A 235,587-nucleotide genomic window follows, 5' to 3' on the forward strand; every position below is an offset into this window, starting at 1 on the left:
GTAAATCCATTAAACTAGTTTATGTCGAGACCTTCAGTTTTGGTGGTAGAACTAGTTTTTCATGTATATGCGTGTAACGAGGATATATCGATTATTAAGCTCCTTCTTTGTATCTCATTATACAGTACTTTGTTTGGACGCGTTTAGCTTAGCTTGAAATGCATTTTATTCTTTCTTTCTCATCCGTATTGCATTCTTTCTCTGTCATTCCCTAACTCGACAAATACGATCCATTATCGGTTCTAGGACACCTACCCTTATGGCAATAACCCCCTAGGACAACTACCACCCGATTGATTATTACCCTAAGTGGTGATTATCCCGGGGGTGTCATTTTTTTTCTGCGGCACAGATTGGGGCTTTTTTTTTTAAAAGAGGTCTTGATTTAACCCTAAACCTAACCCTAACCCTAAATTTTCCCGTAGGCTCAACACGCATCTAACCCCAATCTGTGCCGCCGAAAAAATAACGCATCCCTGGGTAGTCGGGTGGTAGTTACCATAGGTGGCAGATGTTGAAGAGGTTTATGTCCTAGAGGGCGGTTGCCCTAGGGGGTACTTGTCTGGGGTACTTAGAATGGTTATCCTAGGGGTAGTTGTGTAGGGGGTAGTAGTATGGAGGATAGTTTTCCGTGGGTAGTTGTCCTAGAGGGTGGTTGTCTTAGGGTTAGTTGTCTGGGGTAGTTGTCCGGGGGTAGTTGTCCGGGGGTAGATGTCCTAAGGGTAGTCGTCCTAGATGGTGGTTGCCCTAGGGGGAATCGTCCTAGAGGGTGGTTGCCCCAGGGAGGGTTTTCCGGATACGACTCTTATTTCATTTTGAATAGTGCTAAACCCATTTGCGTCGTGAGTTGCAGAAAATTAAAAAATTGTCTTTTTAATTGTTACCAAATGATACACCTAGCACAAGTTGATTTGTATACATTTTTAAAATAAATATCTTTGTACCGTATTTCTTGTATAGTGCAACATCTAGTCTTTGGATGGCTTTGCTCTCCGTGGTTATTATTTCCCCTTATTTCTTGTTTTGGCATGTTGGCCACTAGACCAACAACCCAGTACACCAAATGCCCACTAGACCAAAAATCCACTAGACCGACAGGCCACTAGACCAAAAGGTCACAAGACCGACAACCCTCTAGACCGACAGGCCACTAGACCGACAACCCACTAGACCAACAATGTCGGTCTTGCTAACGTTGTGAAAGTTGTTTAAAGGCCCATGTGACCAATGGCTCAGTAGAAATCTTTCTTAAAGGTTCACCTACCTAACCAAAATAATTGTCGGTCTCTTGGACTTTGGTCTACTTGCATGCTCTAATATTAATCATCTTTATCTTCCATCATTTCCCCCCTCTCTCTCATTTCTTTGTAATCAATCAATGTGCATATCGTCGTTTTTACCTTCACGAAAGGAATACGTACACGGTATCTATACATATCTAATATGTTTTAAGAACGAAGAAATCTCAAAGCTTTATTGATACACTCGTTAGACTAATTTGATCTGAAGGTCAAAGGTCAAACCTTCAAACCAATAGATTTACAACAAATGTGTAATTTTCTTGTTTTAATGTATCTTGCATTCGAAAGGCAACATTGAATCAGAGTTATCATTACATTCGTAGCAGATCAGATTGGTATACAATAAGATTACATGATAAAGATGTTATTAACTATCCAACCAAGCGTTGAAACCAGCAATCAATGTTAGATTTTTGGCAGTTATTTCTGTTACTTTCCAAATATTCAGTCCTCAAGAAAATGCAGTTTACTTCCGTTAAATATCATTATACTATTGGTTTATTAATCCTTTCGATTAAGAATTAACGCCATTATGTTGGTTATTGGTTTATCGATATTGAATTTCAATTTTAATACTTATTTTTCCGTAGTTTATAGTGCACTTTTTTTGGTATTATCTATCATATTAATAAATTGTTTGTGGTAAAGACAAACATTAATCGCGTACACTAAATAAGATATTTGAGGAGAAAAGGATATCACTTTAAATTGTTTCTTGATAATTTTGTTAAATAAATATTTGCCTTGTTTTGTGTAAACATAACAATTATTGAATGCAATTCACCATACACACTATAGATAGACAAATACATTTGAAGGGATATGAAAATAATTCGATTTGTTTCCGTTATAAATCTTTCTTTCGGTCCCTATCTTTTCAGGCTCTACCTTACAGACATAGGCCCGTATTCTGAAGTCAGGTTTAACTTTAAACCTAGGTTTAAGTCTAGTCTAAGCCTCGCTTAACTCTCAGATTTAAACCTAGGTTTAATTTTGCGTTTCTGAAGTCAGGTTTAACTTAAACCTAGGTTTAAGCCTGGTCTAACTCTGTGGAAATTGTACACATTTAAACCTGGGGTACACCTAGTTTAAGTCTGGCTTAAGTCAGGTCTAACTATTTGTTGGAAATTCAGAGGAGAAGAAGACACCATTAAAAGGCATTACGACGAATTATTGCAAATAATGAGACCGGAGAGACCTCTTGTGGAAAGAAAAGAACCTTTCATAATCATTGCGACGATGATTTTTTTGCATCGCTGTTGTTTTTTAAATACCAAACAAACAGCGATTTGCACTGACTCCAACAGTACAAGGTGACACACACATCGCTTGCGGATGAAAGTGGGCCTTGCGATTTTATGCCTTCGGCAAGTTTGAACATTAATTTGGATACTTCATTTGCTTATTGAATCTTTATGCCTAATATTTTCTAAGTCTTAAGATTTTATATTTTATATAAGATTGTGTGATTTGTATAGTACGACAATACTTGAAACTAAAAAGTTGCCAAAGTAAATCGACAACACGTATCACTTTGTTGCAGAGGAAAACAAATATAGTAGGCCTAGCCCCATACCTTTTGTTTGACGTTATGCTCACGTAGTTTTGAAACTGTGAGTGCAATGCACATTTTTGAATTGCGTCCCAACGATGTAAACAAGCGCGAGTTAAAATAAAACTGTAGGCCTAAGGTTGAATTAGAATTAAGAGTAAATTAATGAAGAGCTAAATCTATATTTATAAGACAATCATGGATTAGCATAATTAAGAGCCAACGAGTGTGTTAAGCCGGAACTCTAGACCTAGTAGAGTTTTGGGTAGAATCTAATCCTACAATTTCTGCCCTAGATCTAGTCTAGACTCTAGACCGATTAGGCGCGCCTAGTCTATTAATATTATGATGTCAAAACATCCATAACATCCTAAAGATGCCCCGAAAGATGCACTAGAGGTCTAGATCTAGACTCTAGATCTAGATATCTAGATCTAGACCTAAATAAGATTAAAATGACTAAAAGAGAAATGATCACAAATACCTTCTTGATGCAGAATAACTAGTCCAAAGTCAACATTGAAGCTCATATAATATGGTCGAATTTCAAGCGTTTTTTTTTTAGGACAATGCAATATTTCTAAACTGTGTGTACTTGAACGAATGAATGCGCGCACGATCGATGATGCGCGCACGGTTACCAAGAAGGAGATCGTGATACCCGAGGTATCCGATACCCGACACGTCGGTTCGAAAAAGGATTCCAATGTCCTAAAAAAAACTAAAAATCAAACAAATGAGCTTCTGCAATGTTGACTTTGGACTAGTTATTTTGCATCAAGAAGGTATTTTTGATCGTTTTTAGTTTCTCTTTTAGTCATTTAAATCTTATTTAGAGCATTTGTATGATGTTCTGGAAGTTTTGACCAATCTGGGCATACAGAAATTGTAGAATCCTGATTTTTGTATTATTTATTTTTCGTAAAGAACAATTCCACCTCGATTCAGACTTTTTCAGCAGTTTAACAATAAATCAAAGGGTAAAACAAAACAAAAAATCAGGTCATAACGTTCAATGGTTGCTTCGAAAGAGATTTGTTTGTGTCGAATATTTTAAATTGAAGTTATTAAATTTGCAGCACGAAATCCAGCTATAAAAAAGCCTATATCAGCTACCCTTGAAGATGGATGAGCTGTACTGAGCATGTGCAGTAGAAGCAGACTACATCTCCATGGTAGTTAAACCTTGGCTTAACTTTAAACCTGGGTTTTAGACTTAAACCTGGGTTTAACTAAACCTGGCTTTCAGAAACTGAAATGATACTTAGACCTGAAGTCTGGCTTAGTTAAACCCGGGTTTAAAGTTAAACCTAGGTTTAACTAAACCTGACTTCAGAATACGGGCCATACAGACTTGTATGATACGCATTTAAACACGGAATATATTCACAATTTCACAATAGACCAGTTCACGTTTAGCACATGTCCCAAACGACCCCGAATATCCACAGATCTTCAAATGAAGAGGTCCCACTTTGTACATTTTTTGAATAATCACTCCTACAGCGATGGAGGTGTTACATAAATAGCCTTTGTTTCTCCTTTTCAAAGAATACTTCCACTTGTGTACATGGGTGTCGATCCCGGGGGGGATGGGGGGGGGGGGATATATCCCCCCAATATTTCAGGTGGGGGGGGGGTGGCCTGTACAATCATCCCCCCCAATAATTCACCATCAAAAAAAAAAAGATAAAGAGAAAAATTAAGGATGAGAGCCCGATGGGAGTAGTTAATGGTTATTACTCGCAAGATGACCATCAATATACACATTTTGCTATCTCATTTTCATAATACATACATATATACGAAGTAAATAAGACAACCGTATATGAGACAAGAATAAATTGAATTCTCGCTCATACGGCTTCATCAGGAATTGATGAATTTATTCAATTTGTTCAATCAACAGCATCATAGAAATGCAGTGCGCCAAATGCAAAGACGCTGCGTCAAAAAGCAACGAGCTAAATGTTAAGCGCGAAGCGCAAAAATAGCAATCTGCAATGCACATCAGACAATCCTGGACAGTGTACACATAGATGAACTCTGTGACGATTTCGTGATGAGATCGGAGACAAGGAGAAAGATTTTCGGACATTAGTATGACTTATAAAATACATGTTATGTACTTATGCGCTCTACATGTACTTGTTATGTTGTTTCCGTTCACCCTTTTTAAAATTCACGTCATTGTATCTTTATTTTTGTTTTTTTCACTCATTTTATTTCCTGATATTTCCTAAAAGATTTTTCATTTTTGGAGAAAGATTATTATGTCACAACTTATTTGTAACACAAATTATTTTCAGTGGGGAAACTGAATTCAGACAAGGATTAATATAGAGAACAGTACAACGAATCGTCTTCTTTCTCTAATAATTCAGTGAAAGGGGCAAAGCTGTTAGGGGGCAACTGAATTCAGCGTAATAATCAAATGAAACGTCAAAGTACACGATACAACGAAGCGTCTTCTTTTACAAATAATTTAATGAAACGTGAAAGCTTCCGCGCTAAGCGCGGAATGGGCGAAAATGAATACAGACAAGGATTAAGAGTAATAATTTATTGAAACGTTAAAGCTTCTGCGCTTCGCGTGGTAGGGGGGAAACTGAGTTCATGAAGGACACGATACAACAAATCGTCTTCTTTCACTAATGTGAAAGCTTCCGCGCTTCGCGTAGGAATGGGCAAAAATGAATTCAGACAAGGATTAAGAGTCGAGAATGGTACATAGGATCGTCTGCTTTCTTTAATCATCTAATGAAACATCAGAGCTTCCGCGCTACGCGCGGGGAAGGGGGAATTTGATTCAAACATGAAGGATTAAGAGTCGAGAATGGTACATCGAATCGTCTTCTTTCTTTAATAATCTGATGAAACGTCAGAGCTTCCGCGCTATGCCCGGAGAAAGGGGAACTTGATTCAAGCAAGGATTAAGAGTTGAGAATGGAACATCGAATCGTCTTCTGTCTTTAATAATCTGATGAAACGTCAGAGCTTCCGCGCTATGCCCGGAGAAAGGGGAACTTGATTCAAACAAGGATTAAGAGTCGAGAACGACCCGACGAATCGTCTTCTTTCTCTAATTAGTGAAACGTCAAAGCTTCAGCGCTTTGCGGGGGGAACTCCCCCTCCCTGCACGCAACCCCCGAGGGACCGCGCTTCGCGCGCTCACTACCGCCCCCTAAAGTGATATCCTGGTTACGCGCTTGGGAGGGGTGCAACTTGCCACACGCTTCTACCTCTTGATTGCTTTGATCCATTGCCGAAAATATTTGGGCACCTATCATCCCCCCAACCACGGATACACATCGACACCCTTGCTTGTGTATCATAATAGTACACTGCTTGTGCATTATTGAATAATGACTACATAACTTTCATAAGCACGTATCCAGTATTTTGTCTCCGTGTATTTTACAATGTGGTCTGAAATTACCTTTATCTGCTCATGCTCAGACTGCAACCGTGAACTGGCTTATTGTGACATAGGCAATGGTAACCCTAAAACGGTAAATACTATATATACAAGAATATTTAAAGTGAACATCGGATAAAAGATGCGCCTCCAATCACACCTATGATAATCTATACCTAGGATTAAACATTTCAGAAATCACTTCAGCATTATCACCTCAGAGCAACATAATAAGATGGTGTCTTTTTACAGAACCACATTCAATCATTTTCCATTTAGTGGTAACTGTCAATAAATATCATTATACTATTGGTTGATTAATCCTTTCGATTAAGAATTAACGCCATTATGTTGGTTATTGGTTTATCGATATTGAATTTCAATTTTAATACTTATTTTTCCGTAGTTTATAGTACACTTTTTTTGGTATTATCTATTATATTAATAAATTGTTTGTGGTAAAGACAAACATTAATCGCGTACACTAAATAAGATATTTGAGGAGAAAAGGATATCACTTTAAATTGTTTCTTGATAATTTTGTTAAATAAATATTTGCCTTGTTTTGTGTAAACATAACAATTATTGAATGCAATTCACCATACACACTATAGATAGACAAATAAATTTGAAGTTGCATGAAAATAATTCGATTCGTTTCCGTTATAAATCTTTCTTTCGGTCCCTATCTTTTCAGGCTCTACCTTACAAACACATCCCCTCTATCCCCACTCCTTTATCCCTTCTCTCTGACTCTTCCCCCCTCTCTCTCTCTCTCTCTATAATCTCGACATCTTGTAAGTGTTGATGTTACTGCCTGGGGTGGTGGTGGTGGTGGTGGTGGTGGGTGGTGGTGGTGGTGGTGGTGGTGGTGGTGGTGGTGGTGATGGTGGTGATGGTGGTGATGGTGGTGCTATAGTGGTGGTGTTGGTGGTAATAGTATTTTGTTTTGTACGTACCTGACCAGGCCTGGAAGAGCTGTGCTCCCATCTTACATTTTGCTATCGAACTACAATGTATCATTATAGGCGTACAAGCTGCACCCATCTCCCCACCTCCTCCCTCCTGAGAATGTATCATCAACACATTAAGAGCAACTACCAACTCGCATCGAGTAGCGTGGTGGTTTATTTATACAATTTATATCAATATCTTCTAGATATATATTTAGATGGAAACAAAATATTGGCACTTTACCAAGTCAGCCATTCATGCAACGGGGCCCTTACGCCTATGTCGACTGCGATGGGATTTTTTTTGCTAAACGTTGCATTTGGAGTAGTATGTAAGTTCAAATGTTCAAGTCGTATTATCAAAGAATTAGTAAAAACACATTACATATCCTTGTATGATACGCATTTAAACACGGAATATATTCACAATTTCACAATAGACCAGTTTACGGTTAGCACATGTCCCAAATGACCCCGAATATCCAAAGATCTTCAAAACATGAAGAGGTCCCACTTTATACATTTTTTAATAAGCACTCCTACGGCGATGGAGGTGTTACATAAATAGCCTTTGTTTTTCCTTTTCAAAGAATACTTCCACCTGTGTATCATTAAAGTGCACTGATTGTGCATTAATGAATAATGACTTCATAACTGTTATAAGCACGTATCCAGTATTTTGTCTCCGTGTATTTCACAATGTTGTCTGAAATGACCTTTATCTGCTCATGCTCAGACTGCAACCGTGAACTGGCGTATTATGGCACAGGCAATGATAACCCTAAAACGATAAATACTATAGTTATATACAAGAATATTAATGTGAACATCGGATAAAAAGATGCGCCTCCAATCACACCTATGATAAGCTATACCTAGGATTAAACATTTCAGAAATCACTTCAGCATTATCAACTCAGAGCGACATAATAAGATGGTGTCTTTTTACAGAACCACATTCAATCATTTACCATTTAGTGGTAACTGTCAAAATAAAATCAATCATCTGATAACCCTTTCGATCAATTTAATATTTCATTTTCGTTTCTAAAGCTAAACTTTTAAGCGTTCTATCAATGATATATACGTGAATGTACGAAAGAAATCTATGACCGTATATGAATACTGATCTAAGTATAGTATACCAGTGGCTAATGGCCGCCATGGATTATCATGTAATTGTTTCGAATAACTTTAGATAACAATTCATTTTAATGTCTAGTAATTGCCCTCAATGTCTCTAATAAGAACCCAATCATTTACTTCACCGTGCTTTCAACATTGCTATGTATTATATATACAAGCTATATATGTACATACTTAATACATAAATGCAATGATAAGCATTGTATGAGAACATAGAATACATGAATATACAGTAGCAATTCAACCAGAAATAATTACATAATTAAGTCAATAAATACCTACTTGTGAAATTAGCCCATATTGTGTGAGATAACTAAAGCCTTTGTCTATGATTGTTTACACTCGAACAAAAGCTTTAGTGTTCTTTACTACATATAAATCTCCTTTCTGCAATTAACTGTTATTACGTTTCAAAACCGGACGCAATGGTTCACAGATTTACCTTAATACAAAATGAAAGCAAGTCTACTATATGTCTTGTAATGAAGATTATACCAGTTCACACGAAACAAGTTTAAAATGACCCATGAATATGATTATTCATTGTAACATAAAAATGTCAAATTCTGCGCATTTAAAAGACCAATGAAGTGCATAAGGTACTCTGTAACCGTCGCTTCGTACATTAAAAACAATATATATATATATATATATATATATTTCCATAAACTAGGCACAAGATGATTACCATGTTTATACAATTTTCAACAATAATCTTTACTATTCTAACATAAACAAATTATAAGTCTTTGCAGCTTTTAAGAAAAGAAAATGTTGCAGCATTATTACAGCGACACATTATAGCTTATATTGTAGGTTATAGTGGACAGCAGTACTGCCTCTAGTTGATCTACCAGTTAAAGTTGCTCAAGCGTGGGTATAACGTCGTTCGTGAAGTAGGCAACTTGGCGATCACTCCCGATCACTACATAACACTGAGCCAATGGGTATTACGCTCACGTGCGTGCGTACGTGTGCTGCCCTCTATATACCCACGCTTGAGCAACTTTAAACCCTCTAGTCTTCTTGAGCCTCACTTTTCCTCAGGGTTGTAACACTGGTTTCAGCGTCTCCATGGCTGAAGAGCGAATGTGGCTTGATCGTTCCGGAGAAGAACAGTGCCTTGATAGCCTTTCTGAATTCTGGATGGCGAGCCGTATAAATGATGGGATTGGCACAGGAGTTGAAGAAGCCGAGGAGAGTGAAGATACTGTTGAGACTGCTGTACCGGTATGACGTCGGGACCAAACCAAGGTTGTAACCGAGGAAAGCGATCTGGTTAGGGCTCCAGCAGAGAACATAGATGAGGATGACGATCAGCATCAACTTGAGGATGCGGTTCTTAGCAGTCACGTGGAACGTGGCTTGGTTGTTGTTGTCGTTGGAGCCGTTAAGGAACCTGGTTGATTGGCGATGAAGGGTGACAGCGATGATGGTCTGGGTGATCAACATGGTCAGAGTGGGTATGACAATGCGGATAGCGAAAACAAAGCATCCATAGGCGATCTTTTCCGTGTCGTTCCGGTAGGTGATGATGCATCTGTTGGTTTGTTTGTTGACCCGGAAGAGGATGATCCCTCGAAGGCCGGACAAGAACGAAGCAATCCAGATGATGATGACCCAGATAGACACGGTTCGTCTTGTTAAGGTACGACTGAAGTAGAGAGGAAAGACCACGGCGACGAATCGTTCTATGGCGATGGCCATCAAGGTATAGATAGAACTAGTTATACACACCCACATCGGAAAATTGGGGTAGATTATTTTGCAGTAGGCATATCCGGCCCAGGTATCAGGGATCCTTTCATGCCTTGGGACCGGGATCAGGAACACAGAAGTGAGGAAGTCCGCAGTGGCCAGAGCTGCGATCAAAGTGTCGGTCGTTCTACAATACTTTCGCCTCTTGAACAGGACCATTAAGACTAGAAAGTTACCGATTATACCGATGATGGCGAACAGCAGCTGCAGGATCAAGACCCAGGTCCATTGGATCGGATTCCAAACCCAAGAGGCCAGAGTGTCCCGATCCTGACCTATCCCATCCTCACTGACGGTAGAGATAGCTGTGGTATTACTGGATGTCGACGTCCGTGACACTTCGGTGATGTCTTCTGGTTCTGTCGTCCAATCTTCCAGAGTCCATAGCTGTGATGGGGTGGTAGCAGTATCGGTCGTAGCGCTAACCCTGATTACAAATATGAGTAACGCAATCCGTATGAGCTCTGTAGAAGACATCTTCATCTCGCTTCTGAGGATTGAAAGTAAAATCGAAATGCTCATTGTCAATATACAAGGAGGGTGCACGATATGGAACGTGGTAACTTTCAGTGGCTATTAGGTGCTTAAAAGTGTGAGATTAAATCAAACACATTCAGGAATCATAGAAAGTATACTGTTGCAACAGAAATGAAGAGCATTGCTGTGTCGATGACTTTGCATGATTAATCTTAATATCTACATAGTTTAGGCATTCGCACCTATCTATCTTACTTTAACAAGGTCAGGTAATAAACAAATAAATTGAAGACAAAAGTTCTTGCATGTTGAAGTTTTCACGAGAGCATCGGTAAATGGAATTGCATCAGACACGATATCGAGAGACTTTCTCATTCATTTTTTCTTTAATCCATCTTAAGAAGGTAATCCTCAGGTATTAGTTTAAACAATAAACTCTGTTCTCTACTCAGGTCTCAAAACACATTTATATCCTATTTGTATCACATAGTTATAAATCTCGGTGTCACCCTTTAATACACACAATGAAGGAAGGAGACGAGAATAATGAATAATGAAACATGACAAACAGGTCAAATAAACTTGAGCAAAAATCATGAGAATGGTCTGGTGATTTTCCCCAAATAGAACTTCCCCGAAAGGAATGAACATCAAACCTCTGGGTTCTCTCTCTCTCTCTCTCTCTCTTTCTCTCTGGCGCTCTGCTGTACAGCATGTTTTAAGCATGAAAAGCACTTTATTTGTTCTGTCTTGACCACTTCTTTCATCTTGTAGTATGTATCCTTTCCTTTGATACCATTTGACATCATTACTCTTTTCCTGCCCCTCTGTCCTTTTCCACCGGATTATGAGTTCGGCTACTGTTTGATGCAAACTTGAAGTAACCACACGAATTACAATTTCGTCACGGCTTAATTTTATAACGACGTTAAGAAACTTAAAATAAAAAGGGCGAGGGACTAACGTATACCAGTCATTTTATATTTGCTTTATGAAACAAAGAGACGAGATGAGATTCAAATAACAATAATGGATTCAGATTCAATTAGGTGAAGTGTACGTGTACCCCAATAATAATACTATTTATATGTGTGTGTGTCCTTGGGAGTCCATTAAATTTAGCGTAGGCCTATTGTTGATTTTCTAACATTAAAAAAATACGTGATTCTCCTCGTATGCACAACTTGATAGGGATTTTTCTCTCTCTGCTCCTGGATTGTCATATTTCTCCTTGTTTTCGAAATTACTTTTTTTAAGAGAAAAAATAAACTTGAACACATTTTTGCAAAAAATTGTGTCAAAGCCGTAATTGTTCACATCATGCTTCGTTCGCTTGTGTCATTTGTTTGCGCTATCATGATCCATTATATTTGAAATCCATTATGGCTCGGAAAAATAAAATTCACCCTCCGACAACATATCCGATGGCCTTATAAGTTTTATTCTTATGGCCTTAAAAATTGTTCTTCTTTCTCAAAGTATATTCGCATCGTTATTAGCCTACAAACACAATAGGCACGCGTTTGCTTGACGCAAGTGGTACTAACTTTGGAATTACTCAGTTGGTGGTGATATGACAGAATTGCTCGATTTCCATTTTCTTGATTGAATATTAGAAGATGTAATGGTGTCGGTAGAGGTAAAAAGCGGTGTGACATTTTGGATGCACAAGGTGAGCAGAAGAAAATATACTTCGAACGTGAATTAGTTGATATTTTTTTAAAGAAACGGAAGGAAATGAAAGTATATAATGCAGGCCATTTGAATGACGTTGGAAGATAATGAAAGTACTATTAGAATAGAAAACGGGGAAAGGAATTAGTGAAAGTTTAGATGGTACATGTAGTATGATAGAGATCCTAGAAAGGTGATAGTTTTGTGGAGGTGAAGAGCTGGAGAGAGAAAGAGGGAAAGGAGAGAAAAAGGAAGAAAGATTTAATATATATATATATATATATATATATATATATATGGATAAAGATAGAGGTATACAAGAGGGGAGAGAGAGTGGGAGGACGAAGACAGGGGAAAGCAGATAAATATAAATAAAGATAAATATTTAGAGTATGCCATCAGTATTATAGACCTATGATAGAGCTAGAGACCAAGCGATATGATTAATTTTGAAGAATCTTTGCTCTGATTATAAAGGTTATCATAATTATGTAGCACACGTGCATTTTAAACATTCATCTGCTGATAGCCAGAAGGACATTATTGTCATGATACTCTTACTCTCAAAGGGCGTATAATTAACGTCCTTCTGGCTCTCAACAAGAATAGAGCACGTGTGAACAAGTGGGTCTGTTCAGGTACCACGTAGCACAATCAAATAAGGGCGTGTTCCTATAAGTTACAAAGATTTACTCGTAATGTATAATGTTCACGGTATTGATTTATTGAAAATTTCTGGAAATAAATGGAACCTATAACATGAGAGTCGGCCTTTCATATCATGTGAAGTTGAAATTTGAAGTTGAATAGAAAAAATTAGTTCGCATGAATATTTCAGAAAGATCTGGAAGAAAGTGTGATATCAAAATGAAAACATAAGAGGATATAGCTTTTTAGGCAAGGAACATGCAGAGACTTTGGGTTACATGTTGAGTTTACGATACATGCTCACCATAATAATCCGTCTTATTTCTCCAAATGTGTCTGATAGTATGGGATCCCAAAAGCGTTCGGGTTACTTGATAGCATCAACATTTTAACTCCTCTCAATAAGATGACAAAAAACTTTGCATCTTCAATTCATAAATGAAACCTTTCAGAATTGATAAATAGCATCGACCGCTTGTCGGTCTGTTTTGACAGAGATTTGATAGAGGAAGTGGAGTCTTTTAACCCTCTTAGCTAGCATGGATGGAAGAAACGCTTTCTTTACAAAAAATTAAGCATCAAAACGAGTGAAATGCTTTCTCCTGCTTCTAAAACTAGATCTGATTTTATATTGACGGAATAAAACGATCAAATTTTCTGTTTAAAAACCCTCGCATCTTGGTTTTTCAATCTTTCTTCTCTCTCGCTCTCTCTCTCTCTCTCTCTCTCTCTCTCAAACACACATTCGATGTTTACAACTGAATATGCTACCTTCGTAATTCAAACAAGAATGAAGTTGTCATATAAGTGCTTTAAATTTCTGTTTATTGATCCGGCCTACTTCTTTCCAATTTGCAATCTTCAATTCAAACTTTCACTGTGATTTTGTTTAAATTCCTTAGACCTTACAAAAAGTTTAAAAAACGACTTTTAAAGGTATTGTGAAAATATAGGTTAAATAGCAAGCACTTCTGTGTAACGCGTATATAGTTTTGCACGCATACATGCTGTCTTCAAAAACTTATAGATTTCTTTCTATAAAATACTTTTAAAGCATATCGTACATCTTTAAAAGCTAATTCATTGGCAGTTTTTTTGTTGTTGTGATATTCACTCTATTTTGTCTTCAACTGACATAGTTTGTGTATTCATATCTGTATTCGCAATTAACTTATTACTAATTAAGTTTATGCCAACTGTAAGTTTCAATTTACCCAACAATAAAATTCAACACTAAATAACATCCATGTACTAGAATTCAAATGAAAATATAAGCAAATGAAATGGCACTTTTATATTTTACCTTTTTTCATTGTAGCAGATCACTCTTCTTCCTCTCTCTCTCTCCTCTCTCTGTCGTCTTCCCCAGCTTGTCTTTTCTCATTTCTCATTTTCTATTGTTAATTTGTAATTAGAAATTTGCCTATGTTTATTATCAATTTAAGGTGCAATATTTTGAACAGTTCTCCTCAATCTCTAAACTCAATTTTTAGTTCTTGTCTTCCTCTTCTCCTTCTTCGTTGATTCGTCTACCTTCATTCCAATTGTATGTGTTTTGATAGAAGATTTTCATGTGCAAGAATTATCACAGTACATCTGGATTCTTTGTGATACAAAAAAACACTGTATCAATGCATATTATTCAGAAGGAAATCTTTCAAAATGCAATTCCATTACCAGAATTGGAGATTTCGAAAGATCTCAAAATCCACGCTTACATAATTTATTCGATTGCAAATGGAAATTTGAACACGATAAAAATATAAAAATCGATTTCTATACTTAAATTATGACTAAGATTACACAAATTTGCAACAGACACATATTAATCTCTCCTGATTATTTTGTTGTTTGTCAGTTTTAATTAATTTATCTATTCATTTAATTTGTAGTTCGAGCACGAACATTTTATGCTAAGAATTGATCATTATGATCTCCAGACATATAACAGACACCTGAATTGTATAATAACTGGGGGAATGTCGTGTAGCGTGGGTCAGCTAGGCTATTATAAAGAGGCAATAGCATCATCGATGGAGAAGGCGAACTGCTCCGATTTGGTGTAAGAAATGTGAATCAACATTGCTACCAAATCGGGAGATTGTAAGACGGTCCCTATCATCTTCTTTTCATGTTCCCTTTCCCCTCTCCCCTTTCTTTTTCTCTTTTTTCCTTTTTTTAAAGTAATTTTTCGCATTTGGATGAGGGGCACGTGCGCCCATGCCCCCATATACGCTACTGGCTGGGAGACTGCTAGTAGGAGAACAACACTAACTAAGGCAGCTTCAAATGACGCTAGAGAGGAACAAGATAGTTCGCTTTTTAAATGTAAAAAGCGAGAGGGAAATGTTTCTTATATTATGTTAGAATCTAACATGTAATTCTAAAATGTATTTTAGAATCACCGCGTAATAAAGCGACAGGTCTGGACATAATTCCATCAAGTATTCTGAAAGACACGACTCTGCTTGTGTTCATAGGTTCATAGAAGTGGGGGGGGGGCAGGGGGGGCAGTTGCCCCCCACCAGTCAAAAAAAAAACAGTAAAGGAGTTAAGATGGTTTGTATTTTTAACCCAAATAAACATAACAATAATAAAAACCTGACTTAAATGACGTATAAAATTCCATTCAAAGAAAAGGAAAGTTGACAGGAATTAAATTTCCTAAATATTGCGCATGCTACCTATATTTATCAACAGAGGTTTTTATAATAGCGATACATGCGCGCATATCGTGGACATATTGTGAGAGAATGGGAAAGCGTGTCTGTTTTTTGTTATAGGGGTGAGAAGATCATGAGCCCCTGAACGCTGGCGTACTGATGCGGGGGGGGGGGGAGGGTTAATTTTTATTCAATACCAGTGATTTACAAATGTTGATTGAAATGACATGATTTTCCGGTATTTTTTCTCAATTTTGTTTGTAAGTCATACCTTTTTATGCGTTTGTTGGAAAATTTGAAATTCCCAAATTTACAGTCGGGCGAAAAATATGCATATTTAGAAGCCTTTATGTCAGGATCTGCAGAACGGCCGGGCTCGGGGGCTCGAGCCCCCCTCACTTTTTGAAAAAGTTTGTTACAGAGAAAAAGAAAGAAAGAGAGAGAGAAAAAATAGGTGACCTGCCAATGTCACAAATGAGGTATCAAAATATGCTCATCTGACCGTAATTAAATGCCGAAAACCCCAGAGCTTACGGGGGCTCCCCCCCCCCCCTCGACCCCATCAAGTGCCCTACGGCTCTGTATGCTCATCTGACCGTTATTAAATACCTAAAAAAAACGAGCTTCCGGGGGCTCTGCTCCCTGGCCTCTCCGCCAATTAGTGTCCTGCCAGTGTCACAAATAAGGTATCTAAATATGCTTATCTGACCATAATTGTAATGCCTAAAACCTCTGAGCTTCTGGGGGCTCAGGCCCTGGACCCTACGCCAATTTACGCTCTACCTGATCGTTAATAATCCACTTTGAAAAACGTTCCGAGGGGCCTGCATGTAAAGTGTAAGAGTGGTGGTGATGCAGAGTTTTCTTCTGCCCCCCCCCCCCAAACGTTTTTGCTCGTTACGTCACTGCCCCTGGAAGGTGAGCCCCCTGGAATGTTTGCCCCCCCCCCCCCCCCCATCCCAAACTGCTTCCGGCGCGCCTGCTTGTGTTCATAGAGCACTGGCGCATGAAGGGCATCTTCCATGCACTTGAGTAGAAAATGGCAAGAATCACTACAGACCAATGAATGTACTCCCTGTTCTCTCTAAGGTTATTGAAAAGTTGTATGTATATTGTATATTAAATACCTTAAAGAAAATGACATATTGATATCAAATCAAATTGGTTTCCGTCAAAACTCTTCACCGAGCCTCGCTCTTTTAAATCTAACTGAATATATAAGCATGAAGCTGTAATGAATGGAGACTCCGTCTTGAAAGAATTTCCCGAGGAAAAGATATTCAAGATTAACTTGGCTTAACAAGAAGAAATGTAACCCTCTCCAGCCATCAAATCCATCTACAGCTGTCCTTATCAATGCACAGTTCCCCTCTAGTATTCCAAATATTACGAAATGTTACGCGACGCCCTCTGCTTCCCGAAGTTCTCTATTCACTCGGTCGTAAAAATATGCAGGCATCGAGATTTGAAGACATGCATGGCACCGAAAAATTAGGTCATGTTCAGTGAAAATGTATTTAGCTAAAAACATATAAAATACAGAATTCCCGACATATGACTAATGAAACTTTAATTTGGTTAACAAATCCTTTTTTGTGCTCGGATAGCTCTACTGAAGACGAAACCATTTCAACCAGCAAAATCGACCAAGGAAATCTTGAGTTGGAGCGAATGTAAGGTTTTCATCATCATGATTTTCTCATCTAATTGTTGACATTTTCCGAAAATTTCCGAAATTTTTATATAGCTAGGAAGGTAGTCCAAAGGTTTATCTCCCTAAAGAAATAAATGAAATTGTGTTTTATGTTTGTGCATTTGTTGGACGATGGTTAGAAGTTGTCAATTTATCACCACTTTTCACCCCCAAGTACGGGCCGGCAACGCATAAGCCGCCGTGCTCGCTGGCCTGGGCTATGGGTGGAACGGGAGGACTTAGAACCACTAGGGAAAACAAAAGACGCGCGGTGCCACGGATGGCTTCAAATGAACCTCTTGGACGGCATCTCCATTCATTACAGCTTCCTGATATAAGTAAATCAATTGATCGAGGTGGTTCGGTATTGGTCGTTGCATTAGACTTGAAAAAGGCGTTTGATATGGTTAGTCATTACAAAATCGCTTTCAAAACTGAAATGTTACCTTTTTGATAATGAATGCATACCCTAGGTTAAATATCATTTTCAATTTAGAACTCAGACAGCAGTTATATATGGTAATGAATCATTGTGGACTTACACAGGGGAGTCTTCTAGTCTTACAAATATTTCTTTATGCTTAGGACAATAAGACCATGTACATAGACGTAACCATGCACCGCTACTCTTTTAAACACAATGCTTCACCCTCACTTCGATTATTGTCACACTGTGTGGATGAAACTGGATTCCGTGCCTCTTAAAATCCTCCAAATACTTCAAAACAGAGCACTAAGAATTATTTTACAAGTGGCTTCTCGGTCCAGTAGGAGTTTTTGTTTGTATATGAAACCCTGTCTATAGGTTGTTTTAATGTAAAACTAAATGAAGACCTTGCTATTTCGATGTCTATATTGTTAAATGATTTGTTCCCTTATGTTAAAAAAAAAACGCAACACTTTTTACTAGGCAGATAAGATAAGATAGGATAACATTTTCTTAGATAGAAATGATTTACATTGTGTTTCGACTAAATGATATCTATACATGGCTGCAAGTATAGAATTCTGCTAAGGTATGCCACAAAATGTTCATGGACACTGCTTTATGTTTGTCAACCAAAAATAATAATCATGCACATGAACAAACAAAACATCTGTATCTCGGGTTCTATTCGACATTTTTAAATTTGAAGAAAAAAAGACTTTTGTTTTCTTTAAATAAAATATTATATATCGCCATTGCAAGTCTTTTCCAGATAGCCCAAAAGAGCAATCAAAATATAGTATAAACCTATAGTTATTATACAAGTACTTAAGAATACTATATTGTTTTCCAGTCACAAATTTATTCTGAGAAATTAATAAATGTATTGATTATTAATCGGAAAGCAAACAAATAGCAATGTAATTACACAATACAGTATCGATAAGTATTTTTATTTTAAATCTTTCATTTATAATATCAATTCCTATCTCGAGTGAAATGGTATTATAGAAGAACAAAATCGGAAGTTTGGAAAACTTCACTTGAGATAAAAAAAAAAAAGGGACATTTTTACACAATTTTTGATGAGCAGAGAGGCTTTGAAGGATGATGTACAAGAAGATCTTGAGATTCATTTTAAATAACAATGACAGTTTTGTCTCGACTCTGTGTCTTACTTTAACCAATATCATGACTAAGTGCCACACCCAAGTATATAATGTGACATTCTTCGGCTGAAAAGCAGAAAGGTTTGAACTCATATTCATTTAAACACAATTAATAACTTTCAGGCTCTAAACAGACAGAGAATTTTCGTAAAGATGTTAAACTCACCTGTTAACTGGAGATTCAAGATTCAAGTTTCGACAATAAGCTATGGTTGAGGAATGAAGATGCCTGTTCTCATGCACCTGCTAAGTTGCCTACACCTGCTGTCATAAAATAGATGTAATTCTGAAAACGGCCTATGTCTGGGATTATGGGATAGAACATAATCTTACCAACCAATCGGAACGAAGGAATAACTACAGTTTCTTGTAACAAAAGAGAGCGCATGCTCAGATGAAGATGAGATGTGGGTTGGATGAAGAGGGGGAAGGGAGATGATGGAGATGAGAGAAGGCCACTGCTATAGCTTCGAATAGTAGAGGAAAGGTGATGAGGATATGAGACAGAGAATGAGATAAAGGTAAATGTAAAGGAGAGAGAGGGAGTGAATGAGAGAGAGAGAGAATGAGAGAGAATGGGAGAGAGAGAGAGAGAGAGAGGGGAGAGAAATGAGCATGTGTTTGAGAGAGAGAGAGAGAGAGAGAGACGAAGACAGAGACAGACAGAGAGAGGATGTGATAGAGAGAGAGAGAAAGAAAGAGAGAGAGAGAGAGAGATATTCCTCCCCCACCCCCACACCCCACCCACCCCCTCTCTCTCTCTCTCCTTAATGTTTCTCTCATCTGCTCACTCGTAGTCACTTTTTGAGGTCAATGTCATATTGGTCAACCGAAATGTATTATTGCCTCACAGGAAATCGAATCATTCACTCCAAAATTGCATAATAATTCACCTGGTTCAAATTATGTTTGCACTTGCTTGGTCAATTTTTTTTTCGTTGAGCAAATAAGTTAAATAGCATTGATTTTAAGTTAACCTCGAGTTTGCATAGCCAAGGAGCGAAGGACTTTTGTATAAGATGTGCGATGATTATTAACCCTTCGAATTTTCTCGACAAATTTACACCCCATCGTCGCCCATTTACGCTTGATGAACTCATTTCCAACTGAATTGATAGTACAAGGAAATAAATAACACGCCCTCAACGTTAGATGCTCCATGCCTTTCATTCGTATATAGCCTCGCAAGCGGCGGGTACAATTTTGGGGCGATCGCGCCATCTTAGTGGGATGCGAGTTGAAGGAAGGACATATAATTATGATCGAATCTGGACTACGGTTGTAATTCGAATTTTATGGACCCTTCCCTCCAATGAAAAAGACAACAAAAAAAAAGGAATTAATAAAAGATGGTAATTATAATAATGAAAAGGAAGGCGCAGAACATAATTTTTAAAACCACGTAGGCCTACATTTACTTTCTTTTATAAAAAGGAGACGTCATAATTTGTTATTTATGTCATCGTATTGTATCTTCATAAAAGTTGCTCTCCCCTTCCTTCTGTTTACAATCGCTCGCATCACGAACCGTCCTCTCCACGCATTTCCAAGCGAAAGTCAGTTTGTAGAAAACACGTTTAAAAAGTAACTGTTTTCTGTCACACTCACTTTGAATAACAATTGATCACATAATTATGAACTGTATCCTCAAAAGCTTTAAGGAGATTTAAAACTCGTATTATATTCTTCCTATATAACCTTAATCTTTTAGCTCACCTTTTTATTATTTCGCTCATCTTGTTTTTATACTTCATGTCATTATCATTATATATTTGCACCAATTCTGTGAATCATTATCATTGTCATCATCATCATACGTTTGCAAATATATTTTTGCTCAAGTAGGCATGGACGCTCAGGACCAATCCTCATGTTTTTAAAGATAGGACCATGATCAATGAAGTCTACTTCAACTCAACATAAGACATCTCCTTCAAATTCAAAGTTCAAAATTACTGTTGGTACATTTTTATATTTCAGGACTTAACAAAAACAAAAACACAAACAAACAAAAATGTTGAACCCTCTTCCAGTTTTTTCTTGACATTTGTGTTCGATGTTTCCCTCATCCACCCCATGTTCTATCGCTGCATTAGTCCCCTTTAGAATTGTTTTGATAAATTTGTTTATAGTATGTATGTATAGTATGTATTAAAAACATGTCCCTAATAGTCCAGAATCTGCACGGTCCTTTATAATTTCCCTACACTTGATTCAAGCCGTCGAAGATGGCGTTATCAACAAACTCATAATTATGCTCACCAGCCCAGCCCCTTAATGATCACGCCATCATCGGCTGGTAGCAAGTAAGTAGGGAGAGGTTAGCGTTGGGGTGGTGGAGATCAAGATTAAATAGGCCAGATTCTGGACTTGTCCCTAATGAGTGTTATCAAAGATGAATGGATGCCACATTTACAGTTGTAAATACAATTTTGTCAATCAATTAATGAATATAATTTAACATCTTGTTTTCAATTGGGTCTTTTGAAGATTTCTGAAACGTTAATTTACAATTCAAAGCAATATAAAGCATACACTGTAGCATCCCCTCGCGGGGCACAAATGGCCTATATAAGTCAGAACAAGTTACCTCCATTAGACTTTACAATATCCTGCATAAAAACTTATTGGTTTTTATTGGTACACCAGTCAATTAGTAATAGCATAAGTATAACATTATGGCCGATCCCAAAGTAACTACTATAACTACTGTCCATCCTGGCATTAAGTAGGTCTTAATAGAAGCAGAAAAAGGAGAGAAACAATTCAGTGAAAGTTTGAGCAAAAACCGATTAAAAATTAGAAAGTTTGAAGGTGCGATCAATAAAACATAAATTGGCAACTCTTTGATGTACCTTGCAAGCTCCCCTCCCATTTGCCCTGTACTAAAAAACTTTATTTTCCTTTAACAAAATTAACTATATTAAATTTCACCTATTTAAAATGCAATTATTACAATTTTTTTTTAATACAACCCCTCTAAAAAAAAAAATCTATTTCGTCGTTCGATAACTAAGAAACTTAAAGTTTATGAATTAGTTTTGTACAGAGCAAATTGGAGAGGAGCTCGCAAAGTACATCACAGTGTTGCATATTTTAGTTTCACTGAAGGCAACTTAACAAATTCATACTTTCCAATTTTCATCTGACATTGCTCAAACTTTCACTTATTGGTTTCTCTCATTTTTCTGTTTTCATCAAAACCAACTTAATATGAGGGTGGACTTCCCCTTTAATAACTTGTACGTTTATTATAAAATCAGTGTATGTAGAAAAGGTAGTGAATATCGGTGTTGCTTTCAGCGATCATATTCTCTATCCGATAAACCAGAGACTTTTACATGCATGAAACTTTCTTATCAGAGGTCAGAATTTGCATACCATGATATAATTTTTGTCATACATAAATGGCTGGCAGTAACTAGCCATAAAATTGTCATGTCTTATTTTATTACAGTCGTAGTTATCGTTTTAGTGATATGTGAGTGGTCGAGGTAATACAAAGTTTTGGTATAGGGTCATGAATTTGGTTCACATGAACATATTGGAAGCATATGCAATCTTACAATATTCAATGATCGTTGTCGCGGTTGAAATCGAGTCTAAAGTGATGCAATTGTAAATAATAAACTCTTTATGTTGTATAGCTCCTTCTCAAGGTTGATATTACTTTAGATTTAAAACAATGTTTCTTGACTAAAATCGATCGATTTGCTACTCCCGTTTGGAAATTATATATCAGAACTTGCTTTTTCTGAGATTTTCATGGTCACAGCTACCATGGAATGACCTCAGGCGCTATTTGAAATATTTGAACACCGGGTTATTTTGATAATTCAATTTTTTCGAAAGCAGAAGTGTTTTAGGGGCTAAATTTTCTAGTGCTTTTAATACATCTACAGGGCATCCAAATATATCAAAATTTTAAAGAATTACTATCCATCCAAATTTCAAAATTTCCCAAAGCTTTGCGTACCTTTAAGCTAAGTCTCTTGTTCAGAATAAAGCACAAAAACATATACGTGTACTATTTTTACACTGAACTTTATTTCGAAACATCAAGTTTTAAATATAGAACAAAGAACTTTTTATAAAACTAATAATTTCAATGTTCTTGCCACATTCATCAAAAAGCTAATTACCAACTTAACTTGAAATAATGACAAGTGTGTATAATTATAAGCCTTGAATGATCCAGTCAAAATGGGAATTCTGAATTTACTAAGTCATGATGACAACTCTGCTATTATATAATGGTACAGTAATGATAAATTACATAATTTTAAAATTAAGCAATATTTTTCTATGATGTCATTCAGCTTCAAACCAAATAACTACTCGAACATGTCCAGCATATTTTTCTCCTTTTAGTTTGTATGAATGAAAGACCTTTAATGGTTAAATATTTAAATATGGAATCTGCATTTTTTTATATAATTGCATTAGATTTAAATTCATAACCTCGTAATACGGAATTAGACTAGTAAGAGTTGAAGCCGAACTCGACCAAGCAGCTTGGTCGTGAAGGGTGGGTGATAAGACCGTTTATTTGTTGATCATCTATACATGCATCTTCAGCAGTAATTTAAAACCCTGCAAATCAATCAAGAAATGACAAACATAAATGCAAGTATAGATTCTCATCAAAATGTATAAACAGTAGGTTTTGCAGAAACATCATACATAATAACTAGCAATTAACAATGTAGGCGAGGTAACCAGACAGTAACTCTATAGGCTACTTGTTGATATAATAAAAATGTTCTAATCCCAACCTCCAAATACCGAGTTGCAGTCTCTTCTTCTCTCTGTTACAATAAACAAACCTAATTATTTAACTGTATTTAGTCTACATAAACTGAAATAAAAGATACTATGTCCCTTTTGCAGCCAACATCAAATTATGTAGAACTTACAGGAATTATGAATATGTTATGTATGTCCTATCTGTAAAATTTAAACGTTAGCAGTGTCCTAATATTCAAATTATGCAAGGAAACTTGTTTACTTGCTAGACTTCACTGTCAGACGCTATTGAGTCTTTGGTAATAACATACATAAAATGAGCTCTAAAGGGTACATGAGCATTTGTTTACATCAATAACCCACTTCCTGTAATGGCCAAAATTAAACTGATTGAATCTTTGCGCAGCACAAAACGTACGACCATTCGGTACAATGGTCTGAAAATCAGACTATTACTTACTGTTTTGGTATCACTTAAGTCGATTCGACAACTTATTGTCGTTATTTTCCCACTTAAAGACATTTTCAAGCCCCCTTTTTTGAGGAAAGTTCTAAATTAGTATTATCTTTCAAATGCCGTTGGAATTTAGCCTTTTCTTTTGTTTGGCCTGCAAATGAGACACAGTACCTTAAATGTACATCACTGCCAATGTAATACTAAAAGATCATCTCAAAGTCTTTATATAGCACATCATATTATATAAAAGCATCTTCAAAATACATCAATAAACAACACTACCAATTAAACCAATTAAACAATTTATCATTAACATACTATAATTCCTACCCAAGGTCTCTGAAGCTACAGGAACAGCTCCAGGTTCCCAAAACAGCTCAGTCCCAGACAGGCGCGGATCCACGATTTCTTAGGGGAGGGGGCCCACTTTTTTTTTTTTTGCTCCCCAAAATTTCAAAATCGCGCCGGTCGAAAATTCGCTCTGTGGGGGGGGGGGGGGGGGGGGGGGGGGGTAGTGAGCACATTTTTTTTTTTTTTTTTTGGTCCTCGAAAATTTAAAAATTTGCACCCCTCCCCCCTTGAGCGCAAGGAGGGGGACCCAACCCCCGAAAAAGGTAAAAATCACGTGCTTTTACAAGATTTTTTTTTGTCAAGCGGGGGGGGGGGGCAGGGCCCCCGGCCGCCCCCCCCCCCCCCCCCCCCCCCCCCCCCCCCCCCCCCCCCCCCCCCCCCCCCCCCTCCCTCCGCCACTGGTCCCAGACCACAATATTATTTGACACAGTGACAACTAATGCGCCTCACTTGCAATTCCTATAATAAATCATTAAAACATTATCACAGCATACTAATAACATAAAGTAACTCACCAAATCCTACCAACATAGAGAGATTCCTTGGGCGACGCCATCTTTATCCCAATGTTTACATCGTGCGCACTCAACGGCGAAATCATTATGATCAATAATTCACACACTAAATACAGGTAGGCTATATTAAATGACAATTTCTCTAATTACGATGTAAACGACCAATAAAATTTAACTGATTGGATACCATCACAATGAAGAAACACTACTCTATCAGAAGTTGTCAAATACAAAATAAAATACATTTTTCTTCCAAAATCATCCTTATTTTCCTCTCCTCAAGGACATACAAACATATCAAATCATCCAATCTGTACTATCAAACTCTGACATTAAGGAAAAAAACTTACTTCTACTAAAGGTAAACTCAAGTGTAAACTGACACAGGGGCGTTCCAAGCTAAACACACGCAGAACATCAGCAAACCATGAAAAGATGCAATGTGTGTCCTACATACACTGCTGTGTCAGGCAGATTTCTGCGCCCATACACAAGGACCCAAGCGCGTACGCAGAGGGGGGGGGGGGGGGAGGCGAACCCCCCTCAAATTGTGTGTGTGTGTGTGTGTGTGTGTGTGTTTGTGTTTTGGAGGACCCCCTATTTTTCTTTTTTTTTGGGGGGGGAGGCGAACCCCCCTCAAATTGTGTGTGTGTGTGTGTGTGTGTGTGTGTTTGTGTTTTGGAGGACCCCCCTATTTTTCTTTTTTTAATTAAAAAAAAATTGTGCCAAAGGGTGACCCAAAAAAGGTGACCTTACCCCCACCCTACGGAACGAAATATCGATCGACCTAATTTTCAAATTTTCAAATGGATCTACTTATGTCACATTATATGCAATCTTGTTCCTTTTTTCACATAGACTCAAAATATAACAATTCTTCCTCAAAATCACAAAACAAACTTTTAAATCGAGGAACTACTTTTCTTTCACCGCCAATTTAGTGGAAGTTTTACTACTACATTTGCCCCACTTGGGGTAAAAACTGTTTTAATGTGTTGGAAACAAATTTTCTGCTAAATTCCTAATTTAATATAATTTACCATTCTTTGAACAATAATTTAAATCACTTAACTACGTTTGTTAAATTGCACAATCAACAATTAAAGATTGACATATAAGTATTATACCATAATACTGTATGTATTCTACTGTACATGTGAATTTCTTAGATATTGTTCCTCCACAATATTGTTCAAATATTACAGGCATAGCCCTGTTTATATACATACATACATACCCCACCGCCCCTCCCCCACTCCTTGCCTACATGCTGTGTGACTATAGTATGTAAGCTTTTGGGGGGCCAGGGGACCTTTTTCAGTGAGGGTGGGGGTGTAGACAGGGGCGGATCCAGCCGACGCCAAGGAGGGGGGGAGCCCAATTTGTGAGATTTTTTTAGCGGCGACTCATCCAGCCGGCGAATAAGCTAAAAAAAAAAATTTGCCCGATTCGTTAGAAAATATTTAGCGCCGAAACAGCAAGATGGTGAATAAGGGGGGAGGGGGGGGGGGGGTGAGAGGGAAAGTAGTACGCAGTATTTTTAAATTGTTTAAACAACTTTTTTAAAGGTAAAATTAATGTGTTTTTACCTTCTTCTTTTTTGTCAGGGTGTAGAAGCCACCGATTACCAACAAAACTAGCCACCAATTACCGACAAATCATTTTATCATTTTCCCGGCGGCAATATCCTGTTAGGTGGGGGGGGGGGGGGTGTCGCAAAAAATCGTAAGCCCGTAGACATGTCGTAGGTGGCATTGCGCTAATCGTGCAGCAAACGCACGATTTTTTGGTGAACATGGGGGCAAAATAAAAATCGTACAGAGATGGTAGACTCGTTGGACATTCGCACGGCCACCGCACATCTATCGCAAGGTCACTGCTTGCTACCCCTGCAGTATCCGTGACATTGAGCAGTCATCCCGCGGTAACCCCACAGCTGACACACCATGATCTTACAGCCGCCTTGAGAAGGGCCAAACATTTTTCCAAACGGGCTCCATACGATTTCTGTTCGGAGGCTGCGGAGACTGCACGGCTACAGCACAGCTACAGCACAGCTACTGCACTGAAATTGCACGATTTTCGTACAATTTCTGAGCAGCCTCTGTACGGATTTACCTCGGCCTGCCCCCGAGGGCCAATACAAGAAATGGCATGATGCTTGTAGATAATGTGAACTCAAACATCGTAGCCCGTAGCTTCCTATACGATGCCCCCAAAATCGCACGAAAAATTGTAGACCAATATTTATCGTATGGCGCCCGGGGCAAATGTAAAACATATAGCTAGACAATAATGCTTTCTCATTGTTATCCAAGATGATAAGACTACCCTCTCACTTAAATGATCACAACACAGAAGATAACACCTATTGCTAAACCCGTACTTAGTTCAGGACGTCTTTTACAGATCGACTAGATGGTGGGCGGGCCCCACACCGACTTCAAAGACGTAAAAATGTTTAAAGTTTGATCGTCTATTACGGTGAACAGCCTTCCATATCCTTATAATCACATTATACCCCGATGTGTTTGATGGCAGCCACCAAAAGTGGCATCAAATGCTTTGACTTATCTTGAATGTAATATGGTCGTGAGATATGTTTTGAACATGCGTTGTCCGAGATGTGTATAGTCCTTTCTCTGACCACTCGTTCACAAACATTTTCGTTTCAAGAACTGGGCGTGTCCAAAAAGTTTTAATCATGCCAAAAAAAAAAAAAAAAAAACATGGCCAGCCGTCGACAAGCAGGATCAATAATTAAGAAAGGTTGTTTATTTGTATTAATAATCATAGCACAGAAGCTGCGTTTGAGGCCATAACATTGGTAGAGTAGCTTTACATCTTTAAAAGAGTCATAACATTTTATTTGCAGTATCTATTTTTTAACCATGGTATTGCCGGTATTGGTGCTCTTTGTATCAGCAGTGCTGGAGGTGACATCATCAGGCCTGACTCCCAGTTTCTCCTTCCACATGGCGATAATACGCTTGTTGAAGCCAAAAGCAAGAAGAATAAAGACTCCTTGCAAGGAATTGATGGCAGTGAAGATATACCAAAGCTCTGGGATGTTGGCATATTCACAGACGAAAGCCAAAATCCATGTAAAACCCATGACACCAGACAACTATAAGGAAAAGATCATTCAAAAATATGTTATAATAATAATAATAATAATAATAATAATAATAGCTAGTTCATATATAGCGCTTTTCAGGACCGAAGGCCCTCTCAAAGCGCTTTACAGATATATATATATTACCCCGGTCATTGGATTCAGGCTTACCCGCACACAATGTATGCACTTTCTCCACTCCCTGGGAAGCATTTCAGCCAGGCGTCAGTTTTACAAGCGCACACTTGCTAATCTATGCACATCAGCTTTCACATCCTATCGGGTACCCATTTAACACCTGGGTGGAGAGTGGCAAATGTAGATCAATGTCTTGCCAAAGGAATTAGTGCCGCGGTGGGACTTGAACCGCGGACCTTGTGATCCACAGTCCGGTGACATATCCACTCGTCCACGACACCTCTACGTTATCGTCCACTGCAGCCTTAAAAGAATGATAAGTAATTGAATCAAAGCCTTCATTAAGTTAATGTTCTGCATGCCCTGCCCCCCCCCCCAACTCCGGGAACGGAGGGACCGCATGCGTGTTTCCAAAATCTAGAGACCTGTCTTAAACTTGCGGTAAAATACGAAAGCCTCAACGGAATACCAAAGTTAATTGGCCAAGTATTTTTTTCTAAGCCAAGAACTTAGTAAAATACTCACATTTATTACATAAGTATCAAATTGAATCCTGGCCCAGTTACCTTTAAGAGTCTTATTTAGTATTTATATATTTATATTAAGTATCTGCCGCCCCCCCCCCCCGTCCATCTTAAGATACCTAGCGCATTCTCGTGGAACAGAGCTCCATACTGACCTTGATATAAAGGGACAACTCTTCTTTAGCTTTGGCCAGGGCTGGTCGCTCCTTTAATGCTTTCTTTGCGGCCTTTTTGGTAAGTCTAATCCCGACCACTGTGTCTGTGAACAGGATCGCGTTCAGGAACAGAAGTGCTGCAAGAGGTACACCAAAGGCAAACAGATTCGCATTCCCGCTAGACAACCAGCATAGCCCACGATTGCCGTAGATGAAGTGCAGATTGGTGCATTCACAAAGGTCAATAACCAGACAAGCACCTACGATCAATGCTGGTATGCCCCAAGCATACAAGGAGTACCAGATGTAGAAAATTTGAGATTTGTTGCCGACACGAAATTTAGCATGGGAGCCAAAGGTCCGATTCAGATCTATGGCAAGGGCATTCATCCAGAAGAAAATGGAGAGCCAGAAGAAATGAGTTATAGCTCCTACTGCTTTACATAGGCCATCATGTTGGGTACTCACTCCACTCACGAACATCAATAGAAATGTTAATAGGAGAGTAACAGATAGAGTTAGAACTGATTTCCCAGCCACATTACGAAGCTTAGGAAAAATTAAGTATGTGGTTATGATGAATAATAATGACATAATTGACAGGACAGTTCCTATTATGGTCATGATGTCTAGACCAGCAGGTAAGTTACGGCCTTTAGATACAGCTTCTTTTAGGCAATACACAGCAGAGCCATCTGGATTTATCTGAAACTGATCATGTAAAAGGACAGTGTCCATGCCAGTGATATGAAGCGATGCTTTTGAGTGGTTTGTCACAATCTCAAACTTGCTAGCCTCTAAACTGACATATTTGTCACATACAAGTCTGGTACTGTTTGCACAAATGTCATCTATGCTGAAAACACTCAGAATGTATTCCTCCCTTTCTCTAGTAAAGTTGACTCTGAACGGTTTCAGGGAGGTTTTGTTGTAATCTGAAAATGTCCAGGAATCATGGGACTCACAGCTCCATCCTGCAGGAACATCAATCAACAGTTCTACCATTGAAAGGTTTCCGAATGAAGGCATGTATAGACAGGACGTTATATTGGTTAATGTATCCAAGGTACCCCGGTCTAATTCCATAGAAGATAGAGGCAGGGCAGTAAAGTTCATCTCGGTATCGAAGCACACTTGACAAAATGAATTATAAGGAGTTTCATGACAACCATCTATCTGAGCCTTGGCAGGGATACAGGACAATTCAGGCAGTGATACAACAGCAGAGAATGTCAGTTCATCCAACGATAATTCAATGATAAGATTGTTCACCGCTGCTGATAGATATTCAGTGTCCGATGACGTCATATACATCTCTGTGTGACTAGAATAGAACGACAAGTAGAGTCTTCCCTTTTCATCTACCGGTACACGTTTGCATTCTTCTGTTGTGATGTTATATTCAAATCCAGAGAAGCAATAGAGCAGTTGACATGTGCTAGTGAGTGGGTCAAAGGCTTCATTTGTAGCGCATGACAAAGCAACCACCTCTTGGTCGTTTTCAATGAAGTTAAAGTATTCTGCAAATGGAGGAATACCAGTCTGTATCGCGAATTTATAATCAACTGATTTGCACAAATCAAGATAGTTTCCACACACGTCGATTCCGTTACAATACGCACAGTTTATATTCTGGTAAATGGTCCCATTATGTTCTACAGGTGCAAGATAAGATGGACATTTCATATGTTCTATGGAACATGAGGTCACATCGACGAGAAAACAAGGCCGAGGTAAGATGTCATTGGGTATATCAGATGGGGGTTCAAGTACACGAGAACAGAAGAAGGCAACTAATTCTTGAACTGTTGGTTGGGATCGTGGTTCTAGTGTTGCAATAAGTGAACTACTTACACTACCTTTGTCTAGAGTGACATCACATTGCCAATTCCACTGCCATGGCTGAATGCTAATGATTGAAATTCCATGACAAAATGCGCAGTATATGTTCTTGAAATGGCCAATGCTTTCAACAGCAACAGGAGTTTGGAATATTTGCTGGGATGTTGGCGGGTTCTCACACAAGTGACGAACTAAACTATCATCTAGGACATAGGCAGGGCACTTAGAAATAAGATGGTATGACTTGTAGATCGTTATATTTTCCTGTATTGCATAATTGGTACCTGCAGATATGGTAACACATGACATATATGGGAGATAATGATCTTCCCAAGCCATCTTCTCAGGTAGAACATCAGGATTAGGGTATATATATGTTGCGTCCAATGTTCCTGCGGCAGACATCTCTTCAGCATTCGGGCAACACTCATCGTATAGAGCGCACTGTGGGTCACATCTACATGGTCGTGCATTCCACGAAATTTCGCAAGAGAAAGGATAATTGCGAAGCGGCTCTGGACAGGTTGGGTCAAGAACATTGGATTGATGTCCGTCATTACACGTCACTGATTCTGTTTGATAGAATTGATTAATCCAAATTAATTATCTGTTTTTAAATATGTGTGTATCAAGAACACAGATTATATACATGTACATTAAAAAATTGAACAAGATTGTGTTCATTCCGATTAAAAGTTTAATTACCGTTCTTGAGAGGAGGAAAAATCGAACGAAATCGAGCTTTTTACTTCATGCGTTTTTTTTTTTTTGTATTAATGGCCGGGGCAGTGGGCAGGATGAACATGTGAAATAGGTCTATAGGGGGTCGATCTTGCTCAATCGTTAAAGATCCAGTAACACAATATCGTTGAGTTATCAGCGCTAACTCCTTGGAACACTGAGTCAGCTGTGGGCAAGGGGAGGTGCAGTATTTTGTATTTTCCCCGACAAACTACTGTTATTTATCTTTCTTTTTTTAAAAGAATTTTATTTTATAGTACGCATGTAAATTTTACCCTTATCCCGGCTCATGGGTGTCGATCCCGGAGGGGGGAAGGGGGGGGGATATATCCTCCAATATTTCAGGTGGGGGATGGCCTATATAATCATCCCCCCCCCAATAATTCACCATCAAAAAAACAAAAAAAATGAAGAGAAAAATTAAGGACATTCTTTGCTATCAAAATTTCCCTGAAAAATCATTCAAGTATGTTTCATTAAATTTAGACAAATTCTATGGTTGGGCCGTTGCCGCTAAATATTCAAGTGCCAGCCGGGGCAAGTACTCCCTCTTCCCCACGTCAGATACGCCACTGTATTTAGATCTTACCTGTGAAATTAGTCACACTTGCTTTGACCATTCTTCTATCAATCGTCAATGGTACGCTGAGAAGCAGCAAGAACACTAAGTGATGCATCGTATGAAATCTATAGTAAGAACAAACTACAACAAGTAATCACATTTATCATACTACTAATAATAATAATACAAATTAATGATAATGATATAAATCGCAGAACCTATACAAATAATATTCTACTGCGATGTAAGAGCTCTTAATGTACTACAGGCCCATGATAAATAATATGGCATAGGCCTAATTATTATTATGCCCAAGCCATTTTAAAGAATATCATTACGAATGTTTTGGCTATCAAGGAGTAATAACTTGTAGATTGTTCGTGTTTTTTTTCTCTCTGTATTGTTGTATTTTGTCATGTCCTTGTAATCTGGAACTTATTTTTATCTCGTAAGTATATATCTTTAGGTCAGCTACTTTAATATAAGAGTCACTTCCTTTCATGTAACTACCTACCAAGCAACTTGTATATTGTTGTACCAATGTGTAGATACATGATATTCTATTCAATGTACAGTTCTATGAATGTATGTTATATTCTTTTTTAATTGCTTTGGTGAAATAAAATTGAATAAAATGAATTGAATTAAATTGAATTGAGTAATTGACATTGCAAAGTGTGTATTTTGAGGGTGGAGATAATGGACCTGTGTAGCTTTTAGGACATTTGACCATACATTACAAAACCGTTGACCTCTTACATGTTGATAGTGACATTAAATGGTCATATTAAGAAGGATTTTTTTTTAAAAATAGGGGCGAAAGACATGTGTTGTATATGCGCCCAATTGCACAGAATTGCCAATCATTTGCAATTTGGTCAATTAACTTTGACATATTTGTAGACACCATAGACAACTCTCCATTTTTTTATACACAATTATAGTGTTAAAAATACTTACATAATAATAATGATGACTATTTTGTTAACTGCCATATCCATTCCGCAGAAATGCTCAAGGTGCTGACAGTACACATGAACAAAGTGAAATATAATAAGATGTAAATTGCAAAACAGAGCATATGAAAAATAAAATTAAGGAATAACAATCAAAGAAGTGACCTAACACAAATATACACTAAGGAAATTTACAGGAATGACAAAGATAAAATATGGAAATATTGATCATTTTGAGCTGGTGAGTTTTAAGAGAAGATTTGAATGAGTTTACAGTTGATATTTCCTTAAGAGGCAGTGGTGATTCCATAGGACTGATCAGAAGAAGGGTCATCAAATCAATCTAGCAGCAAAGACACTATTCTTCAAGACTGCATAATGTAAGAAAGTAATTTTTGTTAAGTCATATGTATTCTATTGCTGTAATCTTTTTGTATACACCTCTCATAACTGAAATCTCTTTTGTAACTTTGTTATTATCAATTTAATTGCTATCATTGACAACCCCTCTCCTTGTCAGTTTCAAAGGTGTACAATTGGTCATGACATACATTTTGGTGTTGTAGTAAAAGTATGTCTGTGTATCAGGAAAAGGCAAAAGTGAAATGTTGTAAAATGCACAACTTTTGTCAAAGGTGGTATGAAGCTGATAGATTCTGGACTTTTCTCTCAAAGTACTTAATTTGACCCAAACTGATCATTTTCAGATTTGACCAAAGTAAACAGATGGCATTGAATAATGTTAGCGTATTTTGTTGATTTTCTAACATTTAAAAATACAGAATCTTCCCGTACAACTTGATAGGGTTTTTTTCTCTCTGCTCCTGAATAGTTATATTCTCCTTGTTTCTTCTTACTTGTTTTAATTAAAAATATGCACTGGAACACATTTCGTTCGCTTGTAACATTTGTTTGCGCTATCACGATCCATTATATTTGAAATCCATTATGTCTCGGAAAAATAAAAAATTCATCTTCCGACAACATATCCGATGGCCTTCCCAGTTTTATTCTTATGGCCTTAAAATGTTTTTTCTTTCTCATAGTAAATTCACATCGATATGAGGCACGTGTCTGCATGACGCAAATGGTACTAACTTTGAAATTACTTGGTGCTGATATCACCGAAATGCTCTATTTCCATTTTCTTGATTGAATTTTAGGAAACGTGTGACATTTTGGGTGCATACTAGAAATGGATGAAATTGTGGAATAAAAGGTGAGCAGAAAAAATTATACAATATACGTACATTAGTCGACATTATGTGAAGGAAACGGAAGAAAAAAGTATACAATGCAGGCCATTTTGATTGGCGTTGGAAGTAAATGAAAGTATGAGACATGTAAAAGAGAAGGGGAAGAGAGAGGAGCAAAAAGAGGGGGAGAGTGAGAGGAGGGAGAGAGGGGGAAAACAGATATAGAACACTTGAAAAGGTGAAGGTTTAGTGGAAGTGAAGAGCTGAAGAGAGAAAGGAAGAAAGAGAAAAATATGTTAATAAAGAAAGAGGTATATATAGAGAGAGAAAGAGGGGAAGAGAGAGAGAAAAAGAGGAGGGATGGGAAAACAGATAAAGATACATAATTATAGAGTACAACAACAGTAATAGGCCTACGATAGCGCTAGAGACCGTGCGATATTATTAATTTTGAAGAATCTTTGCTCTGATTAATATGAAGGTTATCATAATGTAGCTCACCTGCATCTTACGCGTCATCATGTTTCATAATAACTACACTCATCTGCTGAGGGCCGGAAGGGCATTCAGTCATGATACTCTTATACTCTTTTCACACTGGTTTTGCTTAACTCCGTACTTTGCTTAGCCCCGTACTATCCTTAACCCCGTACTATTTTTTTGGCTTTTCACACTCGCTGTTTTTAGTCCCGTACTAGCGCCTATTCCGGAATAAGAAAATTCCCGCTGTTCTCACTGCATTTCGTTAACCCCGGATATCGTGTATGTTATGATTGGACATACTTCGCATCTGGCCAGCTGCGATACGCTCCATTGCGTAGTACCGGACTATTTTTCGTTTCTGTTCTCATTCATTTGCTTAGCACCGCAATTGCGGGGTTAGCAGGAGTTAGCACCACAATTGCGGAGTTAGCCCTGCTATTTTGCAGGGTTAGTTAACCCCGTACTATAGGTGGGGTTAGCCAACTTTAGCCCACTTTGGTAAAAACCAGTCTGAACAGAAAGTGGAATAGGCTTAACCCCGTACTATAGGTGGGGTTACCCCTTAACCCCACCTATAGTACGGGGTTAAGGCAAATATTGCCAGTGTGAAAAGCATATTACTCTCAAAGGGCGTATCCTTATGGGCTCTCAACAAGAATAGAGCACATGTGAACAAGGGTGTCTGTTCAGATACCACATTAATGCAAAATCACAGGGCGTGTTCCTTTAAGTTACAAAAAATACCTTCTTAAACTTGAAGTTGTAATGTATAATGTTCACGGTATTGATTTGTTGAAAATTTCTGGAAATAAATGGAAACTATAGAATGAGAGACTTCGCATCTTCTATTCATAATTGAAACCTTTTAGAATCGTTTGATAGCATCTACCGTCTGTCGGTCTGCTTTTATTGATCAGAGATTTTATAGAGAGAATAGAATATTTTAACCCTTTTAGCTAGAACGGATGGAAGAAACGCTTTCTTTACAAAATTTAAGCATCAAAACGAGTGAAATGCTTTCTTCTGTTTTTAAAACTAGATCTGACTTTACGTTGATGGAATAAAACGATCCAATTATCTTTTAAAAAAACCCTCGCATCTTATCTTCTTTTAATATCAGACTTGGTTTTTTTGTTATCTTCTCTCTCTCTCTCTCTCTCTCTTACACTTTCGATGTTTGCCATACCTTCGTAATTCAAACTCAACAAATTTACACTCAAGATGGACACAATTTAAGGGTTTAAAGAGAAATCTGTACTTTGAGATTTAATTGGGTTCTTTCTTAATCAACTGGTAACATATAGGCTAAGAGAAGTAAGTTGTCATATAAGTGCTTTGAATTTCAGCCTATCTTGATCCGGTCTAGTTTCTTTTCAATTTGAAATCTCCAATGTAAACTTTTAATGTGGACTTTTTTGAATTCCTTGATCTTAAAAACGTTTAAAATGACTTTTGAAGATAATGTGAAAATACAAGCTAGATAGCACTTCTCCGTAACGCATATGTGTGCATGCATGCATGTTCTCTTTATAAACAACTTTGCATTTTCGAGCACTGGATAGATTGTACCTCGTTAAAGTGCAGAAATTATTACGCGCAATATTTTGTTGTTGTTGTCTTGCAGTTCGATTTAGCCCCGTCTTTTATCAATGAAACAATTTCTATTACCTGCCGTCTCCCCCCCCCCCCCCCCCCCCCCCCTCTCTCTCTCTCTCTCTCTCTCTCTCTAGTCTGGAGTCTCGAGAATGTTATCCATGGAGCACAGACGGAGGGTACACTTGTATTTTGTACTCACTATAACCCCTGGTATGAACTCATATTCATTTACACAGTATTAAATCACCTCTAAACAGATTGAGAATTTTCGTAAAGTTGTTAAACTCACCTGTCAACTGGAGATTTAAGATTCGAGTTTCGACAATAAGCTATGGTTGTGGAATGATCGAGGATGATGATGATGATGACTGTTCTCATGCACCTGTTAAGTTGCATACACCTGCTGTCATAAGATAGATGTCATTCTGAAAACGGCTTATATCTCAGCGATAGAACATAATCTTACCAACCAATCGGAACGAAGGAATTCCAAAAGAGAGCGCATGCTCAGATGAAGATGAGGAGTGAGTTGGATGAAGAGGGGAAGGGATAATGGATATGAGAGTAAGAGACTGCTATAGCTTTGAATAGGAAAAGTAGAGGATATGTGATGAGGATATGAGACAGAGAATGAGATAAAGTTAAAGGAAGAGGAGAGAGGGAGAGAGAAAGAGAGAGAGAGAGAGAGAGAGAGAGAGAGAGAGAAGGAGAGGGAGAGGGACATAGACAGAGACACTCACAGACATAGACAGACAGATGGAGAGAGAGAGAGAGAGAGAGAGAGAGAGAGAGAGAATGAGAGAGTGAGAGAGAGGAAGAGAGAGAGAGAGAGACAGAGACAGAGACAGATGGAGAGAGAGAGAGAGAGGGAGAGAGTGATATAGAGGGGGAGAGAGAGAGAGAGAGAGAGAGAGGGGCAGAGACAGAGACAGATGGAGAGAGGGAGAGAGAGAAAGTGAGTGATAGAGAGGGAGAGAGACAGACAGAGACAGACATACATAGACAGGCAGATGGAGAGAGGGAGAGAGACAGGCAGATGGAGAGAGTGAGAGAAAGGGAGAGAGGGGAAATTCATGTCTTGCAGCAAGATTTTATACAGTAAAATCGGAGACAAGAACATCCTTTTTGGGATTAATATAAACTTGTTATGCATCATTTCGAGCTGGAGATGGCTTATTTTTGTATTCATTGAATTTATTTCTCAGAGCTCCAATTCTTTTTTTACATAACATAAGATTTTGAATCGCTATCATGAATCGTCATGTTTGCATTATATTCCTTGATTCCTGTTATACGTGGAATTATCAGAGTATGCTCAATAAATTGGACTGTCCTCCATTATTGCATAATGATGGTTTACGTGTTAACTTTTTCTACTGTTATGGAAATCTATGAAAAACAAACATGTTCGAACTTATACTTACATGTATAATAAAGAAATGAATATTTATGTACATGTATGTGGGTGGATGTGCGTACGTGTGAGTATGTGTGTGCATAAATACACATAACCTTTTGCTGTATCTATAAAGTCTCAGCTTTCAAAAAGCCCTTTATTATCGACTCCTTCTTCCAATGAGCCACCCCATCCCCGTCTTGTCTTCTCTCTCTCTCTCTCTCTCTCTCTCTCTCTCTCTCTCTCTCTCTCTCTCTCCCTCCCTCCCTTCCTACCCTCAGCCCCCTCTCTTCCTCGGTATCCATCTCCAGTTTCCTCTCTTGCCCCCTCTCCCTCTCTCTCTCTTCAAATTTCAAAAGACCATTGTTAGGGTGGTCAACCGTCTTAAATTTTTAAGGTGAAGAGCAAGACCACACTAAAAATTGAATTATAGAGCTCAATACATTTCAACATTTCCCAACTCTTTTCTCTCTCTCTCTCTTTCATTGATTCTGTTGTTTTTGCTTGATCGCTTGATTGTTGATGGATAAAAGCACTGCTGTTTTAATACTGTTCACACGTTGAGTTCTGTATTGATCACATGAACTGTATAATACTGTATCCTCAAAAGAATCAACGTTCTTTCATCAGTATTTCTTTCCTAACCTGTTCATCCTTTCTCTCATTTTGTTCTTATACTTAATGTATCGTTTTTATTCTGCTCATCTTCCATTCAGCCTACTTTCTGAAAGTCATACAGAAAACAGAATCAAGAGACATCATACAATGTTATCTACCACATCATAAAACCAGTTGAAAGGAAACTCCTATCACAAAATAAATTTAAAAACTTAACTTGATTTTATTTGTTCACAAAACATGAAAGCCCTGATTCATTATGCATACTGTACTGCATCTTAATCTTGGTAAATGAATAAAGATTTGTTTTCATTTTAATTTTTAATCAATTCATTTTTTTATTGGAAATATGGCACCATGGCACCAATTCTGTAAACCATTATCATTGTCATCATCATCATCATCATCATCATCATCATCATCATCATCATACATGGGCAAATATACAATGGTCAAGTAGGCATGGACGCTCAGGACCAATCCTCATGTTTTTAAAGATAGGACCATGATCAATGAAGTCTACTTCAACTCAACATAAGACATCTCCTTCAAATTCAAAATTCACAATTACTGTTGGTACATTTTTGTATTTCAGGACTAACAAAAACAAAAACACAAACAAACAAAAATGTTGAACCCTCTTCCATTTTTTTCTTGAGATTTGCGTTCGATGATGCCCTGATTCACCCCATGTTCTATCACTGTATTAGTCCTCTTTAGAATTGTTTTGATGCTTCTTTTTTTTAATAGTATGTATTAAAAACATTTCCATAATGAGTGTTATCAAAGATCATTAATGGATGCCACATTTACAGGTACAAATACAATTTTGACAATCAATTAATGAATATAATTAACATCTTGTTTTTAATCGGGTCTTTTGAAAATTTCCGAGACATTAATTAACTCATAGCCTGCCATGAGGCTGCTTGCACGCTATTGTTACGCTGCTTCTTGCATGCTAGCAAACATTCGTAATAGCAGTTATTGTTCATGCCTATTGGACTGTGCCTAGTGCTTTGCACGCTCTATTGTGAGTACCATCGCGTTAATCCGATTATCTCGTTATAAATCTGGCACTGGGGGGATTAGCCCTGTGGCAGGATAAGAGTTAACAAGTCAAAGCAAAGCATACACTGTAGCATCCCCTCGCCGAGTACAAATGCCCTATATATACATGTACATGTACATGTACGTCAGAACAAGTTACCTCCATTATACTTTATTATATCATTACTAGGCAAGGAAGCTACTAATACCTGGGGATTGGATGTACAGAAAGTTTTCTACTTTATGGAATGACCCATGAGAAGATCTGAAAATAACCTTTATTGTAATTGGTTTAAGAAAAACCACATTTTTGCGTGTACAGTGTACATAATTACTGTAGCTATTTCTCATGTACATAATTAGCAATTTGTGCATATTTAATGAGCTGTGACCTTTGACGTACACACTCAACATTACTTACATTATTGAATGAAAACCACTTTTTCACATACGGTATATGTATAATTAGATATTTGCACATATTTAATGAGCTATGACCTTTGACCTACTTACTTCGAAATTGAACTTAGGGTGTATTTTCATACCATGTACCTTCATATCAAATTTCATTAAAATCAGCAAACATCACTAAAGTTATCGCACAGAAACCAGATTTGTTAAGGACTGAAGGACAAATGGGAGGGGATAGTTATCACACACCATTCTGCACTGGTTGATCTATATATTTTATCATGTTCTCTGAATTTCCAAATAAAGAGCCAAATATTTGGTCTTGGCATCAAAAACTACCAAAAATTAAAGTAACAGTGAATTTGTTTGTCTCTCTCCATTTGGCTCCATACATTGTATCTGACAGAGTTTTTAGCTATAGAGTAGTGGGTTGTGAAAAGTTTCTTGTATCCACACGTAGAGTATTCCACGCGGTAGTTATGAAACTGTCTATGAGCGGATGGATACACCCCCAGTTGGAATAAACACAGTCCCATGTATACGTCTTCTAGATAAAGGAACGGCGTGTGCAGAGATATTGTGTACATGTTCCTCGCAACATCGCCAGACATAACGTAACCTGCCCCCGAACAAAATGGCGGATACCACTCTCCTGGATAAATACTTTTGGGAACATGCCACCTGTGTCCCACAATTCGGTTAGGTTTGGCCCGTATCACAATACAGCTTACAAAGTTGTTGCGTGGGATAGAAGTGGATGACAGATATCTGAAGAGATTTTCATAAATGACGATCATATCATCATCTGTTTTCATTACATAATTTGCGTGTGGGCAGAATTGACTGACCCACTTCATACCCATAATGGTCTTCAAAGTAAGATTCTTGTAGGAGTCTTGAAAGCCACTCATGATGATGTCATGGTATGAAGCACTTTCCTCTTCCACGATGCGCTGGTATTCTGTATTGCCTTTGGAAGGTTTGGCAAGAAGGAACAGCGTGATGATGTTGTTCCCGTTAATCTCCCCCGGACTCCCCCATGTCTCACGAATTGTTTTCCGGTGCCCGACGTTTTTGTGAATAGTCGCGACGAGCACGAGCAAGAACACCAACTTACTACTTCCGTCTTCATTCTGACACTTGTTAGGTTCGTTGATTAAGAACTTGTATGGATGAGGATTGATGGCTGGCGATGACTGGCTGATCTGAATAGAGAAAGAAAAACATGAAAACACAAATGTTGAAACTGGAAAGGAAACAAAACTGAAACATGGGTTTAGTAGCTATAGAAATGCAAGCTACAATTATTTATTAAACGTCACCTGCTACTCTGCTAGGTTGCATTATTTCCTGCTTTTATAACCATTACCATTATCATTCATAATGGAAATTCCCGCAAATGAGGTGCCCTTTTTATCCATGTGCAAAAGGCTTACATGAGATTTATGTGGGGGGATGTTAAAAGCTTGCTATAAATAATGGTTTTGTGTTTGTGAATTGCAAGTTTCACCGGATGATTTCACTATTCGAGTTGAACTCCGGACAGTTGGTTAAGATGAGAGACTCATGTATTGCTACAAAGACACCACCCCACAGTCATTTCCACCTTTGCGGAATACTGTGTAATTACTGTGTAGTTTCGTCAAGTTCTGATTCGCAACCAAGGATCATGTCTGGCTTGTGGTGACTAATCTTTGCTCAGAATTGGGAGTACTTTGCAGAACTTTTAGGACAATTGCAAATGATAATGAATGATGCCCTTCAGAATGTTCCTGCAGTTTTTAGATGGTGAGAAGTGAGGGCATGGTCATGATGGCGGTAGCCTCGATGCATGACCAGAGGTAGCTGAAGTTGGTGTTGACGTCTAGCAATGATATTGAACATCATTGGTAGTGTCACTGATGCTTTAATGACTCAAACTGATTGCTTGTGGAGAGGCTGGTATTGCTGAAGGAAGCTGCTGGTTCTGCATCAATGCATTACCGGTGATATTAAACAATAATAATAATTTTTTTAAAGGAGAGCAGGAGGTAAAGAGATAAAATTACACTGCATTTATATTGTAGCATAACTAGCCCAGTAATTTAGTAAGACTTAGAGGGCGTTATAGTTAATTGTGAAATATATACATGTACATCGTGAGATGTCAGTCAGTCAGCGTTGACCTGTCGTTGCGACAGGTCCGTTACCAGGAAAGAGTAAAGTTACTTGAACTGCAGATACTGTGCAAGTGTTGTTTCTTTAGTCCTGTCAGACATTCAGTGATTGCGGGAGTAAGTGAATGAGAGCTAGTCCACGTTATTCTTACACGATATACTTTTGTGAGAGCCCACTGAGAGATATAGTTGATGAATGATTGTCGAGATTGTGGACCGGGTTTTGAGAGACTGCAAGGCAGAACGCTACCCCGGCAGAGCCACAATATTATATATTAAAGTTTAAACCCTGCATCTGCAAGTATATATATTATTTTATATACCTCATTTTAAGATTCTTTACTAATCCTGTCTTCTGATTGGTTGAAAATGCAGTCATGTTCTTAACCATGCCCGCTAATTGAAATTCATAGTCATTTTTCCCGGCTCTACCGGTTTATATCCATTTTTCATAGCACTTTTTCCATGGCTGTGAAACGTGACGTCATTTTGCTGCGATCCCCATTTTGGTTTACGTGTTACCGTATAAATTTCTTTTGTGCGATGACCGATGCGCAATACCGTTAACGGTGTTTGAGTGCAATTCGATTTTGGTCGCTGCATTCAGGCGACGAATCTACCAATCCACGCAGCGCAGACGACCGATCGCCATTTTGTGTACTAGTCTCGATCGCAAAATACTGGGGTTTTTTGTTTCCAATTTTTTGTCAATAAAGAGGCAAAATGGAGGACACAGCTATGCCAAGATTTCAACTTATGGATGAAATTCAGCTGCAAGACTTAATCGATTCTGCTGATAGCAAAAATACGAAGTATGCAGTAAAATACGGCATTAAAATATTTGAAGAGTTCTTGCGAAATGTCAACACGGACCTCGGAGATGTAAACAGACTTCCGAATGCAGACCTGGACAAGATCCTTCAAAAATGTAAATATGTTGCGAATTTGTGAATTTATAAAGTTACTGTTCATGTTCTACTGTTCTACTGGAGCACAGCTTGTTGGTGATATCATCCTGTACAAAAGTTACTGTTCGTGTAAACGTGTTTGGTATTCCCTGTTCTACTGGAGCACAGCTTGTTGGATTTCATACTGTACACAAGTTATTGTTGGTGTTAATATTCATGACTTCAAAGAGATGGAAACCTAAATGGGTGAGTCAACATTTTCCTTTTTTTCGGTATATAAAATATATATTGACTGCTTTTAATATTCGAGGCATAGTTGTTTCTATAGGGTCTCATGAAACTCACAACCTGCTATGACCCCGCGGCGCAAGCGCCTTGGGGTCATAGCAGTCAATATATCCTTAAAGGGAAAGTCCACCCTGAAATTAAGTTAGTTTTAATAGGAGTAGAAAAATGAGAGAAACAAGTCAGTGAAAGTTTGAGCAAATTCCGATTAAAAATAAGGAAGTTAGGATTTTTGAAGTTGTGATCAATCAAACACAAATTGGCAACTCTATGACGTATCATGCGAGCTCAACTTCCATTTGCTCAGTACTAAAAAAATCTAAAATTTTCATTTTCCCTCAAGAAAAATTTCAACCATACATGCACCCTAAATATAATAATGGCAAATATGTTTCTATACTCCCCCTGCAAGGAACAAATATATATTCCGTCATATCAGGGAAAAAATTAATATTTATTTTTCGGGGGCTACTTTTCAACCTTGCCTGCATGAAAATAACATTCTAAAATTTGTTTTGCATTGAACTCTATGCAAATTTACTGGGGCTCTTTTCTGATTTTCGGGGGCTAATTCGCCCCGAGCCCCCGTGTATTTTTTTCACTGATAACGAAGAAAACATGATTTTATGGAATATTATGCACAAAGCAAATGAAGGAGAGCTCGTATAATAAGTCACAGAGTTGCCAATTTGTATTTGATTGATCACAACTTCAATAATTCATAACTTTCTTATTTTCATTCAGAATTTGCTCAAACTTTCACTCACCTGATTTTCTTATTATTCTGCCTCTATCGAAACAAAATTATTTTTGGGGTGGACTTTCCCTTTAATATTGGTAGGCCTATTAGATCTAGAGGTCTAGTGCTATTTGATACATACATGCAGAGTCTACTTTCCATTAAATTAATAAATTAAATACAGAGCTTCCAAGTGTCAAACATTATGGGTGAGCTCACGCTTTCGAGGGTCTGAAAACGCTCTCGCGCATGATGCGCGCGCACGATTTTGAAACGTATGCTACTATGCTATACGCTATTACGCTATATCTACGCTATTTACCCTTGAACGCGCACGCCAAGTCATCTTTGAAATTGAACTTGGCGTTTCTGTAAATACCAAGGCAAAAGCGATGTCTTTATTTTTTTACATCCCCCCCCCCCCTTCATGAACTAAAAGTAGTAGGTTACCGTCATGATCACATATTCATCAATTTCATGTTTTTTTCTTCTCTTTCAAGTAGATAAATCCCTTAACCTTAGCCTTAATATGCCCCTAGCCCTGGCCCTTACTAATACTAACGTTAGGCTTAAAGTTAAACATTCTCGTAAGCGGTCACTCCTGCAAAGCATAGAGAGTCAATGATAATGCGTACATTGACCTTTAGCACCGCACTACGTGTTAATAGGCAGCATTTAAATACATGAATAGTCAATACACTCACAACACATAAATGCACCAAATTATGCCGATGCGGCTGATCGGCAAGTTTGACAGTAGACTCACGATTCGAATTTTTAAATTATTCTTTCTAACATCGGAAAGTTGAAATGATTGTATTTTACTGCTATTTAGGTGTCATCAATTGTCACAAAAGTACCGATTTTTAGTGAAATTAGTTGAGTCTTGCACAGTGGTGTTTGAAATGTTGAGAATTAATAGCACAGCTTTTAATACACAGCCAGGATAGTAATGCACCTATGTGTGTAAGCGATGTGTATCTAGTATACTTACATCTGCTTGGTTGCCGAGTAAGATCTGTCTGTCCTTAGACGAGTTAGGGTCCTGCGAGAAAATCACAATTTGTGAAAGGAAATCACTGCCATAACGTCCCCAAATTAAGTATGATGCGATTATTCTGCAGATTAGGTATGCAGTGCAAAGATAGAATAAGGTTCTGTAGACAACCTTCTTCCTCACGTTCATTGTTGTAGCCTGTAACTTTTTACCTGTATTGACGTACGGTACGTAGACTTCAAATACAAGTTTGTATATGGAAGGCCATCCCCGCCATATATCGCACGCGACTTGCAGTACTGAGTAGTAGTATAGTATTAATGACTGCTTTGAGAGAAATAGTTGTTTTTATACGCTCAAGGGAAGGTTACAATTGTGCTATTGCCCGAGGCGTGCCGAGGGCAATAGCCCAATTGTAACCTTCCCGAGAGCGTATAAAAACAACTTTTTCTCGAATATTAAAGCAGTCATTAATACTTTTATATGCCAAAAAAAAAGAGTCAACTTATAACACCACCTTAGCCTTTATCTTGTTTATCTGCACGGTTGTTTTTTATGAGTGTATCTTTGAGAGCAGACTAAAAAATAAAAAATAAAAAAAGTTTTGTCGAAGATGGGAGTCGATCTCTTGCGCACCAACGATGATGTGACTAAAATCACCGCCTTAGACCGCTCGGCCATGATACCATACCTAGTAGTTTTCTTTGATGTATACATTAAAATGGATTGAAAATGGCTTCGCGTGCTGGATGCTTTGCGGCAGCTCCATTAAACGGGCCCTTCTTTTACTTTTGCAATGCATTGGCACGAACTTAGATCAAGATCTATCGGCAGATGTTGTTTTTGGAAGTTTATTTTCGTCTTCATGTCAACAATGCAAGATAAAATTGTCGGTAAGATCGATCGAGATTCAATAGGCCAGTTTCGGCGGTTACGTAATGCGCGGTTACTGTAACCAAGCCCGGCAAGCTTTGTCAAACCGCCATTTTGAATATGTGCGTTGTGTATTAGAATGTCGGTTCTTGCCGTTAAATTGGATTCATATCTTTCTATCAAAACTGCGTTTATATATGTGAATTTCTGTTTTGGCTGGAAATGTCTTCCAACTTGCCATTCATCAAGTTGAGTTTCAGGCAGCTGCAATAATTTCCTAGAAAAAGAGGAGTTTCGACCACGGTATACACCCGAGAAAAGACTCGTTAAATTAGCGTCCGCAGTAGCGGACTAGCCTGCCCGTAGCCCGTGACCTACGGGGTCCGTGTCACTCGGTAGACGTGACTGCGTGTGGGGAAATTACAACAGGCAGCATTTTCGTTAAGTGAACTAGTTACATACCTCCCTTAAGTTTGACGATATTCCTGATTTGGGACCTATTCAATTATCTAGTAGAAAATGTCATATGGCAGACCATGCATTTATGATCGTCAAAAACTGAAGGCTTTTAAGAGTTTTGAAGACTCTGATTAATATTTTCCGATGGCCATATCATGCATGTGGAGAAGCTCGAGTACAACATTTCCTCTAGCTAGCTCTCAGCAGCTCATGATAGCGATTGACTCGTGTTTTTTTAGACTTCAGGTCAAACCAACGCAAAAAGACAGAACATACCAACTTGAACAAAAAGAAAAAATATATAAATATTAAACAAACAAAAAGTAGAAGTCTAATCGAAAATGTAATAACAAATTTATTTTTAAATGTTTTTTTTAATAATAATAATTGCTTCTTGAATAACGAAGGTCCGGCATAATTATAATACTATTAACTCTTATTTTATGATAATCAAACTTTCCTAATCATATGTTAAACAATCAAATTCTTTTTCATCCCGATTCTTCCTCCTTGCCATCATAAGTGTGTTCTTATTATTACTTTTTTTTTCCATTGCTCTATTATTATTTATCAATCTTTGCTTCACAAAGTTCACACATTCTTTTTCCTTGTTCAGTGTTTTTCTTCAGTTTTTCCGTTCAACATTATCTGTTTATCATTATTCAACATTTTTATTCTAGCTCTCTGCCATCGGACGACATAATTTTATAAATATTATTTTATTAATACAAAGACCTTATAGTGTAATCATTATTACCTTTATTATCATTTTCTTATTATTTCTCGTTACTTTTGTTAATAATATTGATTCTGCGGTCATTGTGCTTGCCTCTGGTTAGCCGTTTCTCGTCCGCCTTGAAATAGTTCGTATCGATCGAGGCGTTCACAAACATTTTTTAATCTGTAAATTTGTTTTCATTATGAAAATGTGAATCGCGCCTACACGAACACGAACACGTGGTACGCGCGCACGCATGTTCTTATGCAAGTATAAGTGACTGTGTGTGCGAACGAGTGGAAAATAGTTCACCACTTCTTTTACTTCTACGTCCAAATTTGTACTCAGTTTCAAGCTAAGGTAAATGCAAAATTGAATGGAAATTACCGATATCGGCTAGCTAACTGATATTTTGGTGCTTCGCTTTCTGTTTCATCACTGGCTTTCAAGCCAATGTCGCATGTATCATAGACCTCGTTTTTTCTTCTTTTTGAGGGAGTATCGTGCGCTGCCTGTACCGGGGACTTGGCCGAACAGGTTTGGCTGCAAGATGTGAATCGCTAGTTCTGTAACAGCAATTAATGCTTTCCTATTATTCCTGCCTAAGACTCAGCGATTTTAAAGATCAAATGTATGAAGAACAAAATCACATCTCAAATATATGAATTATTCAAGTTTGAAACTGCCTCCTTTTTCTTCTCTCTCTCTCAAAATAGCGAAAACAAACGATACAATCGCACCAAGCGAACACATGCGGTCATGTATTGTATGCACGCAAAGTGTAGGCTGCTACGCATCGCGAGTAATTGTTTGTCCGACCCTTCGATTACGTCATGCGATTTAAAGGTCTCTGAATACATTACGAAACTGGCCTATTGTATTGAAATTACCGACCAATTCATCGCACACGTACGGTATCCTCGATCGCTCAGACCATTTTTTAACATGTCATCCTATGGGTATTTCACCAAGACTGAACTATTTTCCCGGTAACCATGGTTACTGGGATTTTAGAACTATTTTTTAGAACTATTACATGGGTTTGGAATTTTACCGGGAATTTTACAGGAATAGTTAAAGTTTATGAATGCAATTTCGACCAATCAGATGGCTGGATTTCTTAAGTGAGGTATATAATATACAGTTATTGACTGGCAGGGGGTGTAATATAACATTATTTGGACCGCTGAAGGGAGTTATATTTCCCAAGTGGTTATATTTTCCCGAAGCGCGCAGCGCTGAGGGAAAATATGGTCACGAGGGAAAATATAACTCCCTTCAGGTCCAAAGAATGTTATAAACCCCCTGCCAGTCAATAACTGTTATATTAGATAGCCTTGGTTTTTTTTTGTGTGGGGGGGGGGGGGGGGGGTCCATATTTTTTTTAGCCCGAAATTTTTTTTTTTTTTTTTCGGGGACAATCAAAATTACGGAAAAATAATTTGTCGAGATTACCTTAAAAAAAAAAAAAAAAAATTTAAAAAAATTTTGGGGTAAAAAAAAAAAAAAAAAATTCTTACCCAAAAAAGCATTTTTCGGGAAACAAAAAAAATTATTAAAAAACAAATTTACCCAAAAAAGCATTTTTTGGGGAAAAAAAAAATGTGGAAAAAAAAATTTCTAGGGAAAAAAAAATTCATGAAAAAAAAATATTAAAAAATAAAATGGCCCTCGATAATGGTGTAATGCAGGCCTTCTCAACTAGTTTATTAGAAGCGCCAAAATAAAAATTTATTGAGGTTGAAGTGCCAACCTGTATGTTTGGTGACTGTGTTGCGAGGGAGCGTAGCGACCGAGCCGATACCGGGTGGGGTCCAGGGGGCGAAGCCCCCGGAAGCTAGTGGATTTTAGGGCTTTTTTAAGGCCCAGATGTGGCATTTTAACACCTTTTTGTTCCATAAAACATCAATCATAATTTCATATTGATGTGAAATAATTAGTACAATTCCTGGCTAAAATTTACACTGGAAGTTAATTTACATGTAGTTATTTTGGTTCAATAAACACGGAAAATGTCAAAATGAAGTGAAAATCAAACAAACAAAATGGCTTGCTTACATTTTGGGCTCAACTTCGACTGCGACTTTTTGATTTTGCTGAGTTTTTTTATTTTAAAATATAATTTTTTGATTTTTTTTTTCTTTCTTAAATTTTGTTTTTAAATTTTTATTTATTTTTTTATTATTTTTTTGGAACAGCCGCGCGCCACTCTGACTGACCGCAAGCGCCACGAGTGGCGCGCGCGCCGCCAGTTGAGAAGGCCTGGTGTAATGTATGTAGTTGGTGACATACAGTCCTCAAGAGGGCGACATGCATGGATTAAAAATATATTCCTTTTACCAGCCGGTATAATATAACACTGAAAAGTGACCGGCCAGGAAAATATAACAATTTGGATCCTCGCAATTGATATCACGTGACGAGCTCTGGACCAATCACATCTCGGTATCTGTCTAAGCTATCTACTATTTGTATTTATACTGTAAGCATGCATGACCATGAAAGCGTATTATATATTTTTTTTTAATGTATAGATTGGGCGCGGTCTGCACGGTGCCGCGTTAAGGGCTTAAAAAACGTCAATTTTCAAGAAAAAAGGGTACCTTATTAAAAATCCTACTGTACGCGTTTAGGGGTATTTTTTTGAAATCCCGACTCCAAATTGAAAGCTGGTCGGGAAGCCGGCTGTCTAAAGTTTTTGGTTAAGTCAGCTTTTCATTGTACATTGTGTACTTTTTGAAAACACTACATGTACTATATATAAAACAGATCAAATTTGAAATGTAATTCTCTTTTTTTCTTTAAAGAAAGAACTTTAAAGAACGCAGGGGGGGGGGGGGGTTGGGGGTTAAACCCCCTTCTTTTTTATGTGTGTATTTTGGAGCAACCCCCCCCCCCCTTGTATGTTTGTTTTTAATGTTTTTTGTGTGTTTTTTAATTATAAAACAAAAATGTCCTCTTTCTGCCGGACGCCAAGAAGGGCGCTCTCTGGGACTGCCATATTGGGCAAATCCAAAATGGCCGCCATCAAGCATAGTTCCAAAAGGAAAAGCGCTTGTATGATAATAGTTATATATTTATAGGGTTTTGGGGGTCACAGAATCTGATTATGATGTTCTTTCATAGATTTTAGGTCTCTTTGGGGCTGCCTTACTGGTCATATTGGTCAAATCCAAAATGGCCGCCATCTGAGTTACAGGTCAAGCGTAGTTCCAAAAGGAAAAGCGCTTGTATGATAATAGTTTATATATTTATAGGGTTTTGGGGGTCACAGAATCTGATTATGATGTTCTTTCATTAATTTAAGGTCTCTTTGGGGCTGCCTTACTGGTCATATTGGTCAAATCCAAAATGGCCGCCATCTAAGTTACAGGTCAAGCGTAGTTCCAAAAGGAAAAGCGCTTGTATGATAATAGTTTATATATTTATAGGGTTTTGGGGGTCACAGAATCTGATTATGATGTTCTTTCATTAATTTAAGGTCTCTTTGGGGCTGCCTTACTGGTCATATTGGTCAAATCCAAAATGGCCGCCATCTGAGTTACAGGTCAAGTGTAGTTATGACAAGAAATGGGCTAGTATGATAAAAGTTTATATATTTCTGGGTTTTCTGGGTCAGAGAATCTGATTATGATGTTCTTTCATTGATTTGAGGTCTCCTTGGGGCTGCCATACTGGTCATATTGGTCAAATCCAAAATAGCCGCCATCTGATAGTTACAGGTCATGTGTAGTTTCGAAAGGAAATGGGCTAGTATGATTATCATACAGTTTATATATTAAGGGGGTTTTCGGGGTCAGAGAATCTGATTATGATGTGCTTGTATCGATTTGAGGTCTCCTTGGGGCTGTCATGCTGGTCATATTGGCCAAATAAAAAATGGCCGCCATCCGAGTTAAAGGTCAAGCGAAGTTTCAAAAGGAAAAGGACCAGTATGATAAAAGTTGATGAATTCATGGGGTTTCCGGGGTCGGATAATCTGATTATGATGTTCTTTTATCAATAAGCGAGTTCGTAATTGCACACTCCGCATGCGCCAAAATCGGGAACGAACTTTTACAAAGGTCACATGAACATAAAGAGCTGAGAGAGGAAATGTAATTTGTTGTGTGCTGGCCTTTCCTTTGTGAATGATCACATCTGACACATCAGTCACCGAAAATCATTTCTGAATGTCGGAATTGGTTCTTTATAGTAAACTTTACTTGGAATCTGGTCATAAAGTATTATCGGCATTATCGTGATCCAAGTCCCCATGGACTCGACCTTTATGTCTAGTATGCTTAAATGGGGGTATTGATGTATGTAGAAAAAACAAGATTAAGATCCCATGCAACGCTTCGAAATTAAAAAGAAGATTAAGAAAAATAAAGTTGAGATTCGACCTTTATGTCTAGACGTTGCATAATGCAATTCGTATTGATATTTTATTCCATCTCAGAGTGATTATAGACGTTATTTTTTTAAGGATAATAAAGATAAAGCTGTCCGGGTTTTTAAAGATAATGCTTCAAAAAAAATCGAACAAGCTGTTTATTTCTTTATTCATGGTCTGTTTCTACTGTTTATCTATTTTCTTTGCAAACCCTCGAAAACGAATTTATTATGCATTTCACAGAGGAAGTCTGCATAGGAGAACTATATATATATATATATATATATATATATATATATATGTATATATACATAATATGTATATACAAATTATTTATTGGGCTTATTTTGCTTTCGAATGGATCCGTACAATATGGCACAGCTTTAGGGGCATGTAGGAGCCCCTACCGGGGGTTCCGGGGCAGAGCCCCAGGATGCTCTCGAGTTTATTTGACTTTAAAGAGAAAGTGTCTCTATAAGATATAAAGAGAGGTTATTTCTTAAATAAAGTGAAAGGACTCTTGAAAATAAAATAGCCCTTTCATTTCATTTTAGAAATAAACTCTAATCCATCCCTTGATATTTAAATTGCACTGCTCCTTCTGTGTGCTTTTTTCATACTCTCCTTAATCTATAAAGGGTGCTTTCTTTATTTGATCATCAACAGAAGCAAAATGCTAGGCCACGAACTTTTCGAAGCGTGACCAGATTCAAAGTATGCTTAAATGGGGGCATTGATGTATGTAGAAAAAACAGGATTAAGATCCCATGAAACGCTTCGAAATGTAATGAAGAATGAGAAAAATAAAGTTGAGATTCGACCTTTACGTCTAGACGTTGTTTAATGCATTGGTATTATCTCGCATCTGAGAGTTATTTATATGGATAATAAAGATAAAACTGTCCGGGTCTTTGAATATAATGCTTCAAAACAAATCGATCAAGCTGTTTATTTCTTTATCCATTGTCTGTTTCTACTGTTTATCTATTATCCTTGCCAACCCTCGAAAACGAATTTATTATGCATTTCACAGAGGAAAGTTTGCATATTAATGAAACATATGGACGCAGGCCAATATTTTATACCCACTCAAGTGTGAATTTGGCGCATCTTCCCTCATCTTCTTCAACCAGGAAATGGACTTCATTGTAGCCTTAGGACAGGATGGTGACATAAAATTGATAAAAGAACATCATAATCAGATTATCCGACCCCGGAAACCCCATGAATTTATCAACATTTATCATACTGGTCTTTTTCCTTTTGGAACTACGCTTGACCTTTAACTCGGATGGCGGCCATTTTTTATTTGGCCAATATGGCCAGCATGACAGCCCCAAAGAGACCTGAAATTGATACAAGCAACATCATAATCAGATTCTCTGACCCCGAAAACTCCATAAATACATAAACTGTTATCATTTTAGCTCTTTTCCTTTTGAAACTATACTATTGACCTATAACATTAAGTATATCAGATGGCGGCCATTTTGGATTTGACCAATATGACCAGTATGGCAGCCCCAAGGAGACGTCAAATCGATGAAAGAACATCATGATCAGTTTCTCTGACCCCGAAAACCCCATTAATATATAAACTTTTATCATACTAGCCCATTTCCTTTCGTAACTACACTTGACCTGTAACTCAGATGGCGGCTATTTTGGATATGACCAGTATGGCAGCCCCTAGGAGACCTCAAATTGATGAAAGAACATCATAATCAGATTCTCTGACCCCGAAAACCCTATAATTATATAAACGTTTATCATACTAGCCCATTTCCTTTCGTAACTACTATTGACCCGTAACTATCAGATGGCGGCCATTTTGGATTTGACCAATATGACCAGTATGGCAGCCCCAAGGAGACCTCAAATCGATGAAAGAACATCATAATCAGATTCTCTGACCCCCAAAACCCCATAAATATATAAACTATTATCATACAAGCGCTTTTTCTTTTGGAACTACGCTTGACCTTTAACTCAGATGGCGGCCATTTTGGATTTGCCCAATATGGCATACCCAGAAGGTGCCCTTGTTGGCGTCCGGCAGAAATGGTAAAGGTATGGTATAATCTACCTCTGGGCCAAATTTGGTGCTTTTAGAAGAATCTGCACCAAAAACCCCACTAAAAGAAGAAAAGTCAAATTTTCTAATGCTTTTTCCGGTGGTGAACTAGGCCGATCGGATCAAAAGATAATAGTTGAAAAGGGGCGATTTTGGCTCATTTTTAAAGCTTTTCACGTCGGTGCTTTTACGATGTTTTACGACTCCTCTGGGCCGTCCAACTAGGATTCTACGTCCAAATTATAATTTGAAGAAGTCTTTGATGGGGAAAAGGGTGATTCTTTGTCCAGGCGCGGATCCAGGATTTCTTAGGGGAGGGGGCCCAACTTTCTTCATTTTTGTTTGCTCCCGAAAATTTGAAAATCGCGCCGGCCGAAAAGTCGCTCAGTGGAGGGGGGGGGGGGGGGGGGGGGGGGGGGGGGGGGGGGGGGGAGGGGGTAGTGAGCACATTTTTTTTTTTTTTTTTTGGTCCTCGAAATTTTTTCAATTTGCACCCCCCCCCCCTTGAGCGCCAGGGGGGGCCCAACCCCCCCCCCCCCCCCCACAAAGGTAAAAATCACGTGATTTTACATGATTTTTTTCCCTGGATCCGCCACTGTCTTTGTCCTAACCCGACGATTCATCCGTGTATCTTTGATTCAACATGGCGAAGAGAAAGTACGAATGCGCGGTAGCGGGCGGGCGGGCGGGCGGGCGCAGCAAATATGAATATTCATGAATAGAGCGTCGTTCGCTCGAAATTGCTGAATATGCACAAGGTTGAGAAGGGCTCTTTTTCTTTGATCATGCATATTCAACAATTTCGAGTGAATGGTGATCTACTGCATGAATATTCATACTTGATGTGCCGCTACCGCACAGAATTTCAACACAAAGTTCAATTTCGACCAACATAATGCTATTTTGGGATGTTCATTGGTTCATCGAACACACCAGTCCTGACAAAATCATGCATATTCAAACAATGGTCCATAAAAATACATTGGCTCATTGAAGGATCATTCATGAAACTCTTGACAATTCAACAAAATGTTTGTAAAATGTACCAATGCATAATTCTTCAAAATGTTGACGAACACAGTCTAACAAAACGAAAGACAATGACAGTGTAATTATTGCCTCAAGAAAGAAGGTCAACTAGCCAAGTAATGTGACCAAAGAAGGTCAACTGGCCAAGTAATGTGACGAAAGACAATGACAGTCTTTCTTTAGCAGGTATGTTTCAATGCAATGTGTGTAAAAACAAAATGCTGCATGTTTAGAAATTGCTTCAGTGGATGTACTAAAGCAAACTATTAATCGGAAGTGTAAACATAATGGAAAAATCCATAGTTCCATAAGAAGTATCTGCCCATTGAATAGATCTAGGAGTGCAGTGTACATGTGTTCTTAATGTAATTTTGTTTTTGTTTTATACAGGCTAATCAACTCACTGAAAAGCAAATTGCAGGTAAGAATCATTCAAGTGTTAACCTACCTAGAGATGAGTTCTGATCCAGTCATTCCAATGATCAGATATGAAAGAAGTTGTCTGGAAACAGGCAGATTTTTTATGAAAGAAACTGCATGAAAGTAATTGAGAATTTTGATAATGATTAGAGTTTTAGACTCTTCAAAATGTGCATTGCTCTAAAAATGTGTATGTGGGACTACACACATGACATTGAAAGTTTGGTCTAAACTTTTCAGTAGGCTGAGCTTTTCATATCGCAACAATGAGGGCGTACAACGAGCAATCATTTTCAGGCTCTATTTCTTTTATGGTGTTCTCTCAATTTAATGTAACTTTGAATGATACTTGTTCAACCTGTATACAAGATAATTGATGATCAACAGCATTTCAAATGTTGATGTTTACTCACATGTTTCTTGTCTTCTTTTTCTTTGAATAGATTTCAAGCAGACTTTCTTCCTTTTTGACAAGGATGGTGATGGCAAAATCACAACCAAGGAATTGGGTACTATGATGAAATCACTTGGTGAGAACACTACTGAGGCTGGGCTTAAAGACATGCTCAAAGAAGTGGATGCTGATGGTAAGTTAAAAATAGAGAAATATTTGGCATTATTATAAAAGATGTTTACCCATTCATGATCATGTGAAGCATACTAGCTGTACAACTGCAAGATCTTTATTATGTTAAGTATAGTATGGACAATAACGGGAGAAAAATGAACGGCAATTAATCTCCCAAAGTGTCATAAACGTGTGGAATGTTACAAATAAAAAAGAAAGGAATGTTGTCTTTGCACTCAATCATGCCATGTGAAATGTCCTTAAAGTGTTTTTTTCTGTAGAATATTTCAAAAAGAGCTGTAAGGAAAGTGACATTCATGTAGTTTTGAGTATGAAACACCCAATTCATAATGATGATCCACTGAAGAAAAAAAAAGAATCTTACCAGAAATTCCTCCTACAAAATATTTACTGAATGAATGAAACATTATATTTTTCAAACTTTCACCTGTCGTCCTTGATTGCCTTCATAAATGGACATGGCAAGAGCTCGACCATTGAATGTATTCCCAATGGAAGTAGGTCTGGAAAAATGTATCCTTAGATGGTTGATAATCAGATTGCAATGACATCTGTTGTTTGGCATGAATCCACCATAATAGCATAATTGTGTTCATATTATAGAGCCTTGATAGTCGTTATTGTATCCAGATGATGCTAATTTGAATAATAGACGATTATACATTACTGCATATACATAGACAATTGTAAAGCATGTCCCATAAAGTGTGCTGTTTAGTGTGTACTCTGCAATAAATCAATACCTCGTACCCGCCCCTCCCCCCAATCAGTGATATTTAGGGTACGCATATGCTTGTTCCCTCTTTTTGAAAGCACCCCCTATCTGAGGACTGCCAACATTTCCGAACCCCCCTTTCGCGGGCTTTTCGCGGGCTTTTCGCGGGCTTTTCCTGCCTTGGAGACTCCTTTAAATCATGAAAAATGCTCAATGTACCCCCCTAAATTCGGAATAATTTCTCAGGAGTCCAAAGAGATGAGAGAAAAAAGAAAAAACACCCCCTTTTTAAAGAAATCTCCGGGTGAAAAATTAATACACTCCTTTTTTTTACAATTCTCGGGCCGGACTTTGTCGCACGAAAAGTACCCCTTTACCGGACATTTTGGTAACACGCATGGGGTCCGTCCGTTCTCGGAGTGGGGGGGGGGGGGCGGGACCTCGTATTATTCAGTAAACTGCCAACTGGCAGATCTTGAGTTCTGAATGGGTACTGCACTGCAGGACAAACTGTATCGTTAGTTATACTGTAGGAGGATAAGTTGCAAGTTCTATTCTGATTTTGTTTCCCTTCTCTAATCAATGTGGTTTTGTTCTCTTGTGTTTCATCATCCTCAATGCCCCAACCCTTCCAAACAATTAGTATTGGTTTTGAAATGTGTTTTCTACCATATTAGCCACTCATGTGGCTGCGATATTTTCTTGTTATTTTTAAAAGGCTGGGTTATTTTCATGCTCTTAGCTGGAGCTAAAGAAGCTCTTTTATTATCTATTGATGAATTGCCTTGTAAATGAAACACACAAGTTCTTAGTTCATATCTTTATCTTACCGTAGTAGTCTATATTAGTAATATTTGTCTGTTTTAGTTCATATTTCAACTGGTTCATGCATGAGTAAATTATTTGATTTATTTGCTACTTTCATTATTTCCTTTATGCGTCTGTAGAAAATGGAACGATGGAATGCCAAGAATTCCTCACAATGATGGCAATGAAATTGAAGGAAAATGAGGAAATCACGAATGAATTCCGGAAATTTGACAAGGACGGCAATGGCTTCATCGGGTAATATTTTTGAGGTTGATAGTGAACCTGTCCTTTATTTCCGAGGGCACCAGTTGGCATGATTAAACCCCGGCCCCCCCCCCCCCCCCCCACTCAGAGGTCGGAATGACCGCATGCGTGTTGCCAAAATGTCCGGTAAAGGGGTACTTTTCGTGCGACAAAGTCCGGCCCGAGATATTATTGTAAAAAAAGGGGTGTATTTGACTTTTTACCCGGAGATTTCTTTAAAAAGGGGGTATTTTTCTTTTTTTCTCTCATCTCTTTGGACTCCTGAGAAATTATTCCGAATTTAGGGGGGTACATTGAGTATTTTTCCTGATTAAGGGGGGTCTCCAAGGCAGGAAAAGCCCGCGAAAAGCCCGCGAAAGGGGGGTTCGGAAATGATGGCAGTCCTTTTCTTTTTTTCTCTCATCTCTTTGGACTCCTGAGAAATTATTCCGAATTTAGGGGGGTACATTGAGTATTTTTCCTGATTTAGGGGGGTCTCCAAGGCAGGAAAAGCCCGCGAAAAGCCCGCGAAAGGGGGGTTCGGAAATGATGGCAGTCCTCAGATAGGGGGTGCTTTCAAAAAGAGGGTACGAGCATATGCGTACTCTAAATAACACTGAGTGGGGGGGGGGGGCGGGGATTAAACACTGAAGGAGGGCTATTAACATAAATTATTGAGGTGGGACCAACAGCGACAAATTTGTATGCACATTAACAACAGGGGGGTGATTTTTTTTTTTTTGGGGGGGGGTTGGGTTCTCTTAATACCAAATATTTTACTAAAGAATCATTATAGATGTGAAAGTGAAAGGAGAGAAACCAGAACAAATATGATAAGACAGTGAAATATATGGACTACCCATATACTTCTAAGCTGAATTGTTAATGTGTCAAAATATTGTACAGCAAAGTGAACTAAATACCCTTGTTATGCTAAAATGTTGATAATAAAATATGTCACTTAACTTAACAGTGTAATAGTTTACAGTAATGTTCCTACTAACTTAATCTTCACAAGACTGCAAATTTGAGCTCATATTACCTTCCATTGCTAAGATCTTGACATCCTGCCCTCAATCATAACGTAGTTTTACAAGAGCCTATTATATAACAGACCAAAGTTGTTCACAAGGAGTTCAAAAATCGATTTTAAAGCTATTTTTCACGAAGTCTAGATTTGTATTGAATCGTTGTATGGTGCCTTTATAGAATAGAATTTCAACTAAATGATGAATTGTAGTCGTTTGTTTATAGTGTAGCTATGATAGATAGTAGGTTTTTGTTTATAGTGCAGTTATTCACGTGTATAAAGTTGCACCAATCTATTCACACTGCTGTGAAGGGTGTGTTCATTTGTGTGAATCTTTGTAATGTTGCAGTTAGAGAGAAGCATTATTTTGATCTTCCATAAAGAGACGAACATTGATTTACATGACTAATGTTCTTCCCTCCACATATAGGCTCCTTAATCCCCAAATGTATCACCACATAAAGGCCCTTTATTATTTAGCTGAAATCATTTTCATCTTCCATTTTAAATTATACTTATTCATTTTTCTTTCATTTTACAGTGCTGCAGAACTGAAAACCGTGATGAAGAGTTTTGGAGTGCCGCTGACAGACAAAGAGGTCGCTAAAATATTCAAGGAAGCAGATAAAAATGGCGATGGGAAAGTCAATTATGAAGGTAAGCTTTTATATAGAAATATACTTATTAGGGAATGAAAAGTGTTTGTGAAAGGTGAATGTAGATTTTTTTTTTTAATATGAGAAAAGAGTTTTTGAGAAAGATAGAACTATCTGACCAAATGTTTTCTTCCTGTAGTCAACTGGTTGATATATGCAATTATGTATTAAAGCCCAAGTCCACTCCAAAAATAACTTACTTTCAATAGAAGCAGAAAAATCAGACTAACCAATCAAAAAAAGTCTGAGCAAAATCGGATAACTAATAAGAATGTTATGAATTTTTAATGACATTAAAAACTTTGAAAATCACTAGACAAATTGGCGACTCACTCATGAGTCTGTGACGTCATGTCCTCACTATCCACTAATTATTTTCTTTATATTGATGATATAAATTTCCTATTTTCTCCTGAAGATTCTTATTTCTTCACACCAGCATCCAAGTTAGATTAATAGTAATATGTTTTTGTGTGGATGCACTAATATAGAGTAATTTTTTCCAGTTAAATCATGAAAAATGTGAATTTTGATAAACTATTTAAAATAAAAATCAATACCTATGAATATACAATATTCAGAAAATAGTATAAATTCTTCAAAGTTCATAAAGGATTTTGTGAAATGTCATGTACGCAATATGATACAAATCATATAACCTGGGCAGAGGCATGGGGAAATCAAGTTTTGGGGAATAAAAAGGGAAATTAATGGGATTAAACCATAGAGAGCAATTGATAAATAGTGAGGACATGACGTCACAAACTGATAACCATCTTGGCAATTTGTGTTGTGATTCTCATTGTTCCATAGCTTTACATACTTTTTCAAAACACTGTTGCCATTTGGTCTAGTTCTGAAGTAAGTTAGATTATTATTCAGTCAAGTGATTTTGCAATTAAACAATTGCCGTACAAGGGCAGAGGTGTTAAGTTATATTGCATTTGTATTTATTCATCCACAATACCTTATAGGTTTAGAGCCCTTCAAATAACCTTTCAGCTGTAAGCAATCTATCTGATCTCTTATTTTATTTCTTTGCAGAATACAAAAAATGGATGGCGACCTCATAAAAAGAATTGGCGACATAACTCTCTTCGGAAAACTGAGTGATCAAGAGGGTGCGGTGCAAGTGCAGGTGCAGTGAGCAGTTGCATGATAAAGACTAAAATAAGTCACGGTTTTGTTATACTAATTTAAAGAGAGGGGAGCATATGATTGTATTATTTGTCGTTTAAGTGTAGCTTTTAAGGAGTAGATAGTTGAACAAGACTTTATGTTGTCGGGAAAATTATTCCAAATGTTCGGGCCAGAATGTCTAACAGATTTGTGTGTTATTGATAATTTGGGGTTTGTAAGATGGAAGTTTCCAGATATACGAGTAGAGTATGAATGAACGGAACTATAAAAATTAAACCTAAACATGTTATCAAAGGATTGTGGAAGCAGATTATTAATGTATTTAAACATAATAAATGCTACTTGAGTAATGTTCAGATCGATTTTTTTTAGTGTTTTAAGTTTATAGAATAAAGGATCAGTGTGAGCTAAGAAATGCGAACCTGTACAAATACGTATGGCTTTCTTTTGCAGTTTAAAAATAGTATTAATTTTTGTCGAACCACAATTTGCCCATACACTATTACAATATGTTATATACAGGAGAGCTAGCGAATTATATAGTAGGAATAAGGTTGCATGGGGTAGAATAAACTTTAGCTTGGAGATTATTCCAATACTTTTGGAAATGCACATTGTAACTTGGTGTAAATGATCATTCCAAGTTAAGGTTTCATCTATAAGAACTCCCCAAAACTTTTCTTCTCTAGTAGCATACCATCGATTTTAGATGTTTCTGTATTATGAGAATGATGTTTAAAATACATGAAATGAGTCTTTTTTGTATTAAGTGAAAGTTTATTGGATTTAAATCCAATAGTTCTGCAGTTTTGTTACCAATTTTCAAATATATAATTAGAGGCAGCTCAACAACGCTAATCATATACTATTGACATGTTAAATCTTGTGTTTTTGTTGTCATTTATGATTTGATTGTATTTGTGTTCTCACTGTATGAATGCAGTTCTTTAATTACAGCCAGGCAATTCACCAAACCCCCTTTTTTTTGGGGGGGGCAAATTTTACTGGCAATTATAGCCGCCCTCCTGTCCCTGTGTGCTTATTCTGTATGGGAATGTATCAATAATGGATTTGATTCTCCCTCTCTTGACTTATGCCAGTTCCCTCTCTTTCTTCTTTGGGGGATGTAGGAGGGTGTTCCCACCCCTTCTCTCAACTGATGTTACAGTGAATTCATGTCGTACTATGAACTGCATTTTACAATGTGAACATGTGTGCGTGCGTGTGTTTTTGAGAGTAAGTTGTGAGAAGCAGAATTGGTGAGAACGCGAATGATAGGGAGACGGAGAGAAAGAGAAAGAATTTTGTTCACGAAATTCATGTACAGTTGTACATGTACCGATGTACGTAAATGTGTGTAAATGTTGAATTATTTCTTAGGGGTGGAGGCCAAAATTTGAAATCAATTTGAAATTTAGTGTGCTGAAATTTGAAAATCGTGCCGGTCAATATTTCGCTCAGTGGGGGGGGGGGGGGGTGTTACACCCACAAATGTAATAACGCCCACAAATGTAATAACACTTTACCCACAAATGTAATAACACCCACAAATGTAATAACACTTTACCCACAAATGTAATAATTTCACCCACAAATGTAATAATTTTGAATCAACCACAAATGGGGGTGTTACACCCATAAATGTAATAACGCCCACAAATGTAATAACACTTTACCCACAAATGTAATAACACCTACAAATGTAATAACACTTTACCCACAAATGTAATAATTTCGAATCACCCACAAATGTAATAATGACTTTACCCACAAATGTAATAAATTTGAAGTGATATTTTGTCGAATTTGTTCAAAACTAAAACCCTGTAATAAAGCATGGGTATAGCGCAGTCTTTACTCCAGACCCGGTTATTTCAAAAAATTAAAAAATCTTCAAATCTAAGACCCCATAATCCTTTTTTCTGTGGAATAACATGAGAATCGAGCGTAGTCTTTCCTCCAGACACGGTTTATTCAAAAGTTAAAAAAAACAAACAAAACAAAACAAAACAAAACAAAACAAAGAAAAAATCTTTTAAACTAAGACCCCACCATCTTCCAAACTAAGACCCGGTAATAAAGCATGGGGTTAGAGCGTAGTTTTTCTTCCAGACCCGGTTATTCAAAAGTTTAAAAAAAACAAAAAAACAAAACAAAACAAAACAAAGAAAAAAATCTTTTAAACTAAGACCCCTCCATCTTCCAAATGAAGACCCGGTAATCATTTCAGACTTGTTCTTGTTTATATAGCTGCTTGAGTGTTTCAGAAGTAGGGAAAACTGTAATATAAATGTGTTTTGCTTGTATTTGCCTTTGAATTTGGGGTCCAGGGGGCGGAGCCCCAGGAAGCTCAGGGGTTTTGGGCAACAAATAACGGTCAGATGAGCATATTTTGATACCTTATTTGTGACACTGGCAGGACACAAATTGGTGTTGGGTCCATAGGGCGGAGCCCCCAGAAGCTCAGGGGTTTTATACATTAATTAATCGTCAGATGAGCATATTTTATACCTTATTTTGTGACACTGGCAGGTCTCGAATTGGCGTGGGTCCAGGGGGCGGAGCCCCCGGAAGCTCAGGGGTTTTGGGCAATAAAATACTGGCAGATGAGCATATTTTGATACCTTATTTGCGACACTGGCAGGACACAATTTGGTGTTGGGTCCAAGGGGCGAAGCCCTCAGAAGCTCAAAGGTTCATACATCAATTTATCGTCAGATGAGCATAATTTTTGTGACCCTGACAGATCACTAATTGGCGTGGGGTCCAGGGGGCAGAGGCCCCGGAAGCTAAGGGGTTTTGGGCAATAGATTACGGTCAGATGAGCATCCAGGGGCCCGCCTTAGGGCCATTGGTTGGGTTCGGGGGGGGGGGGGCAGAACCCCGGAAGCTCAGGGCTTTAGGCATTTAATTACGTCAGATGAGCATAATTATATACCTTATTTGTGACACTGGCAGGTAACTAATTCGCGTGGGTCCAGGGGGCAAAGCCCCCAGAAGCTCAGGGTTTTAGGAATTTTATAACGGTCAGACAAGCATGCAGGGGCCCGCCTTAGGGCCCCTGGTGGGGTCGAGGCGTGGAGCCCCGGAAACTTATGGGTTTTAGGCATTAAATTACGGTCAGATGAACATATTTTGATACCTTATTTGTGACACTGGCAGGACACAAATTGGTGTTGGGTCCATAAGGCGGAGCCCCCAGAAGCTCAGGGTATTAAGCATTAAATTATCGTCAGATTAGCATCCAGCCGTCTGCCTTAGGGCCCTAGGTGGGGCCCAGGGGGCAGAGCCACCGGAAGTCAAGGGTTTTAAGCATTTAATTACGGTCAGATGAGCATATTTTGATACCTGTGAAGGGAGGAAAACTGAATTCAGATAAGGATTAAGAGTCCACAACGGTACATCGAATCGTATTCTTTCTATAATAATTATTCAATTAAACGTCAAAGCTTCCGCGCTTCGCGCGGGAGGGGGGGGGGGGGGGGAACTGAATTCAGTCAAGAATAAGGGGGGGGGGGTAAGCGGACACTTTTTTGGGGGGGGTCTCGAAATTTGAAAAATTGACATTTTGTTCCGTTGGGGTGGGGGTAAGGTCACCTTTTTTAGGTCAGCCATCGGCATAATTTTTTTTTATTATTAAAAAAGAAAAAAGAAAAAAGAAAAAAACTCAAAGGGGGGGGGGAGGGTTCACAAGAAACATACACAAAACATACACATAAAAAAACCTCAAGGGGGGATTTAACCCCCCCCCCCCCCCCTGCGTACGCGCCTGGCTATGATGCTGACTATGTTGACGAAATAATTCGTATATTTTAAGTCGTCGAGGAAAATGACCATTTGCGCATACGCAAGTACTATAGATAGTTTATAGGAAAAACAATTTAGCCTTCGGCCCCGGGTTAAATTTGTAGATATTGGGACATTTAATTTTGTCGGTAATTGGTGGCTACTTTTGTCGGTAATCGTTGGCCTCTACACCCCCCCCCCCCCTCCTTCACTGAAAAAGGTCTAGCGACGCCTCTAGTCTTTGGACATAGTTCTAGAACTCGTACGTCATCTTTTATTTTTAGGGGCTCCACTGGTTACCACAGTCTATACACCGTAACGTGTTCTGTTTTAAAAAGTCTGTTTGTATGCTTTCAAAATACTCCATCACTTTGGCACCTGAATATCTTAATGACGCCCTCCAAATATATACACCTTCTCATAATCTCCGCTCAACAACAAAAACTTGGAACCATAGGCCCCAGTCAAAAAAGTAGGGGGGGGCAAAACGCATTTTTGCCGCCCCAAAACGCCCCCCCTCCAAAAAAAAAAAAAAAAAACAGTAAAGGAGTAAACATGGTTTGTATTTTTAATCCAAAAGAACGTAACAATAATAAAAACCTGAATTAAATCACATATACAATTCCATTCAAAGAAAAAGGAAAGTTCACAGGAATTAAATTTCATAAACATTGCGCATGTCACCTATACGGTATTTATCAATGGAGGTCTCTATAATAGCGATATGCACATATCGTGGACATAGTGTGCGAGAATGGGAAAGCGTGTCCGTTTTTTTTGTTATAGGGGTGAGAAGACATGAGCCCCTGAACGCTGGCGTACTGATGGGAGGGATGATGTATTTCTTATTCGAAACAAGAGATTTACAAATGTTGATGTTGTGACATGATTTTCCGGGATTTTTTCTCCATTTTTTTGTAAGTCATACCTTTTTATGCGTTTGTTGGAAAATAAGAAATTCCCAAATTACAGTCAGGCGAAATACGCTTATTTAGAAGCCTTTATATCATGGTCTGCAAAGTGTGTTGGACATGAGCCCCTGAACGCTGGCGTACTGATGGGGGGGGGGGTGATGTATTTCTTATTCGAAACAAGAGATTTACAAATGTTGATGTTGCGACATGATTTTCCGGGATTTTTTCTCCATTTTCTTGTAAGTCATTCCTTCGTACGCGTTTGTTGGAAAATAAGAAATTCCCAAATTACAGTCAGGCGAAATACGCTTATTTAGAAGCCTTTATATCATGGTCTGCAATGTGGCTGGGCTCGAGCCCCCCCCCCCCCCCTATTTTTTGAAAAAGTATGTTAAAGAGAAAAAGAAAGAAAGACGGAGAAAAAAATAACTGACCTGCCAATGTCACAAATAAGGTATAAAAAATGCTCATCTGACCGTAATTAAATGCTTAAAACCCCAGAGCTTACGGGGGCTCCACCCCCAGGCCCCACCAAGGGACCTAAGGTGGGCCCCTGAATGCTCATCTAACCGTAAATTAAATACCTAAAACCCCTGAGCTTCCAGGGGCTCTGCCCCCTGGACCCCAACAAGGGCTCTAAGGCGGGCCCATGGATGCTCATCTGACCGTAATTAATACCTAAAACCCCTGAGCTTCCGGGGCTCTGCCCCCTGGACCCCACCAAGGACCTTAAGGCGGGCCCCTGGATGCTCATCTGACCGTAATACCTAAAACCCCTGAGCTTCCGGGGCTTTGCCCCCTGGACCCCACCAAGGGCCCTAACGCGGCCCCCTGGATGCCCATCTGACCTTAATTAAATACCTAAAACCCCTGAGCTTCCGGGGCTCTGCCCCCTGGACCCCACCAAGGGCCCTAAGGCGGGCCCCTGGATGCTCATCTGACCATAATTAAATACCTAAAACCCCTGAGCTTTCGGGGCTCTGCCCCCTGGACCACACCAAGGGCCCTAAGACGACCCCTGGATGCTCATCTAACCGTAATTAAATACCTAAAACCCCTGAGCTTCAAGGGGCTCTACCCCCTGGACCCCAACAAGGGCTCTAAGGCGGGCCCCTGGATGCTCATCTGACCGTAATTAATACCTAAAACCCCTGAGCTTCCGGGGCTCTGCCCCCTGGACCCCACCAAGGGCCCTAAGGCGGGCCCCTGGATGCTCATCTGACCATAATTAAATACCGAAAACCCCTGAGCTTTCGGGGCTCTGCCCCCTGGACCACACCAAGGGCCCTAAGACGACCCCTGGATGCTCATCTAACCGTAATTAAATACCTAAAACCCCTGAGCTTCCAGGGGCTCTACCCCCTGGACCCCAACAAGGGCTCTAAGGCGGGCCCCTGGATGCTCATCTGACCGTAATTAATACCTAAAACCCCTGAGCTTTCGGGGCTCTGCCCCTGGACCCCACCAAGGGCCTTAAGGCGGGCCCTTGGATGCTCATCTTACCGTAATTAAATACCTAAAACCCCTGAGCTTCCAGGGGCTCTGCCCCCTGGACCCCACCAAGGGCCCTAAGGCGGGCCCTTGGATGCTCATCTGACCGTCATTAAATACCGAAAACCCCTGAGCCTCCGGGGGCTCTGCCCCCTGGACCCCACCAAGGGCCCTAAGGCGGGCCCCTGGATGCTCATCTGACCGTAATTAAATACCTAAAACCCCTGAGCTTCCGGGGGCTCTGCCCCCTGGACCACACCAAGGGCCCTTAGACGACCCCTGGATGCTCATCTAACCGTAGTTAAATAACTAAAACCCCTGAGCTTCTGGGGGCTCAGCCCCTTGACCCCCTGCCGAGGCTCATGCCCTGGACCCCACCCCAATTTACGCTTTACCTGATCGATAATACTCCACTTTGAAAAACGTTCCGCAGGACCTGAATGTAACGTGTAAGACTGGTGGTGATGCAGATTTTTCGTCTGCCCCCCCCCCCCCTTCCGAACTTTTTTCTTCTCATTACGTCACTGCCCCTGGAATGCTTGCCCCCCCCCCCCCCCCATCCCAAACTGCTTCCGGCGCGCCTGCTTGGAACAACATCCCCTCCATTTTAAGGAAAATTACCTGTCTTGCCCCGGGTCTTGCCACCTTCAAAAGATCCCTTAAAATTTACCCTTTTCCTCAGTATGTGAATTACTTCCTGTAAGACATTACATTTTTGTCCTCTTTTCATATATTTGTATTAATTTTGTAAGCGCTATGGTACCTATTGTTTTTAGTGCTCCAAAATATTTTATAAGTTATTATTAATATCAATCTCATTGTTGCCACTAAAATACCAGATTGATTCCAAGGTCGGATTGGAGAGGCTATAGCTCATACCGAGCCGAGAGAACCGCTTTGATGAACTTTCGTGGAAACTTACATAGTGACTGTGACCTGATTTATTTTTATTTTACATGAAATAAGCGTAAGCCTATTTAAGTGAGACTTGACGGTTTTAAAAAAAATCATGATCTGCTTATTTGTTGAGACCCCTTTCTTCTTCAAAATCGTGAATTGAGTTTCGGCCATCATGTTATTTTGCAACAATTTGCTAAAATACAATGAATAGAAATTAAAAGTGTTGAAAAGATTCTAAAAATTCATTTGTAATTGCATCTTTATGCATACCATACACAACGCGCGCGCCCCCATTGTTACTTGTTGGTTAACTTGTCGAAATTGAGTCGACGTGCTTGGAAATTATCCTTCTGGAATTTTGTACGTTTATCCTGTATGATTTACCAAAATGCCTCCTAAAAAAGCAGCAGCAGGACCTAGTAAGAAAAATGTAGAGAAGAAGAAGGACAAAGTAATAGAGGCAAGTTCAGTTTTAGAATGGGGATTTTTATTCTTTCTTTTTTTTGGTAACGTGCGTGGTTATCGCGCACTTCATTCATTTTCGTCCATCAATGTTCATTCATTCATTTCACCGGCAACGTCAGAATTATGTGAAGGCGAGTAGGCCTATTGGTTATTGCGCCATACTTTGTCAGAATTTATATTGACGATGCACTACAGGGAAGGAATTAATTTTAATAGCTCTCGTACATTCGATTAATTTGTAGGTTCTAGATTCTAGATCTAGATCTACTTGTAGATCTAAAGTTGTAGATGGAGAATATTTTCATCCAAATTTTCACTTTCACAGTTTCAGAAGAATGTCTCGACATCTGGGCAGCGTCTCACGAAACCGTCATAAACCTTAAGTCAAAGACATATGGTTGGGTGACCAAAGTTCGACCAAAGCACATTGGCAATGCAAAAAACAGATTCTGTGATGATTTTCTTGATGCATTTTACATCGACTTTGTACAGAGACCTTCACATTATGAGCAATAAATCCTTGGGAAGACGGACAACCTAAAAAGTAGACAGTGAACTTGGGTTATTTTCCCCTGGGGAACCCATTTTTTGCATCGCCAGCGGGCCGTTTGGTAACCTGAAACCTGCAGAGTGCCGATGAAAAAAAACGTCCGCGAAAATGCAGACGATCCTCATTTTTTAGGACGCATTTTGTCTGCATTATGAGGACGATCCTCATTTTCGGACCAGCGCTCCTACTGGTGATGTGGGAACGAGACAACAAAATCTTTGAGCACCGTCGACAACAGGTCAAAATGCGACCTAAAAATGCGACAACAAATTGTGTTTTTTTTTATGTGAAAATCAGTTTATTAGACGGATTGAAATTGAAATAAATTTCCAATTTCTTACGCAAAAAAAAACGTAAACCTGCGCGCCTGCTTCCACTGCACCGTAGGTCTATCTGTGTTTGTGAATTTCAATGAATCTAGATCTATGGGTTTCGTAAGAATACAAAATAATTTAAAAGGGGAAAGTGGAGAGACAAAGACAGAAAAGAGCGAGAGCTCGTGTATGGCCGTCATGTCATATAAAAAGGAGACACATGATAAACTTTTTAAACAAACAAATGGCATGCAGATAGGGAATTCTTCTTGGCTTGGCTTCCTCCAGTTTGGAGAACTGCAGTTAGTGCAGGTGTTGGTAGTACACATATAAAAAGGATAGGCAGGTTTACAGTGGCATCACATACATCATGTAGTGGAACGTTTAACGTAGAGGTCAAGTATGACAGTCTACAGAGAGAGATTGTGAATGAGTGAGGAGTTGATCCAGTCGGAAAGGGAGGTGTGAGAGCAGGAGCCAAGTAGCGATTGCTTTGTAAAGCATTCACCCTTCGTTTTCTTTTCGAGTTGGAATAATGGCTCTCCCATCGTCTTGGCCAGTGAGCTATGAAGTTGTCTCTGAGAGTAGTGTAGAGAGGGCACTCACCCACCGTGTGGATGATTGTCTCAGTAGTTTCTCCACAGGCGCAGCAGAAGGATTTTTCCTAAACAATGAAAAATATTGTCTTATATTTGCAAAATTTAACAAGGGTATTTTTTGGGGGAAAATTTCAATGAAAAAGAGAAATTATTATCTTTTTCAAAGTTTCAATATAAAAATCGGCTTCTTATTGAAACTATGTCCCTTTTTGGAATGTTTACATATATAAAGCCCATCACAAGAGGGCAGTAAATATCATGCGCGAACTTAGGTCACACTTTTTGACAGACGTCGATAGTGGTAAGCCTTCCGATATTCTCGTCTTATCATTGGTTTGAAGTAAATACAGCCTTGGAATGTTATATAATCTGATTATATGATAAATTACGATTCTTATGACGTATGGAACACGATGTTGATCTGGATGTTTTGTAATGTGCAAGAAAAGAAAAATATCCGCGAACTTTGGTCACCCCTTCATACATGTACTACATTAAAAGTACAAGTTCACCGACATCCCATAGACAAGCCTTTCAACGGGATGTCGGTGAACTTGTAGTAGTACTGAGTAAAGATCTATGACTGTTACCTGAAACACTGCCCTGGCCTAGCCTTATGGTAATGTTTTTATGTCTGATATTGATACCACCAAGCCTTAAACAGCTCCCATACAAGCGTGCAGAGAGCCATGTAAACAAACCCTAAAATGTGTCCAAAATCACACCTTCCCGCACCCGACGAATATTGGACAGTGGCCTCGATGAATTTTATGCCACTTCTACTCCTAATTATTCAAAATCAGAGGTAAAACTAACGAAATAATAGCAAATATCTTTCCAGAGCGATACAGCTTAGTTCCCTTTTCACGTGTACATGTAGCGTGTGACTTTACGATCTCTACACAATGGTGTTGACCTCTGACTGGCACTTCCGTATAATGCGCTGTATGAGTGTTATTCAGCGCATTATACGTTAGTGGTGTCAATGCTCGGATGGAAAACGTCATTGCTTACATTCAGTTTGAACATGTAAAAATATGAACAAAGGATTTGATTGTTAAAATTTTGTTTTGTTTCTTTTTTCTCGTAGGATAAGACTTTTGGTTTAAAGAATAAAAAAGGAAATAAACAGCAGAGGTTCATCAATACTGTCACTGCTCAAGTCAAGTTTGGAAACCAGAAAGATCAGAAAAAGGTATGAGAATTATTTGTTAGCATTAATATTATGATAAATGTATCAGTAAATGATGGCTTAATATTTGACATATAAGAAAACATGAGGGGAAATTAGTCCTTAGAGTAGGTACAGGGGCCAATGAAGATATATGTACAGTTCAGAAAGCAGCATTGATTGATGATTATATTCTTATCTCGCTTTTATATTCTCTCACTTTGACTCTACATACTATTTCTCTTCTATTTTCCCCTTTAGATATCATTTTAGCTTACCATTTTGAATTTCATGTTTATGTATTATAACTATTATTGCTTTAAACAATTATTCTGTTATATATGCAGGCCTTCTGTTTTATTATAAAAATTAGTAATAGTAATTTGTTTAGCGATAACATTTTAGATCCTGAGAGATTTGTTTATGTGGATCTGATGTTGCCAAATAAGAAATTCCGCATTTATTTTCATATGTTCTTATTCAAGGCTGCTGAACTAGGGCAGAAAATTGCCAAGAAAGATGCAAAGAAAAAGGAAGCAGAGGAGCTCAACATGCTCTTCAGACCAGTCATGGAAGCTCAGAAGCTAGCAAAAGGTAGTATAGACAAATTCGGTTTCCATGATATCCAGGAGCACCATAGTGCTTCGTCCACCATAGCCTGGGGCCATCCAAGAACATAACAAAAGATGATTCAATATCTTTTGTAATCAGACAGGTCCCTGAACCAAAGTGGGAATGTTTAAACTATTATTTAGCATAGTCTTTAGCATAGTCTTTAGCATGGTCTTTGTGGCCCCCAGTTAAGGTGGCTGACGTTTCCATGTTCAGCGGGTACGAATCGGTGCATAGAGATCAGGGTATGGGACCAGGCTAACTTGATACAAGGGCTTACTCAGCACTAATTTGACCACAAAATGTCCATAAATTTAATCTTTTATTGAATGTCACTGCATAAATTGTCCAAGTTACTCCATATAGTTACTGTTTTACATATCCTCATCAAACAATCGTGAATTTGTGTCTTGAAAACAACATGCATAATGCAAACATTAATGCAAGTATTTGTGATCAACTCAGCTCTCTTAGACAACTCAGCCATGGTTTCTGCCAAGTCCGGGTTGGCCTTGTGCCGACCTAGCACAGATCCCCTGCCCCTCCCCTCATCACATAGTCCTAGATCCACCCCTGTTAAAAGGATAAAGCTGTGGAAATGATCATAGTGTCTAGTTTATTTTTAAACTATACTTTAAATTCAGGTATAAACTAGTGACCAACTATGAACACACAGGCTTTGATATGACGTGATGCGAGCGGTAAACTCTAGTTTGCTGCATGTACTAACATGGTCATATGTTACAAATAATATGTAATTTGAAGGTACATTAGATGGATGTATTTTATTGTCGATTGTAACCCCATTGGTGTAAAGATGGTGGAAGTGGATGTCTAGGAGGTAATCATCAAGATCAAAAGTTAATAGTTAGCTGGTTGAATTGGTTATTGAACAGTTAAATGTGGAGAGCTTTCATACAGCTTACAAATTTTCCCTGCTCAAATGCTGATGAGATTTATGAGCATGTATGGATAGACTACAAATTCAACATCAGATTATACATGCCCAGAAAGAAATGGATTGCATATGTTGGATCATGCTATTGATATATGATATTATATTATTATCCTGAGCAAAGAAATGAACTTAGACAGTCAAGACACTCCTGTATGTAATCAGTTATCAGTTTGGATTAGATTCTTTGTAATAATAAGTCCCTACATGTACATGTAGGTGTATAGATTTTTTTATATAAGGAAGCATACATGTGATTTAATCCACTTTGTTTATCAATGGATGTTTTGCATTTCCAGGAGTTGACCCCAAGTCTGTATTGTGCGCCTTCTTCAAGCAAGGGTCGTGTTCCAAAGGAGACCGGTGTAAATTCTCTCATGATCTCAACATAGAGCGTAAGGCAGAGAAACGTAGCGTGTATGGTGATGGAAAAGAGGAGGAACTAGCCAATGGTAAGTTTACCTCTTCTCACTTGTGGAAATTAGTATAGGTAAATGTTTATAGAACTACACAGAATAATAATGATGATGATTAATGATTGTTTTACCTGACTGCTAAGAAAGCATGTTCATGCTTGTTAGTAAGCAACCAGAGGACCAACGGCTTTAAATCTTCTATGATGGACTTGGGAATGAGGATTAATGCCTTACTAAAGGGCATGAGCGCATTGACTTTGTTTTGAATCCGGGGTCTCCCGGTTACAAGACCACTGTTGTACCACCGAGCCATTGCGCCTCCTCTAATAATGATATAGCAAAAGGGATGTACAGATGATAAAAGAATCTTGTGTAAAGGAACGCTGTTCATAGAATCTTGTTCTGGGGAGTTGTTTAAAGCTAAAAACCAGCTATGGTCACGCGATTGCATTGTGAAAGAAACGTTGTGGAATGGATCAGAAAAGGTTGATCATCTGCAAGGTTCTGGAATCATCAAAATGATAAGAAATTTGACCCAGTCTTCGTAAAGTTACAAGCACTGTACACAGAAAGATGTATATGGGACTATACGCACATGTGCGCGACACGTGCGTTTATCTCTCACAGACCATGTAGATAAACTAATTTACCAAATATATCAATGGGTAGGCGGTTTCCCGGCAAAAAATTTTTATCATGTATTAGTCAAAACATATTCTTTCACATAAATGGTAATAAGAGCTTCCATTTCATTTCTTGAAATTGGGGCATTTGCAATACTGGTCTTTACCTTTAAAAGACATTGTGTTTTGATCAGCTCCCACTGTATGTATCGTCAAGTGTACAAAATTCCAGCTGACTAGTCTTTGTTCAACTTTAATAATATATATCTGTAAAGCGCGTTGAGAGGGCCTGCGGTCCTGAAAAGCGCTATATAAGAATGAGCTATTATTATTATTAACTTTAATGTGTCCTCTACTCAAAGTGCCTCTCTCAGTTTTAATACTGTTATCGTGTGATGTGATGATCACACTGTATAGGGACACTGATTTTCCGTTTAAAAAAAAGGCCTTTTCCGTTTCAGAAAATCTGGAATTCCGTTTCAGATGGGCTGAAAAATGGAAATTCCGTTTTGCCATAGACTTTGTACACATGAAAAAACTAAAATTCTGTTTACATAAGATTTTCATTAAAACATGAACTTGTAGGGTACAAAGTTTCTATTAAAGCCGCCATCTTTGACAAGCCACTGATAACCACTCAAAAACATACGGACGGGACTGGATAAACTTGATGCAAAATACTAGTGAAAATATAGACCCCTAGGGTCTAGGCTAGACCTACGAAAAATTATCAAATGTTTATGATTTACCAACTTCAAATTCGAATATAGACAAGCAGACTAAAGTTAGCGGAATGTGTCAGAACACGACATATTCCTGACGGAATGATACAGTAGTACCGACATCGACGAAAACATTTCAGTCTGGGCTGTCATGTCAGCGATCCGCGATCGATCGATTTTAGGCGCACATGCCAGCCCCTTTTTCGAACTGTACAATAGCGTGTGTACAATATCGCTGCACTAAGCGCCCGCTGCTGGCGTGTGTGTGCCTAGTATTACATCTACGTAATAGCGCCCCTAACGATCTTTATTGGTCCAGTGAAACAAAATGGCAGCGCCCTGTCTCCTAAGAATCTGACGAATATCGCTAAATATTCGTAATTATTAACCATGATTTTAGGCCCGATATTTTTTCACTGTATAACGAGTCACAAAAATGGTGTAAGTGTTACGATTTTCTTCTTGAAAAATGAAAAATTTTGAGGTAAAAGGGGTTTTCCACGATTTTAAGTTCGAAATTGCATTTTCCGTTTCCGTCATTTCTGTGAATTCCATCCGTTTTCCGTGATCTCGGAAAATCAGTGTCCCTACACACAGGCAATGTACCCCTGATAGTCGAGGTATCATGTGTTCTAGTTGTGTGTCCATCGCGTTGACACAGTTTGTCAACCATGATTAGAGTGTTATAATTCAAAGGTGGTGTCGGTAGGTTCGCCCATCTTTATAATCAGAAGAGATATTCACTGGCAGTCATCAGTTCCAATGTAGTTCGCCAAGGTCATATTAATGTCTGACGAAAAGCTTCAGAATGTCTGTTTTCATTGCTATTCTCCAATTGTCTTTACCTCTATATTTTGTTGCCCTATTCTCAACAACAGCAATGTTTTTCTTTGCTCCTTCACAGACACCATGGATAACTGGGATGACGAGAAATTAATGGAAGTAGTCAGCAAGAAACATGGAGATGCTAATGAGAGCAAAACCAAAACAGAGATTGTAAGTTACAGAATCCTTCAAGTTTTTATACCAGTTCAAGGCACGATCCTAACTAAATGAAGGCAGAGGCATATTGGAGACGCGGTTGCATTTATTCTTTTGTTTGGGAGGGGAGCTATATTACTGGCAATCTCCTGACTTTCTTTTCACATTAATTATATTGAATTACTTTACTTTTTAGATTGATATTGAAAATTACATGAATTGCGATTATTATTTGAAGTGTACATGTACTTTCTTACCATCTGCTTACTTAGCACCTGCTTGTGCCCTTTGATTCATTGTGTAAAGCTTTTGAATAATTAATTTAAGCAATCGGCGATCATGGTCTAGATGTATACATGTAGCCCTTTATATTTCTTATAGTGCCACAGATAGTTAACATATATTGGATTGAAAAGGACCGTTTGCTATTATCCTGTGTCAGACAGGGACCAGTTCTGAAATATGGGGAAGGGGTGAAAGGTCAAATAAAGATTAGGAAAACATTTAAAAAGTGGTACCAACTGTATTTCAAATAATTCACTTATCTTTCATGAAATAGTTTCCAGTTTTGACAAGAACTATTGATATATTTTAATGAAAGAGAGCTTAAAACTTGTAAAAGTCATGGGATTCCTGACTGACCTAAAGGTTTATAATTCTGATTGCAGCATGAGCTAAATCCAGGATTTTGTTTCAGAATCTGAGGAGTGTGTGTGTGTGTGTAATTGGGTTTATGCAGACGTGTATCAATCAGATATGATTATTTGCGTCTGGGGACCGACCTTTAACGTCACCATCCGAAAGACGATATGTTACCGAGTCACTTTAAGGAGAGTTTCAGGTATACAGTAGGCTTGCGGGTGCACCATGTGAAAGAGGGTTGAGGAGTCCTGGAAAGGACTCTGACTCTGTAATCTTTCTTGGGGGTGTGTAGTCCTGAAAAGGACTGTTTGTTATCTTTCTTAGCTTATAGTTCTAAGGAGAACTATAGTGCTTGGAGAGGATGAGTGGCTCGACGTTTCGAACAAGTTGACTATCCGTCGTCAGGAGTGGAGAATGGCTGGCATGCGTGACCTTAAGTCACCGGGGTGCGGACATCGGGTAGTATACTATTTTCACGAGTCGGATCCGTGTTTATATTTTTGTGTAACTTCCTTTTTCCTGTTACAGGTTTGCCGATTCTTCATTCAAGCATTGGAGAATATGAAGTATGGATGGTTCTGGTCTTGCCCAAACGGTGAGAAATGTAAATACAAGCATGCCCTTCCTCCTGGCTTTGTACTCAAGAAAGATAAGAAGAAGATGGAGGAACAGGAGGAGGATTCAAAGATATCATTAGAAGAGCTTATAGAGGATGAGGTAAGAAATAAATAGAGCAATTGAAAGAATAAACTATTTTCACATTGTTAAGAAAATGAAGCTGCCCATGTTATTTCCAAAGATAAGACCTTACTTTTTTTAACAATATCTTGATGTGCATCTCTCTTTTTATGCCTCCGTTACGAAGTAGCCGAAGGCATTATGTTTTCGGGTTATCCGTCCGTCCGTACGTACATACGTCCCGTTTTCGTGATCGCGTTATCTGAAGAAACTTTGGTCATGTATGTATCTTGCAGAGCCGATGAACTGATTAGATTTTGGGGACACGAGGTCACAAGGCTCATTATGTATGCAAAAACAGCTCGTGATCATGTTATCTCAAGAACCGATTGATGGATTCCTGCCAAACTTAGGTCATGTATGTTACTTGCAGAGCTGATGAACTGATTAGATTTTGGGGTCATGAGGTCAAGGTCAGAGGTCATGCGGCTCATTATGTATGCAAAAGTAGCTTGTGATTGCATTATCAATAGAACAGGTTGATGGATTCCTGCCAAACTTTGGTCATGTATGTATCTTGCTGAGCCGATGAACTGATTAGATTTTGATGTCACGAGGGCAAAGGTCAAAGGTCACAGTGTTCATTATGTATGCAAAAGCAGCTCGTGATCGCGTTATCTCAAGAACCGATTGATGGATTCCTGCCAAACTTTGGTCATGTATGTATCTTGCTGAGCCGATGAACTGATTAGATTTTGGGGTCATGAGGTCAAGGTCAAAGGTCATGCGGCTCATTATGTATGCAAAAGTAGCTTGTGATCGCATTATCAATAGAACAGGTTGATGGATTCCTGCCAAACTTAGGTCATGTATGTTACTTGCAGAGCTAATGAACTGATTAGATTTTGGGGTCATGAGGTCAAGGTCAAAGTTCATGCGGCTCATGTGTGCAAAAATAGCTTGTGATCGCATTATCAATAGAACAGGTTGATGGATTCCTGCCAAATTTAGATCATTTATGTATCTTGCAGAGCCAATGAACTGAGTAGATTCTTGGTTCATAAGGTCAAAGGTCATGGGCTCATTATGTATGCAAAAATAGCTTGTGAACGCATTCTCATTAGAACTGACAGATGGATTACTATTTAACTCAGGACATCTTGCAGAGCCAATGAACTGAGTAGATTTTAGGGTCATGAGGTCAAAAATTTGGGATCCTGTATGTCAGTGAGTCAAAGAGGAAGAAGAAAAAATGCAGACTTCACAGAAATGATTATTTGGGTGTTTCCAATTGGATTTGTTAGTAAAATTCTCTCTTCAAATTTTTGCAGAAAGAAGAAGTTTACCCTGCTCTACCACATGGTATCAGGTGTATCGTCTTTTGGATCTAAAAGGTCATGAACTCTCTGCAAAAGTATAGATATTAACACCCTTGAGGGCTGTCAGCCATCAATATTATCTCCTTGGGAAATACTTAAGCATCATTTCCTTTGTAACTTTCAGACTAACAACAAGCAAATCAAGATACCAACCAGTACGATTAAATCGTATTTAGTACGATAATAAGAGTGAAATACGATAATACGATATATCACCTCTTAAAATACGATTTTTCATCATTCAACAACAACAACAAATTAAAAGCCCGTAAAACACGCGGAATCGCATAGAAACATGTACAAGTAAACCCCAACCAAAACTTTGCTTAACTATTTTTTCATTAAATTTTAATGAAAGAGCAAACATTTTACTTGACCACTCTTACCGGTATAACATTTTTCTAACATTTTACTGGCCCAGGGCCAACGCGCTAGTGGTAGTGTCGAGTTTTCATGAAAATCTGATTTTTCTCTCCAAATTATGATGATTTTTTTTAAGGATACTCAGTCTGTTTCTTTGTGTCAAGAGGTTGGCATCTCTGAATATTATGTTACCTCTTGATATTATGTATGTCATTTTTCAGAGGAATAAATTAACTGGTAACCTGACTAAGATCAACCTACAAACCTTCATGCAATGGAAGAAAAGGAAGATAGCTGAGAAGGTGGAAAAGCTGGAGGCAGATCAAAATAAGAAACGAAATGAACTCAAACAAGGCAAATCACTTGGGGTAAGTAAAGCGTAATCATTTCGGTTTTTAAGAAATAGGTCAGCGTATACGTATGGTTTTGCTTCAACTTTCAGCTATTTACGATTTTAGTTTTGATATTGGTCCTAAATAAGGTGGGTTTATGCATATAATAATCGGGCACTGCCAGAAGTACGCCAACATCCCAGTGAAACAGATGTATTAAACTACCACATGTTACAATGGGATGACAATGAACTTGTTCTTATAACTGTTTCATGAAAAGATGACTAGTTTGATACAACATTTTGCAGGAGTTTCAGTGATATGGGGAAAACAAGAGTCAATTTATACCTTGGCCAGGTGTTACTAGTAACTTTCTCTTATGAATTTAGATCATTTCACTCCAACAGAACTAATTTTGCAGCTGTTAATAATGGATTTGAATGGATTTAAGTGATGAAGGCCATAGTCATAGTCAAATGGTTGACATACTTGACTGGAGATGCGAAGATCATGGGTTTGATCCCTGGCATAGCAGTCATGTCCTTAAGCAGGGCCTTTTATCTACATTGCTCCTTTCCACCCCGGTGTTAAATGTGTACCAGATGGATGCAAACAGTATTGTGGTTGGAAGAGCCATGTGCACACATGTGAAAAGAAAGTGCAGGCAAGCCTGAATGAATCAGATGAGGAGGATACTATATCTGTAAAACACTTTGAAACATATAAATCCAAACTGTTATTGACTTCGTCTTAAAGCCCATCTGCACTAGTTTGGCCAGGGGGGATTGAACCTCCCTTTAAGGTCACTGACAGGTAGTTATCTCATCAAATCAGCTCTCAATTAACATGAGAAAAAGAGGATCATGGGGGACTAACAGGCACCGATTAAGCATTGTTTGCTGTATAGAGGGCGCAAGTAGCTATTAGTAGTGCAGTGGGGCTTTAACATACCTTCTGATTGGAACCCTTAGGTTACAGGACGTGAGCTCTTCTCATTTAAACCTGAGATGGTCGGTGAAGATGACGATGAAGGAGACGTCTTTACTTACAAACGAGAAGAGGAGGATGATGAAGAGGTAAGCATTCCGTCTTCCTTGAAACATTGATTACAAACAAAATGCTGCATTTAATCATAGATACCTTCATAACTTATGACAAATCACATCGAACGACAAGCACAAGTACCCATACTGGATCAGATTCCAGATGAAGTTGGGTTACGTCATGCCATTACATTGTAAAAGCAACTGTCTAGAAGCATTTTATAAAGGTTGATTTTGTAGTAAAAAATAATTTGTGTTATTTTCTGGGGTTTGAACTCAACAAGATAAAAAGAATTGAGTCAATTTTGCTGAAAGTCATATGCACTGTGCACAGAAATGACTATATGGGACTACACGTACATGCACCATGAAAGTGTGGTCCAAACTTTTCAGCCATTCTCATTTTTTGTCAATATGAGGCCACTCGTAGCACAATCCTTTTCAGGATACATTTATTTTATTTTCTTCTACCACACTGACATATATAAGGAATGGGAAATCTTACAAATCATTTTCAATCATAACTCGACCTTCTCGATTTTGCTGTACTCATAGATGATATTTAAGATAGTATTTTGAAAGAAAGATTTCTAGTTGACTCTTCCTCTCATTGTTATCTGTACACCCAACAGGATCCAGTGAATGTACAAGAAGTGAGTATAGAAGCATTTGCGGCCTTAGCGATGGAGGTTGATACGTCTTCTTCACACATCACCAGTAGACTTGATGCTCCTCAGCCCGCTGTTAATGGCCATGAAGATGGTGAGTGTGTCATCTTCCCTTTCAAGCTTTGCCATTATTCAAATATTTAAAGCTAAGTATGCTATTAATTGTATAAAGTATTCATATCTCCCCGTTCCTGAAATCGCTTGTCTTCTTTGCCCTGTAAGAGGATCATAATGAACATGATTTACCATAAATGCATTATTTAGCACTAAGTTTAAGTCATACTTTTTAAAATAGGAATGTTTCTGCTAGATCTCATATGCCATGAATCATTATCAAATTCTTGTGATACTTGCCTAGTTTAGGCAGATGTTAGCTACCCCTTTATATTCCAACTCAGTGTGAATAATTGACAGGGCTCTTTATAGGTATGTAATATTCATGAACTCTCTTTCTGTCTGTCCATAGATGAATCGGGTAAACTGGATCAAGCTGCTGCCATACTCCCTGACGAAGAACCAACGTTAGGTGCCATCGCAGCAGCAGAGGGCGCTCTAGCAAATGGAGGTGATATCGACATCGATGAAGACCTGTTTGGTGCGGAATGCGACATTGAATTAGATGAAATTGACCTCGACGATTAAACTTCATGAAATTGACCTCGACGATTAAACTTCATGAATTTGACCTCGACGATTAAACTTCATGAATTTGACATCGTGTAACAATGCCTTTTGAATATCATGAAACCAGCTATAAGGAAGATTCCAGCATCATCGGTGATAGCCATTATGAAAGAAAGGACATGGACGACTCCTACCTTACTGTATCTTGTCGAGTCATCAATGACCCTTGACCTATACTGTATGGTTACAGGCACAAGATCTCAAGAGACATCACTACCTTAAACAGTGAGCCTTAGTCCCAGGGTGACTAGGATAACTCTATTTGTAGTTTGAGCCACATCTCTGCGCATTAATGGGAAATGGGGTCCCGTGATGGGACCAACCCCTGGACCCTTCAAAATTGATTATGAAGACTTCTGTGTGTAATCTGAACTGCTTATCAACTAACAAGACCCCCTCCCATCAATCCAGAATGTTGAGATAGACTGCTCTTGGAAAACAAGGAAAATCAGTCTGACAGATGTGTGGTCTTTGTTTTTTCATGTGGGTTTTTCTCCCCACTGAGAAAGATCGTGATCGTGACTGGCTCATCCGCAGTCATATTGACTGTTATGCATGATAATGAGTTCAAGCTACAGTCACTGATCGGTTGCTACCCTAGTTAATTAGAAGTTAGGCACATAACAAGGTATTATCGCACTTCAAATGATAACTTTCTTTAATCCAATTTTTAATTTCAAATTTGTTGCTGAAAGTGCTCATTTGTCACTATGGAAGGATTTGATTTATTTGCAATGATAATCACATGGAATAGGGAGGGGTTGATATTTCATTAGAAAGAATAAGTGTTGCCAATTTCAACACCTACAGGTAACTCAAAGGTTTCCTCACGGTGCAAATTCTCTGAATAAGCATATAAGCAGACATCTTATCTTTGTTCAGGAAAAATTTATTTGAACTCTGAAGAGCATTGGAATGTTTTAAATATTATTCAATCTGGTTTGGTATCTTTTATCAAATTTAATATCTTTTATCTTGTATTGAAAATCAAATGAACTGTGAAAAGTTTTACTCATACGTTTATGTATACAAATCAAGAACTTACTAAATGAGCAGAGAAAATATCTATCGAGGTAAAGCTGTAAAGTAAATCCTATTCGCCCATGCATAATGATTCTTCTTTGTAAATTAATTATTAAATGTAAAACACATGGTATTGTAATACATGTAGGTTTTAGTTGTTTGCTGCAAGACTGGTTACCATACACTTCACCTGACCTAGCACCATGAATATACTCAACTAGAATATTAGATCATGTCCAAGAATATGATACACTGTACATGTAGGTAAGGTTTTGAGAAGAAAATGTTTGTGCATTATATGTACATGTAGATGGCTTTGCACTCTTATGCAGGGTAGTCACATTCTCTTTTCTCAAATAATTACCAAACATTTAGAATTGAATTTGTTAAGCTCCATTTTCCTCATTGAAGTAATTCAGAGCATGGAAAGAATGTAACCTTTTTAGGCCAAAACTTGTTTGTCATAAAACAATTGAGCTGCTTGTGAAATTATACTGAGAAATGATAATCACCAGTCTTCCAATGTGCATTGTTCAAGTACTGGTAAATGTATCTGATTTCTCTGTCCCTTGATAGAAAATTCTTGATAAGTTGGCAATTTCTACACAGGAAGCATGACATAAGAAAAGAGCTAATAATGTGGTCTTAAAAAATAAGATATGTGTACCTGTAATCTTAAAGAGAAGGTTCAGTTCTGGGGAGAGGTGAAAAACAATTTGTGAGCTTTTTCATTGTTATTATGCAAGTGTGGAAGAACAGCAGAGAAAAAGTGATCCCTAAAAAGCATGGACTCTTCAAATGCCTTCATATTCTGAATATGGCATGTACACTGTAACAGCTTAAAAATGAGGACCACATTTTTATGCCACATGAAAGTGTAATCCCATATACACCTTTCTGTGAACAGTGCTTGTTACTTTTACCATAACTTGGCCAAATTTCTGATAATTTTGATGATTCCAGAACCTTGCAGAACCTTGCAGTACACGCCAATACATGCTACATGATCAACTTTTTCTGATCGATTCCACACCGTTTCTTTCACAATGCAATCGCATGACCAGAACTCAACTTTAACTTTAAACAAGTGAAGCCACATAATATATGTGCAGAACTTGTATAATTATACCATAAGAGTAATGTCATCTATTGAAAAATTAACTGTTGTATTTGCATGTTATTCTTTGATGCTTCTTTAAGATTCATTAATTATTCAACTTTTCTTCATTTTCTTGTTCTAGATCAGGGCTGTGTCTTATAAGCAGTTTTAATTAATCGCAACTATGTACATAAGAGTAGGAGACTGTAAACTTGCGAATGATTGGAGGACTTGGGATTGATTCAGATCAGTTGCAAGTCTTAATGAGTGAGACAGGGCCCTTTTGTCCAATGAATGAGGCAGATATTTGTCTTTTGGTAAGCCAAAATGTTAATGAAATCCTGGAAAGATAGCATTGTTATACAATGCCATCAATGATTATTATTATTTAACTCTTTTTATATATTTGTTTTCTCTTTGGCTATAAAGCAGAGTTTGCAAATGTGTTTACCTTAAAGTAATATTTCCCTGTATGATATATCGTGCCCTTGGATGATGTATGCACCGACGCTGCAAATTTTTAATTTCATGTGTATTTTACAATCATAATGATAATATGCAGTGCATGCATCACACAGATTACTCCACCACACATACAGGTTGACCAGTCATGAAAGTCAATGCTTGATTAAATTTAATGTATTGATAATATCTGGCTTCAAGTTGAGTTGACGACGTGTGGAATTTAAATAAATACAGATATATATGTACATGTAGAACAGTTTGTTTTGTGCTTTATTAGTATTAGGAGAGATGAAAGTAAATACATGTGCTTAAAATGAAACATGTAGAAAGAAATTAATTTTTAATGCAATCTCCCATGTCTCTACCCCCCTCTCTGTCTGTCTGTCTGTGTGTGTGCGTGTGTGTGTGTGTGTGTGTGTGTCTCTCTCTCTCTCTCCCCCTCTGCCTATATGTCTGTCTACCTCTCTCTATCCATCCCTATACCTGTCCCTCTCTGTCTCCCTTTCTCACAAACACACTCACCCACTCACACACTCTGACATTAGTTACTCTTTTTAGTCTGGTCTGTAGGATTGTCTTGTTTGGTTTGTTTTAAATTCTCTTCCACTTATTGGGGACTAATTAGTATTCAGGGTATGCACTTAGTTTGACCATGGACCATGTTTTGACTTGAGCTATAATATGGATTTCCATGTTTTTTATTTCATGTATACAATATTCAATCTATTTTGAATTAATCAATGAATATGCAGAAAGAACAGACGAAAATAAATTAATATCTGATTACAATAATGTGGGCGTTTATCATCGAGGCCGAAGTGATTCCCCTCAGAATTTAGTCTGCATTGTCATCTTTTATTCTCTTACAAAATTGTATTTCTCTTTGCTGAATAAACAAAGAGATATAATCTGTGTCTTTATTCGTACTTCCTCCTTATCTAATGTAAAATATGGAAAGAACGTAGAACATTCTGGGGGCTACGTACGAGTTTTAATCCTCAAGGGGGAAGGAAGATTGTACCGGGACAAACATTTAGATTGCAGTTGACTGTGGGAAATATAGGATAAGTGGGGGAAATGTGATTTATAAGCAAGAGAAAGAGTTGATGCTCCAGGTCCTGGGAGGTACAGAGAATGTGGGAAATAAAGGGGAAAAGGTTAGGTGGTGAAGAATCGGGGGAGATAAGCGTGATAGAGGGATAAAGAGTGGAGAAAGGGAAGGGGAGAGATAAAGAAAGAGGAGTGAGTGATAGAGAAAGAGCGAACAAAAAAAGAGGTAGGGAAGGAGAGAGATAGAGAGAGAGAGACATACAGGCAGAGAGAGAGGGTTGATTTATGACATTTTACCAAAAGTTGCTCTTGGAGAGCCGAGACCGAGCTCTCAAATCTTACCCGACATTGCAACAGCTCCTGTATATATAGCTATTATTACACATAAGAAATCAATTCAATAATCCTTCACCTAGGGATCTGGGGAGAAACATCCCTAAATCTGAAGATTTCTATTATGAGACATTGACGGATCTGAAAGTACACCGGCTCACTGTTGGTCGTCAAAACTTGGATGACGGCAACGTGATTCTAACATTTCCTGTTCTTGCTCTCTCTGATAAAAATGTTCACAATTATCTTTCTGCACTGTATCAACTGTATTGTGAAACCTGTCAAGATTCAAGGTGTGATGCGGACAACAAAAAAATACAGCTGAACATCAAATAGTAAGTACATTTTAATCCATAATGATGTCACTGACAAATTTTCCTAGACCTATATAAATCAATGTTTCATACTACACTGGCATGTGCATATGCTTTTATTAATAGCATGAACTGATTAGAGACAACGCTTGTATATAACGACAGATCAATAATATAGCACGTCTATTGAGCATTAAGTATACAGTAAATGCGTGAGACCGTATATAATATCCCAGATAATAGCAACTAAACTGCGATGCAACATATACATACATGTATGTATGTGTTCAGGTAGTTTATATCATTTGTATGGATCAATCAATTTAATTTGTCTTACCAATGTAATGCGATATATTCAGGGTAACCTAATAACTATATTTTATAAGATTTGAATGTTTTTACGACCATCTTGTTCATAATTTTGTAACTGATATTTTCTGCCACATTATATTCTCTCTGTTCTTCCTCCTTTTCCGTCTTTCCATAAATAGTTTTTACTTCTTCCACTTTTGTCTCATCATCAGACCGAGGTCATTATACTTTTCCTCTTGATCCTCATTCGTAATCATACTTATAACGGTCTTCCTCAGCATGTGAATTTGTTCTGTAATTAGTAACTGTTATATGTATCATGCCTTTAATTAGTAAATGTATGGAGATACGGATAATTGTCATCTCTCATGGATATTGAGATTAAAATTGAACTCTAACTCGATCTTGTATTATATTGACCTTTGACCTGGTTGAGTGATATATCAATCTAATCGTATAGCTTAGGACTATGGTATCTTTAATACAAAAAATCGGTATCTACGAGAAACCTAGACCACCATGTAACAAATGGCAAAGATTCAATGTACAATGTTTTAAAGTAGTTTTCTAGATCACATGTGACGACTTTGATACCCTAAATCACGAATGCACCCTGAACGAATTAGTATTCCATTTATTTATATAATACTGTCAACAACATTTTCAAAATTAAGTAGGCCTATGTATTGAAATATTGCAGAGGGTTACAGAAAATATATTCTTGTAGCCTCTCCTTTTAGATTTACAAACGTGTAGAATTACCTTTTGAACATTAATACCATAGGCGATAATCAACTCTTAAATGTGTTTCCATTTCTTTTTCTATCGGGAGGGGGTTCTGTTTCTTACATACCCCTCGGCCTACAGAGGTCAAATCACTTTTAATAAAGGAAAATGCCCTTGGATGTTTTTATTCATCACCAATCACGGCTAGTTTATTCATTCATCAGCCATATCATCTTAACAGACGTCTAAAGTTAACTCTAATCCTTCTTTCGTGTTCCTCAATTCCCGAAGGGGGACATTTCCTAACTGATTCCGATCGCGAGGAAAGGGTTACACGCGATCGTTCAACTTGAAAGAACCTTTTTTTAATGTTTTTGTTATATTTTATTTTCTGTTCTTCGTGAGAAAGAAAGGAGAACGAACGGGGAAACGATGTGTCTTGATTAAAGAAGGCAGAAAGTAAGAGCTGTCGTCAATACACATGTCAGACATTTCAATCCCGTTGATATCTCATGTTCGAAAACTGAGCAATGTGGGTCCCACACTATGTGATAGATCTCGTCTGAAACACACCGTATTTTTTCTGTATACATGTACTTTCAAATAAATACCTAAATATGCCAAAGATTTTGTATCTTTGTTTGACAAAGCTGTGACATTGCTGCCTCTTAAAATGATTACAGTGGAAGAATATTTTGTCATCTTTGATAACTGACACTCGGAGTACAAAATTAATGTAAAATCCCTTTGAGTAAGGTTAGCTGTTGATGTTAAATCATGATCTGTTTTGGCAACAAGTCAACAGAATACAGAACAAATTATTTTGATTTATTTTGTATGATAATACAAAGATGTGTCGATTTGTCAAAACATAAGAGCTATTACCCTAATAGGGAGATGTGAAATTTAACATGTTGAACATCCTTGACTGATAAGCTTATACAACGCACTACCAATAGCAATGTGCCTGTGCCGTTCCCTCCCCTCGACACCCCCCCCCCCCCCCCCCCCAATCTCTTTCTCTCTCTCTCTCTCTCTCTCTCTCTCTCTCTCTCTCTCTCTCTCTCTCTCTCCCTCCCTCCCTCTCCTCTCTCTCTCTCTCTCTCTCTCTCTCTCTCTCTCTCTTGGGTGATGTCGGACAACTTTAATACCCATCTATTACAAATCAACATCAAATTCTAATGTTCCATGATCAGGTGGGAAAAATGTATAGGCATTTGGCACTCTGCGAATAACATGACATGGATTATTCCACACATTGATGCTTAGTCATCAAGGTATCATTGGAGAGCAGGTAATTTCGACATATCCATCTGCGTTCTACACAATCATGTCTTATTCATTATTTCCAAGAATGTTATATCGGAAGATTTTCGATGACTGTTCAGATATTATATTCTATAGCTGATTTTTGTTTAATGGATTTAAAGAACAAACGAACAAATACTACTAATAATGATAATAATTAATGATAATGATGATGCAGATATTTATAATGAGCAAGATAGCCACCAGGGCCCCATTTCACAAAACTTGTCATCAGCGACTTTTTGTCATAAGCTAAAGTGAAATCCTTGCTTCTGAATAGTTATCAGAAGATTTCTCAATGATTTTTGTCATTTATCATTGAAAAAAGGCTTTGTGAAACGGGTCCCAGATGGTTCTCAATGTGCGTATTAATAAATACATTAAAATGTAATAACAAAAGTACTTATAATGAAACATGATAACAGTTACAGTGGAATAGAATGAACATTTTAACCTGTGTAAATTTCCACTTTTCTGTATATACACACATATATTTATGAGAAAATATCATCATCATCATCATCAAGGTAGCTTTAATTACTTGGCAACTATCAAATTTCTTAAAACCGCACATCAAAACAATTACTCATACTTTGGAATTTGAATGTCACTCTAGGGACTTTTTCTTTTGTGGTTAATGCAATAAACGAAAGTAAACATCATTGCATACTTTATGACGCAATTAAATTTAATAAATGAACTAATAAATAAATACTTTTTATGGATATAGTATTTCCCTACGTCTTCTTACCCTTGGAATTCAGAATTCGAGGGTAATTAAAATTAAAATGGATTAATTGTTTAATTGTTTTTTTTACGAATTCCAACGTTGCTGTCAGTGTTTATGCTTGAAGCATGTGAAGGTTATACGATCACGATTAAACCGCATGAAATCTATGAAATTCCATTTCTAATCAAACTATTAAATTCTTTCAAAACAAGGTCTATATCATTTCATGGATGTATTAGATTTCGCGCTCATTTATTCATACGTGTTGTGGTTTCTGCTTTCTATAACAGGAGGTCGTTGTGGTATTTTCACGCATAACCCTTAATTCCGATTAAAAACACTGAATCGAAAAAAGGGGAATATAGGAAGCTATTGCTTATTTCACACGCCAGCAGTTGAAGCTTGAATTAATTTGTTTTATCTCATCTATATTCGTCATTGGCTAAAAGATCGATCGTGACTCAACGACTCAATAGGTTGGATTTGGTTTTCTTTAGAAACAACTTCGGAATTTGATTCAACTTATAAAGCGAGATAGCGTTTTAGTTTTAGGCGTATTTTACAGGTGAGCAACTAAATTTGATCCATTTTATTCTATATTTTATATTTTATATATCAATATGTTTTAATTTGATTGCATGTGCATAATCTCTATGCGTAGACAATGTTGAGTTTTCTTTTCGAAATATCAGACTTGCAAGTGGAAACTGGAAAGGTGTATATTGAATTCACACTTCCCGTTCATTGCGTATTTTTATTCAAAATATGACTCGGTACGTGTTGATGTATCCCCGACTAATATGTTAACATCAACACCAAAGACAAAAACAAAACACTCGTATATTTTTGTACCTTTATTTTATCTTTTTAAAGCAGCACAATGAAACATGGCGTGTCTTACGAGTTTTCTCACAACGAAATTTAAATATCTCTGACCGTTGTTAATTTGCTGTCTCTAGCAATCTAGCGACAGTTTGTTAAAATGTTGAAGAGATATAGTGTGTTTACTGTCCAAATACAAGATATACCTTTTTCACCCGCATTGCTGTAAATTTTGTTTACATCAATTTGAGGAAGTGTTTTGGCGTGTATAATAAAGACTGCCAAGGTCTTAAAGACACTGGTTTTTAGATTAAGTATTCTAGTGAGAAGAAACCACCCGATGGACCAGTTGACCTGCTTGTGAGTACGTGACATAGGTCAAGGGTCAGGACCTTGAGTTTGGGTCTTGTCTATGAAGTGCTTCATTAAGTCGTCAAACCTGTCGTCGTTTGTTTTTATTGTGGTTCATAGTACTTTATCAGATATACTCGCTACAGCTGCCTCGTCTCGTTTTCTCTCGCAACGAATCGAACCTAAAACAATTTAGATTTAATGACGAATACTTTTTTGCCATTTTCATATTGGTTTGGTTATGTTGTTTTTTTTTTTTGTTGTTTTTTTCGTTTTGTCTTGTCATGTCTCTATTTGTTCATTTCTTCCCGTTTCGTTTCGTTTCGTTTTTGTTTGTTTTTATATTGGGTTTTTTTCGTATTGTCTTTTTAGAACCTACCCCGCCTTGATAATTATACGCTAAAACATTCTTATCACATTGTCAACAAGATATGTTTGAAAGATGACTTTTTACACGAAATCGACCTTTAGGAAAGACCTAAAATTACAACAAACTTAACCACAGCATTTAGCAAAATAGATCAAGAGTTAGTTGGGAAAGACACCACTGACTATATACGGTAAATTTGATTCTAGGTTAAGTGTTTCAGGAAAGACTGAGGAGTCATGCACTTTGTACATCTGATACATATTGAGAGGGTGCTATATAAAACACAGACCCGTTCATTCACACTCGATTTGACAGTGGTAACCTGTGAACTCTTTGAACTTTGTAAGTGTTTCTATTTATTTTTATGTTAGTAGATACGTTATGATTTACATCGTTCTATATTTCTTTTTCCTTTTTTTTTTTTGGTATTGCCTGACATCATTTACGAAACTGTTAAGTTAGGGGATACTAATTGTTTGCAAGAAATCAATTTTTTTTTAAATAAACATTATTGAGTAAGACCATTCGGGAGACCATTAAAAGAAAGAAACGTGTTAAAACAAAATCAAACAAAAACATTAAAAGACTAAGTAAATAACTCCTCTCTCTCTCTCTCTCTCTCTCTCTCTCTCTCTCTCTCTCTCTCTCTCTCTCTCTCCTCTCTCTCTCTCTCTCTCTCTCTCTCCTCTCCCTCTCTCTCTCTCTTTCTCTCTCTCTCTCTCCTTCTCTCTCTCTCTCTCTCTCTCTCTCTCTCTCTCAGCAGTAGAATTGACCATGAAAGGTATTTATCTTATATTTACAGAAAAAAGACACCCGTCAGGATTGACACCATGTCGTTACTAATATTTATATAGCAATTACCCTTACTATGCTAGGAAAAGTCGGCCAATGCATGAATGGTATATCCAGAGGACTGTATGACCAAACGACCAAACGATGAACTTTTAGGACAAAGTACTTCGTGGCCTTTACAAATTCATTTGCTTTATGAATTCATTTGTGTGTCACATTTTAAATTGTATGAGATTTAGAAAGAATTAATTTCACTCTAAAATGATATTAATGTAACTGGTTTTGATATCGGTCGTGGTGCTTGTGATAGGATTCCCCATTTGAACGATTCAAGGCTTTGACTGTGGATGGAAGGAAACGGAAGAGGAAAGAAGGTAAGTGAAACTCAGTTCACCTGGATAGAAAGTATATTTACTCAAAGAAAAACAGAAGAAGACATTTAAAAGTGAAGAGCTGAATGACCTTGTGAACTTCGAATCTATAAAGTATATTAAATCGTGAATTTGACCGTTTGACCATTTGGTATCTCTGACAGTTAGAATCCCGCTAAAATTAGTCCTCGTGTCAACTATTTTTGTAAATTACCGGATAATACATTACTCTACTAGTATCCTAATGCATGGAGCACCTGTCCCATGTTTAAGTTTCCCAAAGTCGAACAGAAAAAAGAATGTGCAGGAACGGCAGATTATAATATCACGTTAAACTAATGAATTTACGTTATAGGGGAAGCCCACCCTGATATAAATTTGGAGAAGCAGAAAATAAGAGAGACACAAATTAGTGAATGTTTCAGCAAAATCCGATTAAAGGTAGAAAAGTTATAAATTTTTCAAATTGTCATCAGTGAAACACAAATTGGCAACACTTTGACGTATCATGCGAGCTCATAGAGATATATATATATATATATACTGTCTTATTAAGTATAATATGTGCGAGCTCCTCTCCAATTTGCTCTGTACAGACATTACTTTCATGTTGTTAATTATCGATGACGGAATAGATTTGTTTCATACGAGGGTTGTATAACAAAAAAAAACATATTTGCATTCATTTTATTTAGGGTGAATGTATGATTGAATATTTTGTTAAAGGGAATATATAGATATTTGAAGGTTTTTAGTGTAGGCAAAGGGGAGGTGAGCTCACAAGATACGTCACATAGTTGCCAATTTGTGTTTGATTGATCGCACCTTCAACAATTCACAACTTTATTATTTGTATTCAGTTTTTACTCAAACTTCCACTGGCCTATTTCTCTCATGTTCTGCTTCTACTAAAACCAGCTTAATGTTAGGGTTGACTCCTCCTTTAAATATCAACTTGAATATTGGGACGTTTGAACATAAACCTTGTATGCAAGTGACATCTTTATACATACTATCGTCATGATGGTGCACGTCTAGGTTGTACCTTATGTTGTTTTAATTATTCTCTTCTCAATTTAAAATTGCAGAGTAAATCATGCACTTATATTGACAAGGTTTGCCTCGCTGATATAGTGAGTTTTTGCAAAAACAGTTTTGGAATATTATCCTAAAACAGGTATCCCTACCAAGGAAAAGACTAGTTTTAGGGAGTTAACGGGGGTTTTCCACGATGCTTTTGGCACAAGGGTCGGTTAATTTGTGGTCTGGTCATCCATGTTCTAACCGTCTTATTAAGTGTTGTCTGAATGACAACACATACCTTACAACCAAGAACAATTTTGTGGATCGGCTATATGTTATACCTGAGATTTATATTTTTCTCGTCTGTCTACCATTATGTTCCACCTAATATTGCACTTTTTTCTTCTTTTTTTGCTTTTCTAAGCAAAACTCATAAACGGTTATAGGATTTCCGGCAAGGGAAAGTGAGATTAAAGAGACCAACCATGATGTTGAATCATTAGTTTGTTTTACTCTGTTTTTCTTGTGATCACATTTCCTCTTTCAGAGTCTCTTCATGCCTCATTGATATCGATCGATCGATTTGATCCTATAACAAATTCATGAATCATACTTAGGTGTTCGCTATATCAATCCGGAACAACACGTATCGATCACTCGACCACCACTTTGTATATACCTATCATCAACCCTACCTCGTTCTCCTACCTTCACCCCGCCACCACCACCACCACCTCCTACTCCTACTCCTCCTCCTCCCCCTCCCCTCACCCCGCCACCACCACCACCACCACCTCCTACTCCTCCTCCTCCCCCTCCCCTCCCCTCACCCCGCCACCACCACCACCACCTCCTACTCCTCCTCCTCCCCCTCCCCTCACCCCGCCACCACCACCACCACCTCCTACTCCTCCTCCTCCCCCTCCCCCTCCCCTCACCCCGCCACCACCACCACCACCTCCTACTCCTCCTCCTCCCCCTCCCCCTCTCATTGTCATAACAATTTCCGTTTATATAGCCTACATGATATTTGCGAGCATAATTATATCACTAGCCCCCTCCCCTCCCCCTCATCTTGCCTTCCCTAATGTATGCCCTCAATCATGTAAATTACAATTAAAAGAAATAATCCCCCAAAATTGATAAAATGCATGGAACAAAATCGTGTACTTAGTTTTCGGATTTAGCATATCAATGGTGCATTTCTCAAATCATAAATCCCATGATAATTTCGGGAAACATGTAGTATGGATAGAATAAATACATACTACATTAGTTATTCCCATACTTACCATTATTCGACCTTAGAAACTTTTCCAACTTAGAATTAGAGAAGGTTGTTACTCGGCCTTCCATACTTGATTCATACACAGTTTTACCTGAAACAAGGAGTTATGTCGCCTCCCTGCCTAAAATGAACGCATTCAAATAAACTAAACATGCTAAACAAGCATTTAAGTCTATTTTCTATCTCAATTTAGCTTGGAAATATCACCGAACGACATAAAGATTTTGAATATGGTAGGAGTTATTTGTTGTAATAAAAATTAAAAAACAAAAACAAAGACATACTGCTGGTGATCGAAATGTCATCATCAATCATAAGATTACCTAGATTTGGTTGAGCCATTACTTTGTTTGCCTACTAAAGTAAGTTCAATCGGAAGGAAATGATGTTTGTGGCAAGGATTTAAGTTTTGAGAAGAAAACACACGTGTGCATAGGAATGTGAATGAACAATTTTTGACATGAGCATGAGAATGAAACACAGTGACCTCGTGCAAACGTGTGTCACAATGATGTTAAGGAGACCATAACATGGAAAACAATGTACCTAATCGAGAGAGAATACTTATTGTACAAACAACGACGGAGTCAAATCAATTATACAGCCCTAGACAGAATTCTTGATCAGATATTAAGGACAAAAGAATATAGAAGATTGAAACTCGAGTTTTACTTTGTTGTACTCGAAAGAGCGCCAAACATTTTCGTGCGGGTGGCATAAGACGTCTAAAATTCGGTAATTATACCCTATTCAATCTTTTTTTTCCTTCTGAAATAGCGTATGTACGTTTTTCTTTCCTTTAATCCTTTTAAAGGGATAGTTGAGTTCTGTTGCAGAGGGCGCTACACACATTTTTTTTGTGTGTGAGATAATGAAATACTGAGTGTCAGATTTGAAAGAACATAACATTTTAATGACAAAATCATCTTTGTTTGATCAAAATCGGTTCAGAGACGGCTGAAATATAACGATTTCTAAAACTTGTGTACCACCACAAATATTAGATATTTAGAAATATTTGAAAAAACCGTTGGAAAAACGAAATAACGCCTTTTACGTCGTATTTCGGCCAATGCCGATGTTGGCTTTTTTGTTGGCATTTCCGTGTTGGTTATATTACGCACAACCAGCCGGCCCATGTATTGTTATTTTTAATCAAATAATTAATTAATGGTCACCGGATTTGTTTAAAGTGGAGCTGAATTGGTATGATCGTACTGGCTAAATTTCACACATTTTGGAGTCTAAAATTACCTTAATAGCAATTTTAGGTTCTAAAAGGGCACTATAAATGTCATAGATAAGAATAAAAGCAATAACCATGCACTTTGAAGGCATTTGCGGTCTGAAAACAGAACTCAACTATCCCTTTAAAGGTAGGTCTCTTGAATAGAAGAGGTAATGATGTAGAACGAAAGAACATGTGAAAAGCACCACACCGATGAGGAAAGTTTTGTCTTTTGATCTGTTTAGAGACGGAACAGAACATCTATTGATTAAGTCTTGGTTTATTTAGAGAGAAAGGAAAGTGGCTTTTTGCTAATGCATTAAGCTACTTAAAAAGAAAGGAGATGGTCATTTCATGTCGATATACGCTTGTATGGACAGATGGATTTATCTCTTTCAACATTTCTAACAAGGGACTGTTTTCCTTATTTTGTCTATACATGTTTTTGCAAGAATTAGAATGTGCAACTGAGGTTTAAAAGGAAAGGGAAAAAAAGAATATCCGCAGTTTTGACAATGATTTGCAATTCGTCAATAGAAAGCGTGCAAACATATTGTCAAGATATATAGTTAACGGTGACAAATAGAATGAATATGATTATGGCTTCCTCGGAATGAAGTTAGTGTCAAAAGGGCGAAGAGTACATTCTATAGAGTATCAACAAATATTTAAAGTTTTTGCTATACGTTCTTCTAATAAGATTAGAACTATAGAATGCTACACGAGCATTTGATGAAAAGTTATATTTTTCTGTTCCAGCTTGTTAAGAATTCATTTCACCTTTCACATAAAATATATTGTTTTCTCCTTCAAAACTGAACTTTGAACCGAGACAAACTTTAGAACAAACTTAATTGCCTATATATTGCAAGTTGCAGAAAATTAATACCTATCAGTACTACTCGGTGCAAAAAATAGAATTTAAAGAACCAGTGATGTATCGAAATGAACATGTATGTCTTACATTTTGGAGTACAGAAGTGCAAACAAAAGAAAGAAGTGAACGAAGAGAATGTTTGTCCAATCCAGAATTCAAATTTGAGATTTTGTCAAAAGTTGAACTCAAATGTTTGTTCTTCATACAAAGTAAAGAATGCCAAACTGAAATTCTATTATTTCAGTGAACGTGCGCGTCGTCTGGCGTGCTGCGATGTGCGTGCGTCGCGTTAAAGCCGACGAGACGAAGATCTCGTTTGGTGTACTCAGGAGCAGGGTGTATTATATCTCACAGTCATTAGACTGAATTAATGATACGGGATGTAATTCTTCTTCACTGGCTTGGGAGCATCTGGGATTTACATATTATAATTGGATTCATATTTCTGATGCGTATTGTTGCTGTATACTTCTTTTGCGTGTGAGTATATAGTAGATTTATATTGCAACCTGCTACAAAGATGAGTCGGTGATGATCTTATGAGGCATGTAGTCATGATTAAGCAGAGAAGATGATAGTGAGCACTGAGAATGATAGGGATCGATAGAAATTATAGTAATTTGATACTTTTGTTGATCTTGGAGTGAAGTGCAATAGCAAGAGAGGTTTTTTAATTCCACATCAAATCCATGTTAGAGATATTAATTGCTGTATCTTGGTAAATTGAGTAGAATGCAGATGTGATACAAAAACAAATATTAAAGAAAATTCAAGGGACATTAGGAATAAGACAATTATGAACATTTTTCGCTCCTGTCTAAAACTTTGACTTAATATATATATATATATTTTTACTGTCATTGTCTCGATCACTAATATTTATTTGAGGTGAGAATTGGGAAAGTCTTTTTTTATAAGAAATAAGTCAGAAGCTGAAAGAGAGGAAAGTGAGAATAAGAACGCACGAGAAAGAAAGAGGAAAGGAAAGGAAAGAAAATTGTTAGAAAGGGGAGCGGATAAGTGACTTTAAAAATGATCTGCTATACCATGTCTCATACCTCCATTTGATGTCATTGTATTCATTATACTGCACTTTATACGCCTATCTTTGTACTAATTTCTTTTAGTCTACAATGCTAAAATCGTGTCAACATGCACTGATGAGAACATTACATAGAGTTTGTATTTGCATTTTTATTTGCATCGGGTGTGACAAATGTATATTAAACTTTGTTTCAATAGTTCTGTTTATTTTGAATCGATGTCAATAATCATTTATCAGAGGCAGGTCAATAAGTTTCTAACCGTGAAGGATTAGAATGTAATTAATTACTCCCATCGCCCTTTGATCCGATATCACCCACTGCAAACATGATTTTTGTTTTAATAGATGAAAAACAATTTGAGACGGTAACACGCGCTTTCTTCAATCATTATTTGATATGGGCCTTGCACTTTTCAGACTTTACAGGTGTTTCCTTTAATGTGTTTGGTGATTCAGTTTATTTCCTACATCGTTCATGCAAGCCGGGTCATTCTCTACTACTGAAAACTTGCACCTTCTAATCTATTTCCTCGGTAGTAGTGGGATATTCAAATTCAATTACTTAATCCGCCCACCTTCAGACTAATGACTATCAATAAGACAGTTAGTGCAAAACGTTTCAACCACCATGCAATGATATACATTTACACTTACACTATAACAGGTTTACTGTAACATATATAAATTCTATTCGTGTGTATATGACAAAATTTACTTTTACTTCACACGTTGAATTGATATGGACTCGTATAAAGACACAACTGCATTTATAGCTAACTTATCGCAGTATAGAACACGGTACTTTTGTTGTTGTTGTCGTTTTCGAATGGGGAAAACACAAGTTCAATTCATGATCTCATTGCCAAGTATCAGAATGTATTTCCTAATTCTATACCCGTATTACCCGAGAAATCTAATCCTTTCAAAACATTGCCATATAGTACAAAACATTCACAAACTAAATTTGTCAAACAAATGAAACTTGTGGTAGATCATATTGGTTGGTTGATGTTTTGCACCGAGAAAGTTTCTCTTGCAACGCTTAATTTTCCCGAGCACTTCAGAAGAAGCAGTTCGTCTAAAATTATTTTCGCCGATTCCAAATATACTGTATCGTGTATATTAATGTCAATGATTTCATAGCTTTCTTGTCACAATGCAGCAAACATAATTTATACACAATGTATAGATTGATTTTATTATAACTACCAATGATAATGTTAACATGAAGTAATAGCTTGGTAGATTTTTCATGATGTGGGGCTTATAAGAATCAACGGCATAAAAACAGATACACATTTTTTTTTCTTCAATGTTATATTGCTTATTTTGTAAGTCTTTATCGTATATAAAATATATATCTCTCAATCATAATATGTTGCCATGTCGGCCCATATAGACCTCATTACCGACAGTCTTGTATAGTGGGATATATTCATCATTTATCAAATACAAACGGGAGAAACAGGAAAAGAGGGCAGTAAAATCGACTATGATTTCCTAATGTGTACTGAATTTCTTGGTAATACACAGGATGTGGACTAAGCTATAGTCATGCTAGCCCAGACGACTGTGTTCTCAAAATATAACAAAAGTCATTATTGAAAAGACATTAATAAAGACATGTGACAGTCATTATGGAACCGCCTTCCCAGGCGACAATGTACTGCCTCATGAATTCATTCATGTATTAGTGTACAACGTGATATGGAGTTTATTTCCATCTTTCTATAATGCAGATATTTTGAGAACTATATTGCTGCAGGGAGATGAGATTTTAAATTCTCATCTCCCTGATTGCTTTTTCTTTTTTAGGTTAATTGTAATTCCTCTCCCATCATAATTACGAAATAAGTCATCCCAAAAGTCAGTACTTTTTTATACAGTAACCATGGTTACCCGTTTACTCGTTGTGTAAGATATTGCATTGTACTACGACTAGACATTTATGATAATAAACTGATACCAATTGTATGTGCATATTCTGTCTATCTATACATTACATGTTCTTTTCTGTTTATTTTGTTTCAATCTCTTTCTTTTGTCATTTCTTCTTTTATTTAACGTGCTTGTCCTTTATCCGTGTGCTTACAATATGAGCCCATGCTATATCAAACATGTATAGGCCTATTATTCCAGTTTGTAAACTTTAGTTGTAGACAACTTTGAGAGACGAGGGGTTTATTCAATTCCATAATACCACCGCCCCCTCCCAAAATAAACGTTATGGTCACAGACCTTATCTTATCTTCTTTCAAAGTGTTTACAGAACTCACACAACAAGTTGTAAAACGTCCAAGTTAATTTTCAAGTTATCTGGATTTCATTCCAAAGTCTAATTTCAAGATTTTGTTAACGCCTAACTAATCTAACGGCTGATTTAACTTTATCTTAGTTTACAATTTCATTGACACACAAGCCCTTGTAAACTTACAACACAGGAAAAACAAATCGATTCCTTTTCCACCACATCTCCAACCAATACTCTCATCAAAGAAAAACTAGTTTTCGGATCACGAGGTTTAGCTTTATTTTCATTTTTGCGAGTATCAATATTTGTTAAAACTATTACTTTCTCCCTTTTTATTAATAAATCCGTAAGTTGTGCTTTACTGTTTGTACACAGCCGTTGAATATCCAACACTTATTAATGAAAATAGCTTGAGTTTATCTGGACTGCTGCTTGCATGATGTCGTTATTAAACCAAACTATTCTGTTGTACCTCTTGACATGAACTCGAGAAGGTCTATACGTGAATAACTGGTATAAGTTGTGGTGAGTTCGAATTACTGTATATTATAGGCTTATGTCACGGATAGTAATGATTATTTTATCAAATGATTAAATGGTGCTTTAAAACTTCTCAAATGTTATCTGTTACTGATATCCCTGATGAGATAAGATCAAGTATCAATTAGGGTGAGATTTGAGTAACAATCGGAGGACTAGAATACCAGCACCAAACATTGACACAATTTGACTTCCAACGTGTAATGATAATGTTATCAGACAAGTCTCCCCCCCCCCCTTTCGGCCATCTATTGAGGAGAGGGGAGGAAGACAGAAAATTGGAAGATGAGTTATATCCCTCTTCTATCCTCCCCCGCTAAGTCGCTTTGTTCTCTTGCATTTCGTCCACTTAGTATGCCTAGTGCCCCTCCCAATAACAAAGACGCATCTGTTCCACCCCTAACTTCTACCTCTTTCTATATATTCGCTGATATTTTAGGAGGGAGGGGGGATTCCGTAGGGACACCTGTACCCGTAATTTACCAAAGTGGATGAATATTATTCAGTATTGGTGCAGTCTTTGATGATTTTAATGATAGTGATACTTATACATGAATCTCTAGTAATTTTCTCACCTGTTTCCGGCATCTCGTATCTGTATTTGGGAAGCATCTCTATTTGAGCATGACGCAGAGTTTTGTTTAAGTTCTTTGTGACATGAGTGATGTCATAGTTATTGGATATAGACGTACAAGGATAAAACAAATTACTGATTCACAACAAATGTGAACGGTAAACGATTTTCCACCCGACCTCAAAACGACTTTCATCTGTATACCTCGTTATAAGTGGATTGAATGGGCGAGTAGAGTGGTCTTAATCGCAAACTTTGAATTTGAAGTTCAATGTGAGATTTTAAGGGGAAGCAGCTACGGAGAAGACAACAGCTTGGTGAAAACACCCCAAAATTAGGATCATTGTGTAAGATGCAAGTATTATTTTCATCAACAGTCAATTTTTGTTCCTCTTCTTCACTCATTCTTCTTCTTCTTTTTCTTTTACTTCATCAGCCTCAATATCATCCTCACAATCAGGATCATCTTTTGTATACTTACTTTATTGTTCTTGCTTATCTTATCATTCTTTGAGTAACCATTTCATTGAAACCCTTCAATATGTTGTAAGTTGTACTCTTTTATTGCAAAGATAGAGATGCATTTCGTTAGAATCATTGTATAATATTTATGTGGGATGTACTGAATATTCGCAAGGTTGACAGAAAGTATAGGATTGATGCAGGCGTAATGATTACTTCGATGACATTTGATCGTTTGTGCAGATGAATTCAAAAGAGCAATTACCAACAATCGCTTTGCGGTCAAGCCCATTGCTGTGGTCAGCATATTCTAGTTCTAATTCAATTACAATTATCAATGTTATATATCATGTCCATGAAGCACGTGGGAACTAACCGAATCAATTGTAATCACTTAATCGATTTAAGTGCACTTAGCTATGAACAGCGGCAAACATAATACGAGTAAATAGTGAAGACTGTATAGATGATTGTGGTAGTAGATGTATGATTGATATATCTCTCTTCACAGTAAGAACAGTAAGAAGGTCATGTGGGAAGGGATCACACCTCGATAATGTGACATTACGGTGCAGTGTGGGAAGGCAGTACGCTAGTTGGTGGGTGTGATATACAGTTTACCATTTACTCATTAAACTTTTGCTGCCACATCTTAAATGTGCCATGCACGCCATACTGGTGCCATATTTTAATGCTAAAACGCTATTGAATAATGAGCTTGAAATTGATAACAAATTTATGTCAAAATCTAATAATGAGGGTTTTGATGATTCGTGAAATGTATATAGATCTGTCAAAGAAATTGATGACGTCGTCTTCCTGTTATTTATCTCATTCCTTTTCCTCATCAAACAAGTTAAATACCGTCAGATCTTGATTTCATTCATCGCACAACCCTCTCTTTATTTCGTTTGTTCTCTATAAACCTTTCACTCCTCTCTTTCATATTAACACTCCCTCCCACCACTCGTTCCCCATCTCTGCCCCCTGCCCCTTTCCCCTTCCTTACTCCCCATCTCGTCTCTCCTTCCTCCTCTGTTTCCACTTCTCCATTTCTTACCATTCTCAGTCTTCTAACTATACGTTTTCTCCCTCTATTCTACTCTCATTGTTCTGATTAATTTCATATTATTCTTTTTCATCTCTCGGGTATAACTCGAGGTGTTTTTCCAACACACAAAAACAACATCACCAACAAAAGACAAGAATGCGGAAAATAATTCGACAAATCTTTCCGATTCATTTCTGCGATTGTTCCACCGAAGAGAGAAAGTCTCCAAGATTTGACTGACGCCGGTCCAATAATCCTTCAAACAAAATCTGTTTTCAGATTTTTAAAATGAACCCGACCACCAGGAGCGTTTATCCAGCCCGTTTTTTGTACAATGATAAAAAGAGATCAAGTATTTAGGGGGTCGACTCCGAACTTCTTCTATTAACGTCACTTGTCGTATGGTTATAATATATTGAAGCACAGTTCTTTTCCTATCCCTATATTCGCGAGGAGCGAGTCTTTTTTTAATAAAATAATGGTATTTTCATTGGTTTTGATTGTTACAGCTTGTAGCAATGGTCTAGATTATTGTGGAATTTGTTCGTAGACTCACAACACATTTTTTCTTTTTTCATGTATCATGACAGTGGACACCATTTAAACAATATTTTAAAATTGGAACATTTTGGCACGTTGACCATGGTTACTCCTAAGGCATGTGGGAGAGATCATGTGATCGTCTTTAGATAACATTCTTTCCCTTCATCCCATAACGTGGAAGTTCGTTAAAATATCTGATTTTTTTTTATTTTTTTTAATTTGTTGATTTTTTTAAATGATTTTTTTAATTTTTTTTAAAAATAATTTTGTTAATGGATGGGGAGGGTGGGGCAATCAGCCACATTAGTGCTTGTAATGGCATACACAGGGTAACATTTCTTTCGTTAGTTTCATCAATGATTTAGTAAACCCATCGTGACCATGAGCGCCAATTATTTGACATACCTCGTTAATCATCTCTCATGGTGTACATGATTAGAGTCTGTGTCAAAGTAGATGGGGTACCAAGATATAAAAATACTTTATCATTTTGTAATCTTCTTCTTAAAGGGATAGTTGAGTTCTGTTTTCAGACCGCAAATGCCTTCAAAGTGCATGGTTATTGCTCTTATTCTTATTTTAAGACATTTATAGTGCCGTTTTAGAACCTAAAATTGCTATGAAGGTAATTTTAGACCCCAAAATGTGTGAAATTAGCCAATACGATCATACCAATCCAGCTCCACTTTCCCAAAACATGGTGACCGTTAATTAATTATTTAATTAGAAATAACAATACATGAGCCAGCTAATTGTGGGTAATATAAGCAACACGAAAATGCCAACAAAAACGCCAACATCGACATTGGCTGAAATACGACGTAAAAAGGCGTTATTTCGTGTTTTTCAACGGTTTTTTCAAATTTTTCAAAATATCTAAAATTTGTAGTGGTACACAAATAATAAAAATCATTATGTTTCAGCCGTCTCTAAACCGATTTTGATCAAACAAAGATGATTTTGTCATTTGAATATTATGTTCTTTCAAATTTGACACTCAGTTTTTCAGTATCTCACAAAAAAAAATTGTGTAGCGCCCTCTGCAACAGAACTCAACTATCCCTTTAAATGATGTGAACATAATTTCTTGAAATTCAGACAATTTCGTTTCTATCATTTCTTTCTTCTTCATTATTTTCTTCATAATCTTTCTTTCATAATCGTGCTTGTACTCGAATGACCGGGGTGAACTCTGTTAACATGGACATAAGTTTTGTGAAACGAATAAAAACAACTTGTGGGAAGCACGAAAGATTACTCCTGGCGTCCCGGAGTCAAAAGACCCTCCCTAATAACCCTCCAAATCAAGAAATTGAAAAGTGATTATTTCGATGAAAGACTGGACCAATATTTTTGTAAGAAAAGAAAACGGACCGAGGGCTCTTATTCTCTATTCTCATTCAGACTCTTGACAATAGAATAGTAATAATTCAGAACACATGAAATCACTTAAACAAGTCCGTTTGGACAGTCTCCCTTGGTGTCGCGACACACTTATCTCGTAGTCTATGCCACTAGTCTGTTTTGTAATTGCCAAGAGGGGCTAGTTTGACTTTATAAAATATACACTACATACCGTATATTACGTTTTATTGTTTATATATCACTGCTCCATTTTGCATGCAACCATTTAAATTCCTTAAGTACTTTTCTTCCAAAAGTCGTTATATATAATACATAAACCTTTCGATGTTACAATGCTGGCATTTGATATCAATCAGAAAGATTATCAGTCCGATGTGTTACAAGGAAGTAAATGATTTATGGTATTCCTCTATTGAAAATCTACACAAAGTTTCATTCAATCTGTCAAATAATATACAATATTTGTGTAAGATTGTGTAAAGATAAATGCTTGTTGAGAAAGAACATGCTTTTAAAGAAGAAGGAAAAAATGTCTGAATGTTAAGTGAATAGACTAAAGTGACGTATGATTTAATGTGTTAGCATGTGTATACTTGGCATTAACCGAGATTTTGGCGGGCTGACCGGAGGTTATTTTAGTTGAGTATCAGACGACATTCAAAAAGATGTTGCCTTTAGGTTTCTTACTTAAATCGCGTGTGACCAGGAGCCCTACTAACTTCTTAAAGCTACAGTCTCTCTTTGAGTAGATCAGTTTTACTCAGCCATTATCACTTTAAATATAAATAGTTCATAGTATAGCGACATTATCTAGCGAATTTTACAATATCTTTGATTATTCAATTTCTTAATTCGTCGTTTTATCCATTGATCATTATTTTGATGTGTTCATTGATTCATTAATACGTAATTCGTTGCGTCGTACATTTTCAGTAATTATTCATTGAATTATATTTTTTATTTTTTATTTACCCGGTTAGTCATCCTCTTTGCCGACTCATTTGCTTCTAAATCTCTTAATCTGTCCATCAAATCATATAAACTTTCATTGCACATCTTACAACAGCGAAAAGTTTAGGATATCTCGAAAATGGAAGCTTACGTTTTAAGAAAATAATATTTCTAGGGGGTACAGTATATACGTGCCTTATACTTTCATAATATGGGTATCTATAGTATAGAAGTGGGTGACCTCTGTGAACTTTACCAATACTTTGCAATTCATATGAGGTTGCAATTAAAGACATGTTTTTTCAGAAGATTGTAAACCTCTATCGTTTGTAAAGGTTCGTATCACACCTTTACCTGTTCTGGTATTGCATAACCCGATCTATACCATTGTATGGAGAAGAAATCAATTGGTGTTTGTTTAAGAAAAACTGTTTCGCCTCAAACTCACGCATTCTTTTATTCCTGTCTTTTTTGCTAAAATACCCTGTGGATTTCATTGAGATTACCGTGTGTGTAATCCTTGTTTAATTGCGTTTCTTTGATGCCATGTAGTCAACGAATAATAATTGTCACGAGCCATGTATTAGTTTTTTGTGAACAAACATTTTCCACTTGGTTTATCTCATTTCTTTTACACTGTCTTATTGATCGGGCTTATTCTGATGTCTTGAATAGATGTTTTTCTTAGTACGTACACAAAAGAAGCATTGGGAAATTGTTTTGAAAATTCACTGGGATGGGAGGAGTTATTTAAATGCTTAACAAGGTTGTGTCTAATTATGAAGGTGTTAACATGAATAGACTGGCTTTAAAGTAGATCCGCAGGGATAGGTTCCCATGTATATCTATAGAGCTTAGTTAGCAGAGGACTTACCGTGTGGCATATTATAAGGCGATCAGGATATTTTGGTTTATTTAAGAATTCTAGTAAGTTGGATGCTTAGAAAGCGTGTTCTGGGTTGACTGAATAGATGAATCAAAGAGAGAACGAAGAGAGAGAGAGAGAGAGAGAGAGAGAGAGATAGAGTTTGAAAGGCAAGTATACAAACCATAGTGGTAATCAATAGGGGGGACATTGAAAGGGGGGTGTTTTTACGTGCCCTATCGAAGGGCCCTATCGAATACTCGCATACCGACTTGGATTCGAATCCGGGATCTGCTTCGTTTTAAAACCAAAGGGCCAGCTGACTACCACTCAGGGTACTTAGTAAGGGGTATGTATTAGGGGATAATTATCCTAGATGTGTTGTTGTCCGGTATATGGTGTCCAAGGAGGATTGCAAAGACTTTCGAAAAATCAACTTTCAACAGCCTTATCCATCGCCATTTGATACAATGACATATTACAATAACTATTCAGCCTATGTAAACCGAACAAGATTTTATATGAAGTACAATAATTAGGGTTTTAAAATTACCCCTAAGTTCATTTAGGGTAGTGTTGAGGTTTTTGCCCTCAATAAAGATGTCTAGGAGTATTTGCCCTGGATGTGTTCAATGTTAGGAGTGGCTGTCCGGAAATAGATATCCGGGGTAGTTGTCCTGGAGCGGTTGCTTCAGAATCATCTAAAGCAATCCATACATTTGCATTCTCTTAAGACCCGTTTCACTCTTACGTGGTTTGCCCAAAATGTCAGAATTTATTTATCAACCATCAAATGTGACTTTCCGTCCCGTAACCAATATCTCAACTCCACCATACTCCCTAATGTACCTGTTCGTGAGAATGCGTCATTTTAGCCGTATATTGAACTGTCTATTTCAGCCTCACCTGCCAGCGACCGAGCTCCCTTGCACAAAGGTCAATGACAACACCAACACGTGGAAACTAATTTCCTCTAGGGTGAGGTAAGGTGGTACTTTCATTCACGACTATTTTATTGGAGATCCCTGGAGAAAAGTACACATTTAGACGACATTTGTTGTTTTATGAAAGGAAAAGACTCAGGAAGAGAATGTCTGAATTTTTGTTATTTGGAGCAAGGTCTCAGGAAATTGAGGGGGTTTCTCTGGAGCGATGATTTTTTTTTTTTTTTTTTTTTTTTTTTTTTAGGGGGGGGGGGAGGGGTCGTCAGCATTCTCTAGATTCAAATTTACGGGAAAATAATATTCAGAACTACTTTAACCAAGTTGGCCAATTCAGAAAGATCTGACAACCTAATACTAATTTTTGTTTTTATTTTGTTTTGAGTTCCTTATTCATGTTGGCTTTTCTCTTGGTGAACTTGACTATAAAACTTGTATAATAACCCCCCACTTAAATGTGTTTGCCCTCGACGCCCTTGAGTAACTAGACATGTAGTTATTCCTCCTAACCCATCAGCCATTGAACCTTCAAAATGGTCTACCATAACGGATCAATGCCATAAGTATTATGTTACTTGATTCAGTGATACATACTGATTGAACCAAGGAGATACTAGGCGAGCCCTTTGAAACACTTCTTGATTGAACATAATTCAAGAATCAGATGTATTACAGAATGTAATCATTTACCTGAACAAACAATTAACGAAACATGAGGATAGGGTATCGTGGTTTTGATTCATAATTCCCGCATGTTGATCTGTTGATCAAAATGACGTCTTGTAAGAACCTCTTAAAAGAAGAATTAGGAAGGATACGACAATCGATGAAGGTTTGATAAATATTGATTGCTGAATCGGCTATAGTGGATATGCTATCGGAGCATTAGGATAGAACCATCATGACGACAGATCAACAGTACCTATCTTGGTTCGAATCCCCGGTGAGGCACTGTACTCTACGATAAGCAAGACATGTCACTGTACCTCTTCTCTCCCAGTGTAGTAGATGCAGAAGCAGACACATGATTGCCAGAAAGGATGGGGGATGAGGAAACCGCATAGACAATCCCTGGGATGCGTAGTGAACATGCAAAGACAATTTCTTTTTCTACACAAGTCATGCCTATCAAGGGGGAAAAGGAAATGCTAAAACTTGGCGTCCTGTGATAAATCATGGTAATTAGACCTGAGCACTGCATCTTCAGGAAAACCATGGACATGTCTTAGAACCTAATCATCAACCATTATAGTTTCTGTTGGCTCAATTGCATTACAAAACGTGGTTCCTAATTCCTAATTGCTTTATTGATTTTAAGAGCTTACAAAGTAACTGTTTTGTTTGCATTATTTTCTTGTATTTCCGCTCTTTACACTTTACACAAGTATACCACCCACTGTGTGAGACAAGTAGTATTGATTAACCTAGTACAATCCTTTCTGACCCATCGGTTTAAAGGAGAAATGTGGTTCGAAATGAAGCTCTAATAGTTAATCTAGTATGTCTACAATGTAAAACACGACATAGTTAGCCCTGAAAAAAAAATCATAGATAGCATGAAGAAACCAATGATGATTAAAGAACATAAAAACACTTCATTAAAACATGTATCTCTGATATTCTGACATGCATTTCGTAATAAAATAATACAGCAAATTAAAATGATAAAACTTACTTGTATGTATTTTTAAAAAAATCAATATTTTATAAAAAAATATACATGACTGTATAGGCAAACAGAGAATAATATAGTTCAAGTTTTCTTTATTTTTGAAGGAGATATGAAGCACGTCACTTTCCGAGGTAGGAATTATTTTATGAACCTCAAATCGACTCCTTGAGAGTCGTTTGTCTCTTGTGTGCTCCGCTTGAAATGGGGCCGTTAACTTCATGAAAAGGGATTTCTCCACAACAATAGGTAGGTTATTGGATTTCTGAACAGGGTAATGCTGTTTGCTATATCAATATTGAGAGTCACTCCAGGGATGAATGAAAAGGGGGGGGGGGGTGGCAGATCCAGTCACTTTTCCCTTCTCAGTTGTAAAAGATGTGCAGATTCGCAAAGGGACGGATGCCCCGGACAGGAGAAGATAGTCAATTACTGATGCACTTGATCTACATTTAAGTGCGCCCTTTGGATTTTGTAATTATTTTCTCGTTCATTATTAAACGGTACGGTTGACTGCGGAATAAAGTCCAAGTTACAACGTTACATTCTTTGTTTTGCTGGTACCAAACTGATCTTTGAAACATTGCTTGTACCAAACATCCGTTTGGTACATTGCTTGATCCTGTCTACCATACAAGCCTCTTCACGGTAGAAATTAATCGGAATTGCGGCAACAAGCTGGCCGAAGTGATGAACATCGTTTTAAACGCCCTGAATCGTTGCTGTTATTGTAAGTTCTTACATTTTCTGGTAAACATTCTTTGCACATCGTGCGTGGGATTTTCTTGATTCGCGGAGACGTTACTATGGTCGTTGCTATATTGTTTTGAAGTGTCCATCGCTTGATTCATGATACATTCACCCTACTGTCATAAGGACCTCCGATGTGATTTATTCAGTACGAGTGGGTTGGATATCATTCTTTGAATTGACGTACATCAAGGCAGGATTGAAAAGTGGAGACTCTATAGTAATCAGAAAGAAAGAACAACTGTATGAAGAAATAATTTCTGTAGTTTTCATGATCATTCTCTTGCCAGGAATATTTTATCAATTGTTGAGGCTAGAGTTTTGCAGCGTACTCGTAAGTGTTTAATCTGAAAAATATCATCATTGAGATATTATCTTCATAACAGTAGCCGGTAAATATGGCCTAGCTTGTTCTCTAACCTTTTATTTAGCTAAAGTAAGACGGGTGCCCCCCCCCCCCCCAATGATATTGGCTTAACCCATGCTACACCATCGACTTAAATACACTATCAACGGCATTGAGTTTTGATATAAAAAATCTTCACGTAATTTTGTATTAAATGCTTTGTTTGATATACATGAGACAGAGAGGGTAAGCGTGTGGGGTGGGAATGGGACAGAGAGCTTCATGAAATATATTATTGATGTTTGTAAAGCGTGCAATTGAATAATTGCTAGCACGTACTACTTTTTCTTATTTATATTGCACACAAAAAGCTGCTACAAACTATTTGTGCATACATTGGCTGGAAGTAGATCAGAAATAAAGGAATGGAGATAGCGGGATAAGATATTCGCCTTCATAATATTTTGATTCATGCATACTGATGAAACCTAGCAAGAGGGAACAAATATCCAAAAATAAAATTTCAAATACTTTTTTTGGAGGTTTTCCCCTCAGTTGCACCATTTATTGTTCGATCTGATCAAATTAGCTGATTCCTTCTCTAAATTTACACAGTCATTGTTTACATGTAATGGCCTGTAGAGTTTTGACAATGTATAGGGGGCGTTTCCCTCAGACTTAGAACATGTCCAAAGTACACATGTAACTGGTGAATAGATCGTCCATTCGGAGCCATGTTTAATATAGTACTAAACATTGTTTACTTAACACAAGTTTTGAATTACAAATCGAGTAGTTTCAGTTGTAGGACAACAACCTAAACCGAGGCTAAGTACATGTTAACATGTCTCATCATACTGGCTTCTGTAATAAACTTTCAAAGGGGGGGGGGGGTAGCTATAATATTTAAATGTAACTTATAATATTTTGCTCTGTATTTTCTATGAAGTGCTATATGCGATTTGATAAAGATTTGGGAATGATTCGAAGAGATTATTGAAACGAAAGCAACAATTACATGTACTTTTAACTGTTCCAGATAAAAAAATATAAATAAGTTTATTTGTATCCATGAAAGTTCCACTGGTTTCGTGATAACAACAAATAAAGGTAGATTTTTATTCCGAAGATAAATCCAATCTGCGTGGTAACCTAGGAAACTAATCATGTCATTAAAAATGGAAATCTCGAATATTGCTTATAGCTGTATATCTGTAGTAATGTTTGCTGGATTGATATAGGTAAAACAAGACAGATATAAGCAACACTTGCATGCATGTGAAGGGGTAACTTTTGTTGAAAGACATGCAAGGGGAGTGGTGTAGTTTAACATGTGGAAGATTTAACATGTGGAAGCTTTATCATAAACAAAAATGTAATCGCGGTGTTAAAATATCATAGAAGAGTTTGAAATAGTATACTAGTAGTAGTAGTAGTAGTAGTAGTAGTAGTAGTAGTAGTAGTAGTAGTAGTAGTAGTAATAGTAGTATTAGCAGTAGTAGTAGCAGTAGCAGTAGTAATACTACTACTACTACTACTACTACTACTACTAGTATAGTGTACCATTTATCATAGAAGAGTTTGAAATAGTATACTACTACCAGTAGTAGTAGTAGTAGTAGTAGTAGTAGTAGTAGTAGCCGAGTATAGTAGTAGTAGTAATAGTAGTAGCAGTATTAGTAGTAGTAGAAGCCGATTAGTAGTAGCAGTAGTAGTAGTAGTGGTAGTAGTAGTAGTATTAGTAGTAGTAGTAGTAGCAGCAGCAGTAGTAGTAGCCGAGTAGTAGTAGTATAACATATACCAACAATATTAAAAAGAACACATTTTCACCTTGAGTACGATCATACTTCCCTATTCAGAATCGAAAACTCTAGCTAAATAACTATAAATATCAGTTTGGCAGTTGACTATAGTTTTAGTTATAAAGCTCAGGCACCTGTCCAAGCCAGCTCTGGTTTTGTACTGAAAGTTTCCCCTTCAAAGAGTAAATGGCAGACGCGACAACCCATCTTTTTCCAGAAATTGATTTGGCCCGAAGTAAAAGAGATGATCAATAATTAGCAGCTGCGACGTAAGGGATGAATATTGTCTGAAAGTGATTTATCTGTGCCGTCAAAATACAGATCAATGACAGCTTAGAAGAAATAGAGGTTATGAGACTAGTCGTGTGTATAATTACGACTCTATTGAATATGTTATTTTGTGCATTATCAAAAACACCGCAATGAAAAGGCCAGCCATAAGTTCGACTGTCATCAACATTTAGGAAGTTAAAATGAGTTCATGAATCAATGCTTTCGCGTGTGTTTCCTCCTAAAAGGCAGGGGTGGGTCTGTGTAAAAGATTATCAATCGCATTTAAACTATACAGAATAATAGTAATCAAATCAAGCAAGGAATCTGTAAGAAAATGCATCTGTCGGGGGAAAAAAAACCTACCTTAAATAAAAAAAAAGGTTATGTTTAGGAGTTCAGGAGTAATTGTGTCCTTATTTTTCAATTACTCTTTAACTAAATGTGTTGGTGATAGCTGCTGATGTCTGTTTTATCTGCATGATATTCATATCAATACCTGTATAGCCATCAATTATTGTGTATTACGTATTACCTTTTTATTTATTTATTTTATATTATTCATTTTATGGAAGGCCCGATCACCTTTATATGTATTATTTAATTCTTTAGGCTTAATTTGTTCTCCTCCACTCATACAGGTTCGAGCTGGCCTAGATATCCACTCGAGACATCCTAAATAATGATGAAGCATTCACTCTCCTGCTGGCTTGCTCTCCTGTCATTGTTGAGCTCACTGAGATCATCGACGGCCGTCATCGGAGGCCTGATCGACTTCGAGTACCATGACTATACAAGCCTAACCTTAGCGATAAGATCATTGACGGTGGCATACCCTGATCTCACACATCTATATACCATAGGGCAATCAGTCAAGGGTAAGTCATAGATGATGCAATCTTAATTGTTATAAATTTTCACCAAATTCTAGGACCAATATACTCATAACACTCCGAACAACTTCATCTGAAGAAAAAAAAACCAGCCCTAGAACAATAGCATCCCCAAGAAAAAAAAACCGCCCCTGACATCTACCCCTGATACAGTTATCTTAGAAGAAGTTGACTGAGGGTAACTTGGGCATTGTACACTGTCGCTCATTATAGTTAGGGTAGGGGGTAGCCCCTGCCGCGTACAGTCATGGTTCAGTGGCCAAGCAATGGCCTCGTAACTGTGAGGCCCCAGGACCAAAACCGTGTCGATGTGCTATATTATAAGTGCCCTTTTGTGGGGCATTAATCGTCATTACTGTCATTTATTACTTAAGGGCGTAGGTCCCCTAGTTGATAAGCATAGTAGCATACACATGCTTTAGCAGTCACGCAAAACAAACACTGGCAAATTGTTATTCAATAAAATCTGAGAATGTAACCTATTTTCTAGATCTATTAGGAATAAATAATTGTCAAAATAATTCCATAAATTGGGGTAAAAAAAAAGATATTCCAACTATATGAGCGATAGTGTAGTATACTGTTTGTCCGGGGAATGGGGTATTGTCATTAGGGGCACTGTCCTATGAGTAGGTGCTCTGGGTAGTCATCCGGGGGTAATTGTCCTACAATTAATTGTCCTAGTGGTAAATGTAATTTATTAGGATAGTAGTCCTGATCACGAGTTCACAAACGCATGCTCCTACCGTATAGACTATAGAGTTAGACCTTCTCAGTCTGCATCTATACCCAGGTCGAGAACAGATCTACTGAAAACGTTTCTATCACCTATAATCTGCACTATTATTGATTGATTTTCAGGTCGAGAATTATGGGTACTCGCCATTGCTGGCATGGACGCTACCAAACACGTAGTAGGGAGACCAGAAGCTAAGTATGTGGGCAACATGCATGGAGATGAGGTGAGAAAACAATGAGACGATAAATTTATTAAATGTTTATCAATTTGTTTAGATTTATGCAAATAATTTATATTTCACTTGTCATAGGTTAGTGATGTTTCTGTAAGATAATTTTTAAACACAAAAATGTTGTTCATTGATGTTATCATTTTGTGAAATCTGAAAAGGATATCATTCATGTAATTATAGGCCTATGTCATGAATATCTAAAGTAATTCTGAATTATATTTTACACTTCTTATGTCTCTTCACAGCTTTATGACTTCGAGTTATTATCGTTAAACTTAAAATACCAAAGACTAATAATATGGCCATATTTACAGGTAATTGGGCGAGAAATGTTGATACACTACGCTGACTGGATGCTACTGAACTATGGCCAGGACATAGAAGTAACACAGTTCCTAGACTCAACCAGACTTCATATTCTAGTCTCTATGAATCCTGATGGCTTTGAAGAAGCCAGAGTCAATGAAAACTGCAGGAGTTTTACTGGAAGGTGAGAGACTTATCTACTTATTCCTGCTCACTCTCATTCAATCACCAGAATGTTATGTGTTGTTCCGCTTTACGATCTCATCTTAGTCTTCTTACTTCTTTGTAACACATTATACGGACTGTCTTCTCGATTATTTTTGTCTATACGCTTACATGTAAATGAATCTCACTTTTATTCAATACCTCTTTTTGTGAAATGCAAGGACGTGTATCTCAACTCTCATGTCTTCTGAAAAGATCACAACTCACTTTCTTCCTCTCTTCTCTCTTCTTTCACAAGTTGTTCACTAATACCTTTGAGAAGATGATTTACATTTTCATTTATATAATGGTATTATAATGCCAATAGGCGTAGCGTGGGACAAGTGATTGAGGGGGCACTTGCGGGGGTATTTGTTGGGGGCGCCGAACGCACAGGGCAATATCAATATCAGGGCCACTGAATAGAGGGAGGGAGGGTGTGGAGGGGTTCCTAGCAGCTTCGTTTCATATCCCCCCTCCCCTCTTTTCCCCACATTTTCTTTTTTTTTTGGGGGGGGGGGGCACGTGTACATGTTGTCCCTTGTAGAAACGCCTCTTGTTACGACCGTCAACGTTTTCGCTATAATTATTTATGTTATTATTACTGTTGTTAAACCTATCCGCTTTCCGATGTAATACCCTTCTGTTCTCATCAGAATAAATCCTAGCTTTGTTGCCATAGCAACCATCTATAAAATGAATTCCCCTTCTCTCTGCGTAGGACGAACGATCTCGGCTTCGATCTGAATCGGAACTTTCCGGATTACTTCGAGAAGAACATATACGTGACACAAGTGGAAACCCAGGCTATCGTGGACTGGGTGGCAGATATTCAGTTTGTATTGTCAGCTAACCTCCATGGTGGTGCACTGGTTGCTAACTACCCCTTCGATAACATTGACCCAGGTAAGTCATCAAACTATTGGGAAGGGATTATGAAGGTACACAACGTGACACACAATCCTATTACTGGTCTTCAAAGGAGGGATAACTCCACAGGTTTTACGAAATAACATGTCTTTTAAAAAAAGCGTTGATAGAAATGTTGCCATTTTTTGTGAAAAGGAAAAACTGATACATTTTTCACAAGCACAAAAATAGATAGCTTGGGTATCTAAAACAAAACGTTTTTAGAGAATATGTTACAATGTAGAAGTTATCATCTAAAACTCTGAATCATTTCGTATACATTAACTGAAGAAGAGAAAGAAACAGAAGGAATCCAATTCTGCTTGCCTTAATCTGTAATCTGAATTTGATGAATATTGAAACAGACAGATCAACAGCGTCTTAAATTTCATGGTTCTGCGTCAAATAATTTTTCTTCCTTTTTCACAGAAATCAAGAAAGACAACACATCGATATACAGCCCCAGTCCTGATGATGATATTTACCGTTACCTAGCAACCGTATATTCGTATAACCATCGGAAGATGCACATACTCAATGAAACTAAATGTGAAGGGAAATTTACAGGATTCGAGGATGGTATAACCAATGGCGCCGAATGGTATATTGCAGTTGGTAAGTAGAATATTAGAGTAAGCATTAATAAACATGCAAGAAAGAATGATGGAAAATAAAGCTCAACTTGGCACATCGACTATAAGAACGTGTAATTTGAGAGACATGAAGAGCAAGCACCTTAAAGGTTATACAAAGTTTTGGTATGGGGTCATGAAATTGGTTCAAATGAACATATTGGAAGCATATGCGATACTACAATATTCAGTGATCGTTGTCGCGGTTGAAATCGAGTCTAAAGTTATGTATAGCTTCCTCTCAAGGTCAAGATATTAATTCAGCTATAAAACAATGTGTCTTGACTAGAATCGACCGATTGGCTAAATTATATATCACAACTGCATATTCTGAGATTTTCATGGTCGCAGCTACCATAGGTTGGCCGTAGGTGCTATTTTAAATTTATCAAAATTTACCGGGAGCACCGGTAAATGTTTATACTCAATTTTTCTCGAAAGCAGAAGTGTTTTAGGGGCTTATATTTGTTAGTGCTTATAATACATTCACAGGGGCATCCAAATATATATATATATAAATTGTAAAGAATCACTATCCACCATAGTTTCAAAATTTCCCAAAACGTTGTATTACCTTTACGCGCCCTACATAGGCGCATACAGGCGCCCATCATCATCATCATCATCATCCTTATCATCATCATCCTCATCTTCATTCTCATCAACATCATCCGCACTAACAATAACACCAGCATCATCATTATTATCCTCATTAACAACATTATTATTATCATCATCGTGTTCGGTATCACTATGACTCCCAGTCATCCTTATCATTTTATCATCACACCCAATACATCATCATCTTACCATCCCCATCTCAATCATAATAAACATCATTATCATCATCATCATCATCCTCATCATCATCATCATCATCATCATCCTCATCATCATCATCATCATCATCATCATCACTACCACCATCTTTATCATAATTATCATCATTATCACTCCCAGTGACATCATCGTTATCATCACCATCATCGCCATCATTATCATCATCCCCACAAACCATTGCAGCAACCATGACCATTCAATATACCCTGGCACAGTATAAAGAAATGCATTATTGTTTTAGAGATAATTTACCACCATTTTGTTGAAATCACCAGGTGGGATGCAGGACTATAACTACTTGTTTGCTGGATGTATGGAGATCACCTTGGAGATCAGTTGTTGCAAGTATCCTCCTCCTGAGGAGCTACCAGAGTACTGGGAAGATAACCGAGATGCTCTCATGGAATACATCAAACAGGTTCATAGAGGTAATAACAACAACCCATTCATTTTCCTTTTTTCTTTTTGACTCTCTCAGTCTGTCTGTTTTAATCTCTTTCTTTATCTCTACGGTTATCCTCTTCGCCTCTTCTCACATTCTCTCTGTTATCTTTCTACATTCCTTCTACTTTCTGTCCACTTCCAGAACTCAGCTTAAATGACATATCTATTAATATCTGCACCACCTTGCCATTCCTCTAGTCTTTCATAGTTCAATAATGGACTGCATGCAGTATTTTGATGTACTATTTTATGCAGATTCTGGGACTGCACTTTATTTTTTCCTGTGTTTATGTTTCCTCTCTCTCCCTATTTCCCATTTCCTCTCTCCTCTTTTTTCTGTTTATCTCTTTCGCTGTCTGTATTTATCTTTTAATCTTTCATTTATCTGATTATCATATGCTCTCCCTTCTTCTCTGTCTCTGTTGTAGTCCTACTCTTAAATTTTACAGTCATCTTAAGATTTAGATATTCTAATTTCTGAGTGTACTTTTGACGATGCTTTGTAATGTCTCCCATCTTTTCGATAGGTGTAAAAGGTATCGTTCGTAATGAGCAAGGTACGGCCCTAGAGGGCGCTGAAGTGAAGATAGTTGGTCGTGATATAACCTTCCGCACCACAAAGGAGGGAGAGTATTGGAAACTACTACTGCCTGGCTCCTACGAATTACAGGTAAATACTATACATACACGTACTTGAACTTGAATGAAGTGCATACTCATTGTGCATACTCATCGTTTCTTCAGACTCTTAGAGAACAAACAAACACGGCAATCTAAATTTCTCCTCTAACATTTTATGATAATCAGTTTGATTGTTTGTATACACAATTTTAAAAAAATGCATGTGTGTCAAAGTGTGAATAACAAATTAATATCATCAACTGAGAACACTTTTGTGAACTCGTAGCATCCGCGTAGGTGAAGTCATCATTCTTTTCTCAAGTATTTTCCTTCTGCCGTCGTACTCTTGTTTTGTATTCAATGATTTTCTTTGTTTTTGCCGAATAAATAATAATAATAAAAATAATATTTTTGTTCCCCTCCCCAGGTAAGCATGGAGGGTTATATCACCTGGACGAGTACAGTTCAAATCACCAACTACGTCTACAACGTGGAACAGGTAGATGTCTACATGGCAACAGTAGATGACGGATCAGGAACAGCCCCTCCCAAGACTCAGGTATCCCTGGTTGTCATAGTGATGGCTTCGCTTCTTGGGTCGTTATGGCATCTCTGACGTCATTAAGGAATAATCATTGAGGTGATAATATACGTCCTCGAGTGTTAACACGAAACAGTTATACCAGCCGGACGCTGCAACTATCACCTTAACAATAAAATATGCATGATTATAGATCTTCATGATATACACTGACGTTATACCTCCACAAAGTGATTAACATTTGCAGTGATTGAGTCGATAGACAGGCCTTCATGAAATTCTGCCTTTCCGATTTGACAAAATTACCTCCGTATATCGCCTACCGTGAGAAACATTTTGATGCTGTGAATTATCGAAGATTACTACCACGTAATAATGAGCTTTTATTATTCGTGAAGAATGGGATCTGAACGTTAAAAATGGTTTGGGGCTATTGATGCATTGGTATGAACATGTATGATCTTCACCATTTTGAACGGTCATGATCGAGGCACCTGACATACTATTTTTGTTCAGAAGGAAAGTCCGAGCGGCAACCGAAAGGATGGCGTCTAACAATAGTATTAGTGTACCCGATTGCTTTATGATTCGTAGCCAGCAGAGTGTGCGATCTTTCCAGTCGGGAGCACCGCACAAAGTCATGATTTCGTAATTTCTAGGAACATTCTAAATCTTTGATTAATATTTTGATACCTATATGGTGATGTACCATAAAATCTGTCGTACAGCGAATATTCAATGACGTCCTGATTTTCGTGGGTTGTTAAGTTGAAGCCTAATACTTAAACAAGACCGAATAAACGATGAACTTGCGACACGAACCTATTTTCTCATCAAAATAATGATTTTATACCTCAGAATTGCTAATGAATCATGAGATGCACAACATCATTGTGTCAATTCTAAAGTTGATTGTATTGATGCACCGTGGTAGTATGTTTGATTGATGTCACTCCTTGCCAATGATTCGAATCATGAAACAAAATTATCATCACATTCTTGTTTATCTAATATCATTTCACACTCTCTTTCTCTTGTTATTTCTTCCCCCTTTCTTCCCCTTTCTCTCTCTCTCTCTCTCTCTCTCTCTCTCTCTCTCTCTTCTTTCACTCTCTCTTTCTTCCTCTTTTTTTTTTCCTTTTCTCTTACTCTTTCTCACAGTCTCACTTATTTCTTGCTTATAATCTCCCTCTATCCCTCTGTCAACCTATCCATTCATCCACCCATCTATCTGTCTACATTTCTGTCTGTTTATCATTCAATCTTTCTGATCACAGTATATATATGGTGATTGGAAAGTCAAGAGCCAGAGCTCGTATTCCTTTGGAAAAGTTTAGATTTGTAAATGATATATTTTTCTTTGCACTGAATCAATGTTTATACAAAAAATTATCTACATATCTACGTGTCTATCTAAACGATTTTCTTTATATATATCGAACTATATATCTGTTTCTATTTTCTATAATCTATCTCATTGTAGCTACTGAGTGAATATGACATGTCCCACCAATTATCTAAGTAAATCGTGTTTGTATAACAAAAAATATTTTGTATGGTTATTATGACGCCTAATGACATTGCTATTATTGTTTATTTTGAGCGTGTTTTTTCTTTTCTTTTTAAGTATGCCGTTTGTTAGATAAAGTTATTCTGTTTACAAAAAGGATTTGAAGTATCATTTATAACCAAACATGTTGCCATGTTGAGCCAGAGCTCATTGAACGCAACTTACTTCTATTGATGTTGCTCGAAGGGTAAAGCTTGTGCAACGGTAATACACAAAATTATTCAGATGGTGAATAATGGAAGAAAAAAAGTAAAGTCAGCACTCTCAATTACCTTATTCTAGCTAATTGTGTTTCCATTCGGTTCCAGCCCTTTAACCAGTATACTGAAACATTCCTCATCGTTATGTGTATAATGATCTGACTTGTATGAACTATTGAATAATTATATGAAATAGTACTCGATATGTACTGCCTTCTTGTGAGAATTAATGTACATGTTTATTGTTTCTTTGAATTATTTAAGATCAATGTTTTCGTACATATTATCTATAAATTATGGTATTCTCAAAGTGCGATGTGTAATTTTTTTGGAGATCCGAAATACATTTTGTTGAATTAGCTGTGTAATCAAATGAAATGATTCATATGAAACAGCGATCGAAACATTTAATAAATTATATTTTTGAATCTCAATATCAAATTTGTTCGTTTTGTGTTTATATTTAGTAGGCCAATTAAGTTTTAAAGTTTTAGGGAGGAGTGGGGGTAATAAGTACCACCACCATTCTCACTTTACTCTAAAACTAAAACATATAAAGTCCATTTTTTTGTTTAATATGAAATGGATTGAGAAACGAATCATCACCATTTGCATATTGCGAAGGAAACCCCCATCAATAATAAATAAATATGCGCACAAAACTGATGTCATTTTGCTTAGATTGACATAAAAGATAAAATTAATAATTATCAACTTGGCCAGCTATTAAACTCATTTTCTGTTTCGTTTTTGTGTACTATGTGTACTTCTGAACTTGTCAGTTTCGGCGGCCATCTTGAACTTACGTGTATATTAATTTCTTTGTGATAATGTCCGTATCAGGACATTTACACCCTAGACAATTACCTCTCTAAAAATCCCCCAGGACAATTACCCCCAAGGTCATTTGCCAAAAGACAAGATATCACGTTTCAATCCCCCTAACCCCAAACACACACGCACACAGGGGATGATCATCCTAGAGCTTAATTTTCGGAGGGTAATTTTCCGGGGGCGATAGTCCTTCTGGGGTGATTGTCCTTGGGGGTGATTGTCCGTTTGGGGTGGTTGTCCTTGTGGGTAATTGTCCTGCTGGTAAATAGCCGGGGTGATTGTCCAGGGGGTAATTGTCCTCGAACCGATGATCTCATTTTTGTTTGATAAGTTCATTGCTATAATGATTGATTTTATGATCATAATCATTATCCTTGACCTCGACAAACGCCACAACATAGCAAGTGCAGCGTTAATCATCATCACTATCATCATCATCAGCAGCAGCAGCATCAGCTTCATCAACACCACCATCGTTAACATCGGTGTCTTCGTCATCATAAAATCAAATCTGAGAGTTGTCAAAATCATCTTCACAACCATTATTCTCATCACACTCACCGACGCCCAACCCCCTCCGAGAATTGTAACCCGACAGAATTTATTTAACAACACAATAAGTAAAGGTTGACACCGGAAGATACCGAGTCGAGAAATAATGTTCCAAGTTCTGTGCTTTAACATGTTAAGTTTAATACATGTACTCGTAAAAGCAGTTCTAGCTTCAGTACTCAACTTTGGTAATAAATGCATAGTAAATGAAGTATCACGAATCGTTATAGATGAAGTTTAAAAAAAAAATCTATTGACAAAAATATAATATACAGGGTTATTCGGGTTTAAAATATCTATTGGCAAAAATATAATATACAAGGTTATTCGTTACACCTGCTATACTTCCATGAAGCGATTTACAATGCATGGTTATAAGGAAAGATTAAGTACGAGAAAATAAATGACAATAAAGCTATTAGCCTATGTCCTAATGGCCCATTTAAATCTAAGATATATATATATATCATGCACCCATTTTTACTTGGTAGAATAAAGGCTTTATGTTTAGGTACAAACAACAAAATGCTGTATATGCGTTTTAATAGAGAGAACATTATTTTGGTTGAAACTGGAGTGTCATTTACGTTCATAGAAACGTTATCGATGACTTATGGAAAATACGAGTTTAATACATACAGATTTTGAATGAAATATCTTCCATGCTGGACACATGGGACGTGATTTAATGGAAAGAAATCAGACAGTATAAATAGAGAAGAATATACCCCAGATGTTATATCGCGAAAAATGTAGAAACACGAATAAAAAGGCGTAGAATCTGAATCACTTACTTGTTTCATTTCATTCATGAAATCTCATCAGAATATAACATTTCAACGTTAATGGTTCATTGTCTGATTGTGATACAGATTGTTTGTTAAATTACTTCATTTTGAATGCTCAATGTGACTAGGTTAATTGCGTTATTCCTGTTACTGTTTCAACATTTACTGTTTTGATATTTGAAGAACATATTTATCAGAAAGAAATGTTTCAATGAACGTCAGTTTATGTAGTTCTTTGTATATTGAATGTTTTGCAAATAGGTGCTTTACGTAGCGGTGAAAATCAAGATTTGAAGTATAACAAATTGTACAAACAGTTCCTAAACAAACATAGAAATTCACCCGTACTTTCGTTGATAAATATAATATTAATTTTCTCTAGCTTCAGCCCTTTCTTCCTTTCATTATTTGAGCTAAGCTTGGGTTATGAAAAGTGCATAATAATATTTGCATAGTTATTATATTTTGTAAAGGCACATATTATATTGAACATAAGAAAAAGAATACGAGTTGCATAGAAAATTACGATGTACACATTTAGAATCAGTTATAAACAGTGACCGGGTTCACATCCAACATCACTCTCTTTGTCTTCTCCAAACCATGAGCAAGGTATAAGTCGGAAAAAAAAATTCATTTTGGTTTAAATACCTGTAGATTCATTAAAATTACAAAACCACTATGTGTAATTCATGTATCATCGAAATCGTTCGTTTTATATCTCATCGGCCATTACTGTAAATATTCCTTACCTTACACTATTTATAATACACGTACAGTATGTGAATGAAGGTGACATTACTGAAAATAATATAATTCTTACAGAAATAAGAGTTGTACCAAAGTTATGTGATTAATCAAATTATACAAGAGATGAAGAATACTCCGAACCAAGGCAAGATTACTAGAAGAATACAAGAAGTTAGTTACCCGAATCTATTACAAAAATGTTCCTCATTAAAAAGTTAATGCATTCCAACTTCCACCTGTTATCACAAACAGCGGTCTCATTACAAGGATGATATTATTAATATGTTCTATTCGTTCTGTATTACATTTCGTCATTATTTTGCGAGACACGGCCAGAATAAACGACTTCAAACTTCATTAACTTGAAACTCTAGGGGGCGGGCGGAGAATGCAGGAAGATAACCGAATCGATCAGTGCGTGGAACGTAGACCCACATCCAGTCGTTTTCTCGCTGCATGGCTGAGTTTACAACGACAATCTCTCCACGCTGTGCTTCAACCTCGTCCACTTCGCCTGGGGTATAAGCATGTGTGGTGACGTATACTTCTGTCACACCCGGTGACGTCTGTTTGAAATGTAACGGAGTAACAAATATGAACATCAATCTTCTTTCTGCATCCTATCTGGTACCTAGTTCGTTTACCGTCTTAAAATGAGATTTTCACAATAACAATAATAAAGTGTTTTAACTGGATCCGGGCCTATACAACTTTTTGCTCCCATGACATTGTATGCCTCAGTCTTGATAGTTAATTGTCTTTAAGGAAACCTCACCCCAAAACATCAGTGCAGTTATTCTGAAAAATTAGATTTATTCCTGCCCTTTGATGTACAATATTCCCTACGAAAATATACATCTTGCCACATATAAATGACTTCCCTCATGCATGCAATTACCATATCAATTATGTCGATCTGTATTATAATTGTGTTTTAGGTTGTAATGTCCTGTGTACGTCTTGCATTTTGTTATATTGTGACTTTTAATGTTTTGTATCTTCCACATTTGTCAATTATTTTATGGGTTCACCCACTTCCCTCAAGCCATCGGCTTTATTGGGTGCTAATGATCCAGTACACTTCTCAATGTATATATATTGTATGTGATTTTTTTTTAAGAAATAATAACTTGAATTGAAATTGAACTGAGATATAAAAATGGAGATATTCTTGGCATGGGGGCGTGACATGGGCGCAGCCATTTTCTTGAAAATGTAACGTACCAGGTGAAGTTGTACAGTCATGTATCATGCACCAAACTTTAGTTGGAAAGACTTTTTAAATCAATAACAAAACTTTTACTTTTCAACGAGGAAAAACGGAGGCAGGTAAACATGTCAGAGGTAAAAATGTCAGAGGTAAAAATGTCAGGGGTAAAAATGTCAGAGGCTTCCAACTGCTTACCAATACCAGTCTGGGGTCCTGTGTCCTGGGAAGTGACGAATACGTGGTAGGGATTCGACGAACAGAACTTTGATTGACTTCAGTACGCAATGTTCTTGGGTCACTCCGGGGATTTCCTGTCCCTTTACTATCTGCAGAACAGAGTGAAAAAATATGTATCATATGTAAAAACCAGAGTAAAATGTTGTATTAGTATTCATGATATGCTTCTGATAGACAAGAGAGAAAATGCATATATCATATTATGAAGAGGACCTTTTTCAAGTATCATATCTACAGTTAAAGAGGCAAAAATATCAAACTAACCAAAACCTTTTACTGTCTTTGTTTTAATTGACCATTCTCTTTCAAGTAATATCTCTAAACGTCTGTAAATGCGAAAATATCCCAGTTTCTGACTTGAAGAATGCACTTACTTTTCCTAGCTCCTTTGATCCAGTTCACTCTGGCGGTGCCAACTTGACCTCTATCACTGGATACCGGCCGAGGTGGCTTCTGATCAGGTAGCTGGTTCGTAGAAGTTGTGTGAATGTGACCACCTACATAGTGAGTTGATGCGTGTCTTTGAGCAATTCTCTTCGAGCTTTGGTTCCAATCCTCAATGATCCTCTGTACACGTGATATCTCATTCCTGCCCTGCGGTTCACCAGGCAAGGTTTCTCCAGACTCGGAACATCTTTCCTTGGTCTTCGTCCCTTCATGTAGCTGTGGAGGTGCCTCAGATTGTTCTTGGACTAACAGTGCCTCAAGGACTTCGTCTCCTTCAATGGTTCGTCGGATTTTACGATTCTGCTTCTGAGAAAGCTTCTCCTCCACTGCGCGTACATTCGTAGTGGACCGACGCTGAGGAGTCGTCTGAGGACGTAGGGTGTTCAGTGTTGATGGGGCTGGCAAGGAACGTCTGTATTCTATATGGGATGACTTCTTAGGCTTGAATTCAGCGTGTCTAGTTGGAGGCTTCGGCTTTGCTGAAATATCCTGCACTTCTCTTGAACTTTCCTCGATGCTGTTCGTCCTTACGATTCGTGCTTTTCTGATCGCATTGTTGACAAAAGATGGAGTTTCTACAAGTCTCTTTGTATCCAAATCTTTAGGAATGTAATACATTCCCTCGTCTAGAATTTGGCGATTGAGAGTAGGGACATTCCCGTTCCTGCCGAGCGAATCATCAGAATTTCTGACATTCCTTTCACTTCGTTTCTTCTGTTGAATCGTCCTTGATGGCCGTTGCTGATGTGACGGCTTGGTTTGAGCACCTTTAGACAAGATTGCGGCACACTCTTCACCCTCGGTCGAGTGGCTGTTGGTGGCGCTCTCCCAAGAGGATGTGCTTGACCGGCTTTCTTTCTTGTGTGCAACATCTTTTTCAACGGTTTCTTTTATTCCCATCATATAGCTTTTCAGAGCACCTTGCATATTTTGTCTGTCGAGAGTTGAGTTAGGTGTCATCCGAGGAGATGGGCTCGCTTTAGGCAAATCAGCGAAGAGGTCAGGTTTTGAAGACAGCTTGGAAGATGTTCTTTGTCCTTCCGACCTTCTTCTGTTTTGTGAAAATCTACCATTTTGCTTAGCCGCAATGCTAACGGCTGGAGACATTCCTAACTGACCACTCCTCTCCAATGAATGTCTCATCCTTCTTTGTACAGCCGCGGATTTGGCGGGCGAACTCGACCAAATACTCTCGTAATCGTGAATACTTGCATTCATCTTCTTTGAGCCCTCTTTTGGCGGACTGTTCGTCATTATACCAGCGATGTATTCTAGATTCACATACGTATGTTCGTTTGGTTTATCCAAAGCATTCACCAGACTTTCCCGTGAAGAGGAAGGTTTGATTTTACGGTTATTCGATGTTCGTCCGTTTCGTCTCGAGCGTCTCTCTCGTGCTGATGCGCGTTTGGGAATCTTGTAGAACGCGCTCTGATTGGTCGGCTTAGCTGTCGATTTTGGTCCAGGAGAGTTATCCATATTCGTGAGGTCACCAAGCACTGATCTCTGGTTTTTCGACACATGGTCATCTTTAAGCTTATGTTGAATGCGAGATCGAGGTTGAGACACTTCCTCCTTAGATTTGGAATTCATCCAGTTGTTATTCACATTGTTATTAACTGTGAACTTCTGTTCATTTCCCTCGTCGACTGTTTGAAGACGCACACCATTGGTTCGATCAGGGGAGAATAGTTGCTGTTGACTTTCGTTGGTCGGGAGGCTGTGTAGGCTGATGAGATCAATTTGATCAAAGTCTACTTCATCCAGAGTTGGAAGACAGCGCCTCTGTCTCACCCAAGATGGGATAGTACTTTCTTTATTTCTCTTATCATGTAACCCTGACCAGTTATGTAACGATGCGGTCGTGGTGTCCAGTGTTCTGGACCTGTTCGCAGCGCCACCCGGAGAGCTGGTGGTGAGATGAGAGAACTTGGCACTCATGAAGGTCTCCTCGAAGAAGACAATGGAACCAAGTGTTCCATCAGGGTTCAGGGTGTCGTTGTGATGACTCTGCTCTGCTCTCATTGGATGCAGTAGGTCCACACGCTCCGATGAGAGTTTGGTATCCAACTCGACGACTTTTGTAACATCTATCAAATGACAGAGAAAATATTTATGATTTACCATGGCACTTTCAATTAATTACAATGAGCAGATAGTGATGAATTTGATGTCTTCATTGAATCTAATCTTGACTACGAAGTATTTACAGAAGTTATTTGTTGAATATTATATGTTTGACGAAGTATATGTACATAATGAAGATAGCCTTGCCAATTTATAACCGCCGTCAGACAAGAGACATGTAAGAGAGGCGCCTTCAAAGCCTTATCGTCGATAATATCTAGATCTTCGACATGCTATGCTTTTAATGTATTTGATATCATATAATAAATATTTTTCACCCACCACCGACCACTGGACGATCTGACAGTAATGTAATACCCATTTTAGACTAAGAATGAAATTTATAAAACCTTTCCAGAGACACCCAGTACATGATAAGAATTAAAGAATATCGTAAACAGCGCCGTCGTTAAATGGTGGAGTTCTTAAGTCAAGGACTGTGGGATCATAAGAGATAGATCTACCTTGTCCAATGAAGACATTTCCATCCGTATAGTAATCCGTCGGAGACCGAATCTCAGCGAGTTTCTTATCCTGGGCAGAAGGAGTAGCGGTGGTGGTAGAAGTGGTAGACGAAACCTTTTCTTTCTTCTCTGATGGCCCAAGATACACACCTCCTGAACTGCCGGGGGACATCGGGGGAACAACGTCTAGCTCTTTCTGAGTGAAGGGGTGCGCCAGCGTACCCCTCGCTTTGACAGGTCGGGAGCCTGATGAAGAATGTCGCGAGTTTGATCGTTGCCCTCCTGTGTTTCAAGAAGAACAGTAATTCATTTTTTTTTAGATGTTTAGATGTATTCATTCGCTTCGAATTATGTACATGTAGTAAGCAATGTAAATGATTAAGATAATTATATCCGATATAAAATGTATTTAATGACCAACATTTCAAGGCAATTATCAATTTTTTAAAAACCATACCCCCCCCCCCCCCCCCCCTTGAAAATCTTCTTGTTATTCATTAGGGAAAATATAAATATCTACATTGTTTGGATTGCCTGGAGTGTGCATTCAGACAAACTGCTTTCACATCGAATTCCTTTAAAAGATTTCCCCCATACCCTTAATGAGGAACCGGTCTTCTCTCATTAAATTAGACTTAAGCGGGGATTAAGCAATGACTCCATCAGTAGACCATGTCACAAAAGAGCTTAATGATGAAACCTTAGTAACATTATGCGCTTGGTTGACTCCCTTTCAAATTTCACAATGTGGCATTAAAGCGTGTTTTAATCCTTAAAACAGTTTTCTAAAGAACACTAGTGGCTTTCACTTAGAGCGAGGATGTTCGGGAGATTTGTATCTCATTGAGAAAAAGACGTCACATTTACATTCACCGATGTCTGTTGATCATACAGTTTTATAATGACCATCAGGGCCATTGAGCTATTTACTTCAACGAGATGTGCATATTTTGAAAGATGAAACGGGAAGGACCCAAACAGGAGAGGTATCTTCATCCAAATTCTAATCGACCCATACACGATTTAGCAGGAAGAACGGGCAACTTTACAACATCCATTTTATTATATAAATCACTAAAATGATATCATAATTAAGTGAATAAATCTGAGGAACACCATGCTTAAAGCAAACAATTTATTAAAGAAATAGATGCAAACGTTTTCGAGAGATACAACTCTCTTTATCAAGGAATACATCTACTGACTAGAAGAAATGTTGGTCTACAAGACTGATCGACGCATTACTACGGAAGCGTGGATGCAGCCTGGCCTAATTTTCACCCTTTCGTTCACATTGGATCCTTCTTTTTCATCACGATTATCGGTAATCCAAATTAAAATATTTTTAGTTACCTCATTCATTTTAAATGTTACCATCTAATTTCATTGGTCATCGATTAAAGAGGTAAAACTAAAAGCACAATCATTATGTGTGGATTGGTAATTCAATCCGAGACCAGGATAATAATAAGCCCCCCCCCCCCCCCCCGGAAATCTTCTTTCTTTCTTTTTTTACTTTAAAAAAAAAAAATACTTTAATACATTTTTTCTTCTAAAAAACGGTGTAAAAAACAAAACTTTAATGTGACTATTATGATTAAGATTATGATCGTCAAATTAATTCATTTTTCTGAACTCTGAAATACAACTCACGTATTCATCTTTCATAGAAAAAAGAAAGAGCTGTACAGATGAGGTACATGTATTTACCATGTCTAGAATGTTTTCCTAGTTTCCAAAGAGAACCAGCACCCGGACATAAAATAGGCATCTTGCTTCGAAAGACCCTTCTCCAGGCACCAGTAAAGGTTTATACGGAAACCATGAAGAGGCGAAGTCGCTCCGAAGGAGGTGTCATCTGGTTGCTGCTTTCATGCAAGCCTGTGATGAGAATGAAATCAGTGGTAGGAGAAACAAAACAAAACAAACAAAATCAGAAAATCATGATGACAATGATTATAGGCCCTTGTAAAGAGGATTGTTTAGTGATGAATTCCACATGAAAACGGATGTATGTATACGATACAATCGTGTCGTAATTATGCTTGAAGGGTTACACGACTATGTAATTATTTTGTTCTTATATGCATGCATGTATATTTAGAAATAAATAAATAGAGAGGCCCCTCCCAGGGGCGAATCCAGGAATTTCTTCCCGGGAGGGGGGGGGGGGGGGCACACGGGAGGGGGGTAAGAGGACATATATATATTAAATATATTTTTTGATCCCCCCAAAAATCGCAATGAATCAGCCAGCCGCTGAATAAGCGGGGGGGGGGGGGTGGTTAAGAGGCACATTTTTTTTTTTTGGTCCCGAATATTTGAAAATCGCGCCGGCTGCAAATTCGCTCGGTGGGGGGCGGTGCACACTATTTTTTTTTTGGCCGGGGGGGGGGGGGGGACGTCCCTGTTTGTCAGTACATTTTTGGCGAATTTGGGGCTGATTATAACACTTTTAGGCCGGGGGGCACGTGCCCCCTTTTGCCCCCCCCCCCTCCTGGATCCGTTCCTGCCTCCAGATCCAGCCGGCGGCGAGGGAGCGGGCCCCATTCGTGAGAAAATATTTAGCGGCGACTCAGTCGACCGGTCGAATAAGCGGGGGAGGGGGGGGGGGGGGTGGAGCTCTATTTTTTGTTAATCAACACCCCCGCCCCATTTTGGGGGCCAGTGGAGGGGGTGACCCCTGGTCTCTCCTCCCTGGCTTCGCTACACATACTATAATAGTCACAGTAATATTTTCAACAAACGTTATTTCAAATATTATCAGAAATGATTGATGATTAGTAATGTAGTCATCATCTTCTTCTTCCATTGAGTACAGTCCTCTTTGTATAGTCGTATTTGGCTGATTGCAATCATAGCATTGTCCACAACATTGTATGATATCGGTGTTAGATAACGGTAACTACACATAATTATCATCGGTGTAATCCTTGCACTACGTCAGAAAATAGATGAAGAATCAAGAAAAAACCCTGAAGTGATCTGACATTTAATTAAGCTCAGACTGCAATTTTGTGTATTGTTAGTGTAGGTATTTTGTTAACTATAGGGCCCCGCTCACAAGCTTGGCTTCTAAAGGGGTCCTAAAACCATTCAGTTTATGATGTAATCAAGTTAGAATATGTTGATCGATGTACTTCTATACCAGTCTCTTTTTTATGTTACAGATTATATAATGTTTTGAATAAAATGAACTGAACTGAAGATTAGCCCGGTCTTATTTCGTTGATTGTACCTTCAATGCTAAGATTTTGCGCTAACGTCATGTGTGGTAGTCCAGTTACAATTGTTGAAGATTCAAAGTGGACAATTTGGTTGGACATTAGACTGACCAGTATCTTGATTAAACTAACGCATATTATTGGTCAGTTTGACCAATAATCCTGTTCATATTTTTACTCAATGAATTGGATGACACAAGGTAACACACAAACTAGAATAAAGAATATCGGACAGGCCAATGATGGTCTGGATGGAGTGATGCACAAGTGACAAGATGAGGTCACTAGTATAATAGAGCATGGAGAGCAGAACAAAGATAAATCAATATCAAGACAAGATGGAGTTGAATAAAAAGAATACAATTCTAAAGATACAAAGGTAGAAGGGATATTTCTAAAGAAATCCCCGTTTTTTACAACGCACGTACTATTGAAAACATGTCATCTCTGACCAGTGGAGGCCGACGGATGTAAAAATGCATATTTCAAACTGTAAGGTGAACGCTACATAGTACACACAAATACACACAAGTACATTATGACACGAAGCATCTTAATGGATATAGGCCTACCCAGAGTAAATGAAATAAGGACTGCAATTCTCAAAAATGGATCATCCATCAAAATAAGATCAACCATACACAACAGCTTTGAAACGCGAATACGAGAACAATTACACATAATAAGTATATTATAATTTATCAAATTTATATTTAAAAGAACATGGGTTATAGCAACTATATGGATGGGTATACCCTCATTCTTCGTATGAATTTTCGATTAGCATTAATGTAAAACCAGGGAGGTGAGATCTCCCTGGTAAAATTCAGTTGTATTGAACATTTTAGTAGCGAGGAAACATATTAAAAAGATATCATTAATTCTACATGAGCATTAAAAAAAAAAACTCGCAGATCATTCTGGTATATTTTATATTGAGGATATATAACATAAATCTTGTTCGCAGGACATGTCTGAATATAATAGCTATAAATCATCTTACCTGCTGTAACTGATTCGCCGCTAGGTGTCAAGTCCTCATTATAACCTCATCTCAAACCGCAGAGCACACGACTCGACCACCAGTATATTACACTTGTAAATTTGAAGATGTGAGCCCGCGACCAATTCAATTCAATTTCTAAACGTCAAGTTTAAACAGTTAAGCTCCTCTCCAGACTCCTCATTGAATATCAACGGTTCTCAAACACGGTGGGAATTCAAATAAAGCACGCATGTGGTAGGCGGTTTTGATGTACATGTAGAAAGGTTGACCCTGAAAACTACTGCAAGAAGGCTAAGTCAATTTGTCATTTGTCAACGGCAGTGATATACACTGAAACCCATCAAGCATTGCATTCCGATGCATAAAATGCCTTACCAATAACATGTATGCAGCTTTGAAAAAGGTTAGCGGGGTCGAGCGAATCTGAGTGAGGCTAGGATTTAAAACATGTAGTGTTGAATCACGAACCATATTCCATCTTCTAAAGCTTGATACATTATTAATTCGACATTTATGTCATTCTAACATTTTTCTTAATAACTTGCATTTCTGAAGAGTAAAAATTTATAGCAATTTGGATTCGATTTTTTACTGATCAATTTTACAATACGAGACAACTTCCTTGTTGAGAGTCTGGATTGTAGACCAAATGACGCCGTTTCTGCACTGTTTTGTGTAGACTTTGCTCTTTTGCTTCATGTTTTGCCTACAAAGGTTGATTCCTAAATCAAATAGACCAGACAATAAGCGGTCGATTTGAAAAGAAGTGTAGTCGATCGTGCGAAGAATGGTGAAAAGTTTGATAATACAAAAGGTTTCCTTCTTTTTGTCGAAGTCTCTTGTCGACTCGACAGAGTGCTTTAGAAAAGAACAACTAATTCGCCACCTCCTTATTCCCTTGCATGACAAGCGCTTTCTTTCTCTCTCTCTCTCTCTCTCTCTCTCTCTCTCTCTCTCCCTCCCTCATTCCCTGTAACGTCACAATCAAAATTGAGTAAAAATTATTTGAATCTTTCAAATGGCCCAATAAAATCGTTCAGGTATATGTCCTTCGGATTGCGACCACAATTGTTGTGAGATACTATTAAAATAATTCCCATGGCCTCCAACGTACAGCTGTGACCGTCGCAGGTGTATAACGGCCGGGTCTGGTAAATATAGGCAGATGTATGCTATATGGTTCTTGAATAACTACAGCTGAATAAAAAGTTTTATTTACGTTGTCGGATACGTAGATAATCGGAGTAGAGGGAGGGGGGGGGGGGGGGGGGGGTGGGGCTTTGTTGACGGGAATATATATCAACATTATTCCACTAGATAGTTACTCAGAAAAACTAGTCCAAGCTATTGCCAACACTATTGCAAAGACTAAGATACATATAGGAGAGTTGGTAAACCATGTTTGAGGTGGCGTATACGGCCAAACAAAATACTAATATACATGTACGTCATGTTGTGACCAACTGAACATGCCGTGATGGAAAGCCTGCTGAAACCAAAGAGATATTACATTTGCTGAAACCGAAGTTGGCCGAACTCCGTGTCTAGTTGGCTCTGTAACCCTTTATATCACCACCCCCTCTACTGCTAATAATTATGTCAAGCTGCCGTGATATCGCACTCAATTTTAGCAATAGTTACTCAATACAGAGAGCGATATCACAGTATGTTAATTGAATAATTAATATTATTATCAACTTTACGAATCTCTTTCAGACGGACGAACTCTCGATCTCGGCCAAGTACACGTTTGCTTTTCCTATCTTTCTTTCACCCAACCCCAAATCATCAGTTTCATGATCAAAACAATGAAAATTCTCACGATAAAAGAGGTAATGAGGTATATGAAATACAAGGCCAAATCTTTTACAGCGACAGCCTTGTACAGACCTGTTTCTGAAGATCCTATTTTGAACCGTCCCATGAATTACTGAGATAGCCCATATGCTAGATCGACCTATAGCAGACCTGTTAAATTTGCTTCTCCCGCTAAAATAAAATAAGTACAAATCTGTTTAAATTCCATTTATAGTGTAGTATGTTAAAGATTAAACAGACAGTAAAATGTTCTATGATCTGCCGATCGTGTGTCACTCTTAAATTTTTCTTCACATAATTATACGTACATATGAGTGCATATAACTTATCACAAAATAATACACAAAGCTGCGAATAGAGATGGCATCCCCTTCTCTCTCTCTCTCTCTCTCTCTCTCTCTCTCTCTCTCTCTCTCTCTCCTGATTATATTTTCTCCATTCGATATCTCCTAGTTGTGGCTACCACACTCATGGCAGAGGGGGCACAGCTGTCCCCCATTTTTACTTCAAGTAACTCCAAAGTGCCCCTGTTTACATAGGAAAAGTGCCCCTTCCCCTTTTGATCTGTGATAAGTGCTCTTTTCATTTAGACACGTTTCCCTTTTCCTTTGACAAGTTCCCATTTTTCTTTGCAATAAGTGTCCATTTTCCATTCTTATAAGTGTCTTTTTTAATCTCTATTAAGTGCCCCTTTTCAGGTACGAGAAGTGCCCCTTTTTCACTTTTGATAAGTGCCCCCTTCACCTTTGATAATTGTCCTATTAATATCTGAGAGGTGCCCGTTTTACTTTGACAAGTGCCCCTTTTCCTTTGCAAAAAGTTCCTTTTCCCCTATTAATAACTACTAATAATAACTACCCCATTTTAACTCAGATAAGCGCATCTTTTATTTTCACATGTGTCCCTTTTCTTTTCTAATAAGTGCCCCTTTTCCTTATAAGTTCCCCCATTACAAAAAAGAGAATGAAAATTTCCCCTTTTCATTCTCATAAGAACCCTTTACATCTCTGATAAATTACCTTTTTCAGGTACGAGAAGTTACTCATTTTCACTTCAGATAAGTGTCCCATTCACCACCGATAATTGCCCCTACTCAAACCTGAGAGATGCTTGTTTTAATTTGACAAGTGGTCCTTTCCCTCTTGATAAGTGCTCTTTTCATCTCTGATAACTGCCCCTTTTATTTTCACACGGTCTCTTTTCCTTCTAATAAATGCTCTTTTCCCTTCTATTAGCGCCCTTCCCCTTCTCTTAATTATCCCTTTTCATGTCTGATAAGTGCCCCGATTATTCTAACATGTGTCTCGTTTCTTTTGAGCCACTTCCTCTTTTCATATAAACCCCCTCTCACCTCTGATAAATGCCCCTATTAAAATCTGATCGGTCTTCCTTTTATTTCAACAAATGCACATTTAACTTTATTATAAGTGCCCCTTTTCATGTCTGGTCAGTAGCCATTTTCAGGTGCGATAAGTGCCCCTTTTCACCTCTGATAATTTCCTTTTTAACAAGGATACATGCCCCTATTCCTTTCTAATAAAGGACCTATCCCCTTTACATAAATACCAATTTCATCTCTTATAAATGCCTCTACCAAAATCAAATGGATGCCCCTTTTCCGTCGACAATTGCCCATTTCCCATTCTCATAAGAGCCATTTTCCACTCTGATAATTACCCTTTGTACTTTGACACATGCTCCTTTTATTTTCTAATAATTTTCTTATCTCTTTCGATAAGGTCCCCTTTCCTCTCATTGTAATTACATCAGGATTGGGGTTTTTTCCTTATAAGATGTCATTTTTCGCAGTGAGACCTCACAAAAAATGACCTCTTAAAGTTTCCCTCGCTCCCTTCGCTTACTCGCAAATGAATATTTAGATTATCACACCGAACTGCAAAGTATGATGCTTAAGCATCTCTCTCTCTCTCTCTCTCTCTCTCTCTCTCTCTCTCTCTCTCATTCTCTCTCTCTTCTCCCTTTCTTTCTTTCCATGCCTATTCTACATTCTTTGGGCTCTGTAGTTCTAAAATACTTTCCTTAGATAAAGAACACAAAAATATTGACAGTGATTTAGAGGGATTGGGTGTTGTAGGATGTTGCATCGGATTCCTGCACTGAAAACGCACTGTTTCTCTTATTTTTCTGCTTTCTTACTAATGAACTTATTACAAAGGTTGGGTAACTTGGGTTACAAGGGTAATTCAACCCTTGTAATTAGTTTATTAATAATAATAATAATAATAATATGGATATTTATATAGCGCCGGTATCCGCCAGGCTCTGACGCTCATGGCGCTGTACATACATGTATTACTATCACAAAAATATAACTTCTTAACTAAAATAAAGTAAACTAAAACACAAATTATAACGCTACATTGACATGATTAGATAGCACTGTTTAGAAAGAGATGGGTTTTTAGAGCAACTTTGAAGGCATGAAGGGTAGTTAAATTACGAATACTAACTGGCAGCTTATTCCAAAGGGACGGACCAGAATGAGAAAATGCTCTATCCCCCCAGGAACTGCGCGTCTTAGGGACAACTAATAAGGAGGATTGAGATGAACGAAGATGTCTTGTAGGCTTATACTTAACAATCAACTTGATATTGTAGGAAGGAGCAGAGTCATACAAGGAATGGAAAACTAGCAACAACAACTTAAAAATAATTCGGTCACATACCGGGAGCCAGTGAAGAGTTTTGAGAATGGGGGTGATGTGGGTTCTACGAGAAGAAAGTGTGACAATACGTGCAGCAGTATTTTGCAGTTTCTGGAGTCGAGAAAGTTGTGTGTTAGGGAGCAGATAGAGAATAGAATTACAGAAATCTAAGCGTGATGAAATAAGAGCATGTACAAGTTTCTCTGTGGTTGAACGACTTAAGTATTTCCTAATAAAACCTAGATTTCTCAGTTGATATCTGACTGACTTACAAATACTAGAAACATGAGTTTCTAGTGTGATTATTATAATAGCAGCTGCAATTAAGAGAATCGTGATGGGGGAAAGTTTGATATAAATCAGACCAATAATAAGAGAACTATCAATGTTTGAAATATGAGATCCATATACAGTCATGTATAGCTACGTGAATCTCAGATGGACGATTTTGCCAGGAGATTGTGATTTAGTCACGGAAACTCTCCCGTTTGTAGTGTATAACAATTTCATTAATTCTCATTTTCTTGGGGCACTACTCAGAATTTATGATGAATAAGATATTATCATAGGTCCTTAAAAAAGAATAGACCCGCCCGAGTTATACACTTTGGGGTACTAAATAAAATTAAAGTCACTTTGTGTGTTGAAAGAAATGAGAAAGTTGTCCGGCACTAAACCACAGTTACATTACCGATTCACCCAATTTGAAATTCACACAAGTATAGTGATTCATTTTATTTTTTAAAAATCCATAACACTCTTGAGTGGTATTCCGGTAGCGCGTACTAAGTTAGCGCGTACTTAGTTAGTTCACACTTTTAAGGAGTGCCTGTTGCAAACTAATTTACCCTGTACAGATTATTTTAATCCTTCAATGAAAAGTGTCCAAAAAATTAATTTTGCAATGAAATGGGAAGAAAAAGATAATATGAGTACGAACTGAATTTCAACAAAGTCTTTGGTAGATTACCTTTGTCATGAATATTGAAGGAGGAAGATGAAACCTAGTATTCCATAGAAGTGTGAACTAAAATTCTTGTTTAGTCTGGACTTAGTCCCGGCTTAACTTATAAGAATACCACCCCTTATGTTTTGTCCCATTTCGTTATAATTTGCAGTAGTCTGCTTCTAGCTGACAGTTCTGATTTCTTTTAGATTTGCTTGGATTTCAAGGCCTCAGCTCTCTAGTTGGCGGATGGCGTTGGACACTACCAGCATCCCCCAAACAAAAATGTGGATACATGTGTAAATCTCATACATTTCAGTTGGTAAACTTGTTTTGGTCGCACACCCCCCCCCCCCCTTTTTTTTTTTAATATCAAGCTTGCTATAGTGGATTTCATTACCAGTCGTCTTGGAACTCGGAGGATTTTTCAAAATTTTTCTTTACCTCTAGGACACCATAACTGTTGGAATTACGTACACGTTTACATTGGCGATTCCCTCTCGGTCGTTGGTTTCCCGGTAAGAAAATGCAAATTTTGTCAACTTCATGTTTTCATAATACGTTTAATGTCATTCATTTCAACAAAATAAATATTCAGAATTGTATTTGTGAACTTATAAAGATATTGGTAAACGTTAAGAAGTGCATCGGCCGACCGGCGTCAACGGAGCCTTCCGAGGCCGAGTAAGGCTGAGCCGCAGTACAACTGTCAACTGCTTCGCCGGTACGACGGATGGCTGCCGACTGGGTGGCTGGCCTGCGTCACTGGGGCCGACATAAAAGCCACACACACAATAGCTGCATTACTATCCTGGCTAGCTGGCTGTGTATTAAAACCTGTTCTATTGATTCTCAACATTTGAAACACCACTGTACAACACTCAACTGATTTCAACTCAAAATCGGTTATTTAGTGACAATTGATCACACATAAATGGCAGTAAAATACAATTTTTTAAACTCACCGATGTTGTTAGAAAGAGTAATTTCAAAATTAAAATAGTGAGTCATCAACTGTAAAACTTGCTTACACTGCAGCCACATCAGCATAATTGTGTGCATTTGTGTGTTATTTGTGTGTTGACTATTCATGTGTGCAATTGCTGCCTATTAGAACGTAGTGGAGTGCAGCGCTAGAGGTCAATACACATTAGCATTGACTTGCTGGAGTGCATAAAAGCCAAGGTGGACGCGGGCGGCTACAATTTCATATAGTCTGCACATTTTGGCTATTAGTATTTGTAGTCTGGGAGGCTCTATATAAGAAAGCATAAGGTAACAGTTAGCAAACTTGAAGTTGTACTAGACGTACTTGTGATGGTTTGGGAAGTGCTGCCCAGGAAAGAAAGGTAGCTATTAGGCCTAGAAGAATCCCAATCAAGACAATATTCATGTGGATATGTTGATATGTCTCATTTTGTCTGTTTGTTTTCTTAGAGTTTCATCATTAGAGAGGGGTAAGTTATACCACCACCACCAGCAACCATGGGGGATCCATCAAGCTCACCATGGATGTCCAGAAAGTCTACCTTCTTGATTGCTCTCACTCTGGTAGCACTGATTGGGATTGTACAGTCGGAGGATTTCTATGAGTTACTTGGTATAGAGAGGGATGCAGATGCCAAGGATATCAGACGAGCCTTCAAACGTCTTGCTTTAACCATGCATCCGGATAAGAATCAGGTAAATTATCTCAAAGATGTCTACATCAAATCTTTTGTACCAAATAAGATATCTTTGCTGATTTACCTTGAATACCAAAGCGTCTGGAAGAAAGCCGTCTCCAGCTGCCAAGCTTCCACGTCTAACTTCAAGGGGGTGTGGGGGAGGTATGTCCCAGCTTCCGGGTCTTGCACCATAGGTTCCTCTTTGATCTGGTATAAGGGATGGAATGTTAGAACAGGTATTATTTTTTTTGGTCAAAAAGGACCCAATTCTGTACTTGGGTAGTGTACATTTTGATTTAGATTGTATAACTGCAAATCAAATTAAATGTTTTAGTGCAAGAGTAGAAAGAGCTAATATCACTTTTAGAGTCCATTTTCTTTCTGATGTTGTATTTGATTTTAATGCAATGTAACTCTTTATGTTTGGAAGTGTCAACACTTTTCAATGAAAGATGACTATCAATATTTACAAATTGTTGATTCCCCCAAACTATGTTGTGAAGATGAGTTCATTTTATTTCTTGTAAACCTGACAAAAGAACATCAATTTGTGTTCTTATAAATAGGATGATCCCAAGGCCCATGACAAATTTGTGCGCATCAATCGAGCGTATGAAGTGCTAAAGGACGACGATCTTAGAAAGAAGTATGATCGATTTGGTGAGGAAGGTTTGAAAGAACAGAATCAGCGATATAATAAATATGAAAGCTGGCAGTTCTACAAGACAGAATTTGGTAAGTGACTGATCAACCAATTTGATGTCTGTGTCTCAAATATGTACTTTTATGTGCCTGTAGTCATAGTGATTATGGAAAAAGTTCATCTCTTTACTCATAACAAAATATATCAAAACAGTGAATTCATTTTTTGGCAGCAGAGACAACGTTATTCATTATTCAGCAAATGCTTAGTTATTATTAAACTTATTAGAACAGGTCATATAAGGATCCCAAGATTTCTTTAAAAGTTTGTAAATCTGTATTATTGATTATGTTTTGATATAAATATTTTCTTTCTTTCTACAGGTTTATATGATGAGGACCCTGAGATTGTTACACTCAGCAAATCAGATTTTGGTGAGTTACATCAGATGTTTATCCATCAGAAGTTTTCTAGCAAGAGAGTGCTATAAGTGTGTTTGGAATTCACCCACGTACGCCCTTTTGCTGGGTCGATGACAATTATCTCTTCATCTTTGTTAGTGAGATTAATCTAATGCATGGAGGGAAACCACACCATTTAATTTTTTACCAAAGAAACACACCCCTCCCCTGCTTGAGCCTAAATGTATTATGGATAACGCATCATTTCTTGTCCTTCTACAAAGCTTTTACAAAGAATGTCTTGAAAGCCTTAGAATAATTAGGAAGTTGAATAGAGTATTTGTGAACTTAAGGAAAACAAAGAGAGTAATCAATATTTTTGTTTACATTAATTCAGAACAATCTGTGTTTGGAGAGGATATCTGGATTGTGAATTTCTACTCCCCAAGATGTCATCATTGCCATGATCTAGCTCCAGCTGTAAGTTCAAAACTCTTCAAGTTGGCAATTTTATATAACATCCTTAACCTCCTGTTACCTAATACAGACCCTTAAAACTAATTATATTTCTATTGACCTTTATTCTGTAGCTCCTCTGTCATCTCCAGACTACAATATGCCCCTCGATTTTGTCCTAGATCACAGTACAGTTTCGAGATCACCTTGGTCAAAAGTTTTAACTCTGCCCCTCAAGGCAGACAATACTTGTAGACCATTTCAAGAATAATAAGTTGATTTTGTAGGAATCAAAGTGAAAAAATGAATTCATTGTCAACTTAAAATTTATGTACTATATACATATAGATTTTGGCTATTAATACAAATTTTAGTAAATTCTTAAACCATCTTTCTTTTATTAATAGCTTTGAATTCTGATTTAGAACTGTTTTGTTTTATCATAGTCACTTTCATTTATTTTGTATAGACTTTGCAATGCTTTCACATTATGTCTACAATCAATGTACAGACCATCCCTCATTTTAGCATTCTCTCAAAACAAGTCATGTTTACATTTTTCATTTGGACATTCTCTCAAAACAAATCATGTTTATGTTTTAGTGCGTGATAACACTAAGAGATCAAATCACTTGTGCAGGATCGGAGTCTATCTGTATGCTGAATATACATGTCAAAGGAGAGCAAATACAAATTGAATGAGTGTGTGCATTAAAGCACCAAGTCAAGTTGATGCATGAATGATTTTACAAAAAGACTCTATGATAGAGTATTAACTGTCTCTTGACCGAGGAATGATATAATTTCAAAACGTTTTGGTATTATATATATATTTTTTTTAAAGAACAAAGCAGAAGGCAGTGGTACTTCAAGATGCCTTATTAACTTTCCCCATCTCTCTTTCTTTCTCATATTCTTCAAATGCTTTTATATGTAGCCTGTGTTATAATGTTCATTATTTGATAACTCTATTTATGTTATAGTTAAAGATTTTCATGCGTGGGTATATAGTCGTTCATAAAGTAGGCAACTTGGCGATCACTACATAACACTGAGCCAGCGGATATTACTCTCCTGTGTGTACGTACGTGTGCTGCCCTCTATATACCCATGCATGAGCAACTTTAACATACAATATGTAGGTTGACTGTGTTACTATCCCATCGCTTTCTCCCTCTCTTTTGTTTCTATATCTGTTGTAGTGGAGAGAGTTTGCGAAGGAGGTAGAGGGAGTGATCCGCGTAGGAGCAGTGAACTGTTGGGATGATCGCCCTCTATGTACAGCTCAGAATGTGAAGAGATTCCCTACGCTGTTTGTCTACCCAAAGGTAAGGATTACAGTTGTCAAGTAATGTCCTGCGCTTATTTTTATGTGACTAACAGTACTCAATAGATAATTAAAATAAATTCTGAAATGCCACCAATGACTATTCTTTGATGCTCTCAAGAGTGAATATATTATAGGCCGAAATACTGTCAAGAATATAGGCCTAGATGCTACAGATAGTATAATAAATGTATGTACTGGCTCAAAGTGTAATAACACATTTGATGACTTGCTAATGAACCTGATATTAGCATATTGGATTCTATTTTCAGACAATATCATGAACTAGGTAAATAATCTTACAATGGGTCATTAAATGCTATTTTTCAATGTGTATAAAGGCCTGTAATATCACAGAAATTTTAAAGAAGAGTGCAGTGTTTGTGAAATTCACTAAGTGAGATGATATAATTGCATGTAGACCATTGATATTATGTTTGGCTGTGGAGTAGGAAAGAAGCTCTTACCTTTTTGTGGCATATAGAAAAGAAAAAAGGACCTGTTCACAAGGATTGTGGGCCAAGTTTGGTGAAGTTTTCTCTTTACCTGTTTTAAAATATTATCACGAACACCAAATATCCAATTGGTTAATGTGGTCGAACTGGCCATCGTAATAGAAACCTCATTGAATTATATGCCGTTGTTGCTTTTACTTAATACAAGATCATTCTCAGCTCACTGACCCAAGATGTAATTTGATATATTATATTGTTCCTTCTCATGATTATTTCCTTTCTAACGCGCATTTCTCTTTCCTTATCTTCTTCTCAACCCCACATGCAGCTCATCTTTTAGTATTATTTTCTGTACCCTTGATCTCTCACTTCTTTTTGTCATTGTCTACTCTTTGTATTATGACCGTGTTCTTCTATCTTTGTCGTGTATAGTATTGTCTTGTGCCTTTCTCGTCTCTGTTGGCATTCCCCCCTTTTTCCCCCCTATTTTGTAGTTTTTTTTGTAGTTATAGATTAGTTAATTTAATTACTCATTATTCCTAAGCTTCATTTGAGGTGTTCACACTTGTACAAGCATTGCTTTTTAGTGGACCCCTCTGTTTCCAACATGTATTTCTTAAATTTGTTTTAAATGCTTATAATTGATTTGTAATGTTTTGTTGGAAACATGAATAAATTTGAAATCTTGAAAATCTTGACCATTGCTTCATGTTTTCTCTATGTTTAGCATGAGGAGTACACCGGGACGAGGTCACTAGAACCATTAGTCAAGTTTGCTCTTAATCTTGTTGATGTGACCATCCATCCACTGTGGATAGGTGAGTGACCAGTCCAATCAATCTAGTTTATGTTAAAATACTTTTCAGTCTCAGAATTTATCACATATCCAATCCAAAAGAGGAACATATTTGGAAGATATTTCCATGCTATTGTGACTGTTGTCATAGATACGGTACCCCCTTTCCTTTTGAGTTATCAAAACTGTTTGCTCTCTTCGACATATAACCATAAATATTTTAAATTCAAATCTGGCTTCTCCCATGCAGTTGATTAGTTTATGGTATGCTAGTTGACTGGTGTAGTAATATGTACCTCATAATGCTAGGATGTGAGAATTCAAACATCTGTCAAAAGAAATTTGAGAAAAGAAGTATTTACATAGACTGTTTGACAATGGTCAATAATTTACACCCATGCACTTGCTTTGACATAAGTATATGATGACCAAAGTTATTATGTACAATCATTATTGTACAGTCAGATTTTTAGGAAAGATATCAGCAAACATAACATCTTCCTGAATATTTCAGAACATAAGAGGATATTAAAAAATTAAAAAATATTGTACAAAGCAATACATTGCAGATAAAAGTGTGGTGTTACTATATGAATATTGATTTTGCAACAGGGCAGAATGCATATGATATGGAAAATATATTTTTTTGTTTCATGTAATTTTGAGAAGACAATTGTTGCAGATTTATGATATTGTTTATTGATGTATTACTTTGTTGATACAGGTAACTTTAAGAAGGTTCTGTTAGCTGATGAAGCTAAAAATCATCCCTGGTTGATCTCATACTGTGGCTCTCCTGTAGGTAAGCTCTCTTCATACATGTATGGTAAGCCTTGTTCATACATGTGTGGTTTTCAAATCAATATTCTTACAGCTTCATCGTTGCTTGGATGCCTTAATCTGTTCTCAGAGACATAACATGTACAGTGTGAGCTTTAGTTGCATTAGAACCTTTCTCTTGAAGCTTTTGAGCAAGAGAATGCTCTTTAAATTATCATATGTGTATTCAATCAATTTTGTGAATCATTTAAATTAATAAATTGAGCTGTCATTGATTTTCATTAATTTTACAGCATGCGCATTTCTGCTATCAAAGTATAATTTTGATAGGATTTCTCTGAAAGGCACACTTCAACTATTTTACTTTGGAATGGAATATAAATGTACTACAGCAGAAAATGCCAACCTAATGGGGTTATAATTTGTCTAAATATTTGTAGGAATATAACATCATACATTTCTTTAATGTTTGTTTTACTCCTCAGGAACTGAAGATGAAGATACGCATGATATGGCCAGTGTGGGTTGTTTAGATAGAGATGATCAACTCAAATTAGCAGCCATCTTGGTAAGTGTTGAATTATGAATATTGTAACTCTTTTGAATAAAAAGATTAGTTTGAAACAAAAATCGTTTCATAGTGTAGTAGACAAGTGAAATGGAATTTCATTACTGCTTACATTTTTCTGATCCATACATGTGGTCTCCAATTGATAAATGATTATTATATGGACGCTCTCTTGTTCATGTACAAACAACATTAAAATTATGCTCCTTTTTGGTTCAATTTGTATTGCTGCATTGTTTCGATGTCCATGTGTTTTCAGCCTCTCCTTTGTGTTTTGTGTTTTATGCACAGAATAAGGTAGTGAGTGTTGGGTCAGTAGACTGCTCAGCATCATCCCAGCTCTGTACCAAGCTCAAGATTGAAGAGTCTACAATACGCTTCTATAACAAGGCTAAAGAAGTCACCAAGGGAGGAAAGGTAGGATCAAGAATCTCTTTCTCTGGGATGTGTATCATCATCATTGGTTGTTTTGTGTGTATTCTAGTCCAATAAGATTTTGGTGAGAAATTGAATAATTATGTTACCTCTTTTGTGCTTAATTCTTTTAAATGTATCATTATTTTTTTTCTATTTCATATCCTTAGGCATTGAGATGAAGTTGTTGTTAAATATTATTAAGTAAATCTTGTCTTGAAAAACTAGTAGGTTAAAGGTAATACAAAGTTTTGGGAAATCTTGAAAATTGGCTGGATAGTGATTATTTTCAATTTTGATATATTTGGATGCCCCTGTGGATGTATTATAAGCTCTAGAAAATTTAGCCCCTAAAACACTTCTGATTTTGAGATAAATTGAATATAGAAATTTACTGGTGCTCCCGGTATATTTTGATGAATTTCAAATAGCGCCTACGGCCATACAATGGTAGCTGCGACCATGAAAATCTCAGAATATGTAGTTGTGATATATAATTTCCAAACGGTAATAGCCAATCGGTCGATTTGGGTCAAGAAACATTGTTTTATAGCTAAATTAATATATTGACCTTGAGAGGGAGCTATACAACATAAACAGTTTATTATTACTATTTCATCACTTTACACTCGATTTCAATCACGCCAATGATCACTGAATATTGTACGATCGCATATGCTTTCAATATGTTCATTAAAACCAAATTCATGATCCCATACCAAAACTTTGTATTACCTTTAAGATCCTGTAATACATATTCCAAAGATACATCTTGGGTTGACATTTAGATCCATTTAAGTGAGTTTTTTCTGTATATACTACTGTACATTCTAGAAATGTTCCCTTCTTTTGCCTTTTTTTCTCCATCCTATCGTTTTGTTTGATTCTGATAGGAACTGGAGCTTGAGCAACCTAAGCAGATGGCAGATGAGATTCTCAAACAACTACCAGATCTCTCTTCATTCACAAGTGCTGAATTACAGGTTTGTATTTGGCTCTTTTTAATTAAAATATGTAACATTAAAATAAGGTTTTAACTAACTGTGGGCTCTTACTTGAGCATGTACTGTATGACAGTTGAATGAGACAAATTAAGAGTTGAATGAGACAAATTAAGAGTAGAAGGATTATGTTTTTGTGACCTTTCATTGGAAAGGAAGCCAATCATTTCATATGCATGATAATGTTTTTTTTTTTAAAGAACACACATCATTTGGGTACAAAGTGTCTGCAGATCGTTGGATACATGTACATGTACATTCTTTGCTATCTTACCCATATATTTATTTATTCACATTTTTTATCAAATCTTAAATTTAATTGTTGATGATTATTCCATTGAGATACTACTCTTTGTCAGCTTGTAGCAAGTATATCATTCAGCAGCTAAAACAGTTATACTTTAAAATATACACTCTCTCACAGGAAGCAAGGCAAGCCCTTGAGGTCGGTGGTGAAGCCCCTCCAGTGGTGACCTACTTCATGAAGAAGGCTGGAGATGATGACCTTGAACTCAAGAAACTCCCTCATCTCCTAACAGATATGAAGGTAAGATCTTCTTATAGTGATGACATTACTTTCTAAGTTATCAGGGGGGGGGGGGGGGGCTAGCTCATGGTAAAGAAAACGTATACACTTTATGCTTTCATGTCTAACTATTGCGTGCCGATCTTTTCGAAGAGTCTTTTTTTACTTTTCTTCACTAATACTTTCATGTAGAAGAAGTATACCAGTTTCAGGTTTAGTAACAATATTTGTTAAATTGATATCTTTACTCTTGAAGTGATAAATCGAAATCGCTATTAATTTTTTTATTCCTAGACCCATGTATGCATACTTTTGTTTGTATTTCTTCATTATATTTATTCAGCAATTTGTTGTTCTAATAATAGTAATGCTGAGCTGGAGTACATGAGTGCTTCTGTTACCTACTATCAACAACTTGAAATAACTGCTATCTGACAATTTTCACAAAATACTTTATCAATGAAAGAGCATTACATCTTGTTATCTTTGCCCAACTCTGAACACATTTAAAAAGAGATACAAACAATTACGTTTTTTGTGAATTGCATGTTATTAGATGTGTATCAGGTTTTAAGCGTTAGGTGTAAGGTGTAAGGTGTTAAGTGTTATAGGTTAAAATTCTTTATTATGTCGCAAGGGACCAGCACCACATCATTGTTCTTTCTTGCCGGTTTCTCATTCGTATATATATTTGTATTTTATGGTAATCTTTCGTAAATGTTATTTGTATGTTCTTTACTTATCTGTAAATATCAATGTAATAATTATGTATGTTTTTATATGACGAATGGAATAAAAATGGATTGAATTGTATATTTTCATATTTGTAAACATGTAGGGTAATTTCCCCAATATTAGAGGAATAGGCAAACGATCTCTTCTCGTCCCTTCCAACTTTTTTAAGCCTTTTTAAGCCTTTTTATGCCTTCCTTCTCTCTCTGATCTTGCCAGGTGAGGAAGTTCAATTGCAGTACAGACCAAGCTCTCTGTGACGATCTCTACCTTGGCACACATCTGCCAAAGGTGGCGCTTTTCAGGAAAGGAGGAGGCCATGAGTTTCACCATGGTAAGCTAGCCACCCTCACATGATACTGATATTAATCATTTATTGTGTTGAATGACTGCTAATAGCACTACTATGACTTCTTCATAACATTTCTATTAGGTATTGACTTGGTTATAAAATTGAAAAAATGATTTTAAAAATAGATTTTGTTAAGCATGTTTTCTGGACAGTATTGTGCACCTGATGTCATTACCCTAGCTTCAGCTTTAGTGGAGATTCCATGAGGAGATGCTCACAGCATTAAGAATTTGTTCCTACAAGGCTATCATTAACTAGACCTGGGTAAATTATGGTGGCACATGTTAACTATTTCCTTGCCTAAGGACATCGGTGCTGTTTTCAGGAAGAAACTTGGATTTTGTTCAATTTCCACTTCTCCACTAGACCTATGTACTTGCATACCACTTAGGAATGAGCTTTTATCTCATTCTAAAGACGTTCAACTTGATGTATTTTCTTGCAGGACGTTTGTTTGCGCAGGATATAGCAGCCTTTGCCAGACATGGTCTAACTTCTCGTCTACGAGTTCTTGGTCCTAAGGACTTCCCTGACCCAGTCATTAACAGTGGAGAGCTTTGGTTTGTGGACTTCTTCTCACCGGTAAGTCCAGAGGGGGTGTTTCACAAAGATTCTAAGTTGAACTTATCTCTAAGTTGGACTTAACAATAGTGGAAAGCTGTTAGCATCTTTGAAAATATTTTGTAAAAGCTGTTTTAAAAGGCATAAAATGTTGATTCAAATCATCCATATTTTCTATTATTAAGGAAATTTCATGTTCTTGATGTGGAATTTAAAAAAATAAGTCTAAAATACTTGATTTTTCGCTTTTGAATACATTTTATTTTAAGGCTACAAATGGCCCTCCATAATTTTTAAGTTCAACTTAGAGTTAAGTTCGACTTAGGATCTTTGTGAAACACACCCCTGGTCTCTTGGTTTCAAGGCAAAATATGCCTTTCACTGTTATCATTCTGGGACATGCTTCCTGCACTGAAGATATCTCCTAGGCAGGATGGAAAGACATGCAAAATACCTTCATAATTTGTATATTCCTATCCATAAACAGTTCTTTGTGAGTTTGTACTTTGGAAGAAATTTGTACAGCTTTAAATCTTTCACCTACTAATCATAATTCATATTCAGTTAATGTACACACCAGTTTTTCTTTTTTTATTTTGTTGTAGCATTGCCCTCCATGTAAACAGTTACTCCCTGAGGTTCGTAAAGCAGCGTCTCGTGTGCCTTACGTCAACTTTGGAACGGTAGACTGCACCACTCATCAGGCTTTATGCAGTCAGCAGAACATCAGGTCTTATCCTACGACAGTCTTCTTCAATGATTCTAAACCTCATGTTAGCGTGGGATTCTCAAATTCACATGCTATTCAAGAATTTATTGAGGTACATTGTATATCGCATTTTAATGCTTAAGATCTACATTTAACAACTACATTATTCATACCCTTATATTACCAAGTTTTGTCATTTTTTAAAGTATGTGAAAAATTGATTTGTCTCGAGAATGTGACATATTAAAGCTTACTTTTAAAAGTGTTCAGCAAAGTTCCTGATTCAATCAGTCCACCTTTTACCCATGAGTTACAAAAAACACAAAAATATCATATTTACAAGTGATGTGAATAATTCAGTTGTTAACTATATTTAATATGATATCCAAGGGAACACTTGTATTAGAAACTTGTACTTGTACAAATAGTATTTGCCATATTCAGACTTACTTCCCAACACTTTTGTTCAAAATGTCAACTGTGAGTACAGATTGCCAATAATAAACACTTTTGATTGTTGTCTTTACTTTTAGAATTTTATGTCATGGTAGAGAACATGATATCATGGGATGGGATAACATGTCCTTCCATAGCAGAACATTTAGGTGTGATGAGATGAAGCGGACTCATTTTATCCCGTCTTCCTGGGCATTCTTTCACAAATCCGTCCAAGTACAAGTCCACCAAAATCCCATTGAATCATGTGTTAAATGTAATACACGCACTTCAATGCAATATCAGTGAACTTGTACTTACGATGGTTTTGTGAAAAGCTGCTCAGGTTGCCTTCTCAAACTGATTGCATGCAACTCTTCTTCATGTATCTCATTTGAACCTTCCCTCTTATTCATCTCAGGACACACTCAACCCCAAAGTGATAACCCTCTCTCAAGACCTGTTTGATAGCTTGGTTAAGAACCGAGCCAAGGGTGATCTCTGGTTGGTTGACTTCTATGCACCTTGGTGTGGACCGTGTCAAGCTCTTATGCCAGAATGGAGAAAGTTTGCCAAAGTGAGTTCTGTTACAGCTTCTAATTTCATCTTTGACATCGCCTTATCCAAAATAATATTTGCAAGGACTCAAATGGTATTAAATTTTGCCTTATCAGGGAACTCTAGTTCTGATATCTGATTTCTGTTTGATTTTTATTACTATGAAATATGCATTTGCAAGTTGTTTTATGCAATCCAATAAAAAATGAAGATATTATCATTTACTTCATTGTTTATTTGTTCACAGTATAGATTACTTTTTTGGTTATTGTATGATTTGCATTGAGAAATTTTTATGACAATATTAATTTGAAGTTCTAAACTATTCTCATGATAAACAAACAGTCTATATACACGTATGGGTGATATATGTGCATCCTTTCATAAAATGGAAGGACGTTGTGATGTACATGTATTGTGATTATCTCATGTCAGTATAACAAAGGTTATCTGGATTGCTATTTGTGTGAATGCAATATTCAAATAATTTGAGCTTTGTTTATATCCCCATCTCAGAAACTGAATGGTACAGCTCATGTAGGTTCAGTAGACTGTGTAGAGCACTCGTCACTGTGTGTGCAGCTTGGTGTTAATAGCTACCCTACGATCAGAGCTTATCCTATGGGGCGTACAGGCGCAGGTGGATTCAGGTATTAATCACAGACCATGTCAAAGATCAGAATGATCAATAAATGTTGTGTATGGAAGCATTCTTCTTCTTTGAGTTAGAAAATGTTGAACTAAGCTGTTGAAATACAGAAACAAATGTACAATCTGTAATATTTTGGATTTTACATATATGAATACTCCCAAATTAAATTTCTTGAATTGCCAAATAACTCAAGAAAGTCTTTCTCGTAAAATTTATTTGATTTTCATAAATAAGTTTAAGCAATAATCAATTAATATTTTTTTCACTCATTAATTTGTGAAGCTTGATTGTTAAGATTGATGGTAGAATTATTGTGATAATGGTACCATTTAGACCAGTTTGGCTTTCAGGGTGGGTGTTCATAGACATAGTCATTATGTATGCTTCATCTAGTCAAACTTTGTGACCAGAGAATGGCAGGTTTAAAGGTATAGACGAGTTTTGAAAATGCCCTTCTCTCAAAAAATGAAATGGAAGCTCTTATTACCAATCATGTGAAAGAATAAGTTTTGCCTAATACGTGATGATATAAATTTTGCCGGGAAACCACCTACTAATTGATATATTCGGTAAATTATAATATCTATCCGGACTGGCTAGATATCGCGTGGTTCCATATACATCTTTCTGTGTACAGTGCTTGTAACTTTACCAAGACTGGGCCAAATTTCTTATCATTTTGATGATTCCAGAACCTTGCAGTACACCAATACTTATATGCTAGATGATCAACCTTTTCTGATCGATTCCACAATGTTTCTTTCACAATGCAATCGCATGACCAGAACTGGTTTTTACTTAAAATTTCATGACAAAATAATCTAAAAATAACTTCCCCTGTTCTCCCCAGTGCATACCAAGGCTGGAACCGTGATGTGATGGCTCTGATGGGATGGGTACAGAACTTTCTCCCTACCTCCGTTGAGATCATCACCCAGGGTAACTTCCGAGACCTAGTACTCCGGAGCACTGATCCATGGGTGGTAGACTTCTATGCTCCTTGGTGTGGGCCCTGTATGGCATACATGCCTTCACTTGAAGAAGTGGCAAAGGTAGGAACAATGCTTCTTGTACAGGTATACTCACATTTAAATTTTAATGGACTGCAATCCTTCATGACTTTCTAGGTGTGAATGTACTCTGTAACACTAGAGCTTTCGCATTTATGAACCGGTGGCATGTTTTTGCAAGTGGTTTAGATTTTTGGAAGTTCATGCAGAAAAATACTTGATCAAAACTGACATTAAACAAATTTGTGTGATTTGCAATAGTTTCTATGTGTGAAAAGGGCTGTTATGTACAATTCATGAAATATAGATCTGTTGCAAAAGTCTTTGGTTTTATAGTACAGATAGTGATTTTTTGTTGTTTTTGGTACCAATATCTGCATACTGTAATTGAAGAATATGACTCTCTAAATGGCATGCATGTTGTACAAACCTTCATGTGAAATCAAATGTGATGTTAATTCCCTCTCTATGATACATGTAGTATTGCAGAAACATGTTTCTCATTTCTTTTATTGTTGATGTGAATATTAAGAGTTATTTTTTTCCTGATATCCATCAAACAATAAAAAGGAAATTTTCATTCTCCCCCACAAACTCAATCAGAAGATAAAGAAGAAATGATGGTTGATGATAAAGCAAAAGTAAGCAGGGTTTCTTCGTAATGTCATTATGTTCAATCCTGATCTTGACCGTCAGTGTTGGTCAAACAGTTGTTGAGTAATGCCTGGCTGGAATGCTCCCCAGGGAGTGGAGATTGTGCACACAGTGTGTGCGGGCAAGCAGTGAATCCATTGACCGGGGTAATAGTATATTTGTAAAGCGCTTAGAGACATTGTATTAAGCGCTATATAAAAGCTAAATATTATTATTATTATTACAGGCTTTGAAAGGTTACGTGCGGGTTGGTAAGATTAACTGTCAGTCCTACCAATCTACCTGTGGGCAAGCATCTATACAAAGCTATCCCTCACTCAGAATATACAAAGGAACAGAAACTAAAGGATATTCACAAGTAAGTATCAAGACTTTGATAGCATTCTTTTAGTTTTAATAATAGATCATATGCAAGACTTTGGTGTGATGTTGATTATTTTTCTTTTCATATTTGGAGTGGAAATATTTCAAAATAAGAATAAGAACAGCTCAGACCATCATTCTTGTGATAGGTAAAGTTATAAATGAAAGAAATCATCACTTGAGATTTATCTAGTAGCATATACTTGCATGTGGAAGAATATTGTTGCAATGAAATGGTTAAGGTTTGCTTCAAAAACTCTAAAATGCTCAATTTCATATTTCATGATATCATTTTGGTTTTGTTTTCTAATGTCTACTCTTTGGTTTTATTTTCCATCCACAGAATTGGTTCGGTGAACAAGTTTATCAGAAGGAACCACAGTATCTTATTCCATACCTCAAGCAGAAATTTACTAAAAATTTAGAAGTAAGTACAATAATAATATTTCTTGTTTAACCAGCGTAGTCTCATCAGTATTAATACTGTTTTTCCTGAGGGTATTACCCCAGCATTATGAAGTTATGAAATAAGTAATCTAGGTTATCATATAGACTCACTAGTTTGCTAAGTGTATAGGTTACTCACTTCTACTGACCATTCTTGTTTTATGATGTTATAACAGAACCAAGTTGAAATAGTGTGTGGAAAGTAACCTGACATGCTATCGTGCTCTAGAGATAATAATGATTTGGTTAATAGTTTGAATGCATACTCATTGTGATGAAAAACGGATCATGGATATTTTTAATGGAATTGATGACATGTTAGACATTATACACGCCATTCTTTTGAATATCAAATTATGAAATTTGATAAAAATCTTTCTATATGTAAGAGCTGAAATCACTTTTAATTTCCCTTTCGATTTCTCATTAAACACTAATATTTTCTTTTTTCATTTTCTTTTCATTTTTTAGAGTACTGGTCAGATAAAGGATGAGCTTTAATGTCACATCTTCTCAAGATAAAGCCTTTCCACAACTATGATGCTTTCACCAATGGCTGAGAGAGATAGAATATATTTCTTTTTATACATCTATTAGAAACCCAGGAACTGTTATTTATTATCATCCATTGGTATACCGGTACTGTATCTACTTAAAACTGATGTATTTGGAATGTTTGCGATTGTATTCTAGATGATATTTACATAATGTATTTATAAATACATAATAAGCTGTGCCTGCAAGTGAGCAAGATGTTCAATATATTTTTTGTAGTATACCGTTTGTGAAGAGAGAAAATATATATATTATTTGCAAGCATCAAGTATCTCCTTGTCTGACTGACTGGCAGATATTGTGATGTATACATTAGTGATAAGACCTACATGATTCACACTGTAAAGTGCACAAAACGTAGTAATGGTATTGATATAGCTGAAAGTAATAATTACATGCAAGGAAGTCTTTCATTCTGTTTCAGAATCTTTAAGGTTGATAATCCAGCGAGGTGCTTTATAGCTCATGTGGTAAGTGAAGTATATGCAATGGGCTTGCATTGATTGATATTTATTGAATTAAAAACGATGTGCACATATATCTTGTACTTGAAAGAGAGGAGAAATGTTCTTGATTGTTGAAATGATATCACATTAAGACCACTATGGGCATGGAAGTGATAGAAAGAAAGAATTTCTTTCACTATGTTCTATATTTTAGAGAGCGATTGTTCTTGGTAATCATTCACAATGTTCTGGATTCTGTCAAAATGGTTTTACTCTACTGGATTTTAATTTAGGGTATTAATTTGTTTTTATTGTTGTTTTACTATAGATTTTAAAATGTTGTGGTATCATTTATTTCCTAGTACCTTGATCACAGTTGTACTTAATTTGGACTTGATGACAAACCCTGCCAAGTCTTTCCTAAACACATCGTTACTAGAGATTCTTAGAAGGACTTTGCACGGTTGACAAACTACTGATGATTATAATTAGAGTTCTTCCACTCTAGAAAATATTAGATATATTATGTTTATAACTTTATATGGACGAAACTGATTTGTCAGCATGTGTGTTTATTGGTTTTATGTAGGGACTCAAAATGTTTTAAAGTGAATGACTGTAATATTGCTCGGTATGCCAGCTGTATATACCATAAATAGAGTTTATAGATAAACTTGAGTTCTAGTAAATATAGAAAATAATTTTTCACAGATTCCAACAAAACTTACTCTGAATGTGGGAAGATTATAAACAAATGACTTGTGCAACAAATTTAGGTAGAAAATCTAAAGTGGCTGAGTAATGAGCATAGAAAGATAAGGAAATCCGGGCGAGTAGACCCGACACCATTAAACACAGGTCACTATGTGCAAATGGGAGTTGTGGTTTTTATCGAAGATGATGCTCATTAAGTTTTAGTGTATTTGTTTTTATTTTACTGGTTTAAACAACCAATCTACTGCAGGATAAACAATTCAGAATAAATTGTAGCAATTTTCAATCAAAATACGATTCCCATACCAGAGCTCAAGATTAGCTTTAATGAACCTTGTAGATAACATTGTTTGATTTAATACAATTCAAGCGATTGTCATATAACTTTAGAACTTCAAAAGTTTGTTGCATGGTGATTTGGGACAAGGGCAAAATGATGAACTAATTCCTTAGCAAAGTACCTGTTAGAAATTCTCTGATCAAATTTCCTCATCAACATTTGATGCAGTTCATCTTGTAATTTTTTGTTCTTTTCATACAAATGGAAATTCGAATTACATATTTTGAAAGTGCCTTTGTCAAAATGTTTATGTTTGTTGCAAATTCATATTTTTAATTAAATGTCAACAGTAATTCCTATTTCTCTACAACTCAAATGCTGAACATAATATGATATTTGACACATGCTTCAGGTGTGCACATGTTATATTTATTTATATTTAGCCTTGTTGTCCTGTATATATGTTATTCATTTATGCATTACATCAATCAATGTATCTTATAAAACAATGAATTCAGTATGTGATTTTTTTTAATAGTGCAGGATCAATGTTCATTGGAATGTTTGGAAGGGCTTTGTAATGATTCTGGTCTAGATTTGTATAGATAATTTAAGTGTAGACCATTCGGACATAAAGACTGTGGTCACCACTGTTCTAACACCTACGATGATTCTTGAGATGAAAAGAATTATAATCAATATAACCCTTAAATGAAAACATAACAACAAAACGACCCCCCTCACAAAAAAAAAAAAAAATTAATTGATACTTAGAATTATCATTTTCAAAGTCGTTCAGCATGAGTAAATATGATTGAATAAGCGCCTTGAGCATTTAATTAAAATGGATAATGGCGCTATATGAATCTCATGTATTATTATTATTATTATGAATAATGCAGTATTCGTTCGACTGTGTGGTTGCTAAAGTCTGGGTGTATAAATTATATTTTAGTGCTTTTGTATATCAGAAAGTTTGAAATATTAATTGACTGTTGGCAATAACAAGGTTTTATGTGAATATTTTCCTTATAATTAATTCCATTGTTCCCAATATGTAATTTTAATGTGACTTTCTGTAAGGCTATTAGAGGCTGATATTTTGTACCTCGGTTCTCTGTCAATCGTTGTTGCATGTTTATTCATAATAAAACAATCTTCTTTATGGCATTTTCTTGCTTCTTTATCATTTTGTTCAGAGCACAGAGCAAAGAGAAAAGAGAAAAGGAGTATAAGAGAACAAATATTTTCATTTGGAAAAACACAAACAAATCAGTCTTAAAAACTTGATTGTATTCCCATTCTGACACCATTTATTTCAAAGTGTTTTTGTTTCTTTATATATTACATTATCATCTACTAACCATTATATATACACAAATGCATGATATATCTCTTGATTCTTCTTTGATAATACAAAAGGCATTATTGTTAATAACACCAACATTCCATATCTACAATTTAACAAATAAAAACAAGATTACATCAAATTAGAAGAACATATATATTTTTTTTGTTTTGCACTATGCAGCAGATTACACACACACAGACTAATACAATGTGAGAAAAACAAACTAAAGAAAACAGCAATAGCATAAGAAAAGTGCGGTAAACATTTAACAGTCACCAATACAGATAAAAACGGACAGGGCTACAAGCTATAAAGGGTATCCTCGTACTTTTTTATCTCTGGGAACTAAAAAAAACCCCAAAGCAATGGTTATCTGTTGTGTTCATGATTCAGAGTGTCACTGCTAGAAGCAAAGACTACGCATACAAATGAATGTATGTAACTTTGTGCTGTTCTGAACTGTGTAAGGAGTAGGCTATGCCTGTCAGCCTTTACTACACATAAAGCTCTAGGTTTGATTCTCATCGCCCATTCAAGTTGTAATGATGCAGGCAACTTAAGTAGGTCATGTGCGTAACTAACACTTAGCAAATGTTTGTGACATTGACACTGATTTTGATCAGAAATGCCCCAATGAGTATAAAATTAATCACGAAGCAATAAGCAGTGGATTCAAATTTAATTTGATTAATTCTTACTAGAAAACATTCGCATGCGCAAGTAAAAGCCTTATAAATGTGTGTAAAAAACCAAGGCCTCTTTTGTTGATTGTTACCATTTCATACAAATGTACAATTATCTAGACTAAACCCACAGTTTTATATATCAATAGATGAACATTGAGTTAAGGTCAGACTAAGTGTGACATTGACATGACAATCTTCCCCATAACATCAAGAGTGTATCAAGGATTGAATTTAATGTGAAATAGTGAATTAAAAATATCTATCTCTTTCACACTCTCTCTCTATCTCTCACTTGCCCACTTACGTTTATTACTGTCTTTTGTATCACATTGAATATTTGGCAAATTGTATGAAAGTAGACAGAAACATAACTAGGAATGCCTGACAAGCAAATAACACATTTAAAAAAAATGCATCAACAATTCCGCTATCAAGTTTATAAAAAACATTGATTGTCATATGTTTACCAGTTTCAAACTGATTAATGTTTGGGTTGTATGCATAGACTGTTCTTGATATTAGTCTCCTAAATGACACTTGGTAAATTATATGATTGGTCGAAAAGAGTGGGAAAGGAAGATGAAGGTTTCAAAGAATGAAAGATGAAAGAAAAAGTAGAAGATGGAGAATAACAATTCTTAATAAATTTTCATCTACTCATGATGATATAAAATTAGTCCTATGAATTATACATAATAGAAAAAAGATGAATTGTATTTAGACATGAAACCATTATTGTGATGACATAATGTGATATAACAAGGTTGCATAAGCTTCTAGAAGTATTCTCTTCAAAATGCAAGATCTCTATCCGAACATGTGAAAGACATGAATAGATGACATAAGTATAAACACAGACACATTTAATTCCATTGGCATCTCATGCCCCTAACATTCAATGCTACATTTAATTGATAAAGAAAATCACTTACTTACAAGTATTCTTGGAATTACTTGAATGATGGTTTCATCTGCATACATAATACTAGGAATATGAATTTATTATGGGAATGTCAATAATATCTGATTCCAAATTTTAAATACATTTGTTTCCCATCTGTTATTCTTGTTTAATATTTGATCAACAGAAATATACATACATTGAATCTCATAACAATTAAAAGTAAATAAAATTAATAACACATTCAAGTAAAATGAGCAAAATGAAAATACAAAGATAAAATTCATACAGCCATATTCATAAACATTAAGTTATATTCTTTCTCACATAAGCAGTCAGATAATGGATAAAAAGTTACAAACTCATCTTACAAAGCATATGGTTTTTGTTACATTTCTTGAGAATTAAAAAAATTACAAAATGATTTTGAGTAAATGCATGATTATTTATTACCTGTAAATAAAGTTTTTAAGTACTGAAATAATCTTTCCCATCATTGGCACTAGGTCTAAATAGGCTACAGGAAATAGAACATATCCCTTCAGGTTAGGAGGGAAATGGAGGAAAAACAGATGCAGAATAGCTCTAAAAGTACACCACTATTATACCCATTTAAGATGATTGCTTGATAAAGGTGCATTATTTGAATTACGTTTACAGCTTGATAATAAAGTCTATGAAAGTCAAGTCTACAGAGTAATATTGTATCATTGTGACTTTTAATATCATTAATATCACATTTGCTGGTGACAGCATAGACAATGGTTGCTTTATACAAAATATAGTTTTCATCTATTTTTTCTCATGAGCAATACAATGACCAATTTAATTTACAAGATTATTCGAGGTATATTTTCCTTTATGATTTTTTTTTCTTCTTCTAAATACATTTCGGCATATAAAAACATGGGCCAGAGTACCAATCTGCTTAAATACACATTTATAAATTCTCTTTTTAAATGCTATACAAAATCTGGAAGAAAAGTGACATTTTATTTTCGTAGGAGACCCCTCATTCCATCACCATAGAAACAGGTTGGCAGACATCACACAAAGATAAGAAGCATAAGGATATATTAATTTCTTCATTACAAAAACATTCTGATTTTGGAAATTAAGGGGACTATTTTTATAAGAGCATCATTTCAAACTCCTATAAATATCAATATTTCAGCTCATTTATTTGTTTTTGTCATAAAATATTTCCAAATGGAAATTCATGATACTTTGACAGGTGACATACACCCTTATGCTACTTACCTTTTTGTTCTAGAAGATGGAGATCATTAGATCACATTCTACTTCAGAGCAAAACAGTCTCTTGAACCGATAAAGATTTATGAGAATTCTAAAGCATGGAGTACTATGTGAAGAAATAATCATAGCAAAGACTTTGGGTGCCTGCTGCATGCATGTATTGCTAAAACTCAAATTGTTTGGCACCTGTGGAATAACATTCTATCTAAGGAACTGTTCAGGAACATAGTTTCTGAACAGATTTATGACAAAAAATGAGTTCTTGGCGGCATGTTTGTGGTTCCCATCCAACCTCTTCATCCTCCCTGCAAAGCTATCATATAAGATCCCATGATCTACATGAGGCCTAACATGAGACATAACATTTAAAGTTACCAAAAGATATGTTGGGTGGACACACACTCGTACATATATAAATCTGAATACAATGTCTAAGAAGCAATGTTCAGGAGTAATTACTACAGGTAGGTGATTTTTTGTAAACCTTAAAGTCCTATAACATTAAGTTCATGATGTTCTATAAAAATGGGAGAAGCCAAAGAGCTTTTCTTATGCATCCTAGTATAAGAGATAGAAATGTTGACTATAATCTGCAATAAATACTTTGGGATGTGCACTATAAGAATAAATTTGATATACACTGTCATCTATGGGCTTGTTGCAAACATTTTCTTGGCTGCTTTCTTTTGTAGTTTTTCTCTTGCTTTTTGTTCCTTTTGCTGTGCCTTCTTCTCCTTCTCCACGCAAGCCTTCAGCTCCTTGACTTTCTTCTTGAATGTGTTCTTATCGTTTGTGTTCGTCACACCGATCGTCTGATCATCATAAGAGAAATGAAAGAAAGAACAAGAAGAAATCAGTAGAGGCATGGGTCAAAATGAATTGTAGTAATAATTTCTACCCTGATAACCAAATAGGTCCGTACAATTTATTTGACTTTTTGAAACTACCAGTAATAATATTCTTTATATTCTTTATGTTAAGAATAACATGAAGCTCGTTATATCTTCATTATCTCAATTTTCAAACAATTTATCTCAATGTATACACAATTTTTTAGAGGGAGTGTTACATTATGTTTTTTTTTACATTTGTTTTTGTTCACTTATAAGGGTGAACATTAAGTGAAGCAGAGAATATATCTCACTACCTTCATATATAGCATTCATGTTTTTTTTTAATTCAATCTTCATAAACTGTTAAACCTTTACAAAATTCCCCTTTTGTAGAGCCACAAAAAAAATGAGTGTATTATATACCAAGTCACAGGATACATGATGCATATAATCTGCTGAGAGTCACAAGAGCATTTATTCAATTAAACCATTCCACCAAGAGTTGATGCCCTTCTGACTCTCAATGAATCTTATTGACCTTTGACCTATGACTACTAACCTTTAACCTTGCCCCGTCTAGCTGTAGCAGCATTTGTCCATTGATAGAGTTAGCTGAGAAATCATTGATGTACTGAGCTAGATTGTTAGCCATCAGCCACTGTGATACATGGGTTGTATTCCAGTCCCACACCGGACGCTCGTCTATATGATGAGGCTTCTGGGTAGGTTCATCCTGAAGGATTATGGGATTGATTTCAGTTAACGATAGAAGACAGTGAAGTCTCAATCAGACATTATTATCAAATTCTTATCTTTTAAATTAACAATTGGTTTCAATGTATCTTCCACGAGGCAACACTTCACAGATATAATTCAAGCATAGTCTTGGCCTTTCAATAGATATATTTTTTTTTTAATTAAAAATTGTATTACCGTATAGCATTAAAAACTGAGAAATATCAGCCCAAAGAGGGAGTTTACAAAAAAATGTTTTAAAAAAGAAAGAAGATTTCTGACCGACCGGCCCTAAAGGGCAATACAACATTTCTTTTTTTTAGGCCTTATAGTGACACTTGCCATCAATGTTCTATGTGTGGATGTGATGCTACTAACCTGTGGTGGTGCTGAGATGCTGTATTTGCCTTTCTTCTTCTTCTTTCCTCCAAACTCACCAGGCATACCACCAAGGTTATCTTGGGAATATGCTGAGAACATCTGTCTCTTCTCATCTAAGATAACACACACAATGTAATACATTCATTCATCTTATACTCAACATGCTGAAAACAATTGAATATCAACATTTTCAATGTGCAGATTATTATCCTAATGCTATTCTTATAAAATTTCATAAATTCCAGTTCTATTGAAAAATAATTTCACTAAAATTATTCTCAATATATTGTGCAGATTAAAATATTAACATTACATTTACCTTTTGAACAAACATAAGAACTATGATTGGATCATCTGTTTGGAGCCAGAGAAGGGCTTTAACTCAATTAATTTAACACAGAGTTAACACCCTTCTGGCTCCAAACACAAGAAATCATGTATGGTGCATTAAATAATATCTAGTAATATCATTCCAACCCAGACTAGTTTCATTAAGATCTATGAATGATTAACTTTGCCATTTTACCAATTTCTAAAATGTATCAACAAGACGAGTCATAGATGAACATGGAGAGATAAGCGACATGATGATGATGAGCTTGCCACATCATAAGCATACAGCAAGCATAGCAGCAATTTAATGTGATCATGTTAATAACAAAGAGGATGGTACAGGCAAGATGAGGAAGAGATGACATATTGAAGATGACATGCAAGCTTGATAATTCCCATGATACAGACAAAGCCAACGCACAAGATGACATGACAAGGTGACATGGATTACAGCAAACGCAAACATTGCTGTAAAGCCTTGCTCAGGTATGACACAGTAAATGGCAGTGTTTTTTTTTTTTAATCTAAAGATGTACCCTGTCATTTATTTACACATTTTTTTTTTTAAAGTGCTGCAGTTTAACACTTCATACCTTAAGAAGCTTTAATAGTAGGGTTGGATGGAACTGCATTAGGACAATCCTTGTATTATCAAAGAATATACCTAATCCCAACACAAGTGTGCCAGCTAATGCTGCTTTTATAGAATGAACCCAAAACTGTCCCAATTTGACCATTTGAGAGGTAAAGCAAACACCTCTTACAGGTATATGCATTAAATGAATCCCTCATGTAGACTATAGGGCACCATTTGAATAATTATAAAATCCCTCTAAACGGAGATTCCATGAAATTTGCCTAGCAAGATGAAAGTATGCTATCCATTTATTTCATCATAAGAGGACAAAGCTCTTGAAATCACCAGTGACTAATATTGGTAATGCAAGAAAGAACCCTTACCTAATGGTTCAATCAAGAGATTTCTCATTTTTGGATGAAAGGAATAATAAATGGTCGCATGAGACAATTTCATATGATTATCATAAGATGGTTGTATGTTTGCTGTTAATGAGAGAGCTTCATTCATACCTTGCTCCCTCTCATCATCAGATGAAAATGATGACAGAGATGAAGAGGAGGATGACCACGATGAGGAGAGTGAAGATGACGAGGAAAGTTTAGGAGCAGAGCGAGACGCAACACCAACAACACCACCTTTGGGGTTTTTACAGAGATGTTAGCGGAAAGACAGATAGACAGATAGACAGACAGACATGACCAAATACACAATGACAGATAGGTTAATAACGGAAAGGCGGAAAGGCAGAAAGAGTAATTTATAGTCTTCTACAGTGCCATTTATATCGGTATCTTTTACACATATCTTCACCATTTATTGATAGTGAATAAATGTGCCAGTTCTTCCTCTTCTATCAGCTAGTCTTCCTGAATAATGAGTTTAAAGTGAAAGAAAAATTTCTTTGTTCACTATCTGAGATGAATAGGTAAATTTCATTAATATCATACTCACTAATTGTGTTAAATAATACTAAATATAAATGGCACTGGAGATATGCAACTTTAAGAAACATGCAGACTAATCAAAACATTATCAACCTTTTTTCTTTCACTAAAACTTTTCACTAAAACTAATTTTCTTTTAAAGTTCGTTGTACATGAAACAGACATAAATACCGCACTGGCAATAATCATGCACTTTAGGAGCAGGAAAGGTTGGCAGCAATGTGAAAACACAAAGCAAATTGTTGAAATCATTTAAAGCTTTAATATTTGCACAAAATCTAGGCTTCTGGATCAGCATGAGCAGTTAAGGTTTCTTTTGTCAATGGGAGATTTCATATGCCTGTGGATCTTATTCCAATATATTTGTACAGTTGGATAGTATCAGGTGGTCAAATGATTTGTATTTGATGATGATATCTAGTTACAAATAGGTCAAGAGAGACAGAAAATACAGTGGAATGGAGTTGAAAAAGTAATATATTAGAGATACATTTGAAAAGAGAAAGTAATACCGGTAATGAGAAATTATGACAATTAGAAGGAGGAAATGGATGTTGTAGAGTTAAATTAAGTTTCTTATCATAAAAAGAAGATAACACGAGAGAGAATTCAGTTACAAAAAAAAAAGAAAAAAGGAAAGGATATAGGGAGAGAGAAAGTGAGAGATAGGCAGAGAGAGAGAGAGAGAGAGAGAGAGAGGGTGTATAATATGTGATTTAAGAAAATAGAAAAAGGATAGACTGTTCATGGCAGATGGGTTGGTTGATAAAACATTTACTGGAAATTAATTAAAAGAAAGAGAGATTTCACATGGAAACTACTAAAATACAGGCTGAGGAAACATAAAAAAGAACCTGCATAATGAAAGTAGCAACATTGGCAGATCACAAGCAGTACAGATACAAAATTTAAAGTAGCAAGGTTTTGTAAGACAGAGCACACTGCACACAAAAAGGAGAGGAAACATGGATTTTAAGAAAATTTGCTTTCAACCAGATCAGAGCACAAAGCAATCTTTAAGAGCTTCCACGTATCCACTCCTGGATGCAGAGAGTTAAAGGTATTACAAAGTTTTGGTATGGGGTCATGAATTTGGTTCAAATTAACAATTTTGGAAGCATATGCGTTCCTACAATATTCAATGATCGTTGTCGCGGTTGAAATCGAGTCTAAAGTTGTGAAATTATAATTAATAAACTCTTTATGTTGTATAGCTCCCTCTCAAGGTCAAGATATCAATTTAGCTATGAAACAATGTTTCTTGACTAAAATCGACCGATTAGCTATTCCCGTTTGGAAATTATGTATCATAACTACATATTCTGAGATTTTCATGGTCGCAGCTACCATTGTACGGCCATAGGCGCTATTTGAAATTTATCAAAATTTACCGGGAGCACCGGTAAATTTTTATATTCAATTTTTCTCGAAAACAGAAGAGTTTTAGGGGCTAATTTTTTTAGTGATTACAATACATCCACAGGGGCATCCAAATATAACAAAATTGTAAAGATTCACTATCCACCCATTTTTCAAAATTTTCCAAAACTTTGTATTACCTTTAAGAGTAGCTGAAATGCCTTGATACATACCTTGAGGAGCGTACATAGGAGGATCCTCAGAGCTACGACTACCCTGACTAGATAACTCAGGACTCAGCTGCTGATCAAAGGGTACATCTACAGCCCTCTCTTCATGTTTATGCCGGTGGTGGGGGCGAGATGAGACCAGGCTTACCCCTACTCCTTCTGGTGAAGACGATGAAGGGGACGATTCTATATGGGCACTTGTGTTTGGTTGCTGTAACCTGAATCAATCAAACAAGGAATAATGAATCAACTTATCATCCAACTACAGATCTAAGGAGACACACTGATTCAGTGGTTAAGAGCAGTGAGCTTAATAGCAAGCATTGAAAAGAAGACAGTGTGCTAGAGATCTTGACTTCATAATATTAACTTCTTGTATAACTTTGAGACGTGCTCATGTATACTACAATTGTATTGTATAATTTTTTATTTTATATGTACCGGTATGTCTATATTTTGTGTAAAATGTGGAACAATAAAAACTTGAAACTCGAAAACTCGTATCAGGTATCTATCAATGTCTCTATGGGCTCCCAAAGAGCTTTGGATTATTACCCCTGCTCAGCCTAGCCGCCCAAATGAAGGTATTGAAACTTTAAGGAATCAATTCCTACCGGTCTCCATTTACTTTACCTGGGTCAAGTGTGGATCAATGTACATGTAGATTGATTGATTAATAGTGCTAAAGCAAGGAATTAAATCACATTATGCCTTGTGATCTGTGACTTATCCACTAGACCACAACACCACTGTTTTAGGTATCAATCCTTAAATTACTAAGTCATGAATAATCTATAACTAAGACCCATCTGTTGAGTGGATATAATAATTGTCTTGTAAGAGTCAGAAGGTCTTCCACCCATATACTCTTACAAAGAGTTAACATCCTTCTGGCTCTCACCAGACAATTACAGAGTATGGTTCCAAGTGTGAGGAATCATCTTTGATTGACAGGATGAGAGACCCTCAAACTCCGGCCACCTGATGATGATGAGAGCATTGACTTACCTCAAGATAGGCATAGCTGGTGGAAGGCCTGATGATGATGATGTTGCTGTAGTGACGGGTACAGGGACAGGAGATGGTGGACTCTGGTAACCTGAGGCTATGTGGTCTGTACTGTTATCTGGTTCTCTGTACACAGTCAAAGAAAAGGGGAAAATATTAAATTAGAACATATTCTTTCATATACATGATATATATCGCCATGGTTACATAAATGAGGGAACATTGAGCTTGTAAAAGGAACATGGCATATACCTGTGGGACAAACAAAACAACATCTGGAGCAAAGAACTAATTTTAGGAGGGATGCAGAGTTCAGAATTGATCAAACAAAAACAAATAGCAATGCTTTACATTAAATGATAAATGTTCAGCTTCATACACAATTTCTCAAATAGGTTAATTAGTAAATGAATATGACTATACACAAAATGATAGAAGGAATAAATATGTTTGAACACAAACCAAAGTCTATTTCTTTAGAATAAATAATGAGTACTGCTACAACTGGAAGGGATACACTCTAGCATGAAGCATAAATACAAGCAATTAACTGCTCAACATGTATATAACATCTACAAAGTCTTAACAGGAGATATAACAGCATTTAAAACAGCAAAGTATGAAATGTTGATTTTTTCAACATTGTCGTCAAGCCTAGTAAACTATGCTAGAAGCGAGATAACTATTTACAACTAAATCCTTTGTAATATATGCTAACAAGTATATTAAGTTACAAAATCATTATGAGCTTATAAATTGCATTCACCTGAAATAACTACTTGATAGGTTTGTAATAATGCCTATTTTTTCTCATAATGCAGTTTTACATCATTTGTTTTTGTTCCTTTTGAACAAAATAACACTAATCAGAGCAAAGCATCTCCAAGAAGAAAGCAAAAACCATAATCTCTATCTTGTATGAGTGAAACAGACATGAGTCTAAATATAATTTTACATAACACTTAAAAATTACTACAAATACTTAACATGAAGTATATATAAAGACTTTGATTTTTTATATATGCATAAAAATATGACGAAGAGCAAAAAGGGGAAATAAAAGAACACAGGATTATAGCTTTGCAACCATATAAAGGTACATGTCTTTACTTTATAAACAGCTGATGATACAGCTCTCTTTGTAGGAGACACTTTTATTCACAGCAGTCATGCATGAATAATATCTTAAATGATCTAGTATCTTTAGGGAATAAATACGCAAATTGGCAAAGCAATGTGGAATAGTGGCAGCAGGATACACTGACTGAAAAGGTCAACAAACTTACGGGAAATAGTGTCGGCTAAATTCAGAGTGGAGATAAATAGGGGATGCAAAGTTTATTGTTTTGATTAATATATAATGAAAGTGAAGAGGTATATGTTATATATTGTGGCTAATCTTATAACATACACATGACATCTGGGATAAAGGGATCAAGTGATGATAAAATCTGTGTTAATTCCCCTTACAAAATACAATAAATCATTAGTATACAATACTGACATGAGTAACACACAAGTGACTCCTAGCTGTAATATAAACACATATAAAAAGACTGCAAATTTATCTATAGTCTACCACATATGATTGTAATAACGATTAGATTCTTGGAAAGTGCCTGAACATCAGCCGCGCTGTGGCAACCAAGGCGCTTTAAAATTATTCCAGATTTCACTTGTGCAATCACAATCTTCCCTGGGTAAAAAGAGACAATTGCACAAAAAATGCCTTGTCTATCTGATTTGTCTAATTTTTGGCATTATAAAACTTACCCACCATTTACATGACTTCTTAAATTGTTATCGTGTATATATATATATATATATACATATATATCATAAATCCTAGTTAGGGGCATGTTTACATATCAAACTTAAACACAACATTCAAACTCGCACAATACACAAAGACATTATATTATAGAGAAGACACACAGTAATACATGTACATGGACCATCATACATTCTAGAGTTCTAGTTCTGAAAAGTTCAAATATCTACATTATGAGTTGTGCCTTCCAACTAAACTTTCAAGTGAAAGAATATTTACTTTGCACGCTAATAAGAGTTACATGTCCAGTATTAGGAATGACATCTAATTGAATACTTGTGCTTAAAGTTAGATTTTATTTAGTAAATCCTACTACCCCCTTTTAATAAACAAATCTACTACAACAGCAATTACATGTACTATGACAACTACTATGACTACTACTACTTCTATTACTAGTACTACTACTAATACTTCTACTACTACTAATACCACTACTACTACTACTACTACAACTCCTGTTTTTATTATAATCATCATAAGAGCTACTCTACCTTTTTAAAATTTAATATTTACATTTTCTATCATATTTTTGTTAAGTTTTAATTCATTGATTTATTTGTGTTGTAAAGCGCTTTGATCAGTTCTAAATTGGATATAGCGCTATGAAAGAAACAATTTATTATTAGCATTATTATTATTTCTTCTTATTTTTCTAACTCATTTGTTTCTAGCATCCTGGATCAATCTTTATTTATGTTCTTGACTTTATCATACTACACCCTCTTAGACTATTAATTTCTACTATTTGTCATATTTTATAATTATCCTTACTTAGCAATATTCATCTTACTACTGTTTTTTAATTCAACCCTAGGTGTGATATCCTAATTTTAATATTACTAACACTATACACTGTATACACCATATACAGCACCATACACAACACATAACATTCACTGTACTAGATACATCTAGGTACACACTACAAGACAGAGAACATGCATTCCTATAATACTGACATCATATATACATATAAGTTTATATTTGGTCACTCTGCACTGAACTGCATATTTTCCATGATTTAGAATCAGTTGTTCTTGGGTTAATCAGTGTTGCTGCTCTATCAGAAACACCTTGCTCCAATATTTGAATTATAGTTGTTGATAAGAGGAGGTTCAAAATAAAGAAATGATTTCCTGACCCTTTAAAAGTACTAAGCAATAAGACAATGCACCTATTTATATTTAAATAAAAGTTTATTCAAGTTCTTGCAGTTTAAAGTAATTCTCTATATGAATTCAGCACAAATCCATTTTTAAAAACAAAGTTAAAAAAATAATGAAAAGCTTTAAGGAGGAAGAAATTATCATTGTCTTTAACATATAGATGGAAATGGATGTATAAACACAACCTTTTATTATTTTTCTTTTAACTTGCTTTCTATGTCTATTCAGCGTGATAGGAGGCGCGATAGCTCAGTCGGTATAGCAGTGGTCTTGTATTCTGGTGACCCGGGTTCAAAACCAAGCTGATGCGCTAGTGCCCTTTGGTTGCTTTAATACTCATTACCAGAGGACCTAAAGCCGTTAACCGTTTGGTTGCTTACTTACAAGCATTTATGCTTTCTTAGCAGTCAGGTAAAATAACCACCACCAAAAATTGTCTAGATATGTCTGGATTATTACTGCCGATAACATTTTTAATTTATCTGAATGATATCTGACCCATTTCTGTCACATCATTTCCATAATTAGAGCAAGGTATTTTGATATTATCTTTGTTTGAGGTAATGCTTATTTCTACAATCTTTTTATTCAGCTTTCACAAGACACAAAGTGCGCACATCCATTTTGCTGATTTTCTTTTACCTTCTTATCCACGGGTTGTAGTAGATTCTGTACAAATTGTTACATAACAGGATCGAAAAAATACACAGATACAAAGAAAGAGCATTTAACAAACAAGAGCTTTCGACATGAACAGAGATTACAGGAGCTAGGTGTTAATTCATATTACCAGAGCATCGATATGTTTATTGAAAGAAAAGTGTTTTACATACAGGGTAGAGAAATGAATGAGCCAAAGAATACATACATGGATATACATTGTGAGTGGCATTGGCAATGTGAAGAAATTAATGGGAAATCATTATGCCATAAAGCTTTAAAAGTTTATCTTTAGATCATTTTTGAATAGCAATTATAAAAAATATGAGCATCAAGGCAAAATACCTTTGGGAATATAATTACAAATATTAGAAATAAATGGTTTGAAATTATTGGTAATGCAAAGAGACAGCTATAAAGGAATGTAAGACAAACATAGAAATGAGATTATAAAATAGTGCTATGAAATAACCACAATATTAGTATATGAACCACGTGACAATGATAACAGACTTATAGAAAGAATCTTGAATCTAGAATGAAGAACAAATGAATTGAATCACTGAAATCCTTACAAAAATATTCATGAATAACATGGGAAAAAGTTAGAGATATTTGATGTGCTACGCGGACAGAATTGACTCACTTTTCTGACACTTGAGGGCGTCCCATCTTCGGTGACCTCGGAGGTGAACTCTGACCTTCGTCTCTGAACCTGCCGAGCTTAGGAGAGGCCGGTTGATTACGTAATACCTCGCTGGGTTTGGTAGTACCAGGGGGCATTGTGGGAAGGACACGTACCATCTGCGTACGTTCCATTGGCTGAGGTTTCTTTGCTATGATTGGTGGGCTTTCTTTTGTAGGTACGAGTTCATCCATTAGCTGATTGGATAAAAAGATAAAAACTTTTCAAGATAGCATATAGAATATTTGTTTTACACATCAAGTTACTACCCACTTCTTTACTGGAATGCACCCTTTCTCTATAACCCATCATTATTGCAATTAACACTAGCACTATATCATATCAACACCCAAATCTGCAGCTGATATTGCCTTGTCTCTAGAACTACTATTAGGCCTTTTTAAAAAAGATGTTGTATTGCCCTTTGTGACCGACCCCAAAATCTTGAAATCTATGGTCGGCTTTTTACAAAACTTTTTTTTATTTACCGTTTTATAGAAAAAAAATGTATTAAAGCATTAAAAACTGAAAAATTTCAGCCAAAAGAGTGAGTTTTAAAAAAAAAAAAGTTAAAAAAAAAGGAAAGATTTCTGACCGACGGACCCATGTTTTGGCACTTAAAGGGCAATACAACATCTCTTTTGTTTAGGCCTTATTACAATTAACACTAGCACTACATCATAGCAATACCCAACTCTGTAGCTGATAATGCCTTGTCTCTAAAACCATCATTATTAAAATTAACACTAACACTATATCATATCAACACCCAACTCTGCACTTGATAATGCCTTGTCTCTATAACCACCATTATTGCAATTAACACAAGCACTATATCATATCAACACCCAACTCTGCACTTGCTAATGCCTTGTCTCTATAACCACCATTATTGCAATTAACACTAGCACCATTTCATATCAACACCCAACTCCTCACTTGATAATGCCTTCTCTATAACCATCATTATTACAATTAACACTAACACCTTATCATGTTTAGCACCCACCTCTGAACTGGATTGAGCCCTGTCTCGTAGATGTGAGAGTGAAGGTCTACTTCTCCTGGCCAATTGGCTATCAGCGCTGGTTACCAAGGAGATCTTTGACCTCTCTACGCTCGTATCGAGACGCGATGAGTCGGGCATCAAGGCATTAAACACCTGGATGTTAGAAGAAAGATAGAAAACATCAAATCAAACTCTAACAACCTTCTGAAAAAATGACTTACATCTTTCATTCAGAATCTGCTAACAAACATTGTTTCTCATAACTACAATTCTACTTTTACTTTGTCATACTATAAATGACAAGACGTGTGTCAATGGGTTAGAGTTTATTCAGATCTTTGAGTCTTGATCAAATATTATGTCTTTAAAGAGGAATATCGTTTATCTCTTTGCTTGCCAGAAACAGAATCTCTCTAGACTTTTAAATTTAATTAATATTATGTATTGTGCCACATAGACTAATTAAACCTGTGTGACCTATGTTGACCAAGGCCTTCAATTACATGTGCTGTTAGTAAACTAAGGAGGTAAAGGGTTCACAAAGATGAGATCAAGGATTAGAAAACAGGTCTCAGTAATAGGAGACCAGAAACTGAACCACTTGACCACCAATTCACATCTTCCTTGTTGACTGAAAAACCTTCTTTACTGAATTGATCAACAGCTATTTTTGTCCACTTAATGGTGCTTTTATCATTACCTCTTATTTTATAAATTAAACAAGGTCTGTGTCTTCTACGCAAACTAACCTCATAGGCCATTTCACTACCTAGTCCTTCCGTCTCCTCCTCCTCCTTTTCTTCTTCCTCTTCTTCATCGTCATCTGGTAACCCTGAGATATGATACGTTCCCTCCGTCCCTGAGAGATCACTGTCTGATTCATTATCTGATTGATCATCGTCATCGTCGTGTTCCTGAACACGAGACGAGGGTGGAGCTGACTGGAGGGGAGCTGATGAGAGAGAGAGGTCAGAAGAGAACAGACCTTAGATCATCAGGAGGGTACGTAACCATGGTAATGAGTTCAATGGATGAGACAGGCAATATACACTACACCATTCCACATATGGCTTTAATAAAGGAACCTGTACCTGGCTGAATTCATGAGAGTAGTGATAACATCTGAAGAAAGAAGTTACAAGCAAGTGAAAATTGGAATAGCAAAAATAGAAACAGTCCAAGTTAACAGGGCAGATGGGGGGGGGGGGGGATCTCAAAATATTGAATTCTTTTCCCGGCATTTCATGAAACCTTATGAAAAGTTTCCAACTATAAGTTAAGTAACAGTTTTACATGATATTATGTGAATCCTTTTCCATTTTTGAAACTACATTGCTAAATGTGATTTAGAGAAGGTAGTTAAACTCTCTTTCTACATAATACTCTAAGACAATATATGGTCTGCTGAGAAATAAAAGGGTTTAATTTTTATCCTTTTACACAGAGTCAGCATCCTTCATGCTCTCTACAGATATTAGATAATTTAAAAAAGATTGACTTTAATCAAAATCAACAATGTACCCGTGTGCCCTGCATACTACCTCTGAACATATTTTCCTTTAAAGGAGCTACACAAAGAAAATTCACTAACAACTCATAATTAGAACAAATTACATATGGATGGAAAGATTTTCTCTTGAAAAACACGAATAATTTGCTGAGAAATCATATAGATATCATGGAAAGGCGTAAAATCCAATTTTTCAAGACTCTTCTTAGACCCCCAAACGCCCCTGAACGTAAGCCAAACACACAAGCATAGCGAGCTCTGAATAGTGACGTCACACACTGGACAAACAGCTCAGTGCCGTGTAGCAGTATGCAGCTAGCCAGCCGTGTCCCGTATGTGACGTCACAAATATTGACGCTCTACAAAGGACCGCTGAAGGCAGAAAACCTGGATCTCAAAACTAACATTTTTGAGAGTTGATTATTGCGGGCCCCAAACATATTTTGAAGAGAAGAGTTGTTGTATTTGATCGGCAAGGCTTTCCTTTCGCAATGATATGAGTTTTGCATCAATTCAAAACACTTTTGATTCTTCGTGGGGCTACTTTAAAACCCATTATATTAACAAAATACTTGTGAACTTTCCTATTAAACCAATGAAACTAGATATCCACCTCCTGTGTTATAATAACACTGCAAAACTACTTGACATCAGGGGAGGTTTCTCAATACTAACTGTAAATATAACAGGTTATCTTCACACACTATCAACAAGAAATACTGTCTCTTCTGTTACCTATTTGTTAATTTCACAAACAACATACTGGTAGATGGGTTATTTTCTACTCCATATCTATGTGTTTTCAAATTCTCTTTAAGTGTCATTTCTTCTGTGGTCTAAATATATAATTACAAAGTTGTCATATTCAATAATAATTTGATCTCTACCTACTGGCTAAGTAGTATTAATTAATCAAATAATTCCAAGACAGCCCCAATGATTTTTCTTTTTTGAGGGATGAAAAAAAAAGCAACAAGACAAATGAAGCAAAGTTGAAAGAATATCCTTGCTGAACAGCCCTGTATATGACTTTAAAATGAACAAAAGTAAAGCATTGAGCTGCGATTTATGTCCATAAATATTCTGAAAATTCAATATAAAACACATACCAATAGTGTGTGACATGCTACATGTAACAAGATATCAACTGATGAATACATGAATATATCAAAATTAAAATAAACATAAATGATTGGACTGGGTCACTGGGGTATGTGGGTACATGGGAGGCAAATAGGAGTCTGGTAGGAGAATATTGTACGTTGATTTTCTGTTTAAAAAAAAAACTTGTAACACATCTTCCAACCCAACCCTTTTGATGGAACTAGTAAATTAGTATTAACTTATCACTTACTCTGATAAAAGGCTACATCAATAAGTAGGCCATTAAAAGTTCAGTTAAATGGTGCATCTCTGACTTACTAATCAAATCTTTGACATCCAGAAATTGTGCAATAACTTAAATCCCTAGATTGTGTAAATGGGTATTGATGTATTCATTCTTACCTATTCCACATTTTTTCAATATTATACAACAAGGCCCTGTTACTGTGAAGGAATTTTAGACTCAGAGTGTATACCATTTATATAATTTAATATGTTTGTTATAGAAAAATGTATGACATCTAACAATTTGTTGGAAAAAGGATTTGATGTACAAATAGGGTAATGTGCAATGGAGGTTGAATGATTCGTACAAACATGCAAACTAAACATCAAGTCAAGTCACGTCATTCCACGATCATTCCACCTTCAGAGGTCCAAATCAAGACACACATGCCATGCATTGGAACTGGTTGGATCAAGTCAATAGATTATGACTCGATCAGCTAGTCATCTTGACTTTATCGATTACACTTCTAGCTTCTTACCACAAATAAGATGGCCCATGTCGAAGTCCCATTCAAAGTCTGTTTATTTATGAATTACATAACAAGTGTTAATCAGGAGGAGGATGATGATGAGGAGATATATATCATGATTCAAAATGGAGGAGAAATATGGTGAAATGAGAGAGACAGAGAGAGAGAGACAGAGAGAGAGAGAGAGAGAGAGACAGAGAGAGAGACAGAGATAGAGAGAGTCAGAGAGAGACAGAGAAAGAGAGAGAAAGATAGAGGGAAGATGAACTTATAATAATTAACTTGCAGAAGAAGAAGAAAAGAGATTAGAGGAATGTTTTCAGAACATCCGAGGAAAAAGATTCAATTAAACAAAAGGATGAAAAAGAAATAGAGATGAAAATAATTAATCATTATAAGAATGAAAGAAAAAAATAAAATGAGAGAGATGTAGATATAGAATGATATAAGAATATGAAATAGCAATATACAAGCAATGTGGCATTATCAGGTGAAGACAAATGTAACTATTTTAACATTTTAAAGTTTTTCATTAACAAATGTTGAATCACCCATGTATTTGTTTCATAATGTTATATATTAGCAAGACATTTTGAAAGTTTTAAAGCAAAGGTTTATTATTGGTGTGTTAAAGCAAAATTTTGCTACTTTTTAAATTTTGTTTGGTAAAAAATTGTTGTGCAATTGTTTAACATGAGTGGAAAAAGCAACATGAAACTGATATATACTACACTTCATGTTTAGATCCCTTGTTGACCATACATTGCGAGACAAACGAATGTCACTAGCGATATTATTTTCGATACTATATCAGCAATGAATAATATATTTAGCATTCCTGTATATTCTTTGCTATTTACTGCATATCCCAAGTGAATACTTGAGGAATGATTTGGCTTCATTGCATTTTAAATCTCTAATAGTACCGTTAAAATAGAAATAAATAAAAGAAAGCATATGTATGAAGTAGTTTGCAGTATGTAAGAGTTAGATTTGCTTTATCAATGTAAAAAACAGTAGAAACAATAGGATGTGTTATGAAAAAGCCATTAAAACAATGAGTCAAAAGCTATTTAGTACAGAACAAAATACATGAATTGAAAAGACAAATTCAGAAGGAAGAGCGTTGTACATGAATTGACAAAGTAAACAACGGCATAGGACAGAGATATATTGCAATTGAGAAAATAGATATAGAGATAGATGAAAAGTAGATGAATGAGGTTTGTGATAAGTGGACATATATTCAACAATAAGATATTAAATATATTAATATGAATGTCATCAAAACATAAAGTTACATGTATTTCACCAATATATCAACCAAACAAAAAAATAATGTATTCTTGACTATAAGCATGTATGTTATGTTAACTGTATTTAAATTATATATCAGTATTGTGACTATCGTTTCTTCAAGATATTTGACTCTTGAAAAAATTGAGAAAAATTAGTCTCTTGTTTCACATGGTAATAATCATGATTGCTTATTAAATAATGTATTTAAAAATCTGAAAATGATTCTGATATGAAATGTATTAATAACACGACATTAAACATGATACTGTATACATGGTAGAGTATACATAAGGATACTGGACAGCAAACAAACATCTTCCTTCAAATACAATGAACATCGCGATACAAAATAAACATATAACAAACATTGTTTAATAAAATCAACATTATGATGGAAGCAGTTTAAAGAAAAGCAAAGCAGAGCAGAGGTAGAAAACAGCTTTTGTTTGACAGACAGATGGCGATGGAATAATTAAATAATAAATAGTTGATTTAATGACATGTTAGTTGAAAGAGAGAAAGCTTTTTGTTGTCATTTTTGTTCTGTTATAGTCCCTTTGCTATTGCTGTCATGTTGCATTATGTGTCTTTAGATTCTCTACATGTTTTTTCATCTTTATATCTTGAATGTTTTTTATTATTTTAAGAAGGGGAAGGGATACATTTCAGAAGACTAAAATTATCAAAACAAACTCTAAGCACTTATCTGGTATCAATGTTGTAGTACAAATCTCAAATGACAGGTATCAACCAAAAACAAAAACAAAAAAGTTTTAAAAGATTTCCTTCACCTCAATTTTAAGTTGACTTAAACCTCTCTAGATTCTTCTTAGTCATGATGGTGCATTGTAACACACAAAAAACTTTTCAATAATCATTTATACAATTTATGATAGCAGGAACTGCTAATGTTTGTGCATGTATCCTCACTGATATTGAAGTAATATTGAGTCTAGGGCATGCAAAAAGGTACATGAACTGAACTCGATATTACTCTAATTGGTTTTTTAATAATTCATTTAATACGTAAATTGTTCAGTTCCTTTATCCACCTCAATCCTATTTTCATTAACTCTATAAAAGGTATTCAATAACAAAGTAATGACTTAGGAATTCAGGACTGTGCAGGGGAATTAAGTTCATTTATAAGAGCAAGAAAGAAGTTAGTCAAGCAAGGAGCAGTTATATAGTGCAAGAAGAGCTTAAATGCATCAGGCTAGAAATAAGGAAAATGCGAATGCAGGGAAGTAAACTAATTCTATGTTTAGACATTCCCTCACAAGTAGGAATCTTTCCTAGTTTATTAGTAGCATCAAGAATTCTTTTTATCCTCTACATCTCTAAAATCCATGTCTAATTCACCTAAATTTAAGTAACCATGTTATCAACCATTTTAATCAAAAACTCATATTTTAACTATCCGATTTCCACAGTACCAAAAGTACCATTTGTATCAAACTATTTTTTAGAAAACTTTAAAGAATGTCATTGACTATAAACTGTGTTCATTACAGAAGAGAGGATAATGCATTTTTCAATAGCTGAACTATATTTAAAAATAGTAGTATTTTAAGGAGCAAAGATTAGAGAAAGATGCGCTTTGGTTAAAAAGAGTTAGACAAGAGTTCAAGAGCAGTTAGTAGGAGAATACACTGGCTGATTCACATCAATTTGATTCCAAGTATTAATTTTCCAATTTTCCAAGGTTGGTCATTTAAAGTCCACACCAATTCTCCTTTCCCATTGCCTTTAAAGTGAAGAGCATTAATACATGAATTTGATGAGTTAAACTGGGTCACAGCTCGGTGTCGACCCTGAGCTAGATATGTGTGAATACAGCCAAGATTCAAGGTTAGTAGTTTAGAATCAAGTTGGTTAGTTCGTGATCAGAGCTGAAAATGAAGAAGCTTGCTCAGTTAGGAGAGTTTATTTCCATGGCATACCTTCTGATGTTTCATCTACTATCAATTCCTTTCCCTGTGCTTCCAATATAGCTTCAAAAGATGGAACCTGCGCCTGCCTTAGAAGTACAACATCTTCATCTAGAGGAGGGGGGGAGGAAAGAGGTTTTACAACACACCACAGAAAGAAAAATGCAAGAGTATTTAAAGAAAGGAATGCTTGGTTTAGATTTCTAAAGTAGACTAAGTTTTTTTTTAAAGAGTACAGTTTCGACAATCAGTGGCTTTTAGAAATACTGTTGTAATGTTGGCTGAAGTAATTATGTCTAAGTAGATGCTGCTGCTGCTGCTGCTGCTGCTGCTGCTGCTGATGATGATGAAGAAAATGATGATGATGATGAAGAAAATGGGATGATGATGATAATGACAATGATGGTGGTGGTGGTGGTGTTGATGATGAAAATGATGATGGTGAAGATGGTGGTGGAGGTAGTGATGGTGACAATGATGGATATTGATAATGATGATGATGGTGAAGATGATGATGATGAATGATATGATATCGATCATGATTAATTTATGATGATGACGCCGATTAACTGTGAAGACCAATGGCGAACACAATGACAATGATGACAAAACTGATGATTGTGATAATAATAATGACGTTTACGAGTGGTGAAGCGTATGACTTCAACTTTGCACATTTTTGTCTGAGCAAAAAAAATTAACAAAAACAAAATATTGAGGGGGAAAAATGATATTAAACCTTTTGTGCATACATCTATAAGCAATGCAAACCACACTTAACTAGATCTATAAATAAATATCTTTGAAATATTACTGAAAGAAATCTAAAAGAGTATTTAAATCAAAAAACTTTTCTTCTTCCAACTTGAAGTATGTTATATCAAACATTCAATTGATCCATGCTTAGGGGTAATAACAATAATCAAATAAATGATAGTGGTCGGGTACATAATATATAACACAAATGCAGGATAATAAAAAATATCATAGTAAAATTTTCCATCAAACAAAACATCTTACATTGAAGCAACTACCATTTCAACTTTCACTTTTACAGAGCTGTGAATGCTACTTTTGTTTCTAATGAAAAACTAATTGTCATTACTGACAATGGAATCATATTTTGACTAAATGTTTCTTGACAGAGGGTTATAATAATGCCATAATATATTCTCCATTGACTTTCTGAGTTTAAATGAGTGCAAATTTGTATTGCCCCTCTTTAAAAAGAAGATAGTATTCTGTTCTATTCTACTATTCTGTGAGAAATATAAACATGAACATGAATATTGAAGGTGAGCGCAGATGGACACATCTTTGCAGTGAAGTGCTAAATTGATGTGTACACCACTATCTGCTTCACCATAGACAATGAACTCTGCATGAACAATCTGCACTAAACAAAATCCTCCCCCCCCCCCCCCCAAAAAAAAAAAATCAAAGTAGCAATAAATTTTTAAACATGAACCATCGATCTTGCGACCCAATAATTTAAATCCTAATCTAGCCAATGGAGAATTCCATTCAACAAAATGAATGACCTAATTTTTTTTTAAAAGTCAGTCATTACATATAAATAATAGCCTGAACTGGGGAAAAAAACCTATTCAAATTATATCCAATGAACTACCGGTATGAAATTAGAGTTTGACCCAGAAATTGATTATTAGATTTTCACTATTTCTTTTATTCTATGGAAGTGAGCATGGATTATTCAGCACAATAAAAGACCCCAAAACTTTAGACGAAATAATCATAACATAAAAAGAGCGTTCTGTAAAATACCTCTACCACCTGTAACTTACCACCATTGTCAGGTGAACTAGAAGGGGAATCCCCTACTATCTCCCTATGAGGTGCTGATGCTGTCCAGCCATTGGTTAGTTTAGTCTGATTGCTCATCGATGATTCTAACTCTTGTATCTGAACAATAAACACAAATGAGAGTTAGATGTAAATGAAATGATCTAAAATCAATGAAATAACACTGCGGAAACAAGATTGCAATTAAAACCAAAAAATGATACAGAGAAAGGAAAACGGAAAAACAAATTGTTGCAAATGTACCAAGTGATTTACGGTATTCTGGATTTTTTTTTTTTTTTCTTTAATTGCAAGTTTAACAAAAAAGAAAGAGGAAAGAGCTTCAGAGTACATGTACATGCTTTACTTAAAATGTCAATTCTCCTATTGTTTTATATTTCATAATTTCTTGACAATGCCAATGTAAGCATGGTGACATATAAACAATTTTTTCCTTTACAGGATATGACGATAGAGGTTTCATTATGAGAACTTGTTGAACGTGATTTTACTTTTCTCCCTTCTAATTACTCCTAACCAAGCAAGGCTATGGAGAGCTCAGTTTCTGTATTAGACCTAACAATGAGAGACTAATTGCTGGTGAATTACAGTTCAATGTTATCACATGACAATCAATACACAGTAAACAACTGAAGGGAGGTGTTTCCATTGCTCCTAAAGAATGACGTCAAACCTAGCTGTTGGCTTTATTAGGATGGACGTAATGAGAGTTGGAAATGTAAAAACAAAGTAGAGAGAGAGAGTAGATACAATCATTTTAGAGGAGCATAAAGATGAGTGAGAGAGAGAGAGAGAGAGAGAGAGAGAGGGAGAGAGGGAGAGAGAGAGGGAGGGAGGGAGGGAGAGAGAGAGGGAGGGAGAGAGGGAGGGAGAGGGAGAGGGAGTAGTAGAAAGACATGGCAAAATACAAATGATGTGCAAAGCGAGATATAGAGGAATATATGGAGAAAAAGGAGAAAAAGAGAGAAAATGTAAAGAGATAATTAGATAGATGAAACAAGTGATCTGTTTTGATATACTTGAAACTTACAAATTTATTTTGAGTTCTTCTCTAGATAGTTTTATTTATATATATATATATATATATATATATAGAGAGAGAGAGAGAGAGAGAGAGAGAGAGAGAGCGGGGATATATGAAATAAGAGAGATAGGGTGATAAACAGTGACAGAGAAAGAGAAACTGATTGTACAATATTAGAAAATGAGGTGAGAACGAACTATCAATCGTTGTTTTATCAAAAAAGATGCTTCCACAGTAGAGTTTACAAAAAAATTGACCGCAGACAATATCACCTACCCTGTAGGTATAGCATCATTGGTCACTGTCCGCGGTTAATCTGCCAAGTAATGGTATCAACTTCTCATTTCAATCAATAATTTATTCCATTTCTTCTTTTTTCTATCCGTCTATCAATTCCCCCTTCTGTCTCTCTCTCTCTCCCTTTCTCTCTCTCTCTCTCTATCTGACCATACACCCAGGCCTCTGTATCCAATCTAATTATACTGAAAAGCCCAGAGCTACGTCTCTTTCCCATTAAAACGTCAAGACGATATTGCTCGACCATTGTCTTCGTCTTCTTTATCTGGATCAAGATTTGATCTAAAACGCTATTTGGAAATTGTGTCAAAGTTCTCAATTCTCAATAACCTAGCAACATGGGGAACATTTTTGTTTTTTTCTCATATCATGTTATATCATTTCATGAGATTGTTCACACATGAGTGCTCAGTTCAGAACATAGAAAAGACATCCTCCTCTTATAATGACCTTTCAAAAGACATTTTGGGGACATATCAAAGATCTTCCCTGGCACTAACGTCCACTCTTCACCCAGGTTATGGTTACCTGATATGCCAGAGCAGTACATAATTGGCTGCCAGCTATGACAGGGGTAATAATGTTGAAGCGCCAAGAGCGTCACAAGGTGACGGACATTTGGGCTAAATAAGAAGTCACCGTTATTATTTTATTATTACATAAACATAGCCTAAATTGTCAATTTAAGAATTAACTTATCAAAATATTGTTAAAAGGTTAGAGAATATCCATTTTATTACTATTAGCATACCATCTCCTCAAATCAAAACATGCAAGTATGAAAAAACATTATGCATATGTAGAAAATATGAATTATCTTACTGAAGATAAAGCTGGTGTAAACAGGGATGTACAATTTGTGATATAAGTGTGACACCTATATGAACGTATCTATTCCCTTAGCCACATTTTGACACAATTTTCAATTTCACCCTACAGAAAACCTGGAAGAGGCCAAAAGAAGAGCTGAACAAATTAGGAGATTAGAGCTTTCACCCGTAACCAGAGGCTTTACCCCTAGGGAGATTAATAACATGTAAGATGGATATCTAGAAATGATATCTCTCTTGACTGAATTTCATTTGCATTTCAAGGTTAACATGACGTTTCTATGAAAAGCTATACTAATTTAGAAAAAAGCCCTGAGAGCATGTCCTAATATCCAACTAAACACACAAATGACACAAGAACCAGTTTTTCATTAAATATGTCAAGTTGTCAACCGTGTAATATGAAACCATTCTATTCAAGCTGATGGACAGAAAATACTGGAACAATCACGATTTCGCTCTCAATATGACACCCCGTTCGCACTTGAATTATAAGTTTTAATCTGGATCCCAACAAACCTTGATGTGAAAGTCTGTAATCATAACTGTGACGGGAAGTACTGCCATGGACTACCACTAAGAGGTACCGTAGTCACTTGGTAGAAAGTGCCTCTAAGAGAACTCTTATATAACCGATTCACACTTATGAAATAGCACTTTAATTAATCTTTACCCCACAGGGGCTCTGTTACATAAGTGTGTATATATAATTGTGCTAGGAAGTATACCTATGGCCCATCACAAAGAGACAGTCCTCTGACATGACACTTATGTTTTAGAGAGTCAATGTTCCTCCTCAAAGGGAAAAACAAACTTAATACAAATTGACATGAGCTAACAGAAGCCAGTTCAACCTATCTTCCAAGTTACTCATGACATTAACAGTGCTCTTATTTCAGAATGTGAAAGGGGGTTGAAATGTTTTGCTCCCCAGAGATCTATTTTGAAGTTCATTTCTCATTTTCACCATCTTTCCTTGACCTGCATAAAATACGATACTTGCTTGACATGACAGCTCTCATCTTCATTCTCATCACTCTCTTTCCTAGCTGTCTCATCCTATTGTCTGCATGTATCTGTTTGTCCGTTGGTCTCTTTTCCTCTGTCCATTCAACTACTGACCCACATAAAATCTTTTCTTCTCATTCTTTGACATCTATGTCATTTCCTCCAAACCTTCAATGAAAGAAACTTAATCACTCCCAACTGGACGACCCTTGCTCATAATTTAACAAGCTTTCTTGGATGATACATGTATGTTTGTCACTTTGAGATGGTATTGCTATGTTTCTACATCATCTATGGAGAGCCTAAATGGCATATAGGAGTTAATGCCGTTTCTTGTCAACCTTGCTTCATTGTAACTCTCATTTCTAGGTGATAGTTCTCCTGACTTACATCATGGCTTGTTCCTCAGTGCATCTCTCGTCATCACCAAATAAACTTTATCTCTCCCACTCAGTAACTTTTCAATATTTTCCAAGTAATACTTTTATTATTCTGTTCTCGTTTGCTTTCAAGTTTCATTATGTTTCATTTCTCTTGCTTTATTATAACCTTATATCTTTCCTTTTATCAACAATATTCATGCCATTAACTTAAAACACCTGATTCCAGCTCACAGCTTATATATTAATCATTTTCCAAGTATCAATTTCATTATTTTTCTTTATTCTTTATGATATTTTTCAATCTTCTCATGTTTTTCCATCATTCTTGATCAGCACATCTTGTTTTATCTTCCTTACTTACCCTTGCTTGAAGATGCTCCACCTCCTTAGCGTGCCTTTCATCCTTGTCATCTTCGATCTGTTTCTGAAGACGTTCTTTCTCCTCTAATTCCTCCTCCCTGTGATGGAACAGACAAAAATGACAAGAATTTGAAATAAATATATAATTTACTGTATCTTCCAGTATCTTTCAAACATACAATAGAAGGTACAATAGAATGGCACATAGGATACAAAGTATGAAAGAATAAAATTGGCTTCCCCTGCTGCATCTCCCGAAGTTGCCTGGAAGAAAAAAAGGAATGTGAAATTCCTATAACCTTCAACTCTTTTCTTCCGCGAAAGAGATATATTACAAATGTTCCTCTACATGAAAACAAACATATCGATGCAGTAGGTCTCTGAGGAACATCCATCAATATGTGATAAACAGATTATTTATATTACACATCATTCAACTCACTCGCTGAAGTCTCTCTGTGCATGGTATTATGATGTAATATAAACTTTAGTAAATGAAAAGGAACTCTACTTCTTCAAACAGGGAAATCTGAAATTGTCATTAAATGGTGTTTTAAAACAATGATACAAAGAATGGAAAGATTCTATATAAAAAAGAAAGGTGAAAATTAAATGGTATGTACATAAGAAAGAACAAAATGGCAACTGATATTCTTTATAGTAATAAGAAATGTTATTCATACCTGGGAAATGATGTTATGTGCCCTCTTTGTTGAGAACTTAAAGAGCTAGTATAAAGGACGTATTACAACAACAAAAAAGTCCAAATTGCATGAAAGTATGAGTTATAAGCATACCCCTCCCATATTGATACATACTAAATGAAGAAAATATCAAATGGCTAGATATCAACCTGACATGAAATACAAGGTATAAGAGACAGGACAGGTGAGATAATTAGATGGAAGAAGAACAGCAACAGGATGCTAGTATTCCATGACAGACGGAGAGAGAAATAGGACAGACGGAGAGAGAAATAGGACAGACGGAGAGAAGATGGAAATGACAGCAGGACGTTCGCAGACTTGGAGAAAGTAAGAAAGGGTCGTATTACCAGAGCCGCAATCTCAAGACCTGTAATTTGATTTGCCTGAAAACTATTGCTCCAATTTCAGGTGATTCCCAAGCAATGTAGATTGATTCAGAGAAACACCTTCTCTCGCCTCTCGGCTTTACATTCACCTGATCCGAACAGAATCCATCTTTCGTTTCGAGTCAAGGGATGGATGAGCATCATTTAGTGACCTATATAGATGATCTAGATCAATTAGTAAATATCTCTCTTCTCTTGTCAGCAGCCTTTTCTTTACTGGATTCCCCCCCAAAATATAAATCAAACCTGATCACACCAAATACGATCAATGGAATCTTTATTCTACTAAAGAAACTCTATTTCAAGATAAATGCAGGAATTAAATCAATAGAATTGATAAGAAAACAAACAAAGAAACCAAGAATAATACAAATTAAACAAATTCACCATAAGACCTCATATATATATATATTTCCTTATCATGATGCCTCATGTATCTAATGATTTTCCTACTTAAGCTAGCCCTAAAATTTGGGTCATTTGTATTCTGAATTACAATACTCATAGCTCATAGAGTGAATCTTACAAAGATGTCTAAAAAGTATCACATACTATTCAAAATAATAGAATGAGAGTAATTTCAACAGCTATCTATTCATTACATCAGATAACTGGAAAATTCCACCATCATCATGCAATCTGAAAAATCATCCTCAAAATATGATCATCTGATTACAGAGAGAGGTTTCAAACCTACTGCATGTAGCAACCACCTGTATAGAAAGATCAACCTGTTTAGAAGGACCAGATCACTGTTGCCTTTGAACAAGGTTTCTCATTGAAAACTCTCCTACTGGAGACTGGAACAAAAAGACCGCCAGCCAATGAAGACTACCTCATTTGTCTACCTTGAGCAGTCTTTACTTGTAGATTTGACTGTATACAACCATGGACCGTAGTAGGTCCATAATACAACCATGGACCGTAGTAGGTCCATAATACAACCATGGACCGTAGTAGGTCCATAATACAACCATGGACCGTAGTAGGTCCATAATACAACCATGGACCGTAGTAGGTCCATAATACAACCATGGACCGTAGTAGGTCCATAATACAACCATGGACCGTAGTAGGTCCATAATACAACCATGGACCGTAGTAGGTCCATAATACAACCATGGACCGTAGTAGGTCCATAATACAACCATGGACCGTAGTAGGTCCATAATACAACCATGGACCGTAGTAGGTCCATAATACAACCATGGACCGTAGTAGGTCCATAATACAACCATGGACCATAGTAGGTCCATGATACAACCATGGACTGTAGTAGGTCCATAATACAACCATGGACTGTAGTAGGTCCATAATACAACCATGGACAGTAGTAGGTCCATAATACAACCATGGACCGTAGTAGGTCCATGATACAACCATGGACTGTAGTAGGTCCATAATACAACCATGGACTGTAGTAGGTCCATAATACAACCATGGACAGTAGTAGGTCCATAATACAACCATGGACCGTAGTAGGTCCATAATACAACCATGGACCGTAGTAGGTCCATAATACAACCATGGACCGTAGTAGGTCCATAATACAACCATGGACCGTAGTAGGTCCATAATACAACCATGGACCGTAGTAGGTCCATAATACAACCATGGACCGTAGTAGGTCCATAATACAACCATGGACCGTAGTAGGTCCATAATACAACCATGGACCGTAGTAGGTCCATAATACAACCATGGACCGTAGTAGGTCCATAATACAACCATGGACCGTAGTAGGTCCATAATACAACCATGGACCGTAGTAGGTCCATAATACAACCATGTCTCAATGGATGCTACATAACATCAGCAACAATCAAATCTGCAATCTAAAAACGTTGGCATGCAAGCAAGGTTTGCAGCTAGCTAGCTAGCCAGCCAGCCAGCCAGCCCATGGCTTACATGAATGAAGCAGACATCTTACAATGGTTCACCCAGCCCGCCCGCCCCCTTACATCAATTAAACTAGATTTTAAGACTGACACATGAAGCCAGGCTCCTCATCAAAACAAAGTAAAGCTTCTTCATCTCCATTTTGAACTGTCCATCTTGGGGCCACTTGCCCTACCTACTCCATCCGTTCTATTTCACAAGCATTTGGTGATCAAAACAAAAACAACACAAAGTGTAACGTCATGGTTTATTTAGCGCATTTGTAAGTCAATTAGCTTTCATATCCCAGACACAAAGCCCCATTCCCCAAAGTAGACTGCTCCATTTCTTTGATATCCAAGTATGATCCTTTAAACCCAATACCACGCCAGTGACGTCTATAGCCTCCCACTAGTGCCTCTCAGTGATGCATACACCCCCTAACACACCGGCAAAGTTATTTCTTTTTCCAACGATGTCGTCATCTATTCGTCTTTCTTTTTATTTCATTCAATAAAAACTGAACTAAAGAAACTAAAATTCAGAGGGATCTACCAAAGACTATTTTCATCGAATGTGTGATCTTTCTAAGTCAATGCCGTCACTGTGGCAAAGACCATCTAACTAAAATACAAAGACAAATTTCTTTGCTTTCTTAGTAGACTTTCTACAGTTTAAAAATGATGCTGTCACAAACACAGTGTATATCTCAGTCATATCTTCAGAGTTCGTTTTTTTCTTCTGCAAGCAAACTTCCCTATTTATCCAGGATTTCTAACAGACCCTACAGGTATCCTAAAAACAAATGATGTGGCCTGAAGATGAGCTGGAAGCACATCTATTTAAGAACAACTTTCAAGTAAGTCATTGTCACAATCTAAAGAGCATTAGTCATCAACCTATGGCCACGTTCAATTTTTATTTGCCGCTTATATATCCCTTGTGTCACATTGCTTTTCTAATTGCTTATGCAGTATTTTGCCTTTTCTTCATAATGCTACTACATAAAGATAATGAAAGTGTTTATGGCCATTTCCAACTGACGTTGGGTCATCAATTGAAGTTTTAACACACAGTGGGCAATGTTGATGATTTCATTATAGTTTCTTCACTGATCAGTGGATGTTCCATGTCAGTGTGTCCTCAGGCAAACCTAGCTCAAAATACATCATATACACACTTGTCTGCATTAGGAGGACTAAGGCAAAACTGGTTATAGGGTAAGAGGCTTCTGAAGACAAACTTAGGATTTATGTGCTAACTCCCTTCAGTTTAAAAACTACATAAAAAAGACAGCATTCAGGAGTCAATGGTAGAAACTAAACTTCCCACATGAAGTTGACGTTGTAAGCAGACAACAACTGTAGATGAAGTAGAGAATTCTGACTAGCCCGTCCTATCTGAGTAAATAAAAGTTGGCTTAGATTTGAATGTTCATGTTTAATTTATAAGCATGTCACACTCAGAGGTACAACATTTTCATACAGAAGTTTGACTTCTGAGAAGAAAACAATTGTATATGACGTAAGAGCAACCTGGCTAGCCCCTGTCCCGTCTGAGCAACATCATTTGACCTAGCTTTTTAAACATTTCCCATTGAAGCATGAATGAACTGTGTGCATGTTAAGGAGGCATAAGTACACACAGGAGAGGAGAGTCCTAAACCATGACTCAGTTTAGACCCATTCAGATGGTTGGTCAAACACTTGTTTCAACCCTAGACTCTAGACCGGTCAACATAGGATGACTCCTTGACTGGCTGGCCCACCTCGACCAGACCACAAGCACCGCCTCTCAAGGACCTTACCCAACAACCTACTTCAAGGGTGATGCATCTCAATGGCTATCTTCTCATTAGCCAAAAATAAACGGAACATAAAGTGTTTACACCATAACCCTACCCTACATTTTACTGAGTGATGCATCGCAATGGCTCTGTTCTCATTAGCCAAAAGTAAACTGAACTTAAACTGCTTACATCATAACCCTAGCATACTGTACAATCAACATGTGGATGCATCTCAATGGCCCTGTTCTCATTAGCCAAATCTCAGCTAAGCTTCAAATGTTTACAGCCATCTAACAAATTTGCTACAAGTTGGTATACTGGATGGCTTGAATGATACCCTGTGGTTTAAAGAGGATGTCATCTTATGGGATACTTTAATCCATCACATCGGAGGGACAGAGGATCTTTATGATCTCTCATCTCAGGGCAGATTGTGGAGCTAGAAATTCACGAGTCTGACCTATCAATTACTCGACAACGATTTTCTCTCTCTCTCTCTCTCTCTCTTCACCACTTTTTTGTGTTTAAATGACAGCCCTTTCAATTTACAAGATTAGATACCATGAACTTTACTATGCATCCTACGACACTGACCTTTATAATATTAAAATGTACCTGCCACCCCATCCCCTCTCTCTCTCTCTCTTTCTGTCTTTCTTAATTTCTTCTTATATCTCCTCTTCTGTCTTGACTCAATACCGTCTAGCTCCATCTATCTTTCAGTCTGCCTCTGTCTCCTGTCTGTCTCCCTTCTCTCTCTCTGTCTCTCTCTCTATCTCTTCTCCCTCTCCTTCCTTCTCTCTTTACCTAAGTGTAAGTATCTGACATCATAGAAGTCTTGAGGACCCTTTGGCTAGGCCTGTAACCTCCCATAAGTGTTGGTGATGCGTCAAATTAGAAATCAACCATGAATCCAGACACTTGATTATACAAGTGCTGGCAATCTACTCCACGCATTTCATGTAAAGTACTTGCCCTACTATTTCAAATGCTCAATGTTTTGCCAACGCTCAATGTTTTGCCAATATAATAACTATAAACATTTAAAAATTAATTAATTATACAAAATTATTACCATTTAATTGTCATTCTTAGTTTAGTAGATATTCTAACATTTGCAATTATAATGCCAGGGGAATTTCTGATTATCGTATTGTATGTGGAAAATCCTCCTATTTTGATTATTTTATATATTTGCTAAAGTGTATCACAAATTATAGCCTGCTATCCTTACTTATTCATTTCTCAAGTTTGAACTAAAGTCAATTAGGCATTCTGAGCTGCCCCAAGAAACGAGAATGACTGATTGATTGATTGCACAGGTCCACATGTTATGTCTCTTGTGATTAAGAAGGAATTCATAACTGTCAAAATGATTCTCTTTCAACTGAATATGAAATGACATACGTAGGTGTGAAAATGGTTCTGTCACTCTGGAAATATGTCTAATTCTCATTGTTAAAACAACAACAAAATCACCCAGTTCAATTTTATACAGTGTTTTGGGTCCACTCTGTAGGATACATCAATTCCTCTGCCCAAAAGTTCCACACCAAAATAAAAGTCTCTTTATATGACCTTTGGTAGATGTGTTTCTTGATATCACTTCATTTAATAGTCAATGGCAATATCATATTTTGATGAAATAAATGGATAAAGAACTTGTGTCATACATTTAACAGAATTGCCCATTATCTACTACCAAATATAACAGAGGTTAAAGTAAATACGGTAAATGTAACTCTTGTAAATCTTGAATCTTGCTGTTCACCTTCACTTATAAACCACCTTCACCTTCCCTTTCAGGCCTTATATCTTCCTACAAGACAATCATCTGAAGGCAGTAGATTACTTTCTCACTTTACATCTCAAATATGTGTTTACATAAGATCTGTAGCAGTGAAGAAGCATATCAACAAACTATCATTCAATACCACTTCCTGTTCTGACAATCGCAGCAACACATATATATCTATTTCTTTGACACGCAACCTACAGCTAAGCTTGGTATCTTCCCACGCTGATACTGCTGCAATTGAAACACAGGATTTAGGTCGAGTTCAGGGAAAGAAATGGATCTTCTACCATCTTTATCTTCTCACTACACTTACAATGGGAAGAGCATTTCCTTTGAAAGCTATGTCATATAGGATTACTTTGGAAATAGTCTTGTATTTGTGTCATTAGCACTTGAACTCTAGACTTATGTAATGTATCAAGACTGAGAGTCCTCATCAATAGTCCCACAGGTGCATACCTATGTTTGTGCCTTTGGTGTATTTGAGTTTCAATATCTTGTGATTTCTTTTAACCTTTTAATGATCCAAACAAATCCACAATGCTTGAGGATTGAAGTCTACTCCATGATCAACAAGTCAAGATGTCTACATTTTCTTTAAAAGCAAAGTTCTATTGATAATACTTGCAGCATATGAAACCTAAAGCTTAGCCTGAAACTGATTGAAGAGTTCCTAGTTGGCTGACCCTTAGTGGGTTAATCCTTTTATCGTTCTCTACTTGATTGCTGGAAGATGTTTTTCATCTTGTGATCTGTCTCCTGAAAGACTACCAAGGCCAAGCCTTGCCTCTAAGAACACAGCTTACAATAATATTTCTTGAGAGGTTTCCTCTGTCCTTCATAAAACAGTGAAAGTGAGAGCATCCTTGTCCTACCCTGAGGAATGCTACTTCATTTCAGGATAAGACTTTGTGACGAAATAGCAAAAGATAAACAGGAAAAGAAAGAGATGTACACAAACAAAACAAAAAGAAAAGAAGACATAAGAAAAATTAGACAAAACATGCTACCTAAGATATGAATATTCCTTCATGCTCTATTTTTGACACTAAAATCAGTTTTGTTTGACTAGAGATGGTTTTAAGCGGAAAGATGGCACATTAGCATTAAAGATAAACTTGAGTTCTGGTAAAAAAAGAAGATGAATTCTCACAGAATCTAACGAAACTTACACTGAATGTTCAAGATTACAAATAAATGTCATGTGCCAAACAATTTTGGAAGAAAATGTATACTGGCCGAGTAATGAGCATAGAAAGATAAGGAAATCAGGGTAGTACTAGCCCCAACACCATGTGTGTTTTCCCATATACATCTTTCTGTGTAAATGATTGTTACTTTACCAAGACTCTGCCAAATTTATGATGATTTTGATGACTCCAGAACCCTGCATTACACATCATTACTTACATGCTATATGATCAACTTTTCTGATCCATTCCACACCTTTTCTTTCACAATGCAATCGCATTACCAGAACTCAAGTTTATCTTTAAATGTATCCCTTTTGACAATATTTTCCCTTGGAGCTACATGATACATTAAAACATATCTCCTCAAGCAGACAATCAATTCTCTACTAATTAATCCTTGCTGCTTGTAAATATCGGCTTGCATGGTGATGTAGATAGACAGTAGGCTTGCGGATGCACCGTGCTTGCGGATGCACCTCAAGAAAGATTACCAATAGTCCTTTTCAGGACTCCTCAATCCTCCCTCTCTCTCACATGGTGCATCTGCAAGCCTACTGTATAATTAATCCTTCTAGCGCCACAATGGCTATGTTGAACCTACCTTGCTTGTAGATCCTTGATGAGTTTCTTGGCTTTATGGTATTTCTTCTCGAGACCGGCGTGCTGTTCCTTGGAATCGTTGAGGGCATTTTTCATGCTGTCTATTTGGGTTTGTATCTTCTCCAAACCCTTCTCTAGGATAGCCATCCGACGATCCTGGGCTTCTATATGGTTCTTCAGACGCTTCTCCTCTGTCTCCCAGCCTTGGGCTTGCAGAGCCTATCATCAAACACACAGATACACTTAGACTGGCTATAAAGGCCATGTCTATATAGGCTATCCAAGGGAGGGAGAACAGGGGGCTACTATCTGTACACAGGTGGACTTTAAAGACAGGTTCTACAACATATTTATGACTCACAGAAGATAATGCAGGTGATCACTATGCACAGGCGGCCTTCAAAATGAGGTGGTCACTAAGAAAGGTTTGACTGTATAATGTAAACCATTACCAACAATGGTATTTCATCAATGTTAACTTTTGTGTTTTTCCCCTTCTTAATTATACTAGTAAAATAGAATATAAAACTTTTCACTTGTTTCAACAAAAATTTTTTTTTTTACTGATTTTTAGAAAAAAATATATTAAAGCATTCAAAAGTGAGAAATTTCAGCCCAAAGAGGGAGTTAAGAAAAAGAAAAAAAAAGAAGATTTCCAACCGACTGACCCATGATTTGGCACCTAAAGGGCAATACAACATCTTTTTTTTTTTAAGGCCTAGTAGGAACATCTACCAATTCATTCTCAGTGTTGGTCATTCAAAGAACTACTGTTTTCACCCTCTACTTGCAATTCATATCTGCATAAAAAGTTTTTTTTCACTTAAAAATTTGTTTTCTTAAAGGTCATTACATCTTGCATGAACAACGTTTATTAGTAAGTGATGATTTCTAGACATTGATTAGTTCACTCACATCACCTGTCCATCTCTGCAAGCAGATGTACAACAGGTGAACACTACACAATAAAGTATACATACGATTGCTTCTTCCATATAGTTTTAAATTGATACACATGTAGCTGAATCATAGGCATGTTCCTTGACTCATCTCTCCTGGTTCAGTTTATCATCAACTCAAAGATTTCAGGAGTGCTCCATCAGGTTGATATGATGGATCTTTAATCAAATATTCATGATCTATAACTGTTAGGTTTTCATGGAGAAACTGGTAACTTTGGCAACACATGGTAAGATATTTTAATTACTTTCAAATGTTTCAATAGAACAGTTGCATTCTATATCCTTGCTTGAACTTACACCTTTCCTAGCTTTCACTGTAATATGGGTATATCCTTGTACAATTTATAATGATTATATTCATCATTTAACCTAGGGTTAAGCCATTGACGGCAGGAACAGGGTGGTTCTGTATAAAACTTTCTTTGAAGGCAACCTACGGTATACCTCAACCTGTAGTGAACACATTGCCTATGGGACAACCTGATGGCTTCTGTATAAAGCCTATAGGAATAAGAGACTTCAGGGGGGCGTTTCACAAAACTTGTCATCAGTGACAAATGACAGATTTTGTTATAAACCACTGAAATCCTTGCTTCTGATTGGTTATCGGCAGATTTGTCACTGATTTTTGTCATTTGTCATTGAAAAAAGGCTTTGTGAAACAGGTCCATGTTGTTATCAGGTTAAGAAGGGAACCTACCTGAATCTTAAGGTTGGGTATCTCTGCCTCAGCCATGGCAAGCTTGTACTGTGTCTCCTTGAGTTTGATCCTAAGGTTAGCATAGTCTTCAGCTGTCGCCTCTGATGGTGAGACCACTGAGCTTCCACCACCGCTGCTTAGGGTATCATCTAGATCATAGGTACCCTGGATCAGCTGATTATCATCAGGGGATTCCCCGGGCATCTCTACTGATGGGGTATCCTCATCAGGGGAAGGCTGGTGGTGGGAGGAAAACAAGGATATGATAAACAGGCCTGGGAGAAATATTCAAATTTTAAATTATTGGCCTGGGACTAATATTTAAATAGTCCTATGATGGGAATGGGACTAATATCCAAATATTCAAATTAGTAGAATAATTAGCCATCTATCTACCAGTACTCAAATGCCATTGTTAACCCCATTTGAAAATTAGTCTATTCACTAATAGTGACTGGGATCTTTGAATAGCTATACACTGTGAAAAAAGTCATATTGGCTAAACAAAGACAATAATGTAATCTATAATTCACATTTATGAATAATTAAATATCTGAAACATTCAAATACATTTTTAATTAAATTTCAAATACTGACAATGTAATTACCCTAAGTTCTTAAACTAGTCATGTCCACAAGACAACAATTGTCCTGACTGTGTAGATAAAAGTCTATAATTCCTGGTCTGTGTGGATGCATCATTCAACTTGATTACGTCATCAAAAAGGTCATCAGTAAAATTCTTGTAACTTTGCTCCACTTGGACTTAAAACAGTGCATGACAAAAACCACCATTGAATGGCTCTATCCTGTTGAATAATAATACGTTTTACGCTAGAAGTGATCGATGCTTTGATTATATGACCTTTTGGGAATGATCCAATTTGGTTGGTTGTTGAATAATTTAAGTCCTAAAAGAAAAGTTTCATCGCCATTGCTTGTTTGACTTAAAAAAAGGTCTCAAGTCCCGTACAGTATTACGATCTAAATGTGAAAATTAATTCCCACCTCCCCCCCCCCCAAAAAAAAAACAAACACAACAACAAACAAACAAGGGTGGAAACAATGTAGGCAATGCATGACTTCAACATTTTTTCTTCTGTAGACATGAATATAGAAGGAACAAAAATGTTGACGACAGCACTAACATAGAGCAGAAAGACATAAGGAAATGACACACAAGGGTCCATGAAATATGGGGACAAATTCTAAGAAAAAGACGCAAAAGGGAAAAGACAAGACGAAAACAATCAATTAGCTGAAAGAAAATAACAAGTAGCAGTAAGAAGTGAGAAGACCTAATGAATGAGATGACAGGTATCAGAATACAGGATCAGTATCAAGTTACACGTTTGGATTCTTAACTCATGCATGCACAAAAAACTCAGAATTCCTCTTTTGTCTTTTCAACGACATGGCTTATCCAAATCAGTTTCCAAGTCATTTCATTGAAATTCTATTCCAGTTTCTTCAATTTCAGAAGCTATACATTAAATTAAAAATAAAAACCAAATATATCTAATTTAGATAAGTCAGCCAACTTTTAAGAGCTGTATAAATAAATTTAAAGCCCATCTGTACTGGTTTACAGGAGTGATTAGACCACCCTGCAAGGTCACCGACAGGTGGTTATCTCATCAAATCAGCTCTCACTTAACATAAGAAAAAGAGGATCATGGGGGACCAATGGTCACCGATTAGGCATTGTTTGCTATATAGAGGGCGCAAGTAGCTATAAATAGTGCAGTAGGGCTGAAATCTTTGATTTATTTAAAATTTGAGATTTGTTTCTAAAAGAAATTCCTACCACTGGATGTCTATTAGCTGGTGGAGGAGGAGCGGGATGAGATGGAGGAGCACTGATACGATCCCGATTGAGAGATTGATTGATAAGAGCTGCTACCTCACTGTTTTCACTATCCTTCTCACGGCCAATCAGAAACCTGCATGGAATGATATAAAACATTGATAAACATCAGTCATTTCTTATTACTCTCTATAGTTTACACTCAAAGACCATACTGAATAACAATAGGAGAGATTTCATTAAGATAAAAAAAAAAATAAAACAAAATCAAAAAGGACTTTGTTTGCTTCAGTCAATTTTAGACATACCGGTAAAGTATACTCACCAATAAACTGTAAATATAATCAAATGCCAGTACAAATATGAGCCCTACACATCTAAATATATTTATGAACTAGTCAAATATAGTCCCGAAAACCCCTTGTGACTCATCTGAATGAATGGAGGTGATTTAAAGGAATTATCAATAACAATGCTAGGTGACTGGTATATTCTATCTTGAAGAATTATACTGTATGAATCATCAAAGTATGATCACTATTGTTATAAACTATACAAAAGAGTATATATCAAACTAGTATGACCTCATAATATCCCTTCTAAAGGATGGGTCATGGATGCACGGCTTAAAATGAGTTCTTTTCATACAACGCTCAGAATCCCAGCTGATGATCGAGAGCTACAAGGGAGTTCACTAGTATTCTCTTCCAAAAGTGACATTACCCCTTTCTGGCCCTTACAGATAACATATCTAATCTTCTTTTTCTTTTTCTTTTTTTTTTTTTTTTGGGGGGGGGGGGGGGGGGGCTCATTCCTGTCTTAAGAGGGCAGCATGCCACTAGAACCAAGGATGAAGTAAACAAAAAAGAAGTAGTTCAAGGGATCTATCAAATTTGTTTTTTGCTCCCCAGACAGGGCAAGGCTTACAGAGCAAATCTGATAATTGGTATTTTCGTCAGTAAATATGTATATTTATCGGTTATAAAATCTTCCACCTACGCAGTTTGCATGGAATGGGCAAGGTTCTTAAGAAGTAAAGATACAAAGCCCCTAGACACATTAGAGTACAAAGACTCATTTGGATCTGAGTGAGGTTAAGATGAAGGATTCTACCAGTGGGTGGACCCCCGTTACTCAATACAACATCAAAAGATTCCAAGCACATTAAAGAGTCTACACAAAACACCCACATTGAAGGCTAATAATCTTTGAGGAGCTAGTCGCTCTCTTTTCACCGTTGCTTTAAAGGACCAATAACAAGGATTAAAAAGATCAGATGCCTTGACTCCAGATGGTTTCCATGGTAACGGGTAGCTGAATGATGCCTTGTAAGATGGAGGAGAAATAAGAGCGTCTGAAGGGAAAATAGGACAAGCCGTATCGATGGAGGAATGAAAAGAGTTGCATCTCCTTTCAACGAGAAACAGTGAGAGGGATATTGAGCAAATGACAAAGAGGGAGGCAGGCAGGCATCGGAGGCAAAGATCCTTCCAAACAAAAACCAAAGTGCACGAGGGAAAGGTAGGCGTGTCTTCCTGTTGCTAGGAGCAAAGAAGGTCTTTTTTCTCTCTTTGAGGTTACAAGGATGTGAGGGGGCTGCCATGTTTATTAAAGAGAGAAAATGTTCAGTTAAAGCTGATAAAAGGGACAAATTTCAAAGGGACTTTTCATCTCGATTGCTACTGTATATGAAGGTCTTTTCAGCATGCCCTATATTCTGATATCAAGCACTAAAGAGCTATCATTAAGCACCAAGGGAGGGAATCAAAGTGGCAAGCTAACAGCCATTTCTTTTCATTTCATCATATTTATTTCTTCTTGATATACTTCCTCTTTAAGTGGGTGGTTTATTGCTTTATTATATGTACTTACCCTGCTAGAGGTAATAAGGAGTTACAAAAACAAAATGATGGTATAGATATTTTTATTTGGTCTCATCATCTATTTAAATTATTGGATACACTTCTATTTCAAATTTGCTTTAAAGGTACTATGTCCTATTTGCTGATGAAGACATACCTAATGATTCATAATATCATCTGATTGGAGCCAGAAGGGTGTTAACTCATATGCTTTAACATGGAGTGAATGCCCTTCTGGCTCTGATCAGATGTGTCTTCTCATACTCCCTATATTTCTCTGTTTTATTTAAAATCTTCATCATCCCACTGATAAATCTATCCGTCTGCATGCTTTTTATCTACCTACCCTTCACATACCTATCTTTATGTCAATCTATACATATCTATTCTTCATCTGGCTCACAATTAATATCTTCATATTCATCCCCATTTGAGTGCCTCTGATTCCATCGCTCTAACTCTAATAATCTTGTCTATTTCTATGCCTTAAATCTCTCATATTAAGGTTAATGCTACCCCAGATGATCATGTGATATGATTAAGTCCAGTATCGTCTGCATATTACTATTACTAATTAATGAGTAGCTTATGGGGATTAATACTGTCCAGTCATTTGAAATCACCCCCACACAATATGATCATTATATCGACGATGATTATGTACTCCAGTTTCCGCATCAACATAACTTTTTCAAAGGACTTTGCAGCACTGAAGCTGCAGTTATGATGAAGTTATGCAAGTTTACAACGTTTTTTCTTTTATCAAAGAATTAAACCTTTCTTGCTTCTTAAATAGTTAGTACCATATTTCGTCGCTGTTTTCACGAAGTGACGGTAGTGAAAAAAAATTGCATTCACTTTGCGTTACGATTTTCCTCACTACCGTCACTTCGTGAAAACAAGGACGATTTAGTGATTTACAATTTCTTTTTGTCTATTCTATGTATTACAAAATACACGTGTACAAAATAAAATCATAACAAAACAGAAAAAGAGAAATACAAGAATGCTTTTCAGTATGCATATTAAACAACTAAAAAAGAAGGATCATATTTTAGATATTCTAAAAATGAAATAGCTTGTAATTTAAAACAGATACCCCAAAATATCAGTAGAGAGGGCACCAGGACGAAAAGAGATTGTTTAGAACGATGGAGAGGGAATAACAGGGATACCAGTTGATTTCTCCAGATGAGCCTGTAAAGAGACCCAGACATGTTGGAGCCTCGTATGTTATGTATAATATGAAGCATGATAAAGCCTGATATGGAAAGGTGTCAGGGTCTGAAATCAGGCTATAGCCTGAATACTGGCATCCCTGGGACATAATTATAGCGCATAGTGGTGTAGCAATGAAATCTCAAAATGCTTTACAAGAACATTAATACATGTGAATGTTTTATAATATTTTATACAGACAATCACATTTTATCAAACTTAAGATTTATTAAAAAGCTCAATGGTATGAGACCCTAGAATGCAGGAGCTAATGCCACAAAGGACCATTTTTCATTTACAAGCATAAGGATATAGGAGGGACTGACAGAGAAGCTTGTTTTAATAGAGTTGCATATATTCCTTTCTTATAGATGATTTCAACATATCTGTAGTATACCACTTCATTTATCAAGAATTTGCCACTGGTAAACATTTCAAATCAATTTCAAACACTGTTGAAAAATTCCATAGTTACAGATAACAATTTCTCGTTCTCACCATTGATTGCGTTTAAAATAAAATATAATTAAATTGTCTACAATAGCTATAAAACATAATTTTCTCTATCATTACTTTATTAGAATTATATTCAATGTCATATGTACAGGGAATAGGGGAAAATAGTCATGAAGCAGTTTGTAATATTTAAAATATGGGTAATTCAAAAAACATAAAACATTGAAAAAGATTTGTAAATGCCTGAAAAGTAAGTTTGGACCCTTTTTAAAATTAGGAAACAACCTGCATATTCTTAATTACGACATTCTCTTCCCAAAAATACATGTTTCCAACGATCCTCAAAACATTTCCCAAACAGCCATTTTTTAACCAATTGACAACGGACTATATCACTCAAAACCTAATTCAATGCTAACGACCCATTTCCAATGGTTGCATGACGGAACCCCCTGTGTCTGGTAAGCAGAGAGTGCTATTCTATCTACTATTAACCCAGCTAATTTGATTTCCATGTATTAGGTTACACACCTGAGAGGATGATAACCAAACTAAAAAACAAATCATCTCGTCCATCTATATACCACACCCAACAGGCATGACTTACCCGGCCCATCCATCCATTCATTGTCTCCTGATAGACACAAGGTAATTACACCTCTTTTATCTTGACATGGAGTTAAATGCCCGTCTGGCTCTCAACACACAATAATTAGGACCTTTTCCTGGGTATCTAGATCTCCCCATCTTATTTCTTTTGGACAATTAGTGAGCTTTAATATGTGACCCATACCTGTTTTGCTCTTATTTATTTCATAACCAGTTTACCTTTGAGAACATTTCAGCATACTGCAAAACAGAACAAAAACTTGCACAAGCTGCAGAATTTAATTTAATTCTTGTATTTCCTTGCATGAAATTCTCACAAATCTAGACCCCTCTTGAAATTCACAAGTTTTCTTGAGAGCAAAAGTATCTGGTTTTCACAACTGAAAGCTGTTAGAAAGTATAATATTCATACACCACACCACACTTAAACCAGTCATTGTAACACAAATCTACTGCCATGAACATCATTTGTTAGATACCAGTAGAGAATAAAAAGCTGTTCTAATTGGACGGTAACTTTTGACTATGGAGCTGGTATATCCATGATTTACATTGACAGTATAAATCATCTGCTCGGAGCCAGAAGGGCATAAACTCATCCAGTTTCACTTTTTTGGAGGGATTAATACCTTTCTGGCCCTCAAGAGATGAAATGTTAGTTTTACATGTTGCAATATCTAAGCTGCATTTGGATCCACAAGATCTGTTGTTTGATGCCATACCAAGGATCATCTCCAAACTTGTTTATCAACAATGATACCATTGTCATCTCACCCCGCATGCTGTTCATTAATAAATAGAAACAATATGACTTACGGATAGACTGGAGCTGACGACATAACTCTGAACTTGTCAAGTTTAAAGTAATATTCCCAGCAGCCATTCAAGAATCGGAACCAGATTCAACATGACATGAGAATGATTAAGGTTTGTGGCATCCCACCACCCCTTCCTCCAGACATACACTACAATGACAGGTGCATCTATGCAAATAAGATAGCCTTGATACAGAGGGTATCACATCACTGTCATACCAGGTCTGTATGCATTGGACAGTCAATCAGGCCTTTCATACTACAGAAAATCTATATAACATTTCTATTTCTATTACTCAACAGTGTAAAAATAACCCTCGTATCTGCATACAAAGCATGAGAAGCAAGGGCTACAGCCAAGACATTAGTTCCTTATAAGAAGAAGAAAAAGTTTCTGTAAAGAGAAATTAAGAATTCCTTGCAATGAGAACAACCCCATTAGCTATTCCATTAACTTTTTCACACTATCATAAACATAATACCGTCTTAATCACCTATCCTAAAGAGTACCCCCATTAAGAATCATCAATGGTGATGAACTAATCTACTATCTCACCTCTTATCTTATATCTTACTTCAACTGACAGACCCGTAGGTGAATGCTTCCAAATAAGACTTTTGACTGACACATTTCTTTATATACATTTAAAGCAATGGGTCTGATCATTGACAATCATTCCTTATGCCAAAGATGTGCATGTTTCTACAACTTTGTTCCTGAGACAGGTTCCACTGAGTTATTAGTAAAACTGTCAAATATTTCAATGACAATCATAACTGGGAACATAAACAGACTTCCTCATAATTCAGATCTGTTTAACCATGTTTATTTCCTTGCTTGATAAAAAGTAGATGATATCTAAAAGTTTTCTTTTGGGGTTTCGAGGACTAGAAACTGTGACGCAAAGTAATCTTTAGTGTCAGGAAGATAACTTTGAAAGAGTCATTTTGGATTCTAATTTTCAGCCAATAATACTAATCTGGAAATATCACAAATAAAATTGTCCAACTATGGTGTTAGTTTCTCATAATGACATGAGATCTCCTTCCCTTTGATATGATTATGTCTTCATTAGATTTAAATGACAAAACATCTCTGAGGAATGGAGATGATTTCTGCAATGAAACTCACTAAAAGGTCAGAAACAATCCTAACTGGAAGTCTTCAATGATACCTCCTGAGTATTAGCTGTCTCCTGACCTTTCTCTATTCTCTCAAATCTCATATTTTCATAGAGCAAGAAAATGAGAAAAGACATGTTCATTCTTGTGAAACAGGAGCTAAAACATCTGGGGCTGTTCTAAAGAGTGGCGGACATTCAGACGTATCATGACATACGATAGTCTGAAGCTACAAGGGCTATGAAAAACAATGTTAGTTAATTCCTTGGCTCTCGATCAGCAGGAAATATCTCCTTAACACTCCCTTTGTAATCATGCTTTATATTTACTTACAGGCAAACATATTCGACTTGTTTCTTCCAGTCTACTAAAAAAGAATTTTTAAGAAGTTTTTCTCAGCATCACCATTCTACAAAACTTTTCATTTTGTTTTCTTCACCTTATTACTATGTCTCATTTCATTGGCATTATCATCATTTTCAACAGTTTTCTTCTGTTCAAATTCTTCTCATTTGCTTTCTCGTTCAACTAACTTCTAATTCTCCTCACAATCATTTTCAATATTCCAATTCATCTGTTCTTGCATTCACCTTTCTTCCTCGCCACACCACCCTCAAAACAGATTTGTTATGCATGCATACATCTAAAAAAAAGTCATGAATAAGTCATGCAGGAATGTTATGACATGAAAAAAAAACAGAAAAACAGTGATAACCAGACGATCGAGACTTGACATTTTGCCGATCATATTGATAAAAGGAAACCAGAAGGCCATCAGGTTTGAAATGCCAATTACTTTCCAATGTGTTTAGCTTAAATTAAAGAATATTGATATGACGTGACAACATGCTTCTACGAATCTCACCGTGTATTGCATGGATATTTTGTTTGTGTCTGTTTAAAGTACAATTCTGGAATACTCTATACTGCTATGCATGTATGCAATGTATTTTCACTGATCGTGTTTGCACAAAATGGGAAATAAAGACATGTCACCCATGCTTTAACTAATTAACTTATTATTAAATGCAAGAAATGATGTGGGGTGAAAAATCATGAAAAACAAATAAAGTAACAATATTTTAAATTGTTGATGCTTAATATCTCATACATTTGGTCATTTTGAGTATCCCCTTCCAAACATTGACCATTGAGTAAGCTAGGTGTATACCCTACACCAACCTGTATAACACAAGATGACCAACACACTAAACAATTAGCATATCTTAGTGAGATCGAGATCGAAAGAGAGAGAGAGAGAGATTGTGTTTACCGTTTACTGGTAAAGGTGGATCTGTAGATGACTTCTGCCATTCTTACGTTGCAGGTTTCTCTAAATCGATACCAGTTTAATTCACTGTTGAACCAAGCAACAAAACACAGGCATAAAACTCCCTCCAGATAACTAACGATCCAGATCACGTGTCTTGCTATTGGGTTTGAAATCTCACATTGACGTATCCATTCAATGAATTCCAGGTATCCACCAGAAGGTTGCCATACGATCTACCAAAATGGATTCAATTGGTTTGGTAGAAAGCCAGTGAGCTAGCAATGATAACTTCTATTGTCTAGAAATGCTTGCAAGACAAGCCTTAGTTTTCACCATCCTAAGGAGTGAGCTCATTAATTGGCTTTTTTGTCAGAGTACTGCTAGACTTTGCTTGTTGATTCTGAGGTTTCTTATTGAGGAAATGATGAGAAGCAGCCAAAGTCAACACTCCAGGTCCAGGTCCATTGAGTAATAGAAGTGTAGATTGATAAAGTCTTTTCTCCCTTACAAAATGATACTTGATACCACTACTCAACATCCATAGACAAGCTAGAACTAGCTTCCTGATGTAGAATATGATGAAATGCTTAAAATTTGTTGATATCAAATCTAATAGAAAGCAACAATGCAGTTGACAGCACTTTTAATGTGGACTAGATGAAATGTAATAAATGCCTGATCCTAAATCTGATATAGCTGGTGAAAGCGAGCTCTAATCCATATTCTGCAGCAACTTTGTACGGATGTCGAAGCTCATTCACACACTCTGTATTCCTGCTACAACGTCAAGAGACCAATGGCTTTAGAATCACAAAATAGCAATGTCCACTAGCTAGGTAGCATGTATACTGCCTGCATCACAGTTGCTTCCAAATCGCAGCCGGTACGTCCCAGCTAGATGAAGTGTCCTATTAGCCGTATATTGATGACATCCAAACTAAGCCAAGTTGGATCAAGCGCTAAAGGTTACCATGTAGCTCTTGACATATAAACACAGGCTGTTCCGCTTTACAAATGGCACTCTCAAAATGGACTCACTCCCGGCCCAAAACAGAGGCGGTTACTGAGTCGATGGTGACTAAACACAGCTATGAATCATTGACTCATGTCTACAAGGGGTGGAGGAACTGGACAAAATAATCTGCTAATTTTCTTCCAACTACCCATAAAGATCATCGCCGTAAATGAACCTGGTCTCTTAGCAGGAAGAACTCAAGTTGAGAAGTCCAAGGAGATAATTAAGTGATGAACAATCTCCTCTTTTGTTGCTACGTGTCTGAGGAAGTTTGACAAACTTGAAGAGCTTTTAGTCTCTCACGATTCCAGCTTGCGTGACAAAACCTACTCCAGAGGAAGTTGAAATGTGATAGATATGAAACCATAAACCATGATGAAACCAAGTCTTAGAAGATAACAAATAAATATTCTTTCTAGGTCTCTGGAGATATTTTATGATTCCATTCAACACTTTCAGAACTCTATATAGTTATTTATTGTATTTTCAAGTACTTTTGAAACAAATATTTCATGGGAAAGTTTTTTCATAACAGTTGAAAGCACAGAAACTATGCTTACAGTGGTTTCGGAACTCTTGAAAGATAATTGTTTTCTGGGTCAAGCATCGTAAATAGAGATTGATTATCCATCTATAAGCTGATCTTTGGTAAAGTATCTAAGATAAAATAAAAGCTACCAGCTAACAAGTTTTTTTAATTTTTCATTCAGATAACTATCAATCATTCAAATTGAAAACTCTGGCATAATCAAAATGCCTTCATTTGGAAATCTTAAATGTAATACAAAGTTTTGGTATGGGGTCATGAATTTGGTTCAATTAATGAACATATTGGAAGCATACGCGATCCTACAATATTCAGTGTTCATTGTCACGGTTGAAATCAAGTCTAAAATGATGAAATTGTAACTGCTTCACAAGGTCAAGATATTAATTTAGTTTTAAAACAATGTTTCTTGACTAAAATTGACAGATCTGCTATTTCCGTTTGGAAATTATATATCACAACTGCATATTCTGAGATTGTCATGGTCACAGCTACTATTGGATGGCTATATAAGCTATTTGAAATTCATCAAAATTACCTGGAGTACCAGTAAATCTATATTCATTTTTTTCCTTGAAAACAGAAGTGGGGGCTAATTTTTCTAGTGCTTATAATACATACTCTGGGGGATCTAAATATATATCAACATTTCAAAGAATCGCAATCCGTCCATTTACAAAATTTCCCAAACTTTGTATTAACTTTATGATGTCCATTTTGTATCTATATTCCAATGTACATGTTCTACACTAAATAATGTACTCTAAATTGAAAGATAACATATATCGGAAATAAAATGATCAAAATATACAAAAATTAATCTTTCTGACCTTAAAATGTCACTCATATACATATGGCTGTCAATATTCATCCATGATAATAGTTCCAAAGAAAGAAATAGATCAGGAAATATCAAATCAGATATTTTCAAAGTGGAATTTTGGAGAGTACCAGTTGTTATATTGGTATGATATTAGAAGAGCATATCACAGCCCAGAGCAGATGATATTTTCTGCTCTCATAAGAGAAATATTGACCTGTCAAATGCAATACAGCATTATAGGTCTCTATTTTTGCTTCACATCTTGAAGATCCATCAACAAATAACACCCAAATACCAGATCTACATAATGCCTATTGTACCTCTTTTGTTCACTACTTCACAAGCCTCTGCATTCGAAGAAAACCAAATTAGAGCACACCTTTTCAAACTTTCTTTATTTTAAAAGATAGATAGAGAAGGGTAAATATAATATGCAGAAAGAGGGAGAGATATATATATATATATATACAAAGGAATAGAGTGATGAAGAACGTACCACCAAAATAGAAAACACCCAAAACAGATATATATATATATATATATATATATGTGTGTGTGTAGAAAAAGGAGGAAAGAGACAAGGATATGATTTGAAACTGGAGAGCCAGAAAGGGTTTCATCCATTCACAAACAGTCCTAATTCCGCCTATCAGCAGATGATATAGCAGGATGTGGTCCTGATACTGAAGAAAAAAGAGTTGTTATAAAACTGAGATGTCGGAACATTAGTAGATTTTTAATGATTTTTGTTGGTCTTTATAGAGAATTTAAAGTTTTTCAATTTGACCTTTTTCACAAACTCCCGTTGAAAGATTATCCGTAATGGCCACTCTCTAGCTCTCTCCTCCATATATCCTATCCCCTGAAGCCAAACTTTCACTCGAGTGATTGTACGAAATATGACACGCTTATCAGATTTGAGCAGAAAATAAATATATTTGGGTTCTACGTCGAGCTGTCATAAGCATGACATCTAAATCAACAACACTGAAAGCCTTACCTTAAAAATGAGCTATACATATGACGCAAATTAAACAACATATCCGGTTTCCTACGGTGAACTGCTAAAGTATTGGTGCACACAGAAGATAAATCTTGCAGAACATAGATAAATGGTAGGTGTGGGAAGTGGGTAAAGAGGAACTTGAAAAATGTTTTTGCCAAGAAATGTTCAATAGAATAAACTAATCAATCAAAATAAGAACATAAACTTGGTATCCACTTTACTAATTAACTTATGATATATCCTATCTGCAGTCAATCCACACAGAAAAATATACGATAATTACTTTTGATATAGACCTGTTCATAATTTATTTCCTGCTCTTTTCACAGTTCCACAGAAGTCAACGCCCTCCCTGCCCTGTTCCCTGCTTGAAACAATATTGAACAGTAATGCTAATTACAATGCAACCTTTCATTTCACAAGCAAAGTATAAGCAAGTTTCTTGATTTTAAAGGCATTTTAAAGCAAATTTGAGCTTGTGTTCAAAATTCATATAGACATTGTCACAAAGACTGTAACAAAATGAGCTTAAAGACAATTTCAATACCTCCATTGTATTGCCAATAGAAATCAGACAACGTGCATGTAATATATGTTTGCACAGGTCAATCTGTGATGCGCAACGCTATTGAAACTGCCTCGGTTGATTTCTTGAAAGTCTTTCCTATCGTGTTGTATGTGTGTATCCATAATTTGAAATTGATGAATTCAATTATTTTACCCTTTTAACTTTCATCAGAGGAGGCACGATAGCTCAGTTGGTAGAGCAGTTAATCATTCATCCTTATTACCAGGTCCCCTCGGAGAGGACCTAAATCCATCAGTCCTCTGGTTGCTAACCAACAAGCATTTATGCTTTCTTAGCAGTCAGTTAAAATAACCACTACTACTACTACTGTACGATCCCTTTAAAACTTGCTGATAAACAAGATGCACCAAGGTAGACAAAACAGCAATCAACGCTATTTCTGGAAATGCCAAATGATGCTATCTAATTCTGCCAAACCTATCATTACAAGAAAGTGTTTTGGGATACAATCATGTTTTCACGGGGGTGTTGCGAAATTGCAACGTAAATGAAGAATAAACTTTGGTTACTTTTAAGTAAGGAAAACTTAAAGTGGGAGCTACATTTACATCTAGAAGTGTCTAGGGAACACCAAGAGCTTGTTTTTGTTATCGAAACTTTTGTCTCTTTCAATACATTTTCACATCTAACACAAACAAAAGTGGAATTTCACCATCCCTATCAATTCATGACATAAAAGAAAAGATCAACATTATGATTAAACCCCTCAGCAAAAAAGCAAGAAATCTGATAGTTTTACTTCAACATTAAATAAAAGTAGGTTCTCTTCTTTCTGGACAGCTTTCAAAGTATTGCAAGACATTTTGAGTGCCCTGTGTAACATAGAAAAACACATTTTGAAGGCATCTTTCTCATATTACTATGCGGAAAACACCTTACACAAGAATGAAAAGACAGGATAAAAGATAAGATAAGAAATAAAGTGCGCCATCTGCCCTACATCTACATGAAACCATCATCAAAGAACAAGTAAAATATATATCAAAACTTTAAACACATACCTTCCACTAAAAATCAGCAAAAATATAGTTTAATTTAAAGATTTGTGATCATTTTATCAACTTCTATCAAACTGAAAATGCTACAGAATAAAATATTTATGCCAACAATTTGATTGTGTACAAAATAATGACACTGAATGTACTAAAAAAAAAAATCACTAAATGAAAAAAGTCAAATATCCCTGAATAATAAGCATTATGCTTGAAACTTGGCAATATTATATTCAACCACTATCAAAACAAATTGTAATTCAAAAAAATATATATCATTCTATCTCTTTGACATGCTTGATGAATGTTGATATTAGTATTGATAGAATCATATTAGAGAAATTTCTATAAAGATATTAAATGTATCTTTAAAATATCACCAACAGGATTATGAGGAGGATGCTCGAGACAAGCAGAAGTAAAAGGAGGGAGTGTACGTACATCATCAGGAAGTGATAGTCAGTAACCCCTCGTAAGAGGGAAAATGCTGACTTTAATAAATGGTGATAATGATGATGATGATACTAGAGAAGATTATATATAAAATCTATCCCGCCTGCTAATAATAACATGCCAGAATGCATTTTTTTCTCTTGAATTTTGCTGTGGATAAGTTTTGAACAAGAAATATATATTCAAATTCAAATTTACTTATTAAAATCAAACATACAGAATCATTCCAAATGCTAGCAAAATCACCAGCCACCCCCCCCCCCCCAATGCACCTCTACATCAAACCTGCCCCCCCCCCCCTACAATCCTTTCAATAATAAAATGGAAAAGAAGGAAGGGCATGGGTATCAATTACCTTGCTGTGTTGTAATAATCTACAGAGCTAGAGCCCTCTGAACCCCTTACTAATGAGCTGGCTGACTATGCTTACGGATAAGCTATTTTGAGCAGTAGTGCGCTAATCAACAATTTCCCCAATTGAAGTAATTACTGCTGGCCGATGGGCACGGCTACTTGTAAGGACCATGCTGACTGAAGGCTGGCTGAAGGCACACCCATGCTCTGATGAGGTGTGGATTAAAAGGTTGTGTAGGTTTGCTGGAGTCCTATTGTAAGTTTTAACATGTTTAGTGTTTCGCTTGACATGCTTCTTAGAGAAAAACATTTCATTACATTTTTAACAAGGATAACTTAAAAAAAAAGAAACTTTCAATAAATTGAAAGACAGTAAGCATTAATTTAGCAGATGTTAGGCTGATTGTTATCTTTCTGGTAAACAAAAAATGTTATGCTTTCAGTTTCAGATCAGAATTCTAAAAACTACAAGCACCTTTAATGATCTCCCAAGTTTACATAGGCACCCACATTTTTTTTTAATTTACAGTTTTTTTGTTTCCCCCTTAAAAATATATTGAGCTCTTTAACTGAATATATTGTAAAGGCATATCCTTTATCCAAGACTAAACATTTTGCTCGCAGCTTCATTCTATATTTATTTCAAGTTTTAATAACCTTTTAAATACTAAGCAGAGATAACTATAGCCAGAGTTTATGAAAATTTATGTTATCCTCAAATCAAATCATAACCAGTCTTTAATCTAATGTAACTGTAAGAAAAGTACTAGTGATGCCAATTTGAAGAGCAAATACAGAACTACTGAGCTAGTGTCGCAGAACAGTTTTCCATCTCTTGTCAAGTTCAATGAATTTGATACTTAAAAGATATCATCTATGCAGCATCCACAAAGGGTATGACAGCTCCCTGTGGCATGAAAACATACAAACATCAACAATGTTTAAAGAAATACACCCCCGAAATGAAGAAATAACAAATTTGACTGTTCCTTCTGTTTTAGCTAGACATCTCTGTTTACATGAGACTCCAGTCATAGTTACCATTTTCTCCTAGAAAAAAAATTGTAAAAACAAAAAACTTTTCCTTAAGAATTTTGGGAGGAAAGACAAAATGGAAATTTGGATCTCATGTTTCCTCTTAGAACCACGTATGCATCATTGTTGCTATGGTAATGCTGCTTTCACAGCACACCATACATCACTGTCCAATGAAATCTCTATTATTGTTTCTAGCTTATTTGTTTATGTCCTCATGAATAAAAAATAATCATCATATTTAAAAGTAAACTGTGTGTATGTAAGTGATGTGCTTTCATGAGGTAACAGCTCCATGCAACATGTCTACATGAAGTGATATGTCAGAGGAATAGTGCTGTTGTTGGTGCTGATTACTAATCTCCATTGTAAAATCACAATGTGGATAAAGTTGAAATCAACATTGGACTACCAAACAAATGAGCCTGCAGTCTAAATGTTGGCTAATTAATATGAATTCAAGTAACTGAATATTTAGATGCTAGTTTCAAGGATTCAAGGCAGTGAGTGTTTGTTTTCATGTGGGGGAGGGGGGAGGAGGGGAGGGGTCGTTCCCTCTGAATATGAATATTTGATCATCCATCTTACCTGACTTGTCCCTTGGTGTTCTTAAGAACCATGGCTGCATACGATTGACTCACACCTACAAGACTCTTTCCATCCACTTCAATGATCTGATCATTCACTTTGATCCTAGAGAGAGAGGGAATTAAGAATAGGAGACAAAAATTATTTAAAATTGCAAATATCAATGCTCAATATCTATGCAATTAACTGATATGGATCTGCGCCTACATGTACCGTAACCTCTAATGCTCTGAAAGCTGATATCTATAATTAACTCAAAAGCATTTTCTTTTCTTTTTTTTATAAATGTGATACGCTACATGTCGTGATTATTACATAACTGATATTTTTTACATCAATACAATACCAATTATACCAGTGAGATGATTCTACATCTCCAATTCCCTTGGATGTGATTAGTCTTGTCCCAAACACTAGAGGGAGCACTACTGTGTGAGATTGGACCTTGGTCATTGCAGCCTAGCCTAGCTAAGAGCTAGTATTTCATCAAGTTGATATAAGAGGCATGTATTGATTCAACCTAAGGCTACTATGATCACATCTAACCTTGAGATCTCATCATATTGTCAATCACAACAGATCATCTATATCTTCACTATTCCCTACTGACTTCTTGTCTTGGTCTCAAACATCTTCCTGATTGTCATGTCTGGCGAGATTTCAAACCAAAGTAAAACAAATTCTTACGAGAAATACAATAAAAACAATGTTGATCATTCAAATACAGACAATTAACCTCCAAAAAGTCATCAATTTGTAATCCCCTGTATGAAAGATTAGATATGGTCATGAAATTGAGACATGTACAAAATGTATTGTTGTCTGCTGAGAAACAGAGGGTGTTTGTTAACTTCTACATAGATTCGTCCTTGTTTTCACGAAGTGACGGTAGAGAGGAAAATCGTAACGCAAAGTGAATGCAATTTTTTTTTCACTACCGTCACTTCGTGAAAACAGCGACGGATTTACCTTCTGAATCTTAACACATGATAGGCCTGTTAGCCTGGTCATGTGACATACTCTTCACTTGCTTGAAAACAGATTTTTTTTTAAACTCAATAATGTCCAGCTTTTCAGGACAGGGAATAACTTGCCAAATAAAGTCAGAGAAATGAAACAAAAATATTCGGTATTGACAAGACTATATATGAAGTACCAAATCATTGTTCTGAAAACTTGTGTGAAAAGAAAATACAAAAGGCAGCAATGAAATGAAAATCGATAGAACAATGTCAATAAACTCCAGGCCCTAGGGTGTACAATGAAATTATATATGTGCTAGAAGCATCTGTAGAATTCTTGTAGTTGAATCACCACTTCATCAAATGAAACATACCCATCTCTTCCGATCGCTCCAAGAACAATTACAACGGTTCAACTTCAATTAAGTGTGTCTGGTGTAGTCATATCAAGGGAATAACAAGGAGCAATACTCTCGTTTAAAACATATAAAAAATGGAAAATGGTATGAGATTACATAGAAGGCATAGGTATAGCTATAGGTATTGCTATAGGCTTTGTAAGTCATTACAAATTGCGGCAGATCAGTAAAGCGCTTAGAGACATCGTAGATGTATTAAGCGCTATATAAAAGCGGAATATTATTATTATTATTATCAGGATGGGGGGGGGGGGTGGCATGAGAACATCCCTTCTGGCACCAACTTGGGATTATCTTTTGGGGGAGAGAGGGGGGGAGAAGCTTGTCAGAAAAAAGTTGTGAACTTTTTTTCTTCTTCCTGTAATTAGCAGGGGTCTCACTTAACATATTATTTTGGTTGCCAGCTTGGCAACTTATAACAGTTAGTTTCTAAAGTTGCCCCCCCCCCCTTAAAAAAAAAAAAAAATAATAATAATGATAAAAATAAAATAAAGACACTTTTAGCAATCATTTACAGTGAACTACACAAAAGTCATAATGAAATGATAATGAAAGTGAGTTTTATGTAAAGCCACCAAGGCAGGAAATGGAGTACTTTGAGGTTGTCCAGTAGGATTTTTCGTTGGCAGAAGGACCCGGGGAAACATCTAATTTCGAGCCTTGCGTCTAAGATGTCAAAAATCAATTACGCTTCACACACAAGTTGACACGTAAAAGATGCCACAATACTTTAGGGCTTGAAGTAGGAATAACAAAACAAAACAATTTTTAATTTTTTTTGTATATGTTTGATTTAGAAAAGACAGAAAATCAATACTTCTGAGCTATAGAACTTTTCAGACCGGAAGGGGAAAGGATACTTTATCAATCATGTCACATGACTCTGTCTAACTCTAAATCAGAAGCTAAAATAAAATTCATCCATTTGTATTTTTAGGTACACCACGTATGAAGTTCAACACAAAACGAGGCAACATTTCTAGTGGAATGGCTGCAGGTACGGAAACGATAAGAATATTAAGTTATAATACTAATATAATTAAATTGGAACATAATATAGCTTTCTCATATTAAATGTCTGTAACTTGGACTGTCCATGCTCAATTTAGCACTAAAACAGAGCCGCTTAAAGCACAAACTTGGATATTAGCACGTAAGCATGCTATTCTAATGTTCCTTATACCCTTAAAAACTGTAACCTTTTTGTTTTAATTCTAGTTCACCTGGTAATATTAGATGTTTTTGTACTTTTGGAATGATACATTTCAATTTGAGTTGCATCATTCCATTACATTCCACACTGATTGAAAACATACCATCCATTACATGTAGCAGTGCATGTCAAGAACCTCTACCTTAAGAAAGAATAAAGTTTAACTAATCTTTTGAAACATTTCAGATCTACATGAGGGGTAAACGAGGTGGTATAGAGAATTGGGGGATATCTTTTCTTATATCATAACTTATCCTGGTTAATTATGCCAACTGATTTTCATTAAATAATAATTTCTGTTGCTTCCATTATGGAAGACGGATTTTCCCTGATTTTATTAAGTAGACATCCAAGGAAGCTTAAAAAATTAAAGCATAATTTCTTTTTCGTAACAAACCCTTTATATATTTACATCAATCACCAATGAACTATCTACTGAGGGATAAAAATGCTATTTATTTGGAAAAAATTAGGCCAACCAATCCATGTGGAGCTACCAATTTCAAGTCACTTTAGGAAACAATATTCATTTTCAAAATCCAGCCTTTTAGCTTTTAAAAGCAATGCAATTCAAGAATGTAATTTGTAGATAGCAAGGGACAAGTATAAAAAAAAAAACCTGAATGGTCATATATAGTTACATACTTCATATGAATGGAGGGGGGGGGGGGAGATTTATAGAAATCATGTAGTACTCTCCTCATTCTCTATCTCCACTCACAACACACATGAAGGTTGTTGAAGGTCATTATTCCATCATGTTCTCTGGAGAATGCAGTCCATTTACAATGCACCCTAAGGCCAACTCATATAAACCCCACGCAAATCCATTTAATATGAACCCCTCTCGGATATGAGCTTACAAATTGATATGGCATCTGAAGAAGAAAAAAAATTCTTGAAAATTAACCTTGACAAGATTTCTTTTTTTTCCAGGGTGCACCCATGAATTCTATTAGGTTCATGGTGCACCCCTGCCTCGCCCCCCAGTCGCGCCCCTCATAATGCCTGGGGAGGCATGTGGGTACCCATAGAGGGGTGAAAAATGTTTTTAATGTAATCTTGATGAAGGCATGGGAGGGTGAACTTGATATCATCACAAGGGGTAGATGGTTGTAACTCCATGCAAGCTAAATGTACTATGGCAAGGGTGGGGCCCAGTATCAATGAGATGCACTTTTAGCAAGCCAGCTTCCATCATCACACTAACTCTCCATCAACCATGTTGAGACATTATTAAAGGTGCTAAAGTGGTATCCTACTATTAACATCCAAAATATGTGACACTTTCAAAGACGCTGTTGATTTGATGTTTATTACATGTGATGCAAGTGAGTATTTGATAGATTCTTTATTCCACAGACTTGGTGTGCACACCTCGATCAGCCACTGAATGGACATACAACCTTATACCATTAACATGAACTGAGCTGAACTCAGAAGTACATGACACTAAACATCAAATTATTACGAGAGGAACATTTAACACATTGGCGTTGCTCTATCAAAAGGTGTAGATTTGCTGGGTAAGGTACTCTTCTTACTCTGTTGGATATCTCACCAGTTGTGTGAAATAATATAACAGCTGTTAGAAATAACATTGACATCTTTAATATCATCATACTAAGAAGTAAATGTGATGAAGAATGTAAATTCACTGCATAACATCACGTCAATGGTAGGGGATGTCGGGTTACGAAACTCATTAATTTCTAAAAGACCTTATTCATTTATTAACCATTATCTTCATCTTCCCTTTACAGCTCTTGCTTTTCAAGTATTACCAAGACGAATTATCCACACTCATACTTTAATATGGACTTGTATTAGTATTTAAAGATAATCCCAATCTCTTTGATCTTAGAGTAGCAAGAATTCAGAATTGCAAACAGCTGTGAAATTCTTCAGAGTCGGGTAATGAGTAATTAATAGTCAGGTAATTAGTAATTGGTCCTAGATGACCCATGCTGCCTGGAAGACCTAGTCAGTGGCAGCAAATGAGAAGACTCTTCAGTATGCAAAAGCCTGGCAGAACATTTGAGCACAGATGATGGACACGAAAGAAGAAGTAATTAATACTACCTAGGGTAATAAGTAATTAATATTACCAGGGTAATAAGTAATTAATATTACCAGGGTAATAAGTAATTAATATTACCTGGGCAATCAAAATTGATTAGATGTCTCTGTTTGGTTATCCCTGCAATTACCATATATCATAATCTGTGATGATTATAATTAGTCCATTCATTCTCCATACACCCATCCTCACTATGCTAAATTTTCAAAACAGCCTGCCAGCCAGTTCTACTCTGACTTCTGAGAAATTAACACTACACTCTAAAAACTGAAATGTTAAATGTCAATTTAAAAGGGCCGAGGCACTCTTTCAAAATGTCAGATTGTTTCTTTTAACCTGCTAGATTCAACCTTTATAGTGTTGGATCCAGCATCTTCAAAGTGTTAATCTACCATTTTGAAAGATGGTCACTCCTCGGCCCTTTTAAATGGTGATTTAACATTTCAGTTTTTAGAGTTTATATAGCAAATTAATAGTGAAGAACCAAATAGCATGTTATTCTTCGTCCTTGTGCTAGGAATACACATGTATAATGTACTAAGTAACTTGGGGTATATAATCCCAAGCAAGTTAAAGGCATCGTTTAACAATGTTAAATCTGAGATGCATGGCCCTACTATACATGCTATTAGTGTCTGTGATATGGTGTAATATTGAAGCCCTAAAAAAAATGCGCTTCAAAATGATCATGAAGTTCCTCATTATTTTCCCCAACAGACTGTAGTGTTATGAAAACTGTTAGTAAAAATTGATATCGATTTCCAATCATAAATATCTTGATAATCAGACAGGCGATCGACTTGTAAATGTCATGGGATTCATGTATGCCCTAAAGGTTTATAATTATGGTTGCAACATGAGCTAAATCAAGGATTTTTTTAAAGGATCTTACACAAAGTTACCGGATCACTGTAAAGGTTAGTTGGTGAAAGAGCCCATTATTTTACCAATAAATGGAGCAGTGAAGATGCACTGCAATGGGGATCAAGATCATGCCCATGCATGCTCTGTAGATTTACTAGCTAACTATCAAGAAACGAGCAGGGATTACTCAGTCAAGCGAATGGAGACCCCATCTACCTTGGACTATTTTCTTGAGCCTAGCTATTAGTATAAAGGTAAAGACCAGTTATGGTTATGCGATTGCATTGTGAAAGAAACGTTGTGGAATCGATCAGAAAAGGTTGATCATCTAGCATCTAGCATCTGCAAGGTTCTGGAATCATCAAAATGATAAGAAATTTGGCCCATTCTTCGTAAAGTTACAAGCACTATACACAGAAAGATGTATATGGGACTACCCTATATCTCTCACAGACCATGAGAGAAACAAATTTACCAAATATATGAATTAGTAGGCGGTTTCCCGGCAAATTTTTTATCATCATGTATTAGTCAAAACATATTCTTTCACATGATTGGTAATGAGAGCTTCCATTTCATTTTTTGAAATTGGGGCGTTTCCAATACTGGTCTTTACCTTTAATATCTTGAGCAAGGAGCTTTCTTAGGCTAATGTAAAAACACCTTTAACCTACTTCTCCATTCTAGTTCAACCTTCACCATACCAACCATACCTATAACACCTTTCAGACCACTTTTCCCATAGTACTATTCTCCAAGCCATAAATCCCCTATTCACTATCCCCCAAGCAGTAGTTTGAACTGCATCGTTAGTTATATCACCCCTTTGGGATGAGGTGTCTGAGAGGATCAAGTTCCATTAATAATCATCCATCCATGCTTATAGTTAAGATCAAAACCAATCTTCCATTTTCATAATAGTGAATAGGCATGGTTTTATTGGCTTCAAAACTAATGATCATGAACTTAATAATAACTATGATATTGGCCTCCAAACTAATAATCATAAACTTGATATTAAATTTGATATTGGCTTCCAAACTAATAATCTTAAGCTTAAAGATGAAGTTGAGTTCTGGTCATGCGATTGCATTGTGAAAGAAACGGTGTGGAACCGACCAGAAAATGTTGATCATCTAGCATATAAGAATTTGTGTGTATTGCAAGGTTCTGGAATCATCAAAATGATAAGAAATTTGGCCAAGTCTTGGTAAAGTTACAAACACTTGCACAGAAAGATGTATATGGGACTACACGAACACGTGGCGTAAAAAGCCGGCCCCCCGATTTTTACGATGTTACATGCATATTTAGAATATGAAGGCATTTGAAGAGCCATGCTTTTCAGGGAACATGTCTTAACTGATGTTCTTCCACACTTGCACAATAAGAATGAGTAATGCTCAAAAATTATTTTTCACCTCTTCCGAGAACTCAACCTTCTCTTTAATAGTATAATATGATAATATTGGCTACTTGTATACTGCTCATAATTGTCCACCATGCAATGATGCGCACAGAGCTAAGATATCACAGTTTGCTCAAAAGCATTGTTTAACAATGTATCCAGTTTTACAAATCTGAGATGCATGGCCCTACGTGTTATCAGTGTCTGTGATATCATGTAATATTGAAGCCCTAAACAAAATTGCGCTTCTAAATGATCATGAAGTGCTTCAAAAGTATAAATCTTTGAGTGTCCGGTTTTACCATACTCATTTTTATTAAAAAAACATTGGGAAAACGGTTTTGAATTTTTTAAATTCCAAACATAAATATATTGAAAATCAGACAGGCAATCGGCATGTAAAATTCAAAGGATTCCTGACTGACCTACAGGTTTATATTATCACTTCAGCATGAGCTAAATCCAGGATTTTTTTAAGAATCTGAGACAAAGAAAGATACAATCCCTTTAAAGGCAGTGTATCCCTTGTGCAGCCAACATCAAATTCTGTAGAACTTTGCAGGAATTATGAATATGTCACATATATATATATATCTGTGAAATTATGGAATTTAAATGTTAGCAGTGTCCTAGTATTCAAATATGCAAGGAAACCTGTTTACTTTCTAGACTTCACTGTCAGACACTATTGTAAGACTGACTGACTCTTTTCTTCTTTGGTAATAACATGCATAAAATGAGCTGTAAAGGATACATGAACATTTGTCTACATCAATAACCCAATTCTTGTAATGGCCAAAATTAAACTGATTGAATATTTGCGCAGCACAAACCTATGACCATTCAGTAGAAGGGTCTCAAAATCAGACTATTTAATTAAACGCCAGCGATCGCTAAATTCGATTTGACAACTAACGGTTGTTATTTTTCCACAACAAGACATTTTCAAGCCCTTTCAAATGCCGTTGGAATTTAACCTTTTCATTTTTGTTGGCCTGCAAATGGGACATAGTACTTTTAAGGCAGACTTAAAAGGGTCCTATCACCTACTTTTTGTAATACAAATGTTAGGGTTTCCATTTGATATCCAATGTTCAGAATATCAATTTCAAATAGAGCACCTGTAAAGAGAAATGGCAGATTCAAATTCAGGTTCTGAAATTGCACTCTTAAAGGTAATACAAAGTTTTGGTATAGGGTCATGAATATGGTTCAAATGAACAATTTGGAAGTGTAAACGATCCTACAATATTCAATGATGGTTGTCGTGTTGAAATTGAGTCTAAAGTTATGAAATTGTGAATATTAACTGTTTATGTTGTATAGCTCCCTTTCGAGATTCATATTACTTTAGCTTGAAAAAAATGTTTCTTAACTAAACTCAACTGATTTTCTATTCCCGTTTGGAAATTAGATATCAGAACTGCATATTCAGAGATTTTCATGGTCCCAGCTATTTTAATTTCTCAAAATCCTTACTGTTTTAGAGCCCAATTTTCTCAAAGTTGCTTATTCTAACACTAGGTTTCACAATGTTAATGCAAATTTTAAATTTCATAATCTAATCCTATTGAAATATTACCAAAATTTTAATAAAGAGAAGAACCTTGTGAGAGTGTGCTTCCATAACATTTGTCACACATGAAGGCTGAAGAGATGAAGAGTTTCTAAACGCTTCCCGGGAAGTACAAGATATGTTAAAGTAAAGTAAAAGATAACTTTTAGAAGAAAACCACTGCTGATATATATACTGTGCAGCTTTATAGGTCTGTGATAAAATAGAAAGGCAATATAGGTCAGTTACAGAGAGGGCATGCCTAAACTATAGAGGGCAATTTGTAATATATCCTTCTAAGTAGAGTTTCACCAGGCCATAATGAGAATATATTGTCTGTTTCAAGCCATAAGGGCGCTAAATCTGTTTTAAAGTATAATATCTAACACCCTTCTGTCTCCAAACAGACGATTTGTTTCTAAGATGACAGATATGCCTACACGTTGACAATTGCTCTTTGATGGGCAAGGAAATGCTCTGTGGAAAAAAAAGCGCAGAACTTTGCTCATAAACAATAAGAAAGCAATTCTCACTATATCCTTCTGAGCAGAGTTTCACCAAGCCATAATGAGACCATATTGACAAGGTGGAGAACTACATATTGTGATATGCTCCTCAAATTCTGACAAAATTGAAAGCAAGCATACAGCAAGTCTTTTTTCCTCATTAGATAGCCCTCATAAGGTCAACTTTGTTGAGAACATCTCCATCAGATGTGTTATTGCATACAGTCGAATATGTGAATACAAACATATTATACGATCATATAGACAACCGTAGATGCCCTAATTCAAAGGAAAGTAACATCAAAATGTGAAGCAATTTGTTGAAACCCTAGGGCTATTTAGGCTAGCCGGACCCAACAGTTCATTTGAAAGTGTCCATCAGAATATTGAATCAAACAGTTACTTTATACATCAGCCTAGCTTATAGATTTCAAGCAGACCCCTTTTCCCCTCTTTTTAATTGGTTTATCAAAAAATCGCTAAAGGCTGATATTGTATGTTTTACAAAGCAATCAGATATTAACAACATAATACAACAGTGTCAAAATACAAAAGTAATATAACAAAATAACAATGGCAACATCATACAGGAATAGAAAAGATGTAGTAAAATGTATGGAAGATGCAGATAAGTAGCCATCCAGGCAATGTCATTAAATATTCAAGGATAAATTCAATTGAGCATATGTTCAGAAATATTAGCCTTATTATTATTTTCACAATAACAACCAGGAATAATTCAATTCCTCATAAGGCCTGTCCTCACTAGCTCGAGATTACCAATATCCCACTATTTGAACTATCCCGATCGCAAACTATCCAGCTAATTTGCGTCTTCATCAGCCCGAAGTTCCAATTAGCGGGATATCTGGTCAGGATTGTCATCCCAAGATATCTTGGGTGGTTGGCAAAATATCCAGCTATTTGTCTGGTGCGTCTTCACCAGACCGAAGACTCGCACTATACTATGCAAGAACGCTGAGCAAAAGAGTTTCAAGTTTTGAGGTCGAATCTCGAGCTGATGAAGATGCGATTTGTAACTTCGGGATTATAATTCCCAAATCAGAAATAGCGGGCTATTTGGCAATCTCGAGATGATGAAGACGCGCCTATATATACCCCTTTCATATGAGGGGTATATAGAGGGGTAGAAGAGGATCGAGTCCGCATGCACTCAGTCCAGAAACAACTCTAATAAGAACAGTATCAGCATCATATATCGATCCACTTTCAGTGCCAGACTCTTGAAGACTTCTGAGAGAAGGGTTGAGTCTGAACTTCATCTACACCGGAATTGCATTCTCTACAATATGAATGATATGTGCACTACTCAATGAAGATCTCAAGATCAAGATATCTTCTCAATTATCTCCTGTCCTTTTTTACAACAGGTTGGTGGGTAAAAAAATGAGAAATCATGGATATATTAGGACCGTCCTTGTCTGCATCCATGGAAACAAACGAGCATGGCAGATGAGATGAGCTCTAGCTGCTCCAAGTATGACCAGTAGTGACACCGGTAGCATGATCTGAGATGCGAATCAAGTGGGTATATTGACCCACGGACCTACTACGAACAAACGTAGGTCCATGGTATATCTAACGCTATGGACCGAGTCCAGACTCGGACAGTGTATATATGAAGGGTATAAGATGAAAGAAACTGAAATGGAGTGTTTCTTACCTTCCATCTCTCTGTGCAGCTCCATTAGGGGTGATCGTCTTGATGAAGATACCAAGCTTCTCTAGCCCTGCATCTGCTCCTACTCCCATACCTATGATGCTCAGACCTAGACCATCAGATCCTAGAACAATACAAGAAAGTGAAATAAATTACCAAAGTTAAATGACGAAAGCACCATTAAAAACAGACATTATTATCTATCAAGGCTGGGCTATCCAACACAGTTTTTGAGCGTCAAGTATCGCCTGGCTGGAATGCTCCCCAGGGAGTGGAGATTGTGCACAGTGTGTGGAGGCAAGCACTGAATCCAATGACCGAGGTAATAGTATATCTGTAAGGCGCTTAGAGATGCTTAGAGATATTGTATTAAACCCTATATAAAGGCGGAATATCATTATATTAATGCAGGCTAGATTTGTATTTTCTAATAAATGATTCTCCCAACAAATGATTTATGTAACCTATTTTGATGCTACTTCTATTACTGAAAAGACTTTTAAGCATAAGTATTAATCTGTTGACTACTGAACTCTGTCACTCCATAGGCTTACCACATATACCACTCGGTCTAATCTAAATATGGCTTTGACCAACAATATAGTTAAGATTTTAAGTCTTGCCTCCTTAAAGTTTTGTAATCATCTTTTTAAATAAAAGATATCCATAGACAGCTCGGTATCAGATACATAAAAATGTCATAATAACCATTTATCAGTCGGGAGCCTTATGGCACCAAAGTGGGGCTGGATCGACAATCATGTATGGTGTTATCAGGAATATACATCCCACTAGGCGCCGGGCAACCTCTACTGAATCAACATATATATATTATAAATGATATGGAAGATGCGAAAGGGCACCCTGTATGAATGTGTTGATTTTAAATTAAAGTTGGGGGTCTCCGAACTAGCATGATGTAAATTACTCAAGAGATGGAATAGAATATCAATTGGATTTACAGATAGAGAAAAAGAAATATCATCGCTTGGATAGTACAAATCAAAGCAGATCAAAAGAGAATGTGTGTGTGTAGAGGGGTATAGTGTGTGTGTCTGTTTGAGAGAGACAGTGAAACATGGAAAGTGAGGGGGGAGAGAGAGAGAGAGAAAAAGAGAGAGAAAAAGAGAGAGAAAAAGAGAAAGAGAGAGGGAGTGCGAGAGAGAAAAAGAGAGAGAAAAAAGAGAAAGAGAGAGAGGGAAAAAAAGAGAGAGAGGGAAAAAAAGAGAGAGTAAGAGAGAGAAATAGAAAGGGGAGAGAAAGAGAGAGAGAAAAAAAAAAGAGAGAGAAAGAAAAAAAGAGGGAAAAAGAGAATGAGGGAAAAAGAGAAAAAGAGAAAGAGGGAAAAAGAGAAAAAGAGAAAGAGAGAGAGAGAGAGAGAAAAGTAAGTTTTGACTATCAGGCATAGAAAACTAATTTGAAGAAAAAAAAAACTGATGAAAAAACTGTTAAAGAGACTCCAGGGGGTATTCTGAAATTTCTTTTTATCTCAGATAAAACCTGAGATTCTAAGTCATCAAGATAAAAGTACCTACAAGATCTTTTTAAATTGGAAATGTACCCTGAAATTTATTGGGGACAAGTTCAAATTACCAATAAGAAATGGTAATTTTCACCCTAATGGTGTTCATGGAAAAGAATTACTATCTAGTGTTAGGAGAGTATAGCATGAAAGCATCATTTTGATAAATGATAAGTTTGCTGGATTCCTGCAACTGAAAAGTTTGAAAATCTGTTTCTACACTTTCACATTGCTGAACCAGACACAGGAAAAATATGCAGAAACCCTCTAATGGCAACCTATAATAACATTCTTTGAAACACAAATTAAGAATCCTAAAGAAAAGGGAAAATGTAGAGAGGGAAAATGTAGAGAGAGAATATGTGACATAGGGAATGAACAAAAGACCAAAAGAAGAAAAGGAGAAAAGGAGAAAATATCGATGGTGTTGAGTGGTAGCACTTTGATATTTTTGACTGAGGGTTGTTGAAATGCTCTTACATGTCCGCAAATAACCGTGCAACTCCAGACATGAGCAATTGAGAAATCAAGAGCTTGGAATAAAGGCTGACATAAACTCAACTCCCTCTCTCACTTCTCACCTTATTCTCTATTTCCGTCTATCTCCTTTACATTCTCGTTTAAACCCCTACAATCTCATGGTGTGTGCATTCTTCTTCATTCATGTACCTTTCTTCTTCTCTATTTCCATCTCTCTCCTTTACATTCTCGTTTAAAACCCTACAATCTCATGGTGTGTGCATTCTTCTTCATTCATGTACCTTTCTTCTTCTCTATTTCCATCTCTCTCCTTTACATTCTTGTTTAAAACCCTACAATCTCATGATGTGTGCATTCTTCTTCATTTTGTACCATTATTCATCTCATTTCTGGCTGGAATAAAGCTTCATTATTAAAGACCTATCTTATTCTATGACCCTTTGGGTATACCTTAATATATCAGACTTTAATAAAACTATCAATCATAATTTAATGACTCTGTGAAATCAATCATTTATCTATACAAGATGAAGAGATAGAGGTGGGGATCAATCCACTTATCAAAATCCTAGAGCTCTAGGGAATTTCTTGAGATCTTTTCATTTCATCTCATCTCCTGTGCTTTAATATCTCTAGAGAGAGAACTGACCATATGTCCACCCAATCAAAAGACACAATCATCCTAATATAGCATTTTTGTTTTGTTTTAGATGTTCACAACCCTTATACCTATGAGTATTCATAGGTATATTTCTTGCTTGTGGTATTGTGCAGACAAAAGGCTTTTTAACTATAACCCCACCCCCTCAAATATACTGCCACTTTCTTACTAGACAAGTTATAATTGATTGCGTCAAAATTATGAATTGACAACAATTCTTAATTAAGAAGTAAATATGTTGTAAGATTATGAATTCTACTGAAAATTTTCACTTTTTCCTCCCTGATATGTAGAATTTTGATCTGTTAAGTGTTAGACAATAAAATATTTTTCTTATACCTTTAATGCTTTTAGAGACATTAGTTAATCCCTTAAAAAAATGTGTTTCTGTTTTTCACAATATTCTTTGATGAATTACACTCGTATCAAGAAGACTAAGTTGAATTACATGATATAGGAGTGGGCCGGCATACAATTGAAATCCTCAGACTCCCCGCTCAAAATGCTCTTCGGTTGATTCCAATAAATATGATAATAAACAAAAATACAGGAATACTACCAAAGATGATGGATAACATTTTGAAATGTTATCAGATTACCCATCTTATTATCCTCCTGGAATCTCTCTTTCTCATCTCATGAAAACCAGTTGCACTACCCAAAAAGCAGCAGAATTCTTTTATTCGGCAATACGTCATCTAATCTTAGTGTCCGAGCTTATAAACTGACAGATACGTATCGGCTATCATGAGAAGCTATACAACGCATAGGTATTCGGCTGAGAAAGCAGATTCTATTACACGCTCAATGGAAAACTACCGCATTCTCCTCCTAAGGATATATCTCTTTCATCTACATCAATCCAAAAAGGGTAAAAACTTTTCCCTGTTGTGCTTTCATCATTCTCCTCTCATTGATAAAACTATTAATATTGGCATTTATGAAGGTTTTTCTACAGTATTATAGGGCTTAATGAATGATATATGACATTTTGTAATGGAATAATTAATAATGTAAATGCAAGCTATGAAAGATAAAAGTCCTTCAAAAATTCCAATATGAAAATAAATGCAAAATTACACTTCAGTCTGATCACAGTTAGGATTTCATTAAAATCATCATTTATGATTTGAAGTTGTAAGGCTTTTACCAATATTTGATATAACAATACACTTGAAGCAGATAGATTATTTCCACAGAAAGAACGAAAACCTGATGAAACTCATTAAAGAATTTTTTTTTTTAAATATAATTTTCATCTAAAATTCATACATTTGGCACACTACTCTGTGAGCATTTTGAACACGTTTTTCATACACCATGGTTAATTTTCAGAAATGTTGTTTCTATAACCACTACCATAAAAAAGAATTTCTTGACGGATACGAAGATAAAAAGGAGTTTGATGGAACATTAAAATGAGGTTTTAGAAGTTATTTGATCATGGCAATGTGAGCATGCAGTCAGTGAACTTATCAAAAAGCAAAAACATCCCGAAAAGGTTAGATTACATGAGCCTCCCTTGGGCGGTCCATTCTTTATGAAACCTGGCATTTCTATATTCTTTTTCACTTCCTCTCATATTTTTAAAGACAAAGTTCAGTTCTGGATACCCCGAATAGTGTACTACACAAGATTATTTGTTTTAAACTATGCTTTTATGGTCTTTAATTGTTCTCTTAATATAACAATAATTACTTTGATAATTGTCTTTAATTAGTTTTATTTATTTGTGAACTCTTTCTTTGTTCCCATATGAATATATCTGTGTTTCGAAGAATGTTTGATTAAAACCCAATTTGTGTGCTTTTTGTTTTCTATATGACTCCAAACCACATATAAACAATACATGGCAATTCCAATTGACTACATCCTCAAGAGAGAAGAATAGCAGGTATTTCGCTCTAAATGCAATTAATCTGCACACAAACTCACACCTTACCTTTAACAGTTAATGAACAAGTCAGCATGGATAAGATGCAGTATGCTTTGATTACTTAAGTATGTTATATGGATGTCTTACATGAGCTGTACACTCCTCTATCTCAAACTACAAAACACAAATTTCTACGACCTTTCTCCAATTTTACTGTCTTTTAAAAAATAAATATGAAAAAATGATAGATGATGCTACACACGTACACACATGCAAAATTAGAGTGGAAAATGATTTTTTTTTTTTTAAAGAAATAATTAAAGTGGAAAATGTAAGTAAAAAGGGGAGCCTTGGATACCCTGTGCATGTTATAGTGGAGAATGATTCCTCTGTATTGCCTAAAGGCAGTGTACCACTGCTGTACATGTAATGGAATCAAATATTTGTGGAGAGTTATGGCTGATATTCTTTTTGACACAAAAAGGTGAAGATAAAAAAATAGGACTTGTGTTTCTGCATGATGTCTAGTTTGGCCCCTGAGTATGCAGGGAAATATACATTAAATCTTTTTATTTTTTTAAATAATTATATTGTATAATTTAAAATATCATATTTTATCTGTGTGTAAATCAGTACTAAAATATTCGATTTTCTTTATAAAATAAAGTGATTATCCAGTCACTTAATATGATCAAAAAAACTTCATGATTTTTTTTTTTCATCTGCATTTTTCTAGCAGGAATTAATGACTTGAAATGCTAGAGGCGTCGTAATGGCAGCCAGGCTACAGCCGGGGTAGTAATTGTGTAGTGCCAGGAGTGTCAAGTCTGACAGATATGAGCGCTATACAAGAACACCATTATCATTATTATTCTCTTTCCAGCGCACTTTCTAGAGAAATTTGGAAATTAAAATTATGATAAAAAATCAGGACCGATCAGGCAAGCAATTAATTTCAAGCTTCGTGATTCTGGATTAATGGTCACCTAAGACAGAGTGGTGCGGAAGTGTGCTGGTAGAAATTAAAACCTCAGTCCCATGTATTTGCTTTAATGATGTAAAACAGCATGGGATCAATGCAAGATCACTGCAGGATATTAGAAAATGAAAAGGAAGAAAAAGAAGAGAACTAAATGAATCATACCTTGCCAAGAAGACAGCTTATTATCGCCAAGGTTTTGACGAGTGAAATTATAAACACCCGAGGGATTAGAATCTTGACAGAAAGTGACAGAATGACATATATGCAAGGACAGAACCCAGCAAGCTTTTGTTGACATTACATTAAAAATCAACCCCAGAGCTTTTCAAGCAATGAAATCATGGAACAATTTACTGCCATTAGTCCTGAGTACACTGAGACATTGAATTAAAGAATACTCCCCCCCCCAGCAATTGGTAATTAGTTTCTTATGAAAACAAAAAATATTATTCTACTGTATTAAGTTAAGCCTGCCTGAGAAGATATTGCTCAAAAGTATTAGTGGACAACTCTGTCATGATGTAATACATATTTTGGCAATGGAACAACATCATTCTGGATCAACATCAACAATAACCGACCCCCCCCCCCCACACACACAAAAACAAAACAAAACAAAATCTATTGCCAAAGTGTGATTACACTTTCTGGTTCTTGTCATTAATGAGCTACAATAAATTGAATACCACAATACTTCTAGCAATGTGAATGGACTTTTGTGACAGTGCCATTAGGAAAATTGAAAAGCTTTTAAAAATTGGAATGAAATAGAAATCTCATTGAGGTTTAATGGATGTATGATGATGCACAGCATGAAGTAATCAACAGAGAATGTGACTGGATTAAGTCCTTCTAACTAATGCTACATTTAATCTATTTGGCAATGAGGAAAGCAATTCCTTAGAAAATCTTCAGTTAGATTCTGTTTCAGAGAATTCAAGTAAGGATGATGAAGGTGACCTTGATAGTAGTGATGATAATGATGTCTTAACACAGACAACTTTGAAAGTATGCGAGCTGGAACATATACGCATTTGCAGTGACAAAGCACAAATGTTGCATCAAGATCTTCTGTTACCATCTGCAACTACAACAAAATTTACTATAAATGGTAGAGAGAGAGAGAAAAATAGAAAGAGAAATCATAATGTATTTGTCTGTAGGTAGACCTGTCGACATTTGGGACATCATTAAAAACATCAACCAAGAGAGAAAAATTATTTTAAGAAGTTTGTAGTGATTTGAGCCAATTAATGAAGAGAAGCAACATAGAATAAAGTATATCTATTCTATTTATCAGCCTTTGGGGGGGGGGGGGTCAAGTAGTTGGAGATCAAATCAAATGATAGGAAAAGACACAATTATGGCAGTTGCAATCCATTTTTAGAGTAAATGTCTGGCATTATGTTTTCAAAATGACCAACGATGATATTAAAGAACATTAGCAAGCAGTAAAAGCAGATTAACCCATTTAGATCTAGGGATCACAAAATAGACTAAAGATTTGGATCGGGATAAAACAAAGATATTAGGACAAGGAGATACAGGAATCAAATTGTATCCTTAAATCCAAGATATGAGTAAACATTCTAAATATTAATATTTACAGCCGGCACACAGCTGGTTCTCTAATTCTTACATTAGTTCTGTTCATACTGCGATGCTTTTGATATGTGTTGGTTGATGTGAATTGGCCGGTAAGTGATCATTCCTTGGATTCTGTTCCTACCAGCATGGAAACGTTGTAATAAAATTGGAATTACCCAGTTCACATGCATGTCCATAGTTAGTGATGAGTTCTACACCTAGTACTACTGTTACCCAAAATTATAAAAATGTTCAAGAAAGACAAACTTACTCCCTTATTCTTTACAAGTGAGAAATGAAAGTGTTCATAATTATATTTCCAGACTCTTCACCGTTTTCATCCAGTGTTCACACTGTCTCCATACTGTGCTCACAAATTTCCCTACTCATTCTGTTTTCATACCACTTTCACACTGTTAAAGTGACTCCACATTGTTTTCCATCTCCACAGTGTGTTCATATCTTTTAAAGAGTTTGAATAACATATGAAGGGTATCCACAGTGTTTACCATCTTCACAGTCCACACTGTGATGATATTGTCTCAAGATTGTCAACAATGTATAAAGACTGCCACACTGTTTTGAATATGCGAATTAAAAATATTAAAAAGAATTCTGTGCTTGTATAGAGGATGAAGGGTTCAATTCAGAGCAGGCAGTGAATGTGATAATAGAGTTGATTAGTTGTTTACATCAATCAACTCATCAATGTACACTCACTACATGATGAAGAGAACCACATCTGGTTATGTGAGAAAACAATATATCACAGGAAACATAAATAGAAACATGATCCAGTGACAAGGCCACCTCTCATAATCTCATTTACAAACTGATCAATCAAGTAAGTTAGACTCTGTAAGCTTAAAGTAATCCTATTTAGTAAACTAACCCTCAACATAGCTAAACATCCTTCAGCATAGCCTCTTGTTCAAATTTGATCTGTTTTTCAAACCACATTTGTATGCATTATTGCCAATATAAATCATACATAATTGAGCCATTTGGCTGCAAAGTGCATTCATAATAAAGCCTTTTCAATCAATCAATCAATCAGGGGCCTGTTTCATAAACAACTCTTTATCTATATAACAAATGCTAAATTTATATGAATAATTTGCTCTTAGCCAATCAGATGCCATGATTTCAGTAGCTTATAACAGTAGCTTGTAACTGGTTATTGATATCAAGTTTTATGAAACAGGGTCCTGGTTATCAGCAGTAGATGTGAACACATTAAAATCATCGGCATAAATTTTTCTTCCTCTCTCTCTCTCATTAACATTCTTCTTTTTTATTTTATTCTTAAATATCATACTACTGAATTCAAAGAAAAACCTGAATAACAACTGTGTTTTTATGCTTTTAACTCCTTGTATTATTCATTACCACCTGCCCTTGTTTGTGTCTAGTAATGTGCTGGTATAGAATTTTTCATCTTAATTTGATTTAGAATTTATGATCTAACTTATTAAATAGATGACGAAAGAAATATTCATATACACTTCTCTCTCTCTCGCTCTCTCTCTCTCTCTCTCTCTCTCTCTCTCTCTCTCTCTCTCTCTCTCTCTCTCTCTTTCTATCTCTTTGTCTGGGTGTTGTATATTTCCAGGGCTATCAGTTTACATTAGCTTTTAAGCTGAAGTTCTTACATTTTGCCCCTATCATGTTCCACTACATTTCAACTAAAAACAGGATGTTTACTTTCAAAGTTTCCCTTTCTATCTCTCCCTTCTTCTCTTTCACTCCATTAAATACTCCATACTATCCTTCTCTCTCCCTTAATCCCTCTAGTCTGCTCTCACTATTTCTCTATATTTCTTCCTACCCCCCCCCCCCCAACTTCTCCAACTCTCTTTCATACCCCTTTTACTATATCTCCATTTAATTGTTGTTCATTTCTATATATCTCTCCCTTTTTTTCTATCTCTCTATAATTGCTCCTTCTCTTACTCTCCATTTCATTCTCTCTCATCGTCTCTCCGTCTCCTATGACTAACATCACTTCAAGGTCAACTCACCTTTCTCAAGGTCGACGGGGAAAACATCCATTTTCTCCACTCTTTTCTCAAGTTCGTATTCGGCTGACGCTGCAACGGGATCAATGTCATCATTGCGCCTATCATAGACATCTTGGGCGTATGTTTCATGAACCTGTTGAAATGATAAAAAAAACAAGAAGAAAACTGATTTATGGTGATTCCAGATGGGACAACTTTTATTTGTAAACAAAAAAAAGGAGCAAAAAGCATTTAAAAAAAAAAATTCTCATTACTACTCTGCTCAGATGGTTGCAACCAACATGTTTTACAGTAATAAATCCAACATTGTAGAAATGCCATCAATACTATTTTATTTGCCATTTATTTCACCTCTGAATAAAAAATCACTGTACATGACCAGTCACTAATATGGTGTTCTAAATTTCACTTAATGATTGCCCTAAAACATCCATGATTATTGGCAAAGGGAATTTTTAAATTAAAATTCTGTTTTGTTTAATAAAGAATGGCCTGTAACACATTTCACCTGGAAAAATACCTCAATGTTCTGCTATCTTGCTTTTATATTGATCCTAAATCCTTTGAAAGTGGGAAATAAAGTTCAAGTTGGAATGGGAACAGTTCAGCTTATTTACAATAAACTGAAAGACTATCGACAGGAAACAGACAGACAATTCCTTAAGGGATAATACCACTGGCACCACTTCCTCTTCCAGAGGTATTAACACAGATTGTTACTCTGGCCTTGACCAAGATCATTGCTAACCTTAACATTCATTCCTTTCTAGAGTCTGTTAAAGAAACATTGCTGATACTAGTTCCACTTTCTATCACTTACACACATGCCAAGTTTCTCTCTCAATCTTAAAATGTCCTCTCTTAAGCCCCATTATATAATTATATCCTCTTCCTGTTGACTACTCCTTTACATGCCATCTATTTTTCATGACTTTGCCTTTTCTTGTAGTTTCAATTTACTCATGAATAGTCATTTTGCACACACCAATCAATCACCAGGAAAACCTTCATGTTATGAATAATTAATGAATCCCAAAAGATTCCCAAAAGATTCCCAATAAAATGAGTCAAAGTCCTACCGTTCGTTCGGTGAATCTTGCAAGTCTGGAAGGTTATATTCTTAATACAACATTCAACAATTGATATTAGATAGCAAAGATGGATTAACTTAGTACACTGTATCCATGACTGTTTCTCTTTCTATAGTGAGGTTTACACGACAGTTTGTTTAATACTTCCAGTTTAGATTGTGGTTTTTAATTTTAAAGTTATCTTGTATAGTTAGAGACCATGGGGGCGCACTCATGGTTACGTAACTTTAAGCTAGCTCAAAGTTACAAACCATGACAGATCTTAAGGTAAGCGTGATAACTACAACCAGCTGGAGGTCCTAAATCACAGTGCCATGCGGATGCAATCAACTTTGAGGTTACGCCAGATAGTAGTTAAAGTGATTGCTTTCCCCATGATAGCTAACCGAGTATTTGTTATTTTTGTCCTAGTCGTTGTTAGTTGAACATGGTTAACAACTTTGAGGTTTCATTAAATTAATGTTTGGAAACCATGACAATGCCGTGCGAACATAGCGTATCTCTCTCATTCCTATCCCCAGCGGCCATGATTAGAACAAGCACTTAAACAATCGTCCTTTCCACATTCCAGCTTCCATCATCTCTACTCTGATTCTACAAACTATTCTAAAAGGGATCAAGAGAGAGACAGTTGGATAAATTGATATGGATGTTGAGGAGTATAGTATCAAATGGTTTACCAATTTCGTCCTGTATCAATGAATGAAAGGTAATCAGATGAAAGATGAAAGAAGCTATCATTCATGTTTGTCACATGTATGAATAAAGACTATATGCCAAGTTTTCTTGAAATTGTGTAACACTTCAATTAAATTTTACATTACATCAAGAAAAGGTGTACCGGTAAGGCTTTTCCAAATATCTATGACGAAACAATACAGCATTCAACATTCATGTTTTTCTAACTGCAATAGTTTTTGCAAATGAGAATAAAATCATAAGATATAGGGCTTTTCATTATTAGAACCCCCCCCCTAATATATCAAGGCTAGAGAGATTTATCAGTGATGGCAGATGCTGAGAGTACTTTTTAATTGTTAAACCCTTTTTGTAAAGATGTATTACTGCTAAAGATTCACTTAAATTTAAGCAATTTCTATTTATAAGACAGACATTTAACTGGACTAAACTAAAGACAGGTAGATCTAGAACAATAAGTGAATGCACTACTCTTTTGGAAGTCACTAAAAAACCTTTTATTCCATCGATGCATCCAGTTCCCTCTTTAAATTCAAATATATTCATGAATTCCTTCATATGAAAACAGAGAATCTGAAGAGTATTGTGTTAAGTAAACACTGCATTTCAACATCCAAATTGAAAAATTGGTCAAAAATTTCTCGGCCGCTGCTGACAAATGATGGACGAGAAAATCCATCATGAAAACATTTATTCCTCTCAAGTTAATGCCCGAGAAACTCTAGAACGTCAAAGAGTTCGCCAAACCATATCTGTAAAATCAATGATTGTGCTATATGCTAGGGCCTTAAGAGATGGCTTAACATTTTGGATGTGTTCATACTGGTCTGTAGAAGATACAAGATACTCTATCTATGAGCACAGGTCCACTCGACAAAGCACATAACATATATACACTTGGGGGTTGAATGTCATCATAATAGTCTTATCAAACAAAAAGACAGAGGAATAAAAAGAGTAATAAAAGTATTAGTCACCTTAAATATGATATGACATATATAGAGTTTAAAAGAACACACTAAAAGGCTCGTAATTCTCAAGCCACCCCATCCCCCATCCTACCCAATATAAGTTATATACTTCAAAAGAGTCAGAGAGAGATGAGGAAAAAAGGTCTCCCCCCCCCCCCACCCCCATCTCTCTCAAATGCACAAATAGACACTTTTTCTCAAAGTTCCCAATATTCCTACATTATAGACAGAGATGCAGCATACATGTGACGATGCTAAGCAGTGTGTATGGAGAAGAAGAAGCAGAACGTGACAATTTGAATGGCCTTTAGGCGCCAGTTATGACTTATGCCACTTTAAATAACGATCAAAACAGATGATAAATCAAAGCATAAAATGACAAAATATATGACACTCCACACATGTTGGCTAAATGGCCATCTTTTAGCTCCTCCCCACCCCCCTTCCAAAAAAGACATTGAACTACTATATTTAACTTCTTTATTTGTAGGCCTCTTTTGTGCCATATGTATCCACACATCTTTCCATTTCAATCTCGTATATGTTCATCTTTTATCAGTATGCATCTAAATGTCATTCATCTGTTTGGAGCCAGAAGGGTGTTAACTCTGTTAAAGTGTATGAGTTAATGCCTTTCTGGCTTCTAACTGATAGTTTGTTCCTCCCTGCCATCTCCCAATCCCTATTTCACTTACAAACAACATAAACAAACCATCATCAACATTTCTCAAGGCTCTGTCATGAATAATATTATTATTATCATATCATTATTTATATACTGCGCTTTTCCCAGAGCAGCCCAAAGTGCTTACAACAAGAAGAAAACTTACAGAATCCTAAAATCTGGATTACAAAAAAGAAATGTTTTAAGTCCCTTTTTGAATGAAGAGACAGATGGTGATTGCCTGATTGCCTATTCTAAGAAAACTAATTAGACTAAAAGAACCTTTGATACATATACTCTGCGACGATTAAATCATATACTGCAAAAACCTACCTGTAAGTTTTCAAGGTGGACCGTTCTACTATGAATTAATATTAATTATTAATTAATAGTGCTCCACAACAGCACAGATGGTCTTAATAATTAGTATTTTCCTATATTGGAGCATTCTTCTAACCACACCATACAGCTATGTGGATATTCCTCAGTATTTCACAGAGATTTTCACAGAGCAATCAATGTGCTTGAATAGACAGTGTAGAATTTCAGAAAGTCATTTAGATAACTAATGACTTGACAAAATTTGCATTATGTTTCAAAAACAATTTCAGAAACATTAAGTAGCTGGTAATCTAAGAGACACACTATAGGGTATTTGGCATTGTTAAGGGAATAAGAAGAAGCGTTGATTGATCTCTGAGGGGGTTTACATTACATGGCCTGATTAAAATGGGGTCTAACTTTGATGTAATCTTTCCCCTTTGGTCTCATTCTCATTCACAAGGTATAATCAGGTCATTAGTAGGATCCAGAACGAATCTTTTCAATGGATTGTCTCATGACCTAGTTTAGCAAAGATCTTATCAATTCCCATCTCACTAATTACTCCGTGAAAAACTCTTAGCGATGGAGAGAATTTGAGGAAACGTAAGCAGACACTCGACAGTACTATGAAAAATAGACTAAAAAGAGCATTGAAATCAAATTACAAGAAAATAAAGACGTTTACTAACTGAAAAGAAAAATATGAAAAATAGAAGGGATTGAAATAGAGAAAGCAAGAGAGAGGGGGAATGAGAGAGGGAGAATGAGAGAGGATAAATAGAACAGAGAAGAGGATGGGGAGGAGAAGAGAAAGAAAACATGAATGAAGACTATACCTTGACAAATGTAATAGGGAGTGGAGAGGAACTTAGCTCCAGAAAGCTCAAAAAACTTATAACAAATATCAAAGTGAGGTAAAATAAAAATAAAGAGTGCAATATATATCGCTACAGGAGAATTTCACTCCTAAACTTATAAAATTCCCAAACTATTCCTGCAAATGAAAATTGCATTTTTCTTGGAGCAGAAGAAAAGAACAGGGAAGTAAATAAAGGGGGAATTAAAACAAATTCAAGGTGGACAATGCAAATAGTGTAGAGATATCAATCCAATATGAGTTCATTAGCATGGCATCTAGGAGAGGCGAGGGTTAGACAAATTACACCACTGACCTCGTTGGGAAGAAAACCAGACACAATTTCAAGGATTTCTGGCCTCCTTAAGATGAAATCCAGACCAACGTATTCATGGAAGTCTAAAGCAAAGTAAACTCCATTACATTAAGGCAAGAAAGGTGATCAAATGATTTGATTAAAGATCCTACCCCACACCCTAGCATCATCTGTAGAGATACATGCAATTCTTTGCAAAAGGTCAGTTGTATAGTTTGGGGCAATTTTAATCCTAACTCAGGTGTTCTTCACTCAATTTAAAGCAAAATATAACTTTGATTTGTGAAACAATTTAACCAAGTTGGGCATAAATGTTGGCCCAAAATTTGGTCATACACATAATTACCCTCATGATGGGCAATTGTTCACCCAACATTTTGGACAGAGTAAGGTACATGGAGTCTATACCGATGCCGGAATGAAATAAAAGTGTATCAATGTAATGTAGATCAGCTGATAAAGAGACACAGGATGCTCTGAAAAAGTAGACATCTAGCATCCAAGCTACTGACCAATGCTTGAAATACAAACTATTAGTTGTACTTCATACATCACCAAAATTATATACTCAACTAAAAAACACAGCAGATGCCCAAATCATTGCTTGTTCTTAAAAAAAAGTCCTGGATTTAGCTCATGTTGCAATCATAATTATAAGCCTTTAGTTTATGCATGGATCCTGTGACTTTTACCAGCCAATCGCCTGTCTGATTATCAAGATATCTATAAAAGAAATTAGAGATGTCAGAATTTGTTTTATAACACTCAAACATTTTTACTTTTCTGAGGCACTTCATGATCATTTTGAAGCACAATTTTTTAAGAGCTTCAATAATACACCATATCACAGACACTGATAACACGTAGGGCCATGCATCTTAGATTTAACATTGTTAAACGATGCCTTTAATATTGTGTGCTGGTCTTTTAAATGATTTTGTCAATAAGGGAATGAAGAGGATACTAGGATATATTAAATGACAAGATGAAATGCTAAGTACACATGATTGACCTTGATTGACCCTTAGTGCTTCCTCTCTTGCTTCACAGTCTACAGTAGATATTAACATAGCAATTTCATCATCTTGATACCCTTCAAATTTTCTTTTCTCTCTTTTGAGTTTTAGTATGAAGTATCTTCTGAAGTATTTCCTCTGTTGGTACAGCATGCATAAATCCATCTTTTAAAACTTGGAAAGAAGAGAGTAAAAGTTTCTAGCAAAGAGAATAATTTTTAGTCTAAATGCCAAATGGACATAAAACCACTTCAACTTTTTGAAGCAACCGAGCACTGTCTGATAGGCTGTTGCCACTAGAACTGACATAGCGCCATTTCAATCTCAGATGTTGACTGACTCCTTATAAAAGTAGCAATATCATTGATCCTGCTTCTCTCTTGAAACAATGTAATATAGACCCCTTCTATCACAGTCAAAACACATCATATGTCAATTAGAATGATATCAAATACAGCCACTTTAGACAAAGGCACAGGTGGGAGCTGATCTATTGAGATGTCTCATGTACAACATGTTTCTATATCATGACTATGTTTTGATAACCCAAAGGGCGTTAAGTCCATGTAAAAGGATATGACTTAAAGCCCTTCTGGCACTCAGCAGGTGATACCATGTGGACGTGTCTCTGTTTTCAGGGCAGTGAGATGAGTATTGAGATCAAGAGAGTACCCGCCTTCCAGCTTTCTTCCAGCTATCGCCACTTAGACATGAGAGTGATAAAATGAGGGCAAGGCTCTTTAAAGGTAGCATCAAGTATTTACAAAAGTACTGTGAACTATGTTCTATTCCACACCTGCACTGCTCTCTATATATGAAATATTCTCTATGTGGTATCCAAGATATCTCAGAAGAGCCTGTGCCTCCCTGGAAATGATATATTTACTTTCAAAGTAATTCAATTGGAGATTATCATCTTTGCAGACATGGATATAATAAACAGGCTGGTAAAATTCATTAACAATGTTTAAATAATCAATCAATTAAGTCATACCTCAAAAGTTGTACTTTGCCTCTTTTCCTTGTCACCCTAATTTCTAAGCAATAGTTTAAAACATTGATTCATGAGCAAAGAAAATATAGAATTACATTTTTGGCAACCCATGGAATCTTTGAAAAAAGAAGCTCATATGCCAAAAAAGAGACAATTTCACAGATACTTGGTTCCTAAGTGTTTTGATTTTGATCTAACATTTCATTCCCTTTGTCAGCTGATTGGTTGGATGAAGACTTTAAAGCATATATACAAAGTAAACAATGTTGTTTCATCTCTTGACCCATTAAGGTTGTCATACAGGAGGGATGTATCTGTGTCAAGAAGGTAGAGAGAGAGAGAGAGCCGCCCGCCCGTGGGCTAGCTGTAAACTATATCAATGACCTATAATGATCGGATGACAACAAGACGAATATGAATCACTCAAACATCGCTTAAAGCTTGACTTTCATTTTCGTGGAATGAGGGAGAATATGGAGCACAGGGAGTTCAAATCATACACCTTTAATAAGAAATGAACCTACTTATATTCATGTTGACAGAGGATCATTTTTGTGGTTGAGATATCTAATTAAATCATCTCACACCCAAAGCGTTATGTGAGCAGCAGCAAACTACTTTGATTGTGACTCTCCCTCCAGGCACTCCTGCATGATATGATCTCATGGAAACAAACTTCTGTTCATACCTGAAATGACCATTGTGTTACAATTGCACAATTTGAATCTAAAAGGGAGGATGTAAAGTCTCAAGCTTTAAAATGTTTCAATAACTTTGTCACTTGCTTAAAAGATACATAATGATTATCTCTAAACCGAATTTTTAAACATGCTGCTTAATATTTTCATATGGTCAGAAAAAGTGAGTAAATTGTTCAACTGAAATCCAAAGAATTTTAAGAAAAGGGCTATAAACGTTCATTTTCGATAGATCAATAAGAATACTATAATAAAATGCTTAGATTATAAATATCGTCACATCAAGGAATGATGTTAAAAGTGTTTAAATAGTACATCCAAGACTTGTATCATCTTGCTTCTAATGAATGAGTAAATTATTTTTTATTGATTGCCTATATCACAATGTTAATTGACACTCTGTCTGTGACTATTAAAGTATTTGTGTACAGAAAATTGGA

General features: G+C 36.5%; 9 protein-coding genes across 13 annotated transcripts; 4 read left to right on the top strand and 5 right to left on the bottom strand.

Moving 5' to 3' along the window:
• Positions 1-9,387: 9,387 nt before the first annotated feature.
• Positions 9,388-10,605, bottom strand: LOC115920484 (QRFP-like peptide receptor). The gene has a single exon (XM_030976271.1). It carries the CDS (start codon positions 10,603-10,605, stop codon positions 9,388-9,390), a length of 1,218 nt encoding a protein of 405 aa, XP_030832131.1.
• Positions 10,606-27,752: 17,147 nt separating this feature from the next.
• Positions 27,753-29,270, bottom strand: LOC100893189 (probable G-protein coupled receptor Mth-like 1). Its single transcript, XM_030976278.1, has 2 exons — positions 28,881-29,270; positions 27,753-28,075 (listed from the first exon to the last, which is right to left on the bottom strand). Exons 1-2 carry the CDS (start codon positions 29,268-29,270, stop codon positions 27,827-27,829), a joined length of 639 nt encoding a protein of 212 aa, XP_030832138.1. The 3' UTR covers positions 27,753-27,826.
• A 10,117-nt stretch (positions 29,271-39,387) lies between these two features.
• On the bottom strand, positions 39,388-45,079 carry LOC752621 (beta-1,3-galactosyltransferase 1). The gene is made up of 2 exons (XM_001179708.4): positions 44,814-45,079; positions 39,388-40,936 (listed from the first exon to the last, which is right to left on the bottom strand). Exons 1-2 carry the CDS (start codon positions 45,003-45,005, stop codon positions 40,067-40,069), a joined length of 1,062 nt encoding a protein of 353 aa, XP_001179708.3. The 5' UTR covers positions 45,006-45,079; the 3' UTR covers positions 39,388-40,066.
• Positions 45,080-54,728: 9,649 nt separating this feature from the next.
• LOC580400 (calmodulin-alpha-like) lies at positions 54,729-60,044 on the top strand (the record flags this gene model as incomplete). Its single annotated transcript, XM_780459.5, has 5 exons — positions 54,729-54,765; positions 55,208-55,351; positions 57,016-57,133; positions 58,693-58,808; positions 59,852-60,044. Coding segments are annotated over 5 exons (444 nt in total), but the record flags the coding sequence as incomplete, so codon positions are not given.
• Positions 60,045-67,326: 7,282 nt separating this feature from the next.
• On the top strand, positions 67,327-81,763 carry LOC115918395 (zinc finger CCCH domain-containing protein 15-like). Its single transcript, XM_030976460.1, has 10 exons — positions 67,327-67,498; positions 70,057-70,161; positions 70,623-70,731; positions 72,004-72,156; positions 74,370-74,461; positions 75,617-75,805; positions 77,730-77,876; positions 78,812-78,916; positions 79,516-79,645; positions 80,018-81,763. The coding sequence occupies exons 1-10, from the start codon at positions 67,427-67,429 to the stop codon at positions 80,191-80,193; spliced, it is 1,278 nt and encodes a 425-aa protein (XP_030832320.1). The 5' UTR covers positions 67,327-67,426; the 3' UTR covers positions 80,194-81,763.
• Positions 81,764-95,036: 13,273 nt separating this feature from the next.
• Positions 95,037-117,088, top strand: LOC105438690 (carboxypeptidase D-like). The gene is made up of 9 exons (XM_030976480.1): positions 95,037-95,197; positions 110,784-111,020; positions 111,897-111,997; positions 112,321-112,496; positions 113,238-113,422; positions 113,855-114,040; positions 115,173-115,325; positions 115,869-116,011; positions 116,390-117,088. Exons 2-9 carry the CDS (start codon positions 110,825-110,827, stop codon positions 116,576-116,578), a joined length of 1,329 nt encoding a protein of 442 aa, XP_030832340.1. The 5' UTR covers positions 95,037-95,197; positions 110,784-110,824; the 3' UTR covers positions 116,579-117,088.
• A 3,532-nt stretch (positions 117,089-120,620) lies between these two features.
• On the bottom strand, positions 120,621-130,213 carry LOC100892940. The gene is made up of 6 exons (XM_011666823.2): positions 129,910-130,213; positions 127,393-127,563; positions 125,683-125,964; positions 123,019-125,181; positions 122,603-122,733; positions 120,621-121,763 (listed from the first exon to the last, which is right to left on the bottom strand). Exons 2-6 carry the CDS (start codon positions 127,451-127,453, stop codon positions 121,545-121,547), a joined length of 2,856 nt encoding a protein of 951 aa, XP_011665125.2. The 5' UTR covers positions 127,454-127,563; positions 129,910-130,213; the 3' UTR covers positions 120,621-121,544.
• Positions 130,214-135,786: 5,573 nt separating this feature from the next.
• Positions 135,787-154,014, top strand: LOC577666 (dnaJ homolog subfamily C member 10). Its single transcript, XM_030976524.1, has 21 exons — positions 135,787-135,860; positions 136,780-137,025; positions 137,576-137,744; positions 138,036-138,086; positions 138,451-138,533; positions 139,712-139,837; positions 141,019-141,109; positions 141,812-141,889; positions 142,353-142,435; positions 142,727-142,852; positions 143,743-143,832; positions 144,275-144,397; positions 145,328-145,442; positions 145,906-146,042; positions 146,627-146,842; positions 147,587-147,742; positions 148,240-148,373; positions 149,226-149,427; positions 150,266-150,397; positions 150,746-150,829; positions 151,321-154,014. Exons 2-21 carry the CDS (start codon positions 136,828-136,830, stop codon positions 151,348-151,350), a joined length of 2,424 nt encoding a protein of 807 aa, XP_030832384.1. The 5' UTR covers positions 135,787-135,860; positions 136,780-136,827; the 3' UTR covers positions 151,351-154,014.
• Positions 154,015-154,134: 120 nt separating this feature from the next.
• Positions 154,135-227,679, bottom strand: LOC577610 (neurabin-1). 5 transcript variants are annotated; one of them, XM_030976488.1, is made up of 18 exons: positions 227,519-227,679; positions 218,393-218,513; positions 207,702-207,806; positions 192,945-193,080; positions 191,138-191,374; positions 189,477-189,694; positions 181,126-181,222; positions 177,204-177,321; positions 175,411-175,509; positions 172,178-172,216; positions 169,546-169,748; positions 168,797-168,949; positions 167,749-167,984; positions 163,443-163,568; positions 162,438-162,652; positions 158,986-159,101; positions 158,432-158,605; positions 154,135-157,851 (listed from the first exon to the last, which is right to left on the bottom strand). In XM_030976488.1, exons 1-18 carry the CDS (start codon positions 227,547-227,549, stop codon positions 157,687-157,689), a joined length of 2,589 nt encoding a protein of 862 aa, XP_030832348.1. In that variant the 5' UTR covers positions 227,550-227,679; the 3' UTR covers positions 154,135-157,686. The 5 variants fall into 5 exon arrangements, with proteins under 5 accessions (XP_030832348.1, XP_030832353.1, XP_030832362.1 ...); XM_030976493.1 differs by lacking the exon at positions 172,178-172,216 and having other exon boundaries at positions 227,519-227,678; XM_030976502.1 differs by lacking the exons at positions 172,178-172,216; positions 175,411-175,509.
• Between the last annotated feature and the right edge of the window lie 7,908 nt (positions 227,680-235,587).

The sequence above is a fragment of the Strongylocentrotus purpuratus genome, unplaced genomic scaffold, assembly GCF_000002235.5.
Source record: "Strongylocentrotus purpuratus isolate Spur 01 unplaced genomic scaffold, Spur_5.0 spur5_contig_870, whole genome shotgun sequence".
Taxonomy (NCBI): domain Eukaryota; kingdom Metazoa; phylum Echinodermata; class Echinoidea; order Camarodonta; family Strongylocentrotidae; genus Strongylocentrotus; species Strongylocentrotus purpuratus.

Bases quoted from the DNA above. Each gene is read 5' to 3' on its own strand.
- LOC115920484 (XM_030976271.1), bottom strand. From the start codon at position 10,605: ATGTCTTCTACAGAGCTCATACGGATTGCGTTACTCATATTTGTAATC.
- LOC100893189 (XM_030976278.1), bottom strand. From the start codon at position 29,270: ATGAATGCCCTTGCCATAGATCTGAATCGGACCTTTGGCTCCCATGCT. The intron at 28,076-28,880 runs GTCAGTATGGAG...TTTTCCTTATAG, and splicing joins AGTTGTCCCTTTATATCAAG to TTGTCTGGTGTCATGGGTTT.
- LOC752621 (XM_001179708.4), bottom strand. From the start codon at position 45,005: ATGAACGTGAGGAAGAAGGTTGTCTACAGAACCTTATTCTATCTTTGC. The intron at 40,937-44,813 runs GTAAGTATACTA...TTCTCTATTCAG, and splicing joins TACTCGGCAACCAAGCAGAT to ATCAGCCAGTCATCGCCAGC.
- LOC115918395 (XM_030976460.1), top strand. From the start codon at position 67,427: ATGCCTCCTAAAAAAGCAGCAGCAGGACCTAGTAAGAAAAATGTAGAG. The intron at 67,499-70,056 runs GCAAGTTCAGTT...TTTTTCTCGTAG, and splicing joins AGAAGGACAAAGTAATAGAG to GATAAGACTTTTGGTTTAAA. The intron at 75,806-77,729 runs GTAAGAAATAAA...GTCATTTTTCAG, and splicing joins AAGAGCTTATAGAGGATGAG to AGGAATAAATTAACTGGTAA.
- LOC105438690 (XM_030976480.1), top strand. From the start codon at position 110,825: ATGATGAAGCATTCACTCTCCTGCTGGCTTGCTCTCCTGTCATTGTTG. The intron at 112,497-113,237 runs GTGAGAGACTTA...CTCTCTGCGTAG, and splicing joins TGCAGGAGTTTTACTGGAAG to GACGAACGATCTCGGCTTCG. The intron at 114,041-115,172 runs GTAAGTAGAATA...TGAAATCACCAG, and splicing joins CGAATGGTATATTGCAGTTG to GTGGGATGCAGGACTATAAC.
- LOC100892940 (XM_011666823.2), bottom strand. From the start codon at position 127,453: ATGCCTATTTTATGTCCGGGTGCTGGTTCTCTTTGGAAACTAGGAAAA. The intron at 125,182-125,682 runs GTAGATCTATCT...GTCATTTGATAG, and splicing joins AAATGTCTTCATTGGACAAG to ATGTTACAAAAGTCGTCGAG. The intron at 121,764-122,602 runs GTAAGCAGTTGG...CATTTCAAACAG, and splicing joins AGGACCCCAGACTGGTATTG to ACGTCACCGGGTGTGACAGA.
- LOC577666 (XM_030976524.1), top strand. From the start codon at position 136,828: ATGGGGGATCCATCAAGCTCACCATGGATGTCCAGAAAGTCTACCTTC. The intron at 141,890-142,352 runs GTAAGCTCTCTT...TTTACTCCTCAG, and splicing joins ATACTGTGGCTCTCCTGTAG to GAACTGAAGATGAAGATACG. The intron at 146,043-146,626 runs GTAAGTCCAGAG...ATTTTGTTGTAG, and splicing joins TTGTGGACTTCTTCTCACCG to CATTGCCCTCCATGTAAACA.
- LOC577610 (XM_030976488.1), bottom strand. From the start codon at position 227,549: ATGGATGTTTTCCCCGTCGACCTTGAGAAAG. The intron at 158,606-158,985 runs GTTAGTAGCATC...ATAATCCTTCAG, and splicing joins GCATCTCAGCACCACCACAG to GATGAACCTACCCAGAAGCC. The intron at 157,852-158,431 runs GTTAGTAGTCAT...TATGATGATCAG, and splicing joins TAGACGGGGCAAGGTTAAAG to ACGATCGGTGTGACGAACAC.